The 243793-nt window shown below is 46.7% G+C and overlaps 4 protein-coding genes across 11 annotated transcripts; 3 read left to right on the top strand and 1 right to left on the bottom strand.

The window, feature by feature from the left end:
* Positions 1 to 7580: 7580 nt before the first annotated feature.
* TRIM29 (tripartite motif containing 29) lies at positions 7581 to 34522 on the bottom strand. Of its 3 annotated transcripts, none has more exons than XM_066246969.1 (10): positions 33547 to 34522; positions 25978 to 26073; positions 24961 to 25194; positions 23649 to 23847; positions 19888 to 19989; positions 16813 to 16905; positions 14569 to 14664; positions 13057 to 13155; positions 11575 to 11651; positions 7581 to 8773 (listed from the first exon to the last, which is right to left on the bottom strand). In XM_066246969.1, the coding sequence occupies exons 1-10, from the start codon at positions 34354 to 34356 to the stop codon at positions 8711 to 8713; spliced, it is 1869 nt and encodes a 622-aa protein (XP_066103066.1). In that variant the 5' UTR covers positions 34357 to 34522; the 3' UTR covers positions 7581 to 8710. The 3 variants fall into 3 exon arrangements, with proteins under 3 accessions (XP_066103066.1, XP_066103058.1, XP_066103078.1); XM_066246961.1 differs by having other exon boundaries at positions 13057 to 13158; positions 33547 to 34467; XM_066246981.1 differs by lacking the exon at positions 13057 to 13155 and having other exon boundaries at positions 33547 to 34520.
* Positions 34523 to 106729: 72207 nt separating this feature from the next.
* OAF (out at first homolog) lies at positions 106730 to 131103 on the top strand. Its single transcript, XM_066247093.1, has 4 exons — positions 106730 to 107456; positions 126283 to 126417; positions 127100 to 127280; positions 128466 to 131103. Exons 1-4 carry the CDS (start codon positions 107193 to 107195, stop codon positions 128729 to 128731), a joined length of 846 nt encoding a protein of 281 aa, XP_066103190.1. The 5' UTR covers positions 106730 to 107192; the 3' UTR covers positions 128732 to 131103.
* Positions 131104 to 141132: 10029 nt separating this feature from the next.
* Positions 141133 to 229204, top strand: POU2F3 (POU class 2 homeobox 3). 5 transcript variants are annotated; one of them, XM_066253644.1, is made up of 13 exons: positions 141133 to 141337; positions 147618 to 147686; positions 179943 to 179977; positions 208105 to 208209; positions 209432 to 209534; positions 211921 to 212003; positions 214125 to 214307; positions 214957 to 215098; positions 216705 to 216841; positions 218652 to 218813; positions 224519 to 224585; positions 225725 to 225860; positions 226815 to 229204. In XM_066253644.1, the coding sequence occupies exons 1-13, from the start codon at positions 141310 to 141312 to the stop codon at positions 226852 to 226854; spliced, it is 1290 nt and encodes a 429-aa protein (XP_066109741.1). In that variant the 5' UTR covers positions 141133 to 141309; the 3' UTR covers positions 226855 to 229204. The 5 variants fall into 5 exon arrangements, with proteins under 5 accessions (XP_066109741.1, XP_066109739.1, XP_066109742.1 ...); XM_066253642.1 differs by having other exon boundaries at positions 225756 to 225860; XM_066253643.1 differs by lacking the exon at positions 141133 to 141337 and adding an exon at positions 146788 to 147003 and having other exon boundaries at positions 225756 to 225860.
* A 5957-nt stretch (positions 229205 to 235161) lies between these two features.
* TLCD5 (TLC domain containing 5) lies at positions 235162 to 243571 on the top strand. Of its 2 annotated transcripts, none has more exons than XM_066246996.1 (3): positions 235162 to 235630; positions 238135 to 238334; positions 240773 to 243571. In XM_066246996.1, the coding sequence occupies exons 2-3, from the start codon at positions 238136 to 238138 to the stop codon at positions 241309 to 241311; spliced, it is 738 nt and encodes a 245-aa protein (XP_066103093.1). In that variant the 5' UTR covers positions 235162 to 235630; position 238135; the 3' UTR covers positions 241312 to 243571. The 2 variants fall into 2 exon arrangements, with proteins under 2 accessions (XP_066103093.1, XP_066103102.1); XM_066247005.1 differs by lacking the exon at positions 235162 to 235630 and adding an exon at positions 236017 to 236099.
* Positions 243572 to 243793: the final 222 nt, after the last annotated feature.

A 243793-nucleotide genomic window follows, 5' to 3' on the forward strand; every position in this document is an offset into this window, starting at 1 on the left:
AGATGGTTTCTTATCGTTGCACAGGGGCTATCTTCAGGGACCCCATCATCTCTGAACCAGGCATTGCAGCTTCAGAACAGGGAGCCTGCCCTGGCCCCCAGATGGATGTGTAGTAGTTTGGGCACCTTGAAACAGCTTCTGTGGCTGACCCAGACCAGCAGGCTCAGGAGTGTGGATACAGGACCTCAAAACCTTGGGCCAAACCCACAGGACAGCAATGAGGACCATCACTGACCTCCCTAGGGCCAGGATGACAGCTCTGGCTGGGACAGCACCGAGGTTCAGACCCAGTGGAGAAAGAGAATAGAGAAGCTCATTAGTTTAAACAGGATGAAGGGTGTAAACTAATTATCCCAACCACCCATGCATGTAGCGGCAGGCCTTGAGTGCAGGGAGAAGCATGGGCCTCTGTCCTTCCTGGGTTTGGCTTCCCAGCCAGAAACAGCCTGGACAATCTGTGGGTGCATGCCCATGGGGGGAAGGAGGGACCCAGGCTCCACTGATGTCCGGGAAGCAGAGCCGGGTGGTCTTGAGGGGTGAGCAGGCTCTTGCCTAGAATGCTGAGGTTAGGTTCTGCCATCATCGGCAGCAACAGCAGGGGTCAGAAGAGAATGCGCAAAGGGAGGGAGAGGACCCACTCTCTGTCCTGGTCTTTACACCATTCACCAAGCACTTATTTATCTAGTGATATGAGGTGCCAGGCAATATAGTGGCCTTTTGCTTCCTTTCACTTCATTAGCCCCATGTCACAGATGAGAAAATGAGGACCAGGAAGAATAAGTAATGTCTATTGACCCAACTGCTAACTGACAGAGTCAGAATTCAGATCCAAGACAGCATACCACCTCCAGTGAGGGCAGACAAGCAAGTTGAAGCCTCTGGGATTGTATCACCCAAGTGAGCCTCCCCTGCTTCCATGCCCCATGACAGAAGTCCCTACTCCATAGCCTGTCAAGGAGAGCCTATGCCTCCTCAGCTTCAGGTTGGCTCCTCCTGCAGCTGGACCTGCTCTCCCGCTATCCCCCCTGCCCATGGACCCTCTGCTCTTAGCCATTTCCCAAAATGCCTCATCTTCCAGCACTTCTTGCCTCTGGTACTTTGTTTATTCTTGCACCTGGAATGCTGCCAGCATTTCCACTTGCCACAGTTGGCCCATTGTTCCCACAGTTGGCTCCAGTTTGTTTGCCTGGACCTCCACTCTCTTCTGCCCCAATTCATTCCAGAGGCCTCTTCTTTTTATTTTCATTTATTGGGCAACATTGGTTAATATAATAATATATATTTTAGGAGTACAGTCCTTTTGTGGTTTTTTTAAGTGAGAGGTAGGGAGACAGAGAGACAGACTCATACATGCGCCCCAACAGGGATCCACCTGGAAAGCCCCCTACTGGCAATGTTCTGCCCATCTAGGGCCGTTGCTTGCCAACTGAGCTATTTTTAGCACCTGAGGTAGAGGCTCCAGAGAGCCATCCTCAGTGCCTGAGGCCAACTCGCTCAAACCAACAGAGCCATTGGTTGCAGGAGCAGAAGAGAGAGAGAGATAAGGGGGAGGGGGAGGGGTGGAGAAGTAGATGGTCACTTCTCTTGTATGCTGTGACTAGGAATCAAACCTGGGACTTCCACACACCAGGCCCACACTCTACCATTGAGCCAACCAACCAGAGCCACAAGGGTATCACTCTATAACACATCTTTAGATTGTATTGTGTGTTCACCACTCCAAGTTGTCTTCTTCCATCACCATTTATCTTTCATTTACCCTATTCTACCTCTCCCCATCCCAGAGCTCTCCTCATAAAATCCTTATGAAGTGTTGTGTGATCAGACCCTGCCCACCTTCCTGCTGTCTGTCATGCCCTCTTCATCACCCTCCCGCCCAGCTAGCCTCTGCTCGCCTCACACACATAGAACTCACCATCTGGGGCAGATCCCTCTGCTTGGATCTCCTCAGCCCCAGAGAGTCTCCTCACCAGTCTCAACAGAGCTGCCCTTATCAGAGAACTCCCACCATCACTGTGTATTGTGCTCTGCCTTACCCTCTCTCCATCCCAACTAGCCCATGGGTTCACCTAGAGGCAGATTTAACAGCAGACACACCAGGCATGCGCCCTGGGCCCTGACTTCTGAAGGGCCCTGTAAAACCCCAACTTCACACTTTTTTTCTAATGTAAAGGGCCCAATATTTTTTTTTCTGTGCCTGGGGTTTTAATCAACCTTAATCTGCCTCTGGGTTCACTGGTAACTTTATCATCTAGTCCCTGTTAAGTTCCATGAAAAGCAGCAACTTGGACTCCTGTAATCCATATGCCTGGATCATAGCATGCCATGAGTATTTGAGAAAAAATGCAAAGCCGTCTCCAGGCCTGCTCTGACACGAACCCTCTCTCCTGCATTTTGCAGGACATCACACTCCTCTCTCTCACCTGGGCCTGCACAAGGGGCCCAATCTTGGGCTTTAGGTCGTTTAGTCCAGGCCCCTCCTTGAGGCAGTTGCCCACCAAAGACCCACATCTCAGGGATTAATTGTGATTCTTTTCAGTGATGGGCTTTTGAAGGCCATGCCTTCTACTGCTAGATTGGCCTTCTACCAGTTGCCAGTTAGTCACGGAGTTTACAACCTGTATGACCAGTAGTCATGGCCATCACAGCTGCCTGGCACATGCAGGTTCACATTAAACTCAGATAGATGGTAATGAAACAACAGAGCCAAGCAATGGTGGGCCATCCTTTCATTCCAGCTTTGCACCAGCGGGCGAGTAAATACACACAGTGGGAAAAAACTTCCCTTTCCATTCAGGGCTCCCAAAGTCACTGATTTTCTCCCAGTTTTCCTAGAATCAAAGGCCCATAGCTCAGTCCCCTCTGGTTCCCATCTCCTTCTCTCTGCACAAACTGGCTTCTCCTTCAGCACCCCGCCATCTTGGCTGCTTCCTCCCTGAAACAATGTGGCCTCTTAGCTCCTCCTTCTTTACAAACTTTTCTTGGTGTGAAAATGCCTCCTCTGGCACACACCAGCATAACCAAGCCCCTTCTCAAGTAGGAAAGTAATTAATCGTATCACCTGACAGCATCATCACGTGGGCAGTGGCCATTTTTAACAATAAAAGTGAGCAAAATCAAACAACACAAATTCTACAAACTTAATTGCCCAACACAGTCCATCAATTCAATTCCATGGAGGATCTCAACATAAGGATGCAATGTCAGAGAAATGGTCAGCCACAAGGCCAGAGGGGAAACAGATTATCAGCCCACTTGGAATTAATTTCTTAATAACCATGAGCAGCCAAAGACCTCCTCCCCTTCTCTCCCTCGCCTGGTTCCTTTTCCTCCTTGGAGAGCCTTGGGGACCCAGTGTGTCATTCCCACCCCCAACTGCAATTTCCTCTTCTAAAGAGGGTCCAGTGGTTCCTGGGTCTTGGTGCCTACTCCCTCCTTTTCCCCTTTGCGTCTCTCTAGCCTCAGCCTTGGCCAAGGGATGAATTAGGAGCCAGGAGTTGGTATATCCGCCCAACAACCAGCATTTCTTCCTGTTTCTGTGGCTGAATGACAGTTACGTTTAAACTCAATAGTTTAAGACTCAGAAATATAAAACTGTCTGGGTCACTCCTCGGAGGTGATTAGAGGCTTTGGTAGGAAAATGAGGCTGGGCCCACACTTCTGCCTCCAAGCACTCACCCCCTTCTGGATAGCTATTCCTGGAGCCCCGATTTTTACGCTCTGACCTTTATACACTGTCAGCCAGAAAGGAGGTACAAATCTCCCTGTTCTGTAAGTAAGAGATCTGAGAATAGTGTAAGTCAAGAGGTTCTGCAGTTTGCACTTATATTTCTAGGACTCATCCTGTCCAACTCACACTTTACGTGGCAGTCTGCCTTATACAGAACCCCTCCACACACACCTTCAGAGGTGGCAGGACTCAGCCTTCTCTCTCAGGTGCACCCTCCCATCCATGTCCACGGAGAGAGTCTAACGGCAGCACATGGAAGAGACCCTCCCCACAACCCACCCTGCAGCTTCCATGCCAGGTTGGTCATTGTTTGGAGAGATCAGCAAGCCCCTTGTTCTTGCTCAGTTCAGGACCTGTCATCCTGTGGTCACTCATTCCATTTAGCTCATGCAGACAGGGGAGAGAAAGGGTCATCCTTTGTAGAAGGGGGTGTGGCCAGTCCTGACTGCTGGGCTAGTGCAGGAGGGTTAGTGTTCATTAACTGCAATGAAATGCTGCCACCTGCTGTCCATGTCTCCAAACTTCAAGGTGTCCTGAGGCTGGTTCCTTTCCCGGGAAAGAGGTGGGAAAATACCCAGCTGGGTTCCTCCTGTCTAAGTGCAGAAGATTTAAAACAGGGGTCCCCAAACTACGGCCCACGGCCGCGTGCGGCCCCCTGAGGCCATTTATCCGGCCCCCACCGCACTTCCGGAAGGGGCACCTCTTTCATTGGTGGTCAGTGAGAGGAGCATAGTTCTCATTGAAATACTGGTCAGTTTGTTGATTTAAATTTACTTGTTCTTTATTTTAAATATTGGATTTGTTCCTGTTTTGGTTTTTTACTTTAAAATAAGATATGTGCAGTGTGCATAGGGATTTGTTCATAGTTTTTTTATAGTCTGGCCCTCCAACGGTCTGAGGGACAGTGAACTGGCCCCCTGTGTAAAAAGTTTGGGGACCCCTGATTTAAAAGCTGGAAAAAAATCTAGCTTGGCATCAGATTGAGATGTTGTTATTGCTTTTGTTCATGATTCAACAACAGTGATAATATTGTCATGTCTCAATTACTGAGTGCTTCCTAAGCCAGGTGCTTTGCACACAGTGTGTTGTTTTTCCCAATTATCTTTTAAGATGCTGTTACCCAATTACAGGCTTGGTGGCTTGCCCAAGGTCATGCTGCTGGTGAGTGGTTCATCCAGGGTTCTAACTCAGGTGGTCTGGCTCCAAACTTTTACTCAGAAGCCCACACAATGAAATTTCCCAAATACCCTTCACCAGGCATCTCCCCAATTTCCCCCTTATTTATTTCACTCTCCTTCTACCCCACCACCTCTCCCCCAGTTAACTGCTTCTAGCTGCCCAGCCTTGTCCATGTTCCTGCACTACTCTAAGAAAACAGACAGCATATCCCCAGACATCCCAGACTCCGTCTTCTAGCAGGCCCTGAGAATCCAGAGCATGGGTGGAGCCTTGCCTCTGCTGGTCAGGGTCTAAGGGTGAGGTGAGACAGTCGGGCTAGGTAGGTGGTGCCTTGGGGCTGTGGGAGTCCAACACATCTGGCTCCCCTCCCAGTCCTAACCACATGCCCGAACCTGGAACCAAGCTCAATTTTCCAGTTTCTTCCAACTACCCTCACTGCAGTCTTTACCCCCACAGACTATTAAAGCAGGGAAAGGGCCTTAGGAATAATCCTGCAAAAACACCTTGTTTTGTAGATGGGGAAAGGTCAGGCCCAGAGAGGGCAAGCAGCTTGCCCAGCTCACACAGCCTGAAGTGACAGAGCCAGGAAGAAAACTCCCAACCACTTGGTCAGGGCTCCTGGCTAAGTCTCACCTCTGCTTCTCTCCTCCAACCCAAACCCCAGGGGGTCTTCTCCCATTGGCCACCGGGCTACCCACAGCACTCCTGGAACTGCCTAAAGCCCAGAGCTGGCTGAGGCCATAGCACCGGGAAGCATGAACCAGGACTTGGCTGGGCCTGAGAAGGAGAATGAAAATGGAGTCTGTTTCTCTTCTTTCTCTCCCATTCTGGGGAGAGACGCTTCCCTGCTCCTCCCATCCCCTTCCCTGATGTTTTTACTCATGCTGGGGAGCCAAGCATTCTAAAAAAGGGGAATAAAGGATTCTCCTGATTGCTTTATAATCACAGCTCCAACAATAATGGAACTTGTAGGGATTAACGGGAGGAATGCGATGTTTGAGAATGTCCCCAGCCAGGCCCCGGCAGAGGGCCCAGGGCCTCCAGACACTGCTGTTTTGTCTTCTCACCTTCCTGGCCTCCATACTGCAAATAGAAACTCCTGCTGAGTCCCAGACCAAGGACAGGCAGGGACCTGGCTGCCCCATCGCTTTCAGCCTAGGGAACTCAGCCAAAGCGGCCCCTGTCTGCTTCCCCTGTTCTGGAGCTGTCCAGCCTGGGGAAAGACCCAAAATGTGGGCCTCCGGGGCCTATTTCGGAGCATCTGGGCACCCCTGGAGGGCAGGGGTGTAGCCCTCCTCACTACCACAGCCACAGGGGCTGCAGGGCCTACTGGGAGGGGGGACACGCCTCAAAGGGCATTGCTCATGGAACCAGCACTAGGGGTTGGGGGCTTCGGGCAGCAGCAACCTCAGGGGCTTTGTGCTGTGAGCTCCTGAGGGAGGGCATCAAGGTGGCAGGGCCTTCCCGTCCCTTCCGTGACAGCCCTCCTTCCTGCCAGCGCCCGAAGGACCTCCACTAATGTGCTGCATCCCTTTCCCTTCCTCTCCTTCCTTTTTAAAAAATATTTTATTTTTATAATTTTTTAAAGACTTTTTATTCAATTTTTTTTTCAGAGAGGAGAGAGAGAGGAAAAGAGGGAGAGAGAGAGAGAGAGAGAAGGGGGAGGAGCAGGAAGCATCAACTCCCATACATGCCTTGACCAGGCAAGCCCAGGGTTTCGAACCAGCGACCTCAGTGTTCCAGGTCAACACTTTATCCCACCGCGCCACCACAGGTCAGGCCTTCCTCTACTTTCTTATGTTCCTTCCCTCTCTGTCTTCCTCTCCTATCCATTTCTCCCTTCCCTTTTAAGATTCTCAGGAGTCTCCTTCTGGGAAGCCAGCAGGGTAAGGTGAGAGAGGAGAGAAGGATGTTGCCCCTTTTTGATAACCAGCAGGGAGGTCACTAAAGTACTTTCATGAAGTAGGGAGGGCTGCTCCCCTGGTATCATTTGGCCTCTGGTGAGGAGCAGAGCAAGGAAGGACCTGGAGATGGAGGGGCCTGGCCATACGAGCAGAAAGGGTATGATTTTCTTGTACCTTCTTTCCCTCCTTATTCAGTCCTATTTCCTCTTATCTTGCTTGCCTCTTCCAGGAAGCCTTCCCTGACTGCCCCTCCAGGCCTCTCTGGGCTCCCAGGGACCAGAAGTTCTCATTTCCTTCCTCCATGCCCCAAGCCCAGTATGGTGCTATCGTCAGGATCCCAGCTCTCCTGCCAGCCCTCAGGCCAGGGATTCCTCCCCCTCTCAGGTCTGAAGCCTCTGGTCGGCCTGCACTCTGGCCTGTGAGTGGCCATTCCTGGGTCCTGCTTCCTTCTGGAGACTCTGAAGTAGGTTGACCAGGGGTCTGAGCACTCATAGCTCTCGAGCAGTCAACATACCCCAGGACCCCAAGCTGCTGTCCTCCCTTCTGCTCCTTGTTAACCGAGGCCTGCCTCAGAAAGGTGCAGTCTCCCGCACTGCTCCCGAGGGACTCAGGTGGTGGGAAAGGTAGAAGGGAGACCCAAGAGAGTCACATCTTTAGGAGGAAAGAGGCAAGATGATCACACATTCATTGGAGGTGAAAAGTGTGTTCAGAAGAACTGCAGCCAGTCCCTCTGGTGACTCTAAGGGAAACACTCATTCAACACAAAAGAAGGGGATTGATGGTTTATTTTGGGGGGGGTGGCTGAGGTGAATGTCTTCTCTTCATCTCCTACCCCTGCAAGCTAGCCCAGCCTCCCCGTAGCCCCCCATAGGCCTGGAGGGGGTCTGTGAGAAGAAGAATGAGCCCACATTGCTGCTCCTGGTCTACCCCCTCTGCAGGCTACAAGCCCTGGATGGAGTATGGCTAACGGGGAAGGTAGAGGCCGTCAGAGGGAAGAGGGAGGCTGATGGCCAGTGGGTGAAGGTGGGCAGAGTGAAAGGTACCCTGTGAAAGAGCACTAGCAGTTGCCAGCCAACCACACTTGGGCCAGCCAGGAGAATTCAAAATTTTAAAACTAATGAAATTCTATAGGTAAATGATATTTCTCTAGGAAAGCTGGGCCAGTCGCTGTTTTCACTGGTGTTATGTCCAAGGAATTGCTTATCTTAGCAGGTAGAAGAGAGGAATGTGTCGGCTAAGATCCTCCTGCCAGCCGGGAAAGCCCACCCCCAGGGACTGCAGATCCTAGCACACTGAGGAGTTTCCCCCTGTGGCAGCTAAGGGTACAGCTTCTGCCAGGCTGGGCACTAGTAGGTAGGACCGAAGCAGGGCACACAGAACCAATCTTCTCCTGATGGGGCCACACTGCCGGGAAGAGAAATGCAGGCCCATGCGGACGGGTGATGACAGCTGTCTGAGCCAGCACCTACTGACCTCATCATGGGGCAAGGGTCCTTGGAGAGAAATAGCCAATAGGTCTGAAGACAGCAAGGACATGGCGGAAGAGGCAGGCTGGTTCTAGGTGGGCTCCCGTTGTTAACCCCAATGCTCCCACTAAAGAACTAGGTAGTGGGTTAGGAAAGAAAAGTCCATCTATCTCCTACCCCTTTGGCGCTTGGCTTCTGAGTACAACAAAAGATGGTGACCATTAGAAGCTTCGGAGCAGGGGAGCAGCCTGGATGGAGTGTGGCTAACGGGGAAGGAGGAGGGAAACCAGGACAGCCCTGAGAGGGCTGGCAGGCGGCGGAGGGAGGGCAGCACAGGACTGGTCTTCTTCCAACCCAAGAGAACAGTCGCAAGAGCATCAGGGTCCGTTAGAGGGCAGGGGTGGCGGGCCTCGTTCCCACTCGTCTGGAACTCACGGGGCCTCGTTGGACCCAATCCCATTGCCTTTGTTGACGTAGAAGGGCCGGTAGTGAGACTGCAGGGAACAAGAGTGGTTAGGGAAGGCAGATGGCAGTGGAGCTTACTAGCCAGACCCACCCCACCTTGACCTCCCCCAGGAAGCAGCAGTGGGCTGAACCCCAACAATTCTATGGGCCTGTAGCCTAACCAGCAAGCTCCCTCTATCTTCTAATTAGGATTGGGCCCCAACGTTATCAGAGTCTCCAGGATAAAAATCCTAATTAGAGTTCGTTTCCATCACTTGGTTGGTGAGCTTGAACCTCAGCCCATCATCACACTTTCTCTCTGTTGATCAGGGAGGCCTTCGCAGCACCACTGTAGCTCCCACTGACACAATGCTTTGTGCTCGACAGAACCATGTGTGTAGCACTGTTTATTTATATAGATAGGCTCATGGAATTGCTACAACCACCCAATTAAGTGGGATGCTGCTACCATACTCATTTTATAGATGAACAAATCAAGGCAAAAAGAAGCTAAGCAATTTGTCCAAGGTCACCCAGCTAGCAGGTAGAGAAGCTGGGACTCCAGTCTGGCTCCGGAGTTTACCCTCCTCCCCCACCCATTTCTCCAAACCACTCCTTGAGTCTCAAGGGCTCCAAGTGTTTGCTCTGCTCTCTTTGCATAATTCTCCCTGAGAGAGGGGGTAAAAAGGGGGGTCCCAGTCCAACCCAGACCATGAGCCTCACCCCAGCCCCTTCGCCCCTTCCATCCCGGCTCCTTATCAGGATTCAAGGAGTGTCCCTCAGGGCGGAGCCCGTGACAACTCCCCCACCAGCTCTGTGTATTAGTCTGCAGCAATTTCACAAAATCAGCTCTCCCCTCTCTTCCCAATCACTTCACCGTGGCCCTGAGAAACTGCCCTCCAGGCTGAAACAGAGGAGCACAGTTTAGCTGCTGATTGCCTGTGTGAGCATCGTCGACCCCTGGACAGTCTCCAGGAGCGGCTTTGTCCCTGAGCTGGTTCAGAGACTGAGCCCAGCAAACTCCCCTCTGATCCCGATGCAGGAGACATCAAGGGTGCTCCCAGCCCCGCCCTTAGTCTTGCCAGCCTAGAAACTTGTATGTGCTGGTAGCTCCTTGCCTACGTCTTGTGCCCAGCAGGATGAAGGGCCCTGTGGGATGCGGGGCTGTCTTTAGCTTAGACTTTAGTGAAACTACCTGTCACACAAAGGAAGAGATGGAGATCTCGGGAGGGGAATGACACAGGCGAAGCCACGCAGCTACTCCATGGCAGAGTCTGGACCAGGCCCCCCAACCCTCAGGTGCCAGCCTGGACCCCAAAGCATTCGATAAAGCAAACTGAACAGACCTTGCAATGGCTGTAGCCTTTCTTTCAGGAAGGCTGAGTCCATAAAATGGATCACAAATCAGTGAATAGTGGTGTCTTTAGGAGCCCAGAGCGGCGGGTGGGCAGAAACAGAGAGCCCTGTGGCATCTGGGCAGGGAGCTCTCCCCTTACCCTGCCCATCCCTGCTTCCTCCCAAGCTCACAGTCACAGGCAGTGAAAGTTGGGAGAGCTATGAAATCATACCAGCCCTCTGACTCATATTACAGTTGGGGAAACTGAGGCACAGAGGAAGAATGACTCACACGAGGTCACAAGGCAAGTTGGTGAGAGGGCTGGGGCCAGGTCTCAGGAGACTGGCTCCCCGCCAGCCCTCTTGGCCTGCTACCATCTCCCTCTGTTCTCCCAGCACTGGACGCTAGCTGGACACAGCAGAGGTGGCAATGAGCCTTCCCTGCTCAGACGCCAACTCCGGGGGGAGGGAGAGAAGGTAGTAGGGAGAAGAGGGACCAAGCCTAGGAACAGAAGGCCTCTATTTCCTCCCCGTATCTGCTTTTTGCATTCCCGCTGCTGCGATGCCCCTGGGCCCAGCTCTAAATTACACACACAATCACTTATCTCCAATTGCCAGAAAATTAAATATTCTCTCCAACTCAGTCAGCCTCAGTCACTCTTTGTGGCCCAGATCAAATCACCTCCTCCTGTTCTGACCTCCAAACACAAAGGCAACTGGCATCCTGGGGCTCTAGCCCTGGTCCTCAGCAGATGCCCACATTCCAGGGCAGCTGGCTGACCTCCTGAGCAGAGCCTGGCACAGGCCGTCGGGAGAGAAGCATTCATGGAGGTGGCAGCCCGGCATGTGGACAGTCCCTGGTCACTGAGGTCTCGGGCAGGGTTCAGGCATGTTGGGGCTGCAGGGTGATAGGAGTCACCTCATCTCAGACCACATAATAAACATGAAGAAACAGACTTAAAGAGGGAGCAGCTCAGTGAGGATCCACACCTAGCAGGTGGCTGAACCTCAAGGCCATGCTTCCGTCTCTGCTGCTCTTCCACGTCTCTGCCTAGGCGTCATTAGCTACCAAAACCTAAACATATCTACTCCTGCTTTGCAAACTGCCTCACCACACTGTCTCCCGTATCGCCCTGTGCTGTCCCAGGACATGGGACTCATCTCTAGGATGCCTGTCTCCTTGTACTCTCCCAGAGCTGGCAGACACCAAGCTGTCATTCAACAAGCATAGGCAACCAACAATTGTTCCCCCCCAAAAAACAGCACTGCCCATTTTACAGATTATAAAACTGAGGTCAGAAAGCACATGCTTACCTAGGCCCCCTGGGCTTCTACTACCATTTTCTGTATTCATGTTCAGGCCACTGCTGCCTCCTTCTACCGTCCCCTGGCCCAGAGACACACCACCTCCCACACGCCCTGGGCAAGTGATGACTGGTTCTCCCCAGGGAGCCCCATTTAGTGCGCAATCTGGACAGGCCTGGTCTCATAGGCTCTCCCGAGGCTCCTCACTCACCAGCAGTGTCTGCTTGCCCGATTTCCAAGTCTGGGGCTGGGCCTTGGGGCTCTGGCTCCTCATGAGGGAGGGGTATCCTGGGGAGACAAGAGGGTTCCAGTCAGAGGAAGCAGGGCAGGCAGTCAGGGTCCCCAGGGTGCAGGTGCCATCTCCAAAGCCATCACCAAGCTCCATCCAGCCCATTACCAAGTATAGCCACCCCTGAAGAGGCGTGCAGCAGCTGGGGTCCCACATGGGAAGTCCTGGGTAGGCTGCTCAGAGGAGGAGGCCCCAAGGCAGACAGAGGAGGATCAGGCCAGGTGTGCTGGGCCAGGCAGCAGCAGAGTGTCGCCCCCAAATCCAAGTCAGGATCACACCACTCTATGGGGATTTCCCTCAGCCATCCCAAGGACTCGCACCCCTGACCCCACCTCCCACAGCCCAGAAAAGCCTCTTTATAAGGACAACCTGTCAGGATTCCACCAGGAGGTGCTCACTCCATCTCCCAGTGCTGCATGGATCGTGTTCCCCATGTATGCCCCCACTCGTGCCAAGCACTGGGCTAGGTCGGACTCTGCATATGTCCACTGAGCCCTCTTTCCGTGAGCTCAGCAGTTGGCCCTGACTGCACAGCTAATAAGCAGGATTTGAACCCAGGTTTTGCTGGACTCCAAAACTCACCCTCGTGTTCCTCCTGCCCAGTCCTGCTGCCTCTCTCCTGCTTCAGAAGCAGGAAAATGGGACCTAGAGAGGGGCAGTAATCTGCCACGTGGCTGTGCTCCAGGGTTAGGACAGCAGGCCCAAGGGGCCTGGTGTAATCAGGTGCTGTCTGGGTATGAGGGCCATGGCGCAGGGTGGGGCACCCTGGGCCTGCCTCCCCACCTCCCCAGTCAGATCTGTGAGGAGCTGAGGGCCACAGAACTGTGAAAAGCACTCCCAGTCTGCCTGCCACCAGCCCGCAGGGACAAGAAGTGTGCCTGGGAAACGAAAAGCTGTGACCTGAATGCAGAGGAACTCAGGAAGTCAGTAGGGTCTGCCCTTGGCCTGGGCCACCTGGAGCCCTGTCCTGGACTGCTCTTGGGAACAATAACCTGGAAAGGCCCAGAAACCACCTGAGGCACAGCTGGCAGGGTCGTTCCCTGGGCTGGCACCGGGCAAGGGGACAGGGACAAAACAGAGAATCCAAGTCCCTCCCTGTCTCTGGGGATGGGACAGCTTCAGAAAGAGAGGGCTCTGCTGGTCCTGAGTGGGAGGCTGAGAGAGGGGAGGTTCGGGTCTCACTTCTCCATTCCCAGAAAGAAGTCCCATGTCAGCCACCATAAGAGAGGTGAGGAAGGGGGTGGGGGGAGGGGGAGCCAGGGATGGCAGGGGGCATTCATTCCTCTTTCAGAGGACTCGGGAGGAGGGACCAGGACGCCCTGGGAGTGGCAGAGAGCCCCACAGGCTGTTCCACCTGCCCCACTGTGGGAGAGAAAGGGGAGGGATGGGGAAAAAAACAGGTACCAGAATTAGTTTTTAACAGACAATTGGTGTCCAGTGGTTTGGAAAAGTCTGTGGTGGCCTGTCCCAAGGTGGTGAACTGATAGGGGAATTTCCCAGTGCCTGCTGGGAGAGAGAGAGGCATTAGCAGCACAGTGCTGGTTTCAGGAGGGCCACAGGGAACCGCATCTCACCCTGGGGTGTTGCCATTCCACTGCCCTTGCTCAAAGCTAGCCCGCCCCGGAGCATGCCCTCTGCTCCCCCAGAGCTGCTGCACTAGCTGCAGGTGGGGTCGGTCCTCACAGGTAGGGCTTCTCCTTGCAAACATGCAGCCTTGCCCAGAACGCTCATCCAAGACCATTCCAGTGGATGCGGTGAGCTTATCTGCACGGAGGTGACAGCAGATGTCCCTAGGCTATTCCTGAAGGACATGATATATTTAAGGGGCTCTCCTAAGGCAAGGCCTACAGAGGAGGCTCTGTGGGCTGATGGAGAGATATTGAGAAACATGAAAGCTCCAACTCATACCTGCTGGGTGGCCAGAGAGCAGAGAGGGATCTGTTAGAAGCCAGAGAGGCCAGTATAACCCCAGTTTGCCAGGGGTTCCTGCAAGCTGGGACCCTCTCGCCAAATTCCCTTCTCCTTCACTTGGCTGATTATTTCAAGAATCTCTGCCCTGGGCATAGGCAGGTATCCCAGCAGGAAGAGACAACTGGATGAGAAAGCCACCTTCAGGGACCACTGTTTGGGGTCTGCCTGTCCTGCACAGCCCCTTCCCTCTCCCTGAGCCCACCAACCCACTTATCCTTTCTTCCAGACCAGATATTTGGGTGGCAGAAGACAGACTGGGTTACGTCCACCACAACCCTCCAGAGCTGTCACTTGGTCATTTCCAAAGAGACACAAGGGCCCTGGGCCCCACTGTGAGCTGGGATTTGGCTCAGGATTTCCTTTCAAAATTACTCCAGACCAGGGAACAGAAGGTATTGATTACTTAGCCTCGTCAGAGTCCTGGGGAGCAGAATTAGACTTGGAGGCCTTACAGATCAGCTAGTCCCACGTTTCCCAAAGGAGCTGGATGGGACTCTGGCTTTTTGACAGGCTTGACGGGGGCCATATGGTCACAGGGTCACAGAGTCAACAATGCTGGGAGTCACAGGGAAACAAAGTTAAATAAGCTTTCTGCAGTAGGGAGGCTTGGGAGTTCAGACCGACGGAAGCACCCTAGGGGTGTCGGCGTGGGGTTGCAGAGGATGTGGAGTGTCCTCATCTCCCTGACACCGAGGCCTGTTGTCACAGAGCCTCCACAGGGAACAGCGTGTGAGGAAACGAGTTCTGAGAAGGGCTGTTGTGGCACAGCACCCTTGACAGTGAAGACACGGACAGCAGCAGCTCTCTGGCTTTAAACCCAAGGCTCGATCCGATTCAAGGCGAGGAACTGATGCACGAGGAACTGATGCACGAGGGAGCAGAGACACATTCAGGACTTGGTGGGTGACAGGAAAAGCGGGGAGAGCAAAGGGGCGTAGAGCTCACCTTTCAGGGAGAAGGAGGAGTTGCCTTGGACCACAGGCAGGTCGTCAGAGCTCTGCATGGTGGAGGAGTACTCCCAGACCCGGGATGTGTAGTTCCCTAGCAGGACAGGAAAGGGGCGTCAGGCCAGGCAGTCTGGCAAAGAGGCCAGAAGCAGGAGGAGGCCGTTTCTGTGACTCCCCAGCCCTCACCCTGTCTTAAGCCAGGATAATGCTGAGCCCACTCATGCCTCTTGCCAATCTTTCTTGCTATCAAAGTTGTCCTTCTGAACTAGAGTGTGCCCTCATGTCCCTTACCTAATAAAGGTCCACTGTTATCAGATGGAAGTTCAAAGTCCATTATACTTGACCCACAGCGCTGCTGCCCCCAGCCTTCACCACAGTCTCCACTTCCTGGCTTCCCCTCTCCCCTCTTCTCCACTGCTCACAATCCACCCAGGCTGGCTCAGAGTTCCTCACACACACCAGGCTCTCTCTCGCCCCAGGCTCTCTGCACAGACCAGGTCCTCTGCCCGAGTAGTCTGTATGTACTGACACTCTTAGCGAGGTCACGCACTGGGTCTTTAGTAGTCAGCTTCCAGGTCATCTGTCCAAGGCTGTGTGTACCTCAGCCCAGACCTGCCTTGCCGCACACCCCTTGCCCCTGGGTTGTAGCTGCATGTTCCTTTGTCTGTCTCCCCCACTGGGCTCCATGGGTCAGAGGATGTGCCCATCCAGCCCAGCATCACGCATCTGGTCCCCAGAAGCTGTTTATTGTATGGTTGACAGATGAATGAATGAGCAGATGAACAAATAAATATAAACATATGCTAAAACTTGGGGACACAGGCAGCTGATACAACTCCTGGAATTCTGTTCACCAGTGGAAGGGGCTGGCAAATGTCCACCTGTGAGTGTGTCCCTGTGGTCTAAAGAAAAGGAGGCAGTGGGGGCGGTGCAGGACAGCAGTGTCACCACCAGGGCCTTCCAGTGAGGGGTCCTCAGGCCCCTTCTCTGGCCCCTCCCTTCCAGCAGGACTGGGGAGGTCTCATCAAGCTCACTTCATGAGGAGTCCCCAGTCCTAGAGACCTTCTCCCACTGCCGCCTGCAGGGCGAGCTGGAGCTGTCTACCTGCTCCAGGGTGTTGCCCCTCCCCTGGGGTCCTCAGGAAGCCCCTGTAGCATGGCTTCAGCCAGCACAGCCACCCCAGGCTCTAACGGGACATGAGCCTGGCCCTTTCATTCACTCTTACATTTGTCCACTCTTTCTTTTAACAGATGTTTCCTGTGCCCCTTCTTCTGGGCCCTGGGGTTGCAGCAGTGAATAAGACAGATCCAGCTTCTACCCTCACATATATCACAGCCTGCCATGCATGTGATGGCACAATGTGAATCCAATCCCAGACACAGGGGCTGGACCTGCCCTGTCCACGGTGCCCCTGACCCTCCAGTTTGCCAGGACTTGTGCTCACTGAAGAGTGTCCCCAGCGCTCCCTTTCTTGCCTCTTCAGACCTCTGATGTGTCCAAGGTTGAGGCTCTGGTGGGATGGGCCTGGTCCCCTTCCTCTCAGTACATGGCTGGAAGGCACCAAGAGCCCCAGACGGAACCAGGGCCTTGCAGAGCCGGGGCTCTCTGAGCTCATGGCCCTACTCTTGGCATGATGGTAACCTCAGCACACTGGGAAGAGGGACCCCGCACATGGCAGCTCTCCCTGGGAAAGCCAGCCACCTACTCCCATTTAATCTCTTCTGAGTCTTAAGGGCGTGCTGCTCACTCACTTCACCTGGCAATGACATCTCCTTAATTTACAGGGGTGGGCCCATTCTATATCATGCCAGCCTTTCCATTTATGGTTACACTACTTTGTCTTAACCACTGGACAACTTCACAGTGCGGAAGTACGCAAGTCAGTAAAGATTCCTCGTGCTCTGATACTCGCCGAGGGAAGTCTCTACACCTAACCCCAGGTTCCAGTCCCCCTGACTCCTCCTTCAAGGAGAAGATCACATGGTCTCATGGATTTCCAGTGATGCTGAGGTGCCTGGCTGCCTTTCCTCCAGCCAAACTAGCAATGTCACAAACGTGCATACACACACACACACACACACACACACACACTCTTAAAGCTTAGTAGGACCCTCTCCACCCATCTCAGAGCTCACAACCCCATCCCAGATCCCCACATTCACCTCACACTGGGGAGCCTGGTCCCCTTACACATGACCCAATCCTTCCTCCTGCTCCCCCTCGGGCTGAGCCACCCCCTTACCTTTGGTGCCATAGAGATTATTGAAGTTCTTCTGGTTGACTTCCTTGGAGAGGCGGCTGGGGGACACTGGCTGGTATGATGTCCTGGCCCCCACTGTGAAGCAAAGGAGAAGGGACTGTCATCATAGACAGATGGGTCTGGCTCAGTAGGGAGCCTGTGGTCTTGACTTGACTTGAAGGGTTGTTAAGTAAGATTCTTTGCTCCCAAATGGCTCCCAGTGCCTGTCCCAGGACCTAGATTCCACCACTATGACAGCAACTTTGGGTCCAGAATAAGGTGGTCACTTAATTTACCATCCATATCAGTACACTTTTTAAAATGTTTATTTTATTAGTTTTAGAAAGAGAGGGTGGGGGAGAAACAGAAAGAAAGAGAGAGAGAGGAATATTGATCTGTCCCCTGATCGTTGATCAAACTGGCAACTTCTATGCTTCCGGACAATGCTCTAATCAACCAAGCTATCCATCAGGGCTGGGACACTTTTGAGAGTGAAAGGGTACTACTGATAATTATGCCAAGAACACCAGGTGCAACCCTGGACAATCCTGGACAGACTGATACATATAGTTACCCTACTCGGGGGCTCTGAGGATCACCAGAGGCTGGAAAAGGTGACGCTCCCCTCCTGAGCCAGTCCCTGTACGACTGAAACCCCAGAGGTAGGAAATGGGGCTCCTGTGAGGAAGGAGGGCCGTAGAAACCATGAGGCACTGAGCAGAGGCACTGGGCCCTTGGCCAGTGGAGGGTCTTGATGAACCAGCGCCAGGAACATGACCCAGGTGCCTCCCCCAGGGAGGGAGCCTTGTACTGCACAGGTGCTTACCACCACCACCCCAAATTCAGGCTCTTACCTCAATCTCAAGAGGGTGGCAGAGTAGGATACATATCCCCACTTTATAGAACAAGAAAACACACTCCCTGTGTGTGCCAGCATCCTTCTATGGACTCCTCCCCTCCCACCTATCCTGCCCCACCACCTCTCAGTTGCTGCCCACCTGGCCCAGCACCTGCTGGTCCTTTCTCTAAACCAAGGGTCCCCAAACTACAGCCATGGGCCACATGTGGCCCCCTGAGGCCATTTATTCAGCCCCTGCCACATTTCCAGAAGGGGCACCTCTTTCATTGGTGGTCAGTGAGAAGAGCACATTGACCATCTCATTAGCCAAAAGCAGGCCCATAGTTCCCATTGAAATACTGGTCAGTTTGTTGATTTAAATTTACTTGTCCTTTATTTTAAATATTGTATTTCTTCCTGTTTTGTTTTTTTACTTTAAAATAAGATATGTGCAGTGTGCATAGGGATTTGTTCATAGTTCTTTTATAGTCCGGCCCTCCAACGGTCTGAGGGACAGTGAACTGGCCCCTGTGTAAAAGGTTTGGGAACCCCTGCTCTAAACCTCTGCACTTGCAGTTACTTACTCCTCTCGCCCTGGTGCCCTCCACCATCACAGCCACGCCCTCGTTACTGAGCATACTTCCCTGTTTCTGGGATCCTGGAGACTGACCTCTCCTGGGAAGCCTTACTGCCCAATCCCACTGCCACTAAGCTCCCAGACTCAAGTTGGCGGCCCTTTGTTGGCCTTTATTTCCTGATTTTGCTGACTCTCCTTGGCTCTTTCCTTACCTCTCTCTGGCTTGAGCCCGGGAGCTCCCAGAGGCAAATCTCCCCCTCTCTCCTGTCCCCAGTGCAGGGGCAGGGACACAGGATAAACCAGTTTCTTCCACCTACAAATGTCACAGCCTGGCTCACAGTGACAGGACTAGAAGGTCTCCTAGCATTTGAGTCCAGCTTTGGCTCTTCCTGGGCAGGGATTCTGAGGGGGCTCTCGGGTGGCATCTTGGTGAGTCTGCACTCTGCCCTCTGTCCCTCAGCTCTACTCCGCTCCCTCCTCGCAGTCTACAGCGGAGCTGCACTCCTGTCCTATATGGAGCAGGGCAGCAAAGCAGGGGCAAGCTGGGGGCTCGATGCCACAGGAGGGTCTGGTCCTCAGAAGACTGAGGGAGCCAACAGAGAGAGGGTCTGGGTGATTGACGCTGGGGTGGCTGCTTAGAGGTTCTCACAGAACTAAGCCCGCAGGGCAGAACCCTGGGGAGGGCAGGGGCAGGACTGGCCATCCCAGCCCAGGAATGTGGGGGTGAGGGCTCAGGCACCAGCTGTCTAGCCAGGCCTCCACCAGAGGTCCAGGTATTGTTTTCAGACTGGGTGGGGCAGCACAGGTTCCTCCCCACTGAGCTCATCTCTCCCAATGCCCTCAGCCCCTCCCACCGCCTATGCACCTGGGGTGTGTGACTCAGTGCTGAGGGCTTGAGGCTCCCCTCTCCCAGTTCCTTGTGCTTTCTTCATGTGTCCTTTCTGCCTTTTCCCCACACCCTGGGCTCCTCCAGACTCCCCTCCCCCACACACCCCCATCCGAGGCTGGCAGGGGGGGGGGCTGGCACACCCACTTTATGTAATTATGTAACGGTACTGTTGTGGTTTGTTGGTGGTGCCAAAGAATGTGACACCACAGAGCAAAGACCTGCAGGCACCGGTCTAGACCCCCTCCCAGGCTGTCACCCCTATAGGCCAGACTCTCCAGGGCCTCCGGGAGGGCTGAGAGGGCCAGGCTGCATGGTACACTCCCCCACATACCGAGGGAGTGGTCAGAAAATGCAGAGGACCAGCAATCTCCCTGCCCCTGCAGAGCAGAATGATCCCAGAGGAGTCAGCCTTCTCACAGGACTACAAAAACCTAAGCAGAAGCAAAACGCATCTTGGTCTGGCAGACGGGAGCAGGTGAGTCTAGAAGCCAGGTGATCTTTCCGAAGAAATAAAAAAGGAAGGTCACAGGGTGGAGGTAATGGAAGGGTGGGGACTGCCTGTGTCACAGGGGAAGGAAGCTTCTGAGGAGCAGGGTGCTGGATAATATGTCATCTGAACCAGGATGCTTCTGAGAGCAAGTCTTGTTAATTAATGATCACATCAGGACAACAGGCACATTCTAGGACCATATGAGGCAAACTGATGGCAGTGGGTTCACCCTGGGGGGAACCTGGCTGAGTCCCTGCACAGAGTGGCAGGACACTGTCCCTTACCTTTGGGTGTGAGGTACATGGAGTATCTCTTCATGGTGTCTGGCGCACTCCACTCGCTTGTGTAGTTGTTAGTGTAGTTGTTCATGTAGCGATGATCACCCCCTGGGAAGGAGCAAGGTTGGGTCAGCAGAGGGGGTATAGGGAGGAGAAGCTAGCCCAGTGGGGGCATCCCTGGGCTTGGCTAAGTCAGTCTACAGCTCCGTCTGGAATAGGGAAAGGCAAGGCTCCCAACCTCAGAGAAAGTAACATCTTGTCCCACATCCCCTTTGCTCTTGAGCTCCTGGGGTTGGGGGGCTGCCATGAGCCTTTTGCCCTCCCTTGGACAGACCTGTAAGATCATATGCACAGCACTTTGCAGCTTACAAGGTGCCAATGATATCCATTTCTTATTTGGTGCGTACATCAGGCCTTGGGTTGCTATGTAGATCCATCCCTATGCCGCAGATAAGGAAATTGAGGCTCAGACGGTGAGTAAAATCACTTGTCCAATGTCACATGGCTAATCAGGACAGACTTGGGATTTGAGCCCTGCCTCACTTCCTAGCTCTGTCTCAGACACTGCTGGCAGCTCAAGGGGGTGGAATGGTGTCCTGGGGTTGGTCTCCATGGCCAGGGATTGAGCAGAAGTGTGCAGAGAGGATGAGTTTCTCAGAGTGGACACTGACTCCTCCCCCAACCCCTCCCCTACTATCAGACCTCCATATTCAAACAAATTTATGGCTCAGTGCTTACCTTCCCCAGCTGCCCTCTGCTCCATTCCTTTCTCTTGTTACTTCCCCATCTCCTACTTTCCTACTTCCCTTTCCACCTCCCTCTATCCTGGGCAGGAGGAGGAATGAATGGCTCAGACTCTCATTCTTTACCTTCATCACCTGTGCCTAGCAGGCCCTGGCACACAGTAGGCATTTCATGACAAACAAATGTCCTCCTAGGTATTGGGCCACCCCCATCCTTCCCTTTCCTAAACCCAAGATGAAGGTGGCCTGGGATCCCTCAGCCCCCAGGTCTTTGAATGAAACCCGATCTGGTGAGTGGGCAGACCTCAGGGAAGAGAGGATGGGCACTCCATGTGTTAGAGTAGGCAGCTAGGAGCTAACAAAAGAGAAGGGAGCTAGACTGGCTGGGCCTAATTGCGTCTGGAAGTGATACTTAATCAGACTGGAAGTTACACCTAATCAGACTTAAGTTTGGACGTTAAGGCTTCAGACACCCCAGGGGATAGCTAAATCCCTGCCAAGCAGGTTAACATCCCTTTGTTCCCCCCCACTCCAATCCCCAGACACTGGAGGGAGGAAGAACTAGCTTTCTAATCTCCATGGGGGAAAGCCAGTACATTCCCCCAGAACTATGGTGGAAAGGGATAAGCAGTAAAGGGAAAATTCCTCTGCTGAGGCATGCGCGGTAGAAGCCAGCATGGCACGGGGGACGGGGGGTGGGAGGGAGTTCAGCTGCAGTAGAAACTAGATGATGCAGCAAAACTGGGGTGTGTGCACTAGAAGCCAAAATGGCTACAGAAAAGGGTGGAGTGTGGCCTGAAAAACCTGGGGGGAAAACTAGATTGAATAGGGGGAGGACCCAGCCAAAGCCTCCAAAGGATTCGGAAAGAGATTGGTTAGTTTGAAAGAAAACTTGCTCTTTCCCAAGCCCGAGGGAAGATAATCAAAGCTTAGCAAAGGCCTCTCCATAGTACGTTTTTGCCCTTTTGTTTGCATGCTCCCTCTCTCCGCAGCAGTTGTGCAGGCCCAGCAGCTAAATGGGCCCAAGTACAGGCCTGGGTGCAGCTGAGCAATGCCAGCTGGAGCACAGCCGGGAAAGAGACTATGCTGGACCACCAGAGCCCAGGGTGATGGCATTACAATCCTGGATTCTGACCCTCCTGGTGGGCACTGATGCTCACCAGGCCTAGGACCTCTTCCACAGTGGGAGGAGCTGAGCCATCTGGTTGTGGATGAAACATTGGGCTCTGGGGACAGTTCTTTATTTTAATAAATCTTACCATTACACCTCATCCTCCTATGTGTGGGTTCTGAAAATGCTTTTCTTGTGACTTCATGGAAGAATCCTATTTTCACCAGCAACACAAGGTCTGACTCATGGGCCACTTATCCCCTGCCTCCTACAGCCAAGCACATTCCCAACAACAATGTAGCAGCAACAAAAACCAACACGGAGGCCCAGGGCCCCAGGCACAGGTGCAGGGTTGCTGACATAAGAAACACCCATCTCTGCTCCCGGAAGCCACCTCCCTGTACACCTTGCTTAGGGCACAGGGCCACACCTGCACAGAGGCCATGGCCAATACAATCCTGACCTAAAAATGGTGTAGTGGGTAGATGGCAGGCAGCAGAGGTGGGGGTCCCTCAGAGTCACAGGCTGCCTGGCCCTGGACCTGGACAGGGCTATCCTCACAGGTCTCGCCAGACCTCAGCCAAGAGGCTCCTCCCAGGTTTATACCACAGAAACTGTGATTATCTCTCCAAGCCCTCTTCATGGCCAGCAGCAGCAGCTTCTCAGATGAGAAGGCATGGGAGATTGAGTAGCAGAGTATAAAACCCAACCATTGCCCCTATTTAACCATGCACTCCTTGAAAAACTACTTTTCTGAGCCTTCAGCCTTCTGGTCTATGAAATGCAATACAACCACCAGGGAAGATAAGATACTGCAAGTGAAGAGCTCACACAAAGCCAGCATACAGGGAGCACTCAATCTCTGCTAGCTATCACCATTAGTATCATTGATATTGTCATTAGAAAGGGGATTTCAGGACCTGAGTGCCACCTAAAGCCAAGGGATTGCCTTGCTGCAATGGCTTATCAGCCCTCAAATGTAACTGAATGTCCCCCAGTTTTACAGGGACATTGTGTGATGTCATCGCCAAAATATACAGGTGCCCTGCTGACCCCTGGCATTTCCACACACTATTACCCTCTTCATATCCCCAAAAAGCCATATGCTTCATCTGGAAACCAAAGGCAGAGGTCAACTTCTCTGGTGTGGCTGGGGCCAGAAGTCATCAATCAGGCTGTGTCTTCAAAGCTCGTGTTCGGCTGGGGACCGGGTTGGGCCTTGGAGAAAGTGTCCAGGCTTCAGGCCTTAAAGGGACTGGGCTGGGACTCGTGGGAAAGGACTTAACAGGGTAGTTTCTCAGGTTCAGAGACTTTCTGTGGGCTTATTCATTCGGCCTCTGTGGGGTGCAGCCGGACTCAGAAAAGAAGTTGACTTCAGGAGAGTTGGTGAGTCACTAAGACATGCTGTGTACCACTGTCCCCAGCCCAGCCCACCAGGCCAAATCCAGCCTCTGGGCTCAACACCACCCAGTACAGTCATGGTGACAGGCACGTCCTCCCGCCAAGCACAGATGCAGTTCTAGGTCACACCTACTAGAGTCTGCAAAAGCCATGAGCCTGGCCCTTACAAATAGCAGCACCCACACAGCGGCTGAGTTAGACCTGACAATCAGATGCAGATCTGAATGAGACCAACCCTGAGTTTGACAAATGACCACAGAGACAAGACATTTGGGCAGACAGTGTCCAGATGCTCCCTTCTCTGGAAGTCTCTTGTAATGGCTGCCTAATTTTGGCAGCAAGTGCAATAAAGGGCTACAATCCATGAATCCTAGTGCCAGCCCCTTAGGTGCAATGGGTGGCTGGGAACACTGAGGGGCCAGCTGGTGGATGCCAAGCTGCACCAGGCAGCAAGGACTGACCTGGGAGAAAAATGCCCATGCCTCGGGGGATGCCCACAGAAGGGGACCTACCATTCTCCATGTGGTTCCTTTCAATGAAGTTACGGCTCAGGTCTGCCTTGCACATCTTCTCCACATGACGCATGCACACGTTGAGCAGGTCATCCTTGAAGTTGCCAAGTGACTGCCCTAGGCCCTCCCCCTCCAGCAGAACATGATAGGTGGGCAGGGGAGGAGGGAGGGAGTAATTGCTCATCAATGCACCAAATTCCTACCAAGAAAAAAAAAGCCATTAACCACTGAGGTCTTTAGAAGTTTGGGGGACCCTGCTCTTGGGGGGGGCTGTCACAGTCCAGCTGGAAGACTCAGCACTGGGTTCTAGAGCCAGCTTACTGTTAACTAGCCCCATTTCTCTTCACTGGGCACTAGTTCCTTCTTCTGTAAAAAGAAAAGGTTTAACTAAAATCCACTAGATGCTAACATTTCTGATAGCACTTGTAGTCAGATACAATAACATGACTCGATGGTGCCCACCGCCAACACTGGGTACATCCTGCTCATCTTAGGGGTTTAGTCTTGACATAGCTGTAAAGACTTTGGGCCCAAGACCCCTAACAAATGCAAGAAATTACTAGAGCACCATGTGCTCGTCATGGTGGTGTCTTCACCTTTACATGCCACACTCAGCTCTGCCCTACACTTTTGCACTTCTCCTTTCTCTTCCCCTTCAACAGAAAAATGCAATTTCTTCTCAAATCCTCATGGGCCTTCCAGAGCCAGTTCAAATTCCACTGCCTCCACAAAGCTGTCTTAGAGTACTCCAGCTGGCTTGCCCTTCTCGGAGCTTCCACGGGCACTTACCTCCTGAAGCACAGGTTTTATCATTTAATTATACACTTTTATATATTGTTCTCTAATTGTACATGTCTTATCCTCCCAGCTAGGTATGGTTCCTTGAGGGCAGAAACCATGTCTTATATTTCTCTATTCTTCATAACACCTAATAAAAGTGCTGGGCATGCAGTGGTACCCCAAAACTCTCTGGGAGACAGAAGGGTGGATGGATGGATGGACGGACAAGATCAAGGATAACAAATATGCAACACATGCCACTATCCCTTAGCCAAAGTAGGCATCATTAATCAATCACCTAATGTTTTTCTGCTACACCTGGAGCACTGTTAGTACATATCAATTGAAGTTGGTACAAGGTGATCTTTGTGTGCCATCTTTAAGGAGGGAAATGGCTTAGGTAGAAAAATTAAATGGATAGATGAAATGGAACTTGAATGGGAAAATGGGAGGAGGGATGGGTGATAAACGAGGGTCTGAGAAAGTAGATGAGAGGGCCGAGGGACTGAATGGTGGAAGAGTTGCTCGTTACCTGTAGGAACAGCACCGAGTCGCTGATGCTGTGCAGCTGCTCCCTGGTCTGCTTGTCCTCGTGCAGCACCTTGGCCCTCTGGTCCAGAGCATCCACAATCACCTTCACCTGGTCCACAGCATCCTGCTCCCGCTGCTCCAGGGAAGCTCTCACTTCCTCTTTCTGCTTCTCCAGGTCCCGCACCAGGTCCCGAAAGTTCTGCTCCAAGACGGCTTTCTCATTGGTGGTGAAACTCTAGGTTCAGAGTGAGGAATAGAGGAAGGAGGGTTTCCATAATTTAAAAACCTCCCTAGGATTTTTCAATTACTCCCTGTGTACCTTTAGGTTCCCAACACAGAGTCAGGGAATTTCTACTGTCCCAACTCAGCAAGCCTGTTTGGCCAAGAATCTCACTCAAGACGTCATCGAGAGATGTCATTTTTGAAAGAGATGGCCAGGTGCCTTTGAAAGTGCACCTTTTACCCATCCATGGCTCCTCCCCTACCACCATTCTACACTTGGGCAACTCTGTGGGCCCGCAAGTGCTGCCCATGAATCAGAGCATGCTCACAGAAACCTCAACCAGGACCAAACGTCATTCAGAAAGTGAATTGATGAATGTTTACCTGGCCAGGGTCATGAGTCAATAATTTCAGATTGTGGTTTGTAATTATTCAAACCATGCCAGACAGAAATCTAGTCACACTGGCACAAATAAAAGTGAAATGGCAAGTATTTTGGTGGCTGGATAGTCTGGTGAGCAAAACAAACAATGGGGACATTGGAAAACAGGTTGTTCTAGGGCTTATTTCCTGGTATGGTGTAAAACGAGTGTTAGGTCATGGGCAAGATCCCACCTGGATGCCTGGCCCAGACTTAGAAGGCGAATTGGTAGGAATGCCAAAGCAAGTGGGAGAATTCAGAAAAAGAGTGTGGGATAGAAAGGTGGGCCTGCAACCTCAAACAGGAGGTCTGCCTCCTCCCAGGAAGGACAGATGGGTAGGAGCCCAGCAAGGGGGAGGCCTGGGGGCTACTTACCTTGATGCGGTCCTTCTCCTTCTGCCACTTCTCAGCTTCATCCTCAATCTCAATGATCTTGAGCTGTAGCTGCTCCTTTTGCAATGACAGCTCTGTCTGCAGGGAAAGGGCCAGGGTTGGAGGAGATGTCAGAGGAAGGAGGTGGAAGGACCGTGGAGTGAGTCCACGCAAGGAGAACACTCAACACAGCTTACTCCTCGTGCATGTAGCCCTGGATTAGCAGACACTCATCAGGACCTCAGATAGACCAGCCACCATGCCAGCTGCCAAGGGTCCAAAAACACTGTCTCACTGTAAACTCGGACCTCTGGGGTTGGACATTCCAAACACATCTTTAAAAGGGCTAAACCTCTGTAAGGCCCCTCTACCCAATGTGAGCAGGAAGGAGACCCATTTATGAGGTTCCCACTGCTCTCAATGGACTGGGGGCCATGGGGAAGAGGGAGAAAAGCTCCGGCCTCTTTCAAGCTAAGGGCAGGAAGCAGACCCAGCCCAGCCCAGCCCAGGGAGTGTCCCGTGGCAGAGACAGTGTATAGCATTTCTTTGGCATGACTCGGGGCCTCTGTTGCAAGCTGCAGCCGGGCTTGCTGCTGGCAGGGACTCTGTCCGGGCAGGCACAGCTATAAACCTGTTTATGGAAAGGGGAATTCGGTCTGCAGTCTGGACAAGAGAGAAACTTGATGCAGGACAGAAAAGAGGCTAGAGAGTGAGGTGGTGATGGGTGGATGAGAGAAGAGGAGGAGACTTTCTAATGGCCTCCGCCTGGGGGAGAACACAGGCTATCGGGGTCTGGGGTGGGCAGGGAAAAGGGTTTGTCAGGACTGTGCTGGGACATGAGCTCTCATGTCAATACTGCCTTTCCATTTGGAAAGTTGCTTTACTCTGAAAAGCAGCTACAACAGAGACAAAAGGGGAGGAATGAAGCTAAGGCCAAGCCAACACAGGCAAGCCAGGAGTCACCTCTTCTGTTCATCTGGGCTCCCCACTAGTGCTCTCAAAGCATCTTCCAGCTTGGAAGATAGGTGGGTGATCACCACCTGATATGGAAAGACCAAGGCATCTGAGAAGGCCTTGGAGTATACCAGGCCGCCCTGCTACACTGGGTTTTAAATGCAGCCCTTTCTCCAGTCATCTCTCTGGGGACCCACAAGAACTGTCAAGCTGCAGGGGCCACAGACAGTTAGGAATGTGAGCTTCGTCACCAAGGAGTGCTAAGTAGCTGGGTATGGACTTCACCTCACGTCACAGCCCCTGAATACTTCACCTAGCTGAGGGGTGCTGAGGGAGAACCTGCTGCAGACACCTGGAAAAGGAGACTGATGGTCAGAGAGCTTTCCTGCATTATGACAAGGTGCCCAGAGAGCAGGGAGCCTGGTGGAGAAGATGAAAAAGGCCAGGGTCAGGCACTGCCAAGCTCCCCCACAGAAACCCTGGCTCCACCTCCTGGCCCCATCACGGACAGCAGAGACTCAACCCTCACACTGTTGGAGGAGGTAGAGCCCAAGAGCCCAGAGCACTGAGGTTGGCAGAGTCAGTGGCCTAAAAGGCCGCAAGCAGTCTGGGCCTAATAGGCAGATCTGAGCTGAGAGAAAGGGCTTGGCCAATGGGTCTGTCCCAGGAGATCTGTCCATCTCTAGAGAACTCTTGTGCTGGCCTAAGTTTGATGGGACAACAGGAGGCTTCCCTCCCACTGCAGCTGAGAACGTCCTAATTTAGCTCAGGAATGGAGGAATTGGCACTTGAGTTTCTCACCTCCACCGCACCATCCTGTAAACAAGGTCTGATAGACAGGAAAGCAGAGAATAAACACACATATACTCCTACCCTGGGCCTGATGGGGATGGGGAAAGGGCAACTCTTCCATGGAATGAGTGTGGAGAATCCGGGAGGGAGCCTACCCAGAGCACAGGACCGGGAATCCAAAGGCTTAAGTCCAGTTACCATCCCCTCCAGGCAGATGGTCTTAGCAAGGTAACAAATTTCTCTGTGCCTCAGTTACTCCATCTTGGAGGCAGGAAGAGGACTGCCTCCCAAGGAGGCTGAGGGATGAGGTTTAGTTTAGGCCAAGGGCAGAGAGTGTTGGCCTCTGAGAGCCCATCCTGTGCAAGAGGGAGGGAGGACGACTGCGGATACAGGAGGTGCAGAGAGGTGTCTGCCATTGACTAGGGGAGGAGGGCAAGGTGGCTGGTCGGGAACCATGCAGGGCAGAGTCAAAAATGGAAGCTCACTGTCTGCAGCAGTGGGTGGAAAAGTGGGGTTGAGAGGCTGGTCTCGTTTCTTTGGGACATTAGGGGAGTTGGACACAGCCCGGAAGGGGCCTTGCTCCCACAGCACACCTTGCAAGACCACACTTGCAGAACACAGTGGGATCTTGGTGGGACATTAGACTGGAAACTCTGTGCTGCTAGAATAGTCCTTTCTCACCTCTAGCATGAGGAGGGTTTGAGTGAGACCTCTGGAAATGTATCCAGTATCTACCTCTTGAAACTACCGATGCTGGAAAAGGCAGGCTGTAGATAACAATATAATGTAATAAGGCTCCAAAGATATTGGGTTCTCCTGCAGCAGGGAAACAAAGAACACTAATTGTATTAGTGAGCATATACTATGTGCCAGGCATTTCTCCTTTAATCTGTACAACTGCTGTGAAAGTAAGTGGTGTTATCTCCATTTTAAAGGTATAGAAACCAAGGCCTAGAAAGATGGCATCGCTTGCCTGAATTCTCACAGCTAGAAAGAAGCAACAACCCTGGGATTCTATTATGTGGCCTCTTAACTTTGAAGCTATATTCTATCTTCCAGGACACTGTCCTTCCCCTTAACTCGGGCTACTTCAGCTCACCCAGGCTTTTCTACCTCGCAGGCAGTGCAATTTGGTGATTCTACCTCTTTCTCTTGTTCCCCCTCCCCTCCCCATGTCTTCCTCATTGCCCCTGAAGACCACAGCTTTCTCCTTCCCTCTCTCCTTCCTCCCTTGGAAGGTGATGTCTGGCGGAGCCTCAGCTCCCTGCAGCTCCCTATCTCCCCTCCCTCTGACTTCCTCTTACTCCCCATTTCATTCTCTTCACCCTGCCCAGGCCTGCCCCTAAATGCCTCCTTTGTTCCCTCTTCCAAACTCGTCTGGTTGCCTCTTGCTCTGCTACCCAGGACAGGCCCTGCACAGGCCACCCAACCATGAAGCGTTCCAGCCAGGGGGGAGCACAGGCTCCGTGAGAGCAGAGAGCGGTGCAGCAGCTGGTGGCGCCTGGGCCTGGATGGGCCTTCAGGTGCAGACACACCTGAACATTCACCTGGATGTGTGTGCTTGAACTGTCCCCATGGAAGGGGAGATTGTGGATCAGGCCATGATCTCTCTCTGGCCGAATTAAACACATGAGACACTGGCTGTGACATTTGCCAAATGAGCCAGTTAATTGCCAAATTTGTACTCTCAGACAGATGCTAATTATTTGGATAAGAATCTGAAAGGCTAGATAGACTTCCCCGTTTCCACTCAGATGTCAACAGACCCATGATGAGTCTGCCCAATCAGGGCTTACCCTTCCTTCTGCTTCTTCGGGTGTTAGGACAGCAAAGGGAAAAGATGCGGTGAGAACATCACCCAGGTCATCTCTAGATAAGCTATGGCTCTTGAGGAAGTCACCCCACTCCCCCAGGCCTGGTCTCCTCCTCGTGAAGTTAAACTAGATCCCTGATTACCAACCTGACAACACATTAGAATCCCCATGAAGGCCTTAAAAACAAAGTTCCCAGGCTCAGACCCCCTGACTCTGAACCTCCCAGGGATCCGTGTCTTAACAATTCATCAGGCAGTGCAGGTCAGAGGTTGGCTTTTAGAAGCCACTGGACTCAGCGACTCCAAGGGAAGCCTTCCAGCCCCACAAAAATAAAGTTTGAAATGATAGAGAGGAAACAGCCTGGCCTGCAGCCACACTGACAGTTTGAACCCCAGCACTGCCCCACCCCAGTACTGTAACTCTCTTGACGTCTTTGAGCCTATTGTCTCATCTGTAAAAGTGGTGCGGTAATCCATACCAGGTGGAACTGTTCTCAGGAGTGACCACCTAAATACCCAGGCCAGTTCTGGGCACACAGACATGCTCCACAAAGACTGGTATCTCTCTTGCCCATTCGCCTGCACTATCCACCCTTCCCATCTGTCTCAAAACCTCTTTTATTTTGTTTCCCCCTCAGCACCCGTAAAGATCATCTCACCTCTTTCTCTTACCCTCCCTGTCACAGAGCAAGAGTTTTCCCCCAAGCTTTCCTGAGAAAAGTGATGCTAGCCACCTCCATCACACCTCACACCTCAGGCCTCTAGCCCGCTTCTCTTCCTAAACCCCAGTCACCATGACCTGTCCAAAGAGCTTTTTTGCATACCCCAGCACAGCGTTCAAGGCTGAAGGACCAGTGACTTCCCACGCCCAGCAGCCTGGCAGCTCAGCCTTCGCAAAGGAATCGGCAATGAGGTGAGAAGCAGAGCTATAGAGCATGGTGAGAGAGGCACACTGAGCCCAGTGATGGAGTGAGAAGAGTAGCCGAGGTGCTGAGTCTGAGCCACACTGAGGAGCCAGGAGCTCATGCCTCCAGAATAATGCTCAGGCTAAGTGCTTCTCGCATGTGGTTTGCCCTGCTGCCAACCCAGAGCCCAGCTTGGATCCTAAACAGGTAGGGCCACTGGTAGGTACAGAAGCCAGGCAGGCTGTCCCCAATCAGGCAGCCATTTGCCAGGAGGGAACCCATCCTAACTCAATGCAGCAAGAGGGCCTCAGGATACACAGAAGGAATGGCCATGACCCACAGGAAAGGATGTATATGTACAGTGTAATCCCCTCAGCCTAATCTAGCCTGGGAAATGGCCAGAGGCCGAGGTGGTGGACTAGGTGATATCTGTGGGACCCCTTGTGATATTTAGAATAGAATTAAAAACCTTCTGACCTTGGGTCCACCATAGGAAGGATTGCCACATTGACACATCAAATGACCTTGCCCCAACACTGCCTCTACTCAGTCTGTAGGTAGAGCTAAAGCCCAGCAGATGAACACCCACAGCCCCATGTCATCTGCAGCCTCATGTAGCTAACCAAGATAGGTCTGAGATGACCTCACCTGGGTTTTCACCAACTGACCTATATAGCAGGTTCTGGACAGAGCTCCTTATAGAAAGCTATGTGTGGGCTGATGTTTGGGTCTGAAGGGCATTCCTCCAAAAGATGCCAGCCTGGATGTGCTTGTTCATTTTGACCCATTAACCCACTAACTCTGTGCCAATGTTCTCTGCATCTGACATTCCAGCAGAGCCAAGCCTAGGCACACTTCTCTGCTCCATCTCACTCTCCTGGCTGGTTGGCACCATTCCTTCCTGCCTACAAGTGTTTTGATGGCACACACACATATGCACAAACACACACACACACATGAGTACACACACACCGCATGAAGCTCCCACCACTAAAATCACTTCCATAGATCACACACTTTCTCCTCTGAAAACTCCTGTAGAGCACATATACCCTGAATCCTCTCCCTTCAGTGCTTTTTTCCTTGGTTGCCCTCAAATACTGGGAGAGAACTTCAGAGGATTCCTCCTCAAACTCTACAAGCTTAGACATATCCTGTCTTTTCTCTGGCCTGTTCCCAATCCACAAGATGTAGAGAATGAGACTGCTAATACTCCATTTAGCATGGCATTCTGTCCTTTATGATTCAATATTTACTTACAGCTGCCTCTGTGGGACTGGGCAGATGCTCCCCAGACTTGTTTGTGTGCCTGAGCTCTGCCTTCTGACCTACATTGGGAGCCCTCAAGGACTGCCCCTTTGAGCGTTACAGAGGCCCCAGTACCAGGACGTGAACTCCGAGCTCCTGGTCCTCGGGGAGAGCTGCCTAAGACTCTGTCTTCCAGGGCACCTGGGCTTTTCTTCAGTGGTGATACCCTTGGTTCAGATGAAATTTGGGAACAAACCCTACATATAAATCAGATAAATAAAAGTGTGTGCTGCTGGTAGATGTGGAGACCGGGAACCCTAGCTTCCTGGCACCAATTTCCCCAGCCCTTCATCCCCGAGGCCTCGAAGACATTTCCAAGATTCCTAAGAGTCCGTGAGGGTAATTGAGAAACCACCAATCTAGTCCAAAGTCTTGCTTTCACATAGAGGGAAACCAAGACAGGTAACGGAAGGGAATCATTTACAGCTGATTAAAGGGAAAACCAGGAACAGGACTCAGTCAGGTCTCCTAAAACCCAGTCAAAGGCTTTGCAACTTCTTGGTTGTTATAGATGAAGATGATTGCTCCTTGTTCTGTTCTGGTGTCTCAAGTAAGCTTCTGAAAGGGGGGTTCTATGGCACCTGCTCCGTCACCGTCTCTCAGTGTGAAGCTTGGAGCCAGGCTGGGGTGGGAACTGGGAACACTTCTTCCTGGGCTTCCGAAAAGCATCTTTGAGTATTTTCCCATCTCTAACTTAGCCCTCCCTGCCCAGGAGTGTGGGCGAGAGGTGCAACGGAGAGAGTACTCAACAAGCTTCTGGGTAGGAAGGCTGAGCATAGAGGGGCCCTGTTCTGCCTCATTCCAAGGGGTAGAGGAGCTCTTGAGGAAAGTTGGTCCCCTGCATGGACCAGCACTGAAAGCTGTGTTGCTGTTGGAGACAGAAAACTCAGCATCTGGGGGGGGCAAGGAGCAGCTGCCAATGCTGAGCCTTTAAACCAGAACACCTCCTCCAGGTTTACAAGCTTCCACATGCCTCTGCTCCTCCCCGTAGAAGTACAGGCATAACCACATATATGGAACTCCTATAAACACACTTACATATCACATATACAAATATATGCAAATATCCACATATGCACATAAACACCCACATGCATATAAAACACACACACACATTTGTATACACCAACCTACACACAAACACCAATCCTTACTAATAGTGTCCACCTACAGGAATAGGCACATTCCACATGCAACTACACACGCAAAGCATACAGGGCCCAGATGAGGGAAGGTAAACAAGGCCAATGATGGACTCAAGAAACTGGCTGGGGGATCAGATGGAATACCAGTAAGTCACTGTCCTGCAAATGCAAACTCTAAAGCCAGCAGAAAGGGCATTCAAAAGTCAAAATTCTGCCCTCCTCACCCATGACCCGTTTTCCATGGGCCAGTCCTGCTCAGAAAGACTTTAAGAATTTTCTCTCTCTCTCTCTCTCTCTCTCTCTCGAAGAAGAAGAAGAAGAAGAAGAAGAAGAAGAAGAAGAAGAAACACCCCAGCCAGGCACAGAGCCCAGGACTGAGTGCAGATCCTCTGATCTGGCTTTAAATTTATCCTACTATCTTGGCCAAGACCCCAATCTTTTCTGAGCCTCTGTGTGCTCATCTAGAAAAGGCGCCTGTTTCCCGAGGCCTGGGAGTATTGGGGAACTGCCCTTGACCCCCAGCCGGGGGGCATGCAGGGACAAAAAAAGAGCCAGGGACAGTGGAGAGTCCAGCCCTCAACCTCAAGAACCCCAGTGGAGGAGATCAAGTGGAGGGACAACATTGGTAATGGAGGGAAGGCCCGGAGTAAGTTACCTCCTTCTCAGCCTTGGCTTCCTCAACTGTCACGGTGCTGTGATTCTTGTGCTCCTGGAACATACAGAGGTAGCAGATGCAGGTCTGGTCAGTCTGGCAGAAGAGCTCCATGGTCTTGCCGTGCAGGGGGCACTTGCGGGCCTCGAAGTCCCCGATAGGCTCCAGCAGCTGGTGGTCGCGGAAGGCAGCGCCCTCCAGGTGGGGCTTGAGGTGCAGCTCGCAGAAGGAGGCCTGGCACACCAGACAGGACTTGACAGCCTTCTGCTTGTTGCCGATGCAGGAGTCGCACAGGACCTCCTCGGAGCCCAGCTTGGAGCGCAGGACGACGCCCGGGTCTGCCCGGAGGTAGCTGCTCCTGCGGCCCTCGCCGGCCTCTGCTGCGGCCAGGGCAGGCTTGCGGGGCTCCGAGAAGATGGACTTCCGCAGCTCCCCCTTCTCAGCAAAGGTGACCTGCGGCTTCTTGGCAGCCCCCAGCTGGAGCCCAGCATAGGGGGATCTCTTGCCTTCCCCGGAGTCCATGCTGAAGTAGTTGGAGCCCTTGTCATCCACGGACTCCACAAACTGGATAATGGGCCGCCGCCACTCGTTTCCCGAGAACAGGGAGCTCTTCCCCTCCCCGGGCTTCAGGGCGCTGCCTAGGCTCTTGCCCTCAACCGCCTCCCCGCCATGCCCATGCCCATTGGTGGTCTTGGCATCTTTACTATCAGACTTGGCCCCGTTCTCCAGGCTGCCGGTGGGGCCCGGCAGGCTGCGGGCCTCCTTGGCTTCCGGGCTGGCCCCGTTGCTCGGGGAGGCATCTGCAGCTTCCATAGCAGGCACTTGGCTGGGCTGGGTCAGACTCGCTGGGGCCGCAGAGTGGTGACCTCTCTGGTGGGCGTCTGAGCTGGGAGTGAGACAGGCAACCAGGAAGCCCAGAGACACACCTAGAAGGAACAGGGAGGCGGAGGGAGAGGAGGAGGAGGGAGGAGGGAGGAGGAGGGAGGAGGGAGGAGGAGGGACAGCTGGTGCAAACCTGACACAGCGGCTGCCTTACCAGCAGAGTGGCTAATTATCCAGGGGCCACACCCTGCGCACTCACACCCAACCTGCTTTTTAAAAGAAGTGCCCCCCCCCCCAGTTTAATCACTTTCCACAGCTCAGCAACCAGTTGGGCTGCTTTCTTCTGATGCATTTTTTTCTCATTAAGAAAGTAGGGAGCCTCCGTCCTCACAGGTTCTGCTGAGCTGAGGGGCCCCTGGGACAAGAGCTGAGGTGTCTGCAGAAGCCCATGGGATAGATGGCTATTAATTGAGTCACACAAGCCAAATAGCCTTGTTATTTGTGAGCCTGATTTTAGAGGAGAGATGCCCTGCCCTGCCCTGGGATAGTGGAGTTGCTTCTCACCTTAAGGGGAAGGATGGGTTCAGTTTGCCTTGGATTTAGGATTTGGAATAAAGTGGCTACTAATTATTAACCCATGTTGCCAAGTTCCAAGCACTGTCCTAGGTACATTATCCATACAAAGACCTATTCAATGATCCCTATTTAACAAATGAGAAAACTGGAGCTCTGAGAAGATACCTCACTGACTTACGCCAACTAGCAGAACTGAGACCCAAGGCCTTTGAGATGCTAACGTTCCTTATGCAGCTAAAGGTGTCATGGAGACACTTAAATATCTCAATGGAAGATGGCTTCTGAAAATCAAGCCTCTCCCAGAAGCCCTGACAAGATACATACAGACCTTACATTATTCCCATCAGAGCAGGTCAGAACTTGCTTGGATCTAAAAAACAGAGAAACAGTAATGAGAGGAATGCAAGAAATGCCAGGCCAGGTGGCTGAGTCCTCAGGGCCCAAACACTTCATTCTCATCTATTGCTACAGTATGTTTACAGTGTGACTCTGGGGGAAAAAATAATGCCCACCCTCTCTGAGCCAGGCCACAGGCAATACCCTCTAAAAAGAGGCCAGTGAAGTGTGTAACTCAGACGATTTCAGAAGTGAGCTGTTCAGGTATGACAATCATATAAATACAGAGTTCAGGAAGAGGAGTGAGAATGACTACCCCCACCCAAGTCTTCTCTTGGGCCATCTGCAAGAACACTTGCCAGGACATGCCACCCGGTCACTTCTAGGCTGTGATCCACTGCCTTCCTTGGTCCTGATAAGCCTCCTCATTGAGTTAAAGGCTGTGCCTCTCCCAGGCTGGGCTGGACGGAACAGAACAGGAGGTGGGTGTGGCTGGGATGGCAGGTCTGGGTGGTGTGTAGGAAAGTGGGTTCCCTCTTTTCCCTCTGAATCCAGGTCAAGCTCAGGAGTCCCTGCCTCCTTGGCTCACTGGGCTGAACAGCTAATTCTTTGCAATAACATCCCTGGGAACAGGAGCAGAGACAAGCTTGGTTCACAAATCATCCAGAGTTTTAAGAGGTATGGGGTGGTGTTGGGGGTGGAAAGTACTGACTTAATAATGGGGATTTCCTCTTACCTAATGTCTCTGTTCTCAGGTCCCCTAGGAGCCACCTTTTATTTGAACTTACTGGTAAGTTGGCTAAGAGCTCATTGGGCTCTCTAGGGTGGGAACCCTTTCTCAAAAAGGCAGGCCCAATTCCATGGAGCTCTTGCCAGAGGCATGAAGGGAGAGGTAAAGAAAGAGCAGTACTGTCCTGGCCTGCTGGATGGGGATATGCCCCCCTCCTCTCCTGGTGCATCTCCTCAACTCTGTGAGAACAGGCTATAAGGATAAAAGAGCAGGGAAGCAAAGGAGCAGAAGAGGAAACCCAAAAAGTTCTGGGTATGGATCTAACATCAATGCTGGCTGAGCCTGGATTGCTGCACTGAGGTCTCTGCTAGTCCTAAAGTCCATGCACCTATCTTCCAGAAGTCTGGGGAATGGTTCTGAGCTTTGGAATAGGCTGACACAGATTAGATACTTAGAAAACATTTGTGGCTGGCTGGCTGGGTGGACAGATGGATGGAAGAAATAAAAGTTAGATGAATTCAAATGGGGAAATTGATGGATAAGAGATGTGAGGAATACTGGATGAACAAATAAGTGGATGGTTGGATGGCTGAGTTTGTAGTTGGCAAATTCAATAAAATAATTGAAAAAAAAAGGAAGGGAAAAAGGCAGGAATGGAGAGAGTTAGGAAGTTTTGTGGGAAGGAAAGAGTTGAGAGAAAGGAAGGAAGAAAATGAATAGATAGCAGAGAGGCGAGTGTGCGGATAAAAGTTTAGCAACTGGCTCTTCCCAAGTGAAAAAGCACTGGTATGTAGTGCTTGCCAACTTCTCCTACTAATTTCAGGCAACCATTGCAAGGCGTGTGGGGACGAGGTGCACATAGTTGGCTCACTCAAGACATTGGGAGCTGGTTTTTTCAGCATATCACAGAAGACTGATAGGTGATTGAGGTAGATTATTGATTGTAGGAGGGAGAATTTTTAAAAACTGGATTCTTGAGAATGCCACTCCTAGCTGTCCTGAGGGAGGAAAACAGGTTCAGGCAATCTCAGGGCAGTAGAAATCCTGGCTGATTTATGTCTTCCACAAGGCTTTTCCTCTGATCCAAGCCAACAGTGAGTTCTCCTTCATCTCAATTCCTGTAACATCCCTGTCTGTCATATTCAGAGGCTTTAGCTTAGACCACCCAATGTTATTGATTATTCACTCATTCACACAGATTTCTTGAGAATCTTAGTATGTGCCCGGCTCCAAACAAGGGACTGGTCACATGGCATGAACGAGTTGGAGAGCTCACAGTGTGGGAAAGGAAACTAGTGAGTCAGTTACTTGAATTTGGTGTCAACAGTGAAGGAGAGAATTCTGTGTGAAGGTCTCGGGCTACCTGGAGGAGGAAGAGCCCAGGATGAACTGAGAGAAGCCTGTCCCTTCAGCCAGGCTGAGCATGGCTCACTTCCCAGACACAGAAGCATCCTCCCCAGCCAGACAAAGGTGGTGTGGGATTTCCCTCTACAGCTATTTATTTGGTTGAATGCTGATTGACTGGTCGTTTGATCCTCCTGGGCAAGGACCCCTTCTTCCCTTGGGGTAGCTGATCCTCCCAAATGCCTGGTGGGTGGTCGAGGCTCCTGTGAATCCCCAGAGTCCAAGGCCTGAAAAAATCTCAAGGGAAGAAGCCAAAGAAATAATTGTCCTTCCAGAACTGACTGCAGCCCTTGCACCACTACGCCATGCCTACCCGCCCTGGGGCTGAACTAAAGAGCAAGGATTTCCATCTGCTCAAACACTGAGGTCTGAGGTGGGCACTGAGGACCATCTGTGGGAATGTGAAGGCTCCAAGAGCTCCTCCAGGCTGCTCACTGCAGCTCTGCCATTTGTACCCATGAAAGGTCCTAACTATACCCAACCCCATCTACCTGCATCCTTCCCCTCTCCAATCCCAAATCCAGTTGCATAGGTTCCACAAAAAGGCATTTCCTGATGATCTGAAGAGCCTATGTGTCACATGCCAACTGGCAAAAAAAGACCCCAAAGGCCATCTATCTACCATAGTGCCTGAGAAGGGCCTGAAAGCAGAGAAACCTCTTCAGTTTTAAAAGTTTTAAAAGAAAGGGATCCCATGAACTTCCTGCAATCACTCATCTTCTGTCTTATCCTGTTCTTCTAGTGCAGCTTTAAGTCTTCCTCCTGCAACACTTCTCCATATATGATGTGATGGTGAAGTCTGACCTACTGCAGCCCTGACAAAATCCCTTGCAAGATTTAGAAGGTAGAAAAAGCTGGTAAGTCCGGCTTGCAGAAAAGGATTCTTAGGAGCCAAGGTGAATTCTGCCTCTTCAGACTAGGCATGCTCTGCCGGTCAGCCTGTACCAGCCCCTTCTTCCCACCTATCAGCCAACTTCAAGCCTCCTCCCTGGCTTCTTTCATAAGGCATCTCAAAACTGTTCCCTCCTGGAAGCCTTCCCTGATTCAACAGGTGCAGTAGCACTCCCCACCCACTGCTCTGGCCTGATGATTCCCCCATCAACAGAAAAATCCCTTGAAAGGAGAAAAAACACCTAGGCTTCCTTGGAATTCAGGGTTGGGAGAGAGCAGCCAGCAAGATTACATTCAGAGATGTCTTCTAAAAGGCTTGCAAGGAGGTTAGACTTCAGGTGGAGGTGGCAAGGTAGGTAAGCGCAGTGCTCGCCTCCTGCCGTGCCCACATCAAAATTACAACTAAATTACAAAATAACCATCACTGAGAACCACCTGAACACTAGCTGAACAGAGGTCCTACAACTAAGGATACACAGAAGAAGCCATAGTAAGGCTGGCAGAAAGGTAGAGACTTGAGCCATCATACCCACAGGTGGCAGTTAAAAATCAGGAGGGTTATCTCAGCTGCAGAGATTTCCCCTGAAGGGCCAAGGGTCCCAGTACCACACCAGATTCCCCCACTTGGAGTACCAAAGCCATGAAGAAAAGTTCCCACCTCATCTGGCTATGAAAATCTGTGGGAATTACTCCAAGGTAACATGGAAGGCTGCAGTAGACCCAGGCCTTCTTCTAAAGGGCCAAGCATGGACTCACTCACACTCACAGTAAGCTCTAGTGAAGGGACAGTAGCTCAAACAGTGCCAGGGACAGATGGGAGAAAACTAAATTGACTGGCTTCAGGGCCAGGGCTGGAGGGGCAGGATGGAATTGCTGACTGGTGCCATCGTTCTTTTATTGAGGCCTCCCACATGGCCAGCAGGTGCAGGCAGGCACCAAATCTGAGTCTCCATTACCCTGGTTAACACCGCTCTCCCCACCCTGCTGATTCCCTGAGAGCAGCCTCGCCCAATTTACCTTCCCAGTCCAAACATCTTTCAGCAGCTGCTCCATATAAGCTGCAGGCCTTACCTGCACTGTGGTCTTTCCAAAACTCTCTCAAAGGTCCACAAACCCCAAAGAAGAAGCAGCTGGCCTTGGCGTGCCCTATACCTCTTGCTAAATAACCCCAAGCCCAGCACTAGTGGCAGCCGGCCTCCGTTCACAACATAGCCTCTCTCCCTGGTGCCTCCAAGGCCAGCACAGGCAGCCACTAACTGCAAATCGCTTCATAGCTCCTCCCAGGGGGCCTCAGGCCAGGCACAGGAAGAGCCTGACCTGGGCTGCACCAGAGTCCCTCCCAAGAGGCCCCAGAACCAACACAACTGGTGGCCAGCATCAGATTACACCAGAACACCACCCAATTAGCTTCACAAAGGGTGGGTTCAGCAGGGACAAGAGCTCACTAAAGCTACCCTGCTCTGTCAGATTGGCCCCCACACAACAGCTTCTTCACTGACTGCTCACAGTCAGTGAGGTGAGGGTCAGTCCCACCCACTGACATGACAGCAGCAATCAAGGCTTAACTACAAGAGAATACACAAAACCCACACAAGAGCACCCTTGGAACACCCAGCTTAGGTGACCAGGGAAACTGCACCTCCAGGCCCCACTAGACCACTCTGACAGTACCTGGAGATGTAGCAGATCTACCTAACACACAGAAACACACACAGGGTGTCAGCCAGAATGAGGAGACAAAGAAACATGGCCCAAATGAAAGAACAGCACAAAAAGCCAGAAAAAAAAGAGCTAAACAAAATGGAAACAAGCAATCTACCAGATGCAGAGTTCAAAACACTGGTTATACTCTTTTTTTTTTTTTTTTTTTTTTGGTGATAGGAGGAGAGATAGTGAGACAGACTTCCACGTGTACCCTGACCAGGATCCACCTGGCAACCCCCATCTAGGGCTGATGCCCTGCCTATCTAGGGCTACTTGCAACCAAGCTATTTTTAGCAACTTAGGTGGAGGCTCCAGGGAGCCCTCCTCAGCACCCAGGCCAATGTGCTCTAATCAGTTGAGGCATGGCTGTGAGAGGAAAAGAGAGAGAGAGACAGAGAGAGAGACGGGGGAGAGGGAGGGGTGGAGAAGTAGATGGTCGCCTCTCCTGTGTGCCCCGACCAGGAAGCAAACCCAAGACTTCCACACACCAGGCCAACGCTCTACCACTGAGCCAACAGGGCAGAGCCAATAGTCTTGTGCACTATTGGTGGGAATGCAAGTTGGTATAGCCACTATGGAAAACATTATGCAGTTTTCTCAAAAAATATTAAAAATAGGGTTACCATATGACCCAGCAATCCTACTTTTGGGTACTTATCCAAAGAAATTCAAAATACTAATTCAAAAAGATATATGTACCACTATGTTCATTGAAGCATTATGTACAACAGCCAAGATATGGAAGCAACCCAAATGTTCATCGATAGATGATTAAAAAAGATGTGGAACATATATACGATGAAATATTACTCAGCCTCTTAAAAAAGAGTGAAATCTTGCCATAATTTAGAGATTCGGTGAAATGTATTTTTAAACCTAAAATAAGTTAATAGAAAATAAATAAAAATCTTATAAGGAAAAGTATTTTACAACAACCTCCCCCACACACAGCTGAGACTTTACTACAGGAAGTCCTTCTTTGAGTCTGAGTTAGACACGGTAAGTGATGGAGCTGGAATTAAGGGAACGGAGGCTCTGGCCCTGCCAATAAGATAAGGTGTGATTTTATCTGTGAAGGGAGGGCACTGGTCCTAACTTAATGCTCAGATTGTTCTTTTGACTTCTTGGTATGCTTCTAGATATGGACAGCGTCAAGAAGGCTATGGTAGTTCAAAACCTTATAGCAATAATAAAATTTCTGAAGTTTAAAATTTTCATTTCTGCTGTTCTAATATTACAGAGTTTAACCTGAAATCAGAAGTGTTTCAATTATATGTTAAAAAGTACTCTAAATTGAGAAATTCTGTTTCTGCTAGCATATATTAGCTTCTTGAAAGAACTTTTAAAACAGGACTGATTTCTACCTGCCTAGAATTGTTCAGGCACCTACCTGAGAGGGCAATGAAAAGGAGAGGAACAAACATTTGTAGCGAATCTCCAGTGGGCCATGGTCCCAGCCCTGGACTACAGAGAAGAGAAGACATCTTCAAAGGCTCTGGTCCTGCTGGGTCCCTCTAGATTTAAGCAACAATCCCCTTACTCATACTCCAACGATTGCCCTCTGAGCTTTCCAAGCCTTCTGCCCCCTGAAAAGATACTGGGTCTCAACCATAGCTCTCAAGTAAGCAGAAACAAGATGCTTACTTGATGCTCACTTTTTCCCCAGGGAAAAGTGATCAGATAGGGATCTGGTGGGATAATCCTGACCCAGGACACCTTCATAAGGGGGAAGTCCACAGAGGGCTTTGCCAGCCCTGGCATGGCGCTTTCTTGACACTTACTTAGGATGCTTGGAAAAATTCTCCTGACATCCAGCTGACTTCTCCTGTGGCGTCCCATGGACACTCATAAAGGAGGTGGGATGGTTTGCTGTGTCAACTTGGGCTTGTAAGCTACAATACCCCATTATTTAATCAAACACTGGTGCTGTGAATATTCTGTAGAATGGGGTTAACATTATAGTCAGCTGACTTTAAGTAGAGGAGATTACCCTCTATAATGTGGTTGGGCTTCATCAAACCAATTGAAAGGCCTTAAAAGTAAAAATCTGCCCTGGCCGGTTGGCTCAGCAGTAGAGTGTCAGCCTAGCGTGCGGAGGACCCGGGTTCGATTCCTGGCCAGGGCACACAGGAGAAGCGCCCATTTGCTTCTCCACCCCTCCGCCGTGCCTTCCTCTCTGTCTCTCTCTTCCCCTCCTGCAGCCACGGCTCCATTGGAGCAAAGATGGCCCGGGCGCTGGGGATGGCTCTGTGGCCTCTGCCTCAGGCGCTAGAGTGGCTCTGGTCGCAACATGGCGACGCCCAGGATGGGCAGAGCATCGCCCCCTGGTGGGCAGAGCATCGCCCCTGGTGGGCGTGCCGGGTGGATCCCGGTCAGGCGCATGCGGGAGTCTGTCTGACTGTCTCTCCCTGTTTCCAGCTTCAGAAAAATGCAAAAAAAAAAAAAAAAAAAAAGTAAAAATCTGAGGTTTCCTGGAGAAAAAGAAATCCTCCCTCAAAACAGTACTACTGCCAGCTCCTGCCCAAATTCCCAACCTGCCAGCCTGCCCTCCAGATTCCAAACTTCCCAGCCCCCACAATTGCATGAGCCAAGTCCTTAAAATAAATCAATTTATATAAATATATATCCTATCAGTTCTGTTTCTCTATAAAATCCTGACCGATTCCTGCCACAGCCCAGCTCTGCCCCCCCCCCCCCCGCCCCTTCCCCGGAGCTCTGACAGACTTTCTCAGGGAGAGACGGCCTTGCATGAGGACCTGTGGGACTTAGCTCTCTGTGGGTGAGAGTAGCAGGTAGGGAGAGTTGAAGTGGAAGAACCCTGGTACTTTCCTGGTGTGTGAATTTGGGCAAGTTACTTAATCTCTCCGATCCAGTTTTCTTGCCTACAAAATGAGGCTAATCATCGCTCCCTGGCAGGACTGTTCAGGGATTAAAGACCTAACAACAGTGGAAATCCCTAGACACAGTACATGGTTCACAAGAACTGCTCAAAAAGTGTTTGTTTAATGGATCACTTTAAGAAAAAAAAAAAAAATGAGCAGGGCTCTCCTCTGCTAGAAGAGGAGTGGAGAAGGGTGTGACCAAGGGAACAGGGCTGAGCTTTCTCTGCTCCTGGGGGCTAGGTCACCACACCTCTACCGCTCTGCACCTGGCTCTCCTCCAAGCGTCTCCTAGGTACCTTCCAGCTCCGAAATTCCATGATTATAGGGCTGCGTCCTAAATATATATATAAGGGCAGTGAAAATAATTAGAGACTTGGAAAATAAAACCTGAGAGGAAAGAGTTAAAGGCACTGGGATTATTTGGCCTGAAGAAGGGGTGGTTTAATAATACCCTTAACGAAAGCAAGGTCACTTGTATGTAGGCCAGCCAGCTTCTCCCCACCTCTGTAGAGGGCAAAACAAGAAGGGACAGGCCAACAGCATAGCTACGGGGACTGGCGTTAGACAGAGGGTGTCTGCCTTGTCTGAGATAACTTGCACTCCTTTAGAGAACCTGGGGGGTGGCGGTGATTTGCAGACCTGCAGGTAGTAAGAAATGAATTGGACCACCTCTGGGTTTCCTCTCTGCTGTCTGAATTCTGGAAACCAATTTTTCCCAGAATTGTGAAAAATAGGAGGAAAGGGAAAAGAACTGAAAGCAGACTGGACAGGTGTGGGGGCCAGCCCAGCAGCAGCACTCCGCCTCCCTGCCGGCTGCAGAGCGGTGTCAGCTGGGGTCGCGGCGCTCATGAGGGGCCAATGAGCTTAAGGTCCATGGAGTAGGTGCGATGAGGGGGGGTGCATCATGGAGAGAAGCCTTGCTCTGGGCTTGCTCCTAAAACCTCAGAAGGCACCTTCCTTCCCTACTCCTTTCACACGGATTGAACGTGTTCAGGCAATGCTAACGTCTCAGGAAAATATTAAGAAAAAATCAGATACACTTCATATCCTGAGGCTGCGGTACATAGTTCCGTCTTCCAAGGAACATGCAGACTGACCCATTCCCTTTCTGGCCCCTGAACCTCGTCCTCATCTTCATCATTGTCATCATCAGAATAATAATAGCAGCCAGCCTGACCAGGCGGTGGCGGTGGCTCAGTGAATAGAGCATTGGCCTGGGACTCAGAGGATCCAGGTTCAAAACCCCAAAGTCACCAGCTTGAGTGTGAGCTCATCTGGCTTGAGCACGGGGTTGCTGGCTTGAGTCCAAGGTAGCTGGCTTAACAGCTTGAGCTCAAGGTTGCTGGCTTGAGTTCAAGGTAGCTGGCTTAAGCAAGGGGTCACTTGCTCTGATGAAGCCCCCCAGTCAAGGAACATATGAAAAAGCAATCAATGAACAACTAAGGAGCTGCAATAAAGAATTGATGCTTCTCGTCTCTTTCCCTTCCTGTCTATCCCTTTCTGTCCCTCTCTCTGTCTCTCTTGCTTAAAAAAAAAAAAAAAAAAAAAAGAATAACAATAGCAGCCACTATTTTGTACTGAAGGTAGACCCTCTTTCTGCAAAGCACATTACATAGATTATCCCTAATTTTACAACTCATTCTGGTAGAGGATACAAATGAGAAAACAGGAACTAAAGGCCCAGAGAGGTGAAACAACTTGTCCAAGGTCACACAGCAGAGGTGGAACTCAGCCCTGTGCTGTCTGTCTATGCCATACAAACCTTACTACTAACCAGTGAGATGCTTCTCATTTTACTATGATGAAATTAAGACTATGAAGAAATTAAGACTCAAATATTAATCAATGAAGCCAGCTATCCAAGCTCCCAAATCTAAATATTTCCCCTAGTAAATTAGGGTGATAGAGTGTACCCCCTCCCCATTTTGCAGCTTTCTCATCCCCATGGAGGGAGGAAGCCCCCCAGTGGGTGGCAGGCAACAGTCACTCACCTACTCATCAAAGGGATTGAGCAGAATGGTATCTATAAATACCATTATTATTATTATTATTAAGCATTGACCAGGCACTATGCTAAGCACTTATCATGGATTATCTCACTCAATCTTCCCATAATCTTATGAGACAGGTACTTTCATTCTCCCCATTACAGAGGACAAAACTGAGACAAAGAGAGGTTAAGTAACTTGTTCAAGGTCATAAGGTTAGTAAGTAGCAAAACTGGGTTTTGAACTCCACATAATCTGACTCAAGAAGTCTCCTAGCCTGACCAGGTGGTGGCACAGTGAATACAGCATCAGACTGGGACACAGAGGACCCAGGTTTGCTGGGTCATCTGGTTTGGGCAAGGCTCACGAGCTTGAGCCCAAGGTCACTGGCTTGAGCAAGGGGTCACTTGGTCTGCTATAGCCCCCTAGTCAAGGCACATATGAGAAAGCAATCAATGAACAACTAAGGTGCCACAACAAAGAATTGATGCTTCTCATCTCTTTCCCTTTCTGTCTGTCTGTCCCTATCTGTCCCTTTCTCTCTCTCTCTCTCTCTCTCTCTCTGTCACAAAAAAAGTCTCCTTCTAATTCTTTAAACTCTACTGTTAGTTGTTGTTTTTTTTCTTTCTGAGCCAAGCATGCTACCTGATTATATAATCTAACAACTACCTTTGTCATGTCTCTAAAAATTCTGCTCCATTTTTTCAGTCTCTACTCCTCGGAAACTCATCCACAGCTTGTGTCACCACCCCATGACCCCCCACCCCCAGCTCGGGGATGGGTGAGGCTCCTCCTCAAGAGGAGGCTGTGAGGTCAGTCTGCTCTCGTGGCCCTGGCAATGCCTGGCCAGGACCTCAGGTGTGTGGTCTCACCTCGGGCACAGCTGAGCCCAAAACCTGAACCAGAGACAGACACAGAGCCCCAGCCAGAACTAGACCCCAAACCAGAATCAGACCCAGAGCCAGAGCACTCCCTGAAAGGCAAAGGAGCCAGAGAAGCCTGCCCAACCCCACAGAGGGAGAGGGCGTGAGTCACATGGGAGATGAGGCCAGCTCTGCCTGAGTCACTGCCCAGCCGGAGGGCTCTAGGAAGGGAGGGCTGATGAGGGGAAGAAGGCAAACAAACTGAGGGGGCACTCAGCCACCAGCTCAGCACCATCATGCCCAAGCCCTTTGCTGCTCCAGAGGAAGCTGGCCCCACCCACCCTGGAGTCTTCTCTATGGATCCAGGGAACAGCGCTGTCCCGTGAGAGGAGTGCAGAGGGAGGCTGGGCAGGGAGGCTGGGCAGGGAGGCTGGGGATGGCAGATCCTGCCAGAAGAACCGTTGGCTCTCCAGGCCTCATCTCCTAGCCAGACTCACCTCTCACACCCTAAGTCTGACCAGAATGAACCTCTGCAGTTCTCAGAAGGCCCCATCGGTGAGTGCTCACTCTGGGGCTGTTTCACATGCTGTTCCTTTGTCACTCCACCCACTTTGAGTATTAGCTTAGTTGGCATTTCCTCCAAGAATCACTTCTTGACCCTTCCAACCCAGTCCAGACTGACCCCTTCCTGTCCCCTGCAGTTCTTCCTAGTTCCCCAGTGAGTGCCCTGGCCACGTGCATCCTAACCATCTGTTACTCTACATCCACCACTAGCCTATAAGTCCAGGTCATCTCTATGGCCACAGTGTCATATGAAGTGCCAAGCACACAGTGAGTGCTTGAAAAATATCTGTTAAGTTAGTAAATGGTTAAAACAGAACAAAAGAGAGAATAGACTATAAGCATCTGTGAGTCCTGCCCCAAAGCCCAAGGTTTCCAAAGCAGTGTCAGGTGCTCAGCTGGTTCTTGGCAAGAACAAATCAGTGTTAAAGGGCTGAGATGCTAACAGCAACCATGAGGCATTATCCAGGTGGAAGGTGAAGTGGGGCAGGGTGGCCCCAACGTGGAGGGGGCCCAGGGTGTAAGGCTGGCTAGTGACTCAAATCTCTCTCCCATCTGACAGTTTTCAGGGGAGCCAGGTGAGGAGACGTGTCAGGGCAAGAGCAGCCACTCCACCCTGTTTGAGTGCTGGCTCTCAGACAGCCGTACAGCAGGAGCGGCCTGCCTCCCTGGAGGAAGGCAAGCAGCAGCGCCTTCCATGGTCTCCTCAAGGCAGGGGCTGGTTGTGTATCCACAGCTTCAAGACAACATCCTCACCCAGACTGCTGCCACAAGAGCTGTCCTGCAGCTAATCTGGTGCATTTGTGGACAAGGAGTAATGGGGCAGGCAAGGTAAGAGAGGTGGCTAGGCAGATGAGGAAGGGAAAGAGAGGAGAGCTACAGGAAGGTTGAGGAAGAGCAAGAATGTAGCAGAAACAAGCACCAGGGAGAGTAAGAGGGAGAGAGAGGCAGGTCAGATGCAGAAAGCTCACCTCTCATCGTACTTCCCAGGCTGTAAAGCCCTTTCCCAACATTGTCCATATGAACACACAACAGCTTTTGTGAGTTATAATTATCCTTTTCTTCCTTTTTATTTCATTTTACCTTTTATTTACAAAATCACCAAACAAACACAAAGTAAACAAAATACTATGATTTAAATCCTAATGTTACCCATCACCTGCTTCAACAATTACCGGGCCGTGCCATTTTTTTCACCATATTTTACTCAATTTTTATTATTTTCTTGATATTACCATTTTTAAGGAAATTTTACATACATTAAAACATACATATACTAGCTGTATAATGTTGGTAACTGCTTATATCTAAGAAACTCACATACCTAACACAACATGGTACATTACTATCTCACCAGAAAATTTTTTCTTGTTCCTTCTCAGTCAGTTTTAGCTCCTACCTCCACCTCAAACTAATGTGTGTGTGTGTGTGTGTGTGTGTGTGTGTGTGTGTGTGTGACGGAGACAGAGACAGAGAGAGGGATAGATAGAGACAGACAGGCAGGAAGGGAGAGAGATGAGAAGCATCAAGTTTTCGTTGCGGCACCTTAGTTGTTCAATGATTGCTTTCTCATATGTGCCTTGACCAGGGGGCTCCAGCTAAGCCAGTGACCCATTGCTCAAGCCAGTGACCTTTGGGCTCAAGCCAGCAACCATGGGATCATGACTATGATCCTACACTCAAGCCAGCAACCCCACACTCAAGCTGAAGAACATGTACTCAAGCTGGCAACCTCAAGGTTTCAGACTGGAGTCCTCAGCGTCCCAGTGGTGCTCTATTCATTGCACCACTGCCTGGGTCAGGCCAAACTAATCTAATTTCTAACTATAAATTCATTTTGCCTAATCTGGAACTTCACATACATGGAATTATAAAATACGTACTTGCTTTTTCCTCTCAGCATATTGTTTTGGAGATTTCTCTGTCTTCATGCTATATCAGGAGTTTCTTTTACAATTGCTACCTAACATTCTAATGTATAATTATATCAGAATTTGTCCAGCAATTCTCTGGTGGATGAGCATTTGGGCTTTTTCCAGTATGTGACTATGAGAATAAAGCTTCTGTGAACATAGGTTTTTGTGCGCATGTTTTTACTTCTCTTGGATAAATACCTAGGAACAGAATTACTGAATTAAAGAGTAAGTGTATGTTTAACTTTATAAGAAACTGTCAAACCTTTTCCCAAAGTGGTTGCACCATTTAGCATTGCTACCAGCGGTATGTGTGTGTTCCAGGTGCTCTACAGTCTTGTCAGCTGATGATTGCTGTCAGGCTTTTCAACTTTAGCCATTCCAATTGTTGTGTAATGGTTGTAACTTGCGTTACTCTCACAAGTAATGATGTCAAGGAATGTTCCATGTGCTCATTGCTGTTTACACATCTGCTTTTGTGAAATATCTGTTCAAGACTTTTGCCCATTTTTAACGGAGTTGTTTGTCCTTTTACTGAGTCATAGGAGTTTTTTGCATATTCTGGTAACAAGTTCTCTTGTCAAATATATGTTTTCTGAATATTTTCTCCAAATCTGCAAACTGCCCACTGATTTTTTTAATGGTGTCCTTTTTATCAAATTTATTAAGGTATAATTTATATAAGACTCACCAATTTTAAGTGTACAATTCAATGAATTTTTGACAAATGTGTACAGTCATATAATCACTATGAGAAGCGTGCTATAGAGCATTTCTATCACTCAAAAAGTTTTCTTCGGGGGAGAGGAGGATGTATTCGGGGGGACACTAGAATCTATGTAAACACAATAAATTAAAATAAATTTCATGTTAAAAAAAAAGTTCCAGCCCTGGCTGGTTGCCTCAGTGGTAGAGCATTGGCCTGGCATGCGGGAGTCCCGGGTTCGATTCCCGGCCAGGGCACACAGGAAAGGCGCCCATCTGCTTCTTCACCCCTCCCCTTCTCCTTCCTCTCTGTCTCTCTCTTCCCCTCCTGCAGCTAAGGCTCCATTGGAGCAAAGTTGGCCCAGAGGCTGAAGATGGCTCTGTGGCCTCTGCCTCAGGTGCTAGAATGGCTCTGGTTGCAACAGAGCAATGCCCCAGATGGGCAGAGCATAGCCCCCTGGTGGGCATGCCGGGTGGATCCCGGTCGGGTGCATGTAGGAGTCTGTCTGACTGCCTGTTTCCAACTTCGAAAAAAAGAAAAATAAATAAAAAATAAATTTAAAAAAAGTTCCCTTGTGCTCCTTTGAGTGAATTCCACACCCCCATTCCCTGGAAATCACTGACTTGCTTTCCGGCACTATAATTTTGCCTTTTCTAGAATTTCATATAATATAATAGAATCTTGCAGTATGTAATTTGTTATGTCTGGCTTCTTTCAAGTAGCATAATGTTGTCAACCATCGGTCAGTGGCTCCAGTTCCACACCAACAAGAATGCCCCAATTTGGGGCGTGCTAATGAAGGAAAATATTCAGTGCAAACAACTCAATTGTGAGAGAGCAACACCACAGCTGTGAGGTTGCCCTAGGGCCAGGCCCCTCTCTAACTAAACGGGTCTCTGATCTGGGACATTTTGTCCAGCCACTCTGCTCTGGCCTGCCCACTTTGCCTGCTCTGCTCTCAGAAAAGGTCTTTGTGTTTTAGCTTCAGCTGAGGAAGTGCACTCTTCAGTCTTAGGTGGAAAGGGAAAATGCATGCTTCCAGAGCCAAGGCGGATGCTGACCTGTATAAAGAGAAGTCCTTGTCTCTTACACCTGATTGGTCTGTCCTCAGGCAAATGAAGACTTCAAATTTTTGCATTTTATTGGTCCAGAAAAGCAGTATCCTGACTGGTTGAAATGAAGCTGCTCTGATTGGACAGGACAGACGCTAATGAAAATATAGCTGCAAAGTTCTGATTGGGTCAAAAAGTCTCAGTCCTATTGGCTGAAATAGGATTCCACAAATTTCTTTATTCCGATTGACTCAGATGGTAGGGACACAGTTCAGGCAGGCAGTTCAGTTTGGGAGGCAGCTCAGTGCAGGCATCTCCCGGAAGTGCAGTTTGTGTGGGAGCCCCTATGTAGAAATAGCAGCTAGGCTCTGTTTTAAAATTTGAACTCAGCTGGCCACCAGGAGTCCTTCTTGGTAGGTATTTTCTTTCTCAGGGTCAAAAATGTTTGGAGATTCATCTGTTTTTCTATTGGCTGATTTATCTCCTGATTATAGTTAATAATTTCCTAATTCATTCCATACACTTAAAGTTTTATTAAATGTTGGACATTGGCCCAGGCCGGTTGGTTCAGTGGTAGAGCGTCGGCCTGGTGTGCGGAAGTCCCGGGTTCGATTCCCAGCCAGGGCACACAGGAGAGAAGCCCATCTGCTTCTCCACCCCTCCCCCTCTCCTTCCTCTCTGTCTCTCTCTTCCCCTCCCACAGCCAACGCTCCATTGGAGCAAAGATGGCCCGGGCGCTGGGGATGGCTCCATGGCCTCTGCCTCAGGCGCTAGACTGACTCTGGTCGCAACAGAGTGATGCCCTGGATGGGCAGAGCATTGCCCCCTGGTGGGCGTGCCGGGTGGATCCCGGTCGAGCGCATGCGGGAGTCTGTCTGACTGCCTCCCCGTTTCCAGCTTCAGAAAGATACAAAAAAAAAAATGTTGGACATTGTAAATTTTTTATGTTGGGTGCTGGATTTTGTTGTATTCCTTTCTGTTGTGCTGGACTTTATTCTGATGCATAGTTAAGTGACTTGTAATCAGCTGGAGCATTTCAAGCCTTCTGTTTAAGCTTCTTCAAAGTGGGTCCACAGTAGCCTTTTGACTAGAATCAATTTAGTTTCAATCTTAAGGTGGTACCCTTCTGAGCATTCTACTCAATGTCCCATGTGTTCTAAGGTCTCTCAACTCTGGCTGGTGGGAACACAAATTCCAAGTTCTGTGTGAACTCCATAAATTGTCCTGTCTACTCCTTTTCTGGTGATCCTTTCCCTAGCTTTGGGGCATTTCCTCTCACATATTGTAGATCCATAGCTACAGATTTCCAGAGCTCATCTCTTTCTGTGTAGCTCCCTCCTCTTTGTTACTCTGCCTGGAAGTTCAGCACTTTGGCTTCTCTGAACTCCAGTCACTTTCTGCTCAATTCACTGATACCACTAGGCTCTATTTGGCTTCTCTCTCCTCATTCTGTAACCTGGAAGCTGCCTCTGAGCAATAAGATAAGGTATTTGTAGGGCTCACTTAATTTGTTTTTCTTCTGTCAAGGATCACAACTCTGTGTTGACTGTTGTATCATATCTAAAAAGCTTTGTTATACATATATATGTATATGTATGTATATATTATGTATATATATTGCAGTTTTCTAGTTGTTCAAAGGTAACAGAGTAGATCTGGTCCTTATTACCCCATCATATTAAAAGTAGAAGTATTTAAGGATGAGCAGAGAGTTTTTTAGAAATTGTAATGAAGCGTAATTTATAATTTTTTAATTTTACAGTTATTGATTTTTTATTTTTTATTCAAGACCTCTTTACCTAACTTTGTGTCTCAGAAATATTCTCTATTACATTTGCTTTAAAATTTCCCTATAGTTTTAGCTGTTATATTAAGGTCTATGATACAAGTTCAGAAGTTGAGGCTCATTTTTTTCCTGGATAAAGATGCCCCATTGTTTCAGTGCCATTTGTTGAAAAAGGTTCTTCTCCCTGTAGAATTACTTTGACCATTCTATTCAAAATCAATTAACAGTGTAAGTGCAAGTTTATTTGTAGAACCTCTGTTATGTTTTTATTGATCAATTTGTTTATTCGTATGTCAATGCAGCGCTGTCTTGATTGCTACAGCTTTATAGTAAGTTTCAGAGTAGTGAGATATGAATTCTTCAGCTTTGATTTTCTTTTTCATGATTATGTCAGTCCTTTGAACTTCCATATAAATTTCAGAATAAGCCTATAAAATTCTACCAGCAAAGGTTTTTAGATTAAATCTACAGAATGCTTTGGCAAAAAATTACATTTTTTCCAGGTCAAGTCTCCCAATTTATAAATGTTACATATCTCTCCGTTAATTTAGGACTTTTTAAATTTCAGTTAGCAATATTTTATCATTTTCAGTGCATAATATTTGGTAATTTTCAGTGTATTTTTCTAAAAGGATTCAAGTATTTTGTCATTTATAATACTATAGTAAATGGAATTTTTTTAATTATTTTCTGCTTGTATATAGAAATACAAGTTATGAGAATATATTGACCTTGTATCCTACAGCCTTGCAAAATTCACTTATTAGCTCTGATAAGGTTTTTATCCACATAACTAGCATGTCATTTATGAAGACATACTGTTTTACTTCTTCCTTTCCAATAGTCATGTTTTCTATTGCTCCTTCTTGCCTGTTGTAGTGACTGTGCTCTCCAGTACAAAGTTGAATAAAAGTTGTAAAACAGACATCCTGATATTATTGGGAAAGTGTTGAGTCTTTTACCAATAAAAATGATTTTAGCTCTAGATTTTATATTATGCCCTTTTCAGGTTGAGAAAGTCTCTTGTTTTCACTTCTTGTTGAGAGTTTTTATTATGAATGGGTAAAATTTTGTCAAGTGCATTTTTTGCATTTATTGAGATAATGATATGAATTTTCTCTTTGATTTCTGAATAAGGTGGATTATAATAATTGACATAAAAATGTGAAATAAGTCCCGGGTTCAATTCCTGGCCAGGGCACACAGGAGAAGCACCCATCTGCTTCTCCACCCTTCCTCCCTCTTTCCTCTCTATGTCTCTCTTCCCTTCCTGCAGCCAAGGCTCCATTGGAGCAAAGTTGGCCCGGGCGCTGAGGATGGCTCTGTGGCCTCTGCCTCAGGCACTAGAATGGCTCTGGTTGCAACAGAGAAACGCCCCAGATGGGCAGAGCATTGCCCCTGGTGGGCATGCCGGGTGGACCCCGGTCAGGCACATGCAGGAGTCTATCTCTCTGCCTCCCTCTTCTCACTTCAGAAAAATAAAAAAGTAAAGTAAATAAACCTCATTAGTCAGATATATATATGATACTTTTTATATATTGTTGACTTCAGTTTGTGAATATTTTTGTTAAAGGTTTTTATATATCTGTTTTTGAGAGTTTGATCTATAATTTTCCTTTTCTTGTCTGTCAAATTTGGACTCAGAGTTATGTTAAACCTATGAAAAGAGCTGAGAAATCTTTTTATTACTTTTCTGAGAAACTTTCTGTAGTATTGTATAATTTCTTCCTTAAATGTTTGATAAGCTCACAAGTGCAACCATCTTGGCTTGGAATTTTCTTTGTAGAGAAGTTTTATGTAACAAATTTAATAACTTGGATGCATGGTGGACTATTTTGATTTTCTATTTCATTTTATGTCTGTTTTGGTATGTTGTGTTTTGTTTTTTTTCAAATGTCTATTTCATCTAGATGGTCCAATTTATTGGCATAAAGTTGTTCTTAATAGCCCCTCATTATTATTTTGGTGTTCTGTAGATAACAGAGGGTGAAATTCCCTCTATTATTTCAGATACTGGTAACTGAAATTTTTTCTCTTTTCTTTGATGAGTATTACTAGAGATTTATCAATGCTATTAATATTTTCCAGAAAATACTTTTGGTTTTATTAATTTTACTTGTAATTTATTTTTTATTTTATTGATTCTATCATTTATTATTTCCTTGCTTTTACTTATTTTCAGTTAAATTTTCTCCTTTATTTCTAGTTTTTGAAGCTGAAAACTTAGATGATTCATTTTAAGGCATTTTATATCCTTAGCTAATAGAAGCAGTCTGTGAAGTTTCTTCCAAATATTGCATTTACTAACTTTGATATATTGTATTGTCATTATTTAGTTCAAAATACTTTTAAATCTCTCTATTAGTGTTTCCCTGGACCCATGGGTTATTTAAACTTTTATTATTTAATTATAATATATTTGGAAAATTTTTACATCTCTTATTGATTTTTAAGCTAATTCCATTATGGTCAGAAAACATATTGTATAATATTTCAGTCTTATGAAATTTATTGAGATGTTATTTTCATATAATTCAGTTTAGAGAATGTTATTTGTGTATTGGGGGGAGGAAGGGGAAATGTATATCCAGCAACTGTGTGTGTAGTATTCAATTCAATAATTGTCAATTCAGCCTGACCAGGCAGTGGCACAGTGGCTAGAGTGTTCGACTGGGATGCAGAGGACCCAGGTTTGAGACCCCTAGGTCGCCAGCTTGAGCACAGGCTCATCTGGTTTGAGCAAGACTCGTCAGCTTGAGTCCAAGGTCGCTGGCTAGAATAAGGAGTCACTCAGTCTGCTATAGCCCTCCAGTTAAGACACATATGAGAAAACAATCAATGAACAACTAAGGTGCTGCAACAAAGAACTCATGCTTCTCGTCTCTCTCCCTTCCTGACTGTCCCTGTCTGTCCTTCTCTCTAACACTCTGTCTCTGTCACAAAAAAATAAATAAATAAATAAATGTCAATTCAATCAAGGGAGCCTGTAGCATCATTCAGATCTTCTGTTTTCCAACTGAATTTTTGTCTAATTATTCTATTAATTATTGAGAGAAGGGTGGTAAAGTCTGTAATAATGATTGTGAATTATTTTTCTCTTTTCCGTAAGTTTTTGTTTCATGTATTTTGAAGCTCTGTTATTAGATTTAGTACAGATTATAATGATTATTTTGAATTATTAAATTTTAGTACAGATTTATAATTTTCATGCTTTCTTAATGTATTGATCATTTTATCATTATGAAATAAACTCTTTTTCTAGTTATATTCCTCATTTTAAAGTCCATTTTTTCTGATAATTATATAGTCACCCCATCTTTTTTATGAGTTGTGTTTGAATGGTGTATGTTGGGCAGATAAAGTTATTTTTTCTCACCCTTACTGTTAAAGATAGCTGCTGCCTTCACATGATACAGCTAAATGCCCTTCTTGCTTGGGAAGGGGCTTGATTGTGCTAGTGTGTGTTGGGGGAGGGCTTTCACGCCAAAAGTTTTTAAAAGGAGGACCTAGGAGGCCATTTGGGGAGGGTGGTCATGTTCTTGTAGAGAGGAAGAGCCCATGGAGGCAGGGCAGGGAGGCCACATGGGGAGGCAGCCAAAATGGCGGAATGGGAAAGGAGAAGCCAGTTCATGGAGGAGAAGGAGATGGGGAACAGAGGTGAATAAGGCTGGTGAGGTGGAAACCTTTGATTCTAGGAAACTCGGATAAGTCAGTAGCTTTGTGAGCACTGAATGAGTGGGTTTTGGAGCCCAGTGTGTTTGTTTTTACTCACTTGCCGAGTGTGAGTCTAGAATAAAGGAAAATGTATCACCAGTTTTCAACTCAATTTTTTCTCTACAGTCTGTCTGGAAAAAATGCATGGGCCAGGCGGCTGCGATGGTGGCTGTAAAAACTGGTTTTGCAGTGTATTAGTCAGAAATCTAACAGAAATAAAGCACACTGGAGATCACTATCTATAGCAATATTTCTATGTACAGTTATATCTCTATTTTCTATCTAAAAAAGAAAGAGATATTGATTTAAAAAAAAAAGGTATATTTCAAGCAATGAATTTATGTCATTTCAGGGTCTGGCAAGTCTGAAATCTATAAGGAGAGCCGCTGGCAAGTTGCAAAGTCCTAGGCAGGAGCTGAAGCTATAGTCCGCAGGCAGAATTTCTTCCTCCTCTGGGAAACTTCAATTCTTGAAACCTTAAGGCCTTTCAAGAGCAAAATTGGATTAATCCCACTCAGATTATGGAGCAATATCTCCCTTATTGAAAGTTAAATGACTGTAAATGTTAACCACATCTCCAGAATATTCTCAGAAACACCTGGATTAACATTTTATTAAATAACTGAGAACTGCCCAAATTAATGCATAAAACTAACCATCATAAATGGTACATCTCTTTCCATTTTTGTACTTTCAGACAGTTCTCTTTTTACTTAAAGTGCATCTCTTCTAGTCAGCACATCCTGCATCTTTGTCCAGTCAGACAATCTATACTTTTGAATTGAACTGTTTAATTCATCAATTTTATCAATAATTTATCAAACTACATTTGATGTATTAATAAATTTGGGTGTAGGTCTGTCAGTTTTTATTTGTTTTCTATTTATTTCATCTGTCTTTTTGTTCGTTTGTTCTTCATTTCCTGACTTCTTTGAAATGAAGCAAATATCTTTAAATATTTTACTATAATTTCTGTATTAGCTCTTTGGCCATATAACTTTGCATTTTTAGGGATTGTTCTAAGTATTATAATATGCATCTTTTTCTTTTTTAAGTGAGAGGAGGGAAGACAGAGAGACAGACTTCTGCATGCGTCCCAACAGTGATTTACCTGGCAACCCCCATCTGGGGCCAATGCTTGAATCAACTGAGCTATCCTCACCATCCTCAGCATCCAGGACCAATGCTCAAAACAATCAAGCCACTGGCTACAAGAGAGAAAGAAGAGAGAGAAAGAGGAGAGGGAAGAGCAGATGATCGCTTCTCATGTGTGCCCTGACTGGGGATCAAACCCAGGACATCTGCATGCCAGGCCGACACTCTATCCACTGAGCAAACCAGCCAGGGCCTATAATATGCATCTTATAACATATCACAGTATACTCTGAGTTAATATTGTACAGCTTAAAATAAAATACAAGAATCTTGCAACAAGAGTTTTATCTACCTTTACCTTCATACTTTGCACTACAGTGTTATAGTTTTTGCTTCAAACAATCATATATCTTCTAAAAAATTTAGAGAGGAAAAAACAAAATGCATATAGCCTTTTATATTTACCCACATATTTATCATGTCTGATCATCTTTATTTTTTTCTGTAAGTCTGGGTTTACATCTGGTGTCATTTCCTTTCAGTCTAAAAAACTTTTAACATTTCTTGTAATGAAGGTGTGATAGTTAATAAAGTCACTTTATCTTTATCTTAAAAGTTATTATTTGCTGAATATAGAATTCTCTGTTGCCTGACCAGGCAGTGGTGCAGTGGATAGAGCGTCGGACTGGGATGCAGAGGACCCAGGTTCGAGACTCCTGAGGTCTCCAGCTTGAGCGCGGGCTCATCTGGTTTGAGCAAAGCTCACCAGCTTGGACCCAAGGTCTCTGGATCAAGCAAGGGGTTACTCGATCTGCTGTAGCCCCACGGTCAAGGTACATATGAGAAAGCAATCAATGAACAACTAAGGTGTCACAATGAAAAACTGATGATTGATGCTTCTCATCTCTCTATGTTCCTGTCTGTCTGTCCCTATCTATCCCTCTCTCTCACTCTCTGTCTGTGTAAAAAAAAAAAAAAAAAAGAAAAGAGTTCTCTGCTGACAGGGCCTTTTCCCCCCAGCCTTTTGAAGATTCTACTCCATTGTGTGGTGGCCCTCATTGCTTATGAGAAGTTGCCCATTATTTTACCATCGTTCCTCTCTGGAAACTTTCAATATATTTTCTTTACCTTTGAATTTTTGTATTTTGATCATAATGTGCCCAGTGTGTTTTTTTATGTTTACTTTGTTTGGGGTTCACTAAGGTTTCTGAATCTCTAAATTAATGTCTTTCACTAAACTTGTGGAATTTTGAACCATTGCTTCTTTAAAAATTTTTTCTGACCCATTCTCCCTCTCTTTTCCTTCCTGAACTCAGATACATTCATGTTAGGCTGCTGATGTTATCTGCTGTTTGTTGGTGTTTGCTTAGGATGGGGGTGGAAGGTTAGTTAGTCTTAACAAATCTACTCTTCTATTACCGAAAGTCAGAACTTTGTAATCCCTTTTTATACAGTAGGAAACTGAGGCAGAAAACGATATGACTTGCCCAAAGCCTTGTGGCTAATAAGTCAACTTTAATATCCAAGTCTTGCTCCAGCTGATTGATGGGACAACCTCCCCTGATCTTTTCCTATTTTGAAATACTTCCACTCCCTCCCCCTTCTCAGCCCAGGAACAGCTTTACTCTGCATCTCGTGTGAGGTATGAATACTTTACTTAGTGTTCACTCGTTAGTCACATTTGTTGTTTTCTTTCAGCTGTTAATACAATCTGGACTTGACGATGGTTTTTGGTCACACAGATGCTGAATGAGACCGCTAGTGGTGATGGGGGTGCTGCCAGCAGGTACTCATTGTACCTCTGAATACTGGGAAAGCAGAGAGAGGTTCTGCAATGGGATTGCTGAGTTTAGTTCTGAATCTGTCATACGATAATTATGAGCTCTGACACAAGTCTAGTCATCTCTCTGAACTTCAGTTTCCTATGTGTATAGTCAAATGACAATTCGTAGTATTACGGCATTATTCTGAAGATCAGATAGAAGAGTATATATACTTTGTAAATTGTAACGTTCGCAAAGAGGGGCCCTCATTGTCATCAGTATGTGGTGAGAATGGCAGATGGTGAATGCAGCCTCATGGATAAGGCCGTTGTTGCTAGCAACTGGGGCAGAGGGAAGCCTGCAAGTGTAACCCTCCAAGAGCTAAACTTGGTAGTAAAATAACACAGGAAGGGTATAAATCCAACACAAGAAATTATCTATAAATATGAAACTGAAAATATTTGGGAACATTCAAGTTCAGCCTCAGTAACTAAATGTACTCAAACTGCAGGACTGGATTGTGTTCCTACTAGAAATAAGAAGCACAATTGTTTGATGGGCTATGCTGTTTGGAGAAAAACAGTGGTAATTAAAAAATAGGAAAAGAACTGAATAGACACTTCTCCAAAGAGGACATACAGATGGCCAATAGGCATATGAAAAAATGCTCAACATCACTAATCATTAGAGAAATGCAAATTAAAACCACAATGAGATATCATCTCACACCAGTCAGAATGGCACTCATCAACAAAACAACACAGAATAAGTGCTGGCGAGGATGTGGAGAAAAGGGAACCCTCTTGCACTGCTGGTGGGAATGCAGACTGGTGCAGCCACTGTGGAAAACAGTATGGAGATTCCTCAAGAAATTAAAAATCGAACTGCCTTTTGACCCAGCTATACTACTTTTAGGAATACACCCCAAGAACACCATAGCACTGTTTGAAAAGAAGAAATGCACCCTCATGTTTATGGCAGCATTGTTCACAATAGCAAAAATCTGGAAACAGCCCAAGTTTCCATCAGTGGACGAGTGGATTAAAAAGCTTTGGCACATATACACAATGGAATACTACTCAGCCATAAGAAATGATGACATCGGATCGTTTACAATAACATGGGTGGACCTTGATAACATTATACTGAGCAAAATAAGTAAATAAAAAAAACTAAGAACTATATGATTCCATACATAGGTGGGACATAAAAATGAGACTCAGAGACATGGACAAGAGTGTGGGGGTTACAGGGGGGGAGGGGCACAAAGAAAACCAATTAGAAGGTGAGGGAAGACAATTAGACTTTGGGTGATGAGAATGCAGCATAATCAAATGTCAAAATAACCTAGAGATATTTTCTCTGAACATATGTACCCTGATTTATCAATGTCACCCCATTAAAATTAATTAAATAACAAAAAAAATGAGGAGGTGGCAGAAAGGCAGAAAAAGAAGAAACAAAATGTTTCCACGTGATCCAACAGTTCTTGGGGTGGGAGGCCGGATGGAGAACTACCATATGTCTTCTGAGAGAGCAAGGACATTTCAGAACGTGGGGAGGTATGTTCTGTTGGAGGACAAGGGGAGTTCACTGAACCTCACTAAGGACTTCCTGGTGACACCTCACAATGAAGAAGGAAGCACTATGTGTTCTGGAAACAAGCTCACTGAAATACCTGAAGATTAAATGAGCATCGCAGAGAAGCAGCACATTGGCAGGCTCCTTACATTCATTGTGGTAGTAGCTAACACTCTCGGCACAGGCACTGTTCTAAGTCATGTGTGTGTTTGGGGGGGGGGGTTCCTCAGTATTTGGTTCTGCCAAATATGGTGTGAAGGTGCCTTACGCCAACCCTGTGCGAGCCTTATGTGCTCCATTGACATTATGCTTTTTTTTTCAACCTACTGTATATTTATCATGAATCACTTCCCTGGAGATAAATTATCTCAGGGTCTACTAACAGAATCAAGCTTCAGGATCCGAAAGCGGTGGGCAGACTACAAATTTTAGTGATTCTTTTTTTTTTTTTTTTTTTTTTTTTACAGAGACAGAGAGAGTCAGAGAGAGGGATAGACAGGGACAGACAGGAACAGAGAGATGAGAAGCATCAATCGTTAGTCTTTTGTGCGCATTGTGACACCCCAGTTGCTCATTGATTGCTTTCTCATATGTGCCTTGACCGTGGGCCTTCAGCAAACCGAATAACCCCTTGCTGGAGCCAGCGACCTTGGGTCCAAGCTGGTGAGCCTTTGCTCAAAGCAGATGAGCTCGCGCTCAAGCTGGCAACCCTGGGGTCTTGAACCTGGGTCCTCCGCATCCCAGTCCAATGCTCTATCCACTGTACCACCACCTGGTCAGGCTTTAGTGATTCTTTATAGACACATACCACTCATTTTCCATGGGCATGGTGACGGTGGGTACGGGCACAGCTTACCAATACTGTGGCAAACTTGAACCAAGCCTCAGGACATGCACACCCGAGGGTGGAAGGGGGGACCTGTGTGACCGCAGAGTTCTGCATGCACCAGACGATGGCTTGAGGTGGCCACAGGGAGTGAGGAGGTTCTGACCCAGGGCTGAAGCCCACATATATGTGTAATTCACTGAATATTGTATTTGTGCGACCCTGTCTTCATGACCAGCCTGGATTTCTCAGGAGCCTCCTACTGCTCTCCCCACAGTGGCTCTGGTTCACTACAGGTCATTCTCTATGCAGCAGGCCAGAGGGACATTTCTGACACATAAATTTCACTAACCATCACCTCCCTCCTTCACGTACTTGCCCAACCTAAGTCCCTTCAATGGATTTTCATTGCCCTCAGGATAAATACCCAAGTCCTTAAGATGGCTCAAAGCCTTACAGAGTCTGGCCCCACTCTTGTATCTTCAGATCTTAACATACAGCGGGCGCTTCTTGAATAAATGAAGTCCTCAGGCCACTTGCCAGCTCTGAGTGCCATTCTAATAGCTTCTAAGTCTTTGATACAGATCAAATAAGTTAACTCAAGAGGCTCTCAGTCAAGATGGCAGTGCAGGTAAACACTATACTTGTACCTTCCCACAACTGCTTCAGTGTTACAACCAAACTACAGAACAACCAGCATCAAGAACCACCTGAAAACTAGATAAACAGAAGTCCTTTAACTAAGGATCAAGACTGGTAGGTAGGAGGGGTGGAGATGTGGAACAAGCTGGTCCCACACTCACATGTGGCGATTAAAAATCGGGAGGGATACCTCCACTGCAGAGGACTACTGAGGAGCAAAGGTTCTTAGCCCCACACTAGGCCCCCTAGCCCAGGGTTCCAGTGCCAGGAAGAGAAGACCCCATCACCTCTGGCTGTAAAAACCAGTGGGGATTGCGGCTGAGTAAGATGAAGGGCTGCTGGAGTCCCAGGCATTCTTAAAAGGCCCACACATGGACTTACCAATGGGCTCACTTGGTCTGAGCTCCAGTGCTGGAGCGCAGCTCAAAAGTGCCAGGGACAGACAGAGAGAAAGCAAATTGTCTGGCTTCAGAGCAAGGGCTGGAGCAGCAGCTCTCTCCCTCCTGGAAGATGCCGCATCGTTCCTTTGAGGAGCTCCTCCCTCACCGAGCCTGCACCTGCAGACGGACACTGTATCTGAGTCTCTATCACCCTAGCTAACAACTTGCACCTTGCCTGGTGACTCTCCGAGACTGCTCTACCCAAACCTCTTCCAGTGGCTCTTCCATACAGATGGCCTGTCTTGGCTCTTGATGCAGACTTTCCTAAAAATTTTCAAATCCCAAACAAGCAGCATCTTTCCTTGGTGTACCCCATACCTCTGCCTAAGCAACCCTGAGCCCAGCACTAGCATGAGCCAGCTGCAATTCACAACTTAGGCTCTCCCAGGCACCTCCAAGACCAGCACAAGGGACAACCCTCTGAAGATCACTTTGTAGCTCATACCATGTTGCCCCAAGCAAGGCACACGCAGCAGCTGAACTTGGCCTGCACCAGAACCCCTCCCAAGAGGCCTAAGATCCAACACACCGTGGCCAGCTTGACATGCAGAGTTCAAAACACTGGTTATTAGGATGCTCAATGAACTTAGGGGGGAAATAGACGACCTGTTTGTGAAGGAACCCGGCAGTGGGGAGCCAGGGAAACAGCTGTGTCTGCTAACTAGGCCACAACCACACACAGGGACCCAAATTATAGCAGGCTGCCTTGATTCAGCCTCTGGCTACCCCCTATTCTGCTCAGCTGGCTCCAGAGGGGGAGGAGGGAACAGCCCTGCTGTCCCTGTCAGATGGGAAGTGGTGAAAATAAGGCAGCTCTCCTGAATACAACTCAGAGTGGTGCAAGGCTGCACTTGCCCTCTTCCCCCTCACAATCCCCTGGTGACTCTCCTAGGAGTAGCAAGAAGAGTAGGAAAGAAAAGTGTGAGCAAGTAGCCCCCTTAGGAGCCTCCTAAAGCAGTCCAGGGAGGGCAAGGCGGCCTGGAGGAGGAAAGACATGTCACACACCCAACCCAGCCTGGACATGGAGTGGTCTGAGCAGTATCTGTTCTCAGATATGGAGAAATGAGTCCCACAGCCCAGTCTCAGCTCCGTCCTTTGCCAGTTCAGTCTTGCCCTGGTCATTTGGGTTTGCCAAGCCTATAATCCCCTCTTTAAAATAGAAGGGAAACATCCCACACTTGTTTCAGGTGCCTGCTCATGAGAGGATGTGAGGGAAGGGTGGAGAAGGAGAACAGGAGGGCTGACACCACACTTCTTCCTACCTTGAGCTCTGGGCTTGCCAGAAAGCCAGGTGTGGTCAATCCACTCTTTCTTGCCCCACCTAAGGTGAGATCTAGCTCCCATCTTCTCCATTTTGGGAATATAACATGGTCTTGAGATGGAACACTCAATGGTCCCAACTCCACTGCTTTAGTGGAAGGTTTGGGGGAGGGATTTGTAGAACCCTGATTAAATCTCTGCTGTCTAGATCCTTACTAGCTGTATGACATTGGGTGAAAGTAACCCTTTTGTGAGTGACCAACCTTCATTGGCTATTTTTATGTTCCAGACCTTGAAATAAGCACTTTGCACCCACCCCTGCAACAACCCTATGAATTCCTATTTCCCGGGTGAGAAAAGTGACGTTCCAAGAGGTTGTGTAAGTTACTCAGGTCACACAGCTGGTAGGTAGTGGAGCTAAAAGGTGGGCAGTGCCACTATTCCACATCAAAGGAGGTATTGAAAGAGCTGCCTCCCAGAGTTCATTGAGGAGTAAATGAAATCTCACATGTAAAGTCTCTGCCCAGGATAATGAATGTGAACTCAAATGAGGCTCATCAGGCTTTGCCTCATTATCTGAGGGAACCAGACTGTGGTTTCTCATTCTCACCACAGGGTGTCTCCACTCTCCTGCTCAACCAGCCACCCCAAGACCCGGACAACCTTTGAAACAGCCCTTCACCCGGAGGGGCCTAAATCCTTCCTGCCACAATTTGGTGTGTTTCCTCCTGTTTGGTCTTCAGGGGAGACAAGCTCTGACTGTTGGCAAGTGCAGTGCCTGTCACCACCCCACACACACGAGCCTTGTTGGGTTGAGCTGAGTGGCCTGTAGCAGAAGGAGTTGTTCTCCGAGTTCTCTCACCATCTCCTTGTCTTGTAAGGGTCTCAGTGCTTCAGATCCCAGGAGTTGTGGTGCAGGGAGCTTCCAGACAGCCCTGCACCCTCCCAGGGTGGGATTTGAAGGCATGGAGGAAGGCTCAGGCCATCTCTTTCAAGGACCCCTCCCCAGTCTGGCAGAGTGGTGACCTGTGTGTTGCTTCCTCGTCTCCACAACCCACATTCTCATAGATTTCTCCCTGTGAGGATAATTAGAAGAGCCATAATTGTCCTATTTTGTAAGATTAAATGAGGTTACATAGGTGAAAACCCTTTGATAAGCTCTTTATTACGATATAAACATTGGTTGCCAAAGATAGGTAAAAGGAAATGGCTTTCCTGAAGCCACACAGCACAGTCAGCGGTGGCCCAGGGGCAGCTCAGGCCTCCTGATCCCAACCTAGTGTCCTCCCAAGAAATCACAGTTGGCTTTGGAATGGCCTCCTCAGTGTGATCCTACTCCCTGGGGTTAAAAGGACATCAGAACTGAGATCCTGGGGAGAGGGAGGAAGCTAAGGATAAGGGGTTCCAGGGGGCCTGGAGCTGGCCCAGCTGAAAGCTCTGAACAGATCAGTAGGAGAGATAGCCCAGTAGGATAGCCCAGAGAGCTATCGAGCTGTGATTAGGTCCCAAAGCCAGCTGGAGAATCAGACTCTAAAGATTGGTTTTATGGGGGCAGTGACATGGATTACATGGATGTTAATGGGGCAGCGCGACTCTCGCCATAGTGCCTTTGGAAGGGGTCAAGGTGGGACCTCCTCTGTAGCAGCCTGGACCATCTGCTACAGCCCCTGATGTGCCTTCCTGCCCTCGGTACCACGTACCCTCTCTCTACGCCCCACAAAGCCTACCCCCCGAGGAGTCTGGGAGGATGTGCCATCACCCAAAGGAGAGAGAACCTCCTGTTTGCTCTCGCTGCAGAGGCCACATCAAAATGTGGTACAAGGTAACAGAAGGGACTCCATCTTGGGTGGTGAATACATGATACCATATACAGATAATGTACTATAGAATTGTACACTTGAAACCTATATAACTTTATTAACCAATGTCACCCCAATAAACTTTTTTTTATTTATTTATTATTTTATTTTATTTTTTTCTGAAGCTGAAAACGGGGAGAGATAGACAGACTCCCGCATGCACCCGACCGGGATCCACCTGGCACGCCCACCAGGGGCAACGCTCTGCCCACCAGGAGGTGATGCTCTGCCCCTGGGGGCGCTGCCCTGCCACGACCAGAGCCACTCTAGCACCTGGGGCAGAGGCCAAGGAGCCATCCCCAGCGCCCGGGCCATCTCTGCTCCAATGGAGCCTTGGCTGTGGGAGGAGAAGAGCGAGACAGAGAGGAAGGAGGGAGGGGGTGTGGAGAAGCAAATGGGCGCTTCTCCTATGTGCCCTGGCCAGGAATCGAACCCGGATCCCCCGCATGCCAGGCCGACGCTCTACCGCTGAGCCAACCGGCCAGGGCTACCCCAATAAACTTAATTAAAAAAAATTTTAATGTGGTACAAGCCTGGAGGTATTGTAGATAGTGAGCCACCATATGACCTAGCAAATTATGAACAGCCAGCTCGCCCCCACGCTAATTGTAGAAACTTGCACAGTCAGAAAACCACGTCCTGGATGGTAAGGGGCTTGGAGACCATCTTATTCAAATGCTTCAGCAGAAGCCTAAGGCCACCCTGCTAACAACTGGATGCTGGACTTGCGCCCTAGACTCCCAGCTCTTGAACCTGTCAGTACCTTTTTATGAACACACTCCATCACACAGCCTCTCTGGGTCTCAGTTTCCTCACTTATCCAACACGTGTTTGGCCTTCCTCACCACAGAAATGGAATAAAATGTTAGCTCTAAAAGGCTTTGAAATGTTAAATCCAGCATGCAAATGATGGCAGCTTCATTGTCATGTGGTAAACAGAGCTGGGGAGTCCCTGGAGCTCTGTGTACACCACCTGGTCCTCACAGTCTCTCCTCAGTGCTGCTCTGCTCCAGGAAAGCAAGAAAGGCTTTAGCCTGAGCAAACATCCTTAGCAAGATGGACCATTTTGCATAAAACAAACAAACACCTCTCTTCCTGCAAGCAAAGCCAATTCCCCCCCCCCCCCCCCGGGGAGTTATTCTACCCTGCTGTTACATTCCTAGATGGGGAAGAAAGAGATGGAACGATAGGGATGGAGGGTGACAATCAATTTCCCCAGCACTCTGGAGCAATTTTGGCTCTCTAGAAAACAACCCATGCAATGTCTATCCACTATGGTACATACCTCTGACACCGTAATTCCTCTCCTGGAAATTTGTCCCCTGGTTGTATTTGCACAGTCGTGTATGAATAAAGCTGTCCATTGCAGCTTTATTTGTAATAACTTCAGTTTTTAAAGACTGAAAACAACTTAAATGTCTATTATGAAGGAATGGGATAAATAAATGATGATGCATCCATATTCTTTAATACCAGGTAAAGAATGAAGTAGATATATATGTATATATAAATGAATATATATGCATATAAATGAAGTAGACTTATGTGAAGACTTCTAAGACATTGTTAAAAACAAGACATATATGGAAGAGTGGGTGTAATATGTTCCTGTTGATGGCAAAAAAGAATGTATACAAAGTATATAAAATTTATGAATAATACAGAAGAAATTGTTACTAGTAGTTGCTTCCAGGTTGGGAGATAGTTGGCCTATAGTACAAGGGGACTTACATTTCAATATATTCCTGTTTTAGCATTTGTATATGTCCAACTTTTTTAAAGTAAATTTAAAAAGTCTAGAAAAATAACTACTTGGGCTCATCCACATGTTTCAACTCCGTGGACCCTCTAACTTCCAAAATCTGACCTTTGCTTCCTTTCCACCTCACTCTAATCCAGTCCAGCCCACACGCCTGTTTCCACCACACCTGCTCTTTATTCTGTGAGGACCACGGCCTCCCTTTCATGCTGGGCTTCAAGAAGTTTGCAAGGGCTCCAAATGCTCGGAGAAGGGAAATTGCCCCAGGTGAAAGCCCTGTGAGCCAGCCAAGGGGTTTTGTTTCCTATTAAGTGCCTGGAAGGAGTGGCAGTTAAACACCAAACTTCAAAGAGTCTAGGATTTTCAAAACTTGCTTTGGGGGAATATGCTGCTTTTATTGAAGGTGTCAGGCATTAATGAGAGTTCTGGATCTTTTTCAGCATGGAGAGCACTCTCTCTCTCTCTCTTCTCTATCCCCACTCCTTCCAGCAACTGACTAGTAATCCCCCTTTTATGAATCAAGAGAATGAAGAGGTCAAGGGGTATTCTATCTCACTCTTCACCCACATCCCTCCCACCTTCACTTCTAGAAGGTGTGGAAGCCGAGAGTATCCAAGGGAAGGGCTGGCAAGCAGGTTCAGACAGAGGCCAGAAGGGCCAGGCTTGCTTAACTGCTCCTTGTGAAAGGTTTCATGGCAAATGATGAGAAATTCTGGGCCTGCCCAATGCCAGTTGGGGTAAAACCCTTCATACGCAGTTGCTTCCTCTGGGAAATGACCACAGTCTTAGATATTTCGAGATCCTCAAACAGAGGAGTTGCGGTAGCTTCATTTTTCCCACACATATGGTTACCAATGAGCCTTATTTGACCACATGTTAAAAGCTATTTTATTTCCCAGTCTTGGAATGTACATGGTGAGTTTTAAAGGTAAGCAGCATGTCCAAAATACAAGGGCATCTTTGAATACACCCAGAACAGAGGACATCATCAAATATATCTGTAGAATGAATGTATGCATTCATATATGCATAAATGAATGAGTGAACAGGTCATTCAAAATGTCTTAACTTTAAGTACATTAAATGACATTAGACATTTAGATTAGATACTAAAAAATACTCCTGTTGGTTAGGCAATGGAACTGCTGAAAAGACTATATCATGAGTTCTTAAAGGAAAGGACCCCTGTATTACTTATCTTTCCATAAAGATGGTTAGAAGGATAGATGGATGGATGGATGGATGGATGGATGGATGGATGGATGGATGGATATGCAGTGTCAAGATCCTTGGAGATGTAGGGGAATAGTGAGACAATCATATATCAAAAGTTAGAGCCTGAGAATATGACATTACCAAGGTTTCTCACAAGTTATTTCTTGCTAACCTGTGAATGGCTATTAAGAAATTCAGTCTTTCCACTGAATGGGTAGGGTGGGGTGGGGATTGCCCCTGCTGGGCCCTGAGTCCCTCTTCTGCTGCCAGTAACCATGGTGACTCCACTTGGCAACACATTGAGAACCAGTTCTCCTCCAGTCTATCTCAGCAAAAATCCCCTGAAGGAAAATGTGGAAACAGTTGTCCTTTACTGAATACCATCTTCCCAGAGAGAGTGTCCCAGATTAAACAGAACTAACTAAAATGGAGACCTGTCATGTTCATTACTTTTGTTTTTTTAATTCACTCAAGGATCAGGTAGATCTCGACAGCAATAACTCATTGGAAGAAAGTTAAGTTGTTTACTTCCTCGTATCAACAAAGAAAGAGGCCCAGTAGATGCTGGTCATGAGACAGAGCTCTGTTACTTTTCTCTGCTTGTTTCTCTCTTCAGTTTCTCATCCTTTTTCTAAAGTCCCTTCTTTCAAGTTCCCTGCACCGATGTCCTTACTCTTCCCTTCCCACAGAAAGCCCTCTTATTAATGGCCCTGAACTTGACCAGATGCACAAGGAGACTCTCCTCTGGACAGCAATTGCCGGTTCAGGAGAGCAGTAGTGAGCTCCCCGACTCCACGCAATCTCCCACTGGACAGCTTAGGCCATGTCCTTAGCAACTGAGAAGCTCCACTCATGGCAAGCATTAGGTTTTTTGTTTTGCTTTGTTTTCCTGTAGCCAACACAGTCTGTTCTCATAGGAAACAGGTCTATTTCTCCTCTTAGCTTGTCTTTGACCCCACTCTTATAAAACAATAACCCCAGCATTAATTTGTCTAAGCAAGCATATTCATTCCTGAGCCTGGTTTACAGTAGAAGCATCAACACATCAGTTGGAAATGACTCTAATTAGATTCCTTCTAATTCCTAACATCCCCTTGATAAAATATAGTTCATTCTGCCATAGTAAGAACTGTAAAGAATGGTCTATCCAATAGATCTTGTTTCTGAAAGGGCGTGGAGTATCTGCTAGTCTAATGGCATCACCACTGGACCGCTAAGGAGGAATGCATCTACACACTCCTTATAGTCCCCCAGTCGATATTTATAAATGACATGCCCCTTTACAGTTTACCAAGTGTATTTATGCACATTATGTCTTCTAATCTAGCTCATGGGAATGTCGTTATCCCCAGAGTATAATTGGTAAAAGGCTGAGTCAAGCCTAGAACACAGGCCCTCTGACCCTCCTGCTTTCTCCACTTTACCTTATAAAAAATTCTGTATTTCCACTGGTGCCAAGACTGCTATTTTGCCAAGGGAGAGCTACAAAACCTCTCTTCCTGAGATTAGTTGTTCAGTGTCCTGAAGCTGCAGGAAGACAAATGCCAGCATTTCTGACCCTATAAAGCCCAGAAAGAAAACATGCAGTCAACAGAGACAAACTGTTCTATCATCTAAAGGGGAAAGAGAGAAAGGGAAGGGGAAGAGGAGAGAAGGGAGGCCAGTAAACAATCCTCTAAGGATTTCTGGGAAGTCACACATACAGGCACACCACCCACATCTGTGTGAGGTGTAGTGTAACAAGCATTGACTTTGGAGCCAGGTAGATCTGGTCTATGTCCCAGCTCTAACATTACTGGCTGTGAATCTGTAAGTAAATCCTCAGATATAAGTCCCTATTTTTTCATCAGCAAAATGTGGGGTTTTATGCCCAACCAAAGACTGCCTAAAGCTCAAGAAATACGATGAACCAGAGGCTGGAGGAGAAGGGAATATGAGCAGAGGAGTCAGGGAGGCCCTAATGAAAAATATTTGAGAACCTGAGATAAGGATAGAAGAAGTCACACAGAAGAAACTCTCCTCTAGAATTCACAAAACCCAGAAAAAGGTCAAATTCTTTTCTCCTTACAATTTTTATATGAAGTCCAGGTCCTCTCCCTCCTAAGAATACTTTCCATCTATCACCACCTAATGTGTCCTCCAGACTTGGCAAGAGGACTCTCTCAGCTGCCTCTCCTTGGCCTCACCCGCAGTCCCTGTGCCAGATCCCAAGCCAGCGCAGCACGGATGGGCAAACCTGAGACAGGGCTGGGCCCCCAGGCCCCAGAATGGCCTCTGTGTGGCACACCACATACACAACATTCTGGAGAAAGAAGATTCACATGTGGAGAGACTGATGGCAAAAGTGGAGGGCTCAATCTGGAACATGGATTTCAAAAGATGGAGAAAGGGCCAGGCCCACTGCATTCACTTTGCTGGTCTACGCAAAGGTCAAGGGCAAAGCGAGGCAGACCCTGAAGTTATTGAGCAAATAAGCCTTCTGAGTCCAGAAGCATGCTCAGGACATGGATGGGGTGGTGGCTGAGGCCCAAAGGCACCAAGGGCCAGAGAGGGAGTCTTGGCATTGATGAGACAGATGGACAGTCCACCTCCAGCCACAGATGTTCCTGGACATCAAACCCAGCGGACTGAGAGTTAGCAACCCAAGCTGGAGGCATACGTAGTTTAGAGATGAAATTAAGCAAGACTCATGAGACAAAATACCTCGGCAAGGCAACTTTAATAACTTCTGCAGAAAGGCGTGCTGCTGCTCTTCAAAGCCAGCCAGCAAGCGCGCGGGCAGACGGCAAATTCCATTTTTATCCTTAACACAGGCCCAAAGATGCTGGATCTTGCTCCATTGGCTGGAGTGTTGACCATACAATCTTATTTTTTCTTGATTGGCTAGTTTAAATGGCCACACCAAGGTGGAAGGGAGAGATGGGGATATCATTAACTAGGTAAGGGGGTTGAGGAATGGTCGGAAATAACAGGATGACCGGACGAAGGGGGCTGGAGATTGGTAAACAAATTAGCTATTTCTCATTCTGTTTCCTGGTCGGAGGAATCCGAATGAAGGGGGTTGGGAATTAGTTGAAGGAAAGAACATAAGTTAAACGTTTCCTGCAATAGGGCAGCTGGGCTGAAACAAGCCTCTTCAGAAAAAGAGTGGGGGCAGTGAGCTGAGTATGATGAAAACCAAGGCAGCGACGTCGAACAGGCCCTGTGAGAATCTCGGGAGTTAGTGGGATCAGCAGTGTTACACCATTCCCAGAGAATGGCCCTTGGGCAGCTTTAATCTCTGCAGCACACAGAGTCAACCCAGGGGCAGGTGGCCTTCTGTCCAAAGAGCCAGCCTCTCTCTTTCTCCCTCTCCCTCTCCCTCTCCCCTTCCACTGACTCATGAAAAGGGACCCGTCCTTGCTTTCACTCTTCCTTGTGCAACATTTCGGATTTTCCTCTGCTCCAACTTCCCCAGGACGCCCCCCTTTATACCCCCTCTTTCATGCCAGCCTGCTGAGATCAAAGCTCAGCCTTCTTCTACGGTGAGTGAGAAGGCAAAAAAGCTACCTCTTCCAAGCCTAGAAGGGCAGGAATGGGCACCTTCTGAAGGCTTCTCCTTGGCAGACTGGGTTCTGTTCCTGGCTGTGTGGCTTGGAGCACTCCACATCACCTCTCTGTGCTTTATTCCTAGAAAGAAGTGAAGCAAGCCCCTATGCTCTGTGGTTCATCTCTTCCCCACAGTATTAGCAGGTCTGGGATCTCCTGAATCCTTGGAACTGAGCCAAGGAGTCTGAGCCGATTAAAGTTCAGAGGTTAGTGATTACCCAAGATTGTACAGCTGGATTTAGCTGGGCATATAAGAGCCTCAACAATCATTGGTTGATTTGCTATATATATATATATGTATATATAGATGTATATTCTAACAGTGAAGGGCTGGAGAAAATCAATGGGGTCGGCTGGCTGAAATAGCTCAGAACCCCTAGGACCTGAGGTCTTAGTAATGTTTCCTCCAGGATGGACGATCTCCCCAAAGCCTGCTGAGCCTATTCTCAGAGCCTCCGATGACAGTTGTGCACCCTCCCTGTGTCCCCTCTCCCCCACTTGGACAGCACAAGTTATGCATGTTCCCCACTAGCAACAACAATAGGTCAGGGCACCCACTCATTGCCTTGTCAAGGACCTTGATCGCCCCCCTGTGGAGAGACAGGCAAGGGCAAATCAGCCCAGCTCTTGCTTCCTTCTCCAACAGGCCCCTGAAGCCCAGAGCCTAGGGCAGAGCCTAGGCTGAGACATCCTGGGTTCCCTGTGCACCTGAGTCAAGGCCTCATTCAGAGGAAAGTGGCTCCTCCAGGTTTGGGCCCCTGCTTTCTCCAGTTAATTAAGCCCAACTCCAGGGCTGAGAGGGGCTTTGAGATGCTGGCATGAAAGGTTGAGTACAAAGCACAATGCAAGCTGTCCTGGGAGTGGAAGGCCTGATCCCTGTCTTCCCGGCCTGGGAGCTGAGTCACTTCTTCTCTCCTGACCAGACTACCCATCTGCCATCCAGAGACATGGAACTCTCACCTGGGGTGGGAGGGGGGTTTGGTCTGCAGGACACAAGCCAGGCATGAACCTCACTTCACCACCAAAGGACCCCAACCTGGGAGGGGAGAGGGGTGTTCTGGCCTTGAAGCTGGTGATACATTTATAGCTTTATGACTCTCCTTTGACCATGACTGGGAGAGCGAGACATCTCAGTGATGAACATCCTCTGGTTACACTTGAAGAAACTGAGGAACAAAGCTGAAGATGTACCCCAAGGTTTCAGGTGCATCTGAGGAGAGAGTGGATCCGAAGCCTCCGGCTCCCTGCGTCTTTCCCCAGGGGGCAGCCTGAGTCAAGGCCTCAGCTTGCTCAGCCTTGAACTCTGAGGCTCCCCTACAAGCTTCAGAGTGCCGTGCTTTGTTCACCAGGGGTTGGACAAAAGCACCAACTCAGGCTTTGTCTTCAAGAATTTCTTCTGCTTGACTAGTGTCTCTTTAGTCCCTGGAAGGATCACTAGATATTTTAGAGTGAAGGGGGAAAAAGTGAGTGTTGAACAAGGGAACGAGGTCTTCTGGAAGGTCAGAGGGAGAGGGAGAGCTGTCAAAGAAAGGATTTCCAGCCCGGCTTCTGCCAATGGATTAGAACCACAAGACCCTGGTCAGGGGCTCAGTGGATAGAGCATCAGCCCAGCATATGGATGTGCCAGGTTTGATTCCCAGTCAGGGCACACAGAAGTAGTGGCCATCTGCTTCTTTCCCCTCCCTCTCCCCCTGTCCTCCCTTTTTCTCTGCTGCAGCCAGTGGCTCCATTGGTTCTAGCATGGCCTCAGGCCCCAGGCACTGAGGATGGCTCCATTGGAGCACATCAGCCTCAGATGCTAAAAATAGCTCAGTACTCAAGCATTGGCCCCAGATGGGATTACTGGGTAGATCCTGGTCAGGGCACATGTGGGAGTCTGTCTCACTATCTCCCCTCCTCTCATATATATATATATACATACATACATACATACATACATACATACATAAAAAGAACCACGAACTCCTCCAAGAAAGGCTCCTTCCCCACAGGTCTTCAGTTGGCCTTCATGAGACTGAGTTATTCAGACAAGGTAGCTAGGTTTCCCTTCACCCGGTGGGCCTCAAAGCTCCCCTTCCAAGGGACTAGGGCTCCATTCAGTATTCTGATGTGGTGTTCTAACACGTAGCTAGCAGGCCCCACTCTGAGCCAGTACTGTGCTGTGGGAAACAAGACATGGCTCTTGCTATAGAGTAAAGGAGAAACGTGTGCAGCTGACCACACTGAATGAGATGTGAGCTGACGTGGAAAGTGGTCCTAAAGATGTGGTACAACTTTGGTACATACATTGTGGTACATACAATGGAATACTACTCAGCCGTAAGAAATGATGACCTGTTGCCATTTGTGACAACATGGATGGACCCTGAGAACATTATATAAGTCAATCAGAAAAAACTAAGAACTATACTATATGATTTCACACATAGGTGGGATATGAAACTGAGACTCATGAACACAGACAAAAGTGAAGTGGTTACTGGGGGAAGGGTTTGGGGAGACAGGGTGGGGGAGGGGAGAAAAGAGGAACAAATATACAGTGACAGAAATTAATTGACTTTGGGTGATGGTTACACAATGCAATCAACAGTTCAAATGCTATAGAGATGTCCACTAGAAATCTATGTACTTTTATTGATCAATGTCACCCTATTACATTTAATTTTCTAAATAAAATTTTCAAAATAAATAATAAAGAAGATTTTTTTTTAAAAAAAAGGGAGAAGATGACCCCGGTGATATGCTGTGGGGACTGAGGAATGAAGCACTGATCAGTCAAAAATACAGAAGGCCCCAACTTGTACTTCAGAACCAAGACCTTCCCCTCTCCACAGTTTAGGCATCTCCCCCAAGTTCAAGGCCAAGCGTGTTATTCCTTAAACTAGCCATACCTAGCTAAGCTCAAATCAAGCTCTAAATAGGTTCTTGCCCTGAGAACTGTCTCCTGCCTGGAAACCAGAGAATAGGGGTAAGAACAGCAGCCGCAGCCAGTGGATTACAAATTCATAAACATGAGGTCTTAGGGCAGCCCTGGCACTTCAGAGCAGAAACTTCAGGAGTCCTGGTCACCTGACCCTGATGCTTGCAAATCCGCACTGATTAGAAAGCAGTGAGAAGCATTTGCGTGAACTGGGAAGAACTCTCCCAGAGCACGGGTGGTTAAACCCCAGAACTACAGGGCCAGGGAGGCACTGTAAGGACTTAAGGGGAAGACTTTAATGCTGCCTAAATGTCTGAGGTGGCTTGGGTAAAAGGTGGCCTGAGCAGGGGGTTCCTGCCATGACCTCTCAGGTTTTCTGTCCGCTGGGCAGATCTGAGGCTGCCAGGAGGACAAAGAACTGAGTGGGAGTATGAGAAGCCAATGAAGATGGGTTTGTTTTTTCTATTTTTCTGGGCTCCTTCCTCCTGGCACTGGGCCTTTCTGGGGCCCCAGTTCCAGCTTGTTAGTTTTAACTAGAACAATTTCCTTTGAACTCAGTTTGAATTAGTATCACCATGGCAATGGATCAGAGTTTTCACAAGTCAACCTGGTCTTCACCCCTTAAGCAATTAGTTCCAAGGAGAAAAAGAGTAGAAGGGGGCAAACAAAAGGGTGAGGACAGTGGGAGAAAAAAAAGAGGAAGGGAGAGAAGGAGAAGGGGGAAGGGGGAGGGAAAAGGAGGGGAAAGTAATGGAGCAGGGGAAGGGAGCAGAGAAAGGACCCCCAAAAGATGAGTAGGAAACAGAAAAGGGGGAGACAGAAGTGAGTAGGTACAGAAGGAGGAGGAACGAGGCCAGGAAATAAAGGAGGGGCATTCTGACCCACCAGCTTAGCTAAGACAGCTGGTACACAGGGGACAGTAACCCCCACTGCCATTATTTACCTTCCCAGCACTTCCCACGGCCCTGCCTACCAGGAAGCAAGAGGAACAAGGGAACTAAGCACCAGACCTTCCACATGTAGCTTGGGAAGAAAAATATGCACTGTTAGGACTTCCTCTGGGGAGACCCAGGAGCCAGTCCCGCAAATGGTCACCCACAGGCACCAAGTCCTCCTTCCTGCAGGAACCAGGCTGGTAAGAAACAAAACCAAGGGCTTGGAGCCTGAGAACTGAGGAGGGGGTCAAAGATCCCCTACTTGCCCTTTGACCTTGGGAGAGCCACTGAACTCTGCAAAGTAGCAGTGAGAGAGCGGGTCAAGTTGGAGGGCTGCCTTGACACTGCCCACCCGTGGATTCTGAGGGGTTCCTGCTTGGCTGTGTTTCGGCTGTCTCACTTGTCCAGGAGCTTCAAGATGGCAGCAATTACACAGTTGTCACTGAGCTCCCAAATACTAGCCTAGCACAGTGCCTGACACATAACTGATAGGCAATATTTTTCAAATAAATAACAAATGGCCCTGACTGGATGGATACCGTGGTTAGACTGAGAGCATCATCCCAATATGCAGAGGTTGCTGGTTTGATTCCTAGTCAACACACATACAAAAACAGATTGATATTCCTGTCTCTGTCTCTCTCTCCATTCCTCTCTTTCTAAAATCAGTTAATAAATTTAGATAAATAACAAATGAATGAACTATTGTGGGTTTCTTTTTTTCTTAATGGGTGGGAAGAGTAGGGAAAGGTGAATAACAAACCAGAATCCTCCAGAATTTGATGGAGTTGAGAATCTCTCTTCTTCAATCCTCTGTCTGTCCCCATGACCTTCAGAAAGCCCTCAAGGACTCCTTGTCACTCCTCCGACCTCCTCCTCAGCCTTCTTCTCTCCCCCTCCCCCCCACCCCCTGTCACCTGCCCTCATTTACATCACCAGGCAGTATTATCGCTGACTCATCAGTTTCCCAACTAGGTCAGGCTCCACAGAAACAGGGCCTATGTTTTGTTTCTCAGCTCCTTGCAAGCTCCAAGCATTGAATCAATGTCCTAAAAATGTTTGTGAATGCATGAACCTGAGTATTTCTGGAATGCCTGTACCATCATTCAGCTATGTCCCTTACAAGGCCGAGTGTCAGGCTTTTTGAGGCCAGTTAATGGCAGTCCCCGTGGGAAAGAAGAAAGATGTGCCATGCAGCAGCCAAGTGTGAAATAGAGGCCATGAGTGGAAGGGGTCCCAGGGGTGGACACAGGCAGGCTTCCAGGACCTTCATTCATGGCTGTTCTGTGAAGAGCTGAGGAGAGAGGTGCTTCCTAGGCTCTGAAGAGAGAAGAGCATTTGAAGAAAAAGAAAAACAGTCTCTCTTCTTAAAGGGAATCAGATGATAGGAGAAAGGTCCCCAGTCAAAAGGGAGGTGGTGTGTTCTATCAAAGGATAGTTTGGGCTTTCTGGAGGACCTTGCATGAAGAACCCAAGCTAAAATACATGTATTTTTGTAGTTCCAGGAGCAGCCTGTAGGCACACTTACCTGTTTGTGCTTTTGTGATTCCTTTCTGTGTCCCTGGGTTGCAGCAGGTCCCCTAGCAGCACAGCAAATGATGAGCATCCAAGTTCAGAGGGTTCAGCTCGAGCCCACCGCTTCTCAGATGGCTGATGTGATGTTAGGTATTAACAAGGTGCCTAACTTTGTTCGCCCAAGATCCAACCCTGTAGGTTGCGGAAAATGGTAGATGTGGCCTCATTTAGTTTTCGTGAAAATTGAACCAGACACTGCTTCCGAAGCACCCAGCACAGCGCAGTGCGCCCAGTGAGAGAGAGCTCAGCCAGCATTGCCTAACATCACCCACCATCTCTTTTAAGTCTTGTTTCTTCCACATGAAAAATGAAAAGTCAAATCCTTTCTCGACATCTTCATTTCACCCACCCCTCTGCCTCCAAACAGATAGGCAATCTTTGTCTTCGGCAGATCTCCACCCAAGTGACATCACTACAGGTGACCCTTGTGCAGCACAGGTCTGAACTATGCAGATCCACTTACACACTTAGTACTCAATAAGTACTATAAGTGTATTTTCTCTTCCTTATAATTTTCTTAATTGTTTAAATTATTATTCAGTGAGAGGAGGGGAGGCAGAGAGATAGACTCCTGCATCTGCCCAACCAGGATCCACCCAGCAAGCCCACTAGGGGGTGATGCTCTGCTCATCTGGGGCATGGCTCTGTTGCTCAGCAACCGAGCTCTTCTTAGTGCCTGAGGCAGAGGCCATGGAGCCATCCTCAGCACCCAGGGCCAACTGGCTCCAACTGAGCCATGGCTGCAGGAAGGAAAGAGAGAGAGATAGAAGTAAGAGGGGGAAGGGTGGAGAAGCAGATGGGCATTTCTCCTGTGTGCCCTGACCAGGAATCAAACCCAGGACATCCACACACTGGACCAGTGCTCTACCACTGAGCAAACCAGCCAGGGCCCTTTTTATTTTTTATTGACTTTATTCGGGTGGTACTAGTTAATATTTTCCTTTCTCTAGCTTATTTTTGTCAGAATACAGTATAAAATGCATAAAAACATACAAAATATGAGTTAATTGACTTTATGTTATCAGTGAGGTTTCTGGTCAGCAATAGACAGTAGTTAAGTTTTTGAGAAGTCAAAAGTTAAATGTGAATTTTTGACTGCATTGGTAGGCAGTCAGTTTCCCTGATTTCCACGTCATTCAAGAGTCAACTATTTATTACTAACTGTTCTAAGAATCCCTTCTTTTCTCTCTCTCCTTTCTCACCTTTGACTCCTTTTAGATTTCTCCATTTGCTTTTAGAACCTTTCTCCAGCCCTCACCACTCCTCCTCCCTTCTCTTTTTCCAAGCACTGCCTTTGGCCTCTCCATCTCTTCTTCCCTCCCCTCTCCTCCTCTGCTGCTCATTATAAAAACGAAATCTTTTTGAATATGCCAACAGTGTACTCATCCCCTAAGGACCCCAGTTCAGTACAAAGGGCTGGTTCTTCTGGCTGCTTCGTGCAGCCTCTTTCTTGCCCATTGCCTTTGAATCATGGCCTCATTCACATGATTAGAAGTGCTAACTGGGGATTTTCCCATGTGGCTGGGTGGGAAGGAGGCTGGGAGGACCATGAGTTGCATAAAGGAGGAGGAAGACAAGCAGCTTAGAATCTTTCCAAGGTTCAGTTTATCTTGCAAGGGGAAAAAGACTGCTTATTTGATATCATGAATACCTTCTTGAAACCTGAAAATTTTCTATCAGAGTTGCAAGAAAGATTCAGGTTAGGAGTCAGGATGGGCACTATGTGGAATGCCCAGTCTTGAGGACATGCAGAGGTAGCCTTCCTCTGGGGGTGGGTTGGTGGTTTTGTCATGGAGGCTGGCACTCCGGGACTTTTCAGAGAGCAACATGCTCCCTTTCCCCACACACCCACCCAGTGCTCTCTGTGCAGTCCGTAGTCCACAGGGACACTGACCCAGTAGGTCATCCACTTCTCCCTCCAAAGCCAGGATGACCTTGCTCCTGCAGAAAAACAAACAGAAAAAACAAACAAACAAACAAAAAACCACCCCAGATCGGATGCATTCCGGGCTGGAGGAAGGGAGACTGTGTCAGAGGAGGGAAGCATCCAAAGCTTTTAGTTCTACAGGAATCCAACCTCTCCTAGAGGCTCAGGGACAAGCACAACCTGCAGGTCTCGCGCAGGGCCTCAACTGGCTCTGTTCCAGGCTGTGGCATTGCCCAGATTGGAGAGAAGCAGTGGGACACGTCCTTGGCTTCAGCATTCCCTGCCCTCTTGTCCTCCCTGGATTTCTGAACCTTCCAATCTCTGTCCTGCATTTTCTCTCAACACCCTCCCCTTCCTCCACCACCCCACTCCACCCCCACCCCACCCCACCCCACCCCACAGCAGCTGGGCCACTGAAAGTAGATGGTGTTCCAGGTTAATAGAAAACTCCTGTACTTTGCCCTTGACTCAAGGCCATCACTCCTTTGTCCCAGGGCAATGCGGTCAGCTTGCTCTTCCTTAGCTTAGGTAATGTTAGACGAGTACAGAGGCAGGTGGGGAAGTGAGAAGGGAATCAGTTTATCGAGGCCTCCTGTGTTATCATGCCTATCAAGTGCACAACTATACTACGGGGGCGAGGGCAGGGGTCTCCACTTTGCATTTAAGAAACCGATGCACAAAGCCTTAAAGACACTTCTCCAGACATCACAAATATAAAACAAAGAAGGAAACATGTTTCAAGGCTTCCAGTGGGGTTCTGAGGAGGTTTCAAACCCACGATTGGGTTAGAAAATTCCATGGTTGTCTGTAGAGTACAGACAGAAAACCGAGCATAGCTGGGATATTCCAGCTTGGAAAGGAGTGAGGGTACGTGTCCAGCCTGGGCTCATCTGCAGAAGGAGGGCCGCAAGGCAACCTGGCAAGGCCCACAAGCTTGGACATTCCTTTGGGCTTGAACGCCGCCCAGACAGCCGGTATATTGACGGAGGGGGTTAAAGAGTGCCCAAGCCCAGGACACTCCTCCAAGAGCCCTGGGGAATCCTGGTCTGGCTCTGAGAGGACCAGAACTTTGGGATACATTGCCAGAGAGATCAAGGATGTGGGTCTCGTCCCCATCTGGGCCAGGCAGAGCCTAGGAATGGGTACCTGGGGAAGCAAGGGCGCTCGGGAGCACAGCTCTGTCCCTGTGCCCTCCAGACCCGTTTCCCTGGCACCCCTCACTGGGCACCCTGCAGCACACCACACTGGTCCTACCTTCCCTCCTGTGTCCAAGGAAACGTCCGTCCTTACTGCTTTATTCCATGTATCCCTATCTGCCCTCTCCTGCTTTTGCCCGATCTTCTACCCCTTCCCTGCCACCATTTGCCCAAAAGAGCAAATTTCCATTCTGACCAGGAAGCTTTGTTGGGATCCAGGAGACCTGCTTTGGCTAAAATAGAGGAGGGAGTGAATGTAGACTCAAAAACAGCCCTGGAGGAATGAAGGAGGCAACAGGAGTCAGCCGTGGGGACAGATGAATTCCTGACAGGGGGAGGGCTCCAGAGCCCAGGAAAGATGTGGGGTGCAGGAGTAAAAGACAGGTGAGCATAGGGGTAGGCAGGGACCTAGCCCTGCACAGCAGGCACAGAATAGTTGGGAGCTGCTGGGGAGGCACTCCACCTATGCCGGCCAAGTCCCGACTCAGCCACCAGGGTGTCTGCTTTAGGCTGAATAGAAAGCAGATGCGGAGAAGAGGAGCTGAGCCAGCGGCAGAGTGAAAAGTCGGCCGCAGACAGGCAGCCCTGGGCCTCGACCGGTGTGGCAGCTACTCGAATGCAGGGTTCTCACTCGGGACCTGGCACCCTCTCCAGGCCTGTGTCTGAGAACCACCTGATGCCCCAGCGGTGAGCTGGCTGGCCACCTTCTACCACTAGCCCAGGTTAACCATTGCACATCGGGCAGCTTCTCTGTCTTGTACATTTAGGCACAATTCCTAGTATCTCAACATACCATAGCCTTCCTACGCCTGCCCAGCCAGCTCCTGGAGGAATGACCCCTCCCCATCCTCGGTTTCCTTCACATAGGCAGGCTGTAATGGCCAGTGTCTGAGGCCAAGCAGGTTCACATTGGATTCGGGCAGACGGCCGAAAAACTGCGGAGCTGGAGAGCATTGGGCCATCACCGTTTAATAAAGTCTCACAATGGCGGACAAGCACACAGGCAGGGAAAACCCCTTCTCCGGCACACAAACAGCAAGATCAACCCCTCACAGTGGCTGGCAGGCTAGCAGGCTAGGAGGCTGGCAGGCTGGCACCCACAGCCTTATATAGGCCATATACATGTGGCGCAGCCAGGCACTGATGTACCAATCAGGCAAAGTGCTTACAGCTGGTAATCCTACGAGCAAGCCTAACGCAGCTGCCCCACACAGGCCCCTGCCTCCAGTCCTCCCAGAGAGCTGGCAGTCCTTCTTTCCCAGACGGCCTGAGCCCTCAGGCCTGGGAGGGTAGCCTGTCCCCAGTCCAGTCAGGCCTGGAGAACAGGCATACAGTGTCTAGAATGTTAGGACAGGCCCCAGCAGACTTCCAGGGAAACATCTGAAGACCAGGACACACAGGTGCTGAGGGTACCGAAGGATCACCTGATGAGTAGGAGACCCAGGAAGCTCAGTGGCAAAGAAGAGGTGAGTAGTGGCCTCTGTCAGGGAAAGAGCAGGCTGTGGGGAAGAACAGGTACATTCCTAGGCCTCCCAGGGGAGGGCAGGCCTGTCCTGTTGCTGGAGGTGGAGGTATTGCCCGAGGTTGGATATGGGGCCCTGACTGGCTCAGGGTGAGGTTCTGTAGGTAGCTAGAAGTGAATCACCCCTTCTGAGTGAGTTGCATGTTCATGTGTGGGGGTGCTGAATCAGAGTGTGCTGTCTTGCTTGTCTGGGGATGTCGGTGTTACATGTGTGTGACAGACCACGGGGTGCAAGCCCTGTGTGTATGTGAGTGAGCTCTATATCTTGAGGAAGCATGCTTGAGATTGTTCTCAGAATGTGCTGGCACACCTGTGGATCTATAGATAGCGATGGGCTCTACAGAAACAGGAACTCACTCTCCTGTAACAGCTGTGCAGAGATGCTGAAGCACTAATGTGCACTTAATCCCAGCAAACTCCAGTTCCTGAGTTTCCAGCTCTCCCAACTAAACTGTGCACAGATGTGCACCCCGTTGCTGCAGCCATAAACAGACCTCCCAGGATTTTTCCAGAGGAAACTTAGAAACATTCTGGTGTCTGCTCTGGGCAATAGGAAAGAGAGTGGGACAGGGTTTGAGGCTAGACCTTCAAAACAGGAGGACCTCCAACCAAAGGGGAGCTGAAGGGGCAGGATCACTTCCCAAAGGCCATGGGGAGGTAGAGTGAGGGAATGTTCTGACGGCTTCAGGTTGTGAGGTCCTCGGGGCTCCAGCTACCACTGGTAAAGTCCCAGTTGCCAGGGATGCTGGCCCCGGAGCCACCAGGCCACTCCTGCTCCCCATTTCCCCAGCTCCCTCTCCCCGATGTCCCTCCGAGGACCCTGAGCAAGTGTTCCGCTGCCTTCTGGGAGAACACATCAGCAACCTCCACACCCTCTGCACTAGGGCAGCACGCCAGGAGAGGCAACACACACACACACACGCACACACACACACACACACATGATCTGGCCACCACCACACCACCACTCATGCAACCGACCACACACAGGCATCACCACCACATTCACACACACACACACACTATATGCCAATATTTCAAAACCACAATCACATATACCACACAAACAGCCCCACCACACACAGACTCGAAACCATATGCTCTGGCACAGTACATGCCCACCCACCCCCTCCCCCACCAAACACAGTGATCCTACAGACCCATCCCCAGCTCTTCATCAAAGTAGTTACACCTGGGAAAATTTCCCCACCCCCCCATACACAGACCTTTCCAAGCTGAGGAATAAGCATAATACTGTTCTTAGGCTTCTCGTCAAAGCAAACTATTTAAAGGTTTAAAAGAATTTGGCTTGGGTTGATTTAAACCTCCCTGTCCTAAGGATGAAATCTTTCATTCAACTATGACCCTTTGTTGTCCCTTCTCCAGGGGACAAGAGTGTTTCTCTGTGCTCCATTTGTTCTTTGCCCTTTTAGGAAGGAGAGATCTTGCCCATCTACTGGGCAATCTCTTAGAGAGCTATTACTCTTTGCCTGGCACGTGCTGGGCAAGTGTGAGGCACGGGGCTGAAAGAGAGGCTTTCTCTACTCCTAGGGAGCTTGCAGCTTAGCAGTGGGATGGGACATGGACTGCACTGAAGCCACCAGACACCTTGCCAGGAAGGGGATAAAGTCCAGAGACCTAAGGGAGGCTGTCGGGAGGAGTAGCACGTGGGCAGCATCTACCTGTGCAGGTCACTGGGGTAGGGAGAGAACTTGGCTTTACTCCCATGCCACAGAATTCTGGAGCACATCACCCTGTTTTATTGTTCATAGCACTTATCTGAATTTACCTTGCTTATTTGAGTATCTGTTTTTATCCCTCTCCACCCGGGCAATGCAGAGGTTTCAAGCTGAGGATGTCAACCTAGTACCTAGATATTCCCAAAAAACCACCAGGAGGACCAGGTGCAGAAGACATAACTGTTTATTTCTTGTGTTACAGGGGAAGCCTGATGGCAGCTGGTCGGACAAGCCAGAACCATAAGGAAGCAGTTCCCTCTCTCCTTCTTACACATTGGAGGAGGGAGGGAAGAGCACTACCAAGAACAGCAGAAAATAATTTGGCCTGTGTATGGGAAGTCTGACCCTCACTTCAGTATGCTCTGTGGGAACTTCCTGGGACCAGGCTGTTTCTTCCTCCTTTTGGCTGCTGGCTAAATAGCTATCTAGTATCTTGGGAGGGGGAAGGGCCGTGTCCAACATCGGCCCTGCAACTCCTGTAATGGAAGCTAAGTGAAAGCAAGTCTGCTACACTTAGAACAGGGTCTGGTTCCCTTTAAATGGTAGAAGAAAGAAGGGAGGAAGGAAGGAAGGAAGGAAGGGAGGGAGGGAGGGAGGGAGGGAGGGAGGGAGGGAGGGAGGGAGGGAGAAAGCTTCAGGTGCTAGGGCATGGGGACCTGGAGATCAGTCTTGCAGGAGGAAGATAGTGGTGGGCCTTGAAGGCCAGGCTGTGGAAGGTGGACTGTAAACATCCTCCAGTGGACGAGCCATTGGGTTTGTGAGAGGCACTAATGTAAACAGACCACTGGGCCCCTGGGCCAGCTATGGAGAGTGCAAAATGCTTTGGAATGTCACACATCTGGGTCTCAGGTGTAGCCAACTGATAGGTAAACTTTGTATAGTAACAGGATTCTAATGCACAACCGCTGGCATTATAGGTTTACATATAAACCTAATATAGCATTATAGCTTGTATTGCAGGGGTGGGGCAGACAAAAACAGGTCGTTAAATAAACAAGATAGTTAAGTCTTCTCTCCTTAGCTTCACCCTCAAATCAGCCAACAGGAACCAATCTTAGATGGAGACAAGTGATGATGCAAAAGGCTTGTCAATCAAGAAAACACATTGATGTGGAACAGCCACGTCGATGCCTTCGTGCAGAGAACACAAGGAGTAGGGGTTCGGTATGCATGAGGATAAAGCGGCTTAAGCACGCATCCTGTCCTAGGAGACTCTCCTCCCCTTCAGAGTGTAGAACCAGCCAGTGCCCAGTGTCTAACTCTTTATACTGAACAGCCCACTCAATTTTAGGGTGAAAGAGATAAGTAGAGCTGAAAAGGAACCCCTTTGTGAGCTACCTGCCCACGCCTGCCCACCCACCCACCCAACCCCACCAACTAGACAGGATGACTGCTCTAGGGAGGTTTCATTTTAAACTTTGGAGGGAGGATCTATCTCAGCAAACACCACTCAGAAAGTCCGGGAGATACAGGTAGGTTCTCCAAGGCCTCTGTAGCACGTCAGCCTGCTGTCCCCCAGCTGGAGCTATCTAAAAACTCGCCAGCCCTCCAGCTCCCTGTGCTAAAGTTGAAAGCTCCCAGGCTGCATGCAGAGTCTGAGCCCTATCTCTAAGCCAGAGAGAGGGAACCTGTGTTAAGGTCTTGAGTCTGAGGGACCACCCCCCTCTCTGGAGCAGAGCAATTTGAATCTTTGTTGGAGTTAGGTCAAGTCAGATGCCTCAGGCTCTGGAGAGAAGGGGCAGAGCAGCAGATCCAGACAGATAGCATGGTGGGCGGGGCATAACCTCTGGACACAGAAAGAGAATTTTAGCCCCAACTCTGCAACCGGCCAACTCTGCTATCTTGAGCAGGTCAGTTCCGCTTTCTGCACCACAATTTCCTAATCTGTAAAATGAAGACGATTGTCACCACTTGACCTGCTTCAGAGGGATGCCATTGGAGATCAGATGTGATTGCAGAAGAAAGGAATGTATGCTCCACAGACAAGGAAGATGAGGCCATTCTCTCCTCCCTGAGGCACAGGGTGTGGAAGCAGCAGGGACTTAGAAGGCCCTGTGTCAGAATTCATCGGGAGGCTATTATTTCTCAGCAACAGCCCAGAGTCTGGACCCCAGCTCCAGCACTTACCAGCTATGTAACCTCCAACCAGACGTCTCAGCTCTCTGGGCCTCAGTTGCCTTATTTTTAAACAGAGAGAGGAGGAGCTGGTACTAAACGATTGCTAAACTCTGCATTTGTTCCCTGGCCCCTCCATCCCCAGATTCCAGAATTCTCCCTTCTGTTCTCATTCTTAGCCAAGGGGACCCTGGAGAAGAGGAAATTGGACTGTCAGTGAACGTATCAGCTGGCTGGCAGCTGACTGTGGCTGCAGATGGGGACAGAGGATGGGACTTACCAAGTGGCAGGGACAGCAAAGGACACAAATTAAGTCTATAACCACTCTTTTTACAGATTGGCAAGAGACGGGGTTGGGGTGCCAAAGTGAAGGCTCATTTATAATCCTGGCATTCTGCGCTGCACATCTTTTTTTTTATTATCTTTTTTAATGTTTTTTTTGTTTTTGGCAAATGTAGAAATTTATTTGAGCCACCATTTTCACAATCCTGAACATTACCCTTCAACAATGATCTGAGCTCCCACTTCTGGAACTGAGGGGAAATAGAGTTTCATTTTCCCCTGCTTCTGCAGCAGACATTCATAGAGCCACTACTGCAGGCTGGACACTAATCTGGATGTTGGAAACAAAGAAGCGAGTACATTCACAACCTCACAGGAGGCAGCAAGATATATAAACAGATGGTTCCCACCCCTCGTGAGCCGGGCTGGGCGAGCAGCCCACACTGCGGGCTGGGGGACACTGCAGAGGAGGGGCACCCAGCCACATGGGACAGCTTTCTCACAGACGCTGCCACCAGATTGCTGAGGTGGTGGGAAAATACAGGGATTGCTGGCTGCCCCACAGCTCAAGGGGTGGTTGAGGGGGAAAAAACTGCCTGAGAAAAAGGTTATTGGGTGTGATAATTAATGTTTTAGTCGGGAGGAAAATATAAATGTGTGTGGCTCAGCATGCAAATACATCACCTAACAAAACAGCTTGGAGAAAACAGATGGAACCACAGGGTTTTTCTTACAAAGATGCAGAAAAGAAAAGAGAGAGAGAGAGGAAGAGAAAAAGACAACAGTCACAGACATAACTCTTGGGGTGGCTGAAAGAATGTTCCCTGGCAGGTGAGGAAACGGGGGGGGGGTGGCAGCGCAGGGAAGGTGTAAAGCCAGTGGCCACTGCCATGGCCACACACGTGCAAGTTCACATTGGACTCGGACAGGGAAGACCGCTTCCCTCTCACTCAGGGCTCCCAAAGCTTCCACTAACTGTCCGGGCTATACCGGCTTTACTAGAGTCATAGGCCCCCCCACAAGCCTCAGCAGGGCTCCCAAACCCCTCAGCATTCCTTCTCTCCCTCTGGATTCTCCCTCTCGCTCCACTCTCTAGTAAAACATACTGAGGGGGGACCTTCTCCAGCAAACAATGGCCCCTCCCAAGGAGGAATAGACTATACACACAAGGCACCGCCCCAATACAAGCAAATGAACTTAAAAAACATGTGTTTACCCACGGAAGGGCTCGCTGGCACTCCTTCCTAGGTGGACGAAGGCTGGCTGGGACTGCATGCCCCATACCCAGCTCCATTGCCCTTCAGGGCACTCAACTCAGTTACTGAGGTGCGGGGAGTGTCTGCACATACTGGCCAAGCATAATCAGGAACAAGAGGTTTCTAACTCCTTGGAAGTGTCCAGCAGGTGTTACTGTCAGACACCTACCTCTGAACCCTGAGAGCCCCATCAACCTAGGGAATGTTGCATGACCTACAGCTCATGTTCACAGTCTAAGGAGCTGGTTAATAGGAGAAGATAAAAGTTATTTTTGGAGAGTACAGGGAGAATGGTGATGCAGGGAGACTTGACTTGGGGTGGTAAACAGTGCAATGTACAGATGATCTGTTATAGAACTGTGCGCCTGAAACCTGTATAATTGTATCAACCAATGTCACCCCAATAAATTTAATTTAAAAAATTAAGTATTATTTTTGTTTCTACTTATGTGAACTGTAAATATGTGTTCAGAATCTCCAGGCAGCAAGACAGGCCCAAGTCAGCACTTTCCAAACTGATGCCACAGCTTGGTAGGACCTGCCAGTTGGGGCTAAGAAAATTCACCAGAACCAAGGTGCTGTCTTGCTTCCCGGGTGCAATCCAGGAGCACTGCCCCTCCGGGGGACTGCTGTAGCTCCTGGCTCCCCTCTAGAATGAGTCTGGGCCTCAAGAGACAAAAATTCAGAAAAGGTCCTTTTTCCATTATCTCCAGAACGCTGATGAGAATTGATGAGAAATGTGTAAGACAGGTTTGTTGCTGCAGCACCAAGCTGCTGACCTTGAACTCCCCTGTCCTCCTTGATTATAACCCAATCAGCCCCACAGTCCAGGCCGGAGCAAGTCTTCAGTAGTGTCGGGACCAGCCAGAGAATCATAGAGCCGGAGAAGTCTAGGCCCTTTGCCCTTCCCTGGGAGAAGATTGAGCCTGGGTAGTGCCAACAAACCTGAGCAAGGACGACCTCACTTTGTGTGGCCAGGGTAGATGCAAAGCCAGCAGTCTCCACCACACAGGCCTGGGAGGAGGTACAGGGGCTGCCAATGCAGCTGCTGCTGGCAGGGGCTGGCGGTGTTTGTAGCTCCGGCTCTGGGACCTGTGGTCAGCCTGAGGTCTTCCTTCACCAGAGCTGCCTGATGCCCCACTGGTCATCAGAGATTGCCACATACTACTACTGTTTTTCTTTCTTTTTCTTTTTCTTTTTTTTTTATTAAATTTTTAAAAACTGGAAAGGGGGAGAGACAGTCAGACAGACTCCCGCATGCGCCCGACCGGGATCCACCCGGCACGCCCACCAGGGGCGACGCTCTGCCCCTCCGGGGCGTTGATCTGCCGCGACCAGAGCCACTCTAGCGCCTGGGACAGAGGCCAAGGAGCCATCCCCAGCACCCGGGCCATCTCTGCTCCAATGGAGCCTTGGCTGCAGGAGGGGAAGAGAGAGACAGAGGAAGGAGAGGGGGGGGTGTGGAGAAGCAAATGGGCACTTCTCCTATGTGCCCTGGCTGGGAATCGAACCCGGGTCCCCCGCACGCCAGGCCGACGCTCTACCGCTGAGCCAACCGGCCAGGGCCTGCTACTACTGTCTTTTTCCTTCTTTTTTCTTCCTCCATTTCCACCCAAAGTGTGAATGTCCTTCTCACAGGTGTTTACATGTTTACTTGAATACAACAGGCCGGCCAGGGCCAGCCAGATCTTTTCTATTGTGGACTCCACGGGGGACTCCTCCACATTCTGCATGGTGGGCAGAGTGCTCTCTCAGAGTCAGCATGAGTCTACACTAGCGTCCTGGCTTTGCCAGATACTATTTGGTCTTGACAACTTCTTCACACTTTCCTCAACAATAAAATAGCAAGAATATTTATTTTACAGACTTGTATTAAATTAGACAATCTTTTTTAAAAAGCATCCTGTTGATTGATTTTAGCTCCCCTCTCCTTCTGTCTTAAGTTCCCAGGAAACAGACTCTTAAGAGATTTGTATGCCCTTATCGGGGTGTTCTGGGGATGAACCCCTGGGGCTAGTGACAGAAGCAGGGTTGTGTAGACAGAGAAGTTGGACTTTGATGCAGTGGCAACCAAGGCCTAGTTGCTCAGGGAAGTTCTGGAGCAGGAGTGGCCCTGCATAGGTGTCCCCCGCTGAGGCAAAGGGACCAGGTCTTTTCACCACCTCAACTTGTCATTGGGCACCCACTATCCCCTTACCTCAGGATGGGGCAGAACCTTGGGCAACACATCTCTCTCCAACTGAGAACAATTCTGCAGAGAGAGAGCTGTGAGCTTTCCCAGCCAACCTCTGGGTAGCTGGGCAGTGAGCACCTCCAGACTGGAGGGGGTTCTAGGCCATGTATTATATAGTACCCACTACTACAACCTCTCATGCCTCTCCTATCCCAAACCTAATACCTGTACTAGTTTCCACTAAGTGAGTCAAAGTCGCTCTACCAGTGCTCTTTGACTTGTGATGGGGTTATGTCCTGATAAACCCATTCAGTTAAAAGTATCGTAAGTTGAGAATGCATTTACTACTTAGCCTAGCCCACACTAAATGTGCTCAGAACACTTACATCAGCCTACAGTTGGGTGATCACCTTGAGCAGGGGTCCCCCAAACTACAGCCCGTGGGCCGCATGCGGCTCCCTGAGGCCATTTATCCAGCCCCCACCATACTTCCCGAAGGGGCACCTCTTTCACTGGTGGTCAGTGAGAGGAGCACATTGACCATCTCATTAACCAAAAGCAGAGCCATAGTTCCCATTGAAATACTGGTCAGTTTGTTGATTTAAATTTACTTGTTCTTTATTTTAAATATTGTATTTGTTCCAGTTTTGTTTTTTTACTTTAAAATAAGATATGTGCAGTGTGCATAGGGATTTGTTCATAGTTTTTTTTATAGTCCGGCCCTCCAACAGTCTGAGGGACAGTGAACTGGCCCCCTGTGTAAAAAGTTGGGGGACCCCTGACCTTGAGTTTCATCTCAAGAGTGATTGCCTTAGATGTGCATTTTGTAGCCATGATGGGATTTGGAAACACAATATCCAAAAGTCACTGGCAACACAGCACACTGTATAGTATCGGTGGCTTACTTCGTGGCCACGGGGCTGAGGGCTGTGGCTCTGCCGCCGCCCAGCATCACCAGACAAAGTCACACCGCATGTCATCAGCCCTGGAAAAGATCAGATTCAAAATGCAAACTATGGTTTCTACTGTATGCATTGCTTTTGCACCATAATAAAGTAAAAAAATGATACGTTAAGCCATCATAAGTCAGGTACTGCCTGTAGTAGAGAGGCCAGCTGGGAATGAGAAGGCTGTCATTCCTATTAGGGCACAAATTTCTTAAGTGGTGTGGCAGGGGTTGTGGGGAGCATAGAATGCCAGAATGCAAACTGAGGTGCTCTGAAACATTATTACATGGTAATCACACATACTATAAATTCAGTCAGTCCTAACTCCAGGGTTTTGTTTTTTGTTTTTTTGTTTTGTTTTGTCTTGTTTGTGTGTGTGTGTGTGTGTGTGTGTGTGTGTGTGTGAGAGAGAGAGAGAGAGAGAGAGAGAGAGAGAGAGAGACAGATAGGGACAGACAGACAAAAAGCGAGAGAGATGAGAAGCATCAATTCTTTGTTGCAGCTCCTTAGTTGTTCATTGATTGCTTTCTTATTTGTGTCTTGACCAGGGGACTACAGCAGACTGAGTGACCCCTTGCTCAAGCCAGCGACCATAGGGTCATTCATGTCTATGATCTCATGCTCAAGCCAGCAACCCACTCTCAAGATGGTGAGCCCACACACAAGCCTGTGACCTCGGAGTTTCAAACCTGGGTCCTCTGCATCCCGTCCGACACTCTGTCCACTGTGCCACCACCTGATCAGGCCCTAATTCAAGTTTTTGGTTTTTTAATTTTTTTTTAATGCCCCATAAGTTCACTCCTCCTTGTTAGGCTATGCAGTGAGGAAAATGGGTCACCATAGACATTCCTACCCAGAGGATGCTGAACTGCTTTGCTGCAAAGCCTGGTGAGAAAGCAGATGCTTACAGGATGGGATGGGGTTGAGTGTGCAGGCAGCAGGTGTCTGAGCCCCTGCATGCTGCCCTTTGAGGGGGGCTGGGCTCAGGCCTGGCTTTTCCAAGAGGTTGAAGAACAGCATTGGGTGCCCAGACAGGAGATGGCGGATGCAATCTGCTGGGGTGCTTTCTTTGAGTGGCTTCTTTGGTGGTTAACCATGTCCTGGTGGCAAAGCAGGTGGCCCTTCTAGCCTGCTCTCTACACCCACCCCTGCTCCTGACCCTTAGGAAGTCTGCCACGTTCGCCCATTATTAGCCTCTTCTCAGGAGTGAGAGGTGCCTGAGATGCCTCCTTTAAATCAGCAAGGTTGCCTCCACTCACAGCTGTCTATCTTGCCCTCGACAAAAATCAATCACATTTCCTCCCCCAAGCCCAGCTTTGGGCATTATTTCTGAGTGTTTTGGAAGCCTGGTTATATTGCTTTTCCTTTCAAATGATTGTGCTAGACTCTTCTACCTAGACCTTTTACCCAATTGAGTTTTGTTTTTTTTTCTCTTATCATACCATTTTTCTCTAAATCTTTTTGGTGGGGAGGAGGGAGAGGAGCCCTCAAAAGAAATCTGACTTCTAATACCAGTGCCTTCTGTGGCTATGGAGCTTGTCCAAGGCACAGAATTGGTCTCTCACTGACACTCCCATACTCGTTCTTTGTGAAACTGTAAATATTGGCCTCGGAGGGTCCCCGGTGGCTGGGAAATCTGAACACCAGCATGTTGGAGTCTGCCTAAACTGTCTGTGTACTTTTGCTGCAGGTCTGTAATAATAGAGGATAGGAAGCTTGAAGTCTGGCAGAACCACTCTAGCAAGAAGCATCAGCATCACCTGAGAATTTGTTAAAATGCCAATTCTCAGGCCCTACCTCAGACCTGCTGACACAGAGCTCTGGTGGTAGAGACGCCGCCATCTGCAATTTAACAGGCTACCCAAGGTGATAATGATGCAGTAAGTCTAAAGAGGAGCATGCAGGAAGTCTTCATTCAACTTTCAGGAGCGCATGGTTGGCCTTGGCCCTTCCTCGAAACTGGCCAGCCACTAGTGCCACAGCCACCAGGTCTAGAGAGCAATGGTGGGTGTGGCCTCTGGGCAGTGTCCAGGTTCCTGAGAAAGTGGTGAGGAGGTAGTCCAAAAGGACCCCCAGGGAAGGTGTTAAAATGTAGCTCATCCTTTACAGGGACATAGATGCCCCTGCTGCTCCACAGACCCCCACGCAAATGGGTGGTGTTTCTACTGCATGAAGTACCATCCACCCCAGAATCAACCTCCCACAAATGCCTCATTTCCTGGGGAAAACCCAAAGCCCTGGAAAGTTAAGTCACTTGCCTAAAGTCTCTCAGAAAACTAGTGTCTGAACTCAGACTCGAGCAAAAGGGAATTGGTCTGGAAAAAAACAATCTCAGCTTCTGGGGTTACAAGGATTTGTTGATTCATTTAGTCATGTGACAAACAGCACCTGCAGAGTGCCAGACACGGTCACATGTTTACCTATACCAGGCCAGTGTGGTAGGTAGGGGGGATCGTTGCCATTTTTCTGATGGAGGCTTCCAAAGGTGAAGTCCCTTTCCTAAGGTCCACGGCTTGGAAGCAAGAAGCAGAGTCAGAGTTTGACCCACAGTTGATTTCTTCTATGAAAAAAAAAAATCCTAATGGCCAAAGCTAGCAGCCTCTCCTGTCCCTCGAAAAGCCCGTATGTCCCCAACAGTTCCCCCAGGGACATACGCCAGCTCTGTTCCCAGCGCCAGCCCAAGAACATGCAGAAAGGGAGGAAGAGAATAACCCTGGGAGGGGGGCTCAGGCTGTGCCCTCCCACTTCCCTAAGCTGAGGGCCTGCCTGGGCCCAACCCCTCCACGGGCCTGCAGTCACCCACTTCCAGTGCAGCATGGCCCCATTAGTTCCAGACACCACGTCTCCTCTGTTTATGGTTTTTCTCTTTGCGCCTGTGGTTCTCCCTGGATGAATGCCCCCATCCCTGGATTTACAGCATCCTCTTGCAGTGGGGTTGATGTCACTTTAATGAGAGTTACAGCTGCCTTCAACTGTGACTGCTGCATTCCAATTTATTGCCTGGCCTCCAGAAGCCCAGCAGGACTTTTCTCCGGCAGGGAGGGGTGGCTTTGCTCTCTGCCCTGGGACTGGGGTAGAGGCTGGAAAACTGCAGTCTACGCCTTGTGTCTGGAGACAGCCGGCCCGGCTCTGAACTAGGGCCTCAGACTCCTTGGCAGATCCTGAGAATAGTAAGAATTGAGACAACAGGAAATATTAAGAACTGGGACAACAGGGAGTTGGGTGAGGGTGTTTGTGTGTGCAGAGATCCCTCAGCTTTCCTGACCCCTTCTCCCCCGTCCAACCCTGTGAGAACCAAAGTTCTGAACAGAGGACCTAGGGCAGATGAAGGTGGGGGCATTCACAGAAAGCCTGTTGTTCCCTAGTTGAATCCAGATGTGGTTAGTAGGAGGGAAGAGAGGGAGGGAGAGGCGCTGGAGTCAGGCCTGTGGGAGGAGGGGAGCTGGAGAAGCAGAACTCCCAGCAGGAGTGCCAGAGTTTCTCTAAAATCAGTCCTGAATTCCAGTGTCCTCTGACTGGGGTTTAAACTATTACCTTAAGTTGGCCTCCATTGTCTCTCTTTAATAAATGTGAAGTAGTACTGCCAATGGCTCAAGCACCTACGGAAAAACTGCTACCATTTGTATCAGGTACCTTTTACCTGCAGCCATGGCTTCAAGCCACGCGAACTTTCCCTCCACCCAGCATCTCTGCTACAGGTTCAACCATGGAGGCCAATGCTTAGCCTTGACCAAGAGACAGGGGTGTGGCATGGAGGCCCAAGGCATCAAACCCAATGACATAGGAACTATTACATCCATTTTACAGATGAAGAACTGAGGCTCTAAGTCTTAAATGTTTAGTCACTTATGCAAGGCCATACAACTAAAAGGTTACATTTAGACTAGGGGCTGTCTGGCTCTACTGCCCATGTTATACTACCCATTCTGAAGCTATGATATTCACTTATCTATAAGCAAGACAGAAATTTAAGGGAAGCTGACTGATATCCAAAAGCAGATTAAGGTCAGTTGAGGCCCCAGGTGCAGAAGAAAATATTGGGCCCCTTAAAAAAAGAGAGAGAGACAGGGAAAATAAAAATACATCTTAACCATATATTTTTATTTTTATTTTTATTTTTATCTTATTTATTTATTTATTTTGTGTCAGAGACAGAGAGAGTCAGAGAGAGGGACAGATAGGGACAGACAGACAGAAAGGGAGAGAGATGAGAAACATCAATTCTTCGTTGTGGCTCCTTAGTTGTTCATTGATTGCTTTCTCATATTTGCTTTGACACGGGGGGTTGGGGGGGCTACAGCAGACTGAGTGACCCCTTGCTCGAGCCAGCAACCTTGGGCTCAAGCTGGTGAGCCTTGCTCAAACCAGATGAGCCTGCGCTCAAGCTGACATCCTCGGGGTCTCGAACCTGGGTCCTTCACATCCCAGTCCGACGCTCTATCCACTGCGCCACCTTCTGGTCAGGCTTAACCATATCTTTAAAAAATAAAAAATATTATGTACTATTAATGTTAAAATTGCACATATGAAACCAAACTTGGTGTCATTAGAAAAAAGTATAAAGTTGGGGTTTTGGGGGGCTCTTTAGAAGTCTGGGCCCAGGGCGTGTGCCCAGTCGCCTGCCATTAAATTCGCCTCTGCTGATACCATCAAATGGCCAAAGACCCACCAGTTCTTAGGAATCTGAAATAGGCTCAAAGATACCCACAGTCATGCTGAAGAAAAGCTCTTGGGAGTAAGACCTTGGCCATACGTGTAATGCCCCAGCCAACTTCACCCTCCCCAAGCTCTCCCCAAAGGTAAGAGCCATCTCCCCAGTAGCTGTTGAGAGAGAGGCCAGTATTATCCAGGAGGGCACAGGGTACAAATTCTCCTAGAGGTTGTGGACCCTGGAGAAGGAAGTGACCTGTCTCTTCCCCACCCTACCTCCCTATAACCTCATCCTCTCCAGGAACAAGTACATGATCAGGACCAAAGACACAGAGGGGAGAGGGAGCCAAGGGCTGCAGCAGCATGGACCCCTCCCTTAGTCGGCCCTTTGTGGGAACCAGTGTAGAATGAATAGCTACTCCTGGGCAAAGGGCCATGGCACTGAGACTCTGGAGTCAGGTGGTCTGAGTATGGCCCTAATTCTACCACGCTACCTGTGTGACCATGGAGAGAACATTTTACCTTACTGTGCCTTTCTATAAAGTGGGGAAGTCAGAGCTCTCATCTCCTGGAGTACAAGTGGGTATTCAATGGGATGATGCATTTAAAGCATTCAGGCCAGTGTTTGCTATGTAGTGATTGCTCAAGGAGTGTTAGCTATTGTTTTAAATTCCATTTCCCATGTCATTGCCAATTCTGGCCTCAGTCTCCTTATGCTTATTATGGGTAGAAAGATCATTTTGGATGACAACATTCAGTTTCCCAAGATCTCCCCAAACCTCTCATTCCAGAGACCCAAGGGACCATAGAGGTATTAATTAGCAAAGCCTCAGGACAGGCCCAGGCAGTGAGGGAGTGTAGTTGATGCTAATTGGTACTATCAGATCTTTGCCCAGTCAGGAATAGGGCAACGCAGGCTGCAAACAGCATCTCTGACCTTGTGGTTTACAATCTGTCGAAGAATGCACCCCAGAGGAGCTGTGGTGGGTGAATGGGCAGCAGCTCTTCCCCTCCTCCTATCCCTCACAGGGCCCAGCATATGAGAAGGGCAGGGGCAAGGTAGGGAAGAGGGAGGGATAGGCTACTGCCTCCTACAAAGGAGAGTGCAACCCTGATGCAAGTACTTCAGCCACACCAATGCCAATGGCTGTGAAAGGTGCCACTCTCCAGCAATGGCTCTGAACTAACTTAATGTGTCCAGAGAGCCTGTTTGAAATTCATAGTCCTAGGCAATGCCCTTAGTGGTTGAGATCCAGGGAACCTATATTTTTAACAAGTACCCAAGGAATCAGTGAGGTCTCTGCAGGACAACATCTTAAAGAGCACTGCGGGGGACCTGGGTTCGATTCCCGGCCAGGGCACACAGGAGAAGCGCCCATTTGCTTTTCCACCCCCCCCTCCTTCCTCTCTGTCTCTCTCTTCCCCTCCCGCAGCCGAGGCTCCATTGGAGCAAAGATCGCCCAGGCGCTGGGGATGGCTCCTTGGCCTCTGCCCCAGGCACTAGAGTGGCTCTGGTCGCAACAGAGCGACGCCCCGGAGGGGCAGAGCATCGCCCCCTGGTCGGGCGCATGCGGGAGTCTGACTGTCTCTCCCCGTTTCCAGCTTCAGAAAAATACAAAAAAAAAGAGAGAGAGAGAGCACTGGTCTGATATTTGTATGCACAATATTCCATAGTTAGTGCAGAGCCAAGCACAGCCTGGTTATATAATAAATGCTGATTGATGGAATAAATAAATGAGTGAGTGAGTGAGTGAGTGAGTGAGCATAATAGAAAGAAGACGAAGAGTTCTGTAGTGTTAGAGCAAAGGATTTGACTTCCTCTAGGACTTCTCTCCCTTAAGAAAGAGGTGGGTCTTCATCTCCAGGTCACTCCCTTGTGTGGTTGAGACCAGACTTACCCACTGATGTTGCAAGTTACTACTGAAGTTCTAGGGGACGTCCTAGTCCACAAGGAGAAACCCCACAGAGTCCCTCTCCCACCTCAAATCTATCCAGAGGGTTCAGGGATCCCTCAGGATTCTATTTCCAGAAAATGTAATTACACACAAAGCTTTGCCTATAATTTCCAGTGCTCTGGACGCTGCAGCTATTCATTGTTAAGGATCTTTGCTGGGCAGTCCTTTCATCTGCAAGTTGTTCACAGCAGGGAACTAGACAAAGGGGAGGGAAGGACTGGCGTTGGGGGAGGGGGGATTCCAGGCAGTAGGACAGCCAGGGCTCTACCCCCTGGGGCAAAATGCTAGTTTGGGACTTGGGTTTCTTTGCTCCTTTCTCTGTTCTCTGGGAGAGCTGAGGGGCAGCGGGGCAGCTGAGCAGCAGAGTCAGAGCTGGGGTGTGGAGCACACAGGGCAGGAGTCAGCTGAGGTGCTCTGAGTGTCAGAGTGAGACTCCACACTCACTCCAGGGCCCTGAGGACAGAAAAGGCAGCAAAAAACGGGGAGAAAAAGAAACTAATAAACTCCATTTGGTGCAGGCACTTTGCTAATTATGTATCATGTCACATTAGTCCTCATTATAACCCACTGCAGTAGGAAATAATATCCCCTTTTTACAAGTGAGGGAACAGAGACTCACTGGGTAAAGGGAGGGACATCACAGACCCAATTTCATATGCTAGTAAATGGCAGAACCAAAATTTCAAAACCAGCCCTAATAAATACCACAGCCAGGATCCCCTCTTATTTGTGGGACTGGGATGGACTCAATCACTGCAAACTTACTCCCTCCCAACAGACAGTTCCTGCTTTCCTTCTGTCCTCCTCTGTTGCTCTTCCACAGACTCCTTTCTGTTATTTGCAGGAAAGGAGCTTCTGACTGGGCAGTGAGGACCAGATCCCTTCCTCTCCCTCCTCACCCGGATGGCCTGGACCAGTCCCTCCAGCCACACCCACCCACGGTCTTAGACTGGAACGCTGCTCTGCTCTCCGCTGACAGCTTCAAGCGCAGAAGGACACTTTCAGATTTCGCACTTCCAGAAGGAAGTAAAAAGGTTTTTAACAAATTAAGAGCTATCCTCTGTGTACACGACACAGACACTGAGACATTTGGAAGGGACAATAGACAGAGCTAGAAGCCCAAGACTTTGGGGTTAGAACTTGGCTTCTAGTTCTAGCCCAGTGGTTGACAAACCACAGCTTGCGAGCCACATGCGGCTCTTTGGCCCCTTGAGTGTGGCTCTTCCACAAAATACCACATGCAGGCGCTACCTCGATAAGGAATGTACCTACCTATGTAGTTTAAGTTTAAAAAATTTGGCTCTCCCAAAAGAAATTTCAATCGTTGTACTGTTGATATTTGGCTCTGTTGACTAATGAGTTTGCCGACCACTGGTCTAACCCCACCACTTTCTGGTGTGACCGTGGGCAAGTCCATTAACTTCTCTGAGCTCCAATTTTCTCACCTGTTAAAGGAGTAATAACACTGGCCTCCAGTACAGTCTTTATTATGAGAAATATAAGAATTAAGTAAGAATATGTCAACTACACTTTTTAAAAAGGGGAGGGGAGGGTTGCTTACCCAGAGGTATGCAGCAATTTAGTTCTAGACTCAAAATTTTAAATCTTTACACAATGCCTGCATTTCTTAAGTGGTGTCTGGTTAATAAATTAGGATTAATAAGTACACACAAATTTGGTTTTGCCCTAACAAGATAATTTAATACTTTACTGATTCATTTGGGAGGGGGATTAATTGAAAATTATAGAGATTACAATAATAAGCACCCATACAATCACCAAAAAGTCGGCAGGGAGTGGGGTTGTACAGTTGGTTCAGTGGATAGAGTGACGCCCCAGCTTGTTGAGGTCATGGTTGGCTCCCCGGTCACAGCATTTAGGAGAAGTGATCATTGAGTACACAGCTAAATGGGAACAACCAAGTGGAACAAGAAGTTGATGCTTCTCTCTCTCTCTCAATCTCTCTCCCTCTCTTCCTCTACTTCCCTCTCTTTCTCTCAAATCAATTGAAAAAAAAATTTTAAGTGTAGGGGAGGAATTAAGAAAATGAGTTCTGAAGTTCACAGTAAGCAATTGATAGTCACCCAGCATCTCACCATTTCATTTTTAATAAGTGAGGTATTTGGGGGAAGTAATTCAAAATTCCAAATGGGAGACATATAAATGAGAAATAATTTTTAAAAGCTGGGAATTGATTGAGTCACCTTTCTCTCACATCTGTTAAATAGAAATTATAGTTGTGCCCACCCCAAAGTTGTTCAGTATTTGAGGAAAACTCATAAAAAGCCTCTGACCATCACCAGAAGAATATTAGCACATATACATGTTCCCTCGTCTTAATCTCACCCTTCAGATTTGCACAAGGACAGTCTTTTTAGGTATGAGAAACTATCCATACTGAGGTAAAGGTGGAAAGCTTAGATCAAATCAAGGGGCTCTGTGCTGGACACTAGAACTTTCTAGTTGAAAGCTGGCTAAGATCCTGCACTTGCACAATAGTAATTAAGTCTCCTTGGGACATTATGGGGACCTTTCCCTTAAAAGACATTTAAAGAGAGATGAGACACTTTGTCTCAGGGGCTTCTAGGTATTACCCTGGCTAGGGGCATGGATAAGAGCAGATGTGTGTGGGTGGGGGTGAGGTGGGGTGTCAACCTTTGCAAAAAGCATTGTTATTATTCATATTATATTGATTCTTATTAGAATCATATGTATATCTCCTTTGAAATCTTTCCTACAAGATCACAGAGGAGAAAAACAGTAAGGAATGATCAGAGTGAGCTATCAACTGTTTATACTATGGCTTATCTATAACTATTAAGAATGACATATGTACTGTCAATATATGGAAAAACATGCATGAAAAAATGTTGAGAAAAGCAGAACAGGAAATACAGTGTGCAATGATAAATTCATTCATAAAAGCCACAAAGCTTAGCAGATAATTTAGAATAAATATTGACCAGGTTTTGTTTTCTCTCAAGTAGTCTACACTATAGGCATCAAAAAAATTATATATAATAGGATAAATAGTGAAGCACAGAGAATTTTTTAGGGCAGTGAAACCACTGTGGATGGTATGGTAATGGTGGATATATCACTCTACATTTATTAAAACCCATAGAATGTACAACACCAACAGTGATCATAAACTATGACTTTAGATGATAATAATGCATCAATGTAAGTTCATATAGATTGTAGAAAGGCATCACTCTGGTGGGGGATGTTGGCAGTGGAGGAAGCTGTGAATCTATGGGGGCAAAGAGTGTATGTGATCACTATTTTCCATCTATAAACATGGTATATCTTTCCATTTATTCAGAAAAATAAAAATAAATCTTTAAAAAAGTCAAAAGGCATCTCAGCGATCGTAGCTCTGAGATTCTTGTTTAGAAGAAGGGGCACTCGCTTTTCCCTTAGATGAGGAAGAGGTGTGACTCCCAGTTCTGGTCCCAACTGGAATCTGACCCTCCTTCTCTGGGCAAATCTAGGCCCTTCTTAGTCCCTATGCTACTATCTGCCAGATAGGAGCCAGAAAAATGGAGATGCTCAGGGACCCCAGCAACTGTGACAGGAAAAGCTGATGGCTCTGGTTAGAAATGGCTCCTGCTCAGACTCAGCTTCCTGATGAAAAGGCAGAACTTCTCATTCCAAGCCTAACACATAAAATCTCTTTGTAAGAGCAATAAAAAGCTGGGCAACAAATCCAACTGATTTTTTTTTTGTAATAAATTCCCTCAGGGTTTTGCGTAAAGGAAAGGATATTTACCTACACGAACGTAGGAAACACAACGCACCCAACCCTGCCAGAATCCCTCCTCTTCCTGCAAGTGTACTATGGTCTCTGCTGGAGCTGAGGGCTCAGTCCACAGAGCAGGGGCAAGGCCACTCTCAGTGTGCATCCTGGTCATGGCATTGCTGGGTCATGATGGGGACAGGATGCTCTCAGGGACAGACATCTGTGTCTCCATGGTCTGTAGCATTCTCTGTAACTTCTGTCTATTTCCAAGGATGGGCAGCACACTGGCAAACGGCCTGAGGTCTTCTGCTGATGAGGTGGCTCACGCCACAACCTGGAGAGCCCTGTTCTCCATGGGTCACACAACCAATAAGGTTCTTGAGAGTAGAGTAGCCTGACCAGGTTGTGGCACAGTGGACTGAGTGTTGACCTGGGATGCTGAGGACCCAGGCTTGAGTCCCCAAGGTTACCAGCTTGAGTGTAGGCTCATCTGGCTTGACTGTGGGCAGGCTCACCAGCTTGAGCATGGGGTGGCAGGTTTGAGCATGGGACCATCAACATGACCCCATGGTCTCTGGCTTGAGCCTAAGGTTGCTGGCTTGAAGCCTATGGTCACTGTCTTGAGCATGGGATCATCAACATGACGCCATGGTTGCTGGCTTGAGTCCAAAAGCCACTGGCTTGAAGTCTAAGGTTGCTGGCTTAAGCCCAAAGTTGCTGGCTTGAAGCCCAAGGTTGTTAGCTTAAGCCCAAGGTCGCTGGCTTGAGCCCAAGGTCCCTGGCATGAGCAAGGGGTCACTGGCTTGGCTAGAGCCCCTCAGTCAAGGCACATATGAGAAGCAATCAATGAACAACTAAGAGTGCCACGACGCTTCTCAATTCTCTCCCTACTTGTCTGTCTCTCTCTCTCTCTCTCTCTCTCTCTCTTAAAAAAAAAAAAAAAGATTCTTGAGAGCAGGAGCTATGCCTCAGATTCTCTCATCTACAACACAGTGCCAGATACACAGTGCTGTAGATAACCTCTCTACTGAGCATGCTGTGTGCACAAGATACTACGCTGGGCTCAAGGTGGACACAAAGATGGGAGAGACTTGGTACACCACCCATGGCACTAAAATGAGAGCCCTATGTGGTGTCTCAGAAGGAGGATAGGGCTAACTTCAGAATGCTAAATTTTTATCCCGAGCAGTGCCACTCACAGCTGGCCTCAGATCTTTGGTACCTCTGATTCAAACATAACTGCTATGAAATCATTATAACAAAAGGCAGAGGGTCAGAAGTACCTGAAGAGCTACCAAAAGTGAAAGAGCTTCTCCCCCAGGCCTCTGGATCTCAATTTGTGGTTCTGCCCAATTGCCCAAATCAAAACCACAGATAGCCCTTGGCTCCTCCCTCTCACTCTCTCCCACTTCCAAAGAAATATCAAACCTTACTTCCAAAATGCAGCTGAAATCCAACCCCTCTTGATAGTCCAGCTGCCACCCGCATGGTCCAAGCCATCATTATTTCTCACCGGCTCTGCCGCAATCCATTCTACAGTGATCTTTCTAAAATACAAGTCTGAGCGTGTCACTTCCTTACATAACACCTTTAAGTGACCATCCGTGGCTCTTAGGATAACAAAACAAAACAAAACAAAACAAAACCTACGTCTTAACATTTCCTGCAAGGCCCTGCATTACTTGTCCCTGCCAAACTCTCCTGCGTTATTACAAGCAGCTCCCCTTCTACTTCATGCCTCGGGTACTTAGTTTCCGGGGCTTCCACCAGACTCAGGCCTGCACACAAGCTGGCCCCTTTGCCAGGAACATCATCTTTGTTGATCAATCTTAATTCACCTTTGAAGTCAGCCTAGATATGGCTGCCTTTCAAGGCCTCCTAGACTAAGCTAGAGTCTCCTCTAATTCTACATGGTACCAGTTACAATTGTAATTTAAATACTTATTTGTTTTTGTACTTATTTTTTTAATGCTATGCCCTTGCAGATGTAGCTTTCATCTCACAATAAGGAATTACTACCTCTGTCTCATTTTACAGCATCTAGTACAGTGTCTGACTGATAAGATGAATGGATGGATGAATTAACAAATGAACAAACGAGTGAATGGAGTGTCCAGGTAGGGGAGCAGGAAAGGCCTCCAAGAAGAACTAGCAGAGAGAAGGAAATGTTTATGTTTGGAAACTTTAGGAGTCACAGGCCTGGAATAAATGAGCTGAGATGTATCTTCTCTTGCAGTCCTGATTATTCAAGGTTTTCTTTTCCTTTCTAAAAGTCACTGATTCAGTGCATCTCCATCTAAACTTCCCTTCAGTCTGTTTTCTGACCTGGGAGAATGGCTTTCACCCAGGTATCCCAGCTTCTCATTCTGTCCCACGAGCTATCGAGGCTCACAGTCCCTCCAATCCACTTTCCCACCACACACTTAGACTTATGTAACTGAATAATCATGTGATGCTATAAAACTAATTTGCACCACTGCATGAGCAGTGACATGACTGGAGCTTTGCAGTTGGCCTCAAGAGGCAGAAGAGAGCTCCACCACCCCTTCTCAGCACCCCCGAGACTCAAAGCACGAGTGGGCAGCCCTACTGAGAGGGCCCCATGACAGAGCCATAGCAAAACCGAGCCAAAAGCCAGCCACAAAAAGAGATTAGGAAAAAAATATTTCCTTTGTGCAAAGACAAGCTCCTTATCACAGTCTGCGCATTTCCTAATAGAGTTTACTGGTGCAGTTTCCCTTTCTACATTCCACAGGACTCTGTTGGCACCCGTTTTCTTAGTCACAGACCGGGAGATGGTGCAGTCTTTTCTTCCGGACAACTCAAGGCACACTAAGGCCAAAAAGCAAAGAGAAGGTGCCTCCCAAAGTTTGGCTGCCCACTTCCCAGTTTTGGAGGTCTCAAGCAGCATGAAACTGAAAGACCAAAAGAGAACAAAGAGAAAAGTGTTCCTAGATGAGTATATATGTATGCGTATGTGGAGAGTAGGTGGGGGGGTGGGGGGTGGGGGGGCATATGTAGATTATGCAAAAATTTAATAGTTGATATAATGAGGAAGCATACACAGTATTAAGTAATAATAGCCCCCACTTATTGGGTCTTTACTATATGCTGTGAAGTGTTTTGTACTCAATACTTTATTTAATTTTCAAAACAACCCAGTGAGGTAAGCACTGATGTGCCCATTTTATAGATGGAGAAACAGGCTCACTGGATCACACAACTCATGAGCGGTCAAGCTCCAGGATTGAGATCCTGATGCCCTGGCTTTGAAATACTCCTTGTAACTGCTTTCCTAGGGCTAGAGATTAGAAAGGAAAGAGACTTGTTTTACGGTTTATGGTATGACAGAGGACTTAAGAAAGACATAAAGAATGTTCTGACAATGAGGGCCATTTGGTTGTAGCCTGGGTAATTAGGCTTGTTAGAACTCTTCCTCTGAGGGCCTTTACACTTCAGATGAATAGACGCTTCTATGCCTGGCTGGTTTAAGGGAAGCCCTCTGTGTTCCCAGAACGGGGCTGACCTGTTTGAACTATTAAATATATGACAACCCACTAGGGTACAAGAGTGCTATATATGAAACTGTTAGATTACAGGAGATAACACAGGATATGTGCCCAAATGGGGCTGGAAGAAAGTACGGACTATAGGCAGGCAGATGTTACTGTAGTTGAAAGCAAGAGATTTGTGGTCAAGTGGACTTGTTTTTGAGTCCCCGCTGGCTCTCCTGCTTGTATGACCTTGAGCACGTTACCTAACCTCTCTAAGCCTCCATCTCCTAGTCAGGAAAAAGAGGCTAAGAATAGAACTTACTTTGGAGGGTTGCCTTGAAAATTTTTTTTGAAGATGATACATGTAAAGTGCTTGGCACAGAATTTGAACATTATAAGGATACAATAAATGGTAGCTGCTATAATAATTGCTATTGTTGGAGTCCAGAGGCAGGAGAGAGCTATGTTAGTCATTAGCAAAGAATGTCTTCCTGGGAACCATGAGTTTTGTTCTGAATCTTGAAGGGCTGGTCAGGTAAAATCAAAAGGAAGAAATAAGGACAGAGGTAGAGCTCACATAATGGAGTGAGACTTCAAATTTTCTATCATCTTAAAAGAAAAGCCTAGTTTGATCTGTGGTGTAACTAAAAAAGAAAGTTGATTATGGGGGAGAAAGGCGGTGGAAAGAGGCCTTCCATCTTTGTTTCCAAACCCAGAATTTAAAGAGACAGAGATAGCCTCAGAGACCTTAAAAAGAAACCGGACACACAGGGTTCTTTGCTCCTTCTTCTGGGATCTCACTGGGGTTGAAGGGAAGGGATCTGGGAAAATGGAGCAGAGCTGATACCAGATGGATGGGGAAGAGATCCTGACACATGAAGTTAGGAAATGCGGGTGAAGCCCTAATGACTGTGCGGGATGACTCACACGGGAACACTTAGCTTTAAGGCTGGATAGCCATGGGTTGCCTGTCAGGCAAGAGGCCACTTTTGAGACTCCAGGCATCTCTCTTCTTCAGTCTTGCTGGCTAGGGTGGGAGGCCCTCTGAGAGAAAAGGCTGTTTTGTGCTAATCCGTTATTCTCTGACAGTCTGCCTTATCTCTCCGATGTGAAGATTAACTCCTCAGGGGCCAAAGTGGCTCTCCAGGAAAGATGCTGTTTGTTTTATATTCTCTATCCTTAACCCTCTGTCAGGTACCAACTACTATATCAACCCCTTCTATCAAAGCATCACTTGGGCCTTCATTAAAAAAATGCACATTTTCCGTTTTTTTCCCTAGGGAGTCTAATTTACCAGATTTAGACAGGGTTTTTGTTTGTTTGTTTTTTAACAAGAATCCAGATGATTCATTGGTGAGGCGAATTCAGAAAACACCAAGTTAGATAGTCCCTTGAATCCCTTTCAGTCCCAAACGTAGGCAGCAGAGTGTAGTAGGAAGAATGCTGAGTTGGTAGCAAGAGGTGGGTTTGACCCTGCAGTTCAAGGAAGTCGGCTCTACTGTTGGTGCCCTCACAGTACCTGCATGCCTGGGTACCTGCTGTCATCTCTGGCACTGACAAGAACCCTGTGCTGGGAAGATCTAGAAGGGAAGGAGGCTGCAGAGCAGAGGAGAGTATTCGCCTATCTGCAATAAAGATCTCAAAAAAAAATAGGGGGACAGAAATGATAAATGGACCTCAGGAAACATAGGTTCCGACCATTCCTTGGGGCTTTCTCTTACATGGGATTAGTAAAACACCATAAATCTCAGCAACTCCCACTATACACAGGGTGATACTTATGCCCAGAGAATTTTTTTTATTGATTTTAATTTATTGTGTTTTCATAGATTCAAGTGTCCCACCGAATACATCCCCCACCCCCGTGTTCTGCTCAACATCTTCCTTGCCCCCCTTCCCCAACGCCCTCCCCCCTTCCCTCCAGGATTTGCTTCCCTGCTCTCTATAGCGCTGTGTTATGTATATATAATTTCATCAATCTCTTTCCCTTCGCTGATCCCATCTTCTCATCCCCTTTCCCTCTGTCCGTTTTCCCTCTGGTCCCTTTGATCCCACCTCTGCCTCTATTCCACTCCTCAGTTCACATGGTTCATTAGATTCCTCAAATGAAGGCCCAGAAAAATTTTAAAACTTGTCCAAATCACACAGCTAATCAGAGGAAGCAGAAATCTAGATCCCTCTGCCTTCACCTATTTCATTGTTCACACAGTTCATGGCAGGGCTTTGGGGGCTTGTGGAGAGCCAGGGATGGTCAAGCACCAGTGTCCTGAGTATGTACTTGGACATTCTCCAGATGGCCTGGACTCTAAAATTTCCCTGGATTCGCTCAGACTATTACAGAGAAAGGGGTTCTGGAGAGGTGGGCAGAACTGAGGAAAAGGCCCTGAACAGGGGAAGAGAGGGAGGCTGGTATGAAAAAGAAAGCCACACAGAGGCTTACAAAATGTGAGGGCTTTGAGGGTTGCATCCAGAGAGGTGCCCTGTCTTATCAAGATCTCACACCTGAGGGATGTCAAACAGGGAACGCCCTCAGCTCCCCTCTCCAGACTAGGTCGGCCCAAAGATGGAGTGTGAGATGAGGTCTGATTTTTCAGAAGCTTTTCAGAAATCCATTTTGTCAGAAAAATTAAAAAAACAAACAAAACCCCTAAAACACCAAGCCAGATTATTTCATCCACGTGGCACAAGAACAAACCAAAAAGGGGGGGGGGGGGAGGCGGGGTAAGAGTCACCCGTCCCGCCCTTGCTGGGAGGAAGGGATTTACTTGGAGAACCAACCCCTGCCACAGCCCGGTCGCTGACGGGACACGGCAGGGAGGGAGGGAGATTGAGAAAGCCCTTTTCCCACAAAGCCGCTGTGCAGCGGTCCCCTCTATCCTCTGGCCGCCACACGAGTGCGGGGAACTTCCGCGGGCCCTTTAAGGGCCAAAAGGTGCGCGGTCTCTTTAAGACAGGTCGAGGTGGTTTCTGTTTTCTGAAGGAAGTGACGGGGGGGTGGGATTGAATGAAAAGTGCACAACAGAGGCTCTGAGCACCGTAGTTGGAAGCCGCGGGGGCCGGGAGGGCCGTGCCTGCCTGGGAGCCGCCGGGGGCGCGCAGCCTCCGTGCGTCCCCGCCACGTCGCGGGCGACCTGCGGCGGAGCCCCCGACGAGCCGTTCTTAGGCGCCCCAAACTTGCCACCAACTTTGAGCGGAGTTTGGCAGCGCGTCTCCCGGCCCGCGCGCTGCGTCCCGGGGCTGCAGAGGGCGGCAGCCGCTTAGGGGGATGCGGCCGTCAGGCTGCGGCGGAGTCCCCACGGCGTCCCGGGCGCTGCTGTTGCTGCTGCCGCTCCTGGTGCAGCTCCTGCGGGCGCCGCGCGGCGTGGGTGCCGGGTCCGGAGCGCCGGCGGAGCTCCGTGTCCGCGTGCGGCTGCCCGACGGCCAAGTGACAGAGGAGAGCCTGCAGGCGGACAGCGACAACGACAACATCAGCCTCGAGTTGCGCAAGCCCGACGGCACCCTCGTCTCCTTCACTGCCGACTTCAAGAAGGTGAGGCAGGCTCACTCTCCAGGATGAGACCTTCGAGTCTAAGTGCGCGGGGTCCCCATTGCACTCAGGCCTGCAGAACCAATAATCGGGCCCGGGAGAAAGACGCACTTACCCAAGTTTGCACAGGGCTCTTCTTTATATCTCTTTGCCCAGATCCCCAGCGCCCAGACCTGGCCCCATCCTTTGCCCCAAAGAACTCCTGCACTGCTCCCTTGGAGACCTCCCTCCAGCCTTTCACCTCTCTGATCCAGGTGCCCAAGCCCTGTTTCACTCCCTGACCAGACCTTTCCCTACTTCCTCTTCCAACTCGCTAAGGACCACCAGGTGCAGACCCTCTTTCAGAAGTCAATGTCAATGACCCTGACTTCCTCTTGGAGTAATTTCTATATGCTCTTGCCGGAAAAATCCAAGGCCAGGAATCTTGCTGTGTGATCTAGGGCAAGTCCCTTCCCTTCTTTGAGCCACTACTCAACTATGTATAGGACAATGAAGTGGCTCCAGGCCTTGCAGTCCTGACATCTTGGTGAAGTCTATGAACCACCTACTCTTGTTTCACATTTCCCCAGGGCAGGAGGGAGGGCGTTGCTGGGCACTCCTTACTTCCATGTTTTTGTTTGTTTTTGTGACAGAGACAGACAGAGAAAGGGACAGATAGGGATACACAGTCAGGAAGGGAGAGAGATGAGAAGCATCAGTTCTTTATTGTGGCACCTTAGTTGTTCATTGATTGGTTTCTCACATGTGCCTTGACCAGGGGGCTACAGCAGACCAACTAACCCCTTGTTCAAGCCAGCAACCTTGGGCTCAAGCTGGTGAACCTTGCTCAAACCAGATGAGCCCGCACTCAAGCTGGCAACCTCAGGGTTTTGAACCTGGGTCCTCCGCGTCCCAGTCTGATGCTCTATCCAATGCGCTACCGCCTGATCAGGCCTTACCTCCATGTTTTGGCCCCAATTGTGGGAGGGAAGCAGAGACCAGCCTCTACTCAGTGTGTGCATGTATGTTGTGGAGGAAACCAGAAGGTGGACCTGGCCCCCAAGGTTAGGGAGCTTGTAGAGTAAAGATGCTGGGAGTTTATTAGCAAATGGACCTGGGAAGGTCCACCCTGCAATGACCCAACATCAGGAGTCCTGAAGGAAGAGATGGTTGGTACTCCTGATCTCCTACAGCCACCCCCAACCTCTCTCCTGATAAAAAGAGGCCCTATTGTGTCTTTGGAGGAGTGGACAGGTGAGGCCAATCAGATAGCTGGAGAGCCAGAGAAGGCCAGGTTTGTGGGACCATTGGGTAAGCCACCTCTGTCTCCTAAAGCCTAGCAGCTTGAGAGGAGAGGGGGCAGAGTTTGAGAGGCAGCTAGGGACCCAGCAAAATTGCCATGTATAACATGGGGTGGGGTGGGGGAAAAGAGATCCAGTGGACAGTGGAGGCAGGTCTTGGCTACTGATCTGTCCCAGGACTACTGAATTGTCATTGACATGGGACATAGACAGACTATGGAGAATGGGGGGAAGGTAAGTGGTCACAGTTGGGAAGACTGTTGTTCTTTCTTACTCAGCAAGCCCCAACTAGGTTTCTCAGATTAGGTAGGACCAGGTGAGTTTGTGTGTGGCAAGAAAGAAGCTGATGGGGCCAGAACACCTTCTATTCCTCACCTGAACTCCACGGCAATTTTGTCAAGTATATTATTCTTTTCCCAGAAAATCCAATTAATGTCTGGATCCCTCAGGAAGCAGAGATCTCTAATCTTCCCTTCCTACCTTCCATTGAAGCCCTTTGCCCTTGAGAATAAGCAGTGGGTCAGGGTAAGCCTCCCACCTTCCTGCCCACTGTCCATTGTTCAATGAGTTGAAATCCCGGAGAGAGATTCCCCCCCCCATCACTGGGACTTCTCCAGCAGCCAAGGCTGTGACTAGGACAGCAGTGAAAGAGGCGACAGGTAGGGCTAAGCTTTTATAGCCTTTAGCTGCAGCATGAAATATGTTATTGCTCTACCCTGAAGGCAAGGAGGGGAGAGCTCTCAGGTGGCAGTGCCATGGAGGACTGAGGATTGGGGCTGAGGGTATAGTAGGAGGGTTGACTGCCCAGTTAGACTCTATTTGTTGCTGATTTCAGGAGTTCCATTTTAATTCCCGCAGTGGTTCAAACCTCCACCTAGATTTCTGAAGTCCTTTTCAGGATAGCCCCTGACCCAGAAGCTGGTGTTTCACACCCTCTCCTGGCATCTCTAATTTCATCAGCAAAGGTGAAATTGGGAGTAAAAGGCTCAGAAAGTGAACCAGCTCTCCAAGATTTCCTCCAGCTTCTGGTTTCTCAGTTAGCCCAGGGCAGGGTGGAGCTGGGGAATGCCAAGGTGGCCACAGCCTGTGGAATAGCGTTTAAGCCTTTCCCAGTTCACATCATTCCAGGTGAATCTCTCTTATTGTCCCCTCAGTTCTAAGGCCTCAGGCCTCATGGTCTTTGGTTGATTTCCACAAGAACTTTTATTTAGAAGTAATAATTTTTCTTGTAGGTAAAAAGGCCTGGATGTGGTGTTTCTTTTGTTTCATGTACCAAAAACATTTGGAAGCCCTGGCCGGATAGCTCAGTGGTAGAGTGTCGGCTTGGCATTCAGGAGTCCCGGGTTCGATTCCCGGCCAGGGCACACAGGAGAAGCGCCCATCTGCTTCTCCACCCCTCCCCCTCTCCTTCCTCTCTGTCTCTCTCTTCCCCTCCCGCAGCCAAGGCTCCATTGCAGCAAAGATGGCCCCTTGGAGCAAAGATGGCCCGGGCACTGAGGATAGCTCTGTGGCCTCTGCCTCAGGCGCTAGAATGGCTCTGGTTGCAACAGAGCGACGCCCCAGAGGGTCAGAGCATCGCTCCCTGGTGGGCATGCCGGGTGGATCCTGGTCGGGCGCATGCGGGAGTCTGTCTGACTGCCTCCCCGTTTCCAGCTACGGAAAAATGCAAAAAAAAAAAAAAATTATATAGGTTTCAGCTGTATAATTCTATAATACATCATTTGTATGTTGTATTTTGTGTTCACCACCCGAAGTCAAGTCACCTTCCGTCCCCATTTATCCCTCTTCTACCTCCTCCTGCCCTCCTTTCCCTCTGGTGATCACTATACTGTTTCTGTGTCTATGAAGTTTTATTTTTCTTTAATCTCTTCACCTGGCCCACAATCCTCCTCCCCACTGACAGCTGTCAGTCTGTTCTCTGTATCTATGTCTGTTTCTATTTTATTCGTTTATTTTGTTTATTAGATTTCACAGATAAGTCAAATCATATGATATTGGTCTTTCTCTAACTGGCTTATTTCACTTGGCATAATGCTCTCCAGGCCCATCAATGTTGTCCCAACAGGTAAGATTTCTTTTTTTTTTGTTATGGCCAAGTTATATTCCATTGTGTAAAAGTATCAGAGCCTTTTTTTAATTGAATTTACTGGGATGACATTGGATAATAAAATTATATAGTTTTCAGGTGTACAATTACATAATACATTATTTGTGTATTGAATTATGTGTTCGCCACCCTAAGTCAAGTTCCTTTCCATCACCATTTATCCCCCCATACCTCCTTCGATCTTCTCCACTCCCCTTTCCCTCTTATAATCACTGCACTGTTGTCTGTGTCTCTGAGGGTGTTTTTGCTTAATCCCTCTCCTTTTTCACCCAGCCTGCAACTCCCCTCCCCGCTGACAGCTGTCAGTCTGTTTTCTATCTACGAGTCTGTTTCTGTTTTGTTTTATAGTTTATTTTGTTCATTAGATTACACATATAAGTGAAATCATGTGGTACTTGGCTTTCTCTGACTGGATTAATGCTCTCCAGGTCAATCCATGCTGTCACAAAGGGTAAGATTTCCTTCTTTTTATGGCTGAGTAGTAGTCCATTGTGTAAATGTACCACAGCTTTTTTATCCACTCATCTTCTGATGGGCACTCGGGCTGCGTCCAGATCTTGGCTATTGTAATAATATGCTGCAGTTAACATAGGGGTGCACATATCCTTTCAAATTAGTGTTTTGGATTTCTTCAAATATATTCCCAGAAGTAGAATCACTGGGTCATAAGGAACTTCCATGTTTAATTTTATGAGGTAACTTCTTTCCAAAGAGGTTGCACAAATTTGCATTCCCACCAACAGTGCTCAAGAGTTTCCTATTCTCCACATCCTGGACAACACTTGTTTTGTTGACTTATTGACAATAGTCATTCTGAGAGGTGTGAGGTGATATCTCATTGGGGTGTTAGTTTGCATCTCTCAGATGATTAGTGAAATTAAGCATCTTTTCATATGTCCATTGGCCATGTGTATGTCCTCTTTGGAGAGTGTTTATTCAGATCCTTTGCCCATTTTTTAAATCAGATTGTTTGTCTTTCTGGTGTTGAGTTGTATAAGTTCTTTATAAATTTTGGATACTAACCCTTTATCAGATGTATCCCATTCAGTGGTTTGGCTTTTTATTTTATTGACAGTTTTGCTATACAAAAACATTTTAGTTTAATGTAGTCTGGTTTGTTTATTTTTTTGTTTACATTCTTTGCCCAAGGAGATATATCAGGAAAAAAATACTGCTATAAGAATATGGTTATTTATATGGTTATATGGGTTTTTTTTTTTTTCAAACATTGACTTTATTTTTAGGTAAGAAGCTATTTCAAAATTGTGGTATATTTTCTTTGCTTCTGAAATGTTATCACATTTAACTGCCTGATCTTATTTGGGTTGCAATCGTAGTCATTAATTAGGAGAAAGATTAGGGACAGCATCATATCTAAATGTCTGTTATGGCTGCTTTAATGAGGAAAATACCTGCCATCATTTAAAGGCATCCTGTATACTTCATAAATATGCTTGTGGTAGCCTTCTCATTTAGGCTGTGAACATCAAAGGAAATTAATGTCAGGTGTAAATAGAAGCTGTTGAATAGATCTGCTAAGAAACTGAGTGGTATGTCTGGATAGAAAAGATGAAGGTCAGCTTCTAATATTAATGAAACTATAAGTAAAACTAAGGTTTTATGGACTGTTTTCTTGTAGGAGTTTTGTGGTTTTAGGATTTACATTTATGCCTGTAATCCATTTTGAGTTTATGCTTGTATATGATGTAAGAAGGTGGTCTAGTTTTATTTTTTTGCATGTATCTGTCCAACTTTCCCCAACACCATTTATTGAATAGACTGTCTTTTACCCCATTGCATGTTCTTGCTTCCTTTTTTAAAGATATGTTGATCTTATAGGCATGGATTTATCTCTGGGCTCTCTATTCAGTTCCATTGAGCTATATATCTGTTTTTATGCTAGTACCATGCTGTTTTGGTTACTATGGCCTTGTAATATAGTTTAAAATCAGGTGCATGATTTCTCCAACTTTGTTCATTTTTCTCAAGAATGCTATGACTATTCAGGGTCTTTTGTGGTTTGATATAAATTTTTGGCAAATTTGTTCTAAGTCTGTGAAATATACCATTGATATCTTGATAGAGATTGCATTGAATCTATAGATTACTTTGAGTAGTATGGACATTTTAATGATGTTAATTCTTCCTGTCCATGAACATGGTATATGCTTCTATTTATTTGCATCTTCTTTAATTTTTCTTTCTTCAATGTCTTATCATTTTCCTAGTACAGGTCTTTTACATCCTTGGTTAAAATTATTTCTAAGTATTTTATTTTTGATGGAGTTAAATGGGATTGTTTTCTTATATCTCTTTTCTGACAGTTCATTATCGGTGTATAGAAATGAAACCAATTTTGGATTTTTACTGCCACTTTACTGAATTCATTTATCAGTTCTAGTAGTCTTTTGGTGGAATCTTTAGGGTTCCCTATATACAGTATTATGCCATCTACAAATAATGACAGTTTTACTTCTCCCTTTCCACTATGTATGCCTTTTATTTTTTCTTTTTGTCTGATTGCTGAGGCTAGTACTTCCAGTACTGTCTGGTGAAAGCAGACATCCTTGTTTTTTCTTGATCTTAAGGGAAATGTGTTTAGTTTTCTCCCACTGAGTATGATGTTGGCTGTGGGTTTGTCATATATGGCCTTTATTATGTAGAGATATGTTTCCTCTAGTTCCACTTTGCTGAGAGTTTTTATCATAAATGGGTATTGGATGTTAGCAAATATTTTTTCAGTATCTATTGATATGATCATGTGATTTTTATCCTTCATTTTGTTTATGTGGTGTATTATGTTTATTAATTTGCAGATATTGTACCAGTCTTACATCCCCTGAATAAATCTCAGTTGATTATGGTAAATGATTTTTTTTTAAGTGAGAGGAGGGGAGTTAGAGAGACAGACTCCCACATGCACCCTGACCAGGATCCACCCAGCAACCCCCATCTCAAGTCGATGATCAAATCAACCAAGCTATTCTCAACACCTGGGGTTGATGCTCAGACCAACAGAGCTACCCTCAGCACCAGAGGCCAATGCTCGAATCAGTAGAGCCACTGGCTGCAAGAGGAGAAGAGAGAAAGAAGGGGTAAAGGGAGAGAAGCAGATAGTCACTTCTCATGTGTGCCTTGACTGGGTATCAAACCCAGGATGTCTGTACACTAGACTAAACCCAGGATGTCTGTACACTAGGCTAATGCTCTATCCACTAGGCAACCAGTCAGGGCCTGTATGATCTTTTTACTGTATTGCCAGATCCAGTTTGCTAATATTTTGTTGAGGATTTTAGTTTCTATGTTTATTAGAGATACTGGCCTATAGTTTCCCTCTCAGCACTGCGTTCACTGTATCCCATAGATTTCAGGTTGCTCTGTGCTCATTTTCATTTGTTTCAGGTATCTTTCGATTTCTTTCTTGATCTCAGTGTTAACCCATTAATTGTTTAGTAACATGTTATTTAGCCTACATGTCTTGTATATTTTTCAGTTTTGTTTTGTTTTTTCTGTCATTGGTTTCTAGTTTCATACCATTGTGGTCAGAGATGTTTGGTATGATTTCAGTCTTCTTAAATTATTGAGACTTATTTTGTCTCCTAACATGTGATCTATCCTAGAAAATATTCCATGTGCACTTGAAAAGAATGTATATTCTGCTGCTTTGGGGTGAAATGCTTTGAAAATATCAATTAAATCCATCTAATCTAGTGTATCATTTAAGGCTGCTGTTTCTTTGTTGATCTTCTGTCTTGAAGATCTATTCATTGATATCAACAGGGTGTTAAAAACCCCTACTATGACTGTATTATTACTGTGGATGTCTCCCTTTATGTCCATTAAGATTTGCTTTATATATTTTGGTGCTCCTATGTTGAGTGCATAAATATTTACATGGGTTATATCCTCTTGTTGAATTTTTCTCTTTAGCATTATATAATGTCCTTCTTTGTCTCTTGTTATGGCCTTTGTTTTGAAGTCTTTTGTGTGTGTATGATAGACAGAGACAGAGAGAGGGACAGATAGGAACAGACAGACAGGAAGGGAGAGGGATGAGAAACATTAATTTTTCATTGTGGCTCCTTAGTTTTCATTGATTGCTTTCACATATGTGCCTTGACCAGGAGGGGAAACTTCACCAGAGGGAGTAACCCCTTGCTCAAGACAATGACCTTGGGCTCAAGCCAGAGATCCTGGGTTTTAAGCCAGTGACCATGGAGTCATGTCTATGATGTCTGTGATCCCACGCTCAAGCCAGCAACCCTGCACTCAAACTGGTGAGCCCATGCTCAAGCAGCAATCTTGGGGCTTCGAACCTGGGTTCTCTGCATCCCAGTCCAATGCTCTATCTACTGCACCACTGCCTGGTCAGGCTTGAAATCTTTTTTGATTGGTATAAGTGTTGCTACCCCTGCTTTTTTTTTCTACTCCATTTGCATGAAATATATTTTTCTGTCCCTTTTACTCTAAGTCTATGTGTATCTTCCATTCTGAGGTGGATCTCTAGTAGACAGTATATACTGTATTTTCCCATGTATAAGATGCACCCTTATCAAAATAATTCAGGGTCTAAAAATTGGATGTGTCTTATACAGTGGTTATAGAATTTTTAAGTTGCATTTCCCACTTTTTTGTATCAATCCCTTCTATCCCAAAATGTTTCTGTTGAGAAATCAGCTGACAGTCTTATGGGAGCTTCCTTGTAAGTAACTTTCTCTTGATGCTTTTAAGATTCTCTTTTGTCTTTAACCTTTGGCATTTTAATTATGATGTCTCTTGGTGTGAGTCTCCTTTGGTTCATCTTGTTTGGGACTCTTTGTGCTTCCTGAACTTATGTGTCTGTTTTTTTCCCCAAATTAGGGATGTTTTAGTCATTATTTCTTCAAATAGGTTCTCCTTCCCTTGTTCTTTCCTTTTTCTGGTACCCCTATAATGGGGATGTTGTTATGCATCACATTGTCCCAAATTCCATTAAACCAGTGATTTTCAACATTTTATTTTTCATGGCACACATAAACTAATTACTAAAAACCAAGAAGCCACTCCCTTAGTTTATGTCTGCTATGAGAAAAAAAAGTTGAAAATGTCTGCCTTAAACTATCTTTTTTTATTATTTTTTTTCTTTTTCCTGCTCTGATTGGGTGTTTTCTGCTACCTTGTCTTCCAAGTCTCTGACTCGATCTTCTGCTTCTTCCAACCTACTGTCTATTTCTTCATTTCAGATATTGTAGTTTCCTTTTCTGACTGGTTCTTTTTTTGTAGTTTTTATATCCTTTTTTATACTAGTTGAAGTTTTCACTAAGTTCATTGATCAAACTTATAACCATTTTTTAAACTCTATATCTGGTAATTTGCTTGCCTCCATTTCATTTAGATCTTTTTCTGGAGAGTTCTCCTTTTCTTTCATTTGGGGCATATTTCTTTGTCTTTTCATTTTGGCTGCCTCTTTGTGTTTGTTTCTATGTATTAGGTAGGTCTGCTGTCTCCTTGTCATAGTAGCATCGCCTTATGTAGTAGATGTCCAGTGGAATCCAGTGGTACAGTCTCCTTGATCATCTGAGCTGGGTAATCCAGGAATGTCCCTGTATGTGTTATGTGGGCCCTCCTGTTGTAATTGAGTCTTGATTGCTATTGGCCTATTCATGCTTAGATTAACATCAGGCTGGGTGACTGAGGCTCAGCTCTGACCATGGCATGTGAGCTGCTGTGCAGGTGCTGACCACACAAAGTAGAATTTGCCTCAGCAAGGTCTGGTTCCTTCCAAGATTTCCCTTTAGATATGCCATTTGCGATGCTAATTGGATCTTGCTCTGATGTTGTCCGAAGCTGGCCACTGGGTATATTGGTTCTAAGGCCTTTTGGGAGGGACTCTGGTACAGGTCAATGTCAGATGCTGCCTGCAACTGACCCTGAGCAAACTGTTTGTAGCTATAAAGCAACCCACAGTTTGTGGCTGCCCCTCCTGGGTCTAGGTGTGGGGGGGAAGGACCAAGCTATGCACCAAGCCAGCTTTTACTAACACTGAGCCCAAGGGCAGGTCAGCAGATGCCCCAAGGCACCCTGCGGTCCACCTGCATCTACCTCTACCTGCAGCTCCCTGTTTGTCTCAGTCACTGAAAGAATCTCTGGCTGCACTTGAGTTGTATGAGATAGGTTCTCAGTAAGTCACCAGTTAGGGGCAGGTGGTATTCACTAGATTGATACAGCTTCAATCTCAGTGCCAGTGCTGTGTCTGAGGCCACTCAGCAGATGTTCCAGGTTATACCAAGTCTTTTTGCCACCTACCGGGTGCCCACAGACCTTTGAGCTGGGGAGGAGTCTCAGGGCATCATCAGGGTAAGGCAGAATAGTTTATCAGGCCCAAACAGACCAAATTTGGCCCTGTAAAGGGATAACTCTGCACCAGTTGGGCCTGTGAGGGGAAAATGGCCTCCATCCTAAGGCCACACAACTCAGTCTCTCCATGATTCTCTTAGGAGCTGAAGTTCATCAGGGCAGGACCACTGGGAGTTGCCAGGTTGGGGCTAGTGGATTTCCCATCAGGGGGAGGTACCAGTCCAGCTTGGGGGAAGATGGGAGAGTGGCCCCACCTCAGAGCCATACAACTCAGTCTGTTCCTAATCCTGCAGAGACCTTGGTGGGGCAGGACCATCAAGAGTTGGGAGGGTGGGGCTAGTGTATCTCCTGTGAAGGGGAGGAGCCAGTCAGGTTCATGGAAAAGTAGAAAGATTTATTATGAGAGATTGTCTGCCACAATTATGGAAGCTAAGTCCCATTGTCTGCTATCTGCAAGTTGGAAACCTAGGAAAGCCATTGGTGTAGTTTAGTCTGAATTGGAAGGCCTGGGAATCAGGTGCACCAATGTCTGCTCGCAAAAGATTACGTCCCAGCTCAATCAGAGAGAGAAAATTTGCCCTTCCTCCACCTTTTGTTCTATTTATACCTTCAGTGGATTGGATGATTCTTACTCACATTGGTGAGCACTGTCTTTACTCATTCTGCTGATTCAAATGCTAATCTCTTCTGTTAACAGCCTCACAGATACACCAGAAATAATGCTTTACTAGCTCCCTAGGCATCCCGTAATGCAGTCTAGTTAATACATAAAATTAATCATCACACTCCAAAATTTATAGCCAGCCCTTAGGAACATGTAGTAGTCATCCTTGTCCTTCATATCTACCCAGGGCAGCATTGAGCCCCTTGTGCTGGGTGCATTGCACCCCTCACACCCAATCCCCTCCCTATGGCCCCTCTCACCCTCTGTTTGCCCCTGCCAGGAGCAAGGTTCCAGCAGGATCTGGCTCTCCCCACACTGCCACACTGGACCTAAAGCCAGTGAAGCAGTAGTAGTAATCAGCCTGCTGTAGGACACCTAACCTAGAGCCCAGGCAAAGATTGCAAACTCCACAAATAGCTTGGAACAATCAAATGGCCATTGTGCATTACTGCAAGTCTTGTCCAATTGCTGCTGACCATCAGGCAGATTGAGCCAAGGCTCTAAAAGATGTGCCATAGCTCGGTGGCTTCCAAAGCCAGTCCCTAACCTGGCTTTTTGTGTGACAACCTTCTTGATCCCATTCCCCCAGGCTGCTGTTCCTGTCCATGCTCTCTTCCCCCTTTGTTCCTCAGTCTGAGTGTTCAAAAGCTGGGGAAAGGGATGAGTCATGTTCCAGGCATGGTTTGGTGCTGACCGAATGGGAAGGGTGGGGCTGAGAGATATGAGAAAGCCATGTGCAACTGTTTTGGGGTGATGGATACAACGGGAGCCACAGACTTCACAAATGTGGAGAGAGGGGATTGTAAGGGCCATGGGCTGGAGCCACGGGGAGCCATATGGGAATATGGGCCAGTTCAAAGTCACTCTGAAGGACTCGAGGAGATTGGGACTTGAGTCCGACCTGGACACTGGTGGGTGAGTGGGGGCCAGAGGAAGGAATAGGATAGAAAGCCCGGAGTCTCTTCCTTGTGGTCTCCTGGCCTGGAGAGCAGCACAGGCTGGATATAGTGAAGATGTGGAATGTACAGGTGGCCACATGGCCACCTGAGGCTGTTTATTCTAACAGGATATCACATCACATGACGTCAGGCAGAAGCTTGTAGGAACCAGTCTCCCCCTTAGGTATGATATGGCTAAAGGCATGTGATAGGATGTATTCTTGAAGAACAGAGGAATTGCTTTCAAGAGAGACCTAACCCTTTTAGAGTTCAGAGCATTTGCTCATAAGAGTTTATGAGAAGTCACTGAGAGGAACAACCCAGCTCATGTCCATGAGGGCTGTTGGGTCTAAAAGCAGTCCCTCTGCCATATCTGTGGAATTTCCCACGGATCAGGAATCAGTAGCCCTGCCCAAAGATTCAGATGTGCTCCCTTGAGCTTGGCAAGTATCTCCACTCTCCCTTCCACCCCGAATGCCTGTGGCCAGGTGGAGTCCTAGGAAAAGGTCCAAATCAGACAGTGAAAACTAGCCCCGGAACAAGTGGGTGGCCTGCTGGAAAGAGGGTAGGGAGATGAAAAGGTCTGTTCTTCCCTACCAGGTTTTCCAAGCTGCAGAGAGGTGATGATGGGGGAAAGGGGAAGGAAAAACTCAGGAAACACTCTTGTTCCACAGGAAGACAGAGGGTCCAGCCTTGAGATAAGACTTGTGTGTATCTGGATCTCACATACCGAATAGCCAATCATACCACTTACCGTTAGTTGCTATCATACATCTGGCCTCATTTGATTTTTTTTTTTTTTGACAGAGACAGAGTCAGAGAGGAGCAAATAGGGACAGACAGACAGACAGACAGGAAGGGAGAGAGATGAGAAGCATCAATTCTTCATTGAGGCATCTTAGTTGTTCATTGATTGCTGTTCATTTATTGCTTTCTCATATGTGCCTTGACTGGGGGGCTACAGCAGAGTGAATGACCCCTTGCTCAAGCCAGTAACCTTAGGCTCAAGCCAGCAACCTTGGGGTTCAAGCCAGTGACCTTTGGGCTCTAGCCGGCGACTTCAGGGTTTCAAACGGGTGTCCTCCGCATCCCAGTCCGACGCTCTATCCACTGCGCCACTGCCCGGTCAGGCCTCATTTGATTTTTACTGCTGCATCATGAGGTACATAACACCTCTATCTTCCAGATGCATAAATGGAGGCTCGGAGCTATGAAGTGACTTTGACAAGATCCAGTCATTAAATGTACAGGATTAGAGCCCAAGAATCCTCACACTATATCCCAGTTGGCTGTGTAAATTGTGGAATTTAAGTAGGCTCCTTCCAGAAGGCTGAAGAAATCTGAACAGGGAAATAGCAAAAGGGAAGAAGTAGGCTGAAGAAAATCCTTGGTATGGAGGAGTGGATCCACGGAGAAACGCTCCTCTGTGCGAACTCGGGCTGGGCCTTCACCACAAGCTGGTGGCCCCGGGAAGTCTGAGTTACCGACTCCTTGGCATCTTTGTGCCTGAGACTCTCCTCTTCTTCCCTCATTCCTTACATGGCCTCTAGAGAGATGGGGTGAAGGGCAGGGCTCTGGGGACCATTTTTAGGAGATCTCACAGATATTACTGAACACTCACTGTGTACATTTTTCTGTCCTTTACCAACTGTGTTGAAAAGCCACAGTTTCTCTGAGCCCCAGGCTCAGACATGACAGGAATACAACAGGGCCAATGTATGATGGTTTCAGGCTTATTGTGAAAAGTGAAATAGAGTCCCTTGCCAGGTCCCAGGCAAGGACCCCCTCCCCACTCTCTGTCCTTGTCCTGTTCAGCAGATTGTTCCAGATCTTTTTTTTCTGCTCTAGGGACAAAAGAATTATTAGGAACTTCCATCCTTGAATTTGGCAAATGGTTATGTTGCTGCCCTGCGGAGGATTTCAGAGAAGTAGGGGGAGCAAGAGAGGGTGTCGGGCTGGGAGTCTGGGTGAGAGGGAGACGAGAGCCCCTCTCAGGAACACTGAGTCAGCAGGACGTTGGGGCCCAGATGATCTACATGAAAGCTCACATTGTTCCTGTGGCAGTCAGGACAGTGGTGACCTTTGGGATTTGGCTGACAGAGCAGTAGGGACTGGCGAGTGGATGGGGGTGGAAGGGGGCAGAGGGCACTGCCCTCTAACAGGCAGCTTCTGTCCTCAGTCTGGTCCTGAGGCTGCACATATATTTGGTAATGGGAGTGGCCTAAGCCCCTGGGCACCAGCCTGGAGACGTGTTTGGTCAGCTTTGGGTTGACTCCATTCACCCATGTTCAAGGATCCTGGGGCAGAGCAGCCAGCGTGCTCCTGTGTCCCCCACAGGGCAGCCAGTACAGGGTTAGGAAGGCATCGTTTGCTGGCTGGCTCTCCGGCTGATGAAGCTGGCCCCTTCTCTAGCCATAGAGCAGCCCCAGCCAGGAGCAGAGGAATAAATATTTAGATTGGCTCAGCCCAGGCCTCAGAATCACACACTCTAGTGTGATGGAAATGAGACCAAGATGGCAGAGGAAACTGCCAGGGAAGAGTGCCAGCTGTTCCAGAGCAAGGAGTAATTTGGGGATGGGGGTGAAGGGGCCGGGCTGCTCATGAGGACCCCAGAGAGGAGGCTGCACGACACTGTGGCATACCGGTGGGCTGGGCGAGGGGCACTGAAGGAAGGGGCAGTGCTGCCAACCTTGCCCCTTTAGCTTTCGGTTCCCTTGTGGTGGCAGGCTGGGTGGGCAGTAAGGTCTGAGACAGGAGAGCCTCACCACCCCTACCCAGTACGGGCTTTCTGGAGAAGGGCACGCAGGGAGGTTAGAGCCAGCGGGAGGGAAGGCAGCAGGGAGAGGAGGGAGCATGAGGGATGGACGAGGAGAGAGGATTTGCTTGGCCAAAGCTGGGGCGATGTGTGCATGAGAGGATGTGTGTAAAGCAGTGTTGGGAGAGACACTACATGGGTGGGGGCTGACTAAGGAAGGTGCATTTGACATCCTGTGTGAGGGTGCATGTGAGACTGGGGGAACTCAGTGAGGGGGAGGGTGCGGAAGACTGAGAGCTGCTACACATGACACTGAGAAAACAGGGTGGGTGGTGGGCCCAGGGAGGGGCTGCAAGGGAGAAAATGTGTGCATATGAGCACCTGGGGTGGGGGGGGGGGGATGGGGATGTGCACCTGAGCTACAGTGTGAGCCTGGGGCCAGACCAGGCATTGGGGACCCTAGTGCCACTGTTGACATGTTGGGAACAACTGCGTGTGATAGATAGTTTGAGAAACAGTAAGTCTGTGTGCAAGATTATGGCTGTATGGCCTGTGAATGGGAAAAGCAGACAGGAACAGGCCATTCCTGCGGGGAACCGACTGGTGAAAAGGTGTGTGGCCTTGCTCATTCTGGGAATGGCCGGCTTTTTGATCCAGTGCTCAGCGAATGCAAGGGGAGCTGACCGTAGAGACCCGGAGGCCAGCCTCTGGGACCACACTTTATGGAGGGGACAAAGTAGGCTTTGAAGGGATGAGGCAGATCAGCTGACAGAGTGTAGGACCCATCGGGTTGGGGCATTGAGACCCTCACACCTTCCTGTCTTCTGTCAGTGCCTCTCTTTGCCAGAAAGCCCCTCCTCTGAGTGTCAAGGACTTCTGAAACATCCCTCACTCTAGGCAGTCTTCCATTCCACTCATCCCCCATTAAGGGGACACTCAAGCCCTTTCATTAAGGGGACAACAAACATTCCTTCATCCATCCTTTGCCATGTAGCACTTAGCATAAACCTCACCCTTAGGCCTTATCGTAATGCACTGACTTTGGTTGTAAGAGGTCAGCCTCCTCCTGAGTCTCGTGAAGACAGGGGCCTTTGCCTTAGTCTTGCCCCCCCCCCCCGCCCCCAGCCTGGTAGCTAATCAGTGCTCTCCCACTGATTTGCTGATTACTTCCAAGCCCCAGAGCAGTCACCTGACCTTTCTGGGTCTCAGGTGCATCTCTCAAGGAAAAACTCTCCCTCCTGCCTCTGCAGGTCTAGAACGGATCAGTTGGAAAAGAGCCAGGGGTTGCAACAATATAGTACAGAAACTTAAAGAGGTCAGCCGACTATGTTCTGAAACCTTTCACTCAGTTTTCCTCATCATCATCCCTTGAGGAGGGTACTCTACGTTTAATCATTTCACAGATGTGGAAACTAAAGTGCAGAGAGATTAAGTAAATCGCCCAAGGTTACATGACTGGTGTCGTCAAAACCAGGGTTTGAGCACAGGTAATACTGCTTCAAGAGCCTCTGTTTTTATCTACTGTGCTCTCCTAGAGCATACCTACTCTGCTTCTTACTAGGACCACAGAGGACTTCAGTGGACTCTCTCTCTCTCTCTCTCTCTCTCTCTGCAGCACACATGCCACACCCTCCGTGTGGCCCCGACTTCGTCCCCAGTACTGCAGCATACATTTCTTCCTGGTGAGCTGCACGTCCTAGGAGCTCCTGGGAGAAGGAGCCTTACAGAAATCTCTCATCTGGGGAGCTGTAGCCTTGGTCCTGGGTCAGAGGGCCCTGCCTCTAGCCCCCTGCCATGGGCTCTCTCCCAGCTATGCCCATCAGTCTTGGGTGCCGGGCCACATCTGAGTGAATGCCCCCAAGGCGCTCTCCAGTGAGGAGGAAGCCTGGCCTTAACATCTGGCCTGATGTCTCTGAAGCAGGGGAGGCCTCTTCCCTTCCCTTCCTTTCCCTTCCCTTTTGCTAGAGGGAACCTGGAACCTTAGTAGTGACTTTGAGGAATAGGGAGTAGAAGGTAGGAGGGGCACTGGTCAGATTGGTGGAGCCAAAGAGATCCAGAAACCAGGGCTGCCCATGCCCTCCCAGGGACCAGCGAGAGGAATATGGTTTTCTGGAGAAATAAGACTAAGAAGACTAGAGAATTCAGAGTCTGATGTCACACAGAACCATGGGTGGGTGCGGCCAGACTCTCCGGGGAGGGGTACAGAGGGCTCCTAGCCCACCACCAGATGGGCAGGCACAGCTGGAAGAAGGGTCTCATCCGGGCTCTGCTACTCACCAGCCGTGTGGCCAAGGGCAGACAGCACTACCTTTCTGGACCTGAGCTTCTGTTCCTCTAGCTAGGCATCAAGGAAATCGGGCTACTTGATCTAGGAGGCAGTTGTGCATTGTGGTTAAGATTGCTCAGACTTCAGAGTCAGACTGCCTGGGTTAAAGTTCCGGCTACATTTCCTTCTGGTCCCATGACCTTGAGCAAGTTAGTTACCTCCCGTTGTTGTAAAAATTTTAAACAGGAGAGTATATCCTTTTTGACTCATACTAACAATGACTTGTCCCTTCCAGTTATAAACTTCAATAAATCTTTGTCCTACACAAATAAATAAGAGATACAAAGGAAATATTCTATTTCAATGAGAAATCCTTATTCTTTCTCTTCGCCTCCAGTTATGTACCCATTTTGATAGCATTTTTGTTGTTATTGACATTGTCATTTAATATAGATACAGGGGGAAAGCTCAGATGTCTTTCATCTTCTGTTCTGTTCTGTTCTAAAAATTCAAATAAATATTTCTGTTAATGGTGGGCTGGTGATGTCCCCAAGCAGTAGGACCGCTCAGCATTCCTCCGACCACAGGGTGTTGGCAGGAGATGTGGTGTTGCAGGAGATGCTGTGAATATTCCAGATAGGACTCTTTTAAAGGGTCACTGCTGAAACTACCCTGGGAACGGAGGTCTGGTGTCAAGTCTCCAGGCAGGAATTGAGCGGCCTGGAGTGGGAAGTACACAAGTAGATCAGCCTCCTGTCTCCCCTTAGCTGACCTGAGGAAATAGAGGATCAGATGCCAGGCTAGTGGGGCAAGGAGATTCCAGACATGTGGCCCAAGGACAGATTTCCTGTTGAACAGAAGCTCTGATTCACCTTCCCTACAAGTCTAGGATTATAAGGAACCTAATGGAACCTTTCTCACCAGCTGAGCCTCAGTTTCCTTTTCTGCAATATTGGTGAAAAATCTCCCCATATACTCCCACACCTCATTGTTTCAAAGATCGTTGACAGTAAAAGCAAAATAAGAGAAACATCCTTGTGAAGTCAGAGGACTTCCAAAGTGTATGAGGATTTAGGGAGTGACAGCAGTCATTTGTCAGGTCACCTGTGACATTAGCTGATCACCGGCAACGATGGTGATCACACAGCTAGTATTTTCTGAGCACCTCCCCTGGGTGGTCGTTCTGCTTTGCCTTCCATACTAACTCATTTCGTCTTCACCACAGCCGTGCCGGGTAAATGTGTTCTCATCTGCATTTTACCAATGAGGCTCAGGGAGCCGGGGAGATATGCCTGGGTGCTGGCTAATTCATCACCGAGCTGGGGTGGAACCAGAGGCCCCTCGCTGCCTGTGCCGGGAACCCAAGGGGGACTCTAGACCCTGTTCTCAGAGCACTTACACTGCAGCAGGTGTATGGTGGGCACACTGAATGGGAGCTCTCTCCGTGAGTGAGGCCAGGGCACATGTGGTGAAAGATGAGCTGCACAGGACTTGATACTCTCAGTGCCAATGCAGGGCCACCGGGGTTCCTAGAAGAAACTTGTTATTGTCATCAGGGTATCTCCTAGGCAACAGATTCTTGAAAGCTTTAGACCACTGTTGACCAGGACCTGATAACGTTTCACTGGGAATAGTTAGGAAAGACACAGAGATGGGTGAGAGCAGGAAGAGACCTCGGTGCAGGCGAGTCCGCACAGGGTTCCAGCGGTCAGCTGAGAAGGAGGCCCCATCCCATGGCCCCACTCCAGCCTCCCCCATTCCTGCAGTGAGTCAGTAACAGGAAGGAGCCCTCAGCCTGCCGGTAATGCCATTAGTAACCCTGCGGGGAAAGGGGAAGTGCAGAGGGAAGGGAAAGGTGAGCCATGCCAGCTCTCCCAGGTCAGACAGTAACTGCAGGCAGCTTGCGGAGCTGTCTGCCATAACCCTGCCCTGCCCCTACTACCTCCATCTGGGATGGCGTGGCCAGGAGCCTGGCTAGTCAGAAGCATGGGAAGAATTCTGAGGAGCACTAATATCTCTGCATTTCCCCAAACCTGGATGAGAAGGTCAGCAAGAGAAACCCTGGAATCTGTACTTGTAGAAAGTACAACCCTCCCCAGTGAGGCCCTGGTCATGTGGTTGCTGGGGTCCTGACCCACCCTGATCAGTGACACAGGGTGCCACTTAGGGGAAGCATCAGCTGTGAAGGAACCAAGCGCCAAGAGGGTGCTATTCCCTTCAAGGCCAAGATCTATACTTTTAAACAGTTCTGCTTTGTAAAGCTTTCTAGCAGTTCACTGTGGAATATCTGAGGTGTATTCTTTCTTTTAGTCACTGATATAAGTGGGAAAGATAAAAATTCCTAGACCAACAGGAGGGAGGTGTCTTTTGCAAGGCAGTGTCCAAGCTCATGTCCTCTCCAGGGCCTGAGCTGAGCACCAGGCAAGCAGATGAGAAGGCCCCACACTCCTCTAGTTGGTCAGCATCCTTCTGCCCTTTTCCAGTATGTGAAGATCTTCCGGGCCCTGATCCTGGGGGAGCTGGAGAAGGGCCAGAGCCAGTTCCAGGCCCTCTGCTTTGTCACCCGGCTGCACCACAATGAGATCATCCCCAGTGAGGCCATGGCCAAGCTTCGACAGGTGAGTGCCTATGCTGGGCCTGCCCTGGCCCGGCTTCTGCCCCAGAGCCCTCACCCCTGCAACCAGCGTGGCCCCAAGCCCAGTCTCCCACCTTGCACCTGACCTGGTACCCCCTGTCTCCCTCTAGTCCTGCACCCCCTGACTTTGCCCCAGATCTCTAAGCTGCACTGAACCCCCAACTCCCATATTCTTCCGGTCCCTGATGTCAGCTCCTCCACATTTATGATGGAGGCTAGGGGCTGGGACTCAACAGTTGAATCTGCCTTCAGGTCTAGTGCCACCATCATTATCTGGGGAACCCTGACAAAGTACCTCCCCTCCAAAACCTCTGCCTGCCACAGACCATTCCCCATGGGCCCGCCCTTCCGAGAGAGACTCAGTTTCCTGAATGTTGGAGAGCACGGAACTCCAGAGGTCACTTACCCTGGGACAGCCCCCCAGCAGCATGACTGAATTCTCCATCGGGCTGCAGAGGACAGCCCGGTGGCCTGCTGAAAAGGCTAGACAGTTTCTCTGCCAGTTGGAGTGGGGGCTGGGTGCCCCCTTACTGCCACTCTGCCGATGGCCCCAGCGTTCTCAAGACAACCACCCTGGGCTTGTCTGACTGACTCTTAGTGATCAGGGGGAAATAGGCAGGGAACGTTCCGACACCCGGTGGGAATTGCTCTTGTCCTCCCCACAGAAAAACCCACGGGCAGTGCGTCAGGCAGAGGAGGTGCGGGGCCTGGAGCACCTCCACATGGACATCGCTGTAAACTTCAGCCAGGGGGCGCTGCTGAGTCCCCACCTCCGCAATGTGTGTGCAGAGGCGGTGGATGCCATCTACACCCGCCAGGAGGATGTCAAGTTCTGGCTGGAGCAAGGTCAGCTGGGTGCTGCCCACTGGTGGTTCACAAATACCATAGACTGCAATGATGAGGTGTGGGAGTTCAGGGAGGGGACCCCTGAGCCAGGCCGCGACTGATTAGGGAAGTGACGTCTGCGTGGCTCTTCAGCGAGAAGAGTCAGGCAGGTGAAAGGGACCCATGCCAGGTAAGGACACACAGAACTGTGACTCCACGGGGCCCTGGGGAGGGAGATTCCCAGGCAAACCTCACCTCATCCCTGACCTCAGTGAGAACACAGATGGGACCTTCTGTCATATAAGGGGGCACAGGCACCAGGGTCCAGGTGGGGCCCAGAGATACTCATCTCCCGTTGCTTATCTCTGCTGCCGTCTCTAAGAAATCCACTTCCCTCCTCCTTTGACAGCTTCCCTGGTGCCGGTGTCTTTCCCTGGGGTCTCGAAGCTTCCTCCCATCTTTGCATGATCTTCGGCCTGTATGGCCTCATCCCTGGGACATCTCCTTGTACTCTCCCCAAGACTATTCTCAGGTCCTCTGTATAGAGGGGACAGGACAAGGTCACCATTCCAATGACAGGTCTCTGGTCCCTCTGCTCAGCGGGCTTCACACTGAAGAAATGTCTGCCCCTTCTGGGGCGGCACTGGGTTTAGAAATGCCGCATAGAGTTGTCATGCCTTCCACACACGTCCCCAGTGGGTTGCACCCTGATGCTGGCCCCCTGCAGCTACTGAGCTGGGCCAGGGCCCAGGTCCCCGGTCCCTGTCGGCTCCCCCAGCACCCGTCATGTACATACGTCTGTCTACCCTGTGCTCTGGCCATCCTGAGCTTCCAGTGTGTATGTGCTGGCCCTTCCTGCCTGTTCCTACTCAGATATCATTTCCTTTAAGCTTTTCTTGATTGCCTGCTTATTCTGCCCCCACCGTTATCCATCACAGTCCAGTTTAGTGATGTTTTTAAGTGTCGGGTTGCAGCAGGGCTGAGTACAGGTCCTGAGTCAGACAGACCCATGTTATAGTCCTGACTACCGTGTGACAGACTGTTAAACTTCTCTGGGCTGTGTTTCTTACCTGCGAGACAGGGATGAGAATACTTAGCTCACGGGGGTGACGGGCTCCCCACAGAGTTCATGCACGGAATGGCCCTGGCCCCTTGCTAGGAGCGGCCCCCGTTTTCCCCTTCTTGACCTTTGCCCCTCTCCTCCAGGTGTGCACAGCTCCATGTTCAAGACTCTGCCCAAGGACACAGAGCAGGCTTTGCTACCTCGCTGCGGGCAGGTGAGGGACCGAGGGATGCCCTGTATGTGCCACTACAGCTTGAGCCTGGCCTGGTACCCCTGCATGCTCAAGTACTGCCACAGCCGTGACCGGCCAGTGCCCTACAAGTGCGGCATCCGCAGCTGCCAGAAGACCTACAGTTTCAACTTCTATGTGCCTCAGAGGCAGCTGTGTCTCTGGGATGAGGACCCCTAGCCGGCTGGGCTCAGGGCTCACCACTTCTTCCCCCAACCCCAAAGAGGCCTTATTTCCCTCTCTGCCCCTCCCCCTCCCTCCTCTCCTTTCCCCTCCCCTATCCTCCCATCCCCTCTCTTCCCCTCCCCTCCCCTCCCCTCCTCTCCCCTCCTCTCCTCTAATCCCAGAGCCTCTGGCCCCATCACTCATGACTGTGAAAGGGATGTGGCACAGCAGGGGTAAACTCATGAAGGTAGCTCCCACTCCCACTGTGTGCCTTCCTTGAAGACAGGAGAAGGAGGTTCTCCTCACTGCACTTCTCATCCCTCCTTTATCCCCCCCCCTTCAAGCAACCAAAGCATCATGGCCTGTGATTCTTCTATGTAACTCTTTGAAGGTTTAGACCCTAAAAGGTGTCTTCGCCTGTCATACCCACCTCCCCACACAGAACCCCCTCCCCAACCAGCTGGCCCTCTTGCATCGTCAACTGCACAGCAAGGAGGGGATCATTGCCCTAGAGAGGGGGTTGTTGGGACTGATGCTGCAGCCCCTGCACCAGCTCATAATGTGTTGTTTGCATCACTGGCCTTCGAGGCTGCATTGGGACAGGCGGGGACCTCCCAGCTCTGAGACTACCTGTGCCTTTCCCCAGACCCAGAGTTGGCCACAAGTGTGGGTACCACCTTTCCCCTTCTAAACAGAAATATGTTTGTAGGGTTCTGGGACAGGGAGGGAGCATGAAGTATGAGGAAAACTTGAATTCCAGATTTTTAATGCAAAGTATTTATCATTTCTACCAGAAATAAAAGTTTCAATTTTGTACTTGACAAACTTTTGGCCAATGCTGCCACCTGGTGTCAGGAGGAGTGTTCTGCATTCTCTCATTCACCAATCTTGGGACACCTTTTAAAGTACCTCTGAATGCTCAGCCACTGTGTGGTAGGGAGAGGTTGTGGATGGGGGGATGTTACTAGGGAAGGATAAGACAGATCTTCTGCATGTAAGAAGAAGAGAAATACATAGATGAGCAAGCCAGACAGTAGTCAACAGTCAAGAGATGGGATAAAAACTCTGGAACCAGACTTCCAGGGTTCAAATCCTGGCCTTGCTTCTTCTTTGCTGTTCAGTCTTGGGTCAAGTTACTTTACCTCTCCACCTCAGCTCTCTCAGTTAGAAAGGAGCTTAACTGTGAGACTGAAGTGAATTCATACATGTCACATGTCCAGCACAGCATTGTGCTCACTGTCAGTATTATATTATTATCAGTGAAGAGAGCCCAAGACAAGTACACCACATGTCTCAAAGGCCCCTTCACTTTAAAAGCACCTTCCAATATAAAGAAGCTGTGCTATGAAGAGCTGAGCTGAGCTGGATGCTGGAGGACTCCCAAGGAGGAAGGACGGACAAGCTGCAAAAGGTTTCCTGGATGAGCAGGGGCTGTGGTTGGGGTTGGAGGGTGGTAAGCATTTGGCAAGGCAGAGAGGACTAGACCTCAGGGCTGGGGAACTCTCGGGGCTCCCACAGGGCACCCAGCTCCTTAGGAAAGAGGGAAGGAAAGGAGAGTCGATTTTTCCTCACAGGCCTTGGAGAGGGAAAGAGCCTCACAGGGCAGTCTCCCTTACTCTGCTCCCAGCGTAGGCTGCTGGCGCCCCCTCCAACCTATGCAGGCTGGAGGGTTGTGGTGGGAGCTAGGCTTGCTTGACCATGGTTGAAGTTAGAGGTTGATGGGGAGACATCCTTTCCCGGTGGATGTTCCTCTTTCTGAGCCTGTTGGCAGGGATCAACTTCAGCCGTGTGGGGGAGGGGGGCAGAGGAGGAAGGCATTCCTTGCCAGGGCCTTTCCTCCTCCTGCACAATAAGGGCCTCAGTTCTAAGCCCTAAGCCTCCTCTGTTGACGGAGGCAATTACTGGAGAAGACATTTTCCACCCTATGTGTCTGCCTTTATTGCTGCAGGTGGAGCGCCAAAATCATAGACCTTCCCTACTCACTTTCAAATAGCCAAAATAACACTTTTATAAAAAGTAATATTTTCAAGACTTAGAGTGTTTTTCTGACCTTCCTTTGGAGGGACTAGCACCTCCAAACCTGATGTCCCTGCAGTAAAGGGGGTTGACACCATCCTGCCCACGGCTCCTTCTTAGTCTCAGGGCATGAGGATGAGAACTATGATTCCCTGAGACTTGGGGCCAACCCTGCACCTGGGCAAAGTCTAGTCCTGCCATCATTCCGGACAACCCACCTAACTTCCAACCACTTGCTGTCACAGTGCGTCCAATTCCAGGTCACTTCTCTGCTGACAGGTTTCAGGGCGCATCAGAATGCCTCCAGAGCTTGCTAAATAGATGCAGGTGGTCAGCTATTGGAGCCACACTGAGATGAGACTTCCCTTTCATCCAGAGGTGTCTGTGTGAAAGCACCGGAGATAATCCACCTACAGACGTCCTCCTCTCTCTGCTACTCCAGGTTTTACAAAGTGCCTTCATGTGAATGAGCTCACTTTGTTCCTTGTAGTGATTCTGTGACATTTAATGGATGTGGCTCCCCTAAAAAACTATGACTTGCCCAAGGTCAGACAGCTAGTTATAGCAGAGCTGGGATCCCACCCCCCACCTTCTTACTCCATGCACGTCTACTGACTCAAATGGGTCTATCAGACCGGCCCGCTGGAACCCGAGAGAGCACTGTGCACTGTCCCAGGGAAGAGAGCGGACAGTGTGCCGTGTGAGGGGTGGGGCTGTGGCCAGCACTACAGCAGCAATCACTGAGCACTTTGGGGAGGGAGTGCCCAAATCTCCCCTGGGACTAGTGTTTGAAGGAACAGGCTTCTTATTGGTCCCCTTTGCCAAGTTAAGCAGAGCTCTTGGCTGGGAGACCAAGTGCTCAGACCTCATCTATGCCTCTTCAAGCCAGAGGAGGTGAAAGGGGTGCCACTCGGCCCGCTCAGACCTCACCTATGCCTCTTCAAGCCAGAGGCGGTGAAAGGGGTGCCACTCAGGCCCTGGCAGAACCTCCCCAGCCTGGATCCAGCCTTGCTGTGCTTTCTGTGGGTTTCCTTCAGACTCCTCTCCCCCCTGCAGTCTTATTAGTCAAGGGAAGTCTCAGGTGGGAGAGCTGTACCCCCCCCCCCAGTTGGGGCACCTCTGCCCAGGGTCTTCACAGGGCCTGGATGTGGTGGGTGGAGGCACTGAGGACTCTAGTAAGAAGTAGGACAGGGACTATCATCAAAAAGCAAAGCCTGAAGCTAACAACGCATGTGATGAATGTGAGGAGTGCGGGTGCAAACTTAGCCACAGCTCAATGTGCCGTGGGTGGGTTACCCCCATTTCCAGTGTCCGGTTCCCTAAGCTGTTGAGAGAGAGGGCTTCACTAGCTCACCCCTGATGTCTTCCCTGACACTGACCTTCAATGTGTAATTGCTACCTGGCTCAAATTATTTGCCATTTGGCAACTGATAGACAATTGAATTGTTTATTATTACTTGCTCTTTCTTACAATCCATGCTTTAGAGAAATGGTAAAAATGGAGAACTGGAATGACCAATATTTGGTAGACACCATCATACTGTCCTCCAAATGGGGCTGTCCCAATTTATACTCCCTAACAGTGTGCAAGAGGCCCTACTGCCCACATTCCTGCTGTATCAGTAGGGGTTCCCTAGAGAAACGGGAAAGTGAGGGGAGAGAGAGAGAGATTGAGATTTTTAAGGAATTCATCCATGCGATTGTGAAGTCTGGCAAGTTCGAAATCCTGCTAGGCTGGCAGCATAGGCAAAAGCTGATTTTACAGTCATGAGTCTGAAGTCTTGTAGAGCAGGCCAGCAGCTGCAAATTCAGACAAGATTTCTACAGTAGTCTTGAGGCAGAATTCCTTCTCTTTCAAAACCTTAGTTTTTGCTCTTACAGCCTTAAGTTGATTGGATGAGTCTCACTCAAACTGTCAAGGATAATATTGGAGTCGATTGATTGTAGATGTTAATCACATCTATACCATACCTTCCCAGCAACATCTAGACTAGTATGAGACCAAACAGCTGAGCATCAGAGCCTAGCCAAGCTGACACACAAAATTAACCATCACCTGCCATCCATTGATATTACCAGAAAGTGCCATTTGACCGTGAGAAATAATAAAGCATTCCAGAGTTTAGTCTCAGGTATCAACTATCGACTCTAACCAGGTAACAGCTGTGCTGGTTGTTTCTTGCTTGACTCCCCTGTCCTTAGCCCATTCATTCTTCACCCTCCTCTGCCTGTGCCCCTGGACACCAACCTCTGGGTCGGCCCCTCTGGGCTCTCACACCTGTGGCACCAAAGATCCGAGGACAAGACGGGAGGCTTCAGGAATGTATTCCCTGCTCCCTCGGTCACACACCTCTGGCACCCAAGATCCAGGACAAGACGGGAGGCTTCAGGAATGTATTCCCTGCTCCCTCAGTCACACACCTCTAGCACCCAAGATCCGAGGACAACGGGAGGCTTCAGGAATGTATTCCCTGCTCCCTGCTCCCTCAGGCACACACCTCTGGCACCCAAGATCCAGGACAAGACAGGAGGCTTCAGGAATGTATTCCCTGCTCCCTGCTCCCTTGGTCACACACCTCTAGCACCCAAGATCCGAGGACAACGGGAGGCTTCAGGAATGTATTCCCTGCTCCCTGCTCCCTTGGTCACACACCTCTGGCACCCAAGATCCGAGGACAAGACGGGAGGCTTCAGGAATGTATTCCCTGCTCCCTGCTCCCTCAGGCACACACCTCTGGCACCCAAGATCCAGGCCAAGACGGGAGGCTTCAGGAATGTATTCCCTGCTCCCTGCTCCCTCAGGCACACACCTCTGGCATTGCTTCCTTCCCCCAAGGCTCCAGACCTCCTTGAGCTCCCAGGTGACTACTCCACCCCTTGCCTGTTCAGCTCTAATTTCTCCGTGTCACTAGTCTGCTTCCCTCAGCTCTGCTAGCACCTCTGTGAGTAAGCAATATGTTCATTAAAGACACTCCAAGTCAAGTTGGTCCTGCTTCCTTGCAGACACCTTGACTGATGACAACAGCGGTCCCAGCTGGGGACCCAGAAGCATGGAAGTGGAAGGGAAGGGCCAAAGCGAGGTGGGAAGCACAGTGTCCCTTGACAGGGAGAAGGTCCCTGCCATGGGGCGCTTCCAGCCAGCACAGGACAGAAGGCATATCACAGACTACCTTGGGACCTAGGCCTGTGAGGCCTCTGGGGAGGAGTAGCACCCACACCCCCTGAGGCGACCGGCTCCGTGTGAGGGCCCTGGCTCCCGTGTCATAATGGGAGCATGTCCCGACTCCTGAGCAGGGAGAGATGGGATGAAGTGACAGTGCGCTCAGGGCTCCCTTTCCTCCTACATCACAGGAAGCAGAAGCATCTTGACCTTCGTCCAGGCCTGCCTTTCAGAATTGCCTCCTGTCATAATGGTGGGGGAAGTGTCCCTTCTCCCCTGGCCCTGGCCCTGGCCCTGGCCCCAGGGCTCTGAATCCTAGCTCCTCTCCCTTTCTCTCTGAAGAAATTGTCCTCTCTTCTTCTCTCTTTACTGCCTTCTTCCCAGCAGCCCTGAAAGTATTTAAATCTTTTCCATCTAAAATAAATAACACCTCAAACCCAAGCCCCTCTCTACCTTAACCCTATTTGTCCCTGTTCCTTCACTGTGAGACTTCTTACCAGAGTCCTCCACCTCCCCAGAAATTCCATATCTACAATCTGTAACAAATCATCGGTTTCTAAAACCAGCAAACTATCCCCACCTCGGGCAGGCAGGTTCAGTGTCCTCCCGTACAAATCTCATCCTCTCACATGTACTCTCCACCTCTGTGCCCTGTGTCCCGCCGGCTCCCGTGCTACACGCCCTCCTGCCATCTGCTGTTCCCTCAGCTTGGATGACTTCTGTCCACTCTCAACTCCTGCCTCCTTGCTGGGCATCTCTGCTTTCAGGTCTCTTCCTCTAAGAAGCCTTTCCTGAGGCCCATGGCCAGGTCTGAGTAAGGCATGCCCTGCAGCAGGCCTCCCAGCTCCTTCTATTCCCCAGTTAGAGCACAGGATACACTGAGAGGAACTCGCCTTTTCACTGGTCTGCAAACATCACCAGACAGCGAGCTTCCTGAGGGCAGGGACAGTGCCTGGCTTCCATTCCATTTCCAGCTCCTAACCCTATAAGTAGGCCCGGTGGGTACTCAATACATGTTCTGAATGAATGGACAGACAAGTTACCTCTGACCTCCTACATGTGGGGGCGTAGGATTGGTGTGTAGCTCAGAAGCAGTGTGGGAAAGAGAACGTTTTTTTTTGTTTGTTTGGTTGGTTGGTTTTTTTGTATTCTTCTGAAGCTGGGAACAGGGAGAGACAGTCAGACAGACTCCCACATGCGCCCGACCAGGATCCACCCGGCACGCCCACCAGGGGCGAGGTTCTGCCCACCAGGGGGCGATGCTCTGCCCCTCCCGGGCATCGCTCTGCTGTGACCAGAGCCACTCTAGCGCCTGGGGCAGAAGCCAAGGAGCCATCCCCAGTGCCCCGGCCATTTTTGCTCCAATGGAGCCTCGGCTGCGGGAGGGGAAGAGAGAGACAGAGAGGAAGGAGAGGGGGAAAGGTGGAGAAGCAGATGGGCGCTTCTCCTGTGTGCCCTGGCCGGGAATTGAACCCGGGACTTCTGCATGCCAGGCCAACGCTCTACCACTGAGCCAACCGGCCAGGGCCAAGAGGACGTTTTAAGCAGCAGAGCTGTCGAGCAATAGAACGGACATCCCAACAGAGCTGGGCCTATTGTCACTGTATTGACTGAGCCAAGGCTGGCTGACTCCAACCGGGGTTCCGTAATAAAATCTGGTCTTTGTTGGAGAGTGTGGACTACGAAACCCAACAGAATTCTGAAGCTAAAGCTCATTATCTCCAGCTTGCCTGGAAATGGAGCCCTTACCTGTGATTGCCTCAGTGATGGCTAGGCTCTCCCTGCTGGACGGTGGTGAGACTGACTGCTTCCAGAGACCTGCAGGTAGGGATGCTTTAGTCAGGGTCACACACCCCCATCGTCACAAGAGGGCGCCTTGGGCTTAGACTAGCCCTGAACATATAGGTGAACCAAGAGACTCACCTGGTCTCAGGGAGGCCTGGAGAGCCAGAAAAGGACTGATTGAGGCATAGCTCTGCTGAAGGTACAGTCAGAGTGGCCAGACCCAGTGGTCAAAAAAGTTTATTCAAAAACAGAGTTGTGCCTGACCTGTGGTGGCACAGTGGATAAAGCATCAACCTAGAACACTGAGGTCGCTGCTTCAAAACTCTGGGCTTGCCTGGTCAAGGCACATTTGGGAGTTGATGCTTCCTGCTCCTCCCTCCTCTTCTCTTGCTCTCTTTCTAGCTAGCTATCTCTATCTATATCTCCTTTCTAAAAAGAATAAAGTCTTTAAAAAAATTTTTTTAAAGAGTTGTTATGTTGTTTTAAAATTAAATACGTATTTCTATTATCTACTATTTGGAAACTTCATGTGCAAGCTAGGCAATGAGCTGTGTGTATCCCCCCGAGACATGAGTGAAGGTGAGTACTGGGTGTGGTGGACTGTCTGGGTTTGGCGGCTCAGCCTTAGGCATCTCAGAGGCAGGGAACAAATAACTCTATATCCTGACTCCCATGTCCTCTTCAGTCTAATCCACCAAAATAGTTGCTTTATCCTGGTTCCCAGAGCACCTGTTTCTTTATCATGCTGACAGTAACCCCCCTGCCCCTATTCTGCAACACTTCTCCTGGAAATGGTGCCATAAGATTGACCCTGAGGTATTCATTTTCAAGAGCCCTAGGAGTTCTCCCTGGCCTCTACCTTGTCTCCATCAGCCTTTGTGAGTAGCCTGAGCTTGGGTTCGTTCCCTGTAGGTGCCCCAAGGCAGAGAGCTGACCCACCACACAAGCCCACACTCTAGAACCTACGGTCCACCTGGCAGACAGAAGAAGCTAGAAGGGACTTGTTGCTTGGTGGCCTTCCAGGACGCCTTGATCTCCACCCTTTTCCCAGCTCTGACAACTCAATCCAACCGACATGACAGGAAATGAGAATGAGCAGCAGGGTCTGTAGCCAAGAAGCCCACTTTTCTTTGCTTAGGTGGGAAAAAGGGTCGAGTGTTCCTCACTCCCCTGAGTACCTTTTTCAGGATATAGATCATTTCTAGCAATGTGTCTGGAATGGGAAGCTTGAGTCCTGGAAATTTCTAGAAATGGGGTCTGGGGAGCTAGTGGCTTCCTAGATGTGTAACCAAGAGGCTCAGATGATACCCCTAAAAGACCAGGAGGACCTGGGGAGATGTCCAAGTTGATCACAGTTTAGGGAACACAGCATCCTGGAGTAAGGTTTTGGTTACTCCCTGAAAAAGTCCTCCAGCTGTTGAGAGAGGGTGAGGGTAAGAGAGGCAGGGAAGATCATTTGCATTTTATTTGCATATGGCTCTTTTGATGTCCAAAGGCACTGAAATTTCCTGTCTTTGCTTCTTTCAACCTTTCTTTCTAATGTTTTTTTCTAACATCCAGGCATCCCCATCCCTCTCTTTTTCCCCACAGTTTTTCCTGTCCCAGACTAAACACAGACATGGAGTATTAGGCTTAGGAAACTGGCACTTTCCCACCATCTCTCATCTGCCCAGAACTCAAGAAGCTGATATCATGGAGACTGAATGATGGGAAGGAGGGAGGGATAAAGGGGTTTTCTGAATTCCTGTTCCAGTTCATCTAGTTGAAATTTTCATCAACCAAGTCAGAGAGAGAAAAATTAAAAATTGTCCAACCCTGCCTCTTGCCCCATACACAGGTAAGAGCACGAGGAGGAGCAGAGAATGGAAGGGTCTTGTTCTGTCATTACTTGCCATGTGACCTTGGGCAAGTCCTTTCCCCTTGGACTTCTTGTTCTTCCTATCAATGATATTTAGGTTCCTTCCACCTCAAGTTATAAGATCATGGAAAGGAAAAGCGAAAGGGAGACAACTTCAGGCACTGAAGACAAAATTAAAAGCACCAGCTTCGGCCTGACCAGGCGGTGGCACAGTGGATAGAGCGTCGGACTGGGATGCGGAAGACCCAGGTTCGAGACCCGGAGGTTGCCAGCTTGAGCACGGGCTCATCTGGTTTGAGCAAAGCTCACCAGCTTGGACCCAAGGTTGCTGGCTCGAGCAAGGGATTACTTGGTCTGCTGAAGGCCGTTAAGGCACATATAAGAAAGCAATCAATGAACAACTAAGGTGTCGCAATGAAAAACTGATGATTGATACTCCTCATCTCTCTTTGTTCCCGGTCTCTCTGTCCCTATCTATCCCTCTCTCTGACTCTCTCTCTCTCTGTCTCTGAAAAAATAAAAAAAAATAAAAAATTTTTTTAAAGCACCAGCTTTGGAGTTGGGTGGACCTGGTCTAAATCCCAGCTCTGTCATTTACTGGCTGCATTAACCTCCCTGAACCTTAGTTTTCTCTATAAAAGGAGCCTAAAAAATAGGCTGTTCAAGTTGTGCTGGCTAAATAATAAAGAGTATGTCCAGCATGTAGTATTTTTCCTGGCATATAGCAAAGCACGCAATCAATATATAATGAAAGATGAATAGAGGAATGAGTAAATGAATGAAGGCAAGGTAATGTCGGCCACCCTCCCATCCTCCCACCTATGTCTGGAACCCAAAGCTATGCTTCCAACTGTGAATCTCCAAAGTCCCATCTCAGTCCCAATGGTCACCATCCCCAAGACCTCCACCCCACTCCCATCCCTAGGATCCCAGAATCCTAGGCCCCTGGAGCTGGAAGGCCCTTGGTAATCATCAGGTACATGCAACCCTGGCTCCTGGGAAATTAAAGCCCAGAGAAACAATGTAACTTTGCACATGGAAAAAAGAAAACAGGTCCCAGAGAATCAGACCTTCTGTGCACCCAGCCATGCAAATGCTATACAGAGAGAGATGTGGAAGTCAGAAGCACACAGTGGTATATAAACTATGTACGTGCAGGCATTTTCCTAGATGATGGCAGCGGAAGCACAATTGTAGATAAGAAATGGACCTCAGGGAAGGGGGCTGAGCCTGAAGTGCAGGGAAGGGAGAGGAGAAAGAAGAGGATGGAAGGACATCTGAGTGTTCTGAGTGGGGTTCCTCGGATTCACTCATCGTCCATGAAGCCTTGATTGAACTCTTCCCCCCAGCCAGAAGAATGCCCCTTCTTTTTTCCCCAGAGTTTTGGAAGAGAAGCCAGTGTAACTGGAAAAAGATGGTTTGTATGGACCTAAAGATGCTCTTATTAAGCACTTCCTGTTCTTCTGGAGCTAGAGTCCTTTTTGATCCCTATTGAGTACTCAGCACTGTGCTTAATGCTGCAGGGGCACCAATCACTTGCCAACCAGGAGGTAGAATAAGCAATGTCTCACAGAACCCACTACAAGGGGTATAAGGAACATTGAGGTGTTATGGTAATTTAGTAAAAGATCAGATTACTTCCAACTTCAGAAAAAAAGGTAGTCTTTGAATTGTGCAGAGAGGGAGCAAAGCACAGTACTTTAGAACAGGGACCCTGATACTTTATAACATTGGACAAGCTCCACTCACTACACCTCATTTGTCCCATCTGTAAAATAGAAATAATAACAGTCCAATTTACGAGTAGTGAGGACTAAACAAGATGGATGCTTTAAAATGTTAGTATATAACCTGACCAGGCTGTGACACAGTGGATAGAGTGTCGGACTGGGATGCAGAGGGTCCAGGTTTGAAACCCCAAGGTTGCCGGCTTGAGTGCTGGCTCATCTCATCCAGTTTGAGCAAGGCTCACCAGCTTGAGCCCAAGGTCACTGGCTTGAGCAAGGGGTCACTTGGTCTGCTGTAGCCCCCCGGTCAAGGTACATATGAGAAAGCAATCAATAAACAACTAAGGTGCTGCAGCAAAGAATTGATGCTTCTCATCTCTCTCCCTTCCTGTCTGTCTGTCCCTATCTGTCCCTCTCTCTGTCTCTCTCTGTCTGTCAAAAAAATAAAAAATGTTAGTATAGTGCCTTGCACATAGTGAAAGTTCAGTAAATGCTGGATATTAAAATTGGGATTATTGGGGTGGATGGTGGGTGGACGGATATACCAGGTAGAAAAAACACTGTAAACAATGCATAGAGGCAGAAAATCCCAGGACCTGTTCTGTGAGCAGGAAATAGTTTTGAGACTAAGGTAGGTTGATAGGGAGACCAGTCTGCAAAGAAAGGACCTGCTAGGGGCCTGACCTGTGGTGGCACAGTGGATAAAGCGTCGACCTGGAAATGCTGAGGTCGCCGGTTCAAAACCCTGGGCTTGCCTGGTCAAGGCACATATGGGAGTTGACGCTTCCAGCTCCTCCCCCCTTCTCTCTCTCTCTCTCTCTCTCTCTCTCTCTCTCTCTCTGTCTCTCCCTCTCCTCTCTAAAATGAATAAATAAAAAATTGGGAAAAAAATCTTTAAAAAAAAAAAAAAGAAAGGATCTGCTCTCCCATTAGTACATGGCTTTCTGTGCTTGCAAGACAGGTGATCCTTGTCCTTGGGTGACCTAAAGAGTGGAGGAGAAGGGGGAGACTCAGATCTATGATGGGTGCTGCAAAGAGCACCAGAGTGGGAGTCCAGAGACCTGAATACAGCTATGCTTGGTGTGGCACTAGAGAATTGTGTAACTTTGTCACCTCCCAGTTCTGTTGATGAGGGAGGCAGCTGTCCCCACAACCCCTCACATTGGTAAATAACTTTCACATCATCCTGTCATAGAGCCTCAGAGCCACCTGGGACCTAGATGGGGCAGGCAAAGGGCAGTGTCTTCACTTGGAAAATGTAATAATAAGCTATGCCCCATCTAGGTCCCAGGATGTTGCGAAGATTCATGGGGGCTGGTGAGGTTGACCACATGCTAACTCCATATAGAGAGGTGCGTTAGGATTTGTACCTGCCTCATTTTACAGATGAGTAAAATGATTTCAAGGAGGTGAAAAACCTTCTTTCATGTCATACTGCTGGTAAATGGTTGAGAGAGAGGATTCCAAAACCAGATTCTTTCTGGTATACCCCATGGTATACCCCATGGCTTCTCCACGCATCCAGGCTCCTGCAGCGCTTACACTCGGGCGTCTATCCAGACGGAAGCTCGGCCCCCCTGGGTAATCCTCCAGGGGTTCCTAAAAAGGGCGAGCCAAACCAGTAGTCTGGGTCGCTGCGGGCGAGGTAGAGAGGAGCCTCCAAGTTGGGCTGAGGCATCCAGGTGTTCCGCAGGGTCAGGACCTAGCCCGGCAGCACCCCCCAGGCCCCTGGCTCCTCGTATGCAAATCACTGCTTTGCATGGGCCGGGGGCCAAGAGCGGGCCCTTGCCAGGGGGCGTGGCCGGCGGCCCCCGCCCCGCGCAGCGCAGCGTGCTCACCTGGGGCAGTGGCAATCCTGGCCCCGCGGAGTGTGGCCTGGGCGGGAGAAACTGAGCGTGCGACGGCGACAGCGACGGCTCCGGCAGCTGCGTCCACCGCGACAGCGGCTGGGGGCGGGAGAAAGGAGACCCTGGCTTCGCAGGGGGCCAGGCTGGGGCCCACACGAGGAGCCTGGGGGGGCGCTGGCTTTGGCCCCGCCTGGGGCAGGATGGTGAATCTGGAACTTATGCATACAGGTGAGGGAGGAGAAAGTGAGTTCTGACAGGTGTCAGTGCGCGCGGGAAGGGCCAAAGCAGAGGTCCACCATTCTTGGGGGGTCTTAATTCCTGGCAGCCAGGAGAGGGCAGTGTGGATAGCTGGTCACCAAGGGGCGGATGGGGTGGGGGTGGGGGGATCTTGGCAAAGAATGAAGGAGGGGGCTAGGGGTTTGGGAAGGTGAGAGGGCTTCCACCGCCTCCAATCTGGAGAGCGGTGGATATATGGGACTGAACTGTTGTGTCTCATTGAAGTAGCTCTCTTCGCCGATTCCACAAGCTTGGCTCACTCACTCAGCCAGGGGTGTGGACCTGGGAGTGTATAAGGGAGGAAAATACATGTATCCACATGTTATGTGTTTGGTGTCCTGGGCATCTATGTGAAGTGGAGACAAAGTGGGAATCTGTAAGGTCTGGGGTGGGCTTTGGGGAGACTAGGAGTAGTGAATGGGGCCAGGCAATTACAGAAGCTTATCTGGGGCAGGTGCCATTCGACTATGTACTGATTAGGACTTGTGAAAGCAGGTGTCCATGTGTATCAGAGATATGTCTGACTGTCCCCATACAAGTTGGGAGAGGTGGTGGAGCAGACCCACTGTGTGATGGTGTGCCCACTACCACATGTTCTATAGGTCTCGGCAATGCTATAGGCTCAGTGTATGGGGTGCGGGGAGTGGGAGAGTCTGTGTGCAGGTACTGGAACCCCATAGCAGGCACAGCTTGCACAGGGGCCTGTGGAATAGGATCTTTCATCTTTGTGTCTAAGAAGGGGTGGTGAGAGACACTCTTTGTGCTGTGTCCCATGGATTTAGATACCAAGCCCTCCTTTTCTCAGGGGTGAGAGTCTAGCAAGTGGAAAAACTTATCCAGGAGTCAGTTTCTCCTGCATGAATAGTACGTGGGCATGGAGAGAACCAAGGGCCCTCCATTCACCCTCCTTCCACAGCTAGGTTACGGCAGGAGCTACTACTTCTGAAAAATTGGGCCTGGTATTAGGGTAGGCCTTCTGGAAATCTGAGGACCTGAACAGAGAACAGTCTCAAGATAAAGAAAGCTAAAACTAATTTGACCATTTCAAACCAGTAATTTGGTTCTCAAAGGAGACAGCACCCAATAACCTCTATCTAGGATTTCAGCACTGTGTACAGGAATTTTGGTACCTGCTCTCCTTTCTGAGGGGGTAGGCAGGAACAGTGAGGGGTAGCTGTTTTCCCAACTCACTCCAAGGAGCAGAACAAGCTTGAGGCTTTGGCCTTTCCTAAGCCCTCTGATCCTGAAAACAAGCAGTAGCGGCTGCACACACAGCCCTGGAGTACACAATTCTCCAGACACAGAGAGGTGTTGACTCTGAGTGGACACCTAGGTGCCAGGACCTGCCAAGAAGGGCTAGGTGAGGCCAAAGGAACTATCCAACTGTTGTCATTCAATGTTTGAGGGAAATCTGTTTCCAGACCTGGTGGCATCAACATGGGCCTGGGCATACCTGGGGCCAGATCCCCTGTGGGGGGAGTGGGTCACTGGGGCCAGCAGGGAAGTAGTCTGGAGGCTAAGAGGATCTAGCAGAACAGAAAAGAGAGTGAGGTTGACATTATAGGGTCACCACCCCCCCATGCCTTGTTGTTAGAGGAAGCTCTAGGCTGATGCTTCTCAGAAGCCCAGACACCAGTCCTTTCCCTGTGGGTTCCAGCCACAAAGCGGGGGGCTGAGATAAACCTAAGGTGGAGATAACTCCTGGGGTAGGGTCTCCATCCACCTTGACTGGGTGACAAGTCATCTCTCTACATTTACTTGCTGCCCTTCCCCAGCCCACTGCTTCGGTCTGTCTCCCCCCAGGGCTGTCTGGGCCCCTCTGTGGTGCTTGGCTCCCCTTCAGTGGTGCCTCAGAGGGCTTTCCCTGGTTGGGACTTACTGTGGAGTCTCTCCAGCTGGAACTCCACTTCAGGGTTCTCTCTGCTGGGTCGTCTCTGTGGACCTTTCAGGTTATGTTCTCTTTGTAGGGTCTGTCGGTGTAGGCCCCACTGTGGGGTCTGTGAGGAAGGGTCCCTCTGTGGGGTCTCTAATTATGGGTGCGTCTCTAGGGCCTCTCAGTCCAGGATCCTGGTGGTGGAAATTTGGTTTTGGGGGTCCTATTTTTCCCCTCACAGTAATCCTATAAAGAATCAGTACTTCCCCTGTGAATTCTAAGTCCTAGGCTCTTGGGGACTCCTCAGTTAACTTAATGAAACAGTTTGGGTGGTGGGAGGATGGGGAGAAGGAGCTCTAGGACACAAAGTGGGTCTAGGACCACCCACTCAACAGCTCCATGAGCACTGTAGCCCGAGTGAGGCCACCTTCTGCTCTGCTAACCTGGGTGTACGTCATGACCGGGTCTGCCTGGGCCTCAGTAGTTTGTACATAATAGAGCATCTTTCATGTGGGAGCAGGAACACCTGAGCAGTCATGAGGTCACTAGACATGGGAGGGCCCCAGCCATGGAGAACCTCCTCCCTCCCAGGCCAGAAATGGGCAGGGGAGGGGGGTAGATAAGAGACAGACAGACAAACAGGAAAGGAGAGAAGTGAGAGGAAAACAGTAAAAAGCCCGCCAGAGGGGGACACCTGGCAGGCCCCAGGAATCTCTTTTGCTGCCCTTTTCACTGTGAGCTGTTCCCCATTAGGGGTTGGGAAGAGGGGTCAAGTCTCACAGACTGATACCAGTCCAAACTCAGAAATGCCATTTGGGTTGGAAGGCCTTATTGTGAGAGGAAGTGAATTTCTTCTTGAAGAAGAGAAGTCCCCTGCAGAGAAGAGAGGAAGCCATAGTCACTCAGAAGAAGAAATACTGAGTCCCTTAAATTCCCTCTGGTGGAAATGCCCCCACCAGCAGGTATGTGAGGGAGAGGTCAGGAGGGAACTCCAGTCCCTTCCAAAGCAATCAAGATGGGCCATAGGAAAGAGGGGTGGACCCTCTGCTTTCCCTGTAGATACTGGGCCCAGGGAGTCTCAGACAGCGTGGACACTCAGCCTGCAGCCTGGGGGAAATGCTGCATGGGGGACTTTGCTCCTGCATGCTCACACACACATCCCTGTTCACAGATATATAAGGAGGGCTGCTCCTGGGTCACACCAAAGTGCAGGGAGCGGCAAGGCCAGCTGCCAACACATTGCCCCAGCTTTAGAGTGTGTGGGGGTGCCAGTGAGGCCGACGAAAGTCTGTGTCTGGTATCTAGGCTCTTACACAGAGCAGCTGAGCCTCCCCAGGGAAGGGAGTGATGGCAAAGAGCCTACTTAGTTGCAACTAAGATAAGAGACATGGCCCCACCCTACACCTCTCTTGCTTACCCCTGCAAATGCTGTCTGACAGGCAAAGGGTTATGGCGTCTCCGGGAGTTTCGGTGTTGGCCCATGCTTAGGCTGAGACCCAAGAGCTCGTCCCACCCATCAGCCTCAGTCTCCTAACCAACAGGAACAGGTTCTCAGTATCTTAGCATCCTATGGGACTGAGATGAGCTTTTACAGATTATCTTAACCTACCCCTCCATTCATGCTCAATCCAGAAGTGTTGGTGTGGCTTCTATGATGGGCCCATCAAATGAGGAGATGTCCTGGCAGAGTGTAGGACCTTTGATTCCTTCCAAAGTTATTTCTAGATATGATTGGGACCACCTTTTAGGCTCATTGAAAAGATGAGTGAGGTGGCTTTTGGGTATATTTTAGGCAATGTGGGGGATGGATGTTGGAAGAGTTTGGGTTGAAGGCATAAAATTATGGTTTAGCTGAAAAGTTACCCTTCTTAATGTCAGAAGTCTGAAATAAGCTGACTCAAAGAATCAGGTCATCATCCCAGCCTTATTGCATCTTAAACTCTTCCTGTCCTCATGAGCATTTTTTTTTTCTATGAAGTCAGAATTTGGAGAATGCCAATGGTTCCCCAGGTAAAGGACAAATTATAATAGTGCAGAGGCAGAAAATAAAGCTGTTGTACTAGAAGAAGGGGACTAACATCAAAACACAAGTATCTGTTTAGTTAATGTGGTTATCACAAGCTATGTTGTGCCAAGCAGTTTTCTTTACTTTTATTTTTTTAATTAAAAATTTTTGATTGATTTTTAGAGAGAAAGAGGAAAGGGGAGTCACTAGTTTGTTGTTCCACTTATTTATGCATTCATTGGTGGTTCATGCATGTGCCCTGACCAGAGATCGAACCCACAACCTTGGTGTGTCAGGATGACATTTCAATCAACTGAGCATTGGCCAGGGTTCAGGCAATTTTTATTCACTATTTTATTTGCTTATCACAATAAGTGAGAAGTAGTTTCATTTTCTTTTCTTTTTTAGTTGAGAAAACTGAGGTTCAAATATGTAGCCAGAGTCCCCCAGCTAGTTAGCAATGGCACTGGAATTAAACCCAGGCATGTCTGCCACCAAAACCCATGCTCTGATTTTCAGACACTATTAAAGCAGATGTTAAAATCACCAAAGGGCGAACTGTCCCCTTCCACATCTTTCTAGCAGTTGCTGCTGAAGAACCCCTATGGGAAAGTGGGAGCGGAGCACGGCGGGGTTAGCCCCTGCCCAGCTCCAGGTATAGTGCTTACAGATGGGATGAAGCAAAGGCCATTTTCCATTGGCATGAAGGTGAGCCATCACAGAAGACCTCCGCAGATGTGTTGAGGGGGCACACTAGTTAGTCTGCATATTCATGCATGATAGACTATCCAGAAATGTTCAAACTGCAACAAGAAGGACTTAAGACTCAAGAAACGCCCTCCTAAATGCAGTACACTGGGAGAGGTGGCAAAGTGTGGTTACAGGATCTCCCCTGAGGTCTGTGACCATGCAGGACAGTGGGGAGGGCGGTGGAGGGCTGAGGATGGCTGTACGGAGCTCCAAGTAAAATTTACCTGGAGTTGTCACTTTGGCAGGTCTCAAAAACATCACTCAACCCACAGTGGCACCCCAGGTTGCTTACTTCCTCCTCTGCTTCTGGGGTATTCTAAGGGCTGGAGAACCTCTGGACTCCCCATTTCTGTCTTGCTTGGCAGGGAAGTCACCCCTCCTACCCTGTAGTCACTACATCCCCAGTGGCTACAATTTAAATCTCTGTTGGAGCCATACACATTATCCCCCCCCCAATAATAAGTAGGTTTCTCCCCACTTTCCCTGGTGCTGAGGTCCACCCTTTTGCCTCATCCTGATCATCTCCAGACCTCTGGGTGGCCAACTGCCTGATTATCTCATGCAAATTAAGTCTACCTGCTTAACTGGGATTGGCTGGTAAGCCGGTTATGCAAATTGGATCACCAAGACTATCTGGTTCAAAAGAGTTAAATTGCTGCCCAGGAGAAGAGGGTGGGGGTGAGGGTCAACATGATTTGTATAAAATATTCTTGTCCTTAAGGTTTCAGTATTTGGGTGGTTTGATGAGGAGAGTAGTTGAAAGAGTGAGTTAGTTCAAATTGCTTCTTCTCTCTTCTGACTCTGGAAGAGACTTAGAGGCCTCTTAGTGGTGGGTAAATCTTTAGTTTGTTGAAATGAAGCAAGGCACAGAGACCAAGCCCACAGCACTTTGGGGCTGAGATGGGCCCCTTGCGTAGGTCTCTTTCTGCAGGGCTCTGAGCCACCTGCCATCCCTTCTTCACTGAGTATGTTGGACGTCTAGGAGAGAAGGTAAGGGTCCCCAAAGAACAGAAACTCCTAGGAGAATCACAGAGAAGCTAGGGTTTGATGCCTATAGAGTGGGCCGCTGACCTCTGAGAACCAGAGAGCTGAGGCAGAAGTGGAGAAGAAACGTGAGCAGGTGAAGCCTTGGTTCAAGCGTTCTCTTACCTTCCAGAGTAGAGTTATTCTGGGGGAAGGAGGAAAGACAGATATTTCTTATGCTACTTTAAAAAGTAAAATAAATCCCCCAAATCCAAAAGGAAGTGAGGATTAAGACTGGAAAGCATTCTTCCCCACCCCCAATATACCCCTCTCCTTGTTAAAGTTTTACCAACTGAGCCTGGTGACAGAAGGAAATGGCAGTGAAAAGTGCAAAGAGTGAGAGACCTGCAGTTCATGGGAGGAAGGGGGAAAGGAAGGCACGGGATGGGGCAAGCATGAGAGGAGGGGACATGTGCCTAGAGCTTATGAATATTCTAGTTGTTGTCTGTTCAGGAATCAGGAAGCTGAAATCTGACTGTTGTTGTAATTACACATTCACCTTTGCTATTTAGTTAAACCCCATATGTCATAACAAGAAAAATTGTTACCTGTTATTAAACTCAGTTGTGTTTTCCCTGCAGATATCAAGATGAGTGGGGATGTAGCGGATTCCACAGATGCATGCAGTTCTCTCAGCCAGGTGGAGACAGGTAAGGGTTGTCTCTTCTGGGAAATGGGACAGAAAAAGCTGGTGAGAAGGAGTTGTTGGAAATCTTCAAACAATGTGGTATCTCTTCTCGTTTGCTTTTTTAGCCAATCAGACCCAAATGTAGGGTCCTATGAATCCCTGGAGACCTGGGATATGACCCTGGAGCCTTTGAACAATACATATCGGTCTCGAGTGGAACGAAACCTTTGGAACTAGGTAGAAATGGGCCATATCCTTAAAAACAAAACAAGAAAATTTAGGGAGGAGATTCACTTCTTGATGAGTCATTCCAACAACCCTAAAAGCAGCAGGTTGTGTTCCCAGCTGCTACTGACTGACAAAAGTCAGCACCTGTCTTTATAGATGGGGACTAGAACCTTCTAACACCTGGTTTTTCAATAGTCCTATTCAAGGAGCTAACCAAAGACACCCATGTGCAAGTGTTTCTCTTACAAATTATGTGCATGTGGGTGGTAAACAGACTCAGAGGGGAAGGGTTGGTGTCTGTAGATGACTTTGCTTTGTGAAGAAGAAAAAGGGGATAGGGAAGAATTGAGAAGAAAGTTTCATACCTATCTACTTTTAACTCCATAGTCCAACCCTTGCTTTGAAAGCTCTATATAATTAAAAATAACTTAAAGAAAGATGAGTATAAATTGTAACACACCAAATAACTTTAATAGCATCCCAATAATACCTCAGTTAGTCTTTTATCTGGATCATTGGTGGAGACAATAGACAGTAGAAGTGGAAAAGAATCGATGTCCCCCAGAGCTAACATCTTTTTTTCCAGGTCTAGTTCCATTCTTGAAGCACAAGACTTGGGATGAGGAACAAAATAATTGAGGTCTTGGGGAGTAGGGCTTCTGCAGGATACATTTACCATAACCTTTCTGCCCCCAATTTCAGATTGAAACAGTGTCTATTTGCACAGGTAGAGCCATAGGCTCCCTACTTAGCTTTATGTATAAGGACAGCTGAACTAAGGGAATGGGAGCCAGTTGTACCCATTTTGCAATTGTTTTATTAGCTGAGTATATTTTCCTGAGGTTCTGTGGAGTGGGACACCTATTCTTCCTGGCTGAGAAGAAAACTCTCTCCAACATCAAGAACTAGAGCAAGGCTTAAAAATCAGTCCAGCAGGAGACTGATATACATAGTCTCACCTCTGATACTCTGTTCTAGAGAAAAATCAGAGTCCAGAAGCCAGGATTCAGGAGAAGTTGGGTCACCCTTTCCTGGCTGGAGCTCACTTTCTTCACCTGGACTAGCTATATTTCCCCAAGTACATGGGGACACAGCTAAGAAAGTATCCATGTGGGAAGAAGACCACACTCAGCAGGCTGGCTCTCATGCTCAGTTATTAGTTACGTGACCAAGTCAGGTTAACCGTGTTGGGGATTAGAAGGAGCTACACAGGATCCCGAAAGGTAAACCAAGAGAGGGAGAGGGTTCAGATCCTGGGTTAAGATTGGGAAGGTTAAGGTTTTATTGACAATCTGAGCAAGTTCTGGTCTCCTATCTGGGAGCATGGGAGCTATGTACAGACTAGGTTGAAGGAGAAAGAACCCAAGCATAAACTGGGACTTTTGGAATCTGACTGTCATCCTAGGGTTACTGCCAATTCAATATGTGACTTTAGACCAGCTGCTTTGTCTCCTTGGGAGGCAGGAACAGATGACCTTTGAAGAATGCAGTTAGAATCGAACAGACCTGGGGTAAAAATCACAGCTCTGCTGCTTACTGGTTGTGTGATCTGATAAGTTAATATAGCCCTGTCTCTTCTGTAAAGAGGGACAATTAATGAAGTTAATATAGCCCTGTCTCTTCTGTAAAGGGGAACAATTAATGCATGTCTTTGAGAGTGGGCTGGGAGCTGAGATTATGTTTAAAGGCCTTAGCGCAGTGCTTGGCACATGGCAGCTTTGATCATCACTACCTCTGATGGCACCACTAGGATTCTGTGATTCTGTCATATACTGCTAGTGCTTTGGGGCTGCAGGTAGCTGGGGTGCCCTTCTCCCCTTCATTCAGGCCAGTGGGCCAGCTCCAGAGATTGGTTCTTTTCCTTTCGTCATTCAGTAAAGAATTCTGTATGGCTCCTTGACTCCAGGGAGATCGTGAAGTCCATGCTGTCTGGAACTTTTCCATCCCTACTCTTTCACTTGCAGGGGCTCAGCTCAGTGGCTGGTAGCATCCATACTCAGGTGATAATCAAATTACTGCATGTTTTTAAGGGCAAGAAAAAAAGAGGTAGCCAATTAAAGTAACCAAACTTCCTGGAAAGTCATTCTGACTCATTTTTTACAGAGGAGAGCTTATTATGAGTCACAATGGTTATCAACTTGGTTTAATGACTTTCTTTGGATTTTTAAAAGGCAGATTCCTCTTCCCAGCAGTGCATGAATTAAGGGATGGTTTGTGTCTGGGTTTAAAGGAACTATAAACAAAGGTGACATAAAAAGCCCCAGCTCCCTGAGAGCACCCTCTATATTATGTGAAATCCCCAAAAGGCACAAGTTGGGGGGGCTGGGAAAAGGAGGTGATTTTTCCCATCCACACTGGCCCAGACTGCAAACGAGAGCATTCTCCGGGTTGGTAGAGACCTGGCAGGTCTTTCCCTTCCTTTCTGCCTATCTGAAGTCAAGGCATGGTTGAGGGGAAACTGCTCAAGGCCGCAGAGTATGAGCACTAAGAACCAGAGGAGGCGCTCAATCCCAGTTCAGAGGACGAGAGCAAAGCTGTTTCTAGATTTCTGTACCATCAGCTTTTCTCGCATTTCTTTTACTTCCCTGCCTGTTGTTACTTTTACTTCGTTTTGGAGGCTGACAGCATTCTTTTGTTAATTGAGTGGTTGATAAGGATATACCCAACACACATTTCAAAAGCCCCCAGCTGTGTAACTGACAACCCTCAAACACCCATCCAGCTAACCCCATGACTTTAGGCCTCACGATTCCAGCATAGCCTCAAACTCATCAGGGAGGGACAATCTGGGAGGCTCGGGAGAAAGAAGGGATGGGATGGTCACATTCATGGAGCCCCCTCCCCATACCCAGCACATGTACACGTGCCCAAAACTGTACATACAATCATCTCATTTCTCATTTTTACAATTCCTTTTTTTATGAATGAGGAATTGTGGCTCACACAGCTTTTAACCAGAAGTTAAACTCAGGCCTGTTTAACTCTAGGTTCTGCAGTAACTCCCTGCAGACTTCTAAGCAGGTGTTTCCCCACCTGGACCCTTATTTTCTCCTCATAAAGGAGGAGTTAGAGGTGGATACTCTCTAAGGGCTGAATTTTAAATGATGTGTACACGGTTTCACTTTTCCAAACTCGCTCCCATCAGTTTCCATATTCTGCATTTGCATGTTGGCTTTCTCAGTGCTGAACTCTCTCCTCCTTGTCCTCCTCAGACCCTCACATTCCCTGCTGTCCAGCTTTCCTCTCAGCATTCTGTCCCCTGACACCTCCAGCTGCCTTTTGTCCTCTTCTCTGACCTGGCTGGTGAACCCCTAACCAACATCTGCAGAGCACACTTGGGTCAGACCTTGGGCTCAGAAAGATGAATGAGCAGTTGTGTCCTCAGGGGCCTTTCTCCTAGTGCAGGAATTCCACGGCGGGGTAAGAGCAGTGCCAGCTCCTGTCTGGAAAAGCACACCCAAATGCAGTGCATTTGGCCTTCACATACACTCCATTTGGGTCGATGTTGCACCCCACTTTGCAGGTGAGGGAGTTGAGGAAATGAGAAATAAAGTTAGGTGATTTCCCCAAGATCCCATACCTAGCATATCACAAAACTAAACTTGGTTTAATTTAAACTTTCTATTCAAAGACGGTGGTGGGAAGACTGGGGACAAACAAGGGGAACCAGAGACAGAGTACACAGAGAGTGGCAGCAGCAGGGGAGATAACAAGATTATGGATGGTGGCTTTGGCAAAGGAATTAGAGGAGAGCCATGCCCCTGGAAGGTGGGCTGGTCTAGTCCAAGGGGCAAACCCCTGTCTGAGGTCAGAACATGCTTGTTGGGGGAGAGAAGAAAGGGCTGCGTCACCTCTCACTCCCTTCTTTGGAAGCTAAGAATCCAATCACTGAGAGACCGTTCTCCTTCCCTTCTCTTATTCTGAACCACCCTCACCAGCGTACCAACCCCTGCCCCACCCTTGCCACCCCATTTGACAGCAGGAGTAGGGTGGGGTTGCAAACCCAGATGACAGTGGAGGAGATGCCTTGGCATCCTTGTCCAACTCAGAGACCTGGGAAGGAAGGACCCTGGGGAGCACTCAGAGGAAGAAAAGAAGAGCTAGAGATGAGGGGCAGTGGGGTTGTCAGGTGTCCTTTCCTGCTGCCCTTCCTCTTCAGGGCTTCCACTGTCCTCTCTGTGCAATGGAATGACTACCACCTGCCCACCATATAGAAGGACCACCAAGGTGAGTTAGCTGTTCGGGGAACCTCTGCAGAATGTCTCCCCACTTAACCCTGGGACTTTCAACATGGTTTGAAGACAAAATGGACATAGTTCTGTAGGGGAACCCAGAAGGTTAGTGATTCTCATAAGGTCCTAGAGAAAAAAATGACTATCTGACCCAAGACAAGAAATTCCTTCTCGGTCAGTGCATTACAGGGGCCACCCATCTCCCCCTGTACTGAGTCCCCAAGAAAACAAGCTGAGGAGAAAGAAACCGTATCTCATCATGACCCAGTGGTGATGATCCAGGCAGAAACAGGTAGAGGACTTTAGTGATTTTTCAATCTAAATACTTATTAAATAAAACTAGTCTTCAGGGACAGAGAAGACAGGCGAAATCTAGGAAGTACTTGGGTGAGGGGAGAGTTGGAGGGAAGTGCATAAGAATCTTCTATTGACAGCCCTTTCTAATAGGCATGGTGTGTACACACATACACCCTCTGGTTTGTGATTAAAGGACATAGTGGGTATGAAAGTATTTTATAGCCTGACCAGTGGTGGTGCAGTAGATAGAGTGTTGACCTGGGACTCTGAGGACTCGGATTCAAAACCCCGAGGTTGCCAGCTTGACACAGGTTCATTCGGCTTGAGGGTGGGGTCACCAGCCTGAGCATGGGGTCTCTGGCTTGAGTGTGAGATCATACACATGACCCATGGTCACTGGCTTGAGCCCAAAGGCCACTGTCTTGAAGCCTAAGATCACTGGCTTGAGCAAGGGGTCACTGGCTCAGCTAGAGCCCTCCAGTCAAGACACATATGGGAAACAGTCAATGAACAACTAAAGTGATGCAACTACAAGTTGATGCTTCTCATCTCTTTCTTCCGATCTGTTTGTCTGTCTGTCTCTATCTATGTCTCTCGCAAAAAAAAAAAAAAATGTGAAAGTACTTTATAAAGAGTACACCACATTACAAATACAATCTATCATTAGGTTGATAATACTGGAAACATTCAGGAGATAAAACAAGTTCTGTCCCTGAATGATATGCCACAAACCTGCTTGTTCCTTGGGCTCGAGTTTCCTCCTCGTGGTGTGGGGAGAAGAGTGCTGCAGGTGTAGAATGAAGGGTAGGTGAGGCGAGCCCTAGAGCTGCAGCCTGCCGACTGGGCCTGTGCCCAGGTCTGGTCCTGCTCCATCCCTCATTGTCTGGAATAGGAAAGTGAAGCCACACCCCTCCAAACATAACTAATATGAATTCCTGAGGCTGTAAGAATTCTGAGAGAACATCTTGTCCACACCTCTCTCTTTCTCTAGGGACATTTTCTTCTTTCTTTTTCTTTTAATTTTTTTTCCTTGATTTTTAGAGAGAGGAAGAGAGAGAATAAGAAAAGCACAGGAACATCAATCTGTTCCTGTATGTGCCCTGACTGGGATTGAACCAGCAACCTCTGTATTTTAGGATGGTGCTCTAACCAACTGAGCTATCCAGCCAGGGCGGGATATTTCAAGACCATCCCTGGAAAATGAAAAAACCTACTGTTCTGAGAGATTTTTTCCCCCATATCTATCCTCCATTCTTAAGAAAGGCTAACCTCCCAATTTTTCTTGGCCACCTATTTTTTTTGTGACAGAGACAGAGAGAGATAGAGAGATAAATAGGGACAGACAGACTGGAAGGGAGAAAGATGAGAAGCATCAATTCTTCATTGCGGCACCTTAGTTGTTTGTTGATTGCTTTCTCATATGTGCCTTGGCTGGAGGGCTACAGCAGAGTGAGTGACCCCTTGCTAAAGCTAGTGACCTTGGGCTCAAGCTGGTGAGCCTTGCTCAAACTGGGTAAGCCGGCAACCCAGTCCGACGCTCTATCTACTGTGCCACTGCCTGGTCAGGCTTCGCAATCTATTCTTTTTTTTTTTACAGGGACAGAGAGAGAGTCAGAGAGAGGGATAGACAGGGACAGACAGAGAAGAACAGAGAGATGAGAAGCATCAATCATTAGTTTCTCATTGTGCATTGCAACACCTTAGTTCTTCATTGATTGCTTTCTCATATGTGCCTTGACCGCGGGCCTTCAGAAGACTGAGTGACCCCTTGCTCGAGCCAGTGACCTTAGGTCCAAGTTGGTGAGCTTTTTTGCTCAAACCAGATGAGCCCGTGCTCAAGCTGGCGACCTCGGGGTCTCGAACCTGGATCCTTCCGCATACCAGTCCAACACTCTATCCACTGTGCCACCTCCTGGTCAGGCGGCAACCTATTCTTGTAGGATATAATTCTCACTCCTGGAAGTCCTTCTTACCTCTCACCAAAGACCCTCATGCTGCAGCATAAGCCCACTGCCTCAGGCTTAAGCCTCCTCAAACCAGAGTGGCTTCTACCCGACCTGTTCCAATTTCAGCTGCAGGGAGATGAGAAGGCCTCACTGAACACCCAGGCTTTCTACTGTGCTCTGTGTGCTGCAGATCTCAGGAGAGCAGCCACTGGTGTCAGGAATCCCCTCACTTCCTCGAGCACTCAGAGGAAATAAAACTTAGCAAATAAAACAGCTACAACAATCATTCACACCTGTACCACACCTGACAACTCATAAAAACTTTACTCTTTTGTTCATAGATTCCCAAACCCAAGACCACAGGGTAGACAAGGCAGGACCATGATGCTCAGATGAGCTGTGGATGGCTGGGCCAGTCCTGACTTGTACCAGTTCCTCTTCTTTTTGGAGATCTCTCAAAGGAAATGCCCCTCCCACCACTCACTGATGCCGTGTCTTTAGCCCCCAGAGGAACATGGACCTCCTTTCTCTTCAGCCTCAGAGGGAGTACACTAAAGCAGGGGTAGTCAACCTTTTTATATCTAACACCCACTTTTGTATCTCTGTTAGTAGTAAAATTTTCTAACCACCCACCGGTTCCACAGTAATGGTGATTTATAAAGTAGGGAAGTAACTTTACTTTATAAAATTTATAAAGCAGAGTTACAGCAAGTTAAAGCATATAATAATAATTACTTACCAAGTACTTTATGTCAGATTTTCGCTGTTTGGCAGAATAAATCTTTATAAAACAACTTACTATAGTTAAATCTATCTTTTCATTTATACTTTGGTTGCTCTGCTACCGCCCACCATGAAAGCTGGAACACCCACTAATGGGCGGTAGGGACCAGGTTGACCACCACTGCTCTAAAGGAACCTACTGGGAGGCACCCGTGTGCTGCCTTTTACCAACTTGAGCGGCACTTAGTTTCATCAGTGGCCATTCCTTAGAGCACTGCTTCTCAAAAAATCTAGGGTACAGGACCAATTGTTTTGCTTCCAGTCCATCGTAGACCAGTACTTGGTCCGACTGTATAGGACTGGTACACAGCTTGCATCCACCACATGCATTCAACAGGACCCACACTGGTCTACACCTGCATCAACAGGAAGAGCCCACTAATCAAATGCTTGGGGAGCTCTTAACATGTCTGAATTCTTACTCCCCATGTTTGTTCAAATCTGGGCTCAGGCACTGATGAGCCGTCCACAGACCCACAGACCAGCCCAGAATGTTGGAGCACACTGTGGTGCTCTGCCTTAGAGGGCCTTGCTGTGTGTATCAGAATAGCCCTTTCCTTTGGTCTTCCGTGAGCAATGGGTACATCTGACCCTAGGTACATCTCATGATCTTCTTAAAGTTCCTCCTACTCTCACTGGGCACTGGGGGGTGGTTAGGGGGATCCAGCAGGAGAGGCGGCTCCCTGGATACCCTTTGTTGGCAGGTGCAGGGTGACAGCTCCCACCCACAGGCTGAGAGACCGGGTAGTGAGCTGCATCCAGCAACATGAGTGACAGCAGCCTCCTGGGCCTCAGCCCTTCACCAAGGCACCAAAATCATAGTACCCCTTCTCCCCCGCTGGACTAAATGCTCACATGTGATCTCTGGGGTCCACCCTCCTCCTCAAGACACAGTTAGGGCAATGAACACCTGGAGTGGAGAAGTGCCGAATAAGTAGAAAAAGGATTTCAAGTGAAATGCGCAACAGAATTAGAGGAAGTCTTAGAGTCTTGAGGGGCAGTCCAAATCCAGGCAACTGAAATGGACTTATATGTTTTTTCCCGCCTCATCCTGCAGATGCACAGACAGGCAGACACACCTACGACTCACATTCACAAAATCTCCACCTCAAAACCCTCAGAGAAGGCTTGGGGCTGTACCCACTGGAGGTCTTGCTTTCTGGTCCGTTGCTCTTTCAAAGGCGAGCTTGGGTCCCTGAGGAGGTTGGGAAGCTAGTGAAGGTGAGAGCAGGGAGACGGAAGTGGGAGTCCAGCCAGCATTTGGTGGTGGATCTCTTTCGTTTCAGTCCCTTCACTGGACAAGGGCTTTGCCTAGGGTGACTCACCATTAGGAAGAATTGCTAAGGAGAGAAGCAGTTCAGCTTCCCTCTATCCCAGCTCCCCAGCTTTAGGGTTGGGAGGAGGGGTCAAGTATCAGCTTAGAGTCCTTCAAAGGGAAGCTGGATGAGGTCATCACAGCTGAGGCTGCTTCCCCAATAACTGGAGCTGAGGGTCAAAGAATGAAGAGTTCCTCAAAGGCTGAATCTCACTTCTAGGGACTTCAGCCACTGACACTTCTCCAGGAACTTTCACGGACTGGTGCTCAGTGGGGGTGGAGGCGCACCTGGGGTAACAGCAGGACCTTGGGGGACTCAGAGAGGGCAGGCCTTCGTACCAAGCCAGGGTTAGGGAAAATGAGCTGTAGGCATCTCCCAAAAAGCACCCATGATAGACTCAAAAATATTGTAGTAAGTGTTAATTTGCATAGCATTTTACATACAGGTTTCATGCTGTGCTTTTTACCTCCTGCCACTGGCACCACCAAAGACCTCTGGGTCCCCTTCTCCTGCCCCCATGGTGAGGGCATTGCTGTGTGTCCTCCAGACTGCAGAGCTTCCCTGCCACTGCCTCGCCCTTCGCCCATCCTTGGCCTTATTTGGGTGTGCCTGATCCAGGTTTGCCAGAAAGGTGCAGGCAGGTGGCCTGGTCGATCTGGGCCCAGCTGGGCACTGTGATTAGGAGCACCCCACTTTCCTGCTGTCGGTTGCCACGAGGCCTCCCCGGCAAGGGGATTCTCCCTCCCCCACTCCGCCCCTTTCTATGCCAGCTCGAGCTGGGAGCCAGGGAGCCCAGAGAGTTGCTGAAAAGAGAGGAAACTCGGTGGTTGCTATGCTGATAGGGGTCTGGTCATCTGATTTGCATAGGGAGGTGATTTCCATACTTCAAGGTAAATTTCCATATTCCTGCCTCAAAGCCTGTTGAGGCAGAGAGGGGAAGAAGGGAGAGGTCATTTGAAATTCAAATGAGGGTGTTTAAGGTTTTTTTATGGAGGGAAGCCTGAACAAAAGGGGTTAAGCTGGCTCGTTCCCACCCGTCTCTGAAGGCCCTGGCGAGCTGCTGGTGGTGGCTAGGCTAGGTGTTAGGGGCAATTGGCTGGGTCTCTGTCCCCTATGCCTCTGCACTTAGTTTACCTCCCCGTGTTCTGGGATGCTTGAGGTCATGAGGACCACTGAGTGAGTTCTAGTTCTAGGCTTAGGCCTCCCTCCTTCTGGTGACTGTGAAATTGGTGAGACAGTATGTACTCTCTCCTGTCTGGCTGAGGAGGTGTGAGGCAGGTGGATTCTGAATTCATCTCTACCACTAATATGTGCCCTTAGACAAGTCAACTTCCCATCTCTGGGCCTGAATGTGTGCATTGGATGAAGAATCTGAACTTGAGGGTCTCTAGGATCACTTCTGTCTCTAAGAGGCTGTGATCTCTGTAGTTCTGGAAAATCTCTGACCTTCAGCACACACCAGTTATTATCCGTAAGACACTTTGAATGATGTGAATTGCTGCACTCCTCAGTTCCTCTAATGTGCTGGGAAACACACCCATGCTCCTCAGCTTACCAAGGTGCAGTCACTAAAACCACTGACTTTGGAGCTAGAGTCTGTATTTCGATCCCAGCTTCTCTATTTACTAGTTACACGACCTTGGAATACTTACAGCCTTGCTGTTCCGTTTCCTAGCTGTAACCCGGGGGTAATCACAGTACCTATCTCCTAGGGTTGCTGTGAGGGTTAAAGGAGTCAACATTTGTAAAGCACTTAGAACAGGGCCTGCCACAGAGTCATGCTATTTGCTAGTCTTAGTATCAGAAGGGCAGAGTGTCCACATGGTGGGGCAGTGACCCAGCAGCTCATGCAGGGAAACTCAAATCGCAATATGGGCTGTCCCCTGTGTAGATCTGCCTGTGATTCATTCATTCTTGACCGACACACTGTCAGATTCACTAGTATTTGAGAGCAGTAAGCATGCTTCAGCTAAGGCTCCAGGAATAGCTATCAAAGTTTAGTGGTCACTCCACCAAGAGCCTACCCACATGGAGGTGTCGCCTTCACCCTGTACGGGCTCCTGGTGTCCATCCTGACTTAAGTTTGTCTTCACTTCTCTGGGAATAGGGAAGCAGCAGGAAGTAGGGGAGGGGGCTGATGGAACAACCCCCTCCTCCCAGGACCCAGTGCTGAGATGGGACAGACTCAAGGAAACTAGACGGTATTTGTAGTTCTGGAAAATCTCAAGTTCCTTTTTTACCCTTGAGTTTCTGTAGCAACTCCATATGAAGTTTATTTGGAGATAGCATGGTATAATGTGGACAGCCTTAGCTGGTGAGTAGACAAGGGTTTCAGTTTATACTTGGTGATTTACTAATCAGTAACCTTGGGCAAGTTGGTTAGCCCCTTTGAGGCTCGTTTCCTCATCCGTATAATGAGGTTAATAAGAGCACCTACTCAGAGGGTAGTTGTGAGTATTACATGCTGTCATGTTTATAAAATATTTACAACAGAGCTTGGTGCCTAGTAAATGCTCAATAAATGTCAGCTATTAATTAGTTCTTATCATTTGAAAACTGTTTTGCTGCCAAAATGTTTTAAAATTCTCTGATCTAGTCCTAGTCTCCTACTTTATGAGGGAAGAGACTGAGGTCAGAGAAGGGAGATGACTTCCCCAAGGTCACAGTGGGGGTTTGAAACCCATGTTTCTGTAGGAGCCCTTTCCCTACCCCAGAGGCGAGTCCTCCATCCTGTTTTGTTTTGTTTTGTTTTGTTTTTTTGTTTTTTGGTTTTTGTTTTTTGTTTTTGGGGTGTTTTTTTTTTGTATTTTTCTGAAGCTGGAAACGGGGAGAGACAGTCAGACAGACTCCCGCATGCGCCCGACCGGGATCCACCCAGCACACCCACCAGGGGCGACGCTCTGCCCACCAGGGGGTGAGGCTCTGCCCCTCCGGGGCGTCGCTCTGCTGCGACCAGAGCCACTCTAGCGCCTAGGGCAGAGGCCAAGGAGCCATCCCCAGCGCCCGGGCCATCTTTGCTCCAATGGAGCCTCGGCTGCGGGAGGGGAAGAGAGACAGAGAGGAAGGAGGGGGGGTGGAGAAGCAAATGGGCGCTTCTCCTATGTGCCCTGGCCAGGAATCGAACCCGGGTCCCCCGCACGCCAGGCCGACGCTCTACCACTGAGCCAACCGGCCAGGGCCTGTTTTGTTTTGTTTTGTTAGAGCTCCCCTTTTTGCCACCACCAGTCCCTCAGAAGTGGCTCCTCCAGCCCCAGGAACACAGGCCCTTGAGAGTAGAGGAAGATGTGACCCTGGAAGGATTATACCACTTGAGAGAAAGGACATGGTGTCTAGACTCAGTGTGACATCTCTGACAAAACAGGAGTCCTGGAATTCCAGCCCTGTAGACATCAGAGGTGGGGTAAGGATCATGGAAAGCACACTGAGGAGGTGAGAGTTCACTGCAGAGCAAAGGAGTAAACCCCGTGCATGTCATCACCACCAGTGTGTGTTGGCACACACGCTGTGCTGGGAGCTGGGGCATTAAGATCTGAGTTCCCTCTTTCCAGCTCTGGAGCTATAACCCAGCCTCAGTTTCCTTATCTGTAAACAAGTCATAAGGAGTGAATGAAAAGAGAATATAGCTTGACAGCTTTCGGAAGTGTGAGTTGCTCTACATGTGTGAGATAACATCTCCCACCTAAGCTTTCTAACTACACATGTGTCCCTCTGAGCTGCACAGAGAACATCTGTGTCCCTGCATGAGAGCTAGCACCTGACTGCGTGCCCCTCCAGTAGCTCCCCCCCCCATCTTCTCTCCCACCCCTTCCTGGCTTCACTCCACCCCGGGAAGAGGATGAGGATACAAGCACTTGCTCTTTTCCTGACCTTGAACCCCTTGAACCCTTTTCCCTCTCAAAGCTGGCTGAGCAGTAGAGGGTGCTAGTCTGAAGTTGACCATTAAAGGGCCCTGTGGGCTGTTTTGAAGAGATTCAAGTCTAGATGTGGCGCTGTAGAGATTTGTTCCTGCTTTACTGTTTGTTGTTTGTGTGACCTTTAGTGCCTCACTTTTCTGTGGAATGTACTTTCCTCACCTATAAATGGCATGTGTAATGCCAGGAATCTCTGGTGCCCCCAGTACGAAAGCGTTCTGATAGGAAAATAGCAGCTGGGATGATTCTCTGAGACGTGCATATAGGGTGCGACCACAACCCTGGATTCCTTTAACAGAGCTCTTCCTCTGAAGGTAGATTTTTGTTGGTTTTCCAGGATCAGCGTATTTTGAGTTGAGACCTGGGTGGGAAACTGGCTCCTCTGGCCCCAGGGATCTCGCCCACTGACCTCTTTTTCTGGAACCTGCCGTGACTGCCCAGGATGCATCTTTGACTTCACCCCTGACCACAGTGAAGCATCCTGGGCAGTCATGGTGGTGACTGCAGCATCACTGTGTATCCAAGCCGGAGTGAAGGGGCATTGCGGGAGAGCCCTGAGGGTTCCATCTGTAGTTTAGAATAAGGAAAGAAGATTGCATTTCCTTAAAATTTAGAAGAGCTTGGTGAAGAGCTTTTCACTGATCAAAGTTTGACATGACTAACTGCAGAGGGAGGCTGGGAGGATGCTGGGTTTCTCTTGGTAAAGGGGTGTCACGGAGCTCCTTCTGTCCTCAGTGGCATGGCCCCACACTCCCCATGTCGGTGGGAAGGTGCTGTAGAGCAGGGCCTGGGGGCTCCATCTCATGTATACATGTGGGAAAAAGCACCAGTATGCTCACATAGGCCATGTTTTAAGGAAGCCCTGAGGTTACTCATGTTTACTCTCCTTTAAATCATGCAACTCCTCAAATCCACCACTTTCCAAGGCAGGGGGAACCTGAGAGATTATCTTGCCCTGGGAGAGTAAATGGTTTTCTTCAGGAAAGCTAATCCTGATCATCAGTGGTTCAGTAAGCACTGAGTTTAGGGAAAGGACGAGTGGGGAACCATTAATGATGTCTTCCTGGGTACGGCTTGCCTGCATGCTGTATTTTTGCTGTTGTCATCTATCCCCTTAGAAGTAAAGTAACTCGACCAAGACACTCAGCTAGTGGAGAACTGAAACTCAGGTCTCCCACAGTCCATGACAGGTCTTCCTGTGTCCTATTCTTTATGTGGTTTCAGGGGTCGTCCTCAGATTCCTCCTGGGTTCCTCACTCCTATGAAGAAGATGGCATGCAGACAGAAACATTTTTATTTTAAAATTTAAGGTAAATTGAAGGCTAAGCCACTTGCCCAAAGTCCAGTGTAAAACAGTCTTTGAAATAACCTTCAAGATCAGTTTAACTTGTATTATCTGTATAGAACTCTAGCCATTTGGCAATGCTTCTCAGTTCCTAGGAGGACTCTTAAGTAACAGAAAAGGTAGTCCTGGTATGTGTGTGGGGTCCTGGAAAAACTGTTTTGACTAGTTTAAGTGACTGCCCTGGGAAGTCTCTTGGTTTGCTCAGTGGCTGACTGCCCAGGAGTGTTTTCAAGGCACTGATGACTTTAATAATTGCTCTCCGAAGAAGTGCCAGAAAGTTGCCAAGTGGTCATAAAATATCACTGGAAGTCTTACTGGGTTATACTGGGAGCAGAGCCTGTGAGAGAACAGTTGTGAAGTGGGAGAGGTGCAGCCTCATGCCGAACACTCGCATTGTTTACCAAGCAGAAGTGAAAAATCCTGCTCGAACAGTTCTTCATTCTTGTGCTTCCACCTCCCTCACCCAGAGAATTACTCCCCAGGCAAACTCACATCCCAGAGCTGCCAAAGCTATGCAAATCAGCAGGGCCTTCAAGGTTGCACGCTCAGAGGTGGAAAGCAGAGAGAGGGCTGGCGCCAGGAGGGCTCCTACCATCCACTTTCAGACAGGGGTTCTGTCCAGGCAGCTCAGCACTGCTGACCCGGTGCCCACCAGATGGCACGGGAGGAGAGGCAGAAGTAGAAGTAGCTCTTAATGCCCAGGCATCCTCACAGACCTAGCCTTACCCTTTCTCTCATCAGGACTCTGCTGGGTATTATGGCCATCCTGGCCAAACGAGACTCTGTCTAGAATCCTGGGGCTCTCCACTAATTCACTGTGTCTTATACCCTCTTTTGATCACATAATATCATTTGCTGTGGATGGGGATGTGGACTTTATATTTAACCCATCTCCCTCTACGTCAGCGGTTCTCAACCTGTGGGTCGCGACCCCGGCGGGGGTCGAACGACCAAAACACAGGGGTCGCCTAAAGCCATCGGAAAATACATATTTAGACCCCCGCCGGGGTCGTGACCCACAGGTTGAGAACCGCTGCTCTACGTGAAGCCCTAGCCTCTTACCTTGTGGGATGCTCTTATAGATGAACACAGGTCTGGGTATCGTGTGGGGCCAGGGAGATGTTGCAGTTGGGGGATCTAAGTTGGGGCTTTGATGGAGTCCTCAGATGCTAACAATGGTTTCATGCTAAAGTAGGAAGAATATAACACATTGGGGTTGGAAGCATGGGTTTTGTCTCCCCCTGATGATCGTTCCAATACACGCCCATACTTTAAAAAGCTCTGTTACTTTGTACATTTCACTTAACCTTGTTGAGACTCAGTTTCTTCACCTATAAAATGGGATGAATAATAATGCCTCATCTTCTCAAAGACAGGGAACTGACCCTGATGATCTCCTGAAGTCCCTCCTAGCCCCATGAGCCAGGGTTTCATCATGTTGGCTCTCCTCCTGTTTTCTTGCTGGGATCTCATGGCCCAGACATTCCCAGGGGAGCATGAGAATCAAGGAGGCCTGGAGAAACCCCAGCTGGCAGCTCTTCCAACTTGGTGCACATCTTACCCATTTACCCTACCAAGACCTCCAAACTGAGGGTTCTGAAGGTTCCTTTGTGAGCCCGTTCTCCCTTACCTCTCCTCACTGTGTCCTTATCTTTGTGTGCAGAACAAACAGAACAGAGGAAAAGAGTAAAGAGAGTTTTTTGGTCCTTCCTGTACAGTGACCAGCTTCTGGGAGGGGAAGAAGAAGTCTTAGTACATTTCAGTCATTTGCATTGAACCCATAAAGCTTCAGAGATAGAAGGAATTTCAGAGGTTACCCGAGATCCCCCTTTTGATGCTATCAAATGGCCCCTTAACTTACAAAACACTTCTGCAACATCTCTGAAATAAGCAGCCTTTGCTCAAATATTTCTAGCAATGGAGACTCTGTCGATGTGAAACTACAGATTTCACTACTGGACAATTTCACTTGTTAAAAAAATTATTCGTTATATTGAGATAGAACCTACTTCTCAGTAGCTTCTACCATTGGCTCTTGCTCTGATCATTGGAGCTGCAGGCTAAGCCGGCTTTGTTTCCATGCCAATATTTGGGGAAGAAGGAAAAGTCCACTGGCATTTATTTAAGCACTTACTATGTACCAGACACTGTGCCAAGAGCTTTCAAATATTTCCTCATTGACTTGTTTTTTAAACCTTTTATTTTTAAAACCTTCAGACATACAGAAAAGAGAGAAAACAGTTTAACAAAGAATAATTTAATAATATATAACATTTTGCCATATTTGCTCCATTTTAAAAAATATTCTATTCTTAACTTTTTATTGTAGACATTTTCTTTTTTGTGTGTGACAGAGACAGAGAGAGAGAGAGAGACAGATACAGACACAGACAGACAGGGAGAGAGCTGAGAAGCATCCGTTCTTTGTTGTGGCTCCCTAGTCTCCTTAGTTGTTCATTGATTGCTTTCTCATATGTGCCTTGACCGGAGAGCTACAGCAGAGCAAGTGACCCCTTGCTCAAGCCAGCGATCTTGGACTCAAGCCAACAACCATAGGCATCAAGCAGTGACCTTTGGGCTCAAGCTGGTGACATCGGGGTTTCCAACCTGAGTCCTCTGCTTCCCAATCCGATGCTCTATTTACTGCGCAACCACCTAGTCAGCATGTAGACATTTTCAAGCACACACAAAGTAGAGGCAAAAACAATGAACCTCCATATATTCATTGCTTGCTCTTCACAACTATCAAATTTCTGCCGTTCTTGTTGCTGGGATATTTTCTTAAAGATTATGGACATTATAACATTTCGATTCTAAATATGGCAGTATACATCTAAAACATAAAGGCATTTTCCTTCTTTAATCACTATACCAAATCACACTTAAAAAGAAGAATCTCTCATTTAATTCTCATAGTAATCCTAAGAAGAAGGTTTTATCTGAAGGCATGTGTTCTCTTCTCTAGGTTAAATATCCTTTCTTTATCTGGTGTTATAACTGGATTCTTTACCACCTTGGCCCTCATGCTCTTTGTTCAGTTTATTGGGGTCCCTTTTAAAAAATGGTGACCTTAACTAGGAATGATGCTGGCAGGTAGAGATTGTTAATGACCTGCATATCTGCTAATGGCATAAGACAGCATTAGCTTCTTAAGCACCCATGCGCAGCACATTTTGGGACAATACTGAACTTCAGTCAGTAACAATAAATATTCTTTTTGTTATTGTTTTTGTTTTTCTCACATGAGATACTATAACACCACCTCTCCCCTATTTTTATTTACCCTGAAGGTGAGAAGGATAACTGCAGTGCGTTTATTTCCAAACAATATCTGTGAATGAAGCGGAAATGAGAATTATTATTTTTTTGCTTTTGTTTTTCTTTGGAGTTGGGAGGTATATTAGATTTGGAGATTTAGCCTCTTTAAAAATGTAAAATATAGCACATAAGTATTTTAATGGTCAAGTATCTTAAACTATACACAGTTGAATTTTTAATCATCATATGCATCAGCTGTGATTATTTCTATTGTTCCAGTTTGAGGCTGGTTGTCATTTTGGTAAAGAAACTATTTAGCTTCACACTGTGGCAGATCATCTTTTTTTTCTAGCTTTATTGAGGCGTAATTGACAAATAAAATCATAAGATGTATACATAATGGTGATTTGATATATGTATACAATGTGAAAAGATTCCTACCATCTAGTTAATTATCTCATCCATCACCTGACATATTTATCTCTATATTTTTGTGTGCATGAAAACATTTAAGTTCTCCTCTCTTAGCAAAATTGTTATCAACTACAGTCACGATGTTTACATTAGATCCTCAGACTTTATTCATGTTATAGCTGGAAGTTAGCAGCCTTTTACCAACCTCTCCCTATTTACACCCCTAATCCCCAGCCCCTGGCAACCACTTTTCTACTCTGTTTCTGAGTTTGAAGGTTTTCTGTTTGTTTGTTTTTAAGATTCTACATATAAGTGATACTATGCATGCAGGCAGTATTGTCTTTTTCTGTGTGCCTTATTTCACTTGATGGCATTATGCCCTCTAGGTCCATCATGCTGTTGCACATAGCAGAATTTCCTTCTTTCTCATGACTGAATAATATTTTATATCCATTTTTCTGAGGATGGACACTTAGATTGTGTCCATATTTTGGTTGTTGTGAATAATGCTGCAATGAATGTGGAAATGCAGCTACCTCTGATATCCTATTTTCATTTTCTTTGGTTATATGCACTGAAGTAGGATTGCCAGATCATATTTAGTACAAATAGTCTTAGAGTTACAGTATACCTTTGTGTAATTTGACTACTTCAGTTTACTACTCAGTATAAATTCAAACAATTCCCTAATTAAAAGAAAAATCTTCAGTTTACTTTTTTTCTTTTTAACTTTTATTGGAGGTATAAAAAAAATACATACACATAAAATACAATTTAAACAAATCATAAAATTTAAACGTGAGATTTGCCATTCTAACAATATCTAAGTATATAGTTCACCCTCCCTATTTTATTTATACAATTCATTTTTTTAATGTAAATACATTTAATTCCTATTATATTTTGTCTTGTTGGTTTTGGCTTTCGATTAGAATGTACCAAAATATTTTCAAATCCTGATTCCATTATCCAGTTTTCTGTATTAATCTTACTTTCTGTTTTGAATCACTCCCAAATTTACTCATCATCTATTCTGTTTATTTGCCTAAGCCTAAGCCATTGATTAGAGTCTAATACTCAGTTTTATCTGTGCTGCACACTGACTGCGGTGCATTAATTGGGAAAGCTGTGTGAGTATAGGAGTTTAGAAATCCAGGTTTTGATCCTGATTCAGGTTCTCTAAAGCTGTGTGACCTTGGCAAGGTGTTTCCCCTCCGAGGCTGAACTTCAGTGTTTTTCCAACTCTAAAGATAATGTTCCTCCCCCTATCTGTGTGTGCTCTGTTTCCTTTTTTCTGCAAGCGGCCACCAACTTCCGAAGAGGGTGCCAGGACTTGAAAATAGAATGTGTTCAGGTTTCTGCAAATGTCACCTGAGATTTCTTAGCTCTCAGTAGAAGATTTGTTTTGTTGTTATTTAAAGAGAGGCAGGGAGAGGGTGAGACGGAGAGACAGGAACATCAAGCTGTTCCTGTATGTGCCCTGACCCGGGCTCAAACTGACAACTGCACTTTGGGATGATGTTCTAACCAACCAAGCTATCCAGCCAGGGCTTAATTTTTTTATTGATTGATTGATTTTTAGAGAGACAGAGAAAGGAAGGCGGGGGGGGGGGGGACCATTCATTTGTTGTTCCACTTAGTCGTGCATTCATCGGTTGCTTCCTGTATGTGCACTGACCAGGGATCGAACCTGCAATTTTGTCATTTTGGGACAGTGTGCTAACTGACTGAACTAACTGGCCTGCCCCGCCCTTCTTTTGAGATTTTATTTATTGATTTTATAGGGGATGGGGCGAAGCAAGAAGTATCAACTCATAGTTGCTTCACTCTAGCTGTTCATTGATTACTTGTCATTTGTGCCTTGACTGGGTAAGCCCAGGGTTTCAAACTGGTGACTTCAGCATTCCAGATCGACGCTCTATCCACTGTGGCACCACATGCCAGGCAAGATTTGTTTTTGTAGTAGTTTCTTAGAAATTTGGTTCAAATAGTCATTCAGCACTTTTAAGCATTCAAGGTACAAAGATACATAAGATATAATAATCCATATACAATAAGATATAATAAGATCTCTAGAATCTCACACTTTCTTGAGGGAAACAGACACTCTAAAAATTGTGATACATGCTATAAGAAATATACATAAGAGATATGGAAACACAGAGGAGGAAGTCCCTATTTTTGTTTTGGATAAGCTGTATAGAGGACATGACATTCATGTTGTGTTTGGAGGATGATTGTGTATTTTCTAGGGAAGAAAGGACATTCCAATCAGAGGGAATAAAATGTGCAAAGCCCCTAACATAAGACCTAGCTCAATGTCTTTGAGAAATAGCCCAGGATGTCGGGAGCCCAGCTCCACAATTGGATACTGCTTCCCAGCTTACAAAGCATGGTCACCAGCTTTGTCTCCCTTGAGTTTTACCATGTTCCTGGGAAGGGCTGGACTGGAAAATATGATCATATTTGCCATTGAGAAACCTGAGGCTCCAGAACTTCCTGTTCTGACCATGCAGCTTGGGAGAGGGGGAGCCAAGGCTTGAACCCCAGTCCTTTGTCTTTAAGTCCAGAATTCCTTCCAAGTATATCCTGCTGCTCCTCCAGGTAGCATCTTAAAGGGGCAGAAAAGACGTTTCTGGTGAGTGTGAACCAGTATTTCACACAATATGATCTTTGTATTCCTTCTTTTCTCTGGGAAAGAGGAGCACCTTCCTCCCTATTTCAAAGATGAATAAATTGAGTCTGGAGATGACTTTCCAGTCACCTCTCGATCTAAACCATTAAGGCAGCAGCAGAAACCCAGTGAGCTAGATCTGGGCATGAAGTTCCTAGGGAGCACCTCGCAGGCCTTTCTGTAGACTGGGTGGGGAGAGATGCCACGTGGAACAAGTCCAGTGGACCATGAGAAAAGAGCAGGAACAAGCTCAGCAGTAAAATAGGAGTCAAGGTGGTTCCCTATTAATCAAATCTGGAGAAGAATCGACAGTATCATCATATATTAACTAATGCCTCTATTTGATGACATCACCAAGTCTTGACCTAGACCCCCAAATGCTCTGAGCTCCTTCTCACAGGCTGTGGACCATGAGAAAAGCCATGTCTCTGAAGAATACTCTTATTTTCTTAGCAGTGGACTCAGAATCAGAATGGGAATCACTTTGTGGAGCTGAGCCCCCACTAAATGCCCAGTGCTGAGCTCTGAGCCACTCTGCTTTCCTGGAGTGTCATGGAGTCAGTATGCTGTGAGGTCTTGGTTGGCCCAGGCATCTCCAGTCCAACCATTTAGTTAGCCCAGGATTTAAGAAAAATTAGGCAGAGATACCAATGTAGGTAAAAATGAATTTTATGAGAAAGAGGAAACTCTATCATCAGGTTCCAGGGACATCAGGTACATCCTCCTGATGAGAAACCTCTTGAGAAAGGCAAAAGAAAAAAAAAAGTTCTACACTTCAGAAAAATACAAAAAATAAAAAGTTCTAGGCAAGAGAAATTGCTAATTTTGTTGGCTGGTGAATTTTAAAATTAATCTCTGAATTCTGCTTGCTCAATTTTTTTCTTTCATTTTGTAGGTCTCACAAACATGATAAGGCATTCCCAGAAATCAAAAGCAAAGACTTTCCCTAATAGCCCACAAACATGGTGACCCCCTTCAAGTCAAACTGTTTCGGCCCTGCGGTGTTTCTCTCACTTCTTAGGCATTGTCCACTTGTATGCTGTTACCTCTTTCTGGAAGCACCTTCTCCTCTGGCCTGCCAGACACCATTCTTACCTGGTCTCCCTCCTGCTCTATGCCCACTCTTTCTCAGTCTCTTTTGCTGGCTTCATATCATCATCCCAACCTTAACCCTTTTTTTTTCCACATTTGGATTCAGTGCCTTTGTAACCTCGCTGAGTCCTCTGGCTTTTTATAAGCTAGCATAAGCTGTATATATACCACCAATAAGCTGAACTACCCAATTTCTATTTCTGACCTGACACCTCTCCTGATTTCAAACTCATTTTCCTGCTTCTCCTGGGCTTCATAATTGGCATTATTCATTAAAAAATGTAGCTTTTGATTTTCTACCACCAGCTTACTTCTCCTCAGTCACTCCCATCTCAGGGAATGGCACCACCACTCACTCCAGTGAGAAAGCCCAACCTCTATGAATCGTTCTTGACTCCTCTTCTTCCCTTGCACATACCTCCCATCCATTACTAGTCCTGCCAACTACCAATTCAAAACATATTTTAAATCTAGGCCCTTCTCAGTACCTTCTCGTCTACTTTCTATCCCATCCACTACCCTCTCTCACCTGAGCCACTGTCAGAGCCTCACAGGTGGTCTCCTTACTACTCTCTTACCCACTATAGTGAGTAGAGCGCTGCAGGTTTCAACACTTGTCAGATCATGTTACTCCTCTGCTCCAAATGCTCCATCACTTCCCACTGTCCTTGGCATGAAAGCTGAAATCTTTCCCATGACAGGTCTGTCAGATCCAAGCGAGTCATCTTGTCCCTGGCTACCCCCATCCACTTCTCTCTGGTCATACTGGCTTCATTACTGCTCCTCAGCTTACAAGCCTGTTCTTGCCTCAGGTCCCAATTCCTCTTCTGCAGTGATCTTCCCCAAACCCCCAAATGGTTGGGTCCTCACTTCATTCAGTGTAAATGTCACTTCTCAGACCACCCTACTTATGAATAATCTCTGACACACTCTTTCCTTGACTGTGTATTATTGTTCTCTCACTAACTCTAAATGAAATTATATTATATATTTTTTTCTTATTCCTTTTATGTCTCCTCAACTAGAAAAGAAGCTCCATGAGGTTAGAAATGTCTGTCTTTCTTGTTCAATATTATATTCCCAGCCTGACCAGTGGTGGCACAGTGGATAGAGCATTGACCTGGGACGCTGAGGACCCAGATTTGAAACCCCAAGGTCACTGGCTTGAGTGCAAGATCATAGACATGATCCCAACATTGCTGGCTTGAGCTCAACGTCACAGGGTTGAGCCAGGGATCACTGGCTTGGCTGGAGCCCACCCCCCCAAAAAAGGCCCATATGAGAGGCAATCAATGAACGACTAAAGTGAAGAAACTAAGACTTGATGCTTCTCATTTTTCTCCTTTCTTGTCTGTCTGTCTCTCTCTCTCTCACTCTCTCTCTCTCTTGCTAAATATCTATATCTATCTATCTATCTATATATATATATGGTCCCAGTGACAAGAACAGTGCCTGGAATATAGAGTAGCTTAATATGATATATACTTGTGGAATGAATAAATTTATTCTTTTTTTTAAAATAAATTTTTATTAATGTTAATGGGATGACATTAATAAATCAGGGTACATATATTCAAAGAAAACATGTCCAGGTTATCTTGTCATTAAATTATGTTGCATACCCCTCGCCCAGAGACAGATTGTCCTCCGTCACCCTCTATCTAGTTTTCTCTGTGCCCCTCCCCCTCCCCCTAACTCTCCCTCCCTCCCTCCTGCGTCCTCCCTCCCCCCACCCCTGGTAACCACCACACTCTTGTCCATGTCTCTTAGTCTCGTTTTTATGTTCCACCAATGTATGGAATCATGTAGTTCTTGTTTTTTTCTGATTTACTTATTTCACTCCGTATAAATAAATTTATTCTTTTGTCAAATTTAAAATTACTCCGTACAAGGCCACCTTTAAAATGTCATGAAAAGATTTTTTAAAGGTAAAAGCAATTTCATCTTTAAGTCTGCTCTTCTCAGGACAACTATTTTTAGTCTGTGGGCCCTTCCCATCCTTAGCTCCTCTCACAGATTTTATATATTGTTTTTGTTGATCTCAAAACCAGGCTGCTATTGGGAGATCACTTGATATCATGTCATACTCCTCTTTCTTGGCATCCATAGCCCTTCATCCTCTGCCGTCATCTTGCTGGCCCAGCTGCTCTCAGAGATGTCACACAACCATGTAGGAAAGGCCACACTTTGCCATCGTTTAGGACAGAGCAGAGGGAAAGAGGCTTAAGTTCAAACTCCAGAGGATTCTCTTAAAGACCATTCATTCATCTACAGGCATTTTGGTGTATATGTATTACACATGACGATCTTTAATTGAGTAATAATCATTTGATGTATTGTAGGGGGAAATATAATTTCAGAGAAGGCAGGGAGTCATACAGGTTGGGTTTCTTTACCTACAGGCATTTCTTAAGCCTCTGACCTGTGTTAGGAACTGTGGTGGGGTGGCCATTGAGAATATAAAAACAAATGTCATTGTCCCAGTTTTCAAGGAACTCACAGACCAATGAGAGAAAGAAGCATGCAGACAAATAAGGAGTTATGGGATCAACACCATGTGGCTGGTAGAGCAGGCTAACTGGATCAAGAGAGGAGGGGGCTAACTTTGTGAAAGGGCACAGTGCATGAAGGCATGGAAAGGTGAGAGTTGTGAGGTGTTTGGACATGAGTGAGCAGTCTATTGGCTGCAGTGCAGTGTCCCTGGGAGGGAGGGACAGGGATCATGAGTGGCAGAAGACAAAGTAGGAATGGTAGGCAGAAACCTGGTCATCTATTGTATTAATTATATGTCCTGCTAAGAAATTTGGGCTTTTTACCAAAGCTATTGAAAATCCAATGAAAAGCAGAACTTTCTGATTGCAAGTTCATTTATTTCATTCAGTCATTATATTTTGAGCTGTTATGTACTAGAAGTGCTAGTACTAGGCTCTGAGTATATACTATGTAATAGTCCTTTATGATTTAATTTCTTTTCAATAATAGTTGACATACAATATTAAGTTTGGGTTTACAAAATAGTGATTAGACATTTATATAATTTACAAAATGGTCACCTCAGTAAGTCTAATATTTATCTAACACCATAGATAGTTGTTACAATATTATTGACTGTATTCCCTATGCTGTACTCTACATCCCCATAACTATTTTATAACTGCCAATTTGTACTTCCTAATCCCTTCACCCTTTTCACCCAATCCCTCAACCTCCCTCCCCTTTAGCACCCATCATTTTGTTTTCTGTGTCTATAATTTTGTTTGTTTTGTTTGTTTCTTTGTTTTTAGATTCTTGGTATTTGTCTTTCTCTGACTTATTTCACTTAGAATGATACCCTTTAGGTCCATTCATGTTGTGTCAAATAGTAAAATTTCATTCTTTTTTATGCTGAGTCATATTCTATTGTATATATGTACCACACCTTCTTTATTCATACATCTATTGATAGACATTTAGGTTGCTTACATAGCTTGGCCATTGTAAATAATGTTGCAGTGAACATGGAGATGCGTATGTCTTTTCAAATTTCTGTTTTGGATGTCTTCAGATAAATACTCAGAAGTGGAATTTGTGGGTCATACAGAGGCTCTATTTTTAATTTTTTGAGGAAACTTCGTACTATTTTTTTATATATATAGTGGTTACACCAATTTGCAATTCCATCAGCAGTGCACTAGAGTTCCCTTTTTCTCCACATCTTTACCAACACTTGTCAATTTGTTGATTTATTGATGATAGCCATTCTGACAGGTATGAGGTGTTATCTCATAGTGGTTTTAACTTGCATTTCCCTGTAGACTAATGATGCTGAACATCTTTTCATTATGTCTGTTGGCCTTCTGTATGTGCTCTTTGGAAAAGTATCTATTCAATTCCTCTGCCCATTTTTAAAATCAGATTGTTTGTCTTTCTGATGGTAAGTTGTATGAGTTTTGGGTTTGTTTTGTATATTTTGGATATTAGCTCCTTATCAGCTGTGTCATTGGTATATATCTTCTCCCATGCAGTAGATTATCTTTTTGTTTTGTTGATGGTTTTCTTCCTTAGTTTCAGGTACTCCCATTTGTTTAGTTTTTCTTTTATTTTCCTATCTCAAGAATACATACCAAAACATATATATTAGTAAAAGGAATGTCAGAGAGTTTACTGCCTATGTTTTCTTCTAGGAATAATATGGTTTGGGGTCATACATTTAAATCTGTAATCCATTTTGAGTTTATTATTGTGAATGGCATAAGAAAATAATCCAGGCCCTGGCCGGTTGGCTCAGCGGTAGAGCGTCAGCCTGGTGTGCGGGGGACCAGGGTTCGGTTCCCGGCCAGGGCACATAGGAGAGGCGCCCATTTGCTTCTCCACCCTCCCCCCTCCTTCCTCTCTGTCTCTCTCTTCCCCTCCCTCAGCCAAGGCTCCATTGGAGCAAAGATGGCCCTGGCGCTGGGGATGGCTCCTTGGCCACTGCCCCAGGTGCTCAAGTGGCTCTGGTCGCGGCAAAGCAACGCCCCGGAGGGGCAGAGCATCGCCCCTGGTGGGCGTGCGGGATGGATCCCGGTCGGGCGCATGCGGGAGTCTGTCTGACTGTCTCTCCCCGTTTCCAGCTTCAGGAAAAAAAAAGAAAATAATCCAGTTTCATTCTTTTGCATGTGTCTGTCAGTTTTCCCAACACTATTTATTAAAGTGACTATCTTTACCTCATTTTATGTTCTTGCCTCCTTTGTCATAAACTGGTTGACCATATTGCTGTAGATTTATTTCTGGTATCTCTATTCAGTTACATTGATCTACCATGCTGTTTTGATTACTATGGCTATGTAATATAGTTTGATACCAGGTAGCATAATACCTCCAACATTTTTTTCAATATCCTTTTTTTTCCCTCCAATATTGAATAGACTATTCGGGGTCTTTTGTGATTCAATATAAATTTTTGGAAAATTTGTTCTAGTTCTGTGAAAATCTCCATTGGCATTTTGACAAAAATAGCATTGAATCCATAGATTGTTTTGGGTAATATAGACATTTTAATGGTGTTAATTCTTTCTATGAGCATGACGTCTGATTCCATTTATTTGTATCTTCTTCAGTTTCACTCTTCAGTGTCTTATAGTTTTCCAAGTATAGGTTTTTTATGTCCTTGGTTAAATTATTTCTAGGTATTTTATTCTTTTTGATACAATTGTAAATGGGATTGTTGTTTTCTTTTACATAAAAGTTTTTAGTTTATTAATTCTCTCATGAAAAATCTGCACAATCATCACAGACAAAGTCACTGAAGAATCTTTACTTCCTTTGTTGTTCAATTTCCAGCTCACTTTTTGCAGCACCAACATTGGCTTTTGCATTCCCCCTGACTTGCTTCATTCTGTTTTTGCATTCTTTTTGCTGTTTTCTTGAGATAATCTCATACAGGCCATCTCTTGCAAGTCTATGTTTGGGTTCATTTTTCTTTGTGAAGTCATAGAAGAGTAAATCATGCCAAAGCCAGTTGTCTCACCACCACAGAAATAGGTTCTGAATCCAACATGAAGATGACATCTGGTGTGGTCTTGTACATTTTTGGTAGTTTTACCCATATTCTGTCTTAGGTGCTATTGCCTTCCCAGGGTGAAAAATGTTGATGACCATTTATTTCCCCTGCAATAGTCTGTTGGTCATGAACTTTCTGGTCTGGATAGTTAGTGTATTGTTCATGATTAGCAGCTGATGTTTAAGCAGCCAAGGATAAAAAGCAGGGAATTGTTTTCATAATTTTTTTCTGAGATTTCATTATTGGTGTATAAAAATGCAGCTGATATCTGAATATTAATTTTGCATCCTGCTACTTGACTGAATTCATTTATCAATTCTTATACTTTTTTGGTGGAATCTTTAATGTTCTCTATGTATAGTATCATGGCATCTACAAATGACAAGTTTTACTTTTTCTTTTTCAATTTAAATGCCATTTATTTATTTATTTAGTCTGATTTCTGTATCTAGGACTTACATTACTATTTTGAATAAAAGCAGTGAAAATGGACAATCCTATTTTTTTCGATCTTAAAGAAAATGATTTTAGCTTTTCATCATTGAATATAATGTTAGCTGTGAAGGTCATATATGGCCTTTAATATACTGAAGTGTGTTCTCTGTATTACTAGTTTGGTGAGAGTTTTTTTAAATTAGAAATGGATGATGGATTTTGTCCAATGCTATTTCTGTAACTATTGATGTGATCATATTATTTTTATCCTTCATTTTTATGCATGTGGTGTGTCATGTTAATTGATTTTATAGATATTAAGTCAACTTTCCATTCCAGGAATAAATCCTACTTGATCGTGGTGTATAATCTTTTTAATGTATTGTATTTCTGAATTGTTTGCTAATATTTTTTGAGAATTTTTGCATCTTTGTTCAACAGAGATACTAGTCTATAATTTTTTTTTTTTTTATAAAATAAATGATCCTTCCGCAGGTTCACCTACGGAAACCTTGTTACGACTTTTACTTCCTCTAGATAGTCAAGTTCGACTGTCTTCTCAGCGCTCTGCCAGGGCCATGGGCCGACCCGGCGGGGCCGATCCAAGGGCCTCACTAAACCATCCAGTCGGTAGTAGGGCGGTGTGTACAAAGGGCAGGGACTTAATCAACGCAAGCTTATGACCCGCACTTACTGGGAATTCCTCGTTCATGGGGAATAATTGCAATCCCCGATCCCCATCACGAATGGGGTTCAACGGGTTACCCGTGCCTGCCAGCGTAGGGTAGGCACACGCTGAGCCAGTCAGTGTAGCGGGCATGCAGCCCCGGACATCTAAGGGCATCACAGACCTGTTATTGCTCAATCTCGGGTGGCTGAACACCACTTGTCCCTCTAAGAAGTTGGACTAGTCTATAATTTTTATTTTTGGAGTGTTTTGTCAGGTTTTACAATCGGGGTAATGCTGGCTTCATAAAATGAGCTTGTGGCCTTTGCTCCTCTTCAGTTTTTTAGAATAGTTTGAGAAGGATAGGTGTTCATTCTTAGAATTATTTGGTAAAATTCACCTGTGAATCCATCTGGTCCAGGACTTCTATTTGTTAGAAGTTTTTTTGTGAATACTAATTCAATTTCATATATTCTTCTGTATTCTACTTATAGTCTAGTTATTGATCTGTTCAGAATTTCTTTTTCTTTATTCAGTCTTGGTAGATGGTATGTTTCTAGGAATTTATCCATTTCTTCTTCATTTTCCAATTTGTTGGCATATAAGTTGTTTGTAGAATTTTCCTATACTTTTTTGTATTTTTGTGATGTTGGTTGTCACTACAGTACTCCTTTTCATTTCTGATTTTATTTATTTGATCTCTCTCTCTTTCACACACACACACACACACACACACACACATATTCTCTCTCTCTTTGTCTCTCTCTCGAGTCTAGTTAAAGGTTTATCAATCTTGTTTATCTTTTCAAAGAACCAGCTCTTGCTTTCATTTATCTTTTGTATTGTTTTTTTAGACTGTGTGTATGTGTGTGTGTGTGTGTGTGTGTGTGTGAGTGACAGAGACAGAGAGAGTGACAGACAGAGACAGACAAACATGAAGGGAAAGAGATTAAAAAGAATGTATATTCTGCTGCTTTGGTATGAAATGTTCCAATAATATCATTAAATTCATCTGATTTAATGTGTCATTTAAGGACACTGTTTCCTTGTTGATTTTCTGTTTGGGTGACCTATCCATGGACATCAATAGGGTGTTCAAGTCTCTTGCCATTACTGTATTACTGTGGATCTCTCTCTTTAAGTCTACCAATATTTGTTTTATATATTTAGGTGCTTCAGTTCTTCGTTGTGGCACCTTAGTTGTTCATTGATTGTTTTCTTATATGGGCCTTGACCAGGAGGCTCCAGCAGAGTGAGTGACCATTTCTTCAAGCCAGTGACCTTGGGCTCAAGCCAGTAACCTTGGGCTTCAAGCCAGTGACCTTTGGGCTCAAGCTAGCGACCATGTGGTCATGTCTATGATCCCACGCTCAAGCCAGTGACCCTGCTTTCAAGCTGGTGAGCCCGCACTCAAGCTGGCCACCTCAGGGTTTAGAACCTGCGTCCTCTGCATCCCAGTTTGATGCTCTATCTACTGTTCCACCACCTGGTCAAGCAAAGTTAGATTGTTTATTTGAGATTTTTCTTTTTTTCTTGAGGTAGGCCTGTATTGCAATGAATTTTCCTCTTAGAACTATGTCCCATACATTTTGGGTTGTTGTGTTTTTATTTCATTTGTGTCAAGATATCTTATGGGTTCTTCCTTGATCTCATCATTAACCCATTCATTGTTTAGTAGCATGTTATTTGGTTTCTCTATGTTTGTGTGTTTTTCAGTGTTCTTTTGTTATTGATTTCTGTTTTATACCATTGTAATTGGAGAAGATGTTTGATCTAATTTCAATCATCTTAAAATTGTTGAGACATGTTTTATGAACTAACATGTGGTCTATTCTGGAAAATGTTTTATGTGCACTTAAAAAGAATGTATATTCTGCTGCTTTGGCATGAAATGTTCCAATAATATCATTAAATTTATCTGGTCTAATGTGTCATTTAAGGACACTGTTTTCTTGTTGATTTTCTGTTTGGGTGATCTATGCATGGACATCAGTGGGGTATTAAAGTCTCTTGCCATTACTGTGTTACTGTGGATCTCTCTCTTTGTGTCTGCAATATTTGTTTTATATATTTAGGTGCTTCTATGTTAGGTGCATACATGTTTACAAGGATTATATCTTCTTGCTGGGTTGATACCTTTATCATTATAAAATGTCTTTCTTTGTCTCTTATTATTGCTTTTGTTTTAAAGTCTATTTTGTCTGATATAAGTATTGCTACCCCATCATTTTTTCCATTTTCATAAAAAATACTTTTCCATCTCATTACTTTCAGTCTGTGTCTGTATTTTGATCTGAAGTGCATTTTTTGTAGGTGTCATATAGTATGGGCCTTTTTTTCTGAGCTATATAGCTACCCAATTTTCTTTTCATTGGAGCACTTATTCCACTTACCTTTAAAGTAATTCTTTTTTTAAATGAATCTGCTTTTAGTAGAGAGTAGCACCTGAAGTTTATTTATTTATTTATTTATTTATTTATTTTGGAGGAGAGAGCGTGAGAGAGAGAGAAAGGGGGAAGGGGCAGGAAGCATCAACTCCCATATGTGCCTTGACCAGACAAGTGCAGGGTTTCAAACTGGCAACCTCAGAATTCCAGGTCGATGCTTTATCCACTGCACCACTACAGGCCAGGCCTAAAGTAATTCTTGATAGGCATGTACTTTATTGACATTTTAGTATTCATATTTTTATTTTTTCTTCTTCTTTAAAAATGTTTTATTGGGATTACATTGGTTAATAAAATTATACTGGTTTCAGGTGTTTGATTCTATAATAGATCAGTTGTATATTGCATTGTGTGTTCACCACCCTAAGTCAAGTTTCCTTCTATCACCATCTACCCCCTTCTACCGAATACCCACTCCCACCTCCCCCCACCCTCTTTTCCCTCCTGCAGTCCCCATACTGTTGTCTTTTATTTAAGTTTTTCTTTATGTAATCCCTTCATTTATTTTACCTAACCTTTCAACCTCCATCCCCTCTATTCTTTATATCTATGAGTCTGTTTTTATTTTGTTTATTTTATTTTGTTCATTAGATTCCACATATGAGTGATATTATCTAGTACTTGTCTTTCTCTGACTGGTTTATTTCACTTAGCAAAATGCTCTCCAGGAGGTCTATCCCTGCTGTCACAAAATGTACCTTTAACATTTTTTGTAATACTGGTTGGTGGTGGTGAAATTCACTTTCACTTGTCTGGGAATAAGTAGTCATTTTCCTTGGCTTTATAAAACCAACAATCCATAGGACCTAAAGAAATGTTTAGCCACTCCTGCCCTAGAAAACTGTATGAATAGAAAACTTTATTATAACAAAAATGGAAACAATTTCCCAAATAATAGTGACATGTTTAAACAAATAATGGTATGTCAATAGGATAGAATATTAGGTAGCCATTAAAAGTCATGTTTGAAAGCATAGAAAAATATTTTTAATGTTCCTTAATAATACAAGAGAAAGTCTTGTGATTCTTACTATAAAAGGCATGGTAACAATCTATACAGCATGGCATTCATCAATTAGAAAAACAAGCATAAAAATGACCATAAAATATACAAAAATATTAATTACTATTGCCTCTCAGCAGAGTGACTTTTCTGCTCCTTTGTACTTTTTCTGTACCAAAAGTTATTTTTTATGAAGCACACATTTACTTTTTCAACTGAAAAAGAAAAAAAGATTAATAGACAAGAATTGAAAGTTGAGGGGATAGGAAAAAACAGGACTGACACCTGTCTGCCTGACATGACCTATATGTCATTACCTCTGGAGGGCTAGGATGTGGAAGGACTTCTTGCCTCATGGAAATTTCTTTAGGACGGCTGGTCATGCCTTGCCTGCCTGTCTAAGCATCTACAATAGCTTCTGTCTGAGGGAGTGCCACAGAACCTGAACTGTGCTATGACAAGTTCTCATCCCAATCTACTCTTTGTGATCTTGGACCAGTCACTCACCACTTTCCCTAGTTATCTACATTTCTAGAGGACATTTTCCACAGACCTCTCTAGGAAACAAGATAAGCAGAAGGGTCCTAGTCATAGGGAAAGCAGGTGTTCTTTCTCAAAATAGACAAGCTTCTCTTAAGAACCTATTTTTATTCTAACCTGTAGTCTCTTCCAATCCTGCTAGCAACTAATATTTTCTTTTGTCTTCCAGGAAATGATCGAAACAGCCTAGATTTCAACAGGCAGGTAAGGACTTTCAGAACAAAACCTTTATTCTACAAATTTTGGGGGTCATTTGTACTATGTCAGGTATGGAGGAAACAAAGAAGATTAAGTCTGAGGGTGTTTATTCAGAGATTCATACCTTTAAGGGTTGGAAGGGGCCTTTAAAGGGCTTTTTCCTCCAACCCCTCTCTAATTCTCAATCCAATGTCTGGGTCTCCTTTTCAAAATCCCCTCAAAATAGTACTGACAAATGTAGCACCTGTTTAGAATTGACTGCATGCCAGATGTAGTCCAGAGTCTAAGACAACAGCTCTTTTCCTGTCAAAGCTCAACCTGAGTTGCCTCTTGGATGAGTCTGTTTATGTTTTGTGGTCCTACTGTATGCAGAGGAATCTATAGAGGTATGAAGTATGGAGTACCTGGATTCTTCATGGAACTCCTGGCTTACAGGAAGAAGCTAGTAGGAAAAAAAAGGGAAAACAGAACAAAAAGAGCTCAGAAAGGAGTGAGTGACCCAGCTCAGTGTGAAAATGTAAGCACAAACTTGGTGCCTTTGAAGGAAATCAAGTTGGGTGGGTTGGCCTTAATTAGGGAGGGGTTGGGGTGAAATAAGGTGGTGCTGGATGGATTGCAGGATGGATGGATATATATGTGTAAAAGGAAGGATGAAGAGGAAAGAGAGAACTTTTCTCTTAGGGTTATCTGTTTCTGTATATTACCTTGGTCAAGTCACATAATATTTTTGGTCTGAATTTTCTCAGATGAAGAATTAATTTATTTCATAAGTTTAGGGTGGGGTTAGAGGAAACATTTGCTATGTCAGATATGGGAATACAAAGAACATTAAGTCATGGTTTTCCCCTGAAGGAGTTCACAGTCTAGTATTAAGGTAGGGGAGGGGAGTAGAGATAAAGGGAGAATAAGAAGGAAAAGGAGGGAGGGAGGGAGAGAAACTGAGGAGAGAGAGAGACTCTTAGGTAAATACGTATAGTACAATCTCATTCATGCTTACTAGATGTATGTAAAAAGCATGGCGTCTAACAGGAGCAATTCATTCCTCCTGGGATCTCAGGGCAGGCTTTCTGGAGGAGGTAATATTTGTGTCTAGCCCTGAAGGGTAAATAGGAGTTTATCAGGCAGAGAGAGTAGACTGGAGAGGGAGACAGCCATGGGGAAGGGAAGATAATCCCAATGTGGTGGTGCATTGGGTAACAATCAGGGTTTGTTCTACTCTGAAAATCTGAGTCCAGGTTTAGATAGAAATCTGGGGAGGGGCTGGAGGTGAAACTCAGACATATGTTTTTCTCATTTATCTGTAGAGTGATTTGATGTCGCACAAACATTTTCTAACATCTCTAGGTACATGCTTCACAGTCAGAGTGGAATAAACCTGAGTCCTAAGCCAAAACCTCTTATGCAGGCAACTTCTGCAATTTTTTCTCTGGGGAAGTTTGCTAACAATTGGAGGCCAACTACTCTCCCTCTTTACTCAAACAGACTTAAAACAGAGATAGGCTTCAGTTAAGGAGTCGTCTAAGTTGGCTATGTGGAAGTACTTGCAGCCAAAACAGTTTATTAAACACTGGAACAGCTACCAAAGGAGGGAGACTATAGAATCAGTTTATCACTCATGGTCTTTAAATATTAGACAGATTCTTATCTAAGGGATAGCTGGGCCAGGTTTGCTTCAAGGGCAGGAAGATGGAGGCAATTCCCAAGGATTCTGTGATCCTGAAGGAGAATCCTAAGCAGATTGGGGTGGGCCTGTGCCCTGTGGCTTCTGCCCTGAGCACTGAGAGTCCCATCCCAGGCCCTTGGAGGAGAGGCAGCAGGAGGAGCCCATCCACACCAAGACATGGCCCCCGCAGCCCAGCCCAGAGGTGACCCACGTCATAGGCCCAGTGAACTTAGCTGCCTGTGTAAACTTTCTTTGAAAAGCTTCAAAAAACCTCAAAGCTTGAGAAATTCTTATGCTCAGGACAGAACTGGGGGCACCCTGTCTTGCCTGGGGCAGCCAGAAGAGAGCTCTCTGACCTTTGAATATCTTTTGGGGTGTGGTTTCCCCACCAGTTGGGAGAAAGTTTCCTGGCTTCTGCCAGGATTGAGCCTCCCTTGAGTTTACTTTCCCTGGATGTGCCTTGTGGGGTGGGTCATTCCCTCCTTCCCCTGGAAAGGGCGTTTGGATTTCTTATTACCAACAAGAACAGACATGACAGATTTTTTCTTTAAAGAGAGGGGGAATTTTGGAGGAAGAGAGGCTTAGCTGAGCCACACTTATTTACACTTTTAGACTACAGCTCTCCTCTGCTCAGCCACATCTCCCTGGGGCTCCTCCTCAGTCCCTCTCACTGCTCCCTCAGATGCCATCAGACATGGATGCTCACATGTCCACACTCACAGCAGCTCACCTGTGGGCCTCCAGGCCAGGGCTTCTCAGGCCGCTTCATTGACAAAACCAACATTTTGCTGACCATCAGGCTCTGTGCAGGGTGCTTTTGGTAACTGCATCTCATTAATCTTGATTATAAACCAAGTATTACTACCTGCATTATATAGGTGAGAAAACTGCTTCCCAAGCAGCCTCCTCTTTATAGTAAAAGATTTGAGAGTTTTTTGCTGAAGGTCACGCAGTCGGCCAGTTGGCAAAGTCAGAAATTGAACCCATATCTCTTTGACTCCAGAGCCTACGTTTCCCATGATGCCTTGGTGAATCTTCCTCTGCAGTCTCTCAACTCGCCTCTCTCTGTACAGACACACCATCTTTAGGGAGAGGCCTTGGAGCCAGAGGTTGAGTGTGACCTCACCGTGACTAACTGGGAGGAAATGGGAGGTAGAGGGGGTGGAGAGAAGGAAAAAGAGTGGTGTGTAGGTGCAGCCACTGTGTATGATACAGGGGAGGTATCAGCAGACACCAGAGAACAAAGATGAGCCACTGCCTTCCGTGAGGCTCCAGTGGGAAGGCCCCAGGCTTGTTGGTATGATTGGGGGTCACAGCCTGGTACTGGGTAAACTGCAGTCTTGAAGTTGCCTGAACAAGGGATGTTGGCTCATCTGGTCTAAGAAAGCAGCCTGTGCCAGTATAGGGATCCTTGGGGGACCAAGAAGCAGCCCCCCCCCCCAGTCTCCAAGAAAGATAAGACAAAGCTGAGAGGCAATAGAGTAAGGCCAGATCCCTGGATCTGGGAGCCGGTGCTCTTTCTGCTCCTTGCTAGTGGTTGCCTTTAATCTTTCTGTGCCTCAGTTTTCTCAAGAATAAAATAAAGGCCTGACTAGGCGATGGCGCAGTAGATAGAGCATTGACCTGGGATGCTGAAGACACAGGTTCGAAACCCCAAGGTCGCTGGCTTGAGTGCGGGCTCATCAGCTTGAGTGTGGGGTCGCTGGCTTGAGCGTGGGGTCATAGTCATGACCCTATGGTCACTGGCTTGAAGCCCAAGGTCCCTGGCCTGAGCAAGGGGCCAGCAGCTCAGCTAGAGCCCTCTGGTCAGGGCACATATGAGAAAGCAATCAATGAACAACTAAGGTGCTGCAACTATGAGTTGATGCTTCTCATCTCTCTCCCTTCCTGTCTCTCTCTCTATCATTTAAAAAAAAAAAGTTTACATGAGATGACTTCTAAGGCCCTTGCAGTCTGTGTATTTTGGTCCCATCATTTTTCTCATGCCATATTCTGTTGTTTAGTTTGATTTCATTCTTATTTATTTATTTATTTAGTGGAAGAGAAATGAGAAATAGAGTGTTAATTTCTTCATGCTGAGAGGTAGAGATTGAGGGGAAACTTTATATGGGTCTTTTCAGTCTTGTGTGATCTTTTTGTTCTTGTGTGATCCAGTGAAAAGAACCACTTGAAATTCAGAGACAGAGACAAAAGGGCCAGCAGGCTGGATCTGGGGCTGACCATTCATTCTTTGAATATCTCGTTGCTCCTAAGCCCTAGATAGAGGGTACCATTTGTAAGAAGGTAAATTGCAATGCTGTGTAGTGAGTTCTGTGGGTGATGTAAGAGTGCTGAGCTCTGGGATACTTCCTGAGGCTATCACTGAAGAGATGGTGTCTGAAGTGGGTGACAAGGTGACAACAGAAGAGTAGGGGGTTCGACTAGCATAGAGGGACAACGAGAACATTCCAGGCACAGGAGGCAGTATGTGGGAAGGCTCACTGTTGTAAAAGGGCATGGCTTCAGGGGAAATGTGAGAAGATCAGCACGAGATGAGATGGTGGGTTTGAATTCTGGATTTGGCACTACCTGCCTGTGTAACCTTGGGCATTCTTCAACTTCTGTGTCCCTTATTCTCCTCACTGGTAAAATGGGTCACAGGGTTATTGTGAGGATCAAATAAGTGAGTATGTGTATACCTCTTAGATAAATGTCTAGAACATATACGGGATGGGGCAAAAGTAGGTTTACAGTTGTGAGTATGCAAAACAGTGTATTCTTGTATTATTATTATGTCATTTTCCATAAAAACAACAGTAAACCTATTTTTGCCCCACCATGTATACTGTGTATGTATTTGCTGTTATTATTCCTGTGTTAATAGACATTGAGAGATTTGAGAGGGGTTTCTGGCTTATGACCAAGAGGATTTTAGCAATAGGTTGGCTATGGGCAGCAAAGGAAAGAAAAAGGTTCAGCACGAGTCTTAGATCCCTAGCTTGAGATGCTGAGCATAGCGGTTCTGTATCTGGAGATCAAGGGGACAAAAGGTAGAGAAAATTTGTCCAGATGATTGAAGGAGGAAGAAGGGCAGACAATGGGCTCTAAATGCCTAATACAAGGGGAGAAATTTGGATCTAAGGAGACAGGTCAAGATGCAGAGTGGGAATCACCACTGAACTGTATTCATGGAAGTGAGGCCATCTAGGGAGGGTATGCAGAATGGGATGAGGACCAAGGACAGATCTGGAGGAGAAGGAACATACAAGGGACAGGCTGAAGACTAGGCACCTATAGATGAGATTAAGATGGAACTAATTGTCAGAGGGATGGGAGTTAAGCCACACAAAGGAGAGATTTCATGAGGATGGGGATAGACAAGAGTGGTCAGAGCAAACAGAGATTCCACAGAGCCCAAAGCCTGAACATGGGCTATGATTTGGCGATGATGGAAAGTGATTGCCTCATGCCAGTGTCTGTAGTGTCTGTGGGGAGAGCAGATGCCAGGTTGTTGTGGTTGAGGGGCAAAGAGGAGTTAAGGAAATGATGGTGAAAAGAACTGCAGGATTCCCTTTCAAGGTGTGGGATGACAATGGGATGGAGGTGTTGGCCTGAAATGAAGATAGTGTGAGGAGAAGCCTCTTGGAGATAAGCGAGACTTTGATGGTGTGGACCTTGGAAGAGAGGTAGGAGATGCAGGTAAGAGCGAAATGGGTGAAGCGTTTAGCTTAGAAGATGAGAAAGGCTCCCTGAAAGGGAGACGGGGCTGAGTGCCCTATCGGTGAGTTCAGAAGCCCAGGGACAGCTCTCCTGGTCACAGAGTTTCTCCACTTTCATTTCCTATTTTTTGGATCAACAGCTAACTTCAGAAGAACATTGGGAGATAGAATTGGCTTAAAGGGGCTTAGAGACTTCAGAGTGACAGGTGCACACCAAGGAGCCTCATGCTGCTCTGTCCTGGTGACTTCTGGACCCCTTATCATCCAGGGCGATGATCAGAACAATGTCTCCATTTATGTTGTTGGTTGCCAGTCTTACTAGAAGACTGCCCGAAAGTTCTCTGAGTCCTGAAAAGAGGCTGAAGTAAGTTGGCAGGTATCCTTATTCCTAAACTTCCTGCCCCAAAGCTGGGCATCAGTGTCCTGTGGTTTTCCCTTAGTCCCAGGCTTGGCAGACTTCTCTGCTCCCCTGCACCAATAACAATACCTCAACTCTGAGCCTCTCTCTGGACCCTATGCCTCTAGTTCAGAGCAGTTGCCCCAGTATGCCCCAATATAGCATTTAGCTATTAACTAGGTGTGATTTTCCTTCATTTTTTTTTAATGAGAATTATTGTGGTTCTCTGGTTGCTCCTGGTATGTGTTGATTTGTAGTGTTTAATTAGCTTAATGGGGCATCTCTAAAATCAACAAAATTCAGACTATGGAAAGGTCTCTAAAGATTCAAAATGAGCCTGACCAGGCAGTAGAGCAGTGCATAATGTGTTAAACTGGGATGCAGAGGACCCAGGTTTGAAACCCTGAGTTCACCAGCTTGAGCGCGGGCTCATCCAGCTTGAGCATGGGGTCACTGGCTGGAGCATGGGATCATAGACATGACTCCATGGTCACTGGCTTGAGCCCAAAGGTTGTTGACTTAAAAGCCCAAGGTCACTCTTGCTCTGCTGGAGCCCCCTGGTCAAGGCACATACGAGAAAGCAATCAATGAACAACTAAGGAGCCACAACAAAGAATTGATGCTTCTTGTCTCTCTCCCTTCCTGTCTGTCCCTATCTCTCCTTCTTTCTATCTTTCTCTGTGTCTGTCACAAAAAATAAAAAAATTCAAAATGATGATGAGACTTCTCCAGGGAGATGTGGGAAAGGCAGGGTCAGACTCTCAATCTAGCAAGTGATGGCACATTAAGCTCCTTCTCCCAGCCTCCCTCCCCACAGAATTCTCAGAGAGCCACCCAGAGCAGCTGAGTGGGAGAGGGCAAGGGAGAAATTAACTAATTGCATTTGCTTTTAGTTCCACAAATCTGTACTTAGCTGGTCAGTGAGAGTCAGACGGGAGGAGAACACAGTCCCTGCTCACAGGAGCAACCATCCAGCGGGAAGAAAACACAGCAAAGGCGGGAAGAACTTGTGCTGTGATGATGACCATGGAGCTCATTTATTGAGTCTTAGAAAATCGAGCAGGTGAATAGAGCCAGGAAGTTGTTAATAAACCTAAGAGAGACTCTGAGACATCCCTGTGAAAATTCTTGAGGGATAAGAATTAAGAACATGAGACTCTGTATTCTCTGAGGCTTGTTTCCTTTTGCTTCAGATCTGACTCTGCTTCCATACTTCCAGGTAGAGGCAGGATTACTGGGCGGTTAACAGCAAGCCTAAGAGAGAGAAGACAGCGAGGAGCTAGCATCACATTTTGCTCAACCCTAAGCAGTAGGGTTGGGTTTTAGAGTGTGGATATATATCATCCCTTCTTTTTCCCCTCCAAGTACCATACACAGTTGGAAAATAGATATAGGAACCTGACAGAGCTGCAGTGGGGATGTAGTTTTTATGTAAGTCCATAATGGGCTTTCAAAGATCTCAGTCCAGAATTAAATACATCCACCAGGCACAGATAGAGCTGGTGGAGAGCAGACCTTAATTTAAAGTACCCTCCTAGCCAACAGCGAGGTCCAAGAGTGGCCAAGCCACACACACCCACTTTCTTCTTAACCTGTGGTTCTCAGCCTTATCAGACCCAATCTCCCTTGTAACAAGGATTCTGTAAAGCCCCTTTAATATCCTAGAATAAAATTTAAAGGAAACAAATAAAATTCAGTGATATATTCTAATTGTCATAAAAAAGGGAATGAAAAATAATTTAAAATAAAATAATATGGATGTCCTGGTTCAATTCTGGTCAGGGAACATAGGAGAAGCAACCATCTACTTCTCCACCCCCCCTCCTTCTCTCTGTCTTTCTCTTTCTCTCTCTCTCTCTTCACCTCCCGCAGCCATGGCTCCATTGGTTTAAGCACATCAGCCCCAAGTACTGAAGATGGCTCCATGGAGCCTCTGACTCAGCCACTAAAGACAGCTTGGTTGCCAGCATGGCTCCAGATGGGCAGAGCATTGGCCCCAGGTGGGGGTTGCCAGGTGGATCCTGGTTGGGGCACTTGCGGAAATCTGTCTCTGTATCTCCTCCCCTACACACACACACACTTAGAAAAGAAGAAAAATAAGTAATAAAATAACATGTGTCTCATCAAGTAAGTCCTTAGGCACATTTTTCTCAAAGGTTTAACAAGATAATAGGATGCTTATGCCTATATAAATGAGACTGGCACAAACTGATTGGTATGCTATATTAGCAGTTCAGAAGCCATAATTTTCCAAAATGTTAAACAACTCTTCTTAAGCTTCCAACAAAATAAAATATATTATTTTCTCAATTTACACAGAAAATGGCATTCCTGAAAAAAAGTCAGTGCATATTCAAAGTGTACAAAAGATACTTTGTGCTTACATGATAAATGGAATTGGGTTCTAGGCTCATGTGATTATAGGCAGACTATTTACTGACTGGTGCATTTGAAAGTCATATGAAAGTTGTGTGGGCCATGAGCAAGTACTCCTTATTTCTCACTTTCTTCTGCACTGTAGGATGCCCAGAGAGCCTGCCTTCTGCCCCGTAAACACACATTGAGCCTCCCACTTATTAAGACAGCCAGAAAAACTACCACACAGATTTCAGAAAATGATTCCTGGCTTTACTGCCTCCAGTAAGAACAGCTGACCTAGACCCACCAGGGAGATAGGTCACTTCTGTTAGGAGGCGAGAGCAAGGTACCCCACGTAGGAATATACAGGTCAGTGGAAAATGGAGGCTCCCAAGCACTGGGAAGGGGCACCCCAGAATAAATAAATATAGCTTCTGCCCTGAGAGAACTGAATTGCTATCCCAAAAGAGATGCAGGTCTGAAATTTTCATAAAATGTCAGACCAAAGGGTATGTAAGCCAATGCTGCCTCAACAAGGAATAAGCTTGGTAAGTACCTAGATAGACGCAGAACAGAATTTTCAGGCAGGAGATAATTGGTGAGATTAAATGCCCCCCCTTCTCAAAAGTGATTTTCTCATTGTAGTTAAGATAATATAGCAATAATTGTATTTATTGGATTCTGCCTGTGTCTACTTCCTAGGCATGTTGCAAGGGTTAATTATAGTTAAGATATATAATTTAGAATAGTCTCTGATATACAGTAATCAACCAATAAACATTAGCTACTATTATTTTCTGATGAATGAGAGCCCATAATTTTTTTTTCCTCTTTTCTCCCTGTGTGGCCGCCAAGCTGAGCTTGCACCCATTTAGATGGGCTGCAGATGCTACTAGGAACGTAGTTTTTTCTGAGATCCATGATCTGTCCATTTACCCTTCCCCCAACTTGAGTGTGAAGCAGTTGATAGATATCTTTGCTTTTGGAGAGGTGGGAATTTGCCCTTCTTTGCCAGATATTCTTGGCTGTTTGACCTGAGGCTCAGATGTCAACTCTTTCTTGTTTGTGGCCTGGCAATAGCCCCAGTACTGGCTAGACTGAGCCTTGTTAAGAACAGGGCAGTGAGGAGGAGTTAGGAACAAAAACAGCTGTGAGTTCTCCAGAAACCTGTCTCCCGTGAACCCTGGTTTACCAAACAGCCCCAGATAGCAGTACAAAGCCCCTGTAGGGCCCTGGATCGAAGGCTTAGTTCGTTCAGGTGTCAGCCTCTGCAAAAGCCCATGGATGTGTGTAAATGAGTGGTGAAGACAGACTGTTTCTCTCATTAGGTCTGGGGTGGAAAACGGAGTGTGCAAATGGGAGCAGAAAGTGGCTGAATCCTCTCCTCTTTCTGAATGTGCAGAAAACTAGAAGTGGGCTTCCTTTAGCGACTTCAGAAATTTTGATGAGACTAAAAGCAGGGCCAGCTAGCTCTTCACGCAGGAGTCTGGAGCAGGGGTCTTGAAACAGAAGCGGATTTGAGCTCAATCACAGGAGAATTAATACCCTTTGTGTAACAGGCGCTGGTTGGGCTGAGTCCTTCATAAGCTGTATAGCATTTAAATTTTACAGTAACCTGGAGCTGTAGTTTGTTTGTTTTGTCTGTTTGTTTATATTTTTGGTGTTTTAACAATATAAATTTATTATCTTACAGTTCTGGAGACCAAGAGTTAGACATGAGTCTCACAGGGGTAAAATCAAGGTGTGGGCAGGGCTGCTTTCCCTCCGGAGGCTTGAGGGGAGTGTCCGCTTCCTGCCCACAGCTAGAGCCCTACTGTCTGTCACTGCTTTCTGACTACAGCCAGAAAAGAAAGACTCCACTTTTAAATGACTCATGTGATTAGATTGCCCCCCCCCCCGGTATAGTAATTCAGAGCAATCTCCTCATCTCAGTGTTCTTAACCTTAATCCCATCTTCAAAGTCCTTTTTGCCATGTAAGGGAACACATTCATAGGTCCGAGCGATGACAAGAAAGACATCTTCGGAAGCCATTATTCAAGCAGGAGCTTTTAATAATCCCCATTTTATAGAAGAGACATCTGAGTCTGAGGAAGGTCAAAGAACTTGCTTAGCTCTAGGATTTAAACTAAGGATGGTGGGATGTGCCAGACATTTGACATAAAGTTATATCTTATTTGATGCTACTTAATCTTTATGACAGCCCGGTGAGGTAAGCATTAGTATTCTCATTAGATAGCTGGGGAAACTATAGCTCAGAGAGGTTAACTAACTTAGCCAGGGTGGAGCCTAGATATACCACTGGCCTGACCACACTGCACCCAGCTGCTTCTGAGAGAGAGCACAGTCCTGCAAATGATCAGAGCCCCCGTCTAATAACTGTACAGTACTTTTCCGTATTTCCAGAGCCCTCTCACCCATACTGACTCCTGTAGACCTTTCACGTCTGGAGCTTGCCAGCTGCGATGGCAGAGATAGTATCTGCAGACTCGGGAAAGGTTGCCAGGTAAAGGGTGGGGTGAAGAAGGGTTCCCACCCAGAGGGTTCCCCTGGCTTCATGACAAGCACCTCCCTGGGCCTGTGCGTGAGAAGGGTGCAGGGAGAAGAGGAGTGTTTTCCTGCGTGTATGCCTGCAGGGGAGGGGGTGGGCCCTGGCTCTCTCACTGCCTGCCCTCCCCTACCCCCCAGTCAGAACACTGTCAGTCAAGGCAGCTCTAGTAACCAGGACATTCTCCTTCTCCCAGAATCACAGCTGCTGCTGAAAATGAACCTTTGTCAGCTCAGAAACATCAAACTCAGGAGCGGCTTTGGAGGCCACTCTTGGGGCTCAGGAGCTGTTACTTAGGCACCTGTTTTGTTCCTTCCCAGATCACACCTCATTTCGTGTTCCTCTCTGCTTGACAACTTACAGAGGGCTTCATTAAACCAATAGGGTTTCCTCTCACAATAACTGTGTAAATCAGGTGTTGTTATTCTTGTTTGACAAATAAAGGAACTGAGGCTCAATGGTAAAGTGACTTGAATTAAGTGGCAAAGCAAAGACTTACTCATTTTATCTTTATTGAGTGCCTACTTGCTAATAGGCACTGTATTCAGCACTAGTCTGTTGTCTCCAAATCCAGCTGCTTCTACAAATCACAGCTGCCCTCCCCAGCGCCTTCCTCCCCACTCTCCCCACCCTCCCCATTCCTGTCTCCCATAGACCCCTGGACCTCTGCTGCTTGGATCCAAGTCAAATGTCATGATGCCCCCACTCTCCTGTGTGGCTTGGATCTCCCTTGGCTCCCACATCTCAAGGATCCTTGGTTCACATTCTGTTTTTCATTTCTTTCTTGGCAGCCCCTCCTCTGGGCTGGCGTCATCTAATATTTTCACATAGACTTCATTGGTATGGACCACTGCAGGGTATCCCTGGTGTTAGGCCTTCAGATGACAGTATAGTGATCAGAAGTCCAGTTCTGGCATCAGATGGACCTAGATTTGAATGCTGACTCCACCAACAGGAGCTGTGTAACCTCGCTGCCCACCCTCTCCAAGCCTCCGTTCCTGCCTCTGTAAAACGGGGAGAAGTAATAGCGTCCACCTTAGAGTGTGCTCAGGAAGGGAACTAAATGAGATCTTCAGTGTCAAGTATCTGGGACATAGTAAGTGCTCAGTCAACACGCGTTATTGTTACTAGTGCCGCACTGTTGGTCCTGGCCATCCTGTTTCACATTGGCTTGGCTCTAGTTTGTCTGTTCTTAGCTCTGCCCCTGAGACGTTCTGCAGGCCCTTCTCCAGATGACATTCTGCTCAGATTCCCCACTTGCTGCCCTTTCTTTTTCTGAGTGTTTTTATCTGTGCCCTTTCCCCTGACTGAGCCTATTACTAGAGCAATCATTAGAAAAATACGCCAGACTTGGTGTGGGCCAGGTAAGTACAGACATGCCTTACTATACCTAAAAGAGTAGTTTTTGAAATATTGTACGTAAGTCAAATTTCTATAAGCTAAATATTATGATTCTTTACCCTGAGAGCCTGCTATTTAAAGGAATCTTAGACTGAATCTCTTCAGAGAACAAAGAATGTCCTTTTATGGTAAGTTAGAGCCAAACATCATCTATGCCAGTGGTCCCCAGCCCTCGTGCCGCAGACTGGTACCGGTCCACAGAGAAAGAATAAATAACTTACATTATTTCCGTTTTATTTATATTTAAGTCTGAACAATGTTTTATTTTTTAAAAATGACCAGATTCCCTCTGTTACATCCGTCTAAGACTCACTCTTGATGCTTGTCTCGGTCACGTGATACATTTATCCGTCCCACCCTAAAGACCGGTCTGTGAAAATATTTTCTGACATTAAACTGGTCCGCGGCCCAAAAAGGTTTGGGGACCACTGAACTATGTGGTTTGCTTAAAGTGAGTTATATATTAAGTTGCTTTTCCCCATGATAGCATCTTCTCAAAAAAAGTATGTGATCTTCACAAGGACATTTTTGCTTATGTTTTTGTTTTTCCTTTCTTTTTTTAATTTTTATTTTAATTCATTGTGTTAACATGGATTCAAGTGTCCCACTCAATATAACTCCCTCACTCCCACCTTCGTGTGCCCCATTATACCTCCTTTGCCCCCCTCACTCCCTCCCCCCTCACAAGGACGTTTTAAAATTTCACCCCATCACTGTGGATGGGTTCATCTGAGGACAAATAAGTTTTGTAGGCCACTTGTATAACTGGTAAACTAAGGCCTAGAAAGATTAGGATATCCAGTCACCAGGGGTAAGTGTTGATTCCTGCAGGGGCCAGTGATGGAGTACTTTTGCACCCCTCCCTCTGGGTTGGGACTGGAGGAACTATCAAGCTGTTAGGACATGAGCCACCAGGCTGTAAAGGGTTAACACGGCTCTGCCTGGAGAGGGAAGCAGTGCAGCTGCCCAAAGGCATGAAGTCTAGTTCTCTCTTTCTCTCTGACCTGAACCAGAACCAACTTCCTTTCGGAAGATTTGGTGCTTCCCCTTACACTAAGCTCAGCAGCACAGAGGGCAGCTTCCTGGCTAGTGGGACACTCACCAGAGCCTGGCCTTGCCCAGGGCCCTTTGAGGGACAGATACTTTTCTGGCATAAAGCAAGGACCTGAGGTTTGGGGCTTTGCCTAGAAACTGGGAACTTGGCAAGGGCCCAGCATTCTTAGGCTGGGCTGCCCCATTCTGCTCAGGCAGGCCTTTCAGGGAACAGGAACTAGGGAGTCCAGCTTCACAAAAGCCCTCTAGGTACCATCTTTCTCAGGTCTTAAGGACCTCCAAGTACCACCTGGGTGCTTATAAGAAGCAATGAGAGTCCTCTTTGAAATGATGGCGGTGTCTGAAGGTAGGGAGGAACAGAGGAATAGACAGGCATCTTGATTCCGTTTTGAATGGGCCTTGGCACCAGCCTCCACCCCCATTCTCACTCCCTGTCATCCTGTCAGCTTCTCATTCATTTTTCCAAGTTCCAATGTCTTGTTCTCCAGCTAGCTCTCTGGAACCATCCCTCTGCCTTCTTCACCTTGACAGGCTTCTGCTGTGTGTGTGTGTCTACCTCTCCCACTGAACTATGACATATTTGAGAAAAATCTATATTTTATTACTATAGTGCCATGGTGCCTAGCACACAATAAACATTCAATAAGTGTTTCCTAAAAAAATTAATTGATGGGAAGTTGAAATTAACCTGTCTGTCTCCCTAGCCACCCCTCCACCCTGGGTGTCCATCTCTCTGCTCTGCAGGGCCTTCTGTTCTTCATGCTGCTCTGCCCCTCATTCTCTTTCTCTCAGCCAGCGATCCACACTCACTTGCTTTCCCAGGAAGGTGAGCCTGTTGGATTTATGAAAAGAGAGTGCACAGTGGGCTCCATATAGTCAGCTCAGGTAAATATTTCCCAACCCCATCACTTCTGGCTAGGCCCCAGGAACTGCTGGCTGAAGCATCTGAGCTGTTTGCCCAGTGGTTGCTAGGTGCTAGGGCCCACTCTCTATGGATCCGGGGTCTGCCTATAGTACTCTGACTAACTCAGTTCTCTAAACTCTTTGAGGTTGGGGATTCAGCAGCAAGCTACTCATTGAAGCCAGAAACAGGCCCCATAGGGAGCAATGTGGCATTCCAGGAGTTGCCGCATTTGGCCATTTAAGTAGAAACAGTGTGATTGGGGGTAAAGACACCTGATATCACTGTAACTTTATTTTTAGTAAACTATGGAGACGAATTCAGGTTGAATTTCTAATCCTGGAGTGAGTCAGAGAGACACATAGACTCCTAGGTCTAAAGGGTCCTTCAGAACATCTGTGCTCAGCACCCAGAAGAGCTCCACAGGTCTTTAATGTCTGACACAGGCTTTCTTTTTTTCCCTTCTATCCTGTATATTAATGCACTTATTTATTGATAATATGATGTCTTATAAATAAGTTTTCACTGGCTGCAGTAACATTTTAAAAGAAGAAAACAACAAAAAAAAAGAAGCAAAAGAAAAAAACAAATTTTTATAAAGTTTTATATTCAATTTTTACAATCAGATTTTACAGTTATTTGGTGGTAAAATGTTAATTGTACATAATGAAATGATAGTCTGAGTAGATATTAGTTACTTAATATTCTTATTTGGCAAAATAAAACAGTTCTATCTGAACGCTCAAAAAAAGAAAGAAAGAGAAAGAGAGAGAGGAAGGGAGGGAGGGAGGCAGGGAGAAAGGGAGGGAGGGAGGAAGGAAGGAAGGAAGGAAGGAAAGAGATTTACTTGTTAGGAACTTAAAAAACCTAAGAACCAGTGATTCTAGCCTAACCTATATCCTGGTGTACACATTCTACCACTGTCGGTGGCCCCTGACCCCAGTCTCTACTAAAGCTCTCCCAGGAATTTTAGGCTCATGACCTAGAATGCAGCCTACTCCAGGGTTCAGTGGGTTGTAGCAGGCCGTTCTTTCTCCTAGTACAATGGTCAGCAAACTCATTAGTCAACAGAGCCAAATATCAACAGTACAACGATTGAAATTTCTTTTGAGAGCCAGATTTTTTAAACTTAAACTATATAGGTAGGTACATTGTTATTAACTTAATTAGAGTGCTCCTAAGATGATCAAAGAGCCACACTCAAGGAACCAAAGAGCCGCATGTGGCTCGCGAGCCATGGTTTGCCAACCACTGTCCTAATAGACCCCTGATTGATCTCCCTGTGGTGGTCACTGCCTATGGCAGCTCCAGAGCCTAAGTCCAGCCCCTTCACTTGACAGCCCTTCGATATTTGAGAAGAGCTATCATGCCAAAATCTTTCTTATTCTATATAAATATGATGAGTTCCCTAACTGATTCCACAAAGCAAGTTTCTGATAGCCTCTCTTACATCAATTATACACAAAATACATGAATACTTTCTTCTTGTAAAATATTTATTAATAGAGGTAAAAAAAAAGAGAGAGAAAACATTTGATCCCAGTTTAGTCTCCACTGGCCCCAGAGGTAACTCCTGTTATCACTATAGTGTGTGTGTATGTATACATACATACATACATACATACATATATATAGTGTGTATATATAGAGGACTTCTCACTCTGCACTTCCATGAATGTGGGCACTAATGAAAATGTATAAATGTTTGTGGAGTTTTAAAATGCATATATGTAGGCTGACCTGTGGTGGGGCAGAGGGTAAAGCATCAATCTGGAATGCTGAGATCACCAGTTCTAAACCCCAGGCTTTTCTGGTCAAGGCACTTATGAGAAGCAACTATTACAGGTTGATGCTTCCCGCTAACCCCCTCCTCTCTCTCTCTGTCTCTCTCTCTCTCTCTCTTCCTCTTTGTTCTTTCTCTCTCCTCTCTAAAATTAATAAATGAAATATATTTTTAAATGTATATGTACATATATGTGTATTTGTATAAATTTTACTGTGTGAAACTTTCTTTATAAATTTACAAATAAAATTTATAGATTGTTTCATGGCAGTAAATACAGTTATAGTATTTTTGTTAATGACCACAAAATATTCTACTGTTTTAATGTAATTATACTTTTCCATTGCCCTATCAATGGACATTAGGTTGCCTCAAATATTTTTTTTGTGTTATAGAAAGAGAGACAAAGAGAGGGACAGATAGGGACAGACAGACAGGAAGGGAGAAAGATGAGAAGCATCAGTTCTTTGTTGCAGCTCCTTAGTCTCCTTAGTTGTTCATTGATTGCTTTTTCATATGTGCCTTGATGAGGGTGGTGGGGGTTACAGCAGAGCTAGTGACCCTTTGCTCAAGCCAGTGACCTTCGGCTCAAGCCAGCAGCCATAAGGTCATCTCTATGATCCCACGGTCAAGCCAGTGACCTCGCGCTCAAGCTGGTGAGCCCCCACTCAAGCCAAATGAGCCTGCCCTCAAGCCAGCAACCTCAGGGCTTTGAACTTGGGTCCTCCATGTGCCAGTCTGATGCTCTATCCACTGCGCCACTGCCTGGTCAGGCGCCTCAAATACTTTTTTAGCCTGACCAGGCGGTGGCGCAGTGGATAGAGCGTCGGACTGGGATGCTGAGGACCCAGGTTCGAGACCCCGAGGTCGCCAGCTTGAGCGCAGCTCATCTGGTTTGAGCAAAAGCTAACCAGTTTGGACCAACAGTCGCTAGCTCAAGCAAGGGGTTACTCAGTCTGCTGAAGGCCCGTGGTCAAGGCACATATGAGAAAGCAATCAATGAACAACTAAGGTGTTGCAATGCGCAACGAAAAACTAATGATTGATGCTTCTCATCTCTCCATTCCTGTCTGTCTCTGTCTATCCCTCACTCTGACTCTCTGTCTCTGTAAAAAAAAAACAAAAAAAAAAAAACTTTTTTAACAATACTATGATGAACTTCTTGAACTTGTTTGTGCCTTGACATCTTTTTATATGCATATGTTTTGGTCTGCCAACCACCTTCTTTAGTATGCACAAGTGTCAATACTCAGATGGCCTTTAGCTAGGCCAGGCATAGTGGAACCATTTGTTCACTTATTCATTTAATAAATTTGGATTGAGCAGGCACTATATCCTAACTGTGCCTTGATTCCAGTCATGCTCGGAACAGATCAGACAGTAGGAGGCCTGTCCTCATGGAACTTACATGGTAAAGTAGGGAAACCTCCCTTGCTACTCTACTTCTGTTCATATAGTCTACCCTACAGAAGTTTTAGTGATGATGATATCATACTGTCAACTTACATGCTCTTAGAGTCAGTTATACCTCTCAAGTTTTTTTAAATGTAAACTTTTGCCTTTACTTGTACAGTTAATTTTCATATTCTTAGTAAAGGAGTTTTACATTTGCTCTTATGTTCTATCTCTTCCCTTTTATATTTTAGAACTTGGAAAAAATCTTGATGTCTTTGTGCAATGTACTAGCAAGGTCTGCTCCTCATAGAGGGATTTTATAAGTAAGCATACTAAATCTTTACCTGACCATTGGCAATGTTCTTCCTGCATGACAGTGACCCATTTTTAATCAACCCTATCCCAGCCACATGACCCTTTCTTGACTCCTGGGGACAATACTTACATACATTATACAGTAAGTGTAGCATTCACATGATCTTCATTTCTAGAAATCCTATATAAAAGGAAATGGATCTAGTTTGTCATGACTTTTTAAATCAGTGTGATAGGGTGAAAAAAGTTGATCCAGTCAGACCCAAGTTCAAATTCAAGCTCTGCAACTTCCTAGTTGTATGGCCTTTGGGAAGTCACTTGATTTCTGAGACCCAGTTTTCTATATTCTAGGATTTCTGAAAGTGTACTTTATTTCTCCATATATTTAATAAGCAGTTTCTAAATGACAGGCATTATGCTATTTGCTGGCCAGGCATAGTAAGCAACATAGATCTTCAAAGTAATAAATGTGCATAATCATTATTTTTATATTGCTTTGGTGACAAAAAGAAAGAAAGAAAAGGCCCCTGTGGAATTGATTTTATAGACATTTAGCCCTAACCACTGAGACTTGGGTAAGAATCAGAAGTTAGTTCCCTTTTATAAGTAAGGAGACAAACTTTTAGAGAATCCCTTGGCTCAAGTTCACTCAGGCTTTTGGTAACAAATTTGTTAGCTGCTCCTCAGCTGTAGAGAATTTAGCTTACACTGTCAATTGTGTGGGTTTAACCAACCATTGTGCCTGGAGCCATGTCCCAGTCTAATAAGGGTAACAGGATAGATATGGACTCAATAGAAATTAAACCAGAGGGCAAGCTCAGTGTTACAGGGAGATACAGAGCTTCTTCAGTGCCTCCCTTACCCTGAGAGCCAGCAGCCTTGCCTATTTAGAACCAAATTGAAAATCAGAAGGAAGCAACATGAGACTTCAAGCCAAGTCCTTTCTCTGAACCTTACATTTTTATTTTAGAAACAGTTGTAATGAGCTTATTTATCTGGTTTTTCTAGCCCTTAGCAAATAAAAGCTGCAAATTTGAGGTGGATTAGGGGGCTGCTAGAAGCAAGCATACAAACAGTAGCAAATAAAAAAATCTAGTTGTGAAAAAGACATAAAAAACCTGGAAAAAAAGGGCCCTGGCCGGTTGGCTCAGTGGTAGAGCGTTGGCCTGGCATGCAGAAGCCCCGGGTTCGATTCCTGGCCAGGGCACACAGGAGAAGCGCCCATCTGCTTCTCCACCCCTCCCCCTCTCCTTCCTCTCTGTCTCTCTCTTCCCCTCCCGCAGCCAAGGCTCCATTGGAGCAAAGATGGCCCGGGCGCTGGGGATGGCTCCTTGGCTTCTACCCCAGGCGCTGGAGTGGCTCTGGTCGCAACAGAGCGACGCCCCGGAGGGGCAGAGCATCGCCCCCTGGTGGGCAGAGCCTCACCCCTGGTGGGCGTGCGGGATGGATCCCGGTCGGGCACATGCGGGAGTCTGTCTGACTGTCTCTCCCTGTTTCCAGCTTCGGAAAAATACAAAAAAACAAACAAACAAACAAACAAAAAACCTGGAATAAAAAAAGAGCTGCAAATAAAGCAATTTAGGTCCACATCCAACAGAAGCCAAACGCTTCAGTATCCCCAAGGACATGATTGCTTTTAAAAGCAGTTCACAGTTATGACTTGAATCATTGACTAAATTATCTTTCAGGTCCTCTTTAAGGAAAAGTAGAGCTATATATAATACCTTTTAGCAAGCTGTCTATTCAAAATGAAACCAATAAATAGCCAAAACTAAAACAAAGGTTTTGGAGCTATAAGGGAGAGATTTTAGTGACTTTGAAAATCCACTTTTGTGGGAAGGCTTCCTCAGAAAATTCTAGGAATTTGAAAGTTGTGTTGAATTTTACATAAGGTGACTTGGTTTTTAATCGTAGCTCTCCTACTAGACAGCCACGTACTTTGGATAAATCTCCTACCTTTTGTAAACTTGTTTTCCTTCACTGTAAGACAGTAATAACATTAACTACCTTTTCAATCTCATGGGAATATCCTGAAAATGGACCAAAATGATGCGTACGAAAGTGCTTTGTAAATTGTCAAATGTCATGAAAATGTATACGTGAGGTCTGCAGGTCACATCCCAGGTGTCAACCTGCTGAAAGATGGTGGCTCAAGATGTGGTGAGAGAATGAGTTGGGTTTCCAGCTATTGCTTTAACAATATACACATGCATGTATACTCACACTGTATGTATCTGCATAAAGGTGTTTGCTTACCTAGATAATGTTCCCTGAACCTCTCAAAACTTCCCTTTCACGAGGCAAAAGAAAAACTCTATACAACCTTGTAAACTAAAAACTTATATATATATATATACATATATATGTAATTTTCAGTGCTTACTATTTTTTTCTAATTTAAAATGAATAATTAGCTTTTAAAAATTGAACATTGCAGAAATATGTAATTTACAAAGTGAATAGCTTCTAGAACCCTAAATGTTGTTCACCCCATCTATTTTTAGCAGTTTGGTTGGCTATGGTCTTTCAGATGTTTTTCTGTATTCTTTTAGTCATGCAGGCATTTAATAGAGAATTCCTGAAATAAGCAGTACTTTGTTATAAAGGATAAACCTTTAGGGTAGAAATACATTTTCCATTCTCAAAACTCTTCACCTGTCTCCTCAGCTCCATTGTTGTTATTTTGGCTTTAGGCGTATCCTCATCTGTTCTTACCTAGACTATTGCAATGAACAGCTTTTTAACTAGTTGCCCTGTTTATAGTTGTACTCTCTTCAAATCCATACTGCACCCAGCTGTTAATGTAATTGAACTAAGCAAAAAAAAAAAAAAAAAAAAATCTCACCATGGTACTCCCCTTTATTCTCGCTACGATTTGCCCTCAGAGTCTAGTCTAAACTCCTTTGCTTGCTACACAAGGCTCTGTTGTTGGGCCCTGGCTGTTGGCCCAGGCATTTCCCACCCCATGCTGCAGCAGGACTGAACTGCTTACCCTCCTGAACATGAGGCACTGTGACTTTGGACAAGCTGCTCCCACTTCCTCGCATGACCTTAGTTTGCTTTCTCCTGGTCTATTCAGAAAGACTCTTCTTTTGTGGAGCTTTCCTTATTTCAATCTCCTTTCTCTAGAAATCCTCTGCCCTGACAAGCTGAACCACAAGCTTTCCATGCTACAACTGTACATACTTCTGATTGATATAAATGTTGCACTGGAGGGGGTTGCTTTTTTACTTGCCATCTCCTAATTAATACAGAAGATTCCTATTCATCTAGTTTCTTTCAGTATACAGCAGATGCATACAAAAAGTTTGCTGAACTAAACTGGGAAGGAGACCTTTAAGGGGAAGGAAACTTGTGTTTAAAGCAGGCCATATGGAAGGCTGTCCACTCACTGCTGTCAGGGCCAGCCTGGTATCAGAGGGCCACAACAGGTGCCTCATTGGGATGCCACAAGAATGCAAGAGACAAGAACCTCAGTCTTACTAGAAGACTATTCTTAAGGATGAAATTTACTAGAGGAAACCTTTTACTTGTATTTATAGCCAATGCTCAGACTTTCATGGACAGGCCTCCAGGTCACAGACTGTAACCCATGGAATGCCAAAGAGAATCCCATTCACACTTGTTGCAAACTTGACTTTCAATAATTACTGTAGGTCCCACATGCATGTGAAAGTCCCAGGTTGCACTTGTCACCAAGTATGCATTACAAGTGAAAACATGGGACACACAGGAGAAATGTGTCAATAAGCACATTTCTGGGTGGGAAATTCTTGGGGGTTGGGGGGAGCTCAATATGACTTCCTCGCAGAGTGGTAGAGGCAGAGAGGCTCTAGAGGCCAAAGAGCTGAGTAGAATCAGGCTCTGCTCCTCCTGGCAATGTGACAGTGGACATACTCGTTAAATTCTCCTTGTCTTGGTTCCTACATCTGTAGAAACGATGTGATAAGATTATTTCCCTCATTACATTATTATAAAAGATAAATGATGATAACATATTTAAAAGTGCTTTTTAATCTATAAAGTGCTAAAAATATAGTACTTTGTCTCTTGAGCTGATGCTCATGGAACTAATCTGTACAGTGTGCTTCACAACTACAAGTTAGTGGTGTGTGTGTGTGTGTGTGTGTGTGTGTGCATGTAGAATGAGCAGCGTATCTGCCCTTCCTTTCTTTAGTTTCCTTTGGAAATTTTCATTAATAAAATATACACTGAGATGGGGTTTTCATGGCATAAATGAGTCTTCTCTTCTCCCTCCCCACCTGTCTTCCTCATAATGAGAGAGATAAAGAGCAAATAGCAAAGCCCTGGAGTTGGCCCTGGCCAGTTGGCTCAGTAGATGGAGCATCAGCCCAGTGTATGGATATCCCAGTTCAATTCCCAGTTAGGGCAGAGAAAAGAAACAACCATCTGCTTCTCTCTCCCTCCTTCTCCTCCTTCTCTTCCTCTTTCTCTTCCCCAGCCAGTGGCTCAGTTGGTTCAAGTGTTGGCCCCAGGCACTGAGGATAGTTTGGTTGTTTGAGTGTCAGCCTCAGGTGCTAAAAATAGCTTGGTTGATTTGAGCATCAGCCCCAGATGGGGGGATGCCAGGTGGATCCCAGTTGGGGCACATGCAGGAGTATGTTTCACTATCTCCTCTCACTTAAAAATAAAAAATCCCTGTAGTTAATGCATGCATGTGAGAATCAAGGAAATATACAGTGCATATTCCCAGGTCAAGTATATTGTTATCATATCAACTAATGTATGTTTTGTCTGTATCTAAACCTTACCCTGTATAGTAATTGAGGACTTTGAGTAGGGACTTTTCTTTTGACTGAGATTAAATCTCATTAGAGCAATGGGATTAGGGTTACTACTAAGTTATTTGAGGAGCCCAGGTAGGCAACAAAATCAGAGTGATAGAAATAGAGAGTAGTGCCAGGCCTCAGGACAATGAAATAGACTGCATACTGGATGAGGAGTTAGGAGACCCACCTCCAGGCCTGCCTTGGCTGCAACACTAGCTGTGTTGTCCTGAGCATGTTGTTTCCCCTCCCTGGTCTTTAGGACTCATAGCTGTAAAATTAACCTTTTGTACTAGGTGATATCTACATTTCCTTCCAGCTCTAATGGGAAAGGAAGGGAACCAACACTTGCTGAATATCCGCCATGCACTTGGCACCATCTATACTAAGCTACCTTGAAGAGTCTATGATTCTATAATTTTATCACATTCAGTAGGTGAGGGCTAGGTTTATGTAGAAGAACTATGTACAGATAGACTTGGATTGAAAACTCAGTTCTATTATTTATCAACAGTGTGACTTTAAGCAAGTTTCCTAACATTTCCAAGCCTCAGTCTTTTCATCAATAAAATGGGTCTAGTAATACAACAAACATACTTATATGCTCACATTCTCTTTAATACATTATAAATCTCTCAGGTAGATTCTATCTGATCATTTTTCCTTCTAATGTGGAGGAATAATCTAGGCCTAACAGTAATGAGTTAAGTAATTTAATGTTAGATCACGTAACTCGTTAGAAGCAGAAATGGAATCCAAAGTCAGGTCTCCTGGTTGATTTTGAGCTTTGTTCTTGTTTCTTGGGTGTCTTTTTATTATTATTATTCCCTGCTCTGAAAAGTAGATAGAAGTCCTCCCATGATGTGCAGCTCAGGTGTATGCAGAAGAACCCAGTGAGATGACAAATTGCATTTATACACCAGACACTTCCCAAGAATAGCCACTGGGCTCAGAAAGTTTCCAGAGTTTGATTCAAAAGCCATTTTCAGCAGTTTCCCCCCCCCCCCACTGTATCCCCTACTTCCTGCCATTCCACTTATTTGGGAACAGAACAGCCGTCTGTGTGGGCAAATCAACAGTTTTATGTGGTACCCTCCCCTAGACAGCGGTAGCGCTGCTCTTGACAACCAGAGAATCAGACGACTGACTCAAAGGATATCAGGATTAAAAAGAGAACTCAATCGGGCTCAACTGCAGGGGAATGTTGCTGGCATCTCAGAAGGGCTGTGAGGCAATGCAATGGTTAAAGTTGTTCAAGTCCTGGACACCATGACATTTGTGAGGATGGGTTCTCAATGAGGGCACAACCCCTTTCCCAAAGTTATTAATTCGTGGACTCATTTGCCAGAGGGAGAAGAAAACTTTTATGGGCTTAAAATGATGGGGGTTTTTCACACATGTGTTAGCACTAGCCATGCTATGCCCTAAGAACTGAAGCCAAAGCATTAAATTGCATGACTGATAAGTTTGTTGCATTTCCAGAGTAGGTGCAAGCAGGAAAAACAAGGATGCCTTTTTTAAAAAGTTTCTTTTCAGGAGGTAGCAACTCCAGGTGGCCCCAGCCTCCTTGCCATTAGTTTATTAAAGGGCCCTAAGTCTCCTGTCTTGCCTCACTCCTTTGTCTAGAAGTTTAGTGCTCTCAGGGACAAGATCCTAGTGTACATGATGTGTCTAAGCTGGCTGTTATAGGTCTGATTAGGGATTAGACACTGGATGAGGCCATCTCCCCAGGCACTTCTAGAGGCATTTAAAGAGGCAGAAAACTTGATCATGGGGAACAGCCAACAGCCATGAAGAGAGGTTAGTTCCCTAAGTGAAAATACAGTCAACATCTCTTGGGGGACTTTCAGCCTTACTCACCTGAGATGAGTTACCTGCCTCCCCACTCTACCACTAAGAATATATTTTTAGGATATTTTTATGAGCAACACATTTGCCAACCCTTTATAAATCAGTTACAAAATAGAAACTCATCCTCACTGCTAGGCAGAAATGTAGAAAGGGGGAGAAAGAAAAAAATCTTGCCTGTAATTGAAGGCAGGTTGAGAGATGTTCATGCTTTGAAATTCTTCTTGTGAAATGTTTATGAAACATTTTCCACAAACGAGTTATGCAACTGGGACAACAGCTTTGATCATTTTCATCACCAGTGATACATTCATTAGTGTTGGTCTGTTTTTCCCTTGGAGAGATCCATGTAAAAATTTCATGGGGAGGAGGGAGAGATGGGCACCCCATTCCCCCCATGTCCCATTGCATGACCCCAAAACAGATGATTAATAAGGAGGTCCAAGTGTATGTCTGGGCCAGAACAGTTCTTTTTTTCCTTCACCTGTGGTCTATTCTCTCCTCTATCCCTGAGCTGTTTATAGAATTGCTTCTGAGAAAGAGCACCAGGGGAGGATCAGAGGACCATTCCCTTGTCAGAATTTTGCCAATGTTTTGTTATGTAACTTTAGACCCATCTGTGAAGCGCTCTTGGCCTCCCTGAGCCCAGAACGTAAACACTTGTCCCCACACCGCCTGGCTGGGGAATGGAGCCAAGTAAGGAAAGTGTGAAGGGCTTCCAGCTCCTCAGAAGGGGTTCTCTCCTTTCAGAATGAGGCTACTGCTTTCTAAAGCAGGTAATGTCAGAGAGTTCAATTGGATTAGAAAAGATAATCACCCATGATGCCTTTTTACCTCCCTGATCACTGCCCAAACTGAGTGTAATACCTTTTGCACAGTGCAGTGGGTGGAAAAGATCCTAAGCTAACAAACCTTGTCTAATATGTGAACAGAATGATCAATGGCTGTGACAGGACAGTGCTCTCAGTGGTGGCCCCTGTCCCCAGGGATTAGTTCATCCCAAACCGAGTCTGGAGAAATATTCTACTTGCGTGAGAAGAACTGCCAAAGGGACCCTGGAGATGATCTTCACGATTCTAGACAGGTTGTGGGTTTGGTTGGGTTTTCACAAGTATGGGGGAAATTGGGTTCCCATCCAATTTGCCTCCGGTTCTCACATTAGAAGTCAATGGGATCCAACAGAAGTCTCTCTATCTCATCTTCCAGATCCACAGCCAACACCCAGTTGCCTGGAAAGGCTCCAATTTTTTCCATTCGACAGCCATGAAAGGATTTTTTTTTATAAAGCGGACTTTATTTTTGAGTTTCTTAGTTTCTGAGCCCCTGGAATCTCAGACAGTTGTCAGAGAAGTGCACTAGAGCTGGTTAAGAGTTGTTGATGTATCTGTTTCCCCTTTATTCCTGCTCCGTTCTTTCTGTGACCCACCAACAAAAGTGGAGAGTTTAGAACTTGTCATAGAAAGAGAAGTTCGTTTATTGTCTTTCACTTTGGTTTGTTTAGGATTGTCTTCTTTGGAAGTTACTATCAGCAGCTCACACCCAATTGGACAATGAATTATGAAAAAATGAGAGTAAAATATTGGCAAAGAAAAAACTCAGAAGAGTAACGCACAGTGTTGTCAGAACACCACAGACTAGCACCCAGAGAAACTTTCTGTGGTCAGGCACTTTATGTTCAGAATCAGGAGGTGGGAACTGCCCTAGAAAAGTTTGAAGCACAATTGATCCAGGAAGCAGATGAAAGGGTGACTTTTTTTTTTTATGATGACTCTGGTTTCTGAAATGAAGTGCTGTAGGAAGACCTGGCACGGATTCTAACAGATAGCGTTCAGGTTGGAGGCAAAGCACATGTTTTGAAGCTCTGTCATAGCTACATCTCCTTATCTTTCCATTGAGCATAATAAGTCTATAAAGAAACCTTGCCACTTGCCTTGGAGCTGGAGTGTGGCCAGACCGCCTGCGGTGATTCCACCAGCATGGTTTCAGCTCCAGTGTTCCATGTTCTCTACCTGTCACCCTTCGTCCATCCCGCCTCTCCTCTGTCCCCTCTGGGATGGGGGATACAGATTGGAGATGTGGGGCAGGGGAGGCTGGCCAAAAAAGCTTTGCTTCTCTTGGAGCAAACGTTAAGGTTGTTGTTGGTGGTGGTTTTAAATAAGTAGTTTATTATTATTTCTAGCTTTTTGAAATGTTTCCCTGTAATTTAGACTGTGAGAAGTCCAATTTGTAGAGGGAAGAATTCGTGTACCAGAGTTTCTTAGACTACAATGCCAAGTGTGGTTGAAAAGGCTGCAGGGTTCGGGGCAGGGATCGGGCAGCGCTGGAGATCATTTCTGGGTGGCCATGCTTTTTCAGTGTTCGGAAAGCCTCACTCTGCACCCTCCGTGCTACTTTCTCTCTCTCTCCCTTCCTCCTCTGTGTTTCTGAGGCTCTAATATAGTCTCCTTAGGTGAAAGGAAAAGAGAGGAATGATTCATAAAGACTGTTTTCGCAAGAAGCATTCTCTTACCAATTTCTGTGCAACCAGGGCTTCTTCTTGCCATTTAGAATTGCTTTATCTAAGAACACTGCAGCAACCTGGACCAGCTCAGTGTGCCAGATGCATAGAGAATTGCATTTGTGATTCTATTTTAGGACTGAAAGAGGGGAAATCATGTAGAATCCTATAACAGGTGGGGAAATGGAGTCCCACAGAAGCCAAATGCTTGTTCAGGATTCCATAAATCAGAGTTAGGACTGGAAAAAAGGTCTACTTCCCTCCTCACTGGATCCCCTGGAGACTGCGGAGAGATGGGTTCTGTTTATGTCTTTGATTTAATTAACAGGCATGTGTTCCCACCATCTGCAGTGCACCATATTCCTTCTCAGTCTCTAATGTCGCTGCACAGGATCTTCCTAACTCTCTAACCAAAGGGAATTTTTCTCTCTAGTGATACAAGCACCATTTTTTTTTTCTACAGGGATTAAGCACAAGTATAACTAGCTGTTAGCTAAAGGTCTGAACCTTTAAATTGGGTTAAACTAATAAAGACAGGAGAGATTCCAGGATATCAGTGAGATTCCCAGTGTAGATCAAGAAAATGGTTTAAGCCAGGATATCTATGGCCAAGACTTCCCATCAGAGGGTCTCCCCAGTGCCTTCTGTAAGGTGTGCTCCAGATTCTGTTCTCCCTGCTGTAGCCGTATGAACCGCCTCACCCCTTTTGACTTCCTGAAAAGTTGCAAGAGCATAGTTGTCCTCCAAGTGGGAGGGGAGGTGGGCACAAGAAGTGCTTCCTGCCCTGCTCCTGGACACCTGGAAACCCATGAGTGGGTGGCTGGTGCTGTCACTGAAGAGCTGTAGAGGCTGCAGAAAGTTTGGAAACCACCACAGGCCCCTTAGGCTGCAACTGCCGCGGTGACTGTGAGAGAGACATGTCCCTGCCTGTAGGGAGACAGGCAAGGACGGTCACCAGCTTAGCATGCAGAGGACAGGGAGGTGTGAAAAACAAGGCGGGGGGGAGTAGAGAGGAAGCTGGTCTTAAAGGGTTGCCAATTTTGTACTTTGTGAGGTGAGGAGTTTTAAAAATATCATTTAGGATCACCGTAATTTTATCAAAGGAATTCTAACATATCCTTCCCGCCCCCTCCCCAAAAAGAATATCATCTCAGATTCAAAATAAATTTTTGAGTCACTGCAATATCCTTTATTTTTTCTCATTTCAATGAGGAAGAGGGTGTACTCCGGTGTTAGGGCATGAGGGATAAGTGGAGTTCCCATCTAGCAGACCCGTACTCCTGAGGGCCGCTCACATTTGTCTCCTCCCGGCTTCCCTGGCCGGAAGCACGCACACAGGCAGGAAGATCCAGCTGCAGCCAGTAGTCTCTGGGCTAACTCTTGACTCTCTGGGCTCATCACTCATCTTCTGCCTTGATCTTTTCTGCGTCTCTATCTCTGTTGGCCTGGGGGGGTCCGGAATTGACACTGTCCGTCTGCCTTCGCTTACAGATTAAAACGGAAGACCTCAGTGACTCCCTGCAGCAGACCCTCTCGCATAGGCCATGCCACCTGAGTCAAGGACCTGCCATGATGTCTGGAAACCAAATGTCTGGGGTAAATGCCAGCCCATGTCAGGGAGCCCTAACATTCTCAGTGGGCCAGTGAGTTTAACTCAAGCCTTCTGCAAAATGCCTGACTTCTAGTCTTGGCACTCAGTGACCCTACAATGTTCTAAAGAACCCCTTGGAAGGAATGTGAGAAAGAGGCCTGGAATGGGGGCGGGGTTATAAAACAGTCCTCTTAAAAGTGAAACCTCGTATCTGAAAACGTGAGGTTCCTACTTCTCCGGGAGGAAAAGAAGACAATCTCGCTACAGCAGACCTAGCAGCTGTGGGGCTGGTGTCCACTAGCCACATGGAGCCCTGCGATAACAGCTGCAGCCACAGTTATACAGTGTTTCTGTCCCTAGCGTCCCTGCCCCTACGAGTTTTTATGTCAAAACCAAACGAGAATGAAGCACTGGTACAGGGAAGAAGGAGGGTCCTGGAACAGGACCCACAAACACCTGAGGGGACGTTCGTGTGCTGAGCCCCTTTCTTGGTCTGGGTCACCTGGAGAGGAAAGAGATACCTCTTCTCTGGTCATATTTAAGACTAGAATGTGCACTCAGTTCTTCAGTCAGCAAGAGCTTACCGAGTCTTTTATCTGGGTACAGACCTAAGCTCAGCAGCTCAGAGCCCTGGAAGCCTAGAGCACGGAGGACTCCCAAATCCCTCAAGTACTGAGATTGGTATTTCTATTTCCTGGGCTGGTGGGAGGAAGCCAGGGAGAATAGACTTTCTATTTAATCAAATTAATTTTATTGAGAACCAATAACTTGCTGCATTCCTCCAGGAAAAGTTCAGGCCCATAAAATGGCCAAGACATGGCTTTTAGTTTAATAAAATGCCATGAGAATTTTTTTTAATTGGACAATTGGGATTGCATGTCATTTTTAGGCAAACATCTGAGAGATGGTTAATACATAGTCTGTGCCCTCAGGGCATTTATAGTCTAGCGGGGAGACAGAACTGACACACACAGAAGTTAAATAACAAGGTAAGGTTTAAATGACCAGAGATTGCAAAGCATTGCTTGGCTGAGCTATAATAACATCCACATTAATGAAGTAGCTACTATACTATGTACAGACACTGGTGATACACAGAAGCATAAGCCAAGGCATTGCCCATGAACTTTCAGAGTCGGAGACCCAGGGGACAGATGGACAGCAGGCAGATGGAACTGGCACCCCATGCTTATAAATTCTGTGGTGTATGTATCTCTCCACATGCAGGATATGACTTCCCTACATCCCCTCCAGCAGCTCGTACTGGTTCCTAGCCACTTACAGTCCGTATCCCAGTTCCTGCTATCTCAGACCCAGCCTGGGCAGCAAGGTAAGAACCCTGGGGGTTTCCACATAGACCAAAAGAGTAAAGGGCCGCTACTGCTTACTGGGTGAGGGAGCCCAGATATGGGGCATGGGTGAGTGGCTCAGTGCTCTAGTATTGAGACCAGCTTTTTCACATTAAGGCCCTATCCTTGCCCCTCCAGTTTGAGTCTCCCTCTCTGCTTCTCCTTCCCCTCTCCCTCAGTTTCAGGGCCAGTTGAGACCGAAGGTGCAGGGTGGCATGGAGCTGGGGCAGTGCAGGAAGAGCGGCTCCTGGGGAGATGCAGTGTAGATAAGTCCCAGTTCTTTGGAAATCCCAGGAAGCTGGACTGGGACTCTGTCTGGGTAGAGCAGCAGTGCCACCCACAGGTTTCAGGCCCTCTGGTTCTCTTTGGCCGGGGAGTTAACTACCAGATAACTCGGCCAAGAGCTAGAGGATTAGGATATTTATAATAATGGTTAACATTTCTTGAGCATGATGTGCCAGAGCTCTGCTGAGTGATTTTTCTGATTTTTTTCCCCAAAATGACCTTGTGCAGTAGGTAATCATATTGTGCTTCTGGTGACCTACTAGAAAGTTCCAGAACAGTTTGTCTAAAACCTATGCTCTTGGCTATCTACTGTACTACCTCCCTCTCTCCTATCTCTACCAAGTAAATCTAAAAGTGACGGAAGAAGTATAAGCTCCAGAATCCAAACAAAACATAATTGTTTCTTCTGTCCTTAGCACCTGCCTAAATGACAGTCCCTGTCCTTAGTGTCCAAGGCATCTTAGAATATTACAGTAATGATGAATAAGAATATATCTAAACCTTTAAGAGTTCATTATGGCTAAATAATAAAAATTATACTCCTAGGATAAGAAACAGAAGATAATACTTAATTCAGTCTTGTTTTGGAAGCCAGTGATATGAAATTGGCCCAGGCAAGTAACCAATAAGACCAACATATAATACAAGACAAAACAATCAATCAATCAAACAAACAAACAAACAAACAAAAGCCCAGCTCAAAATTTGGAGTCTGAAAAACTCATTGGTAAAAATTACTGTGTGTCTTTGGGAAGCTTACCTTAACCTTTTTGAGGCTTTATTTACTCTACAAAAAATGGAAAAATAATACTCTACTTCATAAGGTTATTGAGGGTTATTTGAAATAGTGCATGTGTAAAGGCTTGGTATACTTCAAATACATAAATGCTTGGTTACAATTAGTACTCAGACCTCTGGACTCCCAGTCCAGGGTTCTTGCCCATTTATTTTAATTAAAAAAATTAAGTGCTGACTTTTTTTAGACTGAGGAGTGTAAAGGTTACTATCAACTGATGCTGTATTTCAGTGATCTAAAACAGATTAGGGCCTGACCTGTGGTGGCGCAGTGGATAAAGCATCGACCTGGAACGCTGAGGTCGCTGGTTCAAAATCCTGGGCTTGCCTGGTCAAGGCACATATGGGAGTTGATGCTTTCTGCTCCTCCCTTCTCTCTCTCTCTCTCTCTCTCTCTCTCTCTCTCTCTCTCTTTCTCCCTTTCTCCTCTCTAAAATGAACAAATAAATAAAGTCTTTAAAACAGATTAGGGACAACAGGGACCCCAAGGTCCTGCTCTGTGCTGAGAGATTGGCACTTTGGTATTTTGATGGCCCTGTCCCCACAATGAGAGTGAGAGGTCCTGGCTATAATCTTTTCTAGAGGAAGGCCACTGTCATGCCACCAAGCAGGCAGATTCCTTCATGGACAGTTTTTGTTTTGTTTTGTTTTTGTTTTTTGGACAGGGAAGGAGAAAGCAATCCTAAGGCAGTGCAATGAGCAGGTGTAGTCCGTATCACCAGAGAGAGCCTCCAGAGGCGTGGCTTGTCTCCTCTTCTCTCTCAATCCTTCCTCCCAAGAGTAAGATGTCCTGCCAAGCCAATGGCCTGCCTCCCTTTGGAGCCGTCTGGCCCCATCCACTTGCTCTGACATTCTTGCAGATTTGGCTGGGCCTGTGTAGCTGTCCCTGCTACTTCTGCAGGCAAAGCAGAAATTCTCAGCTTCAGCTTGAATTCTTAGTGGCCTCCCTGCATCTCCCTCCCTCTCGGATTTCTCTAGCCCTGGTTATCAGCAACCAAAGCAGATTGTTTCAACCCTCCCTAGCCTTTGCACCACCCCAGAAAGGCAGTAAAGCAGGAGGACTGGTTTGGGAACTGCTGTTTGCATCTGTTTATCCCTGTGTCTGACTTGCTGCCTCTACCTGTGTGTGGCAATGCCCAGCAGTACCCGTGGGGATCCCTCCACAGGGCTTGAGGTGGGTTGAGAGTGGTTTAGCAGGGGGTGGGAAGAGTTGTTCCAAAGTTGCAGAGCACGTCTTTCAGATGGCCTGAATTTTGTTTGTTCCTCTGTCCCTCCCCTCTCACCCAGGTCTGCAACCAAATCTTCTCCCCTTTCCACAGCAACAGAGCTCTCTCCTCCTCCCACAGGCTGGACCTGGACTGGCGTCCCAGGTAAACAACTACATTTGCTCTCTTTCCTCTAGGAATGCCTCAGCTCTTGATGGAATTAAGCTTGTTGGTCTCCCCCATGGCCCCCTAACAGTACTCTTACCCCTCTGAGAAGAAGAAATAGCAGGGGTGGCACATGGGCAAATTAAAGCCACAGCTAGGGAAAATGATTGACCCACTATCACTGGTGGAGTCAGAATGAGCACACAGAGATCTCAGCTCCTGGGCTATCCTGCTCCATAATGCAGGTACCCACTTTATACCAACCAGAGCCTAGCATCACTCCTTTCAAAACCAGAGGTCAGTTAACTTCCAGGTATGCCAAGGTGATGGCCAGCCCAGCCTGAGTGCTCACAAGCCTCAAGGGGGAGACAAGAGTCCCATAGGCCTGATGTCCCAAGACCACAAAGCCAGTGGCTCTTACCTCTGAGCCTCACTTAAGATCTATTTTAGATTGCCTACTGCAGTGGGCACATGTGTGGGTGAGGCAGACTGAGGTCTGCAAGAGAGGATGTTTGGAGAGATGCCATGGTTCTGCATATACCTGTTTGCCAACGAGAAAAAAAGGTACCTCTTTCTCTGGCTGGATGTGGCCTCATGTCAGAGTGTATGGCTGGCAAGAATAGTAGGAGCTGTATTGTAGCTGCCAATCCTCCTCAATCTGCACAATTGTCCTTTCTCTATGCTAAGATTCTCCATGTATCACTAAGGGCCCTGTCTTTAGAAGGCTGGAGACCGCTAAAGACATCTGGAAGTTAGGGTGCCATCTAGTGGCTAATAGAAATGAGACTCTAAATTCTTCAGCTTCCTCCTGACAGCTTTCCTCAAGATCAACTTTTACATCTTATAATATGAAAGCTAGGAAAGAAGGCTATTAAGATCATCCTGGCCAGAGGAAATAAGGGGCTGGATTAGGGTTATGGCAATAAGAATAGAGGGGAGGAGATGACTGAGGAGATGTTTAGGGAAGTTGAGTCAATGTACTTTGGCATCTAATTAGATGTGAAGCGAGGGGAGTGAAGGTCTAGCAAAGAACTTAAGTATTTGTCAAATGAAAGAAAGGTTCAAAGAAGGCTTTGTCCCAAGGGTCTGGTCTATGCCACCCCCCTTCCCTGAAAAAGAGAATCAAGTCCATAAAGATTTTAAATCATTCTGTTCTAAAAGACCCTTCCTTGGAGAAAAGAGTCCTTAACTTCTTTCAGTCCTTTTATCTTCCTCACCAGAATGATGCCTATCTTAATGATAAGCCTGAATATCTTGGATGAGAAAAGGAATAAAGTTAACCCCAGTCTAGTAGAAGAGTAAACTGGGAAGGAGAGAGAAGAAGGTGAACTTAGTTCACATTATCCGCATGGGCAGTGGCCCCTGCACCCAGGTCTCGTTCCTTCCTTGTAGACTAATAGATATCTTCATGAGTTCAATTCACTCCTGACCCCTAATGGGTGCAACATGGGTTCTAGGTTTAAGGGTCTATTTTCCTATGAAAATAAACTAAAGGAGCAACTTCTGACAGCCACATAAGAGATCAAGGTACATTTAGAAAACAATGAAATGCCTTTCAATAAATAAATTTTTAAAAAAGCAAGGCTAAAAGCACTCTTATAAAAGAAAACAATGGTTTAGAAAGTAAAGTGGAAAGCATAAGTGTTTGAAATTTTATGAAAATTATATTAATGTAATGAGTCTCGGGTGTCCTCTGTTATTTTCAGTTAATGCCTATTGAGCACCTCAACAATATCTTTGTGGGGAAAAAGCAAACAAAGCAAACAACCTTTTCCTTGTCCTGAGATTTCTTTTTGGAATCCTTGTAAACAATCCTGCTAGTTCCTTTTATGGTGGAAAAACTGGAAGGAGAAGGTAACTGCTCAGAGTCAGTGAATCACAGAATGAAGCCCAGAAGGCTACCTCCCTGTCCCACACACTGTTTCTACTCCACCTATCTTAGGTATTTACCATTTCTTCCTAGAAACTCCACTCTCCACTTCGATGCCATTGAAAAAATAGGAATCTATTGTACCTAGGGCTCTGTTATCCTCTAAGCAGGCCTACTAACACAAAATATCAGGAAATGCCATTTGATTTGTTTACTATTTGTGGATCTGCTTGGCTTATGTCCCCTCCTAGGCAGTTGGGCGCCCTGGGCTGCCAGGATCTTCTTTAGAGCCCCACCTGGAAGTGTCCCAGCATCTCCCAGTGCCTAAGCACCTGCCCAGCAGTGGAGGGGCTGATGAGCCTAATGACCTGGAGGAGCTAGAGAAGTTTGCCAAGACCTTCAAGCAGAGGCGCATTAAGCTGGGCTTCACACAGGTTTGGTTTTGTGGGAGGAGATGGAAGAAATTGGGCTGAGTGAATGGAAACTAGGCTTCCTGAGTGCAAATTTCATGAATAACCTGAGGCTTAATGTGTTTGGGGCAAGGCCCTTGTGTCTCTGTGGTTCCATGGGAATAGGGTACAGTTGCTGTCGGTAGGAAAACTGAGGACATTGCTGGTGGAGAGGGGAGAAGTTAGAGCCAGATAAGAAGTCAGGCCTATGGGCATGGACCATTCAGAGTCTACAGAAAGAAGTAAAACCATTTTCCATTTTAGAGGGGGAAAAAACTAGACAGAAGCCAAGGTGATAGGCAGTTGCTTGAATGTTTACTGGGTGTGTGATTGGCGCTCAGATGGTGGGGAATGTGGACCAAGAAGAGAAGAAGCCCACCCTGGCCCAGTGGCTCGGTTGGTTGGAGCATCATCCCAATGCCACGAGTTCAGTCCCAGGTTGGGGCACACACAAGAATCAAGCAGTGAATTTGTGGATAAGTGGAACAACAAATCAATGTTTTTCTCTCTCTTTCCTCTCTCTTTCCCCTATCTCTCTCACTCTCCTTTCCTCTTACTCTAAAATTAATACATTTTTAAAAAGTAGAGAAGCAGCCTGACTCTGAAGTTGCTCCCTTTCGATCCCCACTCACAGGGTGACGTGGGGCTGGCAATGGGGAAGCTGTACGGCAATGACTTCAGCCAGACCACCATCTCGCGATTTGAGGCCCTCAATCTAAGCTTCAAGAACATGTGCAAACTCAAGCCACTGCTGGAGAAGTGGCTGAGTGATGCAGGTAGGCCACAGGGACATAACAATGAATGATGTCCTAGAAAATTCTGCAGGAAAGGGGCTGGTGACTTGTTTATGCTGGGGCTTCAGGCAGTCAATACATTATACCCCTTTTTTCTTCTCCTGAGTCTGGAACCAATTGAGACACAGCAAGTAGAAATGAAAATATCAGCTTTATTACTCGTAAATCCCTTTGGAGGACATGGCTTTAAGTCTGAGGCCATGAGGACTTGTGCCTATTCCCTTCCCTCACCCAGACCCACCCGGCCTATACATTAGGGCAGCTGGCACACTTACCCAGAGTACTGTCTATACTGGGTCTATGTCAGTGGGTAGGGAAATGGGTTCTCAGCAGACTCACTGGAAGGAGGAGGCAGTAGATATAACATAAAATCTTTATCTGGTTAACTTTTGAGTAGGGTTTCAGAGGGCAGGGAGGTACTGTGAGCTAGATTGGTTGGGAAGCCTTACAGCAGGAATGGAGTTTGCAGGAGGATTCGGTCAGATGTGGTGGCCAGGGAGGTGTTCCAGCAGGCTTGGGATATAAGCTAAGGGACAAATGTTTGGAATAATGAATGGAAAAGTCTGCTGTCAGGGACAGGGTTTCTCAACTATGGCACTATCAGTATCTTGAGCTAGGTATTCTTTGTTGTGAGGGGCTGTCCTATTTAACAGCATCCTTGGTCTCCACTCTACCCACTAGATGCCAATAGTGCCCACCTCCGGTTGAGACACGCCATAATGTCTCTAGATATTGCCAGATGTCCCTTGGGGAAGTAGTAGTGGTACAAAATCACTCCTAATTAAGAACCACTGGTCTAGCTGAGAAGGAAGGAGCAGAATCATGACCAGGGCTGGTCTCTATTCAGTAGATATGTGTGGACTAGTGGTTACTATGGAAACAGTGTGGTGAGCAGCCAAGGATGTTACCCTCCGGGAAGTCCCTCCACATGGAAACATGGGAGGGAGCAAGAAAGCTCCTTCTTGCTCCCTGCCCCCACAGACTGTCCCTTCAAATGGCTTTTATTGGAGCATTGAAGTGAGAAATATGATCAAAGAGTCTTAGGATCTTTAGGAAAGTGCCTTACAGCTAATTTCTAGTAGAATTCCCCATCTGATAACTGAATTCTTCCTAAGGGATACTCCTGTCTATTGAACAAACACTCTTAGCTCCAACACTTATACTGAAAAGAAAATGGCTTCAGTGCCAACATTCTACTAGCAAGTGCCATTGCTTCTAGATCAGAGTGCCTGTTCACACTGTATTTGGTGTTCACATCCAGGCATACTTACAAAATACAAACTCAGGAATGTTACTTATAGGAGCTCTGCCTGCACCCACTCACACCCACACATGCTGGTGATGTCTGGTGTCCCTACACCATGACCACAGGCATTGCTGTGGGAGTCATGAAGGAGCAATGAGGAGAAGCAGTCTTTTTGGTCTGTCTGGTTCCCCTGGTTGTGAGGTGGGGCCATTGTGCAGTGGCATTCTGACAATGCCACTGCAGAACCCACCCAGAGGAGTAGTTGCATCTCAGGTCCATTAAGACGGAACTGGCTGTCCGTTCCCTTCTTTGAGATTCCTCTGTCCTTTCACCTCCCAACAGAATCTTCTCCATCAGACCCCTCGGTGAGCACCCCCAGCTCTTACCCCACCCTCAGTGAAGTGTTCGGTAGGAAAAGGAAGAAACGTACCAGCATTGAGACCAACATCCGCCTTACTCTGGAGAAGAGATTTCAAGATGTGAGTGGCTCCTCCGGGTGGGAACGGTGGGCCAGCTGGCACAGGTGGGTGAGCAGGTGCATATATGCCCCTTGGCACCAAACGCCTGCCCTGGGAAGGGGTCAGAAAGCAAAGACACACTCCCTCTGTAGACACCCAGGTGTTTGAGTGAAAGTCAGCCCTTTCTCTCAAGTGCTTGAAACTTCATCCCCCATTCACCCTCTTGCTCTGACATCTATTTGGGGCACACTGTCCCTCTCACTGGGAGACTTAAAGAAGGGATATGGGGTCCCTGAAGAGGTAGAGTTCTATATCCAGTTGAAGTAAAGGGAGCACAGCCAGGGCACTGCATATAAATTCTTTATTTCATTGGTTTGTATTTTTCAAATTATAGATGTAATAAGTGCTTGTTATAAACAATTAGGAAAATACAGAGGTATAAAAAATTCATAATCAAATGCCACCTAAATGTATTTCCTTCTATTTCTTTTTTCCACATACATTTAAATACTTGTAATCATATTATATACATACATTTTTAACTTGTAGCAAAAGCATACTCCTGAGTTCTTATGTGGAAGCTAATAGTATCAACTATGTGGCCCCATGGGAGCTGTGGAGAGAGCGGGGGTGGGGGGGACAGATAAGGTCTAAAGCAGGGGTCCCCAAACTACAGCCCGTGGGCCGCATGCAGCCCCCTGAGGCCATTTATCCGGCCCCCGCTGCACTTCTGGAAGGGGCATCTCTTTCATTGGTGGTCAGTGAGAGGAGCATAGTTCCCATTGAAATACTGGTCAGTTTGTTGATCTAAATTTACTTGTTCTTTATTTTAAATATTGTATTTGTTCCCGTTTTGTTTTTTTACTTTAAAATAAGATATGTGCAGTGTACATAGGGATTTGTTCATAGTTTTTTTTATAGTCCGGCCCTCCAATGGTCTGAGAGACAGTGAACTGGCCCCCTGTGTAAAAAGTTTGGGGACCCCTGGTCTAAAGCTTCTAATCAGGATCCCTTAGGTCCCAACCTCCAGAGCCTGCATCTTTGCTGCACAGGTCCCTAGAGGAGGTGCCTGTGGCCTACTTCAACTTCACAGGGCCCAGGATCCCAGGACTGCTGCCCCGGCAGCAGATACTGCAGTACCTCCACTCAAGGATCTGATGGATACAACCTGCTGGCGGACGACAAGAGCTGGCTTTTCCTTCTGATTAGGTTTCTCAGAGCAACCAGAGTAATGGAAGATGGAAGAGGAAGGAAAGAGGGTTGAAACCAAAGATTGAGTGGGTGTGGGAAGGGTCAGAACAAGAGAATGGGATATATTCCCACAGTCTTGATGGAATCACATGTTTTAGCTTTGTAGTTTCCTATTTTGAGGTAGGATAGGAAACGATGCCACGAGAAACATACCAGATGATGAGGAAAGAACACAGAGGACAGCATGGGTTCAGAAGATTCTTCTTGTCCCCAAATAACTCACCAATGGACTCTTCTTTTCAGAACTTTTCCTGAGGAAGGAGTAAGAGAAGAGAACCTGTGTCAGGCCCTGTGTTGGACAGTTTACACACATTTTCTCACTTAATCCTCATAATAATCCTTTTATGGTAGGCATTATTATTCTTATTTCACAGATAATTAGACTGAGGCTCAGAGAGGTTAAGAAAATTTCTTAAGGCCACACAGTAAGTTATAAGCCAGTATTCCAACCTAGGTCTGATTCTAAAGCTTCTGATATACCTATTGTTCTATCCTGCTTCCTTGGAACATCTGTTCCCCACCCCCAGTTCATGACTGTATTCCTTCTCTTGACTACCCTCTGTCCCTTTGGTCCCTGTAGAACCCCAAACCTAGCTCCGAGGAGATCTCCATGATTGCAGAGCAGTTGTCCATGGAGAAGGAGGTGGTAAGGGTCTGGTTCTGCAACCGACGCCAAAAGGAAAAGCGAATCAACTGCCCTGTGGCCACACCCATCAAATCACCCATCTACACTTCCCGTCTGGTGAGTGGCTAGGAAACAAGCTGCCTGCCAAACAGTGTGTGTAGTGGGGGGTGATCCATGCCTGGAGGGCAAAACGGCTTCCCCATCCTGGGGAAGGTGGGGGTTGGGGTTGATGGGTGCATGAAGTAAATAAGTCAGCAAATAGATGGTGTATATTAAATATCTAATATAAAGAAGAATCAAGAGGGTAAGGAAATAGAAAGTAATGGTGGGAAGATGTTTTTTTGTTTTGTTTCATTTTGTTTGTGACAGAGACAGAGAGAGGGACAGACAGAGACAGATAGAAAGGAAGGGAGAGAGATGGGATGCATCAATTCTTTGTTGCGGTACCCTAGTTGTTCATGGACTGCTTTCTCATATGTACCTTGACCAGGGGGCTCCAGCAGAGCGAGTGACCCCTTGCTCAAGCCAGCGACCATGGGGTCATGTCTATGATCTCACGCTTAAGCCCGCAACCCTACACTCAAGCTAGTGAACCCACACTCAAGTCAGCGACCTCAGGGTTTCGAACCTGGGTCCTCTGAGTCTCAGTCCAATGCTCTATCCACTGCGCCACCGCCTGGTTAGGCAAGATGTTTTTTAATAGAGAGATCAAGAAGATTTCTCCAATAAGGTGACATTTGAGCAGAGATCTAAATGTTGAAAGGGAAATATCTCAAGGAAAGAGTGTTCCAGGCAGAGGAACTAGAAAATGAGACTACCTGGCATGTTAGAGGAAAAGCAGGCATACCGGTACAGCTGGGGTGGGGTGAGGAAGGAGGCCAGAAGTCGAAGAGACAGTGAAAGAAGTAACAGGAGCAGACCACTCAAGATTTCAGAGGCCACTGCAAAGCCCCTTGGTTTTAGTTTGTATGAAATAAGCCACTGGAGGGCTCTGAACCGAAAAGCCTGCGCTGGCTGACGTGGGGCTGCTGTGTTGAGAATAATCTGTGTGGAAAACCAGCTAAGAGAATTGCAATAATCCAGCTAAGAGTGGGGAGGCTGGGATAGGGTGGGAACCAATAGCAGTGAGGAAATTGGATTCTGAATATACTTTAATGGCAGAGCCAATGAGATAAGCTTGTAGCTCAGGTGTGGGGTATGGGAAATGAAGTAAAGAGAACTTCAAGGGTTTTTGCCTGAGCAACTGGTTGGAAGATGCTGCCTTTTTTTTTTTTTTTTTTTTTTTTTTTTTTTTTAGATGATGAAGATTCAGGAAAAACAAGTTTGAGAAGAAAAACTAAGAATTTAGAGTTGGTCATATTAAATTGAACATGACTCCTAGACATCCAAGAGGAAGTGTGAAGGAAACAGTTATACCTATCATTCTGGCAGCCAGAGTGAAGTCAGGGCTGGGAACTTGGAGTCCAGGCAGACCTGGAAGTTGGAGGAGTAGAAAATATCTTCTCTATGCAAGGGAGAGATGGTACCTAGGGGATGAAGGTGGGAAGGTTCTTCATCTTTGGGGATGATGGTGGGGATGTCCTTGAGTCTTTTAGCCCTCAATGAGGAATGAAATTCAGCCTTGTTCAGGGTGGGACATAGCCTTTTCATAAAACTACACCATTGTTCACTTTCTCATCAAGCGTTTATTGACTATCTAGTATATATTAGTCTTTGTGCAGAGTCCTGGTTTACACAAATAAATAGTATTTGTCCCCTCTCCCCGATGACCTCATTGCCTAGCAGGAGAGACAGTCAAATAAACAAATGATAAACAACATGATAATTTCTCTAGGAGAACTCAGTAGTCACAGCTAACAAAGCTTTGGGAGGTAGTGGTTAGGGAAGGCTTCCCCAAGGAGATAATTAATGCCTGCACTCAGTCTGAAAGGCAGAAAGAGGGGAAGAAGCAAGTGGAGAAGTGGAGTTTTCACAGGAGGAAAGGATGGGAACAGCAGTGCACATCAGGGGGAATATGCTGCACATCCCAGAACCAGTTGGCTCTGTGTGGAGGAATGCTGAGAGATGAAGCTGGAGAGACCAGCAAAGGCTATCTCTGAAATGGACTCTGTGCAATGCTAAAAAAATTAAAGACTTGGAGAAATCGTTGTAGAATTTTTAAACAGGACACTGGCATGATCATATTTGCTCTTTAGAATGATCATTCTGACTTCAGCATAAAAGTTGATTTGAGAGGCAGGGAGAACTGTTAAGACATGGCTGCAGTTGCCCAGGAGAGAAATGAGGGCGGGAGCAAAACCCAGTGGTAAGAAGAAGGGCAAGGCTAAAGATTAGGAGATAATTAGATGGTAAAATTATTAGGTGTTGGCTAATAAACTGAAGACTGGGTGGTGACATAGAGATCAATGAAGGAACGAGAACACTCGGAGATGACTCTCAGCATTCAGGCTGGGCTGATTAGGTCGGTGGTGATGCCACTGATGGAACAAGTAAACACAGCGGAGGAGCTCATTTGGAAACTGGAAAACGTGGTCATTTCCGTTTTTTCCATTATTAGAATGCTCAGTGAAGCCTGTGGCACCTAAGCAGCAATGTCCATGAACACTTAGAATTATGGGTCTGAAGGTCGGGAGAGAAGGCTGGGACAGAGATGAGGCTCGGAGATTTTATACACACAGTAGTTGAAATCCTGGGTGAAGAGGAGCTCACCTGTGGAGTTCGTATAGAGGAAGCAAAGAGGCAAGCCCAGGTCTCAGCCCTGTAGAATACCAATAGTTGAGGGAATTGTCAAAAGAAGAGGATTGAGGGAAGAAACTGAGAAGGAGAAGCAGAAAAAGGCAAGAAACTGCAATGAAATAGATGTGAGGAGTAAAGTGGATATGAGGAGCTCTATAGGAGTGCTACAGATGAAAATACCCAGATTGGGTGTGAAAGGGCTGACATCCCATTTGATCTGAAGAACAGATTAAAAGTTAGAGCAGAGCATGAAGACAAGAATGGTGGGCACAAGGAATGGTCTGTGAGGAGGCATGGAGTTATAAAACAACATAATGCTTTCAGGGAATCTCAAATAGTTCAGTCTGGCTGGAGCCAAGGGTTTGGGATAAGAGAGAGTGATGAGGCTCATGATGGGCCTTGATACCAAAGTACTCTAACAGCTCTGAGAATCCATTAAAAATTTAAGTTGGAGACAATGCAATATTCATTCATCATTCCTTTCTTAAATATTTCTTGAGTACCCACCATCTGTTTGGCACTGGGATACAGTGGAGAACAGGACACCTGTGATCCCCAGCAGGGAAAACAGGCATAAAAAAATGTTATTTGTGACCAGGTGGTGGCGCAGTGGATAAAGCATCAGACTGCAGTGGATAAAGCGGAGGACCCAGGTTCGAGACCCCCCCCCCAGGTCGCCAGCTTGAAGGCGGGCTCATCTGGTTTGAGCAAAGCTCACCAGCTTGGACCCAAGGTCGCTGGCTCAAGCAAGGAGTTACTCCAGTGATAGTCAACCTGGTCCCTACCGCCCACTAGTGGGCATTTCAGCTTTCATGGTGGGCAGTAGTGGAGCAACCAAAGTATAAATAAAAAATGTTATTTGTGTTGAAGCCTTCAGAGAAGATGTGTGAGTACCTGAGGAACCTAACCTAGTGTAGGATTCAGAGCTTCTCTGAGGAAGGATGCTCAAACTGATAGCAGAGGAATGAGTGGACATTAATGGAGGAAAGGTCTGAGTTGGGAGGAGAGATTACAGGGAAGAACATTCTAGGCCAAGGGAATAGTGTACGCAAAGGCCCTGGGGCTGGGGCGGTAGGGAAAGGAAGCATAGAAGACTTGAGTGGGCTGGAACCAGGGAGTGAGAGTGTGTGAAGGAGGAGCCTGCAGTGGTGATGGGAGCTAGATTATGGAGGGTGTTGTAGGCCATATAAAGGAAGTTGGACCATGTCACAAGAACAGTGGAATATTAAAAGGGGGCCCTTTGTTTAGAGCAGATGGGAGATAGGTTTTTGCTTTGATGCAAGCCCAGCTGAGGACACCAGCATGGAGAAATGGTAAAGGAGCCTAGCTCATGCTGATCACTCATCCAACACATATTTGCTGAGCAGCTGCAAGGTTCCAAGTGCTGTAGCAGACACTGAGGGTATGGCAGTGGCCTCGTCCTGCCCTCATGAAGCCTTTCGCCCAGTGGGAAGGGGAAGTCATTAGGTCAATAATTACATTAATATTTGTGGTGTTCTGAATAAAACAAATGGAAAAAATTTTCTGATCCTACCTTTTCCTCAAGTCTCCTTGGGATAGTCTCCTTGGGATTAGGACATAGTTTCTTTCACTTCTGATGTGAAATGACCTCCAAAATATACAGTTCAGAAAAAATAAAATAAAAATAAAGCAAAATGGTGCAAACTAGTATGGGCATAATTCTACCATTTATATTAAAATTTTTAAGGGGATAAACATATACACGTCTGCTTGCATATGCATAACAGGTCTGTAGAAGGAAAGTTCTTAGAAACTGGTCACCGTGACTAAATGCATGATTTCTTTTAAAACAACACATTTTTTAGATGTGGCAGCAGGGAGAGGAGAAGAAGGGGGAGAGAAATGATTGCTAACATCTCTTACCATGCCACCCACACCTGTCCCCACCCTAAGGGACCCCCAGCCTATAGTAGAGGCTCATTATCAAAGGGCAGGTAATGAAAGCAGCAGAATCATTGCTGACTAATGACAAAGTGAGTGAGGACATGCTGCATCCTGTGGGATGGGATGTTACAAATTGGGGAGGGAAGGAATAGCTACCAAATCACACCTCCTTGAGTAGAACTGCCTTTCAGTGTCTTGAAAAGACATTCATCAGAGCTTCCCCTTTCGGCATGAGAAGAATGGGGTGCGAAGATTTCAGTTCGAATGAGGAGGTGAACACTGCCTAGAGGCTCTGTAGCTGACAGCTGCCTTCAGGAAGGAAGGGAACTGACATTTAACAAGTCTGGCACTCGTTGCCAGCTGTTGAGTTGGAAGCTCTATGAACATTATCTCATTAAATTTTAATTAAAAGAAACTACAAAGGAAGTATTACTACTGTTTTACAGATGAGAAAGTCAACTCTCAGTGGGGTTAGGTATCAGATAGTTAGTGGGAACCAGATCTGACCCCAGATCTGCTGGGCTCCAAAGCCCTTTCTTTTCATTTCATCTTGTTTCAGGTTCTAGGATAATAAGACTAGGAGGGAGACTCCTAAACGGTGTGAGAGGTTAAACTAAATCGTCTTAAGTCCCTTCCAAATCTCAGTCATGGTGCTCTGAGGTCTCCGGGGCAAAACGAAAGGCTTCCGAGACCAAAGTTCAGCTCCTCCAGGTCTGTCTGGGAGTCAGTGATCTATCTACTCATGCACAGGGTTTTAGGGCTGGTGCTCTGCTGCCCAGAGCAAAAGCAGGATTCTTTTGCCAAGGAAGAACTGGGGACTGAAAAATGGTGTCTGCCACAGCAGGGTTGAAGAGGTGTGCTCTTTTCATTGCTAAAGCATTTGAGCACGGCTTTGCCCTGGCAGTGCCAAAGAAACCTTGCAAGGGGACACACAGCAGGATGAGCAGGGCCTGGTGTCAGCAGCAGGGTGCTCAGGAGCAGGGTGGAGCTGGAGCTGGATGTTGCATGTGGGCCAGAGGCCTTCCTGTGAAATGGGACAGAATGTAGGTTTGGAATAGGAAATCATCAAGGAAGCTAAGACAAGGTTTCTGTGGAGTCTGGGACCCAGCATCCTGGAAGAAGCATCCAAGGTTAGAGAAGGAAGCAGAAACAGACATTTACAAGCTTCTGTTGCCTTTCAGGTCTCTCCCTCCGGGTCTCTGGGCCCCCTCTCCATCCCTCCTGTCCATAGCACCATGCCTGGAACCGGTGAGCTTTAAAACGAAGTTTCTGAATAACACCAGAATTCCTTTAAATAATGGGATATTAGAACTGAAAAGTACCTACCTAAGTCAGAATTCCTTAAATATATTTCCAAAGATATTGAAATCTGTGCTGGAGGAACAGGGTTCCATGATCACATTGGGAAACGCTGAGTGAGCAAAGTTTAAACAAGTCTTTATTCTTTATTTTGTTTTGGTTGCAGCACTTCTCAGCACTCAAGCCCGTTATGCATTCCTAAAAGGAGCTGTATGGGAGGCTAGAGGAAGGCAGGGTTTCCCAAACCAACTTTGAATAGAACTCTACTTTTCAAAAAGTAACTATAGCATTTCAAAAAGCTAGCGTTACCATGTATCCAGGACAGTCCTAGAGTCTGCCTCTTGTCCGGACATAATTATCAGTAGCACTCCTTTCCCACTCTTCAAAATATCTTAGCTTGAATGGTGAAATGTGTCACCTTATCCATGGACTGTGGTTTGGAAGACTCAAATACAAGAGCTCAGTTTAATCCAAATCTGCCACTTGACAGAGAACAAAAACAAGTTTTAGAGAAGCTGAGCCAGTCGCTACAGGCCACAGAGCTGCTGGGACCTAGACTTGGGTCTCCTCACTCTTTGTTGCGCTCTTTCTGGAAGACCACGCACCTTTCGTTTGTGGAGATGAGAACACTAGAGAGGCTGGCAAGCTGTAACTGTGCTCTCAGGCTCTCTTTCCTCCCCTGTGTACTTCTCTTTCTTTCGCCTTCTCTTCCTTCTTTCTGAGCTGTCTTGTTCTTTTTCCCATCCCGCCTCTTGGTCTGGGGCTGCCTGTGCCCAGCCCAGGGTGTGTCCTGCAATAGGATGATTTTGGCACCTGTCCTTCTACTGTTTGACAAGTCTAGGACTTGCAGAACCAGCCACGCAGCTTTCCAGGGCCTAGCTTGCAGAGAGGAGAGCATTTATGATGAGAAACCAACCCTCTGGGGCTGGGTGCTGACTCTAATATGGCAGGAGCTGGGCAGATGGGTGTGGGCTAGGGAGTGGGGTAGGTCCCTCTGGAGTACATGTTTTGAAGGGCTTCGTCACAAGGTCCCAGCATGACCCAGCCACATTGTTTCCCCCTTGTTTTCTGCCTCTCCTTATCCTCAGTAACATCGTCTTGTTCCCCTGGGAACAACAGCAGGCCTTCGTCTCCCAGCTCAGGACTCCATGCCAGCAGCCCCACTGCATCTCAAAATAACTCCAAAGCAGCAGTCAACTCCTCCTCCAGTTTTAACTCTTCAGGGTAAGATGGAAGGGAGGGGAGAGAACAGCGACCTTTCATCAGGGCCAAGGGACAGGTGAGGAGCTGGGTAAAAACCTTGAGAAAGAAAGCTACCACAGGGTTGGAAACATGGAATGGGATGGCCGGGAGGGGATATAATGGAGTGCCGGATTGGACTTTATCCCTTGGGAACAGGATTGAAAAGAGATGCTTCATCCAATGAGCATTCCTGGCAAGGAGCTCTTGTCAACAATGTCAACAAAGCCAAAATTTCCATCCTCACTGGGAAGGTGGAAATTTCCAAACTCTCCTGTCAGAAAGGGCCAAGCCCTTTACTGGGTTTAGGAGTTCTCCACTTCAAGCTGGTAACTGTTCTCGAGTGTTCTAATGCTTTGAGCCGGCTTCGAGTGTGGCCGACACAGTGAGAGAGGGAAGTTAGAATGCAGTAGGGGGGAAGAAGCCTCTTGGCAGTGCAAGGAATCTGTTTTTAAAAGCACTGTCATAGCTGATGCCTTGAGAGATTCTTCCCTGATTCAGAACAAGAGAGAGGTTTAAACATTAGGCGATAGGTTAAAGACCCGAGCTTGTCGGAAGAGATGAAGCCACTTGTCTAAACTACCGTTCAGTAAGGCAGCCAGCTCTCACTGGCCAATCATTGCACAGCACCTAGAGTTGGGGCTCCTCAACCACTCCCACCAAAAAAAAAAAAAAGAGAGAGAGAGAAAATTATATAATGTATATTTAATTTTTTTGAGATACAATTTATATACCATAAAATTTATCATTCTAAAATATACGGTTCAGTGGTTTTTAGTATATTCACAAAGCCATGCAATTATTACTATTATCTAATTCCAGAACATTTTCATCACTCCAAAAAGGAACCCTATATCTATTAGTAGTCACTGCCCATTCCCATTTTCCTTCATCACATTAGCAGCTTTATAATTGACTTGTTTCTTTCTCCCTTTCCAGATCTTGGTACCGATGGAATCACCCCACCTACCTCCACTGAGACCAAAAAGTTTCTCCTATTCCACACGGCCCTGTATTCCCCACTGGAAGGAAGGGAGTCATGCCTTCTCTATATGGACAGATTACTTTCAGAAGAGTAGAAGAGAATCCCCACTATCACTGAACCTAAACTCTTGCCTTCTTCATGAGCAAGGGCCTCTGGAGATTTAAACTGTGATTGAACCATGTATTGACTCCTAGAGTTCTTGAAATATATACCAATCCTAGAAGTTGAACTTTCTTGCCTGTGCCATCATCACCCATCCTCTAGTTCTAAATATTTCAGACAGCATCACTGTAGCTGTGGTGTTTCAGAAAAAGGACATCTTGCTATTATACTCCAACTCATTCTGGAGACAGCCATTTGCCTGGTGTGCTAAGCTACCAGAAGCCGAGATAATGGTTTTAACTCTGAACTTAGACACAATCTCTGAACTACTTCTAAAATCTGTGAAAAGTTTTGACTCTGATGTCTCCAACAAAATCTTGATGTTTTCTCTGTTCAGCAAAGTTTTCTGACATAATCTTCTTTCCCCCATTTTTTTTCTTAGCCCTGACCCCCTTTTCTAGAACCAAATCCATTCATGAATTTGTTCTCCAAGTTTCCCACTCTTTACAGAAGGCTAAGTCTTCAGTCCCCGGGGCACATTTCTCTGCACACAGCTGCTCTTCTGTCTCTTAAATCTGTCGTGAAGTTCAGGAGCACTTGCTCCTCCTCACCTTCTCTATGTTTCTCCTTATCTTATCATCTGTCCTATCTCCTGGCTGCAACAATTATGCTGGCAAAATACCTGTACATAGCCCTTTCCTGTTTTTGCATTATGTTCTTCTCTCCTTTATGTGGAATTTTCTGGAAAGATGTTTAACTCAGGTGTGAATTTTGAACATGTCTCTGTAATATTTTATCTTCTTTTTTAAAAAAATACCAAAGTGTGAAATACTGTGCTAGCTCCTACAAGAGTTCCCACATGGGCTATGAATCCTTGTTAACTTCCTGGAAACATTATTTCAAGTCTCCTTTGTGGGCCAGTATGTGGAGATGTAACATGAAGCCATTCTAGAAATAGTAACTTAAAAAAAACAAACAAAAAACTTCATATCCAAGGAAATGTTGAGATTCAAAGAAATCTCACTGTTCCTAAATACATTTGTATAGTAATGTTATAAACTATTTCACAATTGATAAGAAGAGGTTTAGAGTCTTGTTCTGTGTCTTTTGTTGTGGGGTGATGTGAGTGCATATGATGGGGAAAGTGTTTCAAATTAACACATTAAGTCTGTTGATCCCCAAACTAATGGTAAAGAGGACATATAGTACATTAATGCAGGGCTCTAAAGAGTTCACACTCTTTTTGACAGAACTTGCCTTGAAGGCAGAGATGGCAAGAGACTGAATTCCTCATTTTCTAAGTGGGAGGATGATAACTATTTAAGGTCAAGTCATTTAAAGACTTAAGCCGATGCTAACAATTCATATCTCAGATGCCCTTAAGGTCAGTTATTCATAATTCACAGTGGAAAGCAATATATATTTAAGGCAAATAATTAATAATCATATATATTTGACTTTAGAATGTGCCGTGACTTTGTTGAGGGGCAGGGAAGCTATCCTTTTGGTTTTTCTTAGGCTAATACAAATTAAAATAGTTACCATTCCTGAGATAAACACTGACCTGTGGGAAAGAGAGGCCCTTCAAAAATATCACAGCTGAAGGGGAAAAACTAAAATTGGGATTAAACATTTGTTGCAAATAACAATATCCAAGTGGAAAATTTATACATAAATGTTCTTAATGTTTGACTGGGGCTTCTATGAAGACTAATATTTCATGTCATGAAGTGGAAGAAGGCCTATTGGTCATAGTTAGTTTCTCAAGAAACACGCTAGTTGAAAGGGGCTTGGTATGTAAAAAAGAAAAAAGACAGCAAGAAGAGGCTTCAGTAGTAATTTCAGAATATAAGGGGACTACTCTGCCACCTATGAACCCAGCTGTGCACATATGTACACACACACACACACACACGCAGATGTGCATTCCTCCTTGCACACTCAAGGGTGCCAGAGCTGCCCTTTCTCGCAGCGACCCTGACCACCTTGACATCTTGCTCAGGTGAGTGCTAAAAGTTGATCTGCACTGTCCAAGACTCTAGTTTTCATCCATTGGAACATTAAAAAGATACTTTGTTTTATAGCAGTTTTAGGTTTACAAAAAATTGAGAAGATGGTACAGAGATCTCTCATATACATGCATAGCCTCCCGTATTATCAATATTACACTTCAGAAAATATAGATATATATATATAAATATATTTTACCAAGGATGAACCTACACTGACATATAACACCCAAAGTCCATCATTTACCTTAGAGTTTACTCTTTTTTTTTTTTGTGTGTGTGTGTGTGTGTGTGTGTGTGTGTGTGTGTGTGACAGAGACAGAAAGACTGAGAAAGGGACAGACAGGCAGGAAGGGAGAGAGATGAAAAGCATCAATTCTTCGTTGTGGCTCCTTAGTCTCCTTAGTTGTTCACTGATTGCTTTCTCATATGTGCCTTGACTCGGCGGCTACAGCAGAGCAAATGACCTCTTGCTCAAGCCAGCGACCTTGGGCTCAAGCCAGCGACCATGGGGTCATGTCTATGATCCCAGGCTCCAGCCAGCGACCTCGGGGTTTGGAACCTGGTTCATTCACGTCCCAGTTCAACGCTCTGTCCACTACACTACTGCCTGGTCAGGATTAGAGTTTACTCTTGGTGTTGTATATTCTATAGGCTTGGGCAAAAGTATAATAACATATGTTCATCATCATAATAACATACAGAATATTTTCAGTGCCCTAAAAATCCTCTGTGCTCTGCCCATTTATCTCTCTGCCCCCTACAGCCTTTCCAACCACTAATCTTTTTACTGTCTCCATAGTTTTGCCTTTTTCAGAATGTCATATAAGTGGAATCATAAAATCTATAACCTTCCCAGATTTACTTTCACTTAGTGACATGCATTTAAGGGTACTCCATGTTTTTTCATGGCTTGATAGCTCATTTCTTTTTAGCTCTGAATAATATTCTATTTCCAGGATGTATCACAGTTTACTTATCCATTTATCCACCTACTGGAGAACATCTTAGTTGTTTCCAAGTTTTGGCAATTATAAATAAAGCTGCTATAAACATCTGTATGCAGGTTTGTGTGAACTTAAATTTCAGTTTCTCTGGGTAAACACCAAGGAGTATGATTGCTGGATTGTATGGTAAGAGTATATTTAGAGCACATTTAGTTTTAAAAGAAACTGCCAAAATGTCTTTGAAAGTGGTTGTACTGTTTTGCATTCCCATCTGCAAGGTATGAGAATTCCTGTTGCTCCACATTTTGGCCAGCATTTGTTGTTGTCCATGGTTCAGATTTTGGCCATTTGGTGTGTAACGGTATCTCATTGTTGTTTTGCATTTTCCTGATGACATATGATGTGGAACATCTTTTCATAACTTATTTTCCACCTGTATACCTTCTTTGGTGAGCTGTTTGTTCTTTGGCCCTTTTTCAACCCAATTGTTTGTTTGTTTTTACTGTTGAATTTTAAGATCTCTTTGTATATTTTGGATAATAGTCTTTATCAGATGTCTTTTGAAAATATTTTCTGTCAAATCTGTGGCTTGTCTTCTTGTTCTCTTGATTTTTTATTTTTGCAGAGCAGAAGTTTTTAATTTTAATGAAGTACAGCTTATCAATTATTTATTATATGAATTATGTCTTTGGTGCTGTATTAAAAAGTCATCATCATGCAGGGTCGTCTAGGTTTTTATGTTTACCTTCTAGGAGTTTTATAGTTTTATTCTTTACATGTAGGTCTATCATTCATTTGGTTCATTTTTATAAAAGGTGTAAGGACGGTGTCTAGGTTCCTTTTTTTTTTTTTTTTTCAGGTGGCTGTCTAGCTGTTCCAGCACGATTTGTTGAAAACTATCATTTCTCCATTGTATCACCTCAGCTCATTGGTCAAAGATCAGTTGACTATATTTATGAGGATCTATTTCTGGGCTCTCTATTTTACCATGGTTTTTAAGGAAATAAGCAGAATTATAGTTGAACTGTTCAGCCTTTGGTGGCTTCCATTGTCCACTGGCTTGGACATCTGCTGAATAAATTCAAACTTGAAAGTAAGCATCAATTTATCCTTATGTCTGAATGATTCCATAAAACTCACAATTCCAGTAAAATTTAACCAGACTTTGGTTAGCTTCTTCAGCATCTAATAAGGCACAAGAGAATCTAAAGGCACAACCAGTCAATGGGGAAAGGAAGGGGGAAAATTGTTGCTGCTGCTTTTCAGATTTTATACTAAGATCGTTAGTTGACATCTGTGGGCTCCTAAGGTTAAGGACTTTTGATCCAACTCAGAGAGTAAGCTTAGTCCCAGATCTCAAGTTAGGAATCCTGCCCTGAGCACTCAGTGCTCAGTGCCTCTCACTGTGAACTTGGAATGCTCCTGAATATCTCACGTAGTCCATTTACTTACCCTGTTGCTTCTCCTGCTAGATGGTGGGGAGCTCCTGTGGTTGAGGCTATCTCTTTTTCTTTGTATTCCCATGACCAGCACTGTGACTAACAATTAAGATTTTTAAAATTTGAATTCATTTTTTTTCTGGAAACAACTTCTAATGCCCTTTACTGAGGCAAGCAGTTGTGAATACAGAATGATACAGTACATATCTAGAGGAGACTCTAGTCCAGTGGAGAGAGTATACCTTGTTGATTAAAAGCATGGCCTCCAGAGCCATACTGCCGGGTTCATGCCCCAATCTGCCTTTTACTAATCATGTAACTTTGGGCAAGCTCTGTGCCTCAGTTTATGACTTATAAAATGGAAGTAACAATAGAGTAACTCAAGGAGTTGTGAGAATTAAAAAGGTTAATATATGTAAAGTGCTTGGAACTGTTGGTGGTGAAATAGTAGCAGGTGTTAGACAGTGGAGTCAGACTGGACCCCAGTTCAGCAACGTTGGTACTTGAGTTCTGGCTGAGAAAGAATTCAGAGGCAAGACTCAAACTATAAGAGAAAGTTTATTTAGAAAGATATAGAGGTAGGAGAAGTGAGCCAATTGGGCATGGGATCAGGAAACAAGTTACAAAGGCAAAAGACAGGTCTTTGGAGTTTAGGAGAAAGAAAGATAAAGGTAATACCTCTGGGGAAGAAAAAGTGACCTTGAAAGGTATAGTCATGCTCTGAGCGAAAGAGTAAACTGGGTGCTCTGTCCTAAGAGCTTTTAAAGGTGGGGATTTTAAGGGCGGTCCTAGGGAAGGATCTTAATTGAACATTCATCAGCTTTCCAGGTGTGTCCTTTCAGACTGGTGGTCTCCACTGATTGGTGCTAGGGCAGGAGGTCTTTAGTCAGTGTGGATGGTCCTGATGTCAGCCATGTGTTGCTTATCTGATTTTGCTACTTTTCTGGGCCTGGAGCTGAAACACAACTGAGTCCTAGATATATTTGATGTGGATCAGAATTTCATTGTCCTGGGGGCTTAACTCCTTATGGGATATTCTCTGGCTCACTTGTTTGTTCCCCCTCTAAGGGGGGAACTAGAAACATGCCAGGAGAGGAAAGGTCAGGGGAGTATCCAACAGCAGGACAGCAATACAAAAGGCCAGGGGGGTCTAAATGGCGTGACCAGAGATAAGCTACTGGAGGAAAGGCCACCCTGGGGGCAAGGTGCCTGTTTTTCCCAGTTTTGCCTGTTGCTAGGCATCCAGGGTTTTCCACTCTGGTGACCTTTTGTACCTAGCCCATTGTCTTTGCTCTGCTCATGTCTGTCTAACTGCCTACCACAGAACAATGCCTGGTACTTTAATAACCTATCTGTTATTATTGTGATTATTGTCATTGTTATACAAATAAATTGGTAAAGAGCTTCCTGTCTATCCCCTGCTGTTCCTAACAGTCCAGAACTTTTCTGGGAATGCCACTATTTACAAGGATCTGAATTGGTGGAACAAGATTTGTGCCTAAAGATATGTAAATTAATAAAATTTAATCCTAGGTAATGAAGCATTAACCTGGAATCTCAACCACCCTAGGATAAAGGCCCAATAGTCTTCACTAAAAGAGCTGGCACCTTCCCTTATCCCCTCATTCTTTAGACCCCTGAAGCATTTAATACTCTGTTCTTTTCTGGGGAATGGTGACAGCAAGAAGAAAGTTCCAGATTCAAACAGGAGAAGGGAAAAATACTGCAACAAAAACAAGTGGGGAAAGCCCTGGCCGGTTGGCTCAGTGGTAGAGCGTTGGCCTGGCGTGCATAAGTCCCGGGTTCAATTCCCGGCCAGGGCACACAGGAGAAGCGCCCATCTGCTTCTCCACCCCTCCCCCTCTCCTTCCTCTCTCTCTCTCTCTTCCCCTCCAGCAGCCAAGGCTCCATTGGAGCAAGGATGGCCCGGGCGCTGGGGATGGCACTGTGGCCTCTGCCTCAGGCTCTAGAGTGGCTCTGGTTGCAGCATAGCGACGCCCAGGATGGGCAGAGCATCGCCCCCTGGTGGGCAGATGCCGGGTGGATCCTGGTCGGGCGCATGCAGGAGTCTGACTGTCTCTCCCCGTTCCCAGCTTCAGAAAAATACAAAAAAAAAAAAAAAAAAGTGGGGAAAGGTTGAGATTTGTACACATTCCATTGAGTGAAATGGATCTCCTCGTGTTTTCTTTCTTTAGGCTATCATTACTTCTTATCTGGTCTATTCCAACCCACTTCTCCAGTTCATTTTACCCTGATTTTAGTCGAGTGTCTGTATAGCAGTGAATCCCAACTTTAGTTGCATATTGGAGTCACCTGGGGAGCTTTAAAAAAGAATACTACCCACACAGGTTGTGATTTACTTTGGGATATGGCATGGACATTGAGGTATTTTTTTTTTAAGGAACTCCAGTGATTTATTGTGCTATCAAGGTTGAGGACCACTGCCCACATGTGCATACGCATTATCACTGGGGACCTTGTCAAAATACAGTTTCTTTTTCAGTAAGTAGGTCTGAGATTCTGTGCTTCTAACAAACTCTCAGGTTATGCAGATTTTGCTGGCCCTACGCACTTTGAATAGCAAGGGCTTGGAGAACATGATAAAATTATTCCCTTGTTCAATAACATCATAGGTTTCCTGTTATTCACATAGTAAGATGACTCAGCCTGGAATATAATGGCTGGCATCAGCTGTTTAAGGTGCTCTAACAGCAGTGGTTCTCAAATGTCACTAATCATCTGATTGACCCCATGGGCAGGTTTTATTATTTTTATTTATTTATTTATTTTTATTTGTTCATTTTAGAGAGGAGAGAGAGAGAAAGGGGGAGGAGCAGGAAGCATCAACTCCCATATGTGCCTTGACAAGGCAGGCCCAGGGTTTCGAACTGGCAACCTCAGCATTTCCAGGTTGATGCTTTATCCACTGCGCCACCACAGGTCAGGCATGGGCAGGTTTTAAAAGACACAAATTCCTAGGATCCACACCAGACTGACTGAATCATAATCTTTGAGGCACAGCCTGCACAAAGGATATTTTAAAAACACAATTGGTGTTTGTATGCCAGTTGGTATTCACAATCAATGAGACTTAGGAGTCAAAATATGCTTCCAATATACTTTTTCACATTCATTTCTTATTCATTTAACCAGCAAATATTTATTGAACCTGCCTCATAACATGTATAAGGGAAACAAAGCTAAAAATGGTGCAACCCTTACTCTTGAAGGGTTGACAAGACAAATGACCAAGATAAGACTACTTATTATTTCCCTGACCTAGACTGAATGCTCACACCTCTGCCCAAGGTCTTCTGCTTTTATGAATGTCTGGGCCTGTCAGCACCCCATCACTGCCTGTGCTGATTAAGCCAGAGTCCTTCTACACTGAATTTGAAACTCTATACTTATGTTTGGTCATCTCTTCAAATTTACTTTCTTTGGTATTAAAATATATCCAGATAAGAGAGAAAACTTACCCAAAGTGGCACAGCAACAATAATTAACATTTACATAGTGACTTGCATGTACCAGCCATTGTTATAAGCACTTTAAGAGTGTGTAAAATCCTCAATATAACTAATTGAGATCACTGTTATTACTATGACTGTTCTACGGACAAGAAAACAGAGGCACAGAAAAGTTAAGTAACTTGGTCAAAGACACACATTTAGTAATCGAGCCGGGTTTACTCTCAAGTTGTGTGCTGTACTGCACGTTGGTGACAGGGCTGAAATGAGAAATAACTTGTCATTTCCAGGCCTGAGCACTTATTGTAAATCATATATTTGTGTGCTTGTTTCACAACTTAGACTCAAGCAAGAGGGCAGGGACTTTGTCTTACATCTCCAGAGTGCCTAGTAGGGATGTAAGGACTTAGTAGGTGCTCAACAACTTTATTTGGCTGGGCTATCCTAACATGGAGAGGTGGGGGAATGGATAATTATTCAAACAGGCAACAAACAAACAAACAAAAGCCACAGCTCGTAGGTCTCACGTCACCACTAAATCACCAAAACCCAGCTCACCCCATGCCACGCCATCCTTCTGCCTAGCCTTTCTCAGAGGAAGGCCCTTCGCCCATCTTCAGAAAGTCCCTCGTGCAGCGCCGGCTCTGCGCTCCGTCCTCCCCGCCAGCAGGTGCCCCCAGGCCCGCGGCTCCTCTGCGGTCAGAGCCTCATTCCTCTTTCCCACCGCGCGCAGCTTGCTGCTCCGGAACCGGGGCTCCGAGCCCCGGCGCCAGGGGCCCGAGTCTTCCTGTCCGCCTGGCCAGGTAACAGCGCGGCGTGAGCTGTCCGCTCTGGCGAGCTGGGCCCTGCACGCGGTCTGTGAGGCCCGCCAGGCCCGCTGGGGAGTAAAGAGGCGGGCAGGTGGCCTGGCTTCGGAGGGCATGGGGCCTCCTCCTACCTTTGGGCGCCGGAGGTCTTTCTGATCTGAGCGGGGACGCTCAGGGGATGGCGGCTAACGGTCTGGCTTAGGTGCGCCCGGCGGGCGTGGCGCGCAGGCCGTAGGCGGGCCCTGGGGACAGGCGGGTCCCGGGGACAGGCGTCCGCGGTGCCTGCGAGGCGCCCAGGTCGCCGCTCGCCCAGCCACGCCCGCTTCCAGGCCTGAAGCCGGGTGTGCCTGGCTAGCCTCCTGCCCCGGAATCTTGCCCAGCGACCAGTGGGAGGAGTGAGGGGGCAAGAACCGTGAAATTCGGGGCTGGAACGGCCATGTAAATAGATCCATTCCTTCTCCCAAGAGTAAGATGCCGAAATCCAGAGACGGGGTGACTTTACCAAGGTCACAGAGTTGTACCTGCCTTTACAACTGTCTGTTCTTTTGTTTAAGAATTTGTAAATGGCCAACTGTTTGCTCTGCTCTGCCAGGGAATTAGGATTCAGGAAAGAGGACTCTAAAAATACTAATCGGTATATCCACATGAGCTGATCCGCATTACTGGCTAGTGACCCTGGCCTTTAGAAGAAAGAAGAGAGTATGATTCTTTTCACTCAGTATTTTGCATTTCTGGCTCTTACTGTGAAAACTGCCTAGATGTTTTACAAAATTTAACTCAGAACTGGACAGAATTCTAGACTTATTCTTTTCTCTCTTTTATTGTCAATTAAAATTTTTTTCAAGTATATACATTTGACATTCAATATTATATTAATTTCATAAGTACAGCATAGTCGTTAGACATTAATATAACTTACAAAGTGATTCCTGCCCCCCCCCCATTTAGTCTAGTGTCCATCTGACACCTTACATAGTTATATTCCCTATGTTGTACTTTACATCCCCCTGGTTTGCTTTGTAACTACCAATCTGTACTTCTGAATCTCTTCATTTTTTTCACCCAGCTCCCCAAGTCCCCTTCCCATCTGGCAACCATCAGTTTGTTTTCTGTATCTATGAGTCTGTTGCTGTTTTGTTCATTTATTTTGTTCTTTAGCATCTACATATGAGTAAAATCATATGATATTTCAATTCCTTTTTTCTTTTGTCTCCTTCCTTCCTTCCTCCCTCCCTCCCTCCCTCCCTCCCTCCCTTCCTTCCTCCCTTCCTTCCTTCTCCTTCCTCCCTCCCTCCCTCTGAGGCTCAAGAGGTTCAAGATTTGACCACACACTCTCACTGGCTAGTTAGGGACAGAAACAGAATTGGAACTCAGGTCTATGATTGACACTTATTATTTTCTTGAATAGAAATCTGAATTCAGATGAAAACTGTACAGAACCTGACCTTCATAAAGCTTTTCTCTGGGTAGCATTCTTGGGAGTGGCTTGTGTATTGAAGTTGGTCCACAGATACTATTTCAGTTGTCATAGAAGGATTAAGCAAAAAGTGTAGCCATGTGGAAAATTCCTGCTGAGATGAGATAGATATGTGACATGTTTTTGGCTTTTTTACTTGTACTTTTAATAGAGGAGCTAATGACTATTAACATCTTGGTTATTTTTAGATTTTAGTCCAGTATGACTAAATTGACTGTGCAGTTATTCTTGCCCGGATATCTTGATCACTAGTAAAAATTCCAAAGTGTAGCTGTTTCATTTTTAATTGAACAGTTGCCTTAAAGATATTTCTATATCTCAACAAAAACTTCACACTTCTACCTCAAAATCCTGCTTCCCCCTTTGTCAATCTTTGAGTTGGATTTCAGAAGAGAAGTAGAATTTATTTTTTCCCCTTCCAAAAGATCTGAACTCTATTTAGTTCTGAATTTAGGCTTATCTCAAGTTTTGATTTGACTGATAAATCATGACCCAAATCCAAACTTCAGTTGAGTTTAATACCAGCTTAAAACCACATTAAACTACCATGTGTCATATGAGCTCTAACAGAGACCATAAGTGGTAGTGGTGTATTTTCATGAGAACTTCTTGTTTGGATTTTTGAAATGTGAACACATTATCTAATACATGTATTATATTACATACTCACATATTAGTCATATATCATTGTCCAAGGTAAGTCATCAATGGGAGGTTATTGACATTTACTTATCAAAACATGTGTTATGTTCAATATTCTACTAACTTAGAATGCAGTTCCTGGTTTACAATTTACAGCTTTTACTAGTTGCCAAAATGTTATCTTTGAGGAACATGGAGTCACAAATACAGCCACACTTAAATAGAAGATTCTTGGCTATGTAGATAAGGAAGCAGTGCTTCAACGAAGGCAGTATTTTTGTACTAGTCTATAGTAGAAACGAAAATTATACAGAAATGAACCCACTGCTGCTTTCTTAGGGTGCCTTTGTTTTGTTGTTTTGTTTTGGTCTTTTCATCATAGGATGGCAGTAGCTCTGTGTCTGCAGGTGCTGGGCAGCCTTGGGGGCTGGCTCTTGCTCTACATTTTTCTCTGCTGTGTGAATAAGCACCGAAGCTATGAGTGGAGCTGCCGACTGGTTACACTCGCCCATGGAGTCCTCTCTATTGGCCTATCAGCGTATATTGGCTTCATTGATGGCCCTTGGCCCTTTACCTACCCAGGTAGGTGGGAGATGGAAGATTTTTTCCTAAGGGTTTATAATTTGGGGGCAGTCTTAGAAAAATAGGACTTCTCAGAGAATTTGTACAGTATCAAAGAATATTGGATAATAATTACCATTATAATTTGGAGTGTTCATTCATTGTTAACTCTGATATTGTATATGCCACCTATTGTTTTTGCTTTTAATAACTTTGTTTATAAGAAATTGTGAATACTTGTTATAATGTAATTCATCAAAATGTACAAAACGTAAAGCCAAATCAGTATCTTCTCCCATCCCCACACAGACACAAAAGAGCTGTATTATATATACTTTTTGGTAACCTGCAAATTTTTACTTGATAGTATATTCAAAGGATACCACCTTTCCATGTTTATGTATATAGACCTTCCTTTTTCTTTTTAATTATTAATGTATTGTAGGCATTTACCATAATTTATTTAATGCCTCATTATTTGTGGCAACTATATTAATTTTTCAGCTACTAGATGCATAAGCATTACTTTCTTAAAATACAATTTTAGCCCCTTTTACTAGTTTGCTGGGACTACCATAATAAAATACCACAGACTGGGTGGCTTAAACAACAGAATTTATTTTTTCACGATTTTGGAGGCTAGAAATCCAAGATCAAGGTGTTGGGTGGTTTGGTTTCCTCTAAGGCTTCACTCCTTTGCTTACAGATGGCTCTCTTCTTACTGTGTCCTCACATGATTTTCCCTTTTTGGTGCCTATGTCCTAATATCCTTGATTTATAAGGACACCAATCACATTGGATTAGGACTGACCATGATGATCCTATTTTAACTTAATTACCTCTTTAAAGCCCTGTCTCCAAATTTAGTTACATTCTGAGGTACCAGGGGTTAGGGCTTCAGCATATGGATTTTGGGGTGACATAATTCAGTCCATAAGTTCCCTAGAATAAGATTTTTAAAAACACCTTAGATTTTTAAATTTAATTTAATTTTTTTTTGTGACAGACAGAGAGACAGAAGGAAGGACAGATAGGGACGAACAGGCAGGAAGGGAGAGAGATGAGAAGCATCAATTCTTTGTTGTGGCTCCTTAGTCTCCTTAGTTGTTCATTGATTGTTTTCTCGTATGTTCTGGACATGGGGGTTGGGAGGAGCTATAGAAGAGCGAGTGACCCCTTGCTCAAACCAGCGACCTTGGGCTTCAAGCCAGTGACCTCTGGGCTCAAGCCAGTGACCATGGGTTCATGTCTATTATCCCGCGCTCAAGCCAGCAGCCCGGTGCTCAAGCTGGTGAGCCCCCACTCACGCAGGGTGAGCCTGCACTCAAGCCGGCAACCTCGGGATTTGGAACCTGGGTTCTCCACATCCCAGTCCAACACTCTATCCACTGTGACACTGGCTGGTCAGGCAAATACTTTAGATTTTAAATTTTATTTATTTATTTTATTTTTGTATTTTTCCGAAGTTAGAAGCAGGGATGCAGTCAGACAGACTCCTGCATGCGCCCGACTGGGATCCACCCGGCATGCCCACCAGGGGGCAATGCTCTGCCCATCTGGGACATTGCTCTGTTGCCTCAGGAGCCATTCTAGCTCCTGAGGCAGAGGCCATGAAGTCATCCTCAGCGCCAGGGCCAACTTTGCTCTAGTGGAGCCTTGGCTGCAGGAGGTGAAGAGAGAGATAGAGAGGAAAGAGAGGGGGAAGGGTGGAGAAGCAGATGGGCGCTTCTCCTGTGTGCCCTGACTGGGAATCGAACCCGAGACTTCCACATGCCAGGCCGACGCTCTACCACTGAGCCAACCAGCCAGGGCCTAGATTATTATTATTTTTTTAAATTTACTTACGGTAAATTTCTATATGGAATTTCTGAGTCTCTTCCCAAACTGTCAAACTGATATGAAAGTAACTTTTAAGTTTTGTGTTTTATATCAAGGTTCTTAATGGATTTGAACATGTCACATCCTTGCACCCTATGTTGTTGGATGTGAACCACACTAATTTCTGGGGTTCTTTCCAAAGTCCACTTTTGACATGAGTTAGGGTCCCAGTGTCCAGTAATTTATCAGGACAGGATAACTAAAAGCTTTGGAAACAGACCTTAGTTGCTTAAAAAAGAAAGAAAGAAAAGAAAATGTAGGATTTTAATTGAAAAAACAAAATAACTCGATTTTATGTGGCTACATAGAAAAGATACTGAGATCATTGTTGGTGATTAAATCACTTATTGAGATCTGATTCATCAGAACAGCATTTCCTGGCCTGGAACATTGTTTGGTTTGATAAAGACCAAGGTTTTAGATTTTTAGTCTTTTTTTGGTTCACTTAAAAAGCATGAGATTGCCACTGTTTTTTATTTCAATGCTTTGTAAAGGTTTGACAGACAATAATAACACAGGATCCCTGTGTAAGACAGCACAACCCCAGTCACTCAATTTGTTTTTGTCTTGGTTTATTTCAGGCTCAGCCAATACACCTCTCCAAGTGTATGTTCTGTGTCTCACCTTGGGCTACTTCATCTTTGACTTGGGCTGGTGCATCTACTTCCAGTCTGAGGGTGCCCTGATGCTGGCTCACCACACACTGAGTATCTTGGGCATCATCATGGCCCTGGTGCTTGGAGAGTCAGGCACAGAAGTCAATGCAGTCCTCTTTGGAAGTGAGATTACCAACCCCTTGCTACAGATGCGCTGGTTTCTTCGTGAAACAGGGCACTACCACAGTTTCTCTGGAGATGTGGTGGACTTCCTCTTTGTGGCTCTGTTTACTGGAGTGAGGATTGGAGTAGGAGCTCACCTCCTTTTCTGTGAAATGGTATCACCCAAGCCCAGATGGTTTATGAAGGCTGGGGGGATAGCCATGTATGCTGTGTCTTGGTGTTTTATGTTAAGCATCTGGCGCTTTGCATGGAGGAAAAGCATCAAAAAGTACCATGCCTGGAGAACCAGGTGGAATGAGGAGCAGCAACTAAAACATAAAGGACATCTCAAGGCACATTAGCCAAGGTTTACTTCAGTTAATGGACTGGGTTAAGTTAGCCACAGGAACCAGGTTGGAAATATGGCTGTTATGGAATCATGTTTATCTAACAAACTTAGGTTTCATAAAAGGGCTAAATGTATCGATCAGCTTTCAAGTGGAGTACATGCTAGTATTCAAACACTAACTTCTACAGTGATACAGTTGTAGAAAGTGAGACTAATCAGTGGTAGTTTGAATAAGTCAGATATGCCTTATTCCTTTTAGTTTGTGGTGACTGGGAGCCTTGATGTTCAGACAGTTTAGAAAGGAACTCAAAAAAGGATAAGTACTATTTCTTCCTTATTTGTTTGAGAAGTGACTACTTCAGCTTTCGCCCTTTCCAAGTAGCAATTTAAATAAGTTCACTTCATTTAGCATAAAGTGAGTAACTTGTAGGAAGATGCATGCCTTTGGCATTTTGCACATTGGATCAGGGAATTGGATCTGCTTAAACAAAGGAAAGTAGAAGGATGAGAGAACGATGAGGGTGAAAACTGTGCAGTAGCGGTGGGTCACTTATTTAGCCTCCAACTGTGTTGGGGTCCCCAAGATGACCTTGAGGGTTGGTACTTTGCTGAGAGAACCCATGGGACTCAGCATGTAGTCACACTTATAGCTTTGATTCATTACAGTGCAAAGACACAAAGAAAGACCAGCAAAAGGAAATGGAACCTGGGGCAGAGTCCAGGGGAAACCTAGGCCCAACCAGGGTCCTCCCGTGGGATCACACAGGATGTGCTTAATTCGTCCAGCAATGACTTGTGACAATATGTGTGAAATGTCTACCAAGGAAGCTTATAAGAGACTCAGTGCCCAAGGCTTTTATTGAGGGCTGGTCATGTAGGTAGCCTCTGCTGACACAAAGCAAAATTCCTGACTCCCAGAAGGAAAGTAGGTGTTTGGCATAAACCATATTGTTTGCACAAACGGTTTAGGCACAGTGAGCCGATCTGATCAGTTAACGGTTGGAACCCTCCCAAAATCTCTGTTCCCAGATGCCAGCCAAGGGCCAACCTTTCTAAGGACAGCCGTTCAGTGCTGCTATGTTAACTATTTACTGCACAAAAACCACAGGGCTGGGGCTTGGATGAGAGGAATGAAGTGTGGGCAGATTTACCAAGTCCTGTTGTATGAGTTCTGCTCTTAGAACTGGAACACGATGCCAGTTCTCGGGGCTTTTGTTCATTAATCTCCTAGTCGTGAGAGGCTGTGACTAAATTCCATAGGGATTTACCACTCGGATTCCACTGTGCTTGAGACAGATAGCAGTTCAGTCTTCAGGTCTGCTATACTTCATGCAAACTAGAACCAAAGACTAAAGAGTATACTGGCCTCAGGGTAATGAGTCTATTTTCTTCATTTCTGATATATTCCCTTTTAGTCCTCTTACTATTTTTTTCTTTTCTCTGGAAAAGGTACTATCTGTGGACAAAATATTATGACAAGGCCAGTCTGGGAAGGAAAAATAATCTTTAGTGTGATACTCTCTAATCTCACCTAGGAAAGGCAAGAATGTAAGGTTAGCACAAGAAGTTTAGAATCAAGACTTCCTGGGTTCTTTTATAGAATTTTGCTACTCATTTGCCAGACCATTTGAGCAGGTCATTTATTTATTCTTTGCCTCAGTGTAAATCCTGTTGTGAATCAATGAAATACCCCATTGTGTATTTCATAGAGATATTATGTAGCATTTCTTTAATGAAGGTCTTTAATGTAGAGTTTTGATGAAAAAAATGAAGCATTACTTAATTATATCTTTGCTGTTTGTTATTTAGATCAGTGGTGATTGATTAGCTTTGTTGGCGAGCAAGTGTATAGGGCTGTTGAAGTCAAGGCTGAAGGTAAATGGGAAGTGTCAGTTTATTTTAGGTCACTGATAATAGTAGCTTTTTGAGAGTTCTTGAAAATGGGGATATCATTGCCCACATATGGCAGAGTGGTTAGAACCACATAAAGTCATCATTACTCTGGGAAAAGCCACCTTAAAGGCAAGTTTACAGTGGATCTTTTTAAAATGACTGACATTTGGTTAGAGAGTTTTGCTGGACATGGAAAATAATCTGACAGTAATAGCTCCATCTCTTTTTCCCTATGATCAGTATCCCTAAAATGCTGGCTAGTTTCTTTCCAACAAAATTGTGGTCAAAGTAGGATGCTAAGGAATGCTGATTTTAGCAAAAGCCTAGCCAAAAAGAGTGGGTTGGTGCATGAGCTTAAAAAATAAAAAAATAAAAAGCTAGCTCTTGAATTTTGGCACAGTGCAACCCGTCCCATACTGGACAAATGAATAGGCTTAATTTGGTACCAATTATTTTTTCCTTATTCCTCAGAATTGAAGGAATTGGGGATTGCAGATCTTGTTTATCATGTGAATGTAGGTAGGTCTTTTGAATTTTAAGAAACCTACAGAATGATAAGGGAAAGAGGATCCCTCTTTTCAGCTTTCTTGATGTTATAGCTA

The sequence above is a fragment of the Saccopteryx bilineata genome, chromosome 1 (assembly GCF_036850765.1).
Source record: "Saccopteryx bilineata isolate mSacBil1 chromosome 1, mSacBil1_pri_phased_curated, whole genome shotgun sequence".
NCBI lineage: Eukaryota > Metazoa > Chordata > Mammalia > Chiroptera > Emballonuridae > Saccopteryx > Saccopteryx bilineata.

Excerpts from the sequence above, each read along its gene's own strand:
- TRIM29 (XM_066246961.1), bottom strand. The coding sequence starts at position 34,356 with ATGGAAGCTGCAGATGCCTCCCCGAGCAACGGGGCCAGCCCGGAAGCC. Across the intron at positions 26,074-33,546 it reads AAGCCAAGGCTGAGAAGGAG|ACAGAGCTGTCATTGCAAAA; the intron begins GTAACTTACTCC and ends CTTTCCCTGCAG. Across the intron at positions 16,906-19,887 it reads CATGTACCTCACACCCAAAG|TGGGGGCCAGGACATCATAC; the intron begins GTAAGGGACAGT and ends TTTGCTTCACAG.
- TLCD5 (XM_066246996.1), top strand. The coding sequence starts at position 238,136 with ATGGCAGTAGCTCTGTGTCTGCAGGTGCTGGGCAGCCTTGGGGGCTGG. Across the intron at positions 238,335-240,772 it reads TTGGCCCTTTACCTACCCAG|GCTCAGCCAATACACCTCTC; the intron begins GTAGGTGGGAGA and ends GGTTTATTTCAG.
- OAF (XM_066247093.1), top strand. The coding sequence starts at position 107,193 with ATGCGGCCGTCAGGCTGCGGCGGAGTCCCCACGGCGTCCCGGGCGCTG. Across the intron at positions 126,418-127,099 it reads CCATGGCCAAGCTTCGACAG|AAAAACCCACGGGCAGTGCG; the intron begins GTGAGTGCCTAT and ends TCCTCCCCACAG. Across the intron at positions 127,281-128,465 it reads CAAGTTCTGGCTGGAGCAAG|GTGTGCACAGCTCCATGTTC; the intron begins GTCAGCTGGGTG and ends CCTCTCCTCCAG.
- POU2F3 (XM_066253642.1), top strand. The coding sequence starts at position 141,310 with ATGGTGAATCTGGAACTTATGCATACAG. Across the intron at positions 179,978-208,104 it reads GCCTAGATTTCAACAGGCAG|ATTAAAACGGAAGACCTCAG; the intron begins GTAAGGACTTTC and ends CTTCGCTTACAG. Across the intron at positions 225,861-226,814 it reads TCCAGTTTTAACTCTTCAGG|ATCTTGGTACCGATGGAATC; the intron begins GTAAGATGGAAG and ends CTCCCTTTCCAG.